The 272,641-nt window shown below is 49.5% G+C and overlaps 7 protein-coding genes and 1 non-coding gene across 20 annotated transcripts; 3 read left to right on the top strand and 5 right to left on the bottom strand.

Moving 5' to 3' along the window:
- Positions 1-22,012: 22,012 nt before the first annotated feature.
- On the bottom strand, positions 22,013-23,612 carry THAP11 (THAP domain containing 11). The gene has a single exon (XM_007660302.3). The coding sequence runs from the start codon at positions 23,083-23,085 to the stop codon at positions 22,201-22,203; it is 885 nt and encodes a 294-aa protein (XP_007658492.2). The 5' UTR covers positions 23,086-23,612; the 3' UTR covers positions 22,013-22,200.
- A 14,749-nt stretch (positions 23,613-38,361) lies between these two features.
- TSNAXIP1 (translin associated factor X interacting protein 1) lies at positions 38,362-54,643 on the bottom strand. Of its 4 annotated transcripts, XM_029049744.2 has the most exons (15): positions 54,563-54,643; positions 53,646-53,752; positions 50,582-50,711; positions 49,495-49,588; positions 48,087-48,283; positions 47,359-47,494; positions 45,979-46,148; positions 44,956-45,115; positions 44,720-44,850; positions 41,873-42,004; positions 40,580-40,729; positions 40,045-40,154; positions 39,486-39,609; positions 39,010-39,116; positions 38,362-38,597 (listed from the first exon to the last, which is right to left on the bottom strand). In XM_029049744.2, exons 2-15 carry the CDS (start codon positions 53,690-53,692, stop codon positions 38,384-38,386), a joined length of 1,902 nt encoding a protein of 633 aa, XP_028905577.1. In that variant the 5' UTR covers positions 53,693-53,752; positions 54,563-54,643; the 3' UTR covers positions 38,362-38,383. The 4 variants fall into 4 exon arrangements, with proteins under 4 accessions (XP_028905577.1, XP_028905578.1, XP_039766034.1 ...); XM_029049745.2 differs by lacking the exon at positions 49,495-49,588; XM_039910100.1 differs by lacking the exon at positions 54,563-54,643 and having other exon boundaries at positions 53,326-53,735.
- A 9,591-nt stretch (positions 54,644-64,234) lies between these two features.
- On the top strand, positions 64,235-165,987 carry RANBP10 (RAN binding protein 10). Of its 4 annotated transcripts, none has more exons than XM_029049739.1 (15): positions 64,235-64,484; positions 65,947-66,058; positions 88,401-88,453; positions 138,161-138,328; positions 146,889-146,911; positions 149,331-149,405; positions 150,303-150,487; positions 154,184-154,296; positions 157,522-157,630; positions 157,855-158,003; positions 160,276-160,471; positions 161,543-161,667; positions 163,517-163,659; positions 163,953-164,064; positions 165,189-165,987. In XM_029049739.1, exons 1-15 carry the CDS (start codon positions 64,250-64,252, stop codon positions 165,317-165,319), a joined length of 1,929 nt encoding a protein of 642 aa, XP_028905572.1. In that variant the 5' UTR covers positions 64,235-64,249; the 3' UTR covers positions 165,320-165,987. The 4 variants fall into 4 exon arrangements, with proteins under 4 accessions (XP_028905572.1, XP_028905571.1, XP_028905573.1 ...); XM_029049738.1 differs by having other exon boundaries at positions 163,514-163,659; XM_029049740.1 differs by lacking the exon at positions 149,331-149,405 and having other exon boundaries at positions 163,514-163,659.
- Positions 102,800-102,937, bottom strand: LOC114807037. Its single transcript, XR_003755090.1, has one exon. It is a non-coding gene; the product is annotated as a small nucleolar RNA SNORA7 (small nucleolar RNA).
- A 15,263-nt stretch (positions 165,988-181,250) lies between the features above and the next one.
- On the top strand, positions 181,251-243,646 carry GFOD2 (glucose-fructose oxidoreductase domain containing 2). Of its 3 annotated transcripts, XM_039910357.1 has the most exons (4): positions 181,251-181,405; positions 194,008-194,217; positions 215,454-215,797; positions 242,343-243,646. In XM_039910357.1, the coding sequence occupies exons 3-4, from the start codon at positions 215,539-215,541 to the stop codon at positions 243,239-243,241; spliced, it is 1,158 nt and encodes a 385-aa protein (XP_039766291.1). In that variant the 5' UTR covers positions 181,251-181,405; positions 194,008-194,217; positions 215,454-215,538; the 3' UTR covers positions 243,242-243,646. The 3 variants fall into 3 exon arrangements, with proteins under 3 accessions (XP_039766291.1, XP_028908095.1, XP_028908099.1); XM_029052262.2 differs by lacking the exon at positions 194,008-194,217; XM_029052266.2 differs by lacking the exons at positions 194,008-194,217; positions 215,454-215,797.
- Positions 243,647-251,273: 7,627 nt separating this feature from the next.
- LOC103169421 lies at positions 251,274-255,576 on the bottom strand. 3 transcript variants are annotated; one of them, XM_007664791.3, is made up of 4 exons: positions 255,075-255,576; positions 253,689-253,943; positions 252,259-253,212; positions 251,274-251,971 (listed from the first exon to the last, which is right to left on the bottom strand). In XM_007664791.3, exons 2-4 carry the CDS (start codon positions 253,804-253,806, stop codon positions 251,817-251,819), a joined length of 1,227 nt encoding a protein of 408 aa, XP_007662981.1. In that variant the 5' UTR covers positions 253,807-253,943; positions 255,075-255,576; the 3' UTR covers positions 251,274-251,816. The 3 variants fall into 3 exon arrangements, with proteins under 3 accessions (XP_007662981.1, XP_007662980.1, XP_007662982.1); XM_007664790.3 differs by having other exon boundaries at positions 255,102-255,576; XM_007664792.3 differs by having other exon boundaries at positions 253,689-253,875; positions 255,102-255,576.
- Positions 255,577-260,898: 5,322 nt separating this feature from the next.
- Positions 260,899-266,971, top strand: ENKD1 (enkurin domain containing 1). Of its 2 annotated transcripts, none has more exons than XM_029049818.1 (8): positions 260,899-260,967; positions 261,639-261,742; positions 262,706-262,930; positions 263,424-263,584; positions 264,752-264,904; positions 265,252-265,415; positions 265,944-266,080; positions 266,532-266,971. In XM_029049818.1, the coding sequence occupies exons 2-8, from the start codon at positions 261,658-261,660 to the stop codon at positions 266,690-266,692; spliced, it is 1,086 nt and encodes a 361-aa protein (XP_028905651.1). In that variant the 5' UTR covers positions 260,899-260,967; positions 261,639-261,657; the 3' UTR covers positions 266,693-266,971. The 2 variants fall into 2 exon arrangements, with proteins under 2 accessions (XP_028905651.1, XP_028905652.1); XM_029049819.1 differs by lacking the exon at positions 260,899-260,967 and adding an exon at positions 261,368-261,449.
- A 714-nt stretch (positions 266,972-267,685) lies between these two features.
- PARD6A (par-6 family cell polarity regulator alpha) lies at positions 267,686-272,369 on the bottom strand. 2 transcript variants are annotated; one of them, XM_001516918.5, is made up of 3 exons: positions 272,186-272,369; positions 271,313-271,535; positions 267,686-268,774 (listed from the first exon to the last, which is right to left on the bottom strand). In XM_001516918.5, the coding sequence occupies exons 1-3, from the start codon at positions 272,246-272,248 to the stop codon at positions 268,011-268,013; spliced, it is 1,050 nt and encodes a 349-aa protein (XP_001516968.1). In that variant the 5' UTR covers positions 272,249-272,369; the 3' UTR covers positions 267,686-268,010. The 2 variants fall into 2 exon arrangements, with proteins under 2 accessions (XP_001516968.1, XP_007659554.1); XM_007661364.4 differs by having other exon boundaries at positions 267,686-268,771; positions 272,186-272,368.
- Positions 272,370-272,641: the final 272 nt, after the last annotated feature.

Raw genomic sequence — 272,641 nt, 5'->3', positions numbered from 1 at the left:
GAAGGCAGGAGGAGATACCAGCCGGGAGGGAGGGAGAGAGAACGGGGGAGGAGATGTAGATTTGGGTGTCATCTGCCGAGAGATGACACCCCTTCCCCACTACCTCCACACCGTCCTCTAGCACTTTACGACAAGCCCCGGGCGAGGTAGAGAAGCAGCATGACCTAGTGGATCGAGCATGGGCCTGGGAGTTAGATGGACCTGGGTTCTAATCTCACTCTGCCGCTTGTCTGCCGTGTGACCTTGGGCAAGTCACTTCACTTCTCCGTGCCTCAGTTACCTCATCTGTAAAATGGGAGTTGACTGTGAACCCCATGTGAGACATGGACTGTCCAACCCGATTAGCTTGAATCTGCCTCAGCACTAAGTGCCCGACTCATAGTAAGTATTTAGCAAGTACCATTAAAAAAAAACAAGATTCGTATTCTGATGCTAATTTTTCAAGCTCTCCACATGATGGAGGTCAGACCACCACCCTAAGAGTCTATCTTCCATTCATTCATTCATTCAATCGTATTTATTGAGCGCTTATTGTGCGCAGAGCACTGTACTAAGCGCTTGGAAAGGTCAATTCAGCAATCAAGAGAGACGATCCCTGCTCACACCGGGCTTACGGTCTAGAAGGGGAGAGGCAGACGTCAAAACAAGTAAACAGGAATCCATATAAATAGAGTTATAGATACATACACATAATAATAATGTTGGTATTTGTTAAGTGCTTACTATGTGCCAAGCACTGGGGTAGACACAGGGGAATCAGGTTGTCCCACGTGGGGCTCACAGTCTTAATCCCCATTTTACAGATGAGGTAACTGAGGCACCGAGAAGTTAAGTGACTTGCCCAAAGTCACACAGCTGACAAGTGGCCGAGCCGGGATTTGAATCCATGACCTCTGACTCCAAAGCCCGTGCTCTTTCCACTGAGCCACATCGAAACGAATGAACGGGCATTAATATAAATAAATCGAATAGGTGCATATGTTTCACTCAGCCAGTTCTCAGTCCTCAGGGACAACTGCTTTGAATGGGGAGATGGAGACATCTTGCTGACCTGGGCTGAGGAGCTCTTGTTTTTTAAGTTCCAGCTAAACCCAGGCCGCAAGTCAGTCAGAGAGAAGTCTCTATGTTGGCCTTCATCCCATGCCGAATCCTACAGAGGGCCACAGCCCCAGGCCCAGGGTGTATAGAAGTCCAGTTTAAGAGGAAGGTTGAAATTCCCACTCTGGGAACCTGGCACCTGAAGTGTGTGTGTTTATCCAGAACTGTCTATCCCCTGGAGCAGTACAGTTAGAAGGTCAGGCTGTGACCTTAGTTTTACAAACAATCATTGTGGTATTGGTTAAGTGCTTACTCTGTGATCAGCACAGATGCCTCTGTCCGACCAGCGACCGGCCGCAGATGTGTCTGTCCCTGCCCTGACAGTGCTTCAGGAAGATTTTCACCAGGAGGGAATAGGGAAGGGGCTAGGGTCCAGAGGCTCTGTACAGAGATGGAAACTCCAGGGAACCCCTGCTGCCCTCCCTCCTGACATGCTCTGTGGCTATGGGGCCACAATTATTAGTATTATTATTATTTATTAATTAATACTAATGGTGACATTTGTTAAGCACTTAGAATGTGTACTAAGTAAAAAATAAAATAAAAAATGGTGGTATTTGTTAAGCGCTTACTATGTGCAAAGCACTGTTCTAAGCGCTGAGGGATACAAGGTGATCAGGTAGTCCCATGTGGGGCTCACAGTTTTAATCCCCATTTTACATATGAGGTAACTGAGGCACAGAGAAGTTAAGTGACTTACCTAAAGTCACACAGCTGGCAAGCGGCAGAGCTGGGATTCAAACCCATGACCTCTGACTCCCAAGCCCGGGCTCTTTCCACTGTGCCACGCTGCTTCTCTATGTACTGGGGTAGATAAGAGATAATCAGATCCCACATGGGACACACAGTCTGAATAGGAGGGAGAACAGGTATTTGAATCCCCATTTTGCAGATGAGGAAACTGAGGCACAGAGAAGTTAACTGACTTGCCCAAGGTCATGCAGCAGGTATGTGGTGGAGCCAGGGTTAAAATCCAGGTCCTCTGGCTCCCAAGCCCAGGCTTTCCACTAAGTTCTACTGCTTTTCATTTAAACTGAGGTCATTGTCATTTGAATGGAGGATTTAAATCAGTCAATCAAAGGTATTTATTGAGCATTTACCTGCGCAGAGCGCTGTACTAAGCACTTGAAATTGAGGTAGCACACAACACCAGACTCTGGATGACATGGGCAGCAGCACCCTGAGGCCCCTACTAGTCCCTTTTACCTCCGGTCTTGTTGGACTCTGAGCTTTGTCTTCTGTGTTGGTTTTATTAATAAAAATAATAGTAATAGTACTTGTTAAACACTTACTCTGTGCCAAGCACTATTCTAAGTGCTGAGGTAGATACAAGTTAATCAGGTTGGACACAGTCCCTATGCCACTTGGGGCTCACCCTCTTAATCCCCGTTTTACGGTGAGGGAACTGAGGCCCAGAGAAGTTAAGTGACTTGCCCAAGGTCACACAGCAGATATGTGACAGAGCTGGGATTAGAACCCAGGTTCTTTTGATTCCCAGGCCCGTGCTCTGTCCACTAAGCCATGCTGCTTCTCCGGCATTTAGGCATTTTGTATTTATGTTCTTTCACTTGACTTCTCTGTGCCTCAGTTACCTCATCTGGAAAATGGGGGCTCGAGACTGTGAGTCCCACGTGGGTCCACTTGATTATCTTGTATCTACCCCAGCGCTGAGAACAGTGCTTGGCACATAGTAAGCGCTTGACAGATACCAATTTGTTGTTTGTTTTAGTACAGTGCTCTGCACACAGTAAGCAGTCAGTAAATATGATTGAATGAATGAATGAGCACAGCAGGCACGTGGAGGACTCGGGATTAGAACCCACCTCCTTCTGATTCCCAGGCCCATGCTCTGTCCACTAAGCCTACCCACTTCAATAAGAAGTCCAATTTCTCCTTCCAACAACTCATTCTGGAATGAGTAGGGTTGGGCCACAAATCCCCAAGCAGCTTCAGTTCCAGCCAGCCCGTGAGCTCCCTTTTTCTTCATCATATGACACTGGCTTGGTCTACCCAGCACTTTGATTACTTTGACTACCCAGTACTGATGATTACGGTACGGATTCGATCGCTGCAGTGCAATTTCATCAAAGTAGATTGATTGGAACTGGTCTCGATTGGAATAAATGAAAATCCATATAATCTAGACAGGCGCGTTTCAATGAGTTCTGATATCTGGAAACGGTTTATCGTACGGGGCAAGAAAATGGGAAACTGAAGTTTAATGTCTTTAGTTAGATGCTGTACTGGCAGCAGGTAATTTCACATTCCCATAAACATACATGCAGTGACCTGAATAGGCCCAGGCAACAAAAACTAGTAATATCGAACCGTGCAAACCCAATTACAGTACAGTTCTGTAAAATGATCATTCATACATTCATTCATTCAGTCAATCGTATTTATTGAGTGCCTACTATGTGCAGAGCACTGTACTAAGCACTTGGAACGTACAAGTCGGCAGCGGAAAGAGACAGTCCCTGCCCAATGACAGGCTCACAGTCTCAATGGGGGAGACAGACAGCAGAGCAAAACAGAACAAAACAAGACAACATCATCAAGATAAATAGAATCAAGGAGATATAGACCTCATTAACAAAATAAATAGGGTAATAAATAATATATACAAATGAGCACAGTGCTGAGGGGAAGGGGGAAGAGCAGAGGGTTGGCGGGGGGCTCAGTCTGGGAAACCCGATTAGACTGTAAACCCGTCATTGGGCAGGGATTGATTGTCTCTATCTGTTGCCGAATTGTACATTCCAAGAGCTTAGTACAGTGTTCTGCACATAGTAAGCGCTCAATAAATACTATTGAATGAGTGAATGGAAGTTAAAACAGTTTGGAATGAACTGGAGATTCGGATAGGCAAGGTCCAGAGAAATTAAGCTAATCTGAATAGGGTAGACAGCCAAACCGTACAATCCAGATGTTCACACCTATCCCGCCGTCGACCCCGGCCCATGTCCTCCTGCTGTCCTGGAATGCCCCCCCTCCTCACCTCCGCCAAACTAATTCGCTTCCCCTCTTCAAAGCCCTATTGAGAGCTCACCTCCTCCAGGAGGCCTTCCCAGACTGAGCTTCCCCTTTTCCCTCTGCTCCCTCTGCTCCCCCTTCACCTCCCCTCAGCTAAGTCCCCTTTCCCCCCTTTCCCTCTGCTGCTCCCCCCTCTCCCTTCCCCTCCCCTCAGCACTGTGCTCATTTGTATATATTTTTATTACCCTATTTATTTTGTCAATGAGGTGGACATCCCCTTGATTCTATTTATCGTCATTAAGTTGTCTTGTTTTTGTCCATCTGTCTCCCCCGAATAGACTGTATGCCCATCAATGGGCAGGGATTGTCTCTATCTGTTGCCGAATTGTAGATTCCAAGTGCTTAGTACAGTGGTTTGCACATAGTAAGCGCTCAATAAATACTATTGAATGAATTTAGCGCTTAACTACGTGCAGACCTCTGTACTAAGCGCTTGGGGGAGTTCGATACAACAGAATTAGCAGACATGTCCTCTGCCCATAACAAGCTTACAGTCTAGAGGGGGAGACAAAAATTAATGTAAATAAATAATTTAGAATATATAATGTGACGATATATACAATCAGAATTAATCGTATATAATTAATCCTGTTTCTGCCCCTCTCCCCATCTCAGGAGCTGAGAGAATCTGTACATGTGGCTGTGGATTCTTTCCGGAACTCAGTATGGCCACCCATCCAGTCTTGGACCCCAGGACGGCCCCTGCCTTGAAAAGGTTTTGCATTGCAGGGAGAGGAGGGCAGGTGAGGAAAGGGAGGAGGATGCTAGGGCAAAGCAAAGGGCTGGTACTCAGGTGGGTTTTCGTTGGGTTGTTTTTTAATGGCATTTGTTAAGCACTTACTATGTGTCAGTTACTATACTGAGCACTGGGGGAGATACAAACTGATCAGTTTGGAGACTGGCCCTCTCTCACATAGGATTCATAATCTTAATTCCCATTTTACAGATGAGGTAACTGATACCCAGAGAAGTGTCTTGCCCAAGGTCACACAGCAGACGTGTGGCGGAGCCGGGCTTAGAACCCAGGTCCTTGTAACTTCCAGGTCCATGCTAGGTCCACTAGGCCACGCTGCCGTCGTCCTTGTTCTTCACACTCAGCACCCCTAAATCAGGAAGAAGGCACGGAGCTAGGGTTCAAGAACCCCCGCCATTGTAGAAGGAACCAACAGGCCTAGTGAAGTAGCGTGGCCTAGTGAAAAGGGCCTGAGCTTGGGAGTCAGAAGACCTGGGTTGCTCAGCGGAAAGAGCCTGGGCTTGGGAATCAGAAGATCACGGGTTCTAATTCTGGCTCCGCCACTTGTCAGCTGTGTGACCTTGAGCAAGTCACTTAACTTCTCTGTGCCTCAGTGACCTCATCTGTAAAATGGGGGTGAAGACTGTGAGCCCTACGTGGGACAACCTGATTACCTTGTATCTACCCCAGTGCTTGGAACAGTGCCTGGCACATAGTAAGCGCTTAACAAATGCCAACACTGTTATTATTATTATCCAGACTCAGCCACTTGTCTGCTGTGTGACCTTGGGCAAGTCATTCCATGTCTCTGGGCCTCGTTTTCTTCATCTGTAAAATGGGGATTAAATCCTATTCCCTCCTACTTAGACTGTGAACTCCATGTGGGACAGGGAGTGTGTCTGACCTGATTAACTTGTATCTACCCCAGCGCTTAGTACAGTGCTTGGCACATAGCAAGTGTTTAACGAGGACTATGATTAATTAATAATAATAATAATAATGTTGGTATTTGTTAAGCGCTTACTATGTGCCAAGCACTGTTCTAAGCGCTGGGGTAGACACAGGGGAATCAGGTTGTCCCACGTGGGGCTCACAGTCTCAATCCCCATTTTACAGATGAGGTAACTGAGGCCCAGAGAAGTGAAGTGACTCGCCCATAGTCACACAGCTGACAAGTGGCAGAGCCGGGATTCGAACTCATGACCTCTGACTCCCAAGCCCGGGCTCTTTCCACTGAGCCACGCTGCTTCTCCAATTAACCAGCTAGGGCTGGGCCTGGTAGGGGCAAAGAAGGCGCTGAGCTTGTGGAGCTATAGGAGCAGTTCCTGTAGACCAGGGGGTCATGGGTTCAAATCCCTGCTCTGCCACTTGTCAGCTGTGTGACTTTGGGCAAGTCACTTAACTTCTCTATGCCTCAGTTACTCCATCTGTAAAATGGGCAGTAAGACTGTGAGCCCCACATGGGACAACCTGATCACCTTGTATCCTCCCCAGTGCTTAGAAGAGTGCTTTGCACACAGTAAATGCTTAATTAATGCCATCATCATTATTATTATTATTATTTCCCAGGGCATCCATCTCCTTATTCCTCTAAACTGTAAGTTCCTTGTGGGCAGGGATTGGGTCTACCAACTTCATTGTATCGTACTCTCCCAAGTGCTTGGTACAGAGCTCTGCATCCAGTAAGCACTCAAGCGATACCATAGATCGATTGATTCTTGGAGATCTTTCCCTATTTTGCCCCACGCCAGTAACTGTTGATCTTCCAGGGACCACTTCTGGGGAGAAACTTAAAAACATTATTAACGACATCTGTGGGCAAGCATGTGCATCTCCTGAATCCTATTAGTTTTCCCTCTACCGCATTTCCCGTATCTGATCCTTCCTCTCCCTCCAAATGACCACCTTCCTCATCCAGGGCTAGTCACATCCCAAATAGACTACTGTATCAACTCCTCATTAGTCTCCCCAACTCTCAGCTTCTCCCCTCTTCAGTCCCTATGTCACTCTGCCGTTCAGCTCATTTTTCTAAATCCTCACTCTGTACGCATCTCTGCACTCTTCCCCAACTTCCGACGGTTATCTATTCCTTCCCTCTAGAGCAGAAACTCCTGACCACGGGTTTTAAGGCCCTCCATCAGTACTCAATCTCTCTCTCTCTTTAGATTGTGAGCCCCACAGGGGACAGGGACCATGTCTAATTCCCACCCGCGTATTCTCTCCCAGCGCTTAGTACAGTGCTCTGCACGTAGTAAGCCCTTAATAAATACTATTATTAGTATTACTACTACTCTTTGACAACTCCCTTCTCCTGCTTCACCCAGCTGGTTTCTCCCAAGCTAACCTAGGCACTGTGCCACGTTCTCAATTCTCCGACTGTGACCCCTTGATCATGCCTTTTGTCCTACTTGGAACAACCACCCCCTTGTTATTTTCCACACCACAGCCTCTCCTCCCTCCCCCCAATCTTCATCGCACTTCTCCTCCCAGAGACTTTTCCCAATTCATTTTTCTTCTCTCCAGACCACAGCTTCCTAACTACCACCTCAACACTTCTACCCTCACAGAAGGGCTACTAATAATAATTATAATAATTATGGTATTTGTTAGGCACTTACTGTGTGCCAGGCACTGTGCTACCCACAGCACTAGCACTTTTATACGCGTCGATTTCCACGTTCTACTATTTAAGCACTTACTCATCTCCTTAGCCATCTTTCTATTCTCTCCTTCCTCCTACCTGTAAATGATTTTGTGTCTGTCTCTCCCATTAGAGCGTCAGCACCTTAAGGGCAGGGACAGTGTCTTCTACTTCTATTGTATTCACATCAGTGCTTAGTACAGGGCTTGGCGCACAGTAGGACCTCAATCAATACTCTAGATTGACTGAATGCGTGGTTCTCCAATCCAAGATCCTGAGTACACTTCCTGTTAAATGATCTTTCCCCTCCCTATTATTATTATTATTATGGAATTTCTTAAGTGCTTACTATGTGTCAAGCATTGTTCTAAGAGCTGGGGTAGATACAAGTTAATTAGGGTGGACGTTCCTGTCCCATATGGGGCTCACAGTCTAAGTAGGAGGGGGAGCAGGCATTGAATCCCCAATTTAGAGTTGAGGAAACTGAGACACAGAGAAGTGAAGTGACTTTCCCAAGTTCCCACAGCAGACAAGTGACAGAGCTGGGAATAGAACCCCAGTCCTCTGACTCCCGGGCCCGTGCTCTTTCCACTAGGCCACGCTGCTTCTCTAACCCTCTCTTCTCTAAACCCAATAAGCCTCTCTTCCCTCTTCCATCTCAGCAATCTCACCGACCTGCTGTTGGAGGTCTGCCCCTAGCACTATGACCTGAGGTAGATCAGAAGGCCAACCTTCAGATACGGCAAAGGAAGCAAACGGCCCAGGCCAGGTATCAGGTGGTCAGTGTCTAATCCCCCAAGCAAGGTCGGGCTGAACCCTCAAAACATCTCCTACTCTTAGTCTCAATCAATCAATCAATCAATCAATCATATTTATTGAGTGCTTACTGCGTGCAGAGCACTGTACGTAGTGCTTGGGGGCGTACAGTACAACAGGGTTGGTAGACACGTAGTCTGACCACAACAAGATTGCAGTCTAGAGGGAGAGACAAACATTAATATAAATGAATAAATTACGGATGCGTACATAAGCGCTTTGGGGCTGAGGAAGGGTGAATAAAAGGTGCAGATCCAAGTGCAAGGGTGAAGCAGAAGGGAGTGGGAGAAGCAGCATGGCCTAGTGGAAAGAGCCCAGGCCTGGGAGTCAGAGGACCTGGATTCTAATCCCAGCTTTGCCAGTTGATTGCTGTGTGACCTAGGGCGAGTCACTTAACTTCTCCGTGCCTCAGTTTCCTCAACTGTAAAATGGGGAGCAAATACCTATTCTCCCTCCTTCTTGGACTTTGAGCCCCATCTGGAACAGGGACTGTGTCCAACTTGATTAACTTGTATCTGCCCCAGCGCTTAGAAAGTTCTTGATACATAGTAAGTGGTTAACAAATACCATCATAATAGGAGGAAATCAGGGCTAGTTGGGGAAGGCTTCTCAGAGATGCGCCTTCAATAAGTCTCTCCCCTCCATCCCCAAATTCATGCTGTTCCCTCCCCAAATCCAACAGACCACAGCTCTCCACATATTCAGAGCCTTCCTAAAATCCCACTTCCTCCAACAGACCTTGCCCAGTTAACTGCTAAGCGCTTAGGTGCCCACCTCTTCCCACCCCACCGTGGCACTGATTTGCATATCTTCAAACTCTGATACTTCCTGCTACCTGAAATTTTATTTTAGCACCTGTCTCCCCTGCTAGATCATAAGCTCCTTGAAGGCGGGGAATTGTGTGTTCTAACTCTATTGTACTCTCTCAAGTGCTTAATATAGTACTCTGCATGGAGTAAGTGCTCAGTACATACTATTGATTGATTGAGACTGTGAGCTCGTTGTGGGCAGGAATGTGTCTGTTATGCTGTACTCTCCGAAGCGCTTAGTACAGTGCTCTGCACACAGTCAGCATTCAATAAATACGATTGAATGAATGAATAAATATGATTGAACGAATGAACGAACTCCCCAAACACGAGACATCAACCCATTTTTTACCTTCCCTCAGCATTTTTGTATGTATGTTTGGTCAACTGTGAGATCAATTTATTTATTCTGACTTATTATTAAGTGCCGTAATAATGGATATACTTTCTCCAGAACATCCTCTCCTCTGCCATAATCCACAACCTTTCTAACGGTTCTTCCATTATCGTTGTTATGGTCTCTATCCGTCTAACTGCTGGTCTGTCACTTCCACGTTTTCCCTGGACTTTTCCTAGCATTAGTGTCCTCTCCAGAGAATTAATCCTCCTGATTATTTGTCCAAAATATGCTAATCTAAGTTGAGTCATTTGGCCTTCCAAGGATCACCTTGGTTAAATTTGCTCCAAAATTCATTTATTTGTTTTTCGGGCAGTCATTGGTAATCACGCAAGCCTTCTCCAACACCTCATTTCAAAAAAATCGTCCTTACCAAATTATGTCAACAGGTATGGCTAACCACTCAATGGCCATCAGATTGGAAGAGATCAGTTAATGTTTCAACTGAATTTATTTTGACTACCCTTTTTGAAAATATTTTCATGGCTGTCTCTCCTGTTGGAGGGTAAACTCTTTGTGGGGTGGGAACATGCCTCCTGTTTCTCTGGTACTTTTCTAAGTGCTTATAATATAGTGTATTTCACCCAGTGGGTGCCCAGTGAATTTAACTGCTACTAGGAAGCTGACATCTTTCCCTACAGCCCCATTTTTCTACCTGAGTGTCGGATTGAAACACAAGTTTTGATCTCAATTTCAAAACAGATTGCCTGGGATGGAATGAAGCACCCACTTGCCTCCTAAAATCACATCGCCTCCAAGACACCCTCCCAGAATAAGCCCTCTATTTCCTCTATCCTCCCTTCCCCCTGCGTCGACTACGTGCTTGGCTGTGTACCCCTTAAGTGTACTTGCTTAGACTGTGAGTCCCATGAGGGACAGGGACTGTGTCCAATCTAATTAACTCATCTCTACCGCTGCACTTAGGTACAGGGGTATCTAAGAACAGTGCTTGATATATAGTCAGTGCTTAATAAATACCACAAAAAAAGCACTTTGATATTCACCCTAGCTCCATAGCACTCATGTACATATCCTCATACTCTCACATTCCCTTATCCATCATTTATTTTCATGCCTCTCTCCCCCTGTAGACTGTAAGCTCCTTGTGGACTGGGATTGAGTCTACCAACTCTGTTGAATGGTACTTTCCCAAGTGCTTAGTACAGTGTTCTGCACACAGTAGGCACTCAAATAATAAGGAATAATTATGGCATTTATTAAACTTTTCCTATGTGTCCAGCACTGTTCTAAGTGTTGGAGTAGATACAGGTTATTCGGGTCAGACACTGTCCCTGTCCCACATGGGGCTCACAGTCTAAGTAGAGAGAAAGAATGGGTATTGAATCTCCACTGTTCAGTTGAGGAAATGGAGGCCCAGAGAAGTTTAGTGCCTTGCCCAAGGTCACACAGCAGGCAAGTGGAGCAGGGATAAGAACCCGGGTCCTCTGCTTCCTAGAGCTGTACACCTTCCACTGGTCATGCTGCTTCCCATAAATATCATCGGTTGACTGGAGAGACAGAACGGGGCCCCCAGCACGAGTCTCAACCTCATATAGCCAGCATGAATACCATTTTTTAAACGGAATTTGTTAAATGCTTACTAAGTGCCAGGCACCGTTTAAATGCTGGGGTAGATTCAAGGTAATCAGGTTGGACACAGTTCAGGTCCCACATGGGGCTCACGGTCTTAATCCCCATTTTACAGGTGAGGTAACTGAGGCCCAGAGAAGTGTCTTGGCCAAGGTCACACAGCAGACAAGTGGCAGAGCCCAGACTAGAACCTAGGTCCTTCTCACTCCCAGGCCCCTGCTCTATCCACTAGGCCACGCTGCTTCTCAATACCATTCCCCAGATGCCTGGTCCAGTTGTCTGAGGGAGAGGGCTAGGCAGCAGGAGGAAAGTAACAAGGACTCTATGCCATCCTCATCCTTCTTGATCTCTCTGCTGCCGTTAATGCTGTGGACACTTGCTCCTCCTCCAGATGCTATCAGATCTCGGTTTTGCTGGCGCAGCATTAACCTGGTTCTCCTCCTACCTCTCTGCCCACCTCCTTCTCTTTTTTGTTCACTGGTTCCTCCCCTACCTCTCTTTCTATTACTGTAGGTGCCCCCTGTCCTACTCCCCCCCGACTCTGGTCTGGGTCCTCTACTGACTTCTCCTCACTCTACACTCTCCTTCTGAGAAGCCTAGCGGGGCCTAGCAGAAAGTGTACGGTCCAGGGAGTCAGAAGACCTGGGTTCTAATCCCAGCTCTGCCATTTACCTGCTGGATGACCTTGGACAAGTCGCTTAACTACTCCCAGCCTCAGTTTCCTCATCTATAAAATGGGGATTCAATACCTGCCCTCCCTCCCCTTTAGACTGTGGGACAGGGATTGTGTCTGACCTGATTATCCTGTATCTACCCTAGTGCTTAGTACAGTGTTTGGAACATAGTAAAATGCTTAACAGATACATAATCATTATTATCATCTACGTTCACTCTCTCAGAAAGCTCATCTGCTTCACCTTCCACCTCTAGATGGATGACTAGATGACTTCCACCATCGACCTCTTGCTCACTCCTCTCCCTCCATCTTGGAACTCCCATCCCCTCTAGGAATCCTTCCCTGATCCTCATCATCTAGAGGATGACTCTCAAATCAATCTCTCCAGCCCTAACCTCTGATCTGATCTACAGTCTCACATCTCCTCTTGCCTCCAGGACATTTTCACCTGGAAGTTTCTTGTGTCTCAACCCCAGCACCTCAAACTCAAACTCAACATGTCTAAAACAGAACTCCCCATATTCTTACATACAGTCCATTGCCCAGTCCCTTTGGTTTGTCAGTCCATCAGTGGTATTTATTGAGGGCTTACTATTTGGAGAGCACTGTAATAAGCACTTGAGAGGAGCAGCATGACTTAGTGGAGAGAGCACAGGCTTGGGAGTCAGAGGTCGTGGGTTCTAAATCCTGGCTTGGCCGCTTGTCAGCTGTGTGACTTTGGGCAAGTCACTTAACTTCTCTGTGCCTCAGTTACCTCATCTGTAAAATGGGGATTAAGACCGTGAGCCCCACATGGGACAACCTGAATACCTTGTATCTACTCCAGCGCTTAGAACGGTGCTTGGCACATAGTAAGCGCTTAACAAATGCCATTATTATTATTATTATTATTACAATAGCTTCATTTATTTGACTATTTATTGAGCACTTACTGTGTGCAGAGCACAATACTAGTCACTTGGGAGAGGACAATATCAAACAGTAAACAGACACCTTCCTTGCCCATAACGAGCTTACAGCCTAGAGGGGGAGATAGACATTAATATTGGATATGGTCCCTGCCCTCAAGGGAATACTTTGGGGGTAGTAACTCCAGTGCATGGGTGACAGAGTAGGGAGGGAAAATAGGATGGGCAGATGATCAGGGAAGGATTCCTAGAGGGGATGGGATTTTAGTAGAATTTTGAAGATCAGGAGGATGGTGGTCTGTCAAATTTGAAGTGGGAGGAAGTTCCAAGATGGAGGAGGGAGGGGAGTGAGCAAGAGATCGATGGTGGAAGAGATGAGAGTGAGGCCCAGGGAGTAGGTTGGCATTAGAGGAGCGAAGTGTGTGGGCTGAGTTGTGATGGGAGAGGAGAGAAGATAATTAAGGGGGAGAGAGCTTACTGAGGGTCTTAAAGCTGACAATTAGGAGTTTCTGCTTGATGTGGAGAGGGATGGACAACCATTGGAGATTTCTGAGGAGTGGGATGACGTATGCAGAATGGTGCTTTAGAAAAATAACAAGGGCAGAAGAGTGAAGTAAAAACTGGAGAGGGGAAAGGCCAGGATTTAGGGAGACCAATGAGGAGGCTGATACAGTCGTCTAGTTGAGATACGACTAGTGCCTGGATCAGGATGTGACCATTTGGTTGGAGAGGAAGGAGCAGATTCTAGAGCTGTTTTTAAGATAGAACCAAAGGAATTTAGTTACTGACTGAATCTCCTCGGAAGAGATAATGCCAAGGTTTCAGGCTTGTGAGATGCGGGTTTGAGGGGGATTGGTGGTGGTGTTTTCAACAGGAAAGGGAAAGTTAGGGGGAGAAGAGGGTCTGGGAGGGAAAATGAGGAGTCCAATTTGGGACGTGTTAAATCTGTGGTGGTTGGGGGACATCCGGGTAGAGATGTCCTAAAGGCAGGAGGAAATCCGAGTCTGCAGAGAAGGAGAGAAGTCGCTGGTGAGATAGATCTGGGAGTCATCAGTGGAGAGATGGTAGTTGAAGCCGTGGGAGGGGATGAACTCCCAAAAGGGTGGGTGTAGCTGAAGTATAGGAGGGGGCCCGGGACTGAGCCTCGAGGGATCCCCACAGTTAGGGGGTGACAGGCAGGGGAAGACCCGATGAAAGGGACTGAGGTGTGCCAGAGAGGTAGGAGGACCAGGAGAGGACCCTGTCAGAGAAACCAAGGTTAGATAGTGGCATGGCCTCGTGGAAAGAGCATAGGCCTGGGAGTCAGAGGACCTGGGTTCTAATCCCAGCTCTGCCACTCTCCTGCTGGGTGACCTCGGGCAAGTCATTTAACTTTTCTGGGGTTCAGTATCCTCGTTGGTAAAATGGGAATTCCGTTCCCCTTCCTACTTAGACTGTGAATCCCATGTGGGACAAGTACTGGGTCTGATCTGATTATCTCGCATCAATGCCTGTGCTTAGCATAGTCCTTGGCACATAGCAAGCACTTAAGAAATACCACAGTCATTGCTGTTATCACTATTATTATTTCCAGGAAAGTATTTCTTCCTTACTGACCTTCCTGCCTCCAGCCTCTCTCCTATCCAGTCCATGCTTCGCTCTGCTGCCTGTATCGTTTTTCTACAAAATCGCGCTGCAAGCCTCTCCCCACTCCTCATAATTCATTGTCGTGTTTGTTGAGCGCTTACTGTGTTCACTGTACTAAGCGCTTAAGCCTTTAATGGTTGCCCATCTTTCTCTGCATCAAGCAGAAACTCTTCACTCTTGGCTTTAAGGCACTCAATCAGCTCCCCTCCCCCAAATTTCTCCTTGCTCCACTCCCCCTACAACCCAGCTTGCACATTTCAATATTCCAGTGCCAACCCGCTCACTCTCTCCACCGACCCCCATGTTCACGCCTTTCCTCTTGCCTGGAACTCCTTTTCCCTCTGTATCCGACGGGTCACCACTATCCCCAGCCTCAAATAATGATAATAATAATAATAGTGATATTTGTTAAATGCTTACTATGTGCTACACTATTTGCTCAGGTAGATACAAGATAATCAGGTTGGACACAGTCCCTGTCCCACATGGGGCTCACTGTGGGAGAACAGGTATTTAATTTCCATTTTACAGATGAGGAAACTGAGGCACAGAAAAGTTAAGCGACTTGTCCAAGGTCATCCACCAGTTAATGGGGGAGCTCAGATTAGAACCCAGGTCCTCTGACTCCTAGGCCTGTGCTCTTTCCACTAGGACAGACTGCTTCAGTGTGCGCAAAGTCCCACTAAATGTCAAAGTCCCACTAAATATCACATCTCCTCCAGGAAGCCTTCCCTGACTAATCTCTCATCTCCGTATCCTATTCTCCCTCCCTAATGCATCACCTTTGCACTTGAATCCATACCCACAAGACACTTAAGTACCTTCCCCATCTCCAATGGTACCTACGTACAGGAAAGAGCCCCGGCTTGGGAGTCAGAGGTCAGGGGTTCGAATCCCAACTCTGCCACTTGTCAGCTGTGTGACTGTGGGCAAGTTACTTAACTTCTCTGTGCCTCAGTTACCTCATCTGTAAAATGGGGATTAACTGTGAGCTTCACGTGGGACAACCTGATTACCCTGTATCTACCCCAGCGCTTAGAACAGTGCTTGGCACATAGTAAGCGCTTAACAAATACCAACATTATTATTATTATTATTATTCTTTTACTTGGCTGCTTCCCCTACCGGCACTTTATTTTATAGAGAAGCACCATGGCTCAGTGGAAAGAGCACAGGCTTAGGAGTCAGAGGTCATGGGTTTGAATCCCGGCTCCACCTCCTGTCATCTGTGTGACTTTGGGCAAGTCACTCAACTTCTCGGTGCCTCAGTTATCTCATCTGTAAAATGGGGATTAAGACTGTGAGCCTCACGTGGGACAACCTGATGACCCTGTATCTACCCCAGCGCTTAGAACAGTGCTCGGCACATAGTAAGCACTTAACAAATACCAACATTATTATTATTTATTTTAATGTCTGTCTTCCCCACTAGACTGTAAGCTCCTTGGGGGCAAGATTCGTGCCTCTCTGTCTAATTCTCCCAAATACTGAGTGCTTATCAAAGTAAGTGCTCATTAAAGACCACGGATTGATTGATTGAGACGGGGATGGTCAACAGTGATAAAGACTGTGGAATGTCAGGGAGGACTAGAACGGAATAGAGTCTGTTAAATTTAGCAAGGAGGAGGTCATTGGTGCCCTTGGATGAAGCAGTTTCAGTGGAACAGAGGTCGGAAAAACCAGATTTTAGAGGGTCGAGGAGGAAACAGGTGGAAAGAAAGTGGTAGCAGCAGGGGCCAACAGCCCACTCAAAGGGTTTGGACAGGAATGGTAGGAAGGAGGGAGATGAGGTAATAATAATCATGGTTTTTGTTAAGCGCTTACTATGCTGGAGGGTGAAGTGGGGTTGAGAGAATCCGCCCCTTCCTCTCCATCCAAACAGCTACCATGCTGATCCAAGTGCTTATCCTATCCCACCTTGACTACTGGAGCAGCCTCCTCGCTGACTTGCCTGCCTCCTCCACTCCAGGCCCTACTTCACTCGGCTGCCTGGATCATTTTTTTTTTTTAAGTTAATTCCACGTCTCCCTACTGAAAAACCTTCACTGGTTGCCCATTCATCTCCACACCGCATGAAACTCCTTACCGTTGGGTTTAAGGAACTCAATCAGCTCTCCCCATTCTACCTCACCGATCTCCTACAACCCAAACTGTGCCCCTTGAGCACTTGACAGTCACCCCACCTGCAACCCCTCAGCACTCACGTACATATCCTTACACCCTGCCATTTCCCCTACCAGAAACGTATTCCGTCTGTCTCCCCGGCTAGTCTGTGAGCTTCTTACAGGCAGAGATCGTGATACCAACCTGAGATCGTGAGCTCATTGCGGGCAGGGAACGTGTCTACCAACTCTGTTGTACTGTACTTTCCCAAGGGCTTAGAACAGTGCTCTGTACCCAGTTAAGTGCTCAATAAATACCACTTAAGATACAAAATACAAAGGTGTGTTTGAAAGCAGCAAAGAAGGAACAGTTAAGAGTTGAGAAGGAACTTGAGAGTGAACAGTTAAAGATGACAGCCAAGGAGAAAAGAAGGGTAGACACAAGGTTTTTAATTAGGTGCAGAGGCATGAGGTTGGAGGCACGGTTGGAGGGGGTAGATTTTGAAAGCGGGCAAGAGATAGTCTCTTGGAAGTCGGCCAGGAAGGATGAGAGAGCAGATGGTGAGGTAGGAGGGGGCTGAGGAAGTGAAGGGGAGACTTTAGGAAGTTCATGCCCAATGGTTTAAACTTTGTTAACAAAGTAGATGGCAGAGTCATTCATTCATTCATTCAGTCGTATTTATCGAACGCTTACTGTGTACAGAGCACTGTATTAAGCGCTTGGAAAGTACAATTTGGCAATAAATAGAGACGGTGCCTACCCAACAACGAGCTCACAGTCCAGAAGCGGGGAGACAGACCACAAAACAAAACAAGTAGACAGGCATCAATAGCATCGACATAATAAATAGAATTTTAGATATATACACATCATTAATAAAATAAATAAATATGTACATATATACACAATGCTGTAGGACGGGGAGGGGGAAGTAGAGCAGAGGGAGGGAGTCGGGGTGATGGGGAGGGGAGAAGGAGCAGAGGAAAAGGGGGGCTTAGTCTGGGAAGGCCTCGCGGAGGAGGTGAGCTCTCAGTAGGGCCTTGAAGGGGGGAAGTGTGCTAGTTTGGCAGATGTGAGGAGGGAGGGCATTCCAGGCCAGAGGTAGGAGGTGGGCCAGGGATTGAAGGCGGGACAGGCAAGAGCGAGGCACAGCGAGGAGGTGAGTGGGGGAAGAGAAGCGGAGTGTGTGGGCCGGGCTGTAGAAGGAGAGAAGGGAGGTGAGGTGAGAGGGGAAAAGGTGATGGAGAGCTTTGAAGCCAGTACTGAAGAGCTTTTGCTTGATACGAAGGTTGATAGGCAACCGCTAGAGATTTTTGAGAAGGGGGATGACATGCCCAGAGCAGGCACATCATCAGGGGTGAGAGATGGAGGAGGTGGGGACACTGGGGGGTTATGGAAGAAGCTAAAAGTCAGGAATTGTTGGTGCCAAAGTGGGCAATGGAGTCTCTAAGGGAGGAGGAGTAAGTAGTATTGCAGGGCAGAGTTATAGCAGGTGAAGATGAGTATGAGATGGCTGAGGTGACTGAAGTTAGCCTGGTGCCTGGATTTTCACCAACAGAGTTCCAGGCACAAGCACATGCCTGATGGAAGCATCCTGATCCCCGGCTGGGGATTGACACTGTGAGATCAACAGAGGGACGGGAAGGGTGCGAGGGAGTTGAGTTTGGCAGAGAGGGTGGAGTTGAGGGCCTGGATGTGTACATCAAGGGAGGGGAGGTTGGGTAGAGAGTCCAAATGGGGTATGATGGTTTGGGATAAGTGGAGGGCGTGAAGAGATCTGAAATCTTTGTAGAGGGGACAGGACTGTTTTAATAGTAATTATGGTCTTTATTAAGGGCTTCCTATGTGCCAGGCACTGTTCTAAGCATTGGGGTAGATACGAGATAATTGGGTTGGACACCATCTCCGTCTCACACGGGCCTCACAGTCTTGCAGGGAGGGGGTATGTGGGAGGGAAGACTGGGTCCAGCCCTACCATCTTGCATCTACCCCAGCGCTTAAGAACCATGCCTGGCACATAGAAAATGCTTAACAAATGCCTTAATGATCAATTATTATTCTCATCTATGCTCTTTCCGCTACACCACACTCCTTCCCTCCATAACAGAGCTGAACAGCCTGATGATGGATGGCTCACCGCAATGAGTTCTGGATGCACCTTGTTTTGCAAAGATCTTTCCTTATCAGAGCACTGGCTGTTGATGGGTGGGGCTCTCTAAATCTGGCTAGAGGTAGAGTGACTGGCTGGAGAAACCGGTGTCCTCTGAAACCATCTGTCGATCAATCAATCAGTGGTATTTATTGAGCACATACTGTGTACCCCACCCCCCCACACACTACAGAGTTGGTAGACGTGATCCCTGCCCACAAGGAGCCTACAGTCCGATGTACAGTTTACAACGACCCTTGTCTGCGAAGGCCCTGCCCCGTTGCTCCTGCCATGTCGTGGTGCTGGTCTGCCTAGTAGTGACAAGGACAACTGTAATTTTTTGTTGTCGTTTTGTGTCTTTGTTTTGGCTCTTCTCCAGGTTGCACCAAAAGGGGGAAGAGACCCAAGCCTTACGCAGCCACACACTGTTGTATCACACTCAACAACGGCTTGTCAATGGATGAGGGGACAGTAGGGCCTGATGCTCAGAAGCCTCAGAGATTCTGTTCCATGACCACAGACTGCACCAGTTAACTCTGCCAATCAATCGATCGATTGTATTTTTTCAATCAGTAGTATTTATTGAGCGCTTACTGTGTGCCGGCCATCTCCCAGGGCATGCCGCGGGACCCAGGGGGACCACTGCTACGAGAACAAATTAAGCACGTGTCCTGCTGGGGTTGGATATACCTTTCACCTCATGACCTTTCTTCCACTCTCTCTGCGTGCCTGCGCCCGGCCTGGTAGGAAAGCCGCTGCTGAACCCCCTCGGCCCCTCTTCACCTTCAGAGTCAAACGAAAATCTGGCATTGGCAGCCTCACCTCACCTCGCACTCACGGCCCCCCTCACCGCAGCTGAGCAAACCGCCTTCCCTCCCTGCCGCCGGGGGCCGGCCCCGGCTCCCCTCCGCATCATCGAGAAGACCCCATCCGTCTTGTTATCCCCTGCTCCGGCGGGCTTTAGAATGACACCTGCACCTTGAGGTCCCCACATAACCTCAGGAAGACTAGGGGCTGTAGTAGCCGTTGCTGTGGACCCTGCTACACAAGGCAAAATTCTGCCCCTATAGTCACGGCTCCCTACTGACTTTTGTTTTTATTTTGTGTGCTGTGTATTTGCCCTTGTCCTTTATGCTGTTTTAAAGATTTAGCATTTCATTGCTTCCAGTGTGTCTGTCTCCGGTCCTTTGCCATTCCGCCCCTCCGGCAACTTATTCATAGATGGTAGCCCCTGGAGGGACAGGGTCCAGGTCTAATTTCCAGCTGTGTACTCTTTCCCAGTGCTTATTCCAGTGCTCTGCATGCTGTACACGCTTAATAAATACCATTGCTACAACCTTCGGGGTCTGAATCATACTCACCCCAAATGAGGAGCCAGAAATGGTGCACAACTGTATTTTCACGGGCAGAGTGTGCACATGATTCTCACTCAGTAATACCTTAATGGGGAGAATCTCACGGGCCAGCAGAATCATCTTCAAAAGTCAACAGCTGTCCTGGGAAATACCTGCATGCACATAGGAATGGGAATATGTAGCCCCACAATGGGCGAATCTGCATTCCAGTCCCCAGGTCTAGCCACTCAACCTACCTTGGTTGCGAGGTGGGTGAAAAGAGGGAAGTTGACCCCCAGCTCTCACTGAGCATTAGAAAAGGAAGTCAGAGTACTTGCTGTGACAGAAAATTTCAGTCAGTCTAAGCAGAATCAGGATCAACAGGATTAGAGAACCGAGAAGACCGAATCACTGCCATTTTTCCATCCTAGGGACCGTCCCTCAACTCTAGCCCTCTGCGCTGGAAGGTGCCCCTCTCCAAAGGATTAGTCTCGGGAAGGCTAGTCTTTCTCCGGCTATTCCATAAACTGCACTAGTAGGTGCTGAGGCTCCTCACCCACATAGCTATCCCTCCCCTAGTAAGCTTGAGAAAGAGCTCGGGTCTGACCTCTCTCGTCCCGCTAACCGGGAGGCCCAGCCTGACCCAGGCCTCAGGAGAGAGGATCCCTACCCAACCTGCGCCCCCAGTGGGGACCGGTCTAGGTTCTGGATAGGAGCAAGTCTACGTGTACACGTGGGCTCTCTCCGAGGGCTGCCGAGACCCTTCCTCGTGCTTTGCTGAGAAGAGCTAGAGTTGGGAAACGCGTCAGAACAGCAGCTCCCGGGGATCAACGGGAGCATAATCAAGATGGTCGGGGACTGCTGTCCCTGCGTAGACATAGGCCCAAGAGAAAAAAGCGTGCCCACACTGGCCTGAACATAATCCTCCACTGAGGCCGCTCTTGGTGGAAATCAAGACTCAGAAGGCCCGCCAAAGCTGAGGTGGCCCCTGGAGACATTGGTCCCACCTCCGCTGGATCCCACTGGGGAAAAAAAATCCTGAGTCCCCAAGGGACAGCACTTAAGAGTCCCAGAGGCTCCTACCCGCAGGAGGCTTGGCAGAGGTAGACTGGCTGGCTTCCCTGAGGATGAAATGCCCCTCCCAGACCAGGGTTCACCCGGATGCTTCTGGGAAAGGATGTGGCCACGTCCCCTGCCAGCTGATTGGCTGGCTCAATTAGGGTCACTCCTAATTCAAATCAAGTCTTGGTCACTCAAAGATTCTGCCCCCAAGGAGGTCCACTATCTCACCTGATTCCAAACGGTCCTCCCCCATTTTTTAGGCCAGTGCCAGGAAAGAACATGGGGCAACTAGCACACCACCCCCCCTGCCAAAAAAAAAATGACTCCAATACCCAAATAAAAACCTTATTTTTCTTTTAATGTGTTTGGCCAAACAGGAAAGTGAAAATTCTAATCTGGTTAATTGTACAGAAAATATAATTTGTAGCCAGTAGCAAACACCACCAGAGTTTGTGTTTTGGGGTTTTTTGTTTTTGTTTTGTTTTTTGTTTTTTTTTAAAAGCACACATCATCGGCAGATGGCATACTATGATCTCCATCAACAAAAAGTCAAGTCTGAGGCAAGTTTCATAATGCGGGACAGGGATGAAGTTTCCTGAGGGCGCCTTCAGTTCGGAAGGACCCCAGTCCATCCTGGAGATGGAGGGGGGCGGGAATTAGGTGAGAATCAGCACTGGATGATTCTTGGGAATCGTGTCATCCATTCTACATCTGATGAGGAATGTCTCTCGGATTACTTGATTAAACAAACAAAAAAACCCCACGAAATACAGAATTCCTCTCTCTCTCCCTGCCGGTCTGTACAGAGAGGCCCGGCTGGAGGCTTTGCGGTCTCCTACGTCGTCCCGTGTCGAGGTCGTCGCTTTGAATCCCGCCGTCCTAAAAACAAAGTTCCCAAGGCAGCCCCCCGTTTGGACCGGAAGGCAAACGCCCCAATCTCACCGGGCTCCTTTGGCAGGGAGACCCTAGCCTGGGTGCCCTGATCGGGGTTCAGGTTGCCACGTGAGGGTGCCGGGGGGGGGGGGGGGGGGGGTTGGGGTTGGGGGGGGGGGTCGGTTGCTGGCCGCAGAGAGAAGCGAGCAGGGCTGGCCTGGGAGGCCGCGCACATCGTTCGGGAGGCCAGCCGCAGGCAGAGATGGGCCGGGCGCCCGAGTGGTCGGGAGCCCGAGGGAGATGCCCGGGCCGGGTCGGCTACCGCCAGCCGGCAGCGGCGCCGGGGCCTTCTTCACATTCCGTGCTTCTTGCGGATGACGGCCATGGCCAGCAGCCGGTCCTTCTCCCGCAGCTCCTCGCGGAGTTTGGCCTCGGTGAGCCGCAGGTGGCGGATGCTGCCCTTCATCTCCTTCATCTTCACCTCCATTAGGGCCAGGATGTCCCGCTGCTCGTTCAGCTTGCGCAGCAGCTCCTCCTCCGTGGTGCCCGACGACAGCGAGTACGAGTGGTCGGAGCCCGTGTCCGGGAAGCCATCCTCGCCCACCACCACCAGTCGGACTCCCGCCGCGGAGCAACTAGCCTCGACGGCGGCGGCGGCGGCGGCGGCCGAGGGGTGAGCCGGCTCCGGCCCGGGGCCCCCCTCGGGAGCCCCGAATTCCATCTGAACCGTCAGGTCCACGGGTTTCACGTCGTCCCCGGCCGGCGGGGGCGGGGAGGTCGGGACGGCCGAACCCCCGGCCGGGCCACCCTCCACGGCCGCCTGCAGGGTCAGGAGCACGGCCGCCGGGGCAGACACCAGGGGTTGCGGCTGAGGCGGCGGCGGCTGCTGCAGCTGCTGCAGATGTTGCTGCTGCTGCTGCCTCCGGCGAGCGGCGGCCCCCGCGGCCCCGCTCCCGGCGCGGCGCGCGGTCTTGCGCTCGTTGACACCGCGCAGGGGGAAGATGGTGGGGACGCGCACCGTGTAGGTTTTACGGCCGCCCTGGAAGTGGACGCTGCAGAGGCGGTGGCCCGTGGTGGGCTGGAAGGTGGAGAAACAGCCGCTGACGCCCGCCCGGGAAACGTTCTTCAGCCATAGGCGTCGCAGCTCGGCGTCCTTGGGGAAGGTGTAGAAGTGCAGCGCCTTGTCCCGGTGCGAGTTATTGTAGCAGCCCGGCACGCAGCACGTAAAACCCGGCATCGCGGCGAGATCCCGACCGATGGACCGACCGACCGACCGATCGACGGGCCGCCCGCCGGACGGACCGAGGCCTCGCCGCCCGCTGCCCCAAAGGCTAGCGACCTCCCGCCAATCGCTAGCTGCGGCGACCGGTTGCCCGCCCGGCCAAGTGGCTAACCGTCCCACCGTCCGGTCGCCCCCCCTCCCCCTCGAACGTCCCAGCCACCGCCACGACCGCCGCTGGTGATGTCAGCCTCAGGTACTGGGTGAAGTACCGCTCGGGGAGGGAGGACTACGCCCTCCACAATGCACCGCGCCCCATTTCCGGTGGCGCGGCTCCCGGCTTCCGGAATCCACCCTCCCCTCTCCCGGCTGCAGGGGCCGGGAGAGGTGCCTTGCTTTCGACGGACGGACGGGCCGTCCCCTCGCGTCCCCGCCTTCGCCCTCACCTCTTCTCCCCGCGGTGCAGGCCGCAATTTCGGCGGCGTCCCGTTCCCGTCGCTATTTGTCGGGGAGAAACTACAGTTCCCACAAGGCATTGCGGCCGGGGGGGACTACGACTCCCACAATGCACTGTAACGGCGCCTTGCCCTACCTCGGGAGGAACTACGTCTCCCATCAGGACTTGTCGTTCGCTCCGCCCGCCCGCCCTTCCTTCCCTTCAGACTCCCTCTCTCTCCGTTCCTCCCTCGACTTTGTCCCCGAGGAAGTCGTCGTAACTCCCAGTGGCGAAGGCTCCTCCTCGTCGTCGGCCGCTCGCTCTACCGAGTAGTCGTCCCGCCCTCTGAGGGGCTGGCACTTACCGGGAGGTTCGCAGGGTTTTAGGGAGGGAGATGAGGCGTCGGTTCCTTCGCCTCTCCGGTCGAAGGGGGTCACCTTCTCCCGAGCTTTGACCGGACAGGGCGGTCCATGCGCAGGTGAATCGCGCCCAGCCGCCGCAGATCTAGCGGCCGGGAGCCGGGCCTGGTCTGGAGAGGATGACCCGTGGAGTAGTCCAGTGCTTGGCATGTAGTAAGCAGAGAAGCAGCGTGGCTCAGTGGAAAGAGCCCGGGCTTGGGAGTCAGAGGTCATGGGTTCCAATCCCGTCTCTGTCACTTGGCAGCTGTGTGACTGTGGGCAAGTCTCTTCACTTGGGAAGCAGCGTGGCTCAGTGAAAAGAGCCTGGGCTTCAGAGTCAGAGGTCATGGGTTCGACTCCCGGCTCTGCCTGTCAGCTGTGTGACTGTGGGCAAGTCACTTCACTTCTCTGTGCCTCAGTTACCTCATCTGTAAAATGGGGATTAACTGTGAGCCTCACGTGGGACCACCTGATGACCCTGTATCTACCCCAGCGCTTAGAACAGTGCTCTGCACATAGCGCTTAACAAATACCAACATTATTATTAGTAGTAGTAAGCGCTTAACAAATACCCTCCTTAATAGTAATAGTACTTGCTGGTCCCCGACTAGGCCTTCCCCTACCACGATCCACGCCCACTCCACTTCTTACTTTCGTCATCTTTGAATCGATTCACGTAGGTTTGGAGGGTATGTGTATAATAATAATAACGGTGGTGTTTGTTAAGCGCTTACTCTGTGCAAAGCACTGTTCTGAGCACTGGGGGGATACAAGGTGATCCGGTTGTCCCACGTGGGGCTCATGGTTTGAATCCCCATTTTACAGTTGAGGTCACTGAGGCCCAGAGAAGTGACTTGCCCAAAGTCACACAGCTGACAAGTGGGATTAGAACCCATGACCTATGACTCCCAGGGCCGAGCGTTAAATTTGAGATTTAAATCTCAAACGCCTCGTGTATCACGGTGATACCCTCAGTAAGAATTTATCTGAGCCCGGCTGTTAATCCAGTGAAAAGAGCACAACTCTGGGACGGGGGAAACCCGGTTTCTCATCTCAGCTCTGCGACTAGGAAGCGCCTGCTGGAGCTGGGCCCTTGGTGCCGAAGGCCTCTGACCAAAGGGCCAAATAGGGCAGGGTGGACGGGCCCAGTGGGAATTCTAAAAATCAGCCGACTAGCAAGGACGGTGAAGACCACGATGTTTACCAAGGCCAACCCATGCTGGGCTACAGCACTAGAGGACGGGCGATCTGCTGTCGGCCGTCAGTGAGCCCAGCGCGTAAGATACCCCTCCGTGTACTTCATAAGGCCGTTGCACTCCGGCTCGCCTCCTTTCTCTTTGCAACTCCATGTCCCAGAGGCCGAGAGATCTCCAGTGGTGCTGGCCACGCTACAATTACTATGACCAATTGGCGGCTTTATTTTAATAAATGCATTTGAAATTTGCTTATTTATTTTAACGTCCGTCTCCCCATCTAGGCCGAAAGCGCCTCATGGGCAGGGAACGGATCTACCAACTGTGTTCTATCGTACTCTCTCAAGCGCTTAGTACGGTGTTCTGCGCTCGGCAAGCGGTCAGTAAACAGAATGGTCTGTTGGATAGAGCACAGGCCTGGGAGTCGGGAGGACCTGAGTTCTAACTCCACTCTGCCACTTGCCTGCTGTGTCTTTACTGCTGTACTGTATTTTCCAAGCACTTAGTGCAGTGCTGTGCACACAGTAAGTGTTCAATAAATACGAATGAATGAATGAATGATCTTGGGTAAGTCACTGCTCTTCTCTGTGCCTCAGATACCTCATCTGTGAAATGGGGATTAAGACTGAACCCCCCATGTGGGACAGGGACTATGTCCAACTTGATTGGCTTGTATCTACTCCAGGGCATAGTACAGTGCCTAGTAGCTAGTAAGGGCTTAACAAATCCCATAAAATACACAAATAAATACCACTGATTAATTGATAATTCATCCGTGCGGGTTCTCGGTCCGGTTCAGGACCTGTGAGAGGACAGGCCATAGAGCATTCTCTTCATGAGTTCCCTCCTCACTTTCTGGTCACTTCTTCCCCCGGCTCAGTTTCCTCATTGCTTTTTTTTTTTTTTTTTTGCTTATTGCTTTATCCCTTATTGCTGCTTCATCCTGTCCAATGTCTTTTACATTGTTTTGTATTTAAGTTCATTTATATTATTTCATCTTTCCTACTTTCATTCATTCAATCATATTGAGCGCTTACCGTGTGCAAAGCACTGTACTAAGCGTTTGGGAGAGTACAGTATAACAATAAACAGATACATTCCCTGCCCTCAACGAGCTTACAGTCTAGAGGGGGAGAAAGACTTTAATATAAATAAATGAATTACGAATTACAGAAATGTACATAAGTGTTGTGGGGCTGGGATTGGGAGTGTGACACAGAAGGGAGTGGAGAAGAGCAAAGGAGGGCTTAATCAGGGAAGACCTCTTGAAAGAGATGTGCCTTCAATAAGACTTTGAAGGTGGAGGGGGGAGAGTAATTGTCAGATATGAGGAGGGAGGGCGTTCCGGGCCAGAGGCAGGACGTGGACAAGAGGTCGGTGGCGAGATAGATGAGATTGAGGTAGGATGAGTAGTTTGGCATTAGAGGAGCGAGCTGTGCGGGCTGGGTTATAGTAGGAGAGCAGCATGGTGAGGTAGGAGGGGGTGAGGTGATTGAGTGCCTTAAAGCCAATGGTAAGGAGTTTCTGTTTGATGTGGAGGTGGATGGGCAACTGCTGGAGTTTCTCAAGCAGTGGGGAAACATGGCCCGAATGTTTCTGTGGCAGAGCTGGGAGTAGAACCCAGGTCCTCTGACTCCCAGGCCCGAGCTCATTCCATTAGGTCACACTGCTTCTCGATGTATAAGATAGACATAAGCCCCATGTGAGGGACTGAGTCTCATCCGCTAGATTTGTGTCCACCTCATTGCTTAGCACTAGATCGGTTTCATGTCTGTCTCCCCCACTAGACTGTAAACTCCTTGTGGGCAGGGAATGTGTCTCCCAACTCTATTGTACTGGACACTCCCAAGCACCTAGTACAGTGCCCTGTACACAGTAACAATAATAATAATTTTGCTTACTAGGTACCAGGCACTGTACTAAGCGCTGGGTTGGATACAAGCAAATCGGGTTGGACACAGTCCCTGTCCCACATGGGGCTCAGGGTCTGTCTCAGTCCTCATTTTCCAGATGAGGTAACAGTATGCACTCAGTAACTACTACTGATCAAACGATTGACTGCACACGGTAAGCACTCAGTAAATAACCATTTAATTGATTAGCACAGTGCTTGGCACATAGTAAATAATAAATACCATAACTAATTGACAGCTATGGGTTTATGGGAGTGATTAGAGTGGTCAGAATTATTAATCAAATGGGATTTATCGAGGAAAGTTTAACTTTCCTATTACGGTTGACAAAACCACCATCCTAGGCATTATTCTTGACTCCTCCCTCTCTTTCAACCCTCATTTTCAATCTGTCACTAAATCCTGTTGGATTTTCCTACACAACTTCTCTAGAATCCAGCCCTACCTCTCGGTCCAAATGGCCACATATTCAAGCCACATTTTCAATCTGTCACTAAATCCCGTCCATTCAATCTTCACAACAACCCTAAAATCCATCCCCCCCCCAACCCTCTCCATCACCACTGCTACCACTTTAGTCCAAGCACTTGTCTTATCCCGCCTTGATTGCTGCAGCAGCCTCCTTGCCGACCGCCCTGCCTCCTGGCTCTCCCCACTCCATATTTCACTCTGATGCTCAGATCATTTTTCTAAAGAAATGTTCAGTCTAGGTTTCCCCACGCCTTAAGAACCTCTGGCGGCTGCCCATCCACCACCACATCAAACAGAAACTCCTCACCGTCGGCTTTAAAGCACTCAATCACCTTGCCCCCCTCCTACCTCCCCTCGCTGCTCTCCTACCGCAACCCAGCCCGCACGCTTCGCTCCTCTAATGCCAAACTACTCACTCTACCTCCATCTCTCTATCTCGCGCCAAACTCTCGTCCACCTCCACCCTCTGGCCTGGAACGCCCTCCCTCTTCATATCTGATAGACCATTGTTCTCCCCACCCTCAGAGCTTTATTAAAAGCACATCTCCTCCAAAGGGCCTTCCCTGACTAAGCCCTCCTTTTCTCCCACTCCCTTCAGGGTCACCTTTATGTTTGGTTTTGCACCCTTTATTCACCCCTCTCACAGCCCCACAGCGCTTATGTACATGTCCATCATTTATTAATATTAATGTCGGTGTCCCCTTCTACACTGTAAGCTCGTTAGGGGCAGGGAACGCGTCTACCGACTCTGTTAAACAATACTCTCCTGAGTGTTTAGTACAGTGCACTGTCACGATTAGTGCTCAAATAAATATGAATGATTTGTTGACCGCCACCATGCTGATCAGGTATTTGTCGTAACCCAGCTTAACTACTGCCTCAGCCTCCTCGCTGATCTCTCTTAAATAATAAGAATAATTTTTAAAAATAATGGTATGTGTTAAGGGCTTACTATGGGCCAAGCACTGTTCTAAGCGCTGGGGTAGATACAGGGTTATCAGGTTGTCTCACGTGGGTCTCACAGTCTTAATCCCCATTTTACAGATGAGGGAACTGAGGCACCGAGAAGTGAAGTGACTTGCCCAAAGTCACACAGCTGACAAGTGGCGGAGCCGGGCTTAGAACCCACAGCCTCCAACTCCCAAACCGGTGCTGTTTCCACTAAGCCACGCTGCTTGTGTTTGTTAAATGCTTACTATGTGTACTAAGTGCTGGGGAAGATAAGAAGATTAGAAGCAGTGTGGCTCAGTGGAAAGGGCCCGGGCTTGGGAGTCAGAGGTCGTGAGTTCTAATCCCGAGTCCGCCCCTTGTCTGCTGTGTGACCTGGGGCGAGTCACTTAACTTCTCTGGGCCTCAGTTACCTCATCTGTAAAATGGGGATTAAGACTGTGAGCCCCACGTGGGACAACCTGATAACCCTGTATCTACCCCAGTACTTGGCACATAGTAAACGCCTAACAAATACCATAATCATTCTTCTTCTTATTATTATTATAAGAGATAATCAGGGCCCTCACGGGGCTCACCATCTGAGTAGGAGGGAATGAATCCCCACTTTGCAGTGAGGAAACCGAGGCACAGAGAAGTGAAGTAACCTACCCGAGGTCACCCGGCAGATGAGTGGCGGAGCTGGGATCAGACTCCAGGTATTAATGGGGTTCATTATGTACTCATTAAATGTCCAACACCGTTCTAAACTCTGGGGTAGGTCCAAGTCAATTAGGTCGGACACAGTCCCACATAGGGCTCGCGGTCGGAGTAGGAGGGAGAACGGAGTGAATCCCCACTTTGCAGATGAGGAAGCTGAGGCACAGAGAAGTGCCTCACCATTTCCTAGCCTGGCTTGCGGGAGCGTGGCACGGGGGAACTGAGACAATAGCCTCAGCCCTCCTGCACCGCCCGGGATGCCCCTCACTGCCGGCCGGCTGCCCTCCCAGGCTCCCAGCCTGCCTTGCTAGAACAAAGCTGGGGAGAAACCAGGGCAGAGGTAGCAGCAGCGTGGCTCAGTGGAAAGAGCCCAGGCTTGGGAGTCAGAGGTCATGGGTTTGAATCCCGGCTCTGCCACTTGTCAGCTGTGTGACTGTGGGCAAGTCACTTCACTTCTCTGGGCCTCAGTTACCTCATCTGTAAAATGGGGATGAAGACTATGAGCCTCATGTGGGACAACCTGATTACCCTGTATACCCCAGCGCTTAGAACAGTGCTCTGCACATAGTAAGTGCTTAACAAATACCAACATTATTATTATTATTATTCATGAAGTGTGGAACACCCTGTAGGCTTTGACTGTGGCTGTTGGGCTTATCGGATTCTGAGCTGGAAGGGCCTGAGAACAGCTACTTTGTTTTTTTATTTTTTTTTGTATTTGTATTTTGTTTTGTATTTTGGTCCTTGTTCTCTTGTGTTGTTTTACTTTTATCTTTTCAAACTTTCCTCCCAGGCCTGTCGCCAACTTCCCAGCCAAGTCCCCCCACACCCCATTTTTTAGACTGTCGGCCCCCTCGGGCCTTATTTCTCCTTCACTGTATCCTTCCCTGGGGCTTTGCAGTGCTGTATGCACAGCAGGTGCTCAGTTCATTCCACCTGAACGAACCACTGTTCCTGTTCCTTGTCACACTCAGGATTTCGATGAGCCCAAGTTCAAAGAACAGACAGGCTTCAAGTCCATTTTATTTTTTAAAATTTTTTAATGGCAGCTGTGAAGCGCTTACTGTGTGCCAGGCACCGTACTAAGTGCTGGGGTAGAGACAAGCTAATCAGGTTGCACACAGTCTCTGTCCCACATGGGGCTCACGGTCTTAATCCCCAGTTTACAGATGAGGCAACCGAGGCCCAGAGAAGTGACTGACCCGAGGTCACAAAGCAGGCACATGGCAGAGTCCGGGCTAGAACTCAGGTCCTCCCGACTTCCAGGCCCGTGCTCTTTCCGCTAGGCCACACTGCTTCCCTGTGCAGATGGTACTGGACCTTTCTCTTATGTGTTGGATTCTGACGCGCGCAAAAGACCTTAGTATTCGCACCCTTTATATCTTCACTCGGTCCTGGGTCTTTCTCCAGTGGCTCTTGACAGTTATCTCCTAGAGATGACTGGATTGACTCACCAGCTTCCTGATAACCCTAGTCCACTTCCTGGATCCTACTCCTTATGGCTCCCTGGCCCTTTCCTGGACTCTGGATAAATCGATTAATGGTATTTATTTGAGTGCTGTGCTGGAACACTGCACCTAGCATTTGAGAGAATACAACAGAGTTGGGAGACATAATCTCCGCCCATAAGAAGTATACAATCTAATGGAGACGGATATTAGAATCAATTTCTGATAGGGGAGTATAAGGATATTTACCCAAGCACTGTGGGTGTGGGGTGAGTATCAAAGTGCTTAGGAGATACAGAAGAGAGGGAGAGTAGGGTGGGGAGATGAGTTGTTAGGGAAGGCTTCCTGGAGGAGATAGGATTTTAGTAGGGCTTTGAGGATGGGAAGAAGGGTGGTCTGTCGGATATGAGTGGGGAGGGAGTTCCAGGCAGGAGGGAGGGCGTGAACAAGGGGTTGGTGGCAAGGGAAAAGTTTGAGGCACAGTAGGGAGGTTGGACTTAGTATGCAGGCTGGGTCGTAGTGGGAGAGGAGCGAGGATAGGTAGGAGGGAGAGAGCTGAATGTGTGTTTCAGAGCCAATGGTGTGGTCCATTCTGAGATTCCCCCAATTTTTCTGGATGCTTTGTGTTAGGGCAATCTGCTTCCCCCAAAAGAGACCCACACATAATCAACAGAATTTTTGGAGTCCTTACTGCGTACAGAACACTAGGGACTAAGGGCTTGGGAGAGTAGAATAGAGGTAGTAGATGTGATCCCCGCCCTTAAGGAGCTTACAGTCTAGTGGGGGAGACGGGTACCAAGATAAATGACAGGTAGGGGAGGCAATGTGGTATAAGGACATGTACATTCATTCAGTTGTATTTATTAAGCGCTTACTGTGCACAGAGCACTGTACTAAGAGCTCGAGTGCTGTACTAAGCACTCGGGCACTGTACATAAGTGCTGTGTGCGTGTGTGTGTGGTGGTGGGGATGAGTACCTAAGGGCTTAGAGGGTACGGACCTGTCGCAGAAGGGAGGGAAAATAGAGAGGGGAGATGAGAGGTTAGTCAGGGAAAGCTTCCTGGACATGGAATTTTAGTAGGGCTTTGAAGATGGGGAGAGGGATGGTCTGCTGGATATGAAAGAGGAGGGAGTTCCAGGCTGGAGGGAGGATATTCATTCAGTAGTATTTATTGAGTGCTTACTATGTGCAGAGCACTGTACTAAGCGCTTGGAATGTACAATTTGGCGACAGATAGAGACAGTCCCGGCCCAATGACGGGCTTACAGTCTCATCGGGGGAGAGACGGACAAAAACAAGACAACATAATCACGATAAATAGAATCAAGGGGATGTACACCTCATTAACAAAATAAATAGGGTAATAAAAATATATACAAATGAGCACAGTGCTGAGGGGAGGGGAAGGGAGAGGGGGAGGAGCAGAGGGAAAGAAGGCTTAGCTGAAGGCAGGTGAAGGGGGGGAGGGGGAGGGAGCAGAGGGCGGAGGCAGAGCAGAGAGGGAGCAGAGGGAAAAGGAGAGGCTCAGTCTGGGAAGGCCTCTTGGAGGAGGTGAGCTCTCAGTAGGGCTTTGAAGAGGGGAAGAGAGTTAGTTTGGCTGAGGTGAGGAGGGAGGGCATTCCAGGACAGCGGGAGGACGTGGGCCAGAGGTCGACGGTGGGATAGGCGTGAACGGGAGATGGTGAGGAGGTGAGCGGCAGAGGAGCAGAGCGTGCAGTATGAGTAAGGGGATGGTGGCAAGAGAGATGAGAGCGAGGTACAGTGAGTAGGTTGGCATTAGAGGAGTGAAGTGTGCGGGCCGGGCTGTAGTGGGAGAGGAGTGATGTTGCATAGTGGGGAGAGAGCTGATCATCCAGTCAGGATGCAAGACAACATCTATCTAGGTCAGCAGGAACACTGGTGTGGATACTGAAGTCCCCAAGGATCAGTGTCGGAATGGAGGAGAGCAGCAAGGTGAAAAAGGCATCCAAATAGTTCAGACAAACAGAGGTGGGGTGACGGGCGGTAGACGGCTGCTTCAACTACTAATTGCGGTGAGTGGTAGCGGCAGGTGAAGGGGACTTCAAAGGAAGAGGTGAGGGATGGAAGGAGGAGTGGGACGGTGCAAAAGTGGTGTTGGGGGGCAAGGAGTAACTATGGTATTTACTAAGCGCTTACTATGTGCCAGGCACTGTACTAAGCGCTGGGGCAGATACAAGCGAATTGGGTTGGACACAGTCTCTGTTCCAGGTGGGGCTCGCAGTCTTGTTCCCCATTTCCCAGATGAAGTAACTGAGGCACAGAGAAGGTAAGTGACTTGGCCAAGGTCACAAGTGCGGAATCCATGATCTTCTGACTCCCAGGCCCGTGCTCTATCCACTCCGCCATGCTGCTTCTGTAGGCTGACTTCACCGTGCGGAGTGAAACAACTTCCCTGCGTGCATATTGAATTTATAGGTCCTTTCCTTAACTTCCACCCCTCAAAGTTACAATCTCTCTCTTCCCCATCCCTCACATCCACTCCCTCTCCAGCAGTTTCTCCCCAGCCTTGCATATCTGACTATTGTCCACCTCCCATCAGCCCCCAAGGGCACAGCCAGTCTTCCCAGATACTCTGAAGCCAGAAAGGAAGAAAATACCGCACTGCATGGCCAAGGGGGAGAGTCGGGGTGGCAGGGGAAATGGTGAAGATGATGATGTGGAAAAGCCCATTTTTTGTGAGGCTCTGTGGAACTGGGAGATACCTTCCAACCGACATTATTAAACGGTAAGCTCGTTGTGGGCAGGGAATGTGTCTGTTGTATTCTCCCAAGTGCTTAGTACAGTGCTCTGCACACAGTAACCGCTCAATAAATATGATTGATTGAGAAGGGGTATTGGGGTGTTGAAGAAGGGGCTTCGGTGAGTGCTGCCTACTGGGAGTTCTGCTGCCTTAACCTGGGCACTGGCCCCTCTTCCTAGGCGGTCCCAGATGCCGTGAAATTCCGCCCCCATTATTAAATGGCATTTAAGTGCTCACTATGTGCCAGGCACTGTACTAAGCACTGGGGTAGATACAAGTTAATCAGGTTGGAGATAGTCCCTGTCTCACATAGCACTCACAGTCTTAATCCCCATGAAGTAACTGAGGCACTGTGAAGTGAAGTGACTTGCCCAAGGTCACACAACAGATGTGTAGCGGAGCCAGGATTGGAGCCCAGGTCCTCCGACTCCCAGGTCCGTACTCTTTCCTCTAGGCCCCGCTGCTTCTCGTCTGACCCCTCTGGATTCTGTCCCAATCCCTGGGCATTTCCCAGACCCAATGCCCTCCGGTGCCACTGGGGCACAGCCCCCCGACTCTGGAGAGGAGGATTAAAGGTGGAAGCCCTTTCTCACCAAGGAGAGGGTAGTTTAGAGGGCAGGAATCCCCGAGGGGTAGGTGGGCCAGCAATGCTTCTCAACCTGGCTTCTTTCTTCTCCTTGGGACCAGCATTCTCCCACCCCTTGACCTTGTTTAGCGTATGACAGGGTAGGACATTCTGATTGGAGGCTATACTGCTTGGAGGGACTAGTGATTCTTGCTTCCTGTGAAGTTGGAGGCAACTTCTCTGACCAGGGGCCCCTCTGCAGCTGAACTTTTGGGAGAGGTGTGAGTTGGTCAGTGCCAGGCCTGGGAGTCAGAGAACCTGGGTTCTATTCTCTGCTCCGCTGCTTGGCTGCTCTGTTACCTTGGCCAAGTCACTTCTCTGTGCTTCAGTTTCCTTGTCTGTCAAATGGAGAAAAAAATAACTGCTCCCCTTCCCTCCTAGACTGTGGGTCCCATGTGGGACAGTGACTGTGTCTGACCTGATGATCTTCTATCTATCCAGTGCTCAGTGAGTGGTTGGCACTCAGGAAACTCTTAACCGGTATTATTTATGAGTGCTTACTGTGTGCCGAACGCTGTACTAAGCGCTTGGGAGAGTACAGTGCAACAGAGTTGGTAGACACATTCCCCGCCCACGACGAGCTCACAGTCTAGAGGGGGAAACAGACATTAATAGAAATGAATAAATTACCAATGTGTACCTAAGTGCTGTGGGGCTGAGGGAGGAGTGAAAAAGGTTGCAAATCCCAGAGCAAGGGTGAAACAGAACAGAGTGGGAGAAGAGGAAATGAGGGCTTAGTCAGGGAGGGCCTCTCGGAGATGTGATTTTAATATTTTATTTCAATATCATTATTATCCTTCACCTCCTTAAAACCAGTGCGGTCATACCACCCGGTGCTGCTCAGGGCCCCTCTAGGGTAGCTTGGCCAAGGTCCTTCTGATTTGAAAGGGGGAAAGAGTGACGACTAGTTGCCTTTTCTTTCTCCAAAAAGCCGTGCAACTCTGCAGACTGGTGAGCTGGACCTAGGGCACTGCTCTCTGATCCATGGCTTTACTGGAAGAGACACTGAGTGGGTATGGATCTTGAGTGGGTATGATCAAAGAGTTGGTAAATGGGGCACCAGGGATGGCCCCCTAGCTCTGGGCTCTGTGGGCTGCGGTTGGGTGCGGGACACAAGCCGAGGAGCTTGAAAAAAGCGTGTGAAGAACAGTATATGCTACACTGCACTCAGTGCTTAGAACAGTGCTCAGCGCTTAGAACCAGTGCCTGCCACATAGTAAGCGCTTAGCAAATAACATCGTTATTATTATTATTCTACCCCCTTTGTGGGAAGCAGCACGGCCAAGTGGAAAGAGCACGGGCATGGGAGTCAGAGGTCCTGGGTTCTAATCCTACCTCTGTCACTTGTCTGCTGAGTGTCCTTGGGCAAGTCTCTTCACTTGGCCTCAGTTGCCTCACCTGCAAAATGGGGATTAAGACTGTAAGCCCATATGAGACGTGGACTGTGTCCAACCTGATTTGCTTGTATCTACCCAAGCGCTTAGTACAGTGCCTAGCACATAATAAGCACTTAACAAATCCCCCCTGAAAAAAACCCCCAAAACGTTTTGCCTCTCCCATTCTCTTTTTGCAGGTCCCAAAGCTTCCACACTAGTGCCTGATCTCCCGGAACTGGAGCTGGTGGTAGCATTGTAGTCTCTGTAGGAAAGCAGAGAGCAAGTAGGGATGGTGGGGAGGCCCTCAATTGCCCAGGGTGAGCCCCTCTAAACTCTAAACAATAGTGGGTTTTGCTAAGTGGTTAATATGTGCCAAGCACTGTACTAAGCACTGGGGTAGATAGTCTCTGTCCCACCTGGAGCTCACAGTCTAAGAGGGAGGTATGACAGGTATTGAGTCCCCATTTTACAGATGAGGAAACTGAGGCTCAAAGAAGTTAAGCGAACCGCCCACAGTAGGTAAGTGGAAGAGCTGAGATTAGAACCCAGGTCTCCTGCCTCCCGGCCCCACGCCCCTTCCACTAAGCCACGATGTTTCTTAATAATAATAATGCTGGTATTTGTTAAGCGCTTACTATGTGCCGAGCAGTGTTCTAAGCGCTGGGGGAGACACAGGGGAATCAGGATGTCCCACGTGGGGCTCACAGTCTTAATCCCCATTTTCCAGATGAGGTCACTGAGGCACCAAGAAGTTAAGTGACTTGCCCAAAGTCACCCAGCTGCCAAGTCGAACCCATGACCTCTGACTCCCAAGCCCGGGCTCTTTCCACTGAGCCACGCTGCTTCTCTATTTCAGTTCCTATGTAAGCTCACTGTGGGCAGGGGATGTGTCTGTTACACTGTTACATTGTACTCTCCCAAGTGCTTAGTCCAGTGCTCCGCACACAGTTAAGTGCTCCATAAATACGGTCGCATGATTGAGTCCTCGGGGCTGCGTGGGGATGCGAGTGTGTTTACTTTGCTCTACGCAACCTGGTAGAATTGGATTCACTCTCCCTTCAACAGAGCGATGGCAACTACCCCTTTGTAAACTGGTCTCCCCAGAGAGAGAGGGGTAACCCGAGACACACTCACACCCATCAAGGGGAGTTGACAGAGGTGGAGATGATGGCTGGTTGGGGAGGCCTGAGAGTTGGCTTCGTGACAGAACCCACAGCAAGATCCCAGAGTGAGTTCACCAGATGGTGGACAGGCAAGGGGTGGGCAGGTAGAGAGTAGCTCAGCCTCCTGGGCTCAGCTCTTCACGGGGTCCTCAATGTAGAAGCCCTGGCTCGATTCCTCCAAGGCCCCAAGTGGATCTCCCCGCGACCCCCTTGGGAGAGGGGCAACACCTCTCCCTGCCAGGGAGATGGCCGATCTCACCAGAGCTGCTCATGAGGCAGGAAGGTGGGTTCAATCTCTCTCTGTCTCTGACACAGAGGTTGGGCTTTGCTAAGTCCTAACCGTTCTAGGAGCCCCTGCTCCTTTTCCCTTCCTCTGTCCCCCAACTCCCCATCTGCTTTTTACCAAACTGTGCCCGCTCATCTTTCCTTCCGCACAGACGCCAGCTCTAGGCACGTACTTGTGGAGCGGTACTTGCCCGAGGAGTACGGGCAGCTACTTATCCCCTGCGCTCTCTGTGGCAACCGCAGTGGAGCCCAAATTTCCCCTTCTGTATTCCCTTTCCCTGGAGACCATGGTTGCCGCTGGGACTCCTGCCCAGATCTTACAGGGACGGGAACTCAGCACTTCAGCCAACAGTGGGAAGAAGAGAACTGAACATGAAGCAAGACCTGATGGTGGGAGCACCTTTATGTCCCGGACTGTGCCCAGGGTGGGGAAACAATTTTCTAAGCTGTGACTGGCCGGGGAGGGGAGAGGAGGGAGGGGTCAGGGAAGAAGGGAAGAAGGTTCAGAGGGTTGGGGAGGAGGAGTGAGAGTAGCCAGGGGGCTGGGATACCCACCTGATCATCAGGTACCTGGATGAAGGGTGGTCGACATGTCCAGTTTACTTCCAGTGAAGTAAAAATTGGGTACTCCTATTGTGGAACTTTTCTGATATCATAAATGCATTATTATACTTTTATTACTCATGCAGAATTGATGGAGCACAAGATTCTGTGTCATGTTTAAAAATATAGAGTATCCGGCCTTGGTTCGGAACTCAATCCCCCATTTGTAATATTGTCCTTTGGGAAAACTGATTCTGGCTCACAACCTTTCGACTTTTGGGTCTCAAATCTGAGGACCACTTGCCAATCAAAGTGAGGGAGAACTCCTCTATTGCTGCAAACTCTGGCCAAGTCTGGCCTCGGCTCCCGTCCTCCCTGGCAGGGACCAGTGCCTGACAGTCACACCAGCTACGCTTATTTCCTTTCCAGGACTCCTCCGTCTTGAAGACGGAGGCCTACGTCTTATATCGGAGGATTAGTTTCTCCTCCTCTTCCCCGCCACCCACCACTCCCCAATCTGCCCTGCAGGCCGTAGCCCCGGTAATTCCCGATACCTTGGAAGAGCCCGCCCGGGACGCTGGAGGCATCAGGTGAGGAATCTCTTTCCTGACAGCACTGGAGGAGGAGGGCTGCACTTGGATTTTCTGGTCTCAGCCCAAGTACCACCGTGGACCTGCACCTCTGGCCCAGTTGTGGGGTAGAGAAAGGTGCTGAAGGCCTTCGCCTCGTTTACTGGGAAGGACTCAGGGTACCAGCTCTCAGGAGGCTATCGGCTCCATGGGCTTGCAGGCACAGAGACCAAGCTGTTACTCTTACCCCCACAAAATTTGGGGCTGGACTCCCAGCCTCACGCACCCCAGAGCTCCAAACGGGGCTCACATGCTTCTGGGGTGGGCCGGAAAGAGCTACGTGAGGACGGAAACAATTCCAAATCAGAACTTTCTGACCCGTTGGCTCTTCAGAGAGTCTCCTCCGGTCCTCCAGAGCCCACTTGCGACCCCTTTCCTGTGTTCAAAATGAGAAAGTGGCACTTGTAGCATTGAGGTCATGCATGGTTTAATCGATAGCCCCAGGATTCTGGGGCCCGAACCGGTGGACGATCCCAGCCTGCAGACGCTTCAGCAAGGTCTCCACTGGCTGGAAGCCTTCTAGCTCCAGTTCAGCCGGAGTGCACTGGAAGGCCTGGCTCAGGTAGTTGTTAAGGGTCTTCGTATCCATACAGGGGTCAATGGCGATAAAGGCTGCCCGCAGCTGCACGGCGTTCACATTCCTGTGCCAGCCAGGAAAGGAGAAACCGTTGGCCCAGTTCAGGGGCCCACAGCTCTCTCAGACCCTGCAGTGAACACATGGACCTGGAGTCTAGCCCAGGGAGCAGGGAAGGTCCCTGCAGCGAGACTCAGAGGTAAGCTGGCACTCAGGACTCTCTCTCTTTCCCCTCCCTCGCCCTCCTTCCTCCCTGTAGGCGCCAGGCGGGGGTGGGGGTGGGGGCAAGCCTTGGTGCAGAGAGTGAACCCTATGCAGATGGTGAGGGACAGAAAGGGAGAAATGTCTGACCGCAATCCTGCTTTTCTGAGGAGCAGGAAGACAGGGGAAATCAAGGGGGCCTGGGCAGAACCCGAGGATCGAATCTCAAGATGGGCCACGACGCTTAGGCAGAAGCCCAGAGGCTTAGCAATGCTCACGGGCCAGGTTCCAACACTTGACGCAACTCCTGAAGGTAGGTCAGCTTCTCATTCAGGTACTGAATCCGCAGCTTGTGAATGAAGGGCTCCGCGTTGCCCTCTTCATCCTGACAGAGGCCAGAGGCTGATCAGAGCTCTTCCCCAGCTCCCTAGCGACAGTCAATCGGGGGAAAGGGGCTGGCGCCAGGGCTCGGATTGCCCCTCAATCCTTTGGGACGGCCAGGATGGAGCTGAGTACATGGGAGCTCAGGGCAGGAAGCTTCCCCAGACCCCAAGTCCTACGTTCCCAGGAGGGTCTAAGCTAGCAGGAACCCAATGTGCCACTGAATTCAAAGCCCTCGGTATCATTTTCCTCTTTCCCCAGAACACCTGGGGCAAGCCTCTCCAGGGACTGCAGCTCCAGCCCCTTCTCTGCAGTTGCTCTGCTGGAGGGGCCAGTGCCCCTAAGAACAGCCTAAATAAAGCCGGGAGCCCACCTCTCTGAACAGCACTCGGTACTGCACTGGATTAGAGCTGTCATCCAAGGGGCAATCAGTAGTCTGCATCAGCTCCATGATCTGGTCCTTCTTCTTGAGGGGGAAGGTCCTCTTGAGGATGGTGCTACAGAAGGAGAAGGGAGGGTCGGTTCTCTTGGCAACGGAAGGGTTGGAGGTCTCATTCCCCAGCTCTCACAGAGTTGCTATCTTGGACCCTTGGCTTGAGCCTCTCTGCTTGATCAGCTGCCCTTTTACTTCCAACCTGATCATCCAGCTCCTCCTCCCTCGCCATGCTGCATCTGCCCAAGAAGCTGTAGTTAGTGGTCAGTATGATCTCAGTGCTTAGAAGAGAAGCCTGAGCCAGGGCTCCTCTCCGGGTCACCCACTGGGGCCACTGGGTCCCTCAAACCTCTCTTCACCTCCCTGGCCCCCACCCCAAGTCCCTTCCCATCCTGATGAGTATTGGGGTGGGGCAGCAACTCTCCAGAGGAAATGCTGCTGTTCACCTGCCTGGCTGGTTACTGAGGATGGAGCTCTTAGCTCGCCCCTGCATCTTTACCTGAATTGCTCTATACTGAAGAGCCCTCCATTATGGATATCTTTCTTGGCCAATTCATTCAGCAACTCGGCTACGATCTGGTTCTGGCCGAGGAATGTGCTCTCATCCACCTAGGGAGAGAAAGCCTGCCTGTGGCTCTGGAGAGAGAGAGCGAGAGAGAAAGAGAGAAGAGGAAGAGAGGAGAGATAGGAGAGAGAACAGGAGAGAAAGAGAAGAGAGAAAGAAGAGAAGTGAGAGAGGAGAAAAAGGAGAGAAGAGAGGAGACAGGAGAGAGAGAGAGGGGTGAAAGAGGAGAGAGGAGAGAGAGAACTGAGAGGCTGCTGCTCTTCGGGCCTGGCAGGCAAAGGCTGGAGCCTCTACCCCAAAGCAGAGTGGGGGAGATGGTGGCCCAGAGGAGCCATCAAGAATCGAAGGGAAAGTAGACTAGGAGGAGAGATGCCAGGCTCGAGCAGATAGAGATTCCCATCGATTTCTGTTCCCTATGCCAGGACACAACTTTCCTGGGGAAGAGGGTAGGGAATGGGTTCTTGATCACCTTTCTGGTCAGGATGTCGTAGAACTGTCTCATGACCTCATTGCAGCGGAAAATCCTAATGGTCTCGTAGATACTGTAGGTCCATTCCATGGCTGAAGTTTCCTCGTAGTGCTCTTTTATGTATCTGAGGAAATACTCTGGCAGATTCTCCTGCAAGGAAAAGCGCAATAGCAGAATTTCCAGGTGGCCTGTGGATCTTTGAGTTTGGACGTGCTCACCGTTCCTCCTCACCCACTGACACAGGCTACGTGGGGATGACTAGTTTGACTTGTACTTCCCCACACAGAACACTGCACAGTGGTTCCCCATCAGCCAGGTGGAAATCACTGCAAGAAGTGACTGATGTTTGGATCTCCGCTTTAGCGTACTTCCTTTAGCCCGATCATCTGTGCTACCGCAGCCTGGTATCGGTGGATGCTCTGGGCTGAGGCAGCGCCTTGCGGGAGCCCTTCCTGGGGTGGCAAGAGTGGAAGGAGGCTCAGGGGAGTTGGGGGAGGTTCGCAAGAATGGGGCGAGGCCCCCCCCACCCCAACCCCCAATCATGGAATCCCAGGGAGGGGGGCAGGGCACAGGCAAGGTTGAGGTGGGCTAGCTTTGCCTAGCTGACAGGAAAGCCGGTGGAATACATACCCTCCATACCTTCGGAGGCTCCTAGAGGAGCGAAATTTGATCCTCTGATGGGTAATTCAGAGCAAGCACTTAATGAACCATAAATACTGTTTGTTGGCTGCCCAGGGAGAGTGTTAGGAGAGGCTATTCCTGGATCCAAGAGTCTAATACAATTCAAGGTGACATGTACACTCCTCAGCCCCCCTCCCCGCTTCCTTAGGCAGTGCGGGGGGGAGGGGGTTGGGTGGGGAGTGTGTGGAACAGGGAGAGCTCTCCCTTGCCCCCCACCAATGGAACCCTGACAAAATCTCCCATACACCACTTCCCCAAAGTAGCCAGTCTCTTCCTTGGTCTCATAGCCCCTCCGGAGTCTGTCAGGGCCACCCTGTGGCCTGCTCAGTCTTCTGTGAGGAGGCCGTTGCTCTTTTTCCAGGCCTTCCAATAGTTTCTCACCCCAGTCCTTAAGGCAGGGGCCAGACAAGCTTACATTTCAGTTCAGGTATACTCTAGCCTCTCAGGACCCCCAGCTGCTGGGTGTTGTGGAGATGAGGAAACTCCTGAGTGCTTATGAGAGGAAAGGGACTGTCTGGAGGAATGTCCAGCTATTTTGGGGCCACTGCCCTTCACCGGGGGGAGAAAGAGTAGCATTTCTAGGCAGGGAGGACCACAGAGGAGAAGCCAGACCTGACACTCTTCTTCTTCTCCTCGTGTTTTCCAGATATCCTTGATGATGTCCACCACTTCCTTTTTGCTCAGGTTCTTGTTTTTGACGGCGCTGTCATGCCGCAGGTACACAGGCACTTCATCACTCTGACCCTGCAGAGAGACAGGTCAGTGCTGACTTCTCATCCTGATGAGCTTCAGCTGGTTGCAGGGCCCCTGGGGTCAAGGTGGGCCAGGCCCCTGATTGGTCCTGGTCCAGGACAGTGGACTTCCTTGCAGGCGGGAGAGCGCCCGGCTTTACTCAGCCTGCCCGCCATCTGTCATCATCACCTGCTCCGCTGTGCTCGGTTCCTCAGGTGAACATGGAGTAAGACAGCAGCCAGTAGGGTAGCCACTGATGGTCCTGGTGAATACCGGACCAGGAGAGGCACGCGATGCCCCCTGTGTTACTCCGGTCACAGGGCGTAGCGTGACAGACATCTCACGTGCCGTGTCCCAGCGACTCTGCAGGGGGCTCCCCCAACCCCGCCCGACTGGGTCCAGGGCCTTATGTTCCCCTCCCAGGGCTGTATACACGCTGGTGAGAAGCAGCATGGCCTAGTAGATAGAGAACAGGCCTGGGAGTCAGAGCTCATGGGTTCTAATCCCGGCTCTGCTACCTGTCTGTCCTGTGACCTTGGGCAAGTCACTTTACTTCTCTGGGTCTCAGTTCCTCATTTTACCTCAGTTTACCTCATCTGTAAAATGGTGATTAAGACTGTGAGGTCCACGAGGGACAAGGGACTGTGTCCAACCCGATCTGCTTGCATCCACCCCATTGCTTAGTACAGTGCCTGGCACATAGTAAGTGCTTAACAAATACCAGAATTATTATCATCATTATTATTATTATTATTAGTGCCATGTCAAAGCAGCGGGACTTGGCAGCAGGAGCCACAGCTGAGGGAGGCTCGATGCCAAAAATACTGAACGTGATGATGCTGGTATTGTTAACCGCTTACTATGTGCAGAGCACCGTTCCAAGCGCTGGGGTAGATACAGGGCAATCAGGTTGTCCCACGTGAGGCTCACAGTTAATCCCCATTTTACAGATGAGGCAACTGAGGCACCGAAAAGTGAAGTGACTTGCCCACAGTCACACAGCTGACAAGTGGTTAGAAGAAAGCTTTGGGGATAAGCCTAACGCTATGAAATTCACAAAGCTTGCTAATTGGTGGGAATTAAAGCATCCGGTTCCATACTGGTACCGGACAGGCCGGCTGGAAACTGGACTGTCCGGGATAAAACCAGACAGATGGCTAACCTAGCAGCTAACAAGGCTGTCAATTTGGGCCTGGGAGACTTTGGATGAAGACAAAACCTTAACTCCCAGATGTATTGGTCACTGACAGAACAGACCACTACTAAGGGGGATCCCCCCAGGATCTCAAACCTGGGACTCTTCTTTTTACCATCTCCCTCTCATCTTACCTTACCCATCTCCCCCTACAACCCAACCCACACACTTTGCTCCTCTAATGCCAACCTATTCACTGTATCCCGATCTTGTCTCTCTCACTGCCGACTCCCTGCCTACATTCTCCCTCGGGCCTGGGACTCCCCTCCCCCTTCATATCCGACGGTCTCCTGCTCTTCCCACCTTCAAAACCCTCCTAAAATCGCATCTCCTCCAAGAGTTTTCCCCCCGACTAAACCCTCATGTCCCCTGCCCGCCCTCCCCTCTGCATCACCTATGCACTCACACCTGTGCCCTTTAAGCACTTTGATATTCACCCCATCCCACCCCCACAGCACTTTTGTACATACCTTTACTCTCTGCCATTTCCCCAGTCTGTAATTTATTTTTAGGTCTATCTCCCCCACTACTCTGTAAGCTCCTAGTGGGTAGGGAGGGGCCACATCTACCAACTCTACTGTTCTCTCCCAAGCATTTAGTATACGCTGCACACAGTAAGTGCTTAATAAATACTATTGACTGATTGATTCTGAGGGAAGCAGGGAAGAGTGCCAGGGAGTGAGCTCTTGGTTGTGGTGAGGGGCATGTGAATCAGGGGTGCCTATGCATGAGAGCAAACCAGGGGCAGAGGTGGAAGAAAAAAAATAAAAAGAAGCAGACACCCACACCAGAGCTGGGGGGGGGGGTCAAAATGCAAGCACCCACAAGGCTAAGGGAACACAGGGAAAGTGGTCGGTCTAGACAGGAACCCTACTGCTGCTTGACAGGGCCAGGTAAGGACACCAGCACGTCCAATTCTCACGAAGACTAAGGCTGGAACAAAAACCCATGGACTGGAGCCCTAGCCACAGCTGCGGCTTCTGCTTAGCCCCCTTTTTATTGTGAGGCAGAAGATAGGCTCTGCCCTCCCTGGAAGCTGTCCAGGTGAAGTTCCAATTCCACGGGGGCAATCATCTATTTTTTGTAATGGTAGTTGTTTAGTGCTTACACTAAGCACGGGGGTAGATCCAAGCTAATCAAGTTGGACACAGTCCCTGTCCCATATGGTGCTCGCAGTCTTAACCCCCACTTTACAGATGAGGGAACCGGGGCCCAGAGAAGTAAAGTGACTTGCCCAAGCTCACACAGCAGACAAGTAGAGCCAGGATTAGAACCCGTGTCCCTCCGACTCCTGGGTCTGTGCTCCACTTACCAGCATGATGCTTCTCATGTCAGGTTACGCTTTCCTGGCAACCAGGTGTCTCTGGCTTTCCCCGACAGGAGAAGCTTGGGAGCATGTGCTTGGCCAGGAGTCAAACAGGCTCCGGAAAGGGGCTCCGGCTTCTCACCTTAATGGGTGAGCGGCCACTGGCGCAAGCAAAAAAAGCTGGTGTTCTGCGTCCCCCGCCTCCGCAAGTGGAGTAACCTCATACCAGTCCTGGGAAGACCTCCTGGTCTCTCAGCCATCTCTCTCCAATCTCCTCCAGCAGCACATCCACCAGCTGGTCACTGTTCTTTCCCCGGATCAGTGTCTGCCATCGGTCCATCCCTCCAGCCACCACCTCTGGGAAGGGAGAAGAAATGAGAGGAGAGGTCTGGGCAGGACAGAGGGAGCAACCCTACCTCCCACCCTAATCCCATTCCCCTCCGGCCCAGCTCTGCTACTTACCGGGGCACTTGGACCAGTTGGGCCGGGGAGTATGACTACGGCGGAGCTCCTGCACCTCCAGGATAAGCTGATCTCGCTCCTTCACAGTATCTCTGTGCTGCTGGTGCAATGTGTTGTAATCCTTTCGCAGGCCCTCCGAGAAATGTTTCAGCATCTCCATCTGGAAGGCCCCGCCCCCGCACCCCAGTCAGTCCAATGTGGGTGCTTTGTGCCATTTAAAACAGAAATTCCCCTGTCAGAGAGGGGGTGGCAGGGAGTGGAGTCAACGTTCAGCATACCTAGGGTCCCCTAGAGAGCAGCTGGCTCCCTCGGGGTCCGACACCCGGCTCGGAAGGAAAGCTCGCATCACCTTGCCCCCTCCTACCTCACCTCCCGTCTCTCTTTCTACTGCCCACCCCATACACTCCGTACACTCCGCTCCTCTGTTGCTCACCTCCTCACGGTCCCCCGTTCACGCCTATCCCGCCGTCAACCTCGGCCCACGTCCTACCGCTCTCCTGGAATGCCCTCCCTCCTCACCTCTGCCACACTAACTCCTTTCCCCTTTTCAAAGCCCTCCTGAGAGCTCACCTCCTCCAGGAGGCCTTCCCAGACTGAGCGCCCCCTTCCCTCTGCTCCCCCCGCCACCCTCCGCTCTTCCCCCTTCCCCTCCCCTCAGCACTGTGCTCATTTGTATGTATTATTTATTACCCTATTTATTTTGTTAATGAGGTGTTTATCTCTTCGATTCTATTTATCTTGATGATGTTTTGTTTTCTTCTGTTTTGCTCTGCTGTCTGTCTCCCCCATTTAGACTGTGAGCCCATCATTGGGCAGGGATGGTCTCTATCTGTTGCCGAATTGTCCATTCCAAGCGCTTAGTACAGTGCTCTGCACACAGTAAGGGCTCAATAAATACTAATGAATGAATAAATGAACGTGTCTGGAAGGAATCATCCCAGGGTTGCTTGATCTGTTCCCTCCCCTCAACCCCCATGGCCTGCTGTGGCTCAGAGGTCCTGTATCTGTGGGGACAGCCATCACCTCTTCCAGTAGTACATTATGATTTTTCTCCAGCTGTTCGAAGATCTTCCTGGGGACAACATCGCCAAAATTTGCCCTCAATAAGGTCATCTCCATCTGGGCTTGGGTGAGGTCCCGACGAGCCATCTTTAAGGCCATTTTCAACTTCACTTGGTCTTCCTTCCAAATCTCTTAAAAAAAAAAAATTGTAATGGCATTAGAGTCCACAGACATAACACTTCTCCACAGATTTATACCAACTGGAGCGGGGAGCTGAGGAGATGGCCACCTAGGCCTGGAATCTCTACTCTTCCGGCTACTGGCCAATATGCTCTGGGCAGTTGGATGGGGGCGCAGGGGAGAAGCCTGTCGCTACTGAGGTAAATGGGGAGAAACCCCATAGTGGGCAAGGCTGGAAGGGACTAAGAGGTTGAGGAAACACACACCTTCCATGAAAAGAACCTGAGTGGGTTGCTTCTGGGGAAGGGACTCCTGGTTTTCCCAACAGTTTTCTGGAAAGTACTCCTGGGTCCCCAAGGCAGAGTGAGAAACACCCTGGCATCAGTCAGAGGGATTTCTGGAGTGCTCACTTTGTGCAGAGCACTGTACTAAGCACTGGGGAAAGTACAAGAAAAATAACGTGGCCTAGCAGAGAGAGCGCGGGCCTGGGAGTCAGAAGGATCTGGGTTCTAATCCCGGCTCCATCACGTGCCTGTGTGACCTCGGACAAATCACTTCCCTTCCCTGTGCCTCAGTTACCTCATCTGTAAAATGGGGATTCAGATTGTGAGCCCCATATGGGAGAGAGACCTTGTCCGATCCGATTTGCTTGTAAACACCCCAGTGCTTACAACAGAGCCCGGCACAGAGTAATCACTTAATAATAATGGTACTTGTTAAGTGCTTACTATGTGCAAAGCACTGTTCTAAGCACTGGGGTTTATACAAGGTAATCAGGTTGTCCCACATGGGGCTCAGTCTTAATCCCCATTTTACAGATGAGGTAACTGAGGCCCAGAGAAGTGACGTGACTTGCCTAAAGTCACACAGCTGACAAGTGGCGGAGCCAGGATTAGAACCCACAACCTCTGACTCCCAAGCCTGGGCTCTTTCCACTAAGCTACGCTGCTTCTCTTAATAAACACCCAAATCCTTATTACTATTATTACAATATGATAGAGTTGGCAGATGCGATCCCCGCCCTCAAGGAGCTTATAGAGAGCAAGGAGAGCCTCCAAATGGCCAGCCAGTTTCCAACTTCCATAACTCTGGGGGCCACAGCCAAGGGGGCTTCACCGGGCACTGTCTCAAAATCTGCCTCTTCTGCTACTCTGACTCACGACTGTGTGAGAGAAGCTACTTCAAGGGAGATGCTCTGGAATGGAAATCAGACTGTCATACCTGTAGGATGGAGGAGGGACAGCTCATCCTGTTGATATCGCAGCTCATTAAGATCTGCAAGGAGGACCTTTCGGGCATCACTCTCATTACGATATTGGACGTACTCCTCTGTCAGACTCTTCCGCAGCCTGGCCACCTGCCGGAGAGATGGGGCCACGGTCTCTTAAAAGGAGGGCTTCGCCTGGTCTGGGGCCAGGGGCCGCTGCCCTCTACCCGCTTTCAACAGGAGATTGGAGAGGAGCAGCCCACCCATCCTTGGGGCGAACCCCAGATCACCGTGCCTTTTATTACCCCCAGCCACCTATGGGCAGCTGGAAGGGGAAGCAGCGGAAACATGGAATTCTTGGGGATTCCGGTTAGGTTTCGAATAAGAAATTTGGGGGGGGGGGGAGTGCAAGAAAATAGAAAAGGGAAGCTACTTGAAGGGGAAGTCTAGCTGTCTCCAACACTGAAACCACAACATTAATTCAAGGGGATAAGTAGCTCAGGCCCCTGAACGGCAGAGGGGGGCCGGAGTGGGAACCTCAGCAAGAATTCCTCTTTGATGCTGTCCAATTCCCGACTGTGGATTCTTTCTCAGTACTTATTTAGTTCAGTTCTCTGCACACACTAAGCGCTTAACAGATACGACTACTGCCTGCTACTACTACTCCTACTAATCTCCAACTGGGTGGTACCCAGGCGTCACATTCCCTTGGGTCAGAGGAAGCGGAATCCACTCCACTCACCTGAGCCTCCAGAGAGATCACCTCTTCATTCTTTTTTCTAATAACCTTCATCAAATTTAATTTATCTTCATTCAGCTTCTTGACTTCATGTTTCTCTTCACACCGGATGGCAAGGATCTTCTGTATGTACTCTTCACGGAGAGTGATCAGTTTCAATTTCAGCGGCTCGAGGGTCCGAATCTTCTCCTGTAGACTGACTGTGTGGAAGTGGAGAGCTGAGGCTTAGTGTTTCTCTCTGCAAACCCTCACTACCCACTTCCATGATGTGTGCTGATTGAGCCCCCCCCCCCCGCAATGGACAGGGACTGTGACTAATTCTTCCCAACTGTGTATTCTTTCCCAGTGCTCAGTACGGTGCTCTGCACACAGTAAGTGCTTACTAAATGCCAGTAGTACTCCGAACAAGTTTGTGTGGGTAAAAGTGGTCTGAGCTGTTGGGAGAAAGGCTTTACGCGGACAACAAGTGCTAAGAGTGAGGATGCTAGCAATCGACCAATCGATCATTGGTATTTACTGAGTGCTTGCTGTGTGTACAGCACTGTACCAAGCATTTGGGAGAGTGTAATAAAACTCAAGTAGGAGACCTGGTCCCTGCCCACAAGGAGTTTACAGTCTTAGAGGGTCAACCTAGGGGTGAGAATGTCAAACTGGGTGCCAAGGCCCTCTAGAATTTTCTTTCCAGTACTGACATTGGGTTACCCTACGCCTTGGTCCCCATCCTCCCTAGAGGGTCTGGGGGAACTGCTTCCAAGACACCTGTGCTCTATAGGAGTGGCTGGCAGCCTCGGGCCCCCGACTGCTGTGGGGTGGATAGGTGCAAAGCGGTTGAGCGGGTTTCAGCAACTGTGAGGTGGCTGCCATTGAAAAGCAGACTATCATCATCAATGGTATTTATACATTCCAAGCACTTAGTACAGTGCTCTGCACAGAGTAAGCACTCAATAAATACGACTGAAGGAATGAAAATGCTAAGTGCAGAGCACTTGGAGAGCACTAACCAATAGAGTTGGCAGACATGCTTTCTGCCCACAACGAGTTTACACTCTAGAGGGACTATGCTCTCTTTGGTGCAGTCGCCATAGGGGGCGTCGAATGCTTTCCTCAACTGACCAATCAATGGCATTTACTGAGCCCTTACCATGTGCAGAGCACTGTACTAAGCGCTTGGAGAGTTTGATACAACCGAGTGTGTAGACATGATCCCTGGCCACAGAAAGCTTATAGTCTAGAGGGGGAGACAGACAGTAAAATCAATTACGGATAGGGGAAATCGTAGTGTAGGGTGACATATTTTAAGTGCTGTGGGGCCGAGGGTGGGGTGAAGATCAACTGTTTAAGGAGTACAGATATGAGTGCCGAGGTGAGGCAGAGGGTGGGACCGGTAAGAGAAATGAGAACTCAGTCTTACCCAACTTGAATTCGTATGCATTCTTTATGGACGCTAGCAAGGGCTTGTAGATTTTGAAGTCCTCTATAAAGTATTCAAAGACTTCCCTGAAAGGCTAATAGGAAAGGGGGAGGGAGGGAGGGGAGAGAGCGAGAAAGAGAGAGAGAATTATAGAAGAAAAGTCAAATGCACCATTTGCCTTCGATTCTAACTCTCCCTCTCTAAGGGACAGATCATCAGCTTGGCCAGAAGCAGTTAAATTTAGAGAGGGAGATAAATGATTCCTTTGTCGCTTCTACTCCACTGTGATCGAAAATTAAGGTTAAAGTTGAGTGGCTGAGTTCACAAATACAATCAAAATTGCTATTACAGATGCTGCCGATACTCCCACTGTATTTACTTGCAAAAGTACTGCCTTTGCCTAACAGCCTCAGTTCTGCTGCCCGGTGCCACTGCGATAGATGCCACAACTCCTAATTCCTCAAGTATTATCTATAGGTCAGAGTGGATAATCCACCCAGCCAATCCAGAGCAAATGGAAAATCATTTGGGAATGGTAGAAATGAGAAGATTGTAGTCCGAGGACAAAGAAAGTCCTGCTAGATCTTCCATGGGACAAAGAGGTCCCCCAAATGTGAAAGGAAAAAGGGGAATCATGGTCAGCAGTTTATAATGGGCTGACAGGCGAGTGATTATGACAAAGCTTTCTCTCTTTTTTTATATATGGGATTTGTTAAGCACTTACTACGCAGCAGGTACTATACTAAGCACTGGGGTAGTGGGGTCCCAGTTCCATGTGGTGCTCGCAGTCTTAATCTCCATTTTATAGATGAGGGAACTGAGGCCCAGAGAAGTGAAGTGACTGCCCAAGGTCATGGAGCAGGCACGTGGCGGAGCCAGGATAAGAACCCAGGTCCTTGTGATTCCCAGGCCTGTGCTCTATCCACTAGGCCATAATGCTTCTCACCACATGAATTTGATCTGCCAGGTACATCTCCTCCATTCCCCAGATTTGGGCAGCCCCACAAGTTGGGCTGGTCACCCAGTACCAACTTTTAACAAATTCCTTGAGACCAGTTCCAAAGCTTTTCCCACTCCCCTTCCAGACCTGGAACCTGAGGTCCGGATTCTTCTCTTTCATCAGGTCCAGGAACATCAGCTGTCTCCTCAAGTAGTCTTCCAGTTGCTTCAGGTACTGTGGTCTGGAAGAGGTCAGCAAAGAGTGATGATGATAAATTCTGTGGAAAGAACAAGAAAAGAAAAGAATAAGTTCTGGCTTGAAGGTCAAAGAGTCCCCTGTAACAACTCAGCTCCCAAGTTTGAGTTTCCTTGGCTCCCTTCATGCAGATGAGAGAGGGAAGATATTAGGGCTTGAAGATGGGCAGCAGTCATTCACTTATTCAATTGTATTTACTGAGCACTTACTGTGTGCAGAGCTCTGTACTAAGCACTTGGGAAAGTACAACAATAAACAGTCACATTCCCTGCCCACAAAGAGCTTACACTCTAAATGTGGGGGAGACATACATCAGTATAAATGTACCTAAGTGCTGTTGGATTGGGAGGCAGGGGAAGAGCAAAGGGAGCAAGTCACGGCCATGCAGAAGGGAGTGGGAGATGAGGAATAGTGGGGCTGAGTCTAGTAATGTTAACTTTTGATTTTGAGTGTGGGGGTAAACTGGGGGTGGGGCATGGCAGAGGTAGGGTTTTGAGGGGTTGAGGGAATAATAATAACGATGATAATATTTGCTAAGGGATTACTGTGTACCAAACGCTGTAATGAATCCTGGGGAAGATACTAGAAAATCAGGTTGGATACAGTCCCTGATCCTCATGGGGCTCAAAGTAATAATAATAATAATGTAATTTGTTAAGCACTTACTATGTGCAGAGCACTGTACTAAGCACTGGGGTAGGTACAGGGTAATCAGGTTGTCCCACGTGAGGCTCACAGTCTTAATCCCCATTTTCCAGATGAGGTCACTGAGGCACAGAGAAGTGAAGTGACTTGCCCACAGCCACACAGCTGACAAGTGGCAGAGCCGGGATTCAAACCCATGACCTCAGACTACCAAGCCCGGGCTCTTTCCACTGAACCACGCTGCTTCTCAATAATGTTGGTATTTGTTAAGCGCTTACTATGTGCAGAGCACTGTTCTCAGCGCTGGGGTAGATACAAGGGAATCAGGTTGTCCCACATGAGGCTCACAGTCAATCTCCATTTTACAGATGACATAACTGAGGCCCAGAGAAGTGAAGTGACTTGCCCAAAGTCACAGAGCTGACAAGTGACAGAGTCGGGATTCGAACCCATGACCTCTGACTCCCAAGCCCGGGCTCTTTCCACTGAGCCATGCTGCTTCTCGAAGGAAAACTGATATGTGATCTCCATTTTACAGATAAGGAAACTGAGGCAGAGAGAAGTTAATAATAATAATAATAATAATGTTGGTATTTGTTAAGCGCTTACTATGTGCCGAGCACTGTTCTAAGCGCTGGGGTAGACATAGGGGAATTAGGTTGTCCCACGTGGGGCTCACAGTCTTAATCCCCATTTTACAGATGAGGGAACTGAGGCACAGAGAAGTTAAGTGACTTGCCCACAGTCACACAGCCGACAAGTGGCAGAGCTGGGATTCGAACTCATGAGCCCTGACTCCAAAGCCCAGGCTCTTTCCACTGAGCCACGCTGCTTCTCTGAGTGACTTGCCCAAGGTCAAGAGGGGGAAAAGAAGGGAGGGGGAGGGGGACAAGGGAGGAAAAGGGGGGAAGGGAAGAAGGGGAAAGGAAAAGAGGGGGAGGAAAGGAGAATGGGAGGAGGGGAGGAGAAAAGGGGGATGAAGAGAGTGGAGGGGGGAGGAGAAAGGAAATAGGAGGAGGATGAGGAAGAAAAAAAGGAGAGGAGGAAAGGATAAAAAAGGGGAAGGGTGACGAAGGAAGAAGGCAGTTGACACGGCCTTTTACTTCTTTTGTATCCTCCCAAGTGCCAGGTACGATACTCTGTACGGAGTAGGCATTCGATGAATGAAGCTACCCTCCCTGCTGCACTATTGACGCTTTGTCCACCTGCCAGTGTCTCCCCACGCCCCTTCCTCCTCCACTGCCTCCATGGCTGTTTAGCTCATTCTCCCCAGGTTGCGGAACTGGGCCTGAGGCTATTCTTGTCCCTTCCCCGCCCCCCCACCCGGCTCCGGGAGAATGAGCCATCTGGGGGTCGTTGTGCCCCTTCTCTGCCTAGGTGCTTCCCGACTGCTACCAGCTGCTATTATCAGTAAGCAGGGGCAGCAGCAGCAGCAGCAGCAGCAGCGCGGATGAGCCAGGTGAGCCAGAGACCCTGGGCAGGGAAGGTGTGCAGCGGCTTCAGATCTGTCCCCAGTGGGCGCTGGTGCCGGAGCTAAAGGACCCCACAGATCCCGGGGGCGGGAAGAGCCATTTTTGTGCAGACGGAGGGTGCACCGTGCTCTGCCATCTCAGCTCCACAACTGGCCCCTTTCCAGTTCCAAGAGGTGGGCTGGGTGAGCTGCCTTGAAGCATCGCGCCCCCAAGGCAAAGTTAATGGTGCTGCCCCTGTGGTGACCAGCTCATGGGGACGATTGCCTCCCAACCTATGTTGGGGAGTTGGCACCTATGTCTTTTTGGTACCACCCCACCCCACCCCACTTCTCAAGGCCAGGCTCCTTTGGCCTAAATCAGGTGATTACGTCAGCAGAATATTTGTGGAAAGGCCATTTAGATGATGAACCGAGAACATCTCTGTCTCCCCAGCTAGACCGCAAGATCCTTGAGGGCAGAGATGGGGGTCTACTTATTCTACTGTTCTCTCCCAAGCGCTCAGTATAGTGCTCTACTCACGGTGAGCACTCAAGACGCGCCACTGACGGGTTGACGTAATGACTGATGATCTGAGTTGAAGCCAGACAACCACACAACTCCGAGATACGGCAGTGCCTGTGCTCTCTCTGTTGTCCAATGGAAAAAAATGAATGCTGCTGTGCCGTATCGATGTATGTGGTGCACGTTTACTCTCACCGCTGTGGTGTTTGTTAAGCGCTTACTACATGCCAGGTGCTGTACTAAGCCCTGGGGTGGGCACAGGTAAATCGGGTTGGACATAGTCTCCGTCCCACAGTCTCGTCACTTGGTTTCCTGGAACGGTCTCGGCTTATCCTGACCTTCTGTAAAATCCACCGGCACAAGGCCTGAGGTTCCTTAAGACCATTAGGGTACTTCTGTAGGCGGGCCATGACGAAAGGTGTCCGGCAACTGAATGTTGAAGTTGCTGAAAGGAAAACAATGGTAAGGGCACTTATTATGGAAAGCTGTTTTTCCTTCCCCCCTGAGTTTTCCCTAACTGGTTCACACATTTCAGAGCAAGTCGTCTCTGCCCAACATCAGTGGTTCTTATTTTTGATTTTCTAGTGGTTTTATGTGCTTAGACAATTGGAGATAGGTCAGTTTTTTATTTTTTTGCTTAATAAATATTACTACTACCCTTATCCCTGTACCTCGATCTCGTCTGTCTCGCCGCCGACCTCTTGCCCACGTCCTACCTCCGGTCTGGAATGCCCTCCCTCCTCATATCTGACAATTACTCTCGCACCCTTCAAAGCCTTATTGAAAGTACACCTCCTCCTAGAGGCCTTCCCTGGCTAAACTCTCCTCTCCTCTCCTCCCACACCCTTCTGTGTCACCCTGACTTGCTTCCTTTATTTATTCCTCCTCCCAGCTCCACAGCACTTCCATACATATCTACATATCTGTAATTTATTTATTTATATTAAGGTCTGTCTCCCCCCGCTAGACTGTAAGCTCCTTGGGGGCAGGGAATGTGTCTGGTTATTGTGGTATTGTACTCTCCCGAATGCTCAGTACAGGGCCCTGCCCACGGTAAGCGCTCAATAAATGCGATTGACCGATGACGACCACTATCGCTCCCGCTACTGGAGCCTTGGCAGGCAGCACCTCTGTCCAGGTGGCTCTGCTTCGTACCGATGAGCGAAGGTTCTCGGGTCCCGGGCAGTTTGACAGGGTGCTGAGAACCTGGGCCTGAAAGCCACCAGGGCCATCCTGACCAAAAACATCCACTTACCGGAATCTTCGATGCCGGGGCCTTCTGGCGCTCTGTTTTTTTCTTCAAGTTCAGGGGATTGGAAGGGTCTAGAAGAGTGTCCAAAGGTTGGAAACAGTCTCTGTTCACAAGAAGGAAAAGGGATGCTTGACTAAACGAGCAGACACCTCCAAGCTGCCGAGGTAGGGAAGCGCGGAATGAGTGTACTGGCTTCCAACAACTGCCTCGTTACCAGCTCAGTGGCAAATCCTGCCCTAAAAAATGGGGGAATGTGGGTCTGGGCCCCACCCCTTCCCCCACCCTTGAGTCCCAGCAGAGAAGCTCTCCATCCTGGCCAGTCCAAGGCATTAGGGAAGGAGAGATGCGTCTACTTCAGGTTGGACACGGTACCTGTCCCGCACAGGGCTTACCGTCTTCAACCCCATTTTACAGATGAGGTAACTGAGGCACAGAGAAGTGAAGTGACCTGCCCAAGGTCACCCAGCAGACACCTGGCGGAGCCGGGATTAGACTTCCAGGCCTGTACTCTTTCCCCCATGCCTAGCCAAACTTCTATTCCTCCGGTGATTCCCATGTCCGCAGCCCCACCAACTACTGCAAATGTTTAACTCCCTCTTGAAGTGCCTCCCTCCTTAACCCCTGGTGACCTCAACTATATTTTTCATAAAATCAAAATTCTCAGACATGAACTATCAAAGTTCACCCATCACCTGCTCTACATGGCTCTACCACGTCCTTCTTCTTCCTTTCCAGTCATCTCTCTCAGAGATTTCCTGTCCACTCAAAAACCTACCCCTTCTAACCAGTAGTTCTGACCCCTTCCCTTCTCACCCTTTAATGATGATGATAAAAATAATAATGGTATTTGTTAAGCACTTACTGGGTGCCAGGCATCAGAGTAAGTGCTGGGGTGGATGCAGGCAAATTGAGTTGAACACAATCCCTGTGCCACATGGGGCTCACAGTCTCAATCCCCATTTGACAGATGAGGTCACTGAGACACAGTGAAGTGACTTGCCCGGGTCACAAAGCAGACAAGCGGCAGAGCCGGGATTAGAACCCATGACCTTCTGACTCTCAGGCCCGTGCTCCATCCACTACGCCATCCTGCTGCTCGGCATGGGCTTAAAAACATGGGCTCCTGCTCTTCTCCCCTCCCTCACCACAATCTTCAACCTCTCACTCTCCGATGGCTCCTTCCCCTCTGCCTTCCAACGTGTTCATATCTCTCCTCTGTTTCCCACAGGTCTCTCCAGCTATCACCTCATCCTCCTGGTTCCATTCCTGTCCAGACTCCTCAACTGAGTTGTATTCACCCACTACTTTGTTTCCTTTTCAACAATTCTCTTTCAGACCAAACACAATCAGGTTTTTGCCCCCTTCCCTCTGGCAGGTGACCACGCTCGTCACGGTCAACCAACATCTCCTCCTAGCTAAGTCCCATGGCTTTTACTCTGTCCTAATCCTCCTTGATCTCCCACCTTCAACACTGTTGACCACTTCTTCCTCCTTGAAACACTATCAGACAGACCTTGGCAGGCTGACACAGTACTCTCCTTTAAAATCCATCTTTCTCAGGCTCATTCATCAGCTTCTCTTCCACCTCTCATCCTCTAAATGTGCATGGCCCACTAGGTTCGGTTCTGGGTTCCCTATTTATTCATATTTATGTCCGTCTCCCGCTCCAGACTGCAAACTCACTATGGGCAGGGAACGTGTCCGCTAATTCTGTTGTATTGTACTCTCCCAAGCGCTTAATACAATCGGAGAAGCAGCGTGGGTGAGTGGCAAGAGCCCGGGCTTGGGAGTCAGAGGTCGTGGGTTCTAACCCTGGCTCTGCCACTTGTCAGCTGTGTGACTTTGGGCAAGTCGCTTTTCTTCTCTGTCAGTTATCTCATCTGCAAAATGGGGATTAAGACTGTGAACCCCACCTGGGACAACCTGATAACCTTGTATCTCCCCCAGTGCTTAGAACAGTGCTTGGCACATGGTAAACGCCTAACAAATACCATCATCATTATTATTATTACAGTGCTCTGCACATAGGAAGCCCTCAATAAATACGATTGATTGATGGGTCTCAGGCCCATGCTCTTTCAAGTAGGCCATGCTGCTTCTCACAAGACAGCACTTCTATGCTACATTATGCATTTCTCAAAGCACTTGATATTCACCCCACCTCCAGCCCCACAGCACTTAGGTACATACCCTTATTCTCTCCTGTTTCTCCTATCTGTAATTTATTTTAAGGTCTGTTTCCCCCACTAGATTGTAAACTGTTTCTATAAGTTCATTGTGGGCAGGGAATGTGTCTGTTTATTGTTCTACTGTACTCCCCTAAGTGCTTAGTACAGTGCTTTGCCCACAGTAAGCACTTAATAAATACAAATGAATGAATACTGTTCTCTCCCAAGCACTTAGTACCGTGATTTCCACACAAGAAGTGTTTAATGCAGTACAGTCTAGTAGGGAGAGCACAGGCCTGAGTCTGAAGGACTTGGGTTCTAATCCCGGCTCTGCCACCTGTCTGCTGTGTGACCTTGGGCAAGTCACTTCTCTGTGCCTCAGTTACCTCATCTGTAAAATGGGGATTAAGACTGTGAGCCCCTCATGGGACAACCTGATTACCTTGTATCTACCCCAGTGCTTACAACAGTGCTTGGCACATAGTAAGCACTTAATAAATACCTTTATTATTATTATTATTGTGTGGGACAGGGGCTTGTCCAATCTGATAACTCTGTATCTACCCCAGTGCTTAGTACGGTGCCTGGCATATAGTAAGTGCTTAACAAATACCATAAAAAAAAAAACTCCTCAACTTTCTCATAACTACATCCTGGTTCACATGCTTTGTTCCTCTCATGCCAACCTACTCACTGTGCCTAATATTCATCTCTCTTGCTGCTGACCTCTTGCTCACTTCCTCCTTTCTGCCTAGTACTCCCTCCCCCGCTTCACTTCTGGCAGGCTGCTGATCTCCCTATCTTTAAGGCCCCTCTGAAATCACATCTCCTCCAGGAGGCCTTCCCTGGGTAATCTATCATTTCCATACCCCTCCCAGCTGTCAATTCAGCACTTCTGTGCCACCTAAGTCCTTGGGTTTCCCCCTCCATTCCCGTCCCCGGTTGTACTTTGATATGTGTCTTTATGCGCTATTGCTTCTTTCTGCCTGTTACTTATTTTAGCGTCTGTCTCCCGCACTAGACTGTAAACTCCTCGAGGGCAGGGATCACATCGTTTTAACACTACTGTACTCTCTCAAGTGCTTAGTGCTTAGAGCACTGCACAATGTAGGTGCTCAATAAATATTATTGCTGATCGGCAAACTTGAAGATTACACCTCAGACTCCAGCCCACTATTAAAATTTCTCTAAACCTGAAAAGCGGCTATTTATCCCTAGTCTTTGTTTACTATCTTTTAGCCAGTTTTCTATGACAGAACATTCTCTCCATCCCATGAATGCTCAGAAAAAAAAGAGTCTTTGGTGTCGACACTGGTTAGAGGATTTTTGAAAATCTAATCAGTCAATGGTATTTACTGAGGGCTTCCTACGTGCAGAACACTGTACTAAATGCTTGGGAGAGTATAATACTGTAGAATTAGCAGATACGTTCCCTGCCCGTGAGTTTAGAGTCTAGAGGGGGAGACAGACATCAGTATGAATAATTTATAATATACAGTTTAAAAAAGTGCTGTGGGGGTGGGGTGAATATCCAACGCCCTGAAGTCACAGATCCAAGTGCACAGACGACGCGGAAGGAAGAGCGAGCAGGGGAAAAGAGGGCTTAATCAAGGAAGGCCTTTTGGAGGAGATGTGGTTAAAATATCGAAGTAGCATTTTGCCCCCCAGTCCCTCTCTCTCGACTTTTTTTTTCTTTAAATGGTATTTGTTAAGCGCTTACCATGTGCCAGGCACTGTACTAAGCGCTGGGGTAGACACAAGCTAATCTCGTTGGAAACAGTCCATGTCCCACACAGGGCTCGTAATCTTAATCCCCATTTTACAGATGAAGTAACTGAGGCCTAGAGAAAGGTCTTGGTTTGGGGGGGGGGGAGCGGACTGGACAAGTCCCCATCATCACCTTCATTTTAGTTTTAACCCAGTTCTCCCTTTGCCTGAGAGGCTGCATCAATCTCTCTAATCCACGCTAAATTACTGACCTTGTTACCCAATCCCTGCCCTCCCCCCTGACTTTCCCATCACTGTAGTCAACACCATCGTCCTCCCTGTCTCACAATCCAGTAACTTTGGCATTATCCTCGACTCACCTCTCTCATTCAACCCGCATCTTCAGTGTCACCAAATTCTGTTGATTTAACCTTCACAACATGGCTAAAATCCATCCTTTCCTCTCCATCTAAACTGCTCCCACGTTCATCTGAGCACTTATCCTATCCCATCTCCATTACCGCATCAGCCTGCTTGCTGACCTTCCTGCCTCCTCTCTCTCCCCACTTCAGTCCACACTTCACTCTGATGCGCAGATACCTTTTCTAAAAGAAAAAATTCAGCCCATGTTTCTCTAGAGAAGCAGCATGGCTCAGTGGAAAGAGCACGGGCTTTGGAGTCAGAGGTCATGAGTTCGAATCCCAGCTCTGCCACTTGTCTGCTGTATGACCTTGGGCAAGTCACTTCACTTCTCTGTGCCTCAGTTACCTCATCTGTAAAATGGGGATGAAGACTGTGAGCCCCACATGGGACCACCTGATTCCCCTGTGTCTACCCCAGCGCTTAGAACAGTGCTCAGCACATAGTAAGCGCTTAACAAATACCAACCTCATTACTCCTCAAGAACCTCCAGTGGTTGCCCATCCACCTCAAACAGAAACTCCTCACCATTGATTTTAAAACACTCAATCACCTTGCCCCCTCCTATCCCACCTCACCGATTTCCCACTACAATCCAGCCTGCACACTTTGCTCCTCTAAAGACAACCCATTCACTGCACCTCGATGTCGTCTGTCCCACCACCGGCCCTTTGCCTACGTCCTCCCTCCCCGTTCATTTTTTTAAAGGGTATTTGTTAAGCGCTTACTACATACCAGGCAATATTCTGGGGTTGATTAACCCATCAATCAGATTTATCGAGTGCTTACTGTGCACAGGGTTGATACAAGATAACTGGGTTAGACACAGTCCCTGTCCTACATAGGGCTCACAGTCTTAATCCCCATTTTACAGATGAGGTAACTGAAGTACAGAGAAGCGAACTGACTTGCTCAAGGTCACACAGCGGATAAGTGCTTGAGCGGGGATTAGAACCCAGATCCTCTGATTTCCAGGCCCGTGCTCTTTCCACTAAACCATGCTGCTTCTCACTCTTGACTCCCCCGCCCCCCGCACACTGCTGTCACAGTTCTAGACTGCAACTCTCTCCTCCACCAAATTTATCGGTCCTCCGCTCTCCACATATTCTCCATGAAACTTTCCCTGATGATGTTGATGTTGCTTGGAGAAGCAGCGCGGCTTAGGTGGCAAGAGCACGGTCTTGGGAGTCAGAGAATGTGGGTTCTGATCCCAGCTCCGCAGCTTGTCAGCTGTGTGACCTTAGGCAAGCCACTTCACTTCTGTGTACCTCATCTGTAAAATGAGGATTAAGACTGTGAGCCCCACGTGGGACAACCCGATTACCTTGTATCTATCCCGGAGCTTAAAATGGTGGTTGGCACATAGTAAGCGCTTAACAAATACTATAATTACTATTATTATGGTATTTAAGTACTTACTACGTACCGAGCACTATTCACATCATCACCCCAAATCCAGTCAACCCAACAGCCACCCTTGGCATTTACATATTTATGCCCATCCCCAGCACTCATATCTGTGAGCCCCAAGTGGGACATCCCCAGTGCTTAGAACAGGACTCGGCACATAATAAGTGCTTAACAAATACCAACATTATTATTATTTACGTAAACTAAATTGTACATTCACATGTGCTGATTTGTTCTCTCACCCTGGCGTATTTGTTCTACTACTTATTTGATCCCTCTTCTTCCTCCTGCTCCCATTTCTGTGTCTCTCTCTCTCCCCAATAAGGTTTGAAATTGTTTGTTTTTCTTTTGGTGTGTTTCCCCAAGTGCTTAATGGTTTGCACTGAGTAGGTGCTCAGTAAATACCACCGACTGATCGATTGAATGAATGAATGAATGCACGGTCCATTCAAGGACTGAGAAGCAGCGTGGCTCAGTGGAAAGAGCATGGGCTTGGGAGTCAGAGGTCGTGGGTTCTAATCCTGGCTCCGCCATTTGCCAGCTGTGAGACTTTGGGTTCTCTGTGACTCAGTTACCTCATCTGTAAAAGGGGGATTAAGACTGTGAACCCCACGTAGGATAACCTGACTACCTTGTATCTACCCCAGCACTTAGAACAGTGTTTGGCACATAGTAAGCGCTTAGCAAATACCATCATGATTATTAAATCGAAACCATGCCCATTTCAGTTGTATACTCGATTTGTCTCCCCTCCCCCTTCCCCTCCCCTCAGCACTGTGCTCATTTGTATATATTATTTATTACCCTATTTATTGTGTTAATGAGATGTACATCCCCTCAATTCTATTTATCTTCATGATGTTGTCTTGTTTGTGTTTTGTTCTGTTTTGCTTTGCTGTCTGTCCCCTCTCCCGCCCTCTCCCCCCGCATTTAGACTGTGAGTCCGTCATTGGGCCGGGATGCTCTCTGTTGCCGAAGTGTCCATTCCAAGCGTTTAGTACAGTGCTCTGCACATAGTAAGCACTCAATAAATGCGAATGAATGAATGAATGAATGACTGGGCTTAGATGGGAAGGGAACGGAGTGAGCGAACACTCTGTAGGTGGCGCTGTTCCCTCAGAGCCAAATCAGCTGGAGTCAAGGCAGGGAGGCCACCGGTGAAGAAACACCTTGGGAGGAGGGATATAATGCAGCAAAGTTAGTGCTGTCGATCGCATCGTACTTCATAACGTATTCGTTAAACACTTACTATGTGACAAGCCCTGTCCTAAGCGCTGGGGGAGATACAAGGTGATGAGGTTGCCCCACGTGGGGCTCGCAGTCTTCAGCCCCATTCTCCAGATGAGGTCACTGAGGCCCAGAGAAGTGAAGCGACTTGCCCAAAGTCACACAGCTGAGAAGTGGCGGAGCCGGGATTAGAACCCACGACCTCTGACTCCCAAGCCCGGGCTCTTTCCGCCGAGCCACGCTGCTTCTCTAGAAACTTGGGGGTCAGAGTCTGTAAAATGGGGATTTTACCCCAAGGGGTAGGACAACCTGATCACCTTGTGAAAGCCCTCACATAGGCCACTGAAGAAGCCTAAAGCGGCAGTCCTCTGGGCGGAGAGTTCGATGTGGGCAGGGAATGGGTCTCCCAACTCTGTTATATTGTACTCTCCCAATCAGTCAGTCTTTGAGAGCTTACTGTGTGCAGAACACTGTATTAAGCGCTTGGGAGACTACAATACAACAATGTAACAGATACATTCCCTGACCACAACAAGCTTACAGTTTAGAAGGGGAGACAGACATTAATATAAATACATTACAGATATGTAGAAAGTGCTGGGGGGGGATAAAGGGAGCAAGTCAGGGTGAGGCAGAAGGGAGAGGGAGAAGAGGAAAGGAAGGTTTAGTCAGGGTAGACCTCTTGGAGGAGATGTGCCTTTAGTAAGGCTTCGAGGGGCTGGGGATAATAATAATAATGATAGTATTTGTTAAGCGCTTACTATGTGCCAAGCTCCATTCTACGCACCGGGGGAGATACAAGGTAATCAGGTTGTCCCACGTGGGGCTCAGTCTTAATCCCCATTTTACAGATGAGGTAACTGAAGTACAGAGAAGTGAAGCAAGTCGCCCAAAGTCACACAACTGACAAGTGGCGGAGCCGGGTTGAGTACTTGTCTGTCAGAGATGAGGAGTGAGGGCGTTCCTGGCCAGAGGCAGGATGTGCCCGAGGGGTCGGTGGTGAGATGGATGAGACTGAGGCAAAGTGAGAAGGTTAGCATTAGAGGAGCGAAGTGTGAGGCCTGGGCTATAGTAGAAGCGTAGAGATGTGAGGTAGGAGAAGCAGCGTGGCTCAGTGGAAAGAGCTCAGGCTTGGGAATCAGAAGTCATGGGTTCGAATCCAGGCTCTGCCGCTTGTTGGCTGGGTGACTGTGGGCAAATCACTTCACTTCTTTGGGCCTCAGTTCCCTCATCTGTAAAATGAGGATTAACTGTTAGCCTCATGTGGGACAACCTGATTACCCTGCATCTACCCCAGCGCTTAGAACAGTGCTCTGCACATAGTAAACGCTTAACAAATACCAACATTATTATTATTATTAGGAGGGGACAAGATGATTGAGGGCTTTAAAGCCACTGGTGAGGAGTTTCTGTTTGATGCGGAGGTGGATGGGTAACCACTAGAAGTTCTTCAGAAGTAGGAAAAGATGGCCTGAAGGGTTTTGTAGGAAAATGATCCGGGCAGCAGAATGAAGTGTGGACTGGAGTGGGCGGAGGCTGGGAGGTCAGCAAAGAGGCTGATGCGGTCATCTAGGCGGGACGGGATACGTGCCCGAATTAACGTGGTAGCAATTCGGATGGGGAAGAAAGGGAGGATTTTAGCGAAGGTCGAAGCGACGGGATTTAGTGATTTAGCTCCCAAGCGTTCTGTGCGGCGCTCAGCCCACAGTAAGCGCTCAATAAATACACTCGATTGATCGCTTGGCCCTACCGGGCTCTAGACGTCGCCTTACCTCTTGGCCTTCAACAGGCTTTTGTAATCGGGTTCAGACTTGTGGCGCGGACAGCGGGCTATCGGTGAAGGCTCCGGCCACCCCGTCTGGTCCTGAGTCTCGGGTTCCTCTACACATCCCGTCTCCTTGGCGACAGAGCCCTCGGAAGCCGCCGCCGCCTCCGCTTCCTCCTCCTCCTCGTCGTAGTCGTCGTCGTAGTCCTCCTCCTCCTTCCCCGCCTCCACCTCCTTCTCCTCCTCCTCCTTCACCGCCTCCGCCTTCACCACCTCCTCCTCCTCCTTCACCGCCTCCGCCTTCACCACCTCCTCCTCCTCCTTCACCGCCTCCACCCCCTCCGCCTCCTCCTTCACCGCCTCCTCCTTCACCGCCTCCTCCTCCACCCCCTCCTCCGCCTCCTCCAACTCCTCCTCCAACTCCTCCCTCAACTCCTCCATGCCCCACCAGGGCTGGCTAGGGGACGGCATGCCTGCTGTGCAAATGAGCGAGGGCAGGGCCGTGACGCGGGGAACGGGAGACGGCTTCTGACCCCCTCGCCAACAGTGGGAGCCGAGACGCCACAAAGGGCAAGGGCGGGGTGGGGGGAGGGGGCTGGTCGCTCAGGGGAGTAAGGGACTACTGTCGGCAGAAGGTGAACCGACAGTAGTGTAGAGGCGGGGAATGGAAGGGAGAGCGGGCGAAGTCGATCGGGACTTGTAGTTTTCGAAGCTCCCACCCGCCTCGACTCTGCAACGGGATAGGCCGGCAGAGGACTACATCCCCCAGCGTGCCCCACGGGCCGATCACTCGCGCCGATGTCGACCGACGGTTAGGCCCGGGGGCAGTGTGGGATCTGTAGTTGGAGGCGTGGCGCCACCCGGAGATCGAGCGGGGCCGGAACTCGGTTTCCCAACGGCCTCAGCGGGCTCGTCAGCGATTGGCTGAGGGAGGAGGCTTGGGTGCTTGCCCTCCCCCCGCCTCGCAGTGACACAATAGCGGTTGCTTCCAAGATGGCGGCGGCGGCGGCGGAGCCGGGAGCCGGGGGCTCCCAAGCCGGGGACTCCAGCGCCGGGGCCGCTGGCGGCGGGCTCCCCTCGCCCGGGGAGCAGGAGCTGAGCCGGCGCCTGGAGCGTCTGTACCCGGCGGTGAACCAGCAGGAGACGCCGCTGCCCCGCTCCTGGAGCCCCAAGGACAAGTATAACTACATCGGCCTCTCCCAGAACAATCTCCGCGTCCACTACAAAGGTACCGGGACCGGGGACCGAGAGGTGGTGGGGTCGAGGAAGGAGGGGGGCCGAACTGCACCCGGAACCTGGGGGCGGGGGTGGGGGGGGGGGCCTGCGGTGGTGGGCTGCGAAGCCGGGCTGTGCGAATCCCCTCGGAGGAGGAGACGGCTTGGCAGCCAGGTCTCCCTGACTTCTGTCCCCGTCCCTCGGGGCAGCGGAACTGGGGGTGACGAGGGGCTGCACCCCTTTGAGGAGCCGCTCCACCCAATTCCTCCTCTGCGGTGCCGATCCCTGGGGATCGAGGGGCAGGTGGAGTGTCTAGCTCCCCACCTGGGCTGGGGGGGTTGGTGGGTAAGGCTTCCCTCTTCCCTTTCAGCGGCCTGGCGGTCCCCAGCTCTCATCATCTTAACCTTCATCTCTTACTCCTGAAAAGGCCGTGGTTGGCTTTTCTCTTTCGGTGGGGGCGGCGGGGAGCCCGACCCCTCTAGCCCCACACCTTACATAACCCCGCTTTGGCTAGGCCTAGCCTGGCCACCCGGGCGAGCCCCGGTCTGCAGGGCCCCATTGTTCTCCCGGCCTCCTGCTGGCCCTGGGCACGCTACCTGCCAGTTTCCGTCAATGTCTGGGGCCGAGGTGACACCCCTCACGCTAGAGAAACCGATCCTTCATCTCTCCTCCCACCCCGATCGGCTAGCCGTCCCAGAGAAAGACCGGACCTCTTCTGTCCGGGCGTGTGTAAAGATCAGCTTGGACCAGAAAAATGTCACCTGGCCACCCTCAAACCTCTCTCGCCATTATTGCCCCAAGGGCCCTGGCGACACCACCTTCTGATCAGTCTAACACAGAACCTCTAGTTAGGGAATGCCGTTCCTCGGTTTACTCGGAGTGGTTGGTCAGGATGCTTGTTGTGTTTTTCCTTCAGCATACTAAGGAGGTGAGACAAAGGAAAACCTGCAGCTGCACGTACTGTAGGTCACCTCTATATGGTGGCAGCGTAGGATTACGTTATTAACCAACAGAGTTGCCATCCGATTCCTCTGTACGTCAGATAAGGAAATGCTTTCGTTGTGGTGGGATGACAGGTTGTCGAAGTAGACCGAGGAGCACCGTGGCCCGGCAGATAGAGCACGGGCCCGGGTGTCAGACCTGCGTTCTGATCCCGGCTCTGCTGCTCATCCGTTGTGTACCTTGAGCAAGTCACTAGCCTGTGCCTCAGTCACCTCATCCATAATATGGGGATTAAGACCGTGAGCCCCCCGTGGGACGAGCACTGCTTCTAATCTGACTAGCTTGTATCCACCCCAATGCTTAGTACAGTGCCTGGCACAGTAAGAGCATGACAAATACCATTTAAAAAAACAACAACAAAAAACCACACCGAAAAAACCTCAGTTGTTGTCTTGGAACACAAGGACATGGGATTCCCCTTTGTTTAGTTCCCCCTTCTGAAGAAACTTCTTACCTGTCTCTTCTTCATCTAGGTCATGGCAAAAATCACAAAGATGCTGCATCAGTTCGAGCAATGCACCCAATACCTGCTGCCTGCGGCATTTATTATTTCGAAGTGAAGATTGTCAGTAAAGGTAGAGATGGGTAAGTTGAACCTATTAACGTGAATCCACAGTTTGCATCTCCAGCCGAACTTGGCCTAGCTCTTCTTGTTTGGCACGGTTAGAGGTCACCCAGCCGACACCCGGGACCAACATATTCTTAGGAGCCAGGTTGTCATAGTCAACAGGTGGCAAGCCGATAACATACCTGGGAATGAGACGTATTTATGAGCTGCTCTCTACTCTGTTGGTTATAGGCATTTCTTTTATAATATTATATGAACTGGCAGGTCTTAAGAGATGATGTTATAAGCAAGGAACCACTGGGAGATTGTACACCCCCCCCCCCCCCAGTCTTTTAGATGAAGAGTTTACAAAGCCTCCTTAAAGCCTAGGAATTCAGGAAACTTTCTGGGCCACAGTTTCTCCTCCTCCTCTCCTCAACCCATTCAGGTCTGTTCCCTTGAACACATGATTAAGTGCAGGTTTGAAGGGAAACCTTTGGCTTTTTCTCTGGCCTATCATCCCTTGATCCATCAGATAAAATGCTCCATTTATACCCTCTGGCACTGAAGTTTGTAGGATTCTCCTTCCTCATTGGGATGTGATCGTGCACAAGAGGAAAAAGGACAGTTTGGGTCTGGTGTACACGTCGTGGACTTGGACCTAGATGGAGACAGGATGTGACTGCTGATGACGAGATCGCTTTAGGTATTTTAGAGTGTCTGGACCGGGGTGAGAACATATGCCGTTTCCTTAGATTATAGTTCACCATTGGTGAACCTTTGTGGTTAGGGTGCACAGGGACTTGGGCTTTGTCTGCCTTTCATCCTTTGACTTGCTTCTATCTAGTAGAAAAGTGGCATTTTGTAAATTGTGGGGGCTGGGGATTAGTTCGGCTGTAGCTCCGAAGTAGCAAAACGAACTATCTTGTGTCAGAAGGCTCTGCGGTGGAAAGGTCTCATAGCCTTTCTACGTGCAGGGAGGCATAGTGTGGATAAAGCACGGGCTCGGGAGTCAGAAGGTCAGGGGTTCTAATCCCGGCTCCGCCGCTTGTCCGCTCTGCGACCTTGCGCAAGTCACTTCACTTCTCCGGACCTCAGTTACTTAATCTACGAAACGGAAATTGAGACTGTGAGCCCCAAGTGGGACAGGGAGAGTGTCCAACCCGATTTGCCTGAATCCACCCCTGCGCTTAGTACAGCGCCTGGCACGTAGTAAGCGCTTGAGAAATACCGTAGTTATCATTAATATTGGAAAAAGTTGATAGTTCTGTTTGAGCCAGCAAAATGGCTTCCTTTTGGTGCCATTAGTAGCTGATGGAGGTAGGAGTTGCTGTGACGTAGAGTGCCCAGTGGTATGAATCAGCTGCTGTTTTTGTAGTGAGTCCTTGAGAACCACCCTGCATTTCTGGGAAGAAGACTATGGGTCATGGTTCTTGCAGTGTTTGCTGTCAGAAGAAAGGGCACCCACATGATGGCAAAAGGATGGAACTGGGCCAGAGAAGCCTTAAAGACATTGAAATGAAGTTTTTCTCAAGATTAGGACATTAGTCTTGTCCTAGGTACGGCAACACGTGATCCTGTTAAGTCTGAGCTCTGTGATGAAACAACTCAGGGTGGGGCTGGAAAACAGATACTCTAGTATTCCCCTAAAAATAGCCTGAAACATCATCCAGGCTGGGCCCCTCCGACAGCTCATGTGTTGCTGTTCCTGAGAGCAGCAGGCCGGGGATAACCTGAATCGAGGTCCTCCTTGCCCCTTTGTGGGCGGGTGACTGTTTGTTTGTTCTTACAGTTGTTTACCAATGCTAGAAGTTCTGGCTACTCCTTAGGCCTTCGTGAGGGTGCCAACCTCTCCTCCAGCTGCTGACCAAACCTGTTTATACCCCGAGATCGGGAACTTGAAAATCCAGTGGCAGCTCAGCATCGGGAAGAACCTCGGAGCATGAAAATTAACTTTATTAAGGAGACAGATGGCATCTACGAAGCGGTTATTGAGTAGTAAGCGCTGGGGTAGATAGAAGATAAGTAGACCAGACACAGTCCCTGTCCTACTTTTTGGGGCTCACGGCCTAAAAGTAATAGTCGTATTAAGCGCTTCCTGTGTGAAAAGCACTGTTCTTAGCGCTAGGAGAAAATACATAGGTGGGGATTGAACACAGCCCCTGTCCTTCAAGGTGTTCACAATTTAAAAAGGAAAGGAGAACAGGTATTTTCTCATCATTTTACAGAAGAGAAAACTGACGCTCAGAAAAGTTAAGTGACTTACCTAAGGCCACACAGCAGACAAGAGGCGGAGCTGGGACTAGGACCCTGGTCACCCGACTCCTGGTCCCCGCATGAAACTCCTTCTCTTTGGCTTTAAGGTACTCAGTCAGCTCTCCCCATCCTACCTGTCGTATCATAATTAATAATAATTTATGGTAATTTGTTAAGCGCTTACTAGGTGCCAGGTACTGTACTAAGCGCTGGGGTGGATACAAGCAAATGGGGTTGGACACAGTCCCTGTCCCAATGTCTCAATCCCCCTTTTACAGATGAGGTAACTGAGGCCCAGCAAAGCGATGTGACTGGCCCAAGTTCACACAGCAGACAAGCGGCGGGGCCGGGATTATAACCCGTGACCTTCTGACTCCCAGCCCCGTGCTCTATCCACTACCCCATGCTGATTGTCAATGACAACACTTCGCTCCTCTAAGTCCAACCTACTCGCTGTACCTTGATCTCATCTATCCCACCACCTCCCCCTTGCCCACATCCTCCTCTGGTAGGGAACTTCCTCCCTTTTCAATCCAACAGACAACCTTGCTCTCCACCTTCAAGGCAATACTAAAACTGCATCTTCTCCAAGAAGCCCTGAACCCTCGTTTTCTCACCGTCTTCGCCCTCCACTTTCCATCTCCTATGCGCTTAGGTCTCCCCACCCCTTAAGCACTTTGATGCTCACCCCAGCCCCACGGCACTTAGGAATTCTAATGTCTGTCTCCCCCTGTAGGTTGGAAGCTCCTTGAGGGCAGGGATAGTGGCTACCAACTCTATTGGGATGTCCTTTCCCAAGCACTTAATATGGTGCCCTGTATACAATCAGTGGGCAATAAATCCCATTGATGGAGAACTAGCAGACTCTAACTCTTCTCCTTCAGATTTGGTTGCTTTGCCTTGAGGTCTGGAGAAATCGATCTCTTTCCCCTTTGCCCCACGTAACGTAAGTGTTGTGGGGCTGAGGCTGGGGTGAATAAAGGGTACAAATCCAAATTCCTGGGCAGAAGACAACTTAATCATAAACTAGGTATCAAACAGGGCGACCATCACTCGGTTCCTCTAAACGACCTCTCGCCATTTTTGCAGACAGAATATTGGTCCGGATGGCCCGTTGGACTGCCAATAGTGGGCTTGGGTTGTGAGGTGTTGAAGGGCAGAGCCTGATGCTGAGAGAGCCCTTTCAGAAGTAAAAATTAGTTGGGCCGGTTCAATCCATTGTATTTTCAAACTCCAGTCTTCCTTTCTCTTGAAAGATCATGGGCAGGAGTCCCACATGCCGTGAGGAGATGAATTGAATTTTCTAAGGAGGCTCTGCCAGCCATTTGGTGAATTGGAGATGTCATACGCTACATTGCTCGAGAATGTAAGCTCGTTATGGGCAGGGGGTGTGCCCGCTAATTCTGTTGTACTGTACTCTCCCAAGCATGTAGTACAGTGCTCGATTAAATAAGTACAATGCTTAGTAAGTGCTCAGTAAATACTATTGATTGATACTCAGGCCTCCTCATTGCTGTTTCTAGAACATGGAAAATTTTTCTTGTGGATGTGCTGGGGGTGGCTATGTAGATCCCCTAGCAACATTATCCTACTGAGCATAATTGCCTTTCAAATGAAAGGCTTCAGCTCTAAGGAACTTCCCCTAATGAATTTCAATTCGATCGTATTTATTGAGTGCTCACTGTGCAGAGCACTGTACTAAGCTCTTGGAAAGTACAATTCAGCAACAAATACCATAATCAATACTGTACTTAGCTTCTCAGCTCAGTTCAGGACCATCGACTTGGACTTGAAACACTGTAACAGGGTTATCACCAATCAGTCGATGGTCTTATTAACCATCGGTTAACTTGGAGTTTATTTTTCCAGTCAGGCTATCAGGGTAGGGAGAACAGCAGCAGAGCTCTTATTGATTATGGATCATGAAGCAGAAATTCAGGAGCCAATTTCTTGGGAATTTGGGGGAGCAGTTGGTTATTTGCCACCCAGATAAAATATCAAGCCATTTCTGGGGCACGGTGATGCCAAACCATGGGGTAAATGACCCATGATCTTGGGCCAATAGGTTATCTGTTTTTGCTTATTCAAAAACTGTTCTTTATGAGGTTGTTGGTGGTGGTTGTGTGTCAGGGGAGGGTGGGAATCCATTGACTGGGAGGGCACAGGATGGTGGTATGTATTTTCGCTATTGCTCTGGCAATAGCAACCTTTTCTAGAAATCGTGTTCCTTATGGAATCGACCTGAGAGTTTTGAAGGAACGTGGAAGGGAAGATGTGGGACAGCTGGCCATTTCTTTTCTCACCTGCTGCTGCTGTGCTTCTGGCTAGCCTCTCCAGAGTTCTCTCCTTTCAAGGAGCGCAGTTAGACAGCGGCAAGAATTGATGTCCCTGACCGTACTTTGAGGTAATCCCAGTTCCACTCTAAAGCAGGGGTTGCATCTTGTTAGTACCCCATGGTGAGGAAAACCCACATTGTAGTACCCATCCCATGTCCAGTGTGGGACCAGATTGTACCCATCTAGACCGTAACACCGCCCCCGCAGACTGTGAGCTCACTGTGGGCAGGGAATGTGTCTATTGTTGTACTCTCCGAAGTGCTCAGTACAGTGCTCTGCATACAGTAGATGCTCAATAAATACAATCGATCGAATGAATACATGCATGCGTAACCGTGCCTTCCAGCACTGCATCACGCTGTATCCATCAGTCATTTGTATTTATCAAGGGCTTACTGTGTGCCGAGCAACATACTAAGCACTTAGGAGAGTACAATCCAACAGGCACGCTCCCTGCCTACAACAAGCTTACAGTCTAGAGGGGGAGGCAGACACTGATATAAAGACAGACATTAATCTGCCATTGGAAGACCATCCCCTAATTCTGTCGTCATGTTTTATCCAAAATGTGAAGGGAGAACATGTGTTCTGGCAGAACTGTATTACCCACGGCCCGATCCCTTGCGCCAGGAGTAGTCATGCCTCTGGTTGAACACCTTTGCTCTGGCCCAGGATTTGGCAGCTTTTTTATACAGAAGAGCCAACCAAAAAGTAGCTTTTGAGCAGTTGGAGTGCAAAGAGCCATTCGAACCATTTAAACAAACACAGCCTACTCTTACTGAATTTTTTTGAAGGTGCCACTCATTCCACCCCCACTTCGGGTTCCAGAGCTGCCCTTAGTTCCAAGACTCCTCCCGCTTGTAGCCTAATGGCTTGCTCAAACCCCACCTTGGATGGATGCTGCTGACAAGCTTCTAGAGTATTGGCATAGAGCTCTGCCTGGCCCCCAACCTAACAGTCTGTGGTCTGAATTGGGCTTCAGAAAGATGTTAGGCTTGCTTTAAGATAGCCTATACCTCCCCTCGACCCCCTCCCCTCTGCCGCCAATCTCGAATCTCTCCAGCTCTTCTTCTCTGGCTGTGGGAGGAGTCATGCCCTCAGCAGACGTGCCAGCAGTAGTTGGAATTGAGAGAGTGGCAGTTCCTGTGCAGTGCTCAAGGATCACCGCGCACGTCCAACACTTGGCCTGTTCTGCTCTGCGGAAGATAGGTTGGACTGAGCTTGGGGGTAAGCCCCATGTTCCTGAGTCTCAGATCAGGCCCCAGCTTTCCTATGGGGACAGGGCCCTATTATGGTGGGTCTTGAGGATGATGACCCTTGTGACTGGACTTCCTGACCATGAATTCCCATTTCCAGTACAAGTAGCCGGGTGCAGTGTTTCCCGGGACTTGGAGAAGTGAGCAGAGCTCTTAACAGGTTGGAGTGTTTGTGAAAGTTTTTTTTTTCCTTTTTTTTTTCTTCCACCAATGGGCATTGCACTCTTTAGAAATGACCCTTTTCCCCAAGTAATCCCAGGTAGCTCAGCGACGGCAATGAGAACTCCATGATCATGGAGCAGGAACTCCTGCGTATGCTGGAAGTTTGGAAAAGGCAAAAAGATCATTGCCCTAGCCCAAGGCACGTTTGGCTCCTTAATTACACTACTTAATTATGGTACCTGTTAAGCACTCACTATGTAGCAAACATTGTACTAAGCGCTTGGGTGGATCCCAGCTAATCTGGTTGGACACAGCCCCTATTCCACCTGGGACTCACAGTCTAAGTAGGAGAGCCTGCGTATCGAATCCCCATTTTGCAAATGTGATTACTGAGGCCCAGAGAAGTGAAGTGACTTGCCCAAACTCACCCAGCAGACGAGTGGCAGAGCCGGGGTTAGAACCCGGATCCTCTGACTCCCAGGCCTGGGCTCTTCTTTCCACTAGGCCCCGCTGCTTCCCAAGGATACTCCTTTGCAGAGTCTCCGTGTGCCTGGAACACTTGCATAACCACATTGGGAAGCCACCCAGGAGATCGGGGTCCCACCAGCGGAGTGTGGATGGCTTTAAAGAGGGCAAGGTGTAATGGTTGGGGGAGGAGGAGTGGAATTGGGGGCAATTCTGAGTAACGGGCCCACACATGAAAGAATTGTCTGTCCTCCTGCCTTTCCTGAAGACTGTAAAAAGGTGCATGGTACTGCCGGGTTGGATGGAGATGAGTCATGTGATAGAGCCTAGATGCAGAGTGGTTGTTGGCTGTGGTCATCCTCCAGATAACGATCTCGGGAAGGCTGTAGTGTGTTGTCCGTCATCCGTCCCCCCCCCCGTCCCCCCGTCCCCCCGTCCCCCCCCCCCGTGCTGGTTTCTTTGAAGCTTCTTTACCAAAAGCAGATTCTGTGGGCTCGCAGTAGCCCCATTTCATCCTTGACCACCTCTCAAAGTGATACCTTCCAGCCTGAGGCTAGGCGATTCTCTGAGGGGAGCCTGCAGTTTGTTACTGCTTGTGAAGCCTTTAATGAGGTTGTGGGCTCCTTATTCTTACAGGGGGCTAGAGCTCTCTGCAGGATTTCCAAGGTTAAAGTAGTGGCCTATTTCACGACAAAAGGCCAGTCGGTATTGTCTCTGAAATCTCTCCCGGGTGGTTTCTTAACTGTTGTCCTACGAAGTCCCTTCCCTTGCCAGCCTATGGCTCCTTGGGCCAGGTGCTGGTTCGTGATATGAACAGGAGAGACTTTGGTGGGAGCAGTGGTTTCTCTTCTTTGTGGTGGTGGTTTGCTCCAGGACTGGGGCACCCCGCTCCTCCAACAACCTGGCTGTGTATAAATTTTGGACTGGAGTGGATTCTTTTTTGGCTCATAGAGGCACCGCCCCTATCAGTGGAGAGTTAGTAGCTCTCCTAAGTGTCAATGGTGGGATGATGCTCGCTATCCAGGCCCTCTCTCAGGATAGTTGTCTTTGGGACTCTGATGATGATAATTCTATTTGTGGGGATTAAGCACTGACTATGTGCCAAGGACTGTCCTAAATGCTGGGGTAGATCCAAGATCATCACATCGGGCCCAGTCCCTGGCCCACATGAGGCTCACAGTCCATGGGGGAAGGAAGACAAGATATTGAATCCCCAGTTTTACTGGAGGAAACAGAGACACAGAGAAGTTAAGTGACATGCTATGTGACATCCAAAGTCACACAGCAGGCAAGTGACAGAGCTGGGGTAAGAACCCAGATCCTCTGATGGGATATAACCTTGAGACAAATCTTCTTTCTCTCGCAGCCTTTTCCCACTTGCTTGTTCATTAGAAAGTTGAACAGTCCTTGTAGTGTCTCCTCTCTGAACAGAGCACTGGAGTAGTTTGGAATGCTGATCTGATTTCAATAAAATGCTTTTAAAGTGAAGATGGGTCAGCTCCAGCCTTGCCAGTGCCAACCAGGACTCCCAATTTCCCAGCCCACAAAACTCTTCTCTCCTCCACCCCCACAACCCTTCCTCCTACTTCCCAACCCTTCCTGGAGGCGCATGAGCAGGGAAGGTATGTTCATTATTGGAATTGGAATTGCTTGGGATTGAATGTTATTAGCCTTGGAAGTGAGGTTGTTTTCACCTTTCCAGAACAGAGTCAGAAAGAAATCGTTGAACTTAAAACTGAATAAACCTTCAGACAAAACCACTGTGGAGGGATAGAAATAAGTTTCATAAGTATTAGAGACATTTATATGGCAGTTCAGGTGCTGGTAACTGGTCAGAGGAGGCATGTTGGAGGAGGTGGGATTTGAGGAAGGCTTTGAATGTGGGTCTGTTGGATTTGGGGAGGGAGTTCAAGCCAGGAGAACAGAGTGGGCGAGAGGACAGAAGAGAGCGAGTCAGAGAGAGAGTTGGGGGAAGGTTAAGTGGGCAGAATAAAGAGAGCAAGTTGGGAAATACTGGGTGAACAGAGCAGTAGGGGAACGTGGGGTGGGTTGGGGGAGAACCTTGAAGCCAATTGGGAGGTGTTCTCGTTTGATGCAGCGGGACGAAGGAAGCCAGTGGAGGGTTTGGAGGAGAGGAGAGATGTGGGCCGAGCGCTGCTTCAAGAAGATGACCCATCCGGGCGGCAGTGGGGGGTATAGATCAGAGTGGGGAGACGGCCACGATAGTCCAGGTGAGATGTGACCAGAGCTTGTGCCAGGGTGGTAGCGGTTTGGGTGGGGAGGAGAAAGCCCTAGATGTCAGTGGCTCACTTGTTCTGATGGAGCAGCTTTGCGTGGCAGCCAGTCCCTGGCCCCATTTGTAGGGGTTCTTCCCTCTGATCTCTCATCCTGGGAATATGAGTTGACCTGATGGTAAGAAGAGTTAGAGAACCAACAGGGCTCTGAAGGACTATTTGAGCAACTCCATTTTGGAACTCACCCAGCTCAGGTTGATACTTAACTGCCCTAGTTGAAGTTCCCTGAAATCCCCTCCAGGCATTGTGACAGTCCGTGGTTTTTGGCATTTAAAGAGCCGCAGAGGCCATTGAAATCAAGTAGGCCAACGTGAGCAAGTGCTTTAATGTGTGGCTATGTCCTTTGCATCTCACAACATCAACCTAGCTCAAGGTCCCTCTCTTGATTTCCATCTCCACCCACCTCCAAACCCATCTGTAGGACAGGTTGGGCAAATGGCTTGTCTGTTCTGCAACCAAGATGAAGAAAGCAGTGAATCAATGTCATTAATAGAGCCTTCGCCTCTGCTGCAACATTAATAATTCTCCCCCCCGACCCCAGTGCTTTTATGCAGCTCTAAAGAGGTTGACACGTACTTTTTGGAATATCAGACTCTTGGGGAAAACGGCATGAGTGGCCAAAAATGAAAGTCCCAAGATAGAAACTTAGTTGAATTTGGAGTTTTATCTCGCCGTAACAGCATTTAGCAGCTAGGGCACCAGGCCTTCTGCAAAGAGATTGTTCTACGGTGCTCTCTTTGGCAGGTTAAGCATTTATCCTATCCCGCCTTGATTACCACATCAGCCTTCTTGCTGACTTCCCCTTCTCCTGTTTCTCCCCACTCCAGTCTATTTTTCATCATGTCGCCCAGAGCATTTTTCTAAAAAAAAAAAAAACTAACCAACCCCCCCCGCCCAAAATATTCAAGCCATGTTTCCCCAATCCTCAAGAACCTCCAGTGGTTGACCATCCACTCCTGAATCAAAGAGAAACTCCTTACTGTCGGCTTTAAAGCACTCAATCACCTTGCCCCTGCCTACCTCACCTCGCTACTCTTCTACTACAACCCGGCCCACACACTTTGCTCCATTAACGCCAACCTACTCACTGCACCTCGAACTCGTTTATCTAGCCACCATCCCTTCACCCACATCCTGCCTCTGGCCTGGAACTCCCTCTTCATATCTGGCAGTCGCTCTCTCCACCTTCAAAGCCTTATTAAAAATCACATCTCCAAGAGGCTGTCCCCGACTAAGCCTTCATTTCCTCTTCTCCCCCTCCCTTCTGTGTCACCCTTGCACTAGGCTTTGTACCTTTATTTCATCCCTCACCCAACCCCATAGCACTTCTGTACATATCTGTAATTTAATGTATTTATATTAATGTCCGTCTCCCCCTTCAGACCGTAACCTTGCTGTAGGCAGGGACCGTATCTACCAACTTTGTTATATTGTACACTACCAATTGCTTAGTAAAATGCTCGGCACATAGTAAGTGCTCAATAAATACTATTGATGATGCTCTGCACGCTGTAAGCGCTCAATAAATACCATTTACGATGATGATGCTCTACACACAGCCCTCAGTAAATGCCATTAATTCTCTGCCCAAAGTAAGCGCTCAAATAGGATTGGTTAAAGTCGAGTTACATGAGGGTATTCCTAATGTGCCAAAATGGTAGACGTTACTTAGTACTTGTGTCATCGTTTTAGGACAAATGTATCATTAAAAACAAAAAAATCACTTTCCTGTGAGGCAAGCTTCCACACTTCAAGGGCTCTCTGAGTTGAACTAATGAGTTTCAAGAGGCTGGGGTTCCATTCAAGCGCAGACACTGTTTCTGTGGCATTGGACAAGTCACTTATTTCCTGTGCTTCAGCTTCCTCCTCATCCATACCGGAGCGGAGAATACTTGCTCCTCCTTCCTTATCCATTTCATTGGGACGACAATAAAGATGTATGTCTTTATTGAGGTAACATTTGCTTAGGTACCACTCTTAGATCCCAAAGCGGTTGGTAGCTGGGGTCTGGACTCTGCCGGATCAGGTTGGGAGAGCACTCAAGCTACTTGCAGTGAGGTTCCGAGCCATTGAGGTTATTAATAATAATAATCATGATATTTGTTAAGCGCTTACTATGTGCCAAGCACTGTTCTAAGCACTGAGGGGAGATACAAAGTAATCAGGCTGTCCTAAGTGGGGCTCACAATCTTAATCCCATTTTACAGATGAGGTAACTGAGGCACAGAGAAGTTAAGTGACTTGCCTGAAGTCACACAGCTGACAAGTGGCAGAGGAGGGATTAGATCCCACGACCTCTGACTCCCAAGCCTGGGCTCTTTCTACGAGGCCACGCTGCTTCTCTACCATTAGTTACCATTGCTTTCTCCTCTCTGAGGAGCAGAGGTCACAGTTCTCTGGGTTCACTACCCGTGACCTCCTCAGGGAGGTTCAGTGGAGAACTTTTCCTGTCGAGGTTCGTAATCCAGAACTTCGTTTATTTTAACTGCCAGGGGGCCCTGCCCCCTGAGATTTGTTTGAATCTGAAAGCTGAATGGATGTTTGAGTGGGGAACTTCTTTGGGGAACCAAAGTGAGCTTGATACTTGAATCATATTCACTCCTGTTCTTTGGGTTGCAGCGAATGCCACCTTCAGAGGAAGTTAGAGAGACGGGGGAGTCCTCATGTTCTTCTCCCTTCTAGGATACTCTACACATGCCAAACTACTTTCCCCCTCTCCTTCAAAGATTTCCCCTTCCCCCTCTGCACCACCTTGAACTTTTTCTGGATGAACTCATCTGATTTATTATTCTAATCATGCCAGAATCTTTCCCCACCCATGTCATTTTGGTCTTGTTGTTGACACGGTATCTTTTGTATTCTATGTCTTTGTCACGTTCTATACCATTTCCCCCATTAAATGGTCAACTCTTTGAAGGTGGGAACTGTCTTGCTTTTTCCTTACCTCCATAACTCTTGACCGATGGACATGCTATTCATTCTCAGGTGTAAAACAGAAGAAAAATGTCCAATTTTGCCACACCTTTACAAGAGATTTTTTTTTCCCTTCCATTGCTTTTTGCCTTTCCTCCCAGAAGAGCGTCCTTGTCTTTGGGTGGGGGAGAACTGAACTTCCTCTGACTGAGTTGCTAAGAATACTAGGGAGAAATCTTAGCTGTTGTCAGCCATTCTTTGGGGGTGGCGTATGGGTCTTCCCATGTGGACTTGAATGGAGAGAGATTTATCTTAGTCCCAATCAAATAAATTAAAACAGTTCGCTACTTTTGTTACTGCCATGCCATCTATCTTTAAATACAGAAGTGAAATGTATGGAATTGAGGGGTTTCCAGGCATGGGTGACAGCATGTAGTTGTCCATCTACCTGTATTTCAGCCCAGTTCAGTCCTTGGGGGAAGCCAAACAAAACTGAAAACCCTGCAAACCTTATAAAGGCCCCAAATGCTGGCCTCTGTTGGACTCTGTCTCCTGCCTTGGTACGAGGATGGTATGGGAGGATACTCTGATGAGCTGTGTCCATAGAGCGACTTATCAAAATGGCGGGGGCCAGGGGATGGGAGGAGTCTTTCCAACTGTGAGGAGGTCACAGTGGAGAGTACCAGCTGGTAATTTCCATTTCTCGCCAGCACTGACTCCATCAGCAGGTGACCAAATGATATAGAGTCATCCATTCCTAGTTGAGCCCTTGCCCCCATTCACACGTGGAGACTGAGTCTGAACTATCATCTTTCTCTAGAAAATTCCATGTGGGGCGAAATCTACATGGGACCAGCTGAGCGTTAAGTGCCAACCTGTTTGAGAGAATTGTGCCATGCAAAAAAGACCAACCTTTTTGGGGGCTTGCTGACATAGAATACCTACCGGATTGATGGCACTTGGGGCTTTTCCACCCTTTCATGCTGTTGCCTCACTTGAGGGACTTGGGGTAGCCCCAAGATTCCAGGCCTCCTGTCGGCTGGGGAGGGGAGCAAAGAATAGCTCCTTGTGGGCAGGGTTCATGTCTACTAACTCTCTTAGTCCAGTGCTCTGCATTCAGTGAGTGCGCAATAAGAAGCAGCGTGGCTTAGTGGAAAGAGCACAGGCTTGGGAGTCAGAGGTCGTGGGTTCTGATCCCGGCTCTGCCACTTGTCAGCTGTGTGACTTCGGGCAAGTTACATAACTTCTCTGTGCCTCAGTTACATCATCTGTAAAATGGGGATTAAGACTGTGAGCCCCATGTGGGGCAGCCTGATTACCTGTATCTACCCCAGCGCTTAAAACAGTGCCTGGCACATAGTAAGCACTTAACAAATACCTTTTTTATTATTATTATATATTAATAATAATAATAAATGCCATTGATAGTCCTATTGGGCAACGGCTGTCAGGCAATTCGCAGCGATAAAATTTCACTATGAAATCACTCTCTCTGCAAGGCAAGCCCCAATCCAATGTTTTTCAGCTCTTAAGTGCTGAATTGCAACCAAAAATACTATTAATCAGTGGTGTTTGAGTGTTTACTCTGTGCAGAGCACAGTGCTCTGCTAAGCGCTTGGGAGAGTACAGTATATCAGAGATGGTAGATATGTACATGAGTGCTGTGGGGTTGAGGGTGGGGTGAATAAAGGGTAGAAATCCAAGGGCAGCAGTGACGCGTGTCCATGTGCGAATCCCGGCTCGGCCACTTGCCAGCTGTGTGACTGTGGGCAAGTCACTTCACTTCTCGGTGCCTCAGTTACCTCATCTGTAAAATGGGGATTAAGACTGTGAGCCCCACGTGGGACAACCTGATTCCTCTGTGTCTACCCCAGCGCTTAGAACAGTGCTCGGCACATAGTAAGCACTTAACAAATACCAACATTATTATTATGTCCAGGAGAAGGTATAAATATTTCCAACCAAATCTCCAGCTTCAAGTGCCTACTTGCCCTGAAAGGCTCAAAGAAGCAAACAGTGTTTTTGCTCACTGGCAGTTCTCCTATTAGGTTATTAGGTTAAAAGATGAGGTATTTTTTTTCCCTAGGAGGGGAAAAAGAGCAATTCTAATATACCCCCCGTCTCTTAAATTTCAGAGGCTGCCAGACTTCTGTCCTTTTCGCTTTTAGTCTGGTCAAACAGCAAACTGCCTTTAATTTCTAAGCTGGCTCTTGATGATAAAAACAAAAAAAAATAAAATTGTGGTATGTAAGTGGTTTCTATGTGCCAGACACAGTACTGAGCGCTGGGGTAGATACAAGATATGCAGATCAGACCCAGCCCCGTCCCATATGGGGCTCATAGCCTGGGGGGAGGGAGAACAGGTATTTCATCCCCATTTTACAGATGAAGGAACTGAGGCCCAAAGAAGTTAAGTGATTTGCCCGTGGTCACACAGCTGGCAAGTGGCAGAGCTGGGATTAGGACCCGGGTCTTTTGATTCCCAGGCCCGAGGTCTCTTTACGCTAGACCACACTGACCAGGTCCTGACTTGGACAAGAAAGGGAGTCAACCGCATATCAAGGTTCTAGCTTAACAATATTTCTAGAATTTGCCCCTTCCTCTCTATCCAAACTACTACCACACTGATCCACACACTTGTATTCTCCCTTGAGTACCTCATCCACCTTCTCGCTGACCTCCCTGCCTCCAACCTCTCGCTTGTCCAGGTCCACACGCCACTCTGCTGCCCGGATCATTTTTCTTAAAAAAAAAATTCAGTCCGTGCCTCCCCACTCCTCAGAAACCTCCAATGTTTACCCATCCATCTTGGCATCAAACAGAACTCTTTACCTTTGGCTTTAAGGCATTCAATCAGCTTGCCCTGTCCTACCCCGCCTTGCTTATCTCCTTACTACAACCCAGCCTGCACACTTTGCTCCTCTAATGTCAACCTGCTCTCTGTATATTGAACTCATCTTCTTGCCACCGATCCCTTCAGGGCCCTTAAGCATTTCGATACCCCACTCCCAGCAGTTATGTACGTGCTCTTTTACCCTGCTTTTTCCCGTATCCGAAATGTATTTTAATGTCTGTCTCACCCCCTAGACTGTATGCTCCTTGGGGTCAGGCATTGGGTCTACCAACTGTATTGTACTCTCCTAAGTGCTCAGAACAGTGCTCTGCACACAGGAAGCATTCAATAAACACCATTGCCTGATTGATAAAGGGAGCTCTCCAGGGATTTCTGCATGTAGTCCCTCCTCCCCTATATAATCTGCTCCTAAAGTCTCCTTGAAGAAAGGAGAAATTTGATTATGAGGCCAAAAGCCTCCACTCTCTGGGGGAAATTGGATGGCTGACAATCTTTATATTTCCTTTAAGCGGAAGGATCTCCTAGCAGATCAGCCCCTCCATTCCCATCGACTGAGTAGAGGAGCAAGGGCCGCACATAAATTTTACCTCAACCCACCTGTGGATCCCAAATCCAGCTGGTCTGCAGGCCAGATCCTTCAAAAAAAAATCCAACCCAGTTCAAGTACATTTCCATCAGTGGTATTTATTGAGCACTGTACTAAGCGCTTAAATACCTTATATGATTCCCTCATCCCGTTCCCGCCCCCCAGATTAGGGAGAAGTTTATCCCAGGCAGTCATGGTGCAGGGCATTCACATATGAACATCAGCACTTCCCTCAAGTGCCACCTTGTGTGGGTTTTATGCAGGACCATCTGTCCCCTGTCCAGTCCTGGGGCAGGGGAGAAAGAGTCGGCAAAGGAGTGTCCAGTACTCGAATACCATCAGTGGCCACCCCAGGCCCGGTCCAACACTGAAGCCCCAGGGTTCAGCTGGGATTGGACAGGCTGAGACTGGAATCATGTTAGCTGAGAAAATTCAGCCCTCTCAGGATATCACCAACTCCTTGGGTGAACTTTAATTAAGTCATGCTGCCAAACAGGTAGAAGCTGTCAGTTCCGAAGGGTATTTGATAGAAGTGTTTGGCAAGCCATAGATGATGAATCCCGAGCAGGTAAAGCAAAGGCACTTTGTTGGCCTAGTCAGAGCCTAGCACAGCTTACCAATAACATAGTCTTTTTGATCTTGGGCTTGAGCCCTCACTCTTCTGCCAGGCTACAGAAGCACACTTGGGGTTGATCAATGAGAAGTCTTAGCTGTAGGCTTCACTTTTAGCATTTTAAAGTTTTTTTTGGATTTTGTTTTATTTTGATGGTATTTGTCAAGCACTGTTCTAAGCCATGGGTAGATACAAATAAATCAGGTCAGACACGGTCCCTCATGGGACTCACAGTCTTAAGTAGGAGAGAGAACAGGTGTTGAATCCCCATTTTGCAATTGAGGAAACCGAGGCCCAGAGAAGCGAAGTGACTTGCCCAAGGTCACACAGCAGGCAAGTGGTGGAGCCGGGATTAGAACCCGGGTCCTCTGACTCCCAAGGCCGGGCTTCATCCATTAGGCCATGCTGCTTCTCCAAGTGGATGGGTTTTCTCCAGTCCATATCTGCTGTTTCTCAATAGCAAGACCCCACTTAGAGGAATACTCGGGTGGAGGGGATGAGGAGAGGATTCTATTCATTCCTCACTACCACCCACTGAGAAAATTTAAAATCAGGTTTCTCTTTTTCAGTTCATTGCTCACTTCCCACTTGGCTGGTTTTCTTTTGTTAATAAAAATGCAAACATGGCTTCTGGTTACTTCCCTGGCTCTGAGGAATGGTCTCTGAAGGGACCTGGTAACTGAAGCGCTTATTCCCTTCCGCTCACAATGCATCACTGCAAGGGAAAGGATGAGTTCATCTCCTAGGAGACACTTCAGCCTAAAAGAAATATCATAAAATTGCAGATTTTCTACTCGCCCTTTAAAAGCCTCATCGTACACTCTCCCCAACCTACCACCAGCACCCAGCTGAAAACTGGGAAAAGATTAGGCAGGCACAGTGTTTGACTCTCGTTATAAAAGAAGTACACCAGGGAATTCTTTTTGAACATTTGCAAGGAGAATGTTCTGAAGATTTCACTGACCTTCTGCATCTTAATGGCACTAAAAATAGTCTTCACTCTCAGCAAACAAATATTAGGGGGGTCTTAATGCTAGACTGTGAGCTTATTGTGGGCAGGAAATGGATCTACCAACTTTGTTATATTGTACTTTCCCAAGTGCTTAGTACAGTGCTCTGCATACAGTAAGCGCTCAATAAATACGGTTGAATGAATGAATTTATTGAGAAAGTTTGGGGAGCCAGCAGAGAAGGGTTGCAGTTGGTACAGATTCTGGGCTGGAGGCAGTACTGTACCTGTGACTATATGATACACTTCATTATCTCAGGGAACTAATTCAATAACACTGAGAAGATAAGCTTCCTGTTCCCAAACAGTGGGTATGACTCGTCATAAGCCATCTTCCAGTGTCTGGAAGGAGCCAAGTGGGTGGAAAAGGCTGGTTTCCCAATGGCCATCCCTTGGAGGGAGGGAAGGAGGGAGGGAGGGAGGATTTTCAATCTGCAACGATCTGCAGTCCTTTAGACTGTAAGCTCCTTGTGGGCAGGGAACACGTCTACCAGCTATTATATTGTTGTACTCCCCCAAACGCTTAGCATAGTGCCCTGCCCACAGTTAGTGCTCAGTAAATACTATCGATTGCTGAATAATCTGATAAATGATCCTTAGTTGAAATATTTCTCCACCCTGGCCTGATGCCATATACTATTATTGGCTGAGATGTTGAGGTCTGAGTACATAGTCCCCCCTTCCCCCCCTTTCCCTCTGCTCCTCCCCCTCTCCCTTCCCCTCCCCTCAGCACTGTCTTCATTTGTATATATTTTTATTACCCTATTTATTTTGTTAATGAGGTGTACATCCCCTTGATTCTATTTATTGTGATTAAATTGTCTTGTTTTTGTCTGTCTGTCTCCCCCGATTAGACTGTAAGCCCGTCGATGGGCAGGGATTGTCTCTATCTGTTGCCGAATTGTACATTCCAAGTGCTTAGTACAGTGCTCTGCACATAGTAAGCGCTCAGTAAATACTATTGAATGAAGTAGCCTTTCCGAAAGTAGTTCGTTCACCAGATCTGGAAAATTTCATCTAACTCTTCAGAGAACCCTTATTTCCAGTGAGCAACCTGTTAAAAAAGAAAAATGGAAGCAGCGTGGCCTAGTGGAAAGAGCACGGGTCTGGGAGTCAGGAGGACCTGAGTTCTAATCCTAGCTCTGCCACTTGTTTGCTGTGTGACCTTGGGCAATTCTCTTCTCTTTGCCTCAGTTACTTCATCTATAAAATGGGGATGACGATTGTGAGCCCCATGTGGGATATGGATGGCGTCCAACCTGATTACCTTGTATCTACCCCAGCACTTAGGACAGTGCCTGACACATAGTAAGCACCTCACAAATACCATAAGACAATGCTAATGTCAGTGAAATTTATCAAGTGCTCTATGATTGCTTAGGGATGGATATAGAACAGAAAGACTGATCTCAAAAATATCAGTACTGTATTCTGGCTCCCCATTCCTGTGTTCATTATGCTCCTAACAAGTGGTTTTCATTGTTTTCTTTTTGCCTGGATGATGACTGGTGTTGATAACATTATTTTGGCCTGAGTTAGTGGCATTTGGGAGTTTGGATTGTGGCATGGGTTTTTGCTTAATTAGAAACCATTAAAATACCTAACTTGGCTTTCTTAACATCAGGGTGTGAGGAAGGAGGGTGAAAATAAGCATGATTGGATTCTGGATATGCCCTCAAATTCCATGTTAAAACTGTGCGAGATGGAGAAGCAGCGTGGCCTAATGAAAAGAACCTGGGCCTGGGAGTTTGAAAACCTGAGTTCTAATCTCGCATCCACCAGTTACCTGCTGTGTGACTTTAGGCAATTCAATTCTGTTTCCCCATTTGTAAAATGGGGATTCAATACCTGTACTTAGATTGGGAGCCCCTTATGGGCCAGGGACTATTTCCAATCGGATTAACAGCATGGCTTGGTGGATAGATTACAGGCCTGGGTGTCAAAAGGACCTGGATTCTAATCCTGGCTCCGCAGCTTGTCTGCTGTGTGACCTTGGGCCAGTCACTTCTTTGGGCCTCAGCTACCTCATCTGTAAAATGGGGATTGAGTGTGAACCCAGTGTGGGACAGAGTTACCTATTACCTATAGGGTAATGTCCAACCTAATTACCCAGTGCTTAGAACAGTGCTTGGCACATAGTAATTAAATGCTTAACAAGTACCATTATCATTATTATTATTACTAATAATCTGTATCTACCCCAGCATTTAATACAGTGCTACGCACATAGTAAGCACTTAACAAATACTAATTATTACAACAGCATGGGCTTGGGAATCAGAGGACGTGGCTTCTAATTCCGGCTCCGCCACTTGCCTGCTGTGCAAGTCACTAAACTTCTCTCTACCTGTTACCTCATCTGTAAAATGGGGATTAGGAATACGAGTCCCACGTGGGACGACCTGATTACCTCGTATCTATCTCAGTGTGTAGAGCAGTGCTCGGCACACAGTAAGGGCTTAACAAATAATATTATTATTATTAGGAACTGACGCTCTCTCTTGGCATTAATAATAATAATAATAATGTTGGTATTTGTTAAGTGCTTACTATGTGCCGAGCACTGTTCTAAGCGCTGGGGTAGACACAGGGGAATCAGGTTGTCCCACGTGGGGCTCACAGTCTTCATCCCCATTTTACAGATGAGGTAACTGAGGCACAGAGAAGTGAAGTGACTTGCCCACAGTCACACAGCTGACAAGTGGCAGAGCTGGGATTCGAACTCATGACCTCTGACTCCAAAGCCCGTGCTCTTTCCACTGAGCCACGCTGCTTCACGCTGCATTAGGAGTGACAGGATTGGAACTACTAGTCAAAATTATCATTGTCCCTTGTGGTCCATAGACTTAAGAAGAAGTTAGTGTTCCAGGATGTATTAGAGGAAGAACATCTTGGTTACCCGCTGTTTGGGACTTTCCTTAAAAGGAGGTCAGAGCCAGGGTGGTGAGAATAGACTGACTGCATCTTTTTTGACTCGGGGGTTATTTGGGATTCAAATATGTTGATGGGCGATTGTCACCAGCCACATATTACCTGTACCTTCCAGGACCTTTGCCCTAAAGTGGAACAAGCATGTTTATGCTCATTATCTTCCTTGTTACCATTAATTCATTCAATAATGGTAATAACTGTATCGTGATGATGGGTATTTCGTGCTTAGTGTGTGCCAAAGTCCTGGCTGAGATACAAGATGATCAGAACACTTTTTTTAACGTCTGGTCAGCATAGTCCAGGACATCACCTAAGCCCTGTTTGGAAAAGTTGAGGAACGGGGTTATATGAGCTATTTCTGTGCCTGTGTTGTTCTTTGAATCTCCCCGAACCTTTGGCAGATGCTATCAACATTGTACTAGACTCTGGAAGTTCAGTTGCTGAAAGTGATATTCTATTCTAGCAGCCCGTGGTAGTGATGTTACTGATTGAAAACCTACTGAGATCAACGCACTTGGGAGATACGACAGACCCGCAAGTCACATTCCCTGCTCATAAGAGGCTTCCACTCCAATGAGGAAGACAGATATAGAAATATTCTGAAGCATTGTAATCAGAATAGATAAAGTTGAATGGTTCATTCCAATGTACATATATGCACAAGTGGTAGAGGTGGATATAAATACATTTGTAAGTGCAGGAGGTTAGCTGAAGGGTGGAGAATTTTCAAGGTGCTGATGATTAATCAGGGAAGGCTTATTGGACAAGGTGGGATGTTGCAGGACTGTGGTCTGGCAGATTTGGTGGGATAGGGAACTGGGGACAATGTGATCTAAGCACTAGAGGCAGGAAAGCTGAAAGAGAGGTCCAGCCAAGAGGTGGGCTTGGGAGGAGCAAAACGTGTGAGCAGGGAAATAATTGGCAAGGAGGGCCAAAGAACAAGGAGGAGAGTGCTAATGCAGAGCCTTGAGGCCAGTGGGAAATTCTATCTTCGCTTGATGCGCAAAGAAATGGGTAACGATTGGAGGAGTTTGAGGAGAGGGGAGACTAGCTGAGGGATGTTTCATGATGTTGATTGGGACTGAAGCAGGGCAGGCTGGAGGCAGGGAGACCAATGATAATAATGATTGTGGTATTTTTAAGCATTTACCAGTGCCAAGCACTGTGTTAAGCGCTGGAGTAGGTACGAGATAACCAGGTCAGACCCAGTCCCTCTCCCACATGGAGCTCATAGTCTAGGAGGAGGAACAGGCATTGAATCCCCATTTTACAGATGAGGAAACTGAGGTCCAGAGAAGTGAAGAGATTTGCCCAAGGTCACACAGCAGACATTTGGCAGAGTTGGGATTAGGATGCAGGTCCTCTGACTCCCAGGTCTGGGCTCTTTATCATTAGGTGACACTGCAGACCAGTGAGGAGGTTGATACAATAGTCTGTTTGTGATGTGGCAAGTGCCTGAACCAGGTCCATGGCTTTATGGGTAGAGAGGATGGGGTGGATCTGCCAACTGATTGGATGTGAGAGCAGAAACAACGGTGAGGAATCTTGGACGATAGTGGGGTTTGGGGCTTGGGTCACAGAAAGGAAGAGGAGGATGCTGTCATCGGGGGAGATGAGAAGAGAGGAGGGGTTTAGGAGGGAAGATGAGAAATTCAGTTTTGGACTTGTGGAGTTTGAGGTGCTGGTGGACCATCCAAGCGAAGATGTCCTGAAGGCAAGAGGAGGTGGAGGATTGGATAGCAGGTGAATAGTCAGGGCTGGAGAGCTAGATCTGTGAGTATGTCACAGTATGTCAGATGATAGCTGATGGATGAGTTCCCTAAGAGCATAAAGAGAGAAGAGCAAGGGACTCAGCCCAGAGTGTGCAGGCCACACAAAGTTAGGGATGAGAAGAAGAACAGGAGGCAGAAAAGGAAATGGAGAAGGAGAACCGGGCGGGGGATGACTAGTAGGCAAAACCAAGATCAACTCTCATTCTAAGGCTAAGGGAGCCAGCGTCGAAGGCAGCCAAGAGTATCGAAGAAGATTGGGACAGAGTAGAGCCTGTTGAATTTGGCTATGAGCCAGTCAATGATGACCTGACTGTAGTGGGTCAGGAAGAGAGTTGGTGGAAAAGAAGTGGGAGTAATGGGTTCAAGGAGCCTGGACAGGAAAGGGAAGAGGGAGGGTGTTTCCAACTTAATTCAATTTATCCTAGGGAAGACCAGTCTGGTGGCATGGTATCTTTTGTTGAGCTTTTGGAGCATCATATTGGATTTTCACCGTGTTTTTTGTTTTGTCAAATACGTTTTGTCATATTAAACTGTACTGGTATCCTAGATGAGTAGAACCAGTAGCTGGACTTTACATAACTTCTCTTCTTACTCCAATTCTAGAAAATTATGGAGACACTCTCACCTGGTGGAGGGACACAAGATACTGGCTGTTGGTTACTTTTAAAATCAATGAGTAGTGGAAAACGTAGCAGAAATTCTCGGTGTAATGAGATCCTAGTCTCCGTAGCTGCTGAAGGCCCATTGGGTCAGCTGTACTCGATTCCATTCAAGAATCTAAATTTTTCAAAAACCCTAGGGATGTTGATCGTTTTTCCCGTTTTATTGTCTTATCCATTCTATCTCACTTCACTTTTCTTCTCCCCCCGAAGAATGCACATGACTGTAATCTTTTGCTAACCCCACCTCCCCCCCCCCCCTTTTTTTTTAAAGGTACATGGGAATAGGACTCTCAGCTCAAGGTGTCAACATGAACAGACTTCCTGGTGAGTCACTAGATTAAAACGTTTGTTCTGCTCTGGATAGCTTTGCTGTGCCGGTATCCATCTCGCTAGAAAGCTCTGGTAGAAACTCTTGCTTCTGACTCCCTCCTGGGAGAACCAAGGTCCAGGCCATGATGTGTAGCATTCTTTAAGGGGATGGTCTGTATTCTAAACTTTCTGGCCCATATGGGCTTTAGTTCTAGAAATGAATTTGAGGTTGCTCTGCCATATGGAATTTGAACTGTTTATCGTTAGAGCCAAGCAATCTGGGTCTGCTCCCAGTGAGCTACGCCTCAATAACCAAAAATTCCTATTGGCTTCTCCTGACTGGACTGGGTCTTGGGCCATGAACTGCTGGTGAATCTACTGCCAACTTTTGCCTCCTTTGTTATTCCGTAGTGTTTAAGATCAAAGTCTTTTCAAGTGATTTCAATACATGGAATTTGGTTGATGTTTTATCTCGGTAAATAGGATGACATAACTAATTGGGTCACGCGTGATTTCGTCAACAGTTTTGGCCCACTGAAGCAGCTTCTTGCCTTGTTGATTGGTGTGCTGCAGGGTCCTTAGTCATTTGGGAACATTGTGATGTTGCTTGTAAAAGGGAGCGAAAAAAGGTGGCTGGGTAGAGCTGAGTTTAAAAGACAAGAAATACCTAGGAACTGCAAGTCTTAAGTCCCATGTAAGTCGGTGACCAGAAATTCTGTATTTATGCAGTTCTAAGCTTCTAGCTCTTCGAAGAGATCAAAGCAAAAGAATTAGGATTTTCTGACTAGAATTTGGACCAGAGTTGTTGTTGACCGTGGGTGATATCTCTTTTGCCCTCTTCTGATGGTGCCAGGCAGAAACTAGGCAAAAAAAATCCAATCAATCAATTAATGATATTGAGCACCTGTTGTGTGCAGAGCACCATACTAAGTGCTTCGAGACCAGAATGAAAGTAGAAGATGGGAATCCTGTCCTCAAGATTACACAGCCAGGAAACGTAAATGATAGGATGATCCTTGAAATAATAGATCCGGAAATAAGACAAATGTATCAGGGTATCAGGTTGTCAAGCGATCGTACCGAAATCCCCCCTCAAAATGTGCCTTAAACTCTCTAGGAAGGTCCCCTAGGAATTGGCTGCTGGGGACCCGAGAGACCCAGAAAATGTGTTCCGTAGGAGAATGGGCAAGGAGTCCTCAGCAGTGCAAATGTTCCTCTCCAGACTCCTTGAGCATGTTGTCTACACCCGCTGTTTCAAGTTGCTCTCCTCCAGTTGTCTCCTTGACCCCCTCCAATCTGGCTTCTGTCCCCTTCACTCCAAAGAAACTGCTCTCTCAAAGGTCACTATCTCCTTGCCCAATCCAATGGCCTCTACTCCATTCTAATCCTCCTCAGCCTCTCAGCTGCCTTTGACACTGTTGACCACCCGCTTCGAACCTCGACTTCACTGACACTGTGGTTCTCCTCTCCTGGTTCTCTTATCTCTCAGGCTGTTCATTCTCAGTCTCTTTTGCAGGCTCCTCCTCTGCCTCCCATCCCCTGACTCTGGGTGTCCCTCAAGGTTCAGTTCTGGGTCCCCTTCTATTCTCCATTTATACCCATTCCCTTGGAGAACTCATTCGCTCCCACGGCTTCAACTACCACCTCTATGCAAATGATACCCAAATCTCCATCTCCAGCCATGATCTCTCTCCCTCTCTGCAGTCTTGCATTTCCTCCTGCCTTCAAGTCATCTCTACTTGGAGGTCCTCTCGTCACCTCAAAGTTAATGTGGCTAAAACTGAACTTCTTATTTTCCCACCAAACCCTGGCCTCCCGCTCACTTTCCCATCACTGTAGACAGCACTACCATCCTTCTTGTCTCACAAACCTGTACAAACCTTGGCATTATCCTTGACTCCTCTCGGTCATTCAACCCACATATTCGAGCCATCACTGAATCCTGTCAGTCCCACCTTCACAACGTTGCTAAAATCCGTCCCTTCCTCTCCATTCAAACGGCTACCATGTTAATGCAAGCACTTATCCTATCCTTCCTTGATTATTCTATCAGCCTCTTTGCTGACCTCCTAGCCTCCGATCTTTCCCCACTCCAGTCCATACCCTACTCTGTTGCCCGGTTCTTTTTCTTACAGAAATTTTCAGACCATGTTCCCTTCCCTACCACCCCTCCCCCCCTCCCCCACCAAGAGATTCCAGTGGTTGCCCATCCACCTCCGCATCAAACAAAAACTCCTCACCACTGGCTTTAAAACATTCCATTACCTTGCCCCCTCCTACCTCACTTCACTACTCTCCTACCACAACCCAGCCCGCACCCTTCGTTTCTCTAATGCTAACCTCACCGTACCTAGACCTCGTTTATCTCGCTGCTGACCTCTCATCCACATCCTGTCTGGCCTGGAACGCCCTCCCTCCTCATATCAGACAGACAATCCCTCTCCCCTCTTTCAAAGCCTTATTGAAGGCTGGTCTCCAAGAAGTCTTCCCTGACTTAATCCCTCCTCTCCTCCTCTCCCACTCCCTTCTGCGCCGTCCTGATTTGCTCCCTTCATTCATCCCCGCCCCCTTCCCAGCCCCTCGGCACATATATCTGTAATTTATTTATTTATGTATAGCAAGGTCTGTCTCTCCTGCTAGAATGTGAGCTTGTTTTGGGCAGGGAATGTGTCTCTTGTTATATCGTACTCTCCCAAGCGCTTAGTACAGTGCCTTGCACACAGTAAGTGCTCAATAAATGCCACTGAATGAATGCATAGAAATAAAATGCATCTTGACCCCTTATAGCCCAGCAGCATGGGTGTGATATGCCATTTCGGCTCCCCAACAGTGACACATCATTTACTTCATGAGGAAACGTGATGCTTTTTCACACTTCGTCCCACCCTACTGTCTGAACTTTGCCCGAGCTGTAGACTCCTACTTGCCCTCCCCACCGCCCCCCCTCCACGCAGACCCTGTTAGCCTTGATTAAACTAGTACCACCCAGGAGCCTCCCTTCTTCCCGACCTGGCTGTGTCCTGCGCCAGCTCCGTGGCTTTGGAGGGTCCGGGTAGCGCACGCCCCAGTGGAACCAGTGTGGCAGGGAAGAGATGGAGGTAGCGATGGTGGAGCAGGTTAAAGAGCCCAATTATCACGTGGGAGAAAGGCTGGCCTGGCACCGGCGGGGCAGGTCGGATGAGGACAAGTCAGTAGGCGGGGGCACGGTTACCAGGGTGGGATGAAAGGTGAGCAGGTGTCCTGCTGCGTCATCAGGAAGTCAAAGATGTCATGCTGGCGCTCACCTTCGGCTCTGCACTGGATGGCTTGATCTGTGATGACCAGGAGGGAACTGAGGTAGAGGAGACTGGTGATCATACCTTGCTTTCCCTTTCAGATCTGACTTCTGAAACAGTTGTCCTTAGCTTTGCCTGAGGGCTGGCTCCATTTGCGTTTGGAGTATTAGGCGCTGGAACTTCCTTGCCAAGAAGTAGAGGGGAGGGAGGGACAGGGGCCATCGCCAGCGGTTTCTCTAAAGGAGAGGCCTGGCCAGGTGACCCTTCATTTATACTTGTGCTGCTTTTAAAGGCTGTTTTGTAAAGGTCCGATTTCAAATGAACAAAAGGTAGGCGATTCTCAGTGTAGGAAATTGTCACATGGGCTCCAAGTTATATTCCTGTGGTTTAATGAAGCGTCAGTGCTTTATTGGTACCAACTCCCTATAATGGACTTCTTGGCAGTGATTGGCAGTAATTCCCATTTTCAAGGCACGGGGAGGGAACAGTGGTCTTGACTGAGGGGCCCTGCTGGGTATTTTTGTCAGCGAGGGTGGCACTGACCTTCCCTCTGTGAATATGTGGATTAGAGCCCCTTTAATGGAGCATAGAAAATTAATTTTCTGGACATGTTAAATTAGCTCAGTCTTTGATTTGTTTAACTGGGTTTCCATATCCCTTCCCATCCTCTGGTTTGACAGGCCCCAATATAGAGTTGAAACATTCTAGGGGCTTGCTGACAAAAGCAATAAATGTACCCGGCGGGAGGAATAGCAATTTAAACCCAAATCTCCCCGCCCAGCTCAGAATCAGAAGCTTCCACCTGCGGCGACTCTTATCTCCCCAGCAGCCAGCTGTGGTACAGCTGGCAACTCCCAGCATGCCGTGTGGCTCTGTGTGGCGTGTGCAGCGATTATATTCTGTGCTGATTTGGAGTCAGGAAGGAGCCGTTGCAGGTGCAGGTGGCTGTACTTCTGTGTTTTAAACCATTTCACCCCTAGCACTCTTCACTAAAGGTGTGCAGCCCCCAATGGCCCCAAGCGTCGAACCACACACGTAGGTCTACTAGGTGAAAAGATCTCAAAGTTAAATTGAAGCTGCCGAGTAAACACTGAATAAGGTGAATCACTTTGCCGGGATGCAGCCAATTGTATATTATAGGCAGCAAGGGGCGGGTGCTGAGAACTGTAGGTGAGCTGAGATGAGCTGCCCCTCCAAGATACCCAGCTTTAATTTCCCGTTCCCACTGGTCCTGTCAATTCAGCTATCCTTCTGTTAACAGAGAAAGGGAAGGGAGGTAGATTGAAGCCCACTTATCAGTCCTCCTTTCTGTAAGTCCTCCAACTCTATAGACTGTCTTCTCCTAGACCAGGAGTGGGCAATCTGTGGTCCACAGACCGAATCTACCCCGTTAGGTGGTTCACTCCAACTTGCGGGGTGGTTGTGGAAACACCCGGGGCGGCTCCTAACGGTCTCTTTTCTGCCTTGGTTGCTTCTTTCCACTTGACCTCTGTGCATTTTTTTTTCAAGCCAACCCATGTTTTCCTGTGCAGCAAGCCACCTCCCTCCCTTTCTTCATCTCCTTTAATACGGCGTCTAGAAAACTAGTTCGAAACCCTCTCAGGAGACCTCATGGGTTTAATCAGGGGACGACTCCAGATCCCCAAATCATCGTGTGTTCCAGCTTTGCCCAAGTCGATTCATTCCAAGTGCTTAGTACAGTGCTCTGCACATAGTAAGCACTCAATAAATACGATTGAATGATTCTTTTCTTTTCCCTGGGGGTCTACCCCTGCTTGTGTAATTTAAATCCCACACAGAATTGGAGCCGCCATTTTGTTTCGGGGTGCAGTGAGGATCAGAGTCAGAAAGTTGGCGATCTTCTAATGTAGTTGAAGTTCCTCCAACCCTGAACTGATATTTGTAGGACTGTATACAAAGAGTGTGGCTGTCTTTGGCAGTGTTACTGGCATTTTGGCTTCTGGTATTTAATCCTAAGGGTTGCTGGTGAAATTCACCTAGGAGGGTGCGTGTGGATGATGCAGTGCCCCTCAGTCCAGGCCGTACTGTGCGTACAAAAAGCCTGTTCCTGGTTGTGGTGCTGTGTCTAATGCTTACGTGCCTGAGGTTGTTTTCTCTTTTTGCTTTCTTGCCTCTCGTTCCTTATAAAATTGTTCCTTGAAAAGAGCCGCCCCTTTCTTGATAGCAGTACCCTGTACCGGTCTATCCTCTGCAATTGTCTCCCAGTTCTCAGCTGGAATAAAGCATCATTTGAGGCTTTGTTTTACTAAGTCTTTTAACAAGTTTCCTCTGGCCTCTTTGCTTTTGGTTTTTCTAATTTTAGCTCTCCAGACCGTAGCTCATTCTCCTCATGTGTCCCACCCACCCAGTTGTGTTAAGGTGAGCGTAGAGACTGACTACATTCTCAAACTTCATCGTTTGTGATATTGTCTTGCCATTTGATATTGAGTATGGCCCACGTATAACATTGACAAAAAGGACTGAGCGCCTATGAAATTGTCTTATTGTTTCTTCAACCCCCAGTTGAGGTCTCCAATTAGAAGCAACATTTTAGGGTCAGGCATAACTGGTTATCTTTTTTTCACCTTTGACTTTACAAGGGTTTAGTTCCTCTTAGCAGAGGTGGAATTAGACTAGATAGGGAGGAGTGGCTTTGGGGTAATGCCAAGCTGGGGGAAAAGTTTGCCTAAACTTAACTGAACACATGAGGGAGGATTTGGTATTACTTTCCATGGAACCTTTGGCCTCCTGACAAGGGATTAGAAGGAAGGGTTCAATAAAACTACCCACATTTCAACTTGTAGGTTGGTTCCCATTGCAAGGCGTTGTCACTCTTTGTTCTGAACACAATTTTCATATGCATTTCTACCGTCTAGATCAGGCTGGCCCAGTGATTTTTTTCTTTTTTCCATCAGCTCACGGAGTGAATTGGTGGCAGAAGTAACTAGTGTAGGCTTTGATCAGTCAGTCAATTAATCGCATTTACTGATGGCTTACTGTGTGCTGAGCAGTGTACTAAGTACTTGGCAAAATACTTTGGTGATCTCCACCTCACTCCAAATCTGCCAGGTGGCCACTTCGGCCCTTTTAACTCACCGCCTCCTTCTCAACCCATTCTTCACTGTGACTGGTTTGGAAAATTTGCCAAGTGATCGGCCTGACGGCCAAAACAATCATCAGTCCATGGTCAGGGTAGCCTTCGGTTGCGTGTCTTCATGTGGGATGTTTCAAAATATTTTCCTTGGACTCTCCGGAGTACCTGGATAGGCACTTAGTACAGCGCTCTGCACACAGTAAGTGCTCAATAAATACCATTGATCGATTGATTGCTTGCTCTTGGACTTTCACAGTTTTGCTTCGCTTGTGTTTTTAACCTTGGGATGATGGTCCTTTAGCTCTTGTCTTCTCTCAAACTCCATTTCCTTCCAACAGACCACTAGACTTAGAGTCTCTCTAAATGTAGCCACCTCCAGGAGACACATTCGGGAGAATACAATAAGTCCAGAAGGTAAAAGTTAATCTTTGAAGTACCTGAGGAATAGTTTAAGGGTTAGGGTTTTAGCAGAGGGAAGCAGTAATGGAGATCTTTAGATTGACCCTGAGCGTCTCCAGGGCTTTAAAATAAATGAAAACCGGTGACCAAATTGCATCATTGATTCAGTCCATTTCCTTCTCCGAAATTGTATGCAGATGAGTGCTACTCTTGAATTCCCCTTGTCCCTCTGAGGAAAGGCAATTTTCCTTCAGTCACCCTCCCAATAATTATCTTTAGGTGAAAGAGAATGATGCAGTAGGTGCACAATAATTTGCTATTTCAGTGGGAAGTATCCATTTGAGGATTCTGCAATAGGCTTACCCCCAAAAGTCTGGAAGCCAAGAGTTCAACTCAGGAGAAAAATGACTTCCTGGAGATTTAGTCTCTTTTTCAGATAGAGAAAAGAACTCTATTCCAGCATTGATTGCTCTCTGGTTTCAGCTGTGGCAGATAGAACGAAGCCGGAGAGAAATGTAATCTCCGTAATTTATTTATATTGTCTGTCTCTCTAGACTGTAAGCTCCTTGTGGGCAGAGAACATGTCTACCAACCTCTGTTATATTCTGCTCTCCCAAGAACTTAGCAAAGTGCTCTGCACACAGTAAGTACTCAATAAATACGATTGATTGATCGAAAATGGGAAATTTCAGTCGGTTTCCTGGCCGTTCTTACCTTTGCTCCACATTTCCTAGGTGGATGAGTCTAGGGCAATTTGAAAGGAGAACAGTGGAGCTTTCTCGGTCATGGCAACTGAGCAGAGGTTTGTAAGGCCACCCGACCGGGCCATAACATTTTGTAAAGAAGCCACCGATTTCATCTCTGATTGTGGCAAAATCATTTGGTCCCCGCTTCTTCAGTAGGAGCACCCACTGGAACCCGTGCAGATCACTGTAGTACACATCTGGGAAAACATGAAAAAGACATTGATCGTTTCCCTCAACAGTTCAATGATACAGGCAATTGGGTAGGAATTGACAAATGCAAAATATATGTTAAGTATAAGTGAAAGAATAGAAATAATATTAATATTAATATATAAATAATTAGTAATAGAAATAGATGCAAGTTAATAAATAGCAAATGTCGTAGCAGCATTTATTGATCACTCACTAGGTGTGTTTTAAGTATAAGTGAGATAACAGAAATAAGATGAAAGTTAAATAACAAATTTAGTAGCAGCATTTATTGAGTGCCACTGTATTGCATTTGGGCAATACAGAATAATGAAGTGACATGATCCCTGCCCACAAGGAGCATACACACTAAAGAGAGAGACAAACATAAAAATGCTTACAACCCTGGCAAAATAGAATGGAGATGCATCCTCTTTAGCTCTCACGGTTATAAGTTCATAAATGCTAGAGATGGCTAAAGAGATGTTACTGCTCAGAGTGCTGGGAAATTACAGGGGGAAAGCTTGTTGGAGGAGGTGGGAGTTTTGGAGGAATTCGACTGCAGGGAGAACTGTGGGTTGGGGGGAGGGGGTGCTGTCCGATGTGGAGAGGAAGGAAGAGGAGAGGGAACGATGTGAGCTAAAGATCAGGGGTGAGAGAGTTGAGTGAAGACAGTGGGTGAAGAGAACAGATAGGTAAAATGTGGACCAGATGGCAGAGGACCTTGAAGCCGATTGTTAGGAGATTTTTGTTTGATGTGAAGAGGCGCAGGGAGCAGGTGGAGGACTTTGAAGAGAGGAGAGATGTTAGTGGAGAGGTGCTTCAGAAAGATAATCCATGCAGCAGCGTTTAGTATTGATTGGGGATAGGGGTTGGGGAGAGAGGCTCTAGGCTAGGAGACCAACGAGAAAGCTAATTGCAGTAGTCTAGGCGAGCCAAGATCAGAGTTTGTAACAGGGTGATTGAGGTTTGGGTGGAAAGGACAGGAAAGATCAGAGAGATATTATGTAGGAGAAACCAACAGAATTTGGCAGCAGACCGAATGAAGAAGAGGCAAGGATGACCCCAAACTTCTGGGACACGGAGGACGGTGAAACTGCCGACTGAAATGCTTACAGATGATGTAAGCTCCTCGTGGTCAGGTAGCACATCTATTACCAGCTCTGTTGTACTGCCTTCTTCCAAGTGCTTAGTACAGTGTTCTGCACACAGCAAGCACTCATTAAATACTATTGATTACTAAGGTGGCTGTTGGGATGGCATAGCCAGGATGGTTGGGGAAAGTCACCTGAAGGAGTTGACTTTTGAGGGGGGGATTTTAAAGGCTGATCTTTAAGGTAGCAGTCTCCTGGGAAAGGGATTATCCACTAGTGGATAGAGTGCATTTAAATCTCTTTATGAATTCTGTTTCTAAACTAAAGTGACGTGTTTTCTAAGGAGAAATATGGAAATAATAGTTTGTTTAAGCAATTCAGTCTGAGCTTAGGGCTTATGGAAAGGCGGGATCTGAGAGCAGATCTAAGGGACCTTAGGCCAGAGAGGAAACTATAGCAGTCTGCCATTCCTGTTCCAGTAAGCCTGCAAAGGAGAACTTTTTTAGCAGAAGAGTTCTGACCAGAAATATCGCTGCTTTTCCAGGCCAGGACTACACCAGTAGTTGTTCAGCTGTTGCGTGAGGCTGTGACAAACGCAGTATCGGCCACACGGTCTTTTCAGTCACTGACAACCTCACCTTTAGATGCACAGGACGATGATATCCAAGGATATATTTCGATTTGATGATTTCATTACGACTTCCAAGCCAAATTTGAACTTAGGATGTTAGAGTTGTGAGTTGTGCCTCTTTGTCTTCCCTGGGTGTGTGGAGAGTAATTCTCAGCTAGGAACATAAGAAATGCTGCAACTGGACCACACCAGTGGTCTCTCCAACAATGACAATAGGCTGCTCAGAGGAACAGTGTTTTGCCTCTTTGGCATCTATTCTAATAATGTTTCAGGGCACACCATTTAATATCCTTCTTTTATCCCCACGAATCAATTTAAATCCTTCTTAACCCCTCATAAATTTTTCCCTTGGCAAACCTAACCTTCCGTCCAGTAGTACATTAGTGACCTCTCTCAAATCCAGGTCCATAAGAATGTGACATAAGAAATGCACCTACTGGGTCTTACCAATGATCTCTCCAGCCCCGGGAGTCAGTTTTCCTCTAACACGGATCGCATTCCCAAGAAACTTGTGTTTTACTACTTGTGCTGTGCCTGTTGCTACCTGTGTGCATGAGTTAATTCTGACCCCAGTCTTCCTGTAGCCAGACCGGTGTATGTCTTTGGAAGAATCTTCCCTAATTCTGCAATGGCATCTACCCAAAATGCAGAGAGAAAACGCATTATGGTAGAACTGACTTGTTTGTCTTCAGTAGTGGTAACAGGATCCTTAGGTTTCCATGCTAATTTTTGGTTATGTACTAACATCACCAACTTTGTCCCTTTATATGCCTTTTTCCCCTCTAGAAATTTGTGATAGATGTCTCGTCCATGAATATATCCAAATCCCCCTTATTTTAATATTGAAAATTTCAGTAGATCCAACTTTCCGTGGTAACAGATTCCATATACAGAACAATCTTTTGCAAAAGAAATGCTCCCTATTGCTTTTTTGAATCTGTCCTCCTCAAGCTTCGATGGATGTCATCTCATCCTAGTGTCACGGGTTTTAGTGAGCAGCAATTTTGTATTTGCTCAGCTTCCACCTCTGTGATTTTATAGGCTTCAATCATGTCTCTTGTCCACCTGGGTCTTTCTATTATTATAATTAGTGTTTAAGTGACCACCTTGGTATGAAACCAAGGAGCAGGTAGTTTGGAGAGTGGGTGTGCAGTGGAATGAGTAACAGTAGAGCAATTTACTAAATAGCTAGTACACTGAGTGGTTTGAAGCACAGATGAAGCCGGAAGGTGAATGATTGGGAAGAACAGGGTGACCAGGATTCCTGAATTGTGGTGAGTTGCCCTGATCAGTGGATGGTCTTCTGTACCAACCCAGTTGTTTTTGCAAACCAGAAGCCATTCCCCGTGACGGAAGAAGATTGCTGTAAATATCCTCTGACATGTCAGCGGGCATTGCTGCCCGACAGGATAGCCAAGGTAGGAGGGAGAAGTTCGTCACTGTGGAGTCCTGAGTCAGTTACTTCATTTGTCCCTTTGCTGTGTGCGATCACAGATGCCACTTGCTTGCCTCTGCAGCGAGTCTGAGAAGGTTTTGGAGATTAGGATGCCTATTTGTGAGCTGTTCCACTCTCAACAACTGCCCAAGCCATGAAGGAAACGTGACTGTCCAACTGGAATTTTTAACAGATTTTCCTTGAATACCAAAAATTTAAAAAAGGTGCAAAAACCCTAAGTAACTAGTGTGTTACAGATTTATTCCTTTCACTCATGACATTCTGAAATGGCTTTAAAAAAGGAAAACAGCTGAAAATCTGCCTGGGCCATAGGCAGTTTCCTCATTTGTAAAGTGAGGGTGAAATACCTGTTCTCCTTCCTTAAGCCTGTGAGCCCCATGTGGGACAGGGACTGTGTTTTGCATCCACCTTAGCCCCTATTACAGTGATTGGTACATAGTAGGTGCTTGAAAAATGCCACTTTTATTATCGTTATCATCATTATTATTATTTCAGGCTGCACACAGCTTTTCCTGTATTTTTAGTCCACAGTGCTGTGTTGAATGCGAATGCACAGCGCAGAGAAACATTGGATACCTTGCCAGTTTAAACTAAAATTTGCAGTAGGGAATCAGGGAAAAGTTCCCCCAGCTAAATTCTGTGAAGAGAGCAACAGGCTTAGCGCCGTCATCATCGTCAGCATCATCGGTATTTATTAAGTGCCTATTGTGTACTAGACCAAGAACTGCCGGTTAATACCTCACTACTGGTTACTCATAAAATAACATAGTGCAGGAGGAATTCCATCACCACCCACTTGAAGGAGAATATCCTTTGACTAGATCAAGCTCTTGAAACAGAAGTAAAAATGGAGGACAAGTGGCTTGCATACTTTAGTTTTGCCAGAATCCTCCATCTGGAGTGACCTATCATAGGAAACAAGAGGTTTCTTCCCGGTTCACAGTTTTTTTTACCTGTCTCCTGAAGAAAGAGGAGGGGCATTAGCAGATGGGACCTTAGAGGCTCCAAGGAGGGAGAGGGAGAGACTCTCCTATTATGAGTCAGCTACATTTGGTCGGGAGAGCCTCGGGCCAGGTGCTGTGGGGAAATCAGAGCAAGGAGAGAAGACCCGTTTTCCTACTCTTAAGGCACTTACCGTCCAATACGGGAACCAGTACAAACATCAGAGCAGAGTGAAAGAAAAATGGTCACAATTCTATGGAGATATATAGGAGCCAAATATTTGAAGGACGAAAGCCCAAATTAGAATAATTAGAGTGCTGGGGGCCATAGGAGCCTAGGCTGAAGGCTGGCTGAGAGACCTGCCATAGAATGGACCCAAACTGGTTAAGGATCGAATAAGGTCTGTGGCAGTTGAGAGGAGGAGAGAGATCCGTAACATATGAAAGGAAGAGTCATCAAAAATTGTCTTAAGGACTTGATGAAACGTAGAAGTGAGCTAGAGGTGTCTGGAAGAATTACATTTGGCTACGCATATTATTGCCACAGGCTGTGTCCAATGTGCCACATCCAGGACTTCTTAAGGATTTCACCTGAATACATTCATTTTTTACCCCTTCACCATTACATTCTTGAAAAAAGTTAAGAGCTCTCCTCCAAGAGCCAGAATTACCCATCCTAAAGTGAGCAATTTGCCTGTGGGATGGGACTGGGCTTATGCATTGGTGCTTAGGGGCCTGGTCGGTAATAGATTAGCTATTTGAATTTTAGTTAATCTTTTTCATAAAAGAACCCTCTGACCCCCCTGGTTAGGCCCCGTCGTACCTTAATCCTACCCCCTTTAGTCTGAGGCTTAAAATTAAAGTCCTCCAAGAAATGCTTGCATTGAAACTCCATACGTGGGTGAGTGAGCTCAGCAGCCTTTGGCCATGAGGAAGCATGAATGGCTTTTGAGCCCCCCTCCCCCCACCTCTCCAAAAAACTCAAAAAACAAATAGATTTGGGATGCAGGTTATATTGAGACTAGACTGTCATATTTGAATGCTGAATCATCATCCCACCCAAGTGGCTGAAGGCGCACTGGGACTCTGAGCATTCTGATTTTCTGTCTAATGCTACTTAAATCTCTTGTCCTTTCTTTGCCTACGAAACCTTCCGGAGAGCAGGGGTTGGTACTTTTTTTTTTTTTTTTGGTCTTCTCCTGAAACTGGGTATGAATAAGCACGACCTGTTTGTAAAGTGGTGCCCGCAACCTCATTCATCCCCAGTGTCCTTTCCAAAAGTTTTCTCATTTAACTTTGCAGCCACCCTATGAGGTAAGTAGGGGAAGGGTTTGTTTTTCTCAGTTAAGGGGGACTCTGAGGCTCAAAACCAGGGGTCAAGATGCATGTTTTGATTCCCTGAGCCAATCAGTGGTATAACCAAGATTCTGTCCCAAATTTCTCTCATCCTCCGACTGAAATCCGCCATGTCCTTTGTTAGGCCAACTAGGTCTCCTGAATTATAAAGTTTCCTGATCCCTCTGAGTCTCTGCACGACAGAGAAGGGAAATGAGGCCCAATGGGTGGATGGATTGAAGCCACCATCAGCTGAGCTGTAGTATGCAAAACATCTGTTTATGCTGTTGCCCCATGATGAAATTCCTAAACTTGCAAATGACAACATCTCAGTGGTCTCTGTGCCCTGGAAGTGAAGGGCACAGAGGGTAACCTCAGTTGGGCCTCTCCCCATTGTGAAGGTCACCTGCCATTTAAACTGTATGCCTGATTCAGAACCAGATGGGTAGGGAAGCCTTCTCTGAGGTTTGAGCCCTCCTAGATGCGAAATGAACTTTCCAGCAGATTTTTTTACACTGGATTGACTCGCCCATATATTTCTCTGCCTATACCTGCGTTAACACAGTTTGTAGTGAGAAATCTGCCAGGGAGTCCTGTTTGAGGACCAATTATTGCAGTCTCATTGGCTGGGGTCTGGCAGAAGCCTTCTGCTCCTGGGTGGGGAACTTTCTGCCACCAGCTGATATAGCACATCTTGCTTGAGTCTGAAAGGATGATGGATAAACACTGTACATCAGTCTGTCACACGTGGCTCTGGTTTTTGGACCTCTCCCTTTAGACTGTAAGCTTGTTGTGGGCAGGGAATGTTTTTTACTAACTCTGTATGGTACTCTTCCAAGTGCTTAGTACAGTGCTCTGCACACAGTAAGTGCCCAGTAAATAACATATAGTAAGGCCACAAACACTTGCTTTGACCCAGACCGGATTGCTTAAGATTGCACCAGGGGCTCTATTGGGGGCCTGTCTTGTCTTATGCCGTCGGGTTGTTTCCGACCCGTAGTGATGCCACGGACACAGGTCTCCCAGGACTCCCCGCTCTCCATCTGCAATCGTTCTGGTGCTGTATCCATAGAGTTTTCTTGGTAAAAATACAAAAGTGGTTTACCATTGCCTCCTTCCGTGCAGTAAACTTGAGTCTCTGCCCTCGACTCTCTCCCGTGCCGCTGCCCGTGCCGCTATTGCCCAGCACGGATGAGTTTTGACTTGTAGCAGGTTGCCTTCCACTCGCTGGCCACTGCCCAAGCTAGGAATGGAATGGGTAGGCCTCTGCTTGACTCTCCCTCCCATAGTCAAGACTGGTAGAGTACTGGAACCTCTCCAGGTGCGACCCTGAGAGGGGAATTGTGGGCCTGTACCCCAAGTTTTTTCAGTTTTGCCCTCCTTGAGAAGAATTATATAGATGAAACATAGTCTTGTTTATTGATTAACAGAGATACCAAGTACTTGACAGCTTTTTTGTTCACTAGCGAGATAGTCCCCAGTCACTTGTAAGAGATCACGTTCTGAAGGGGAGAGAAATACTGGAATGATTTTAGCTGCATCCACTTTACAGAATAGGGTGGCCATTTTTCAAGATGTGGACCAAAAGTTCCTATGTGGTCTAGCAGGGTTTTACTGTGTGGTTTTTAAACCATTTGAGGAAAATAGGCCCTGTCTAGGTCATTGACATTTTACCAGATGGTTAGTTCAAACCTGGGTCTTCTCAGAAAATGAGGTTAATTAGCATTGCATGGAGAACTCTTTTTTGGTTTCTTTTTACTTTTAGCCTCCTCAAGCAACCATTACCCACCATTCTCTAGGTACTATATAATCCTGACTTTGTGGCAGTATTAGTGGTAAAGTCCTAATTGTAGTTTCTTTTCCCAATTCAATGTTGAAAACAGATGCTAAGAAGCCCCCAAACTGGGCCTCGCATTGGACCATCTCTCTCTCTCTCTCGCTGGATATCACAGCTGAAACTCGCATCCCTGCCACCATCTGGGGAAAGGGGCCTGGCCCTAAAATGACTACAATTGAACTGCAGTGGGTAGAAAGCCAGACCACACAGCCTGCTCCCTTCCCCCATATTTTTACCATTAGTTTTCCTTATTGTTGTCCCAGCTGAAGGAATTGTTGAGCTGAACATCTGGATTTTAGCAGTTTCATCCTGGAACCACCTCTCAGGGTCACACCTGGAGAGTTTCCAGTACTCTACCAGTCTCAACTACGGGAGGGGAAGTCAAGCAGAGGCTTACCCATTCCTAGCTTGGGCAGTGGCAAGTGAGTGGAGGTCAATCTGCTACAAGTCAAAACTCACCTGTGCTGGGCAGCAGCGGCACGGGAGAGAGTCGAGGGCGCAGACTCAGGTTTACTACATGGACGGAGGCAATGGTAAACAGCTTCTGTGTCTTTACCAAGAAAACTCTATGGATACACTACCAGAACGATTGCAGATGGAAGTGGGGCGTTCTGGGAGAGATGTGTCATGGCGCCGCTATGGGTCGGACATGACTCGACAGCATAAGACAACAACAACAACATCCTGGAACAATTTGCACACCTTGTTTTGCTTGCAAAGCACCAAAGTAGACTGTTTCGTATATCCCGGGCAGCATTGCACTGTTGATTTCTTTTAAGGTAAATATTTAAGTTTTTTAATAGATGAGTCTTCATTCCACTACTGAGTGAAGTTAAAATGGATCTAGTGTTAATATATGACTATCTAATGGTGTCACTTTGTTGTGATGCTACAGTACGCATACTCCACCCCTGTTGTCGTCATTGCTCTCACACAGTTGTTATATTTTGTAACCCCCAGTATAATTAACCTCATTATTAAGCGTAATAATCCCCTGTGTTTTTGTCCCACCTTTCATCCCATAGTCTCAACCCATTTTACAGGCATCTGTTCATAAAGTTTCCTGATCCCTCCGAGTCTCTGCACCACAGAGAAGGGAAATGAGGCCCAGTGGGTGGATGGAGCGAAGCCACCGTCAGCTGAGCTGTAGTACGCAAAACATTTGTTTATGTTGTTGCCCCATGACGAAATTCCTAAAAATGCAAATAACAGCTCAGAGGTGATTTTTGACCTGTTTCACCCAACAGATTCCGTGTGGGATAATCGTAACATATACCTATTCACTCACTGGCGGGTAGTGACGTGACCTCGATTGGATTAGGCTGGTTGCTTGGAACGGGGAAGAGGCGAATTATTTTCGGGTGGGGCTATATCCACTCACTGGCTACTTACTGATCTCTTGGGTGCTGACAGAATCGGTGACTTGCCCGACTTCTTTGTTCTTGGCTGACCTTCCTGGGTGGGAGGCCAGCAGATGGATTTGTAGGATAAAGGATCTAGCCCTGCAAGAGTTTGGAGTTGGTTTCTCCCTCACTGGGCTGGGACCAGAAAGAGTCCAAGTTTTAATTCCACTGCTGTACTGTGTGTGTGTCTTGGGGAGAATCCTTTCCCTCCTCTGCGTCTCTTTCCCTCAGTGTAAAATAGGATTGAGCGCTATAGAAATGTAGTGAGCAATTATTTTTGGTAAGAGGGTGTGGCGAGAGAGGGAGACGGAAAGTACAGAACCCCTTCAGGGTCAGCGAGAGGCGTTGTAATCCAGATATGTTTTGCAGGTCCATGGCTAGGGAGCACGTTGCATACAGAACATCTTTATAGCGCTAGTATTTTTTTTCCAGTTCAGTTTGGAAAGTTGCTGGAACAACACGTCTCTACTTAATCTTTTTTTTTTCCTCTTGCTTAGGAATTTGATTTATATCATTGTCAAGGTCCTGCCCATTTCTCTCTTTTAAGGTCTGTCTGGGGGTAAAGGGAAGCCTGTTCCTTATAAGCCCTTTTTCCATTTAGAAAACTGCAGTTCTGGCAAGGACCTGCAGCTTATTTTTCTGTTCCATTTTCCGAGCTTCCATTGCTCAACTTGAAAAGTAGCTTTATGTCCTTGAGATTTTTCAATCTCTAGTGTTTTGCTGCCAGTCAGAGACAGTAACTTCTGTGCAGAGCTCCCAATGTCTCCCGAACTCAAGTACAACTAAGAGACGCTGAACGTTGGTCTGTGGCCACGGCCTATGCTTTCCAAGAACTCACCCTGACTTTCAGCAAATTGAAGAATTGACCCTACATTTGGTCCTGCTGACAGTGATGACAAAATTTAGGGTTTGGGGGTCATAGATTCCATCTGAGATGCTCCAAAAGCTCCTAGTTAGCATTGCCATTTTTTAAATGACCCTTTGCCCTTGATATAAAGGCCTCCCTTGAGTGGCACCATTTCTCTCACACCCATAGGATTGTCATCCCGGCCACACGTCTGGCTTGAAAAAGTGCACCAACCAGGTTGCGTTTTTTTTGGTTTAAAAAGTTTACGTGAGTTCCTTAGATTTCATCACATAATTTCCAGTAGATTTAGAGGAGACCCATGATTCAGAGATCCCAGGTATAATTTTGAGGGCAGGTAAAATCTTGAGATTTTTTTTGGTACAGCGACCGGGCATCAGCGCCAGAGGCAACAGAACTTGGCCAGTCCTGTGAAAGCTGGATAATCAAACCCAGGGAGAGCAAATGCCTGAGAATAGGATCGGATCCACAGTGATCTGACAAGGATTGTGATGCAGCCTGAGTGGTGGAGGGTTTCTCAGGCACAGCGGCTGGAAACCAACACGGCCACCTTTCTCTTGAAACTAAAGCAGAGCTGCCCAGACTATTGATTACGGTCAGCAGGTGGACTAACAGCTTCACTGCCTCCGAAAGATGCTGCCGAAAATCCAAGTTGGGTGAGCTTTCCCACACATAATAGTGGTATTTGCTAATCACTTACTGTATGCTAGGCACTGTATTAAGCATTGGGGTGGGTACAAGCAAAGGCAATTGGACACAGTCCCTGTCCCACATGGGGCTCACAGTCTCAATCTCCATTTTACAGATGAGGTAACTGAGGCACAGAGAAGTGAAGTGACTCACCCAAGGTCACACGGCAAACAAGTGGCCGAGCTGGGATTAGAATCGGTGACCTTCTGACTCCTTCCTCCCCTCACCCTCTTTCCAGAGCACTTCAGGCAGGAATCTTGGGTTTCCCAGAAGGGCAGGATGAGGAGACAGGGAGAGGAGGGGGGAAACTAGTAGAGTGGGCCCCCCTTCCTTCGACCCCTCAAGCAGTGAATTGTCTGTCGAATTGTCCGAGGAGCCATGGAAAGTGGAGCACGCAAGGAATGGAGGAGTCTGAATGGCTTTCTCCCTTCTCTCTCTCTCTCTCTCTTTCTCTCCTGCTCTTTCTACTCTTCAGTGATCTCAGGCCACCACAAATGAATTCCTTGGGCTTTCCACTCTCTGCCTTGGCAGGAGGTCTGCCTTCGAAGCCTTCCATGGCTGGCACCAGTTAAGTGTGGAGTTGTTTTGAATCCATGAACTTTCCTCCCTCCCCTCGCCCTTTCAATCACATGCCCTTCTCAGGAGTGGGGATTGGGCAGTTGGGGGCTTGGTTGCGCACGGGTGTCCCAAAGCCTCTGGTTTACCAAGCTCCACTTGGCCTCCCACCTCGATTCTGCCATCACACTCCTCCTCCTCTCCTCCTTCCCTCTTTGCTCTCCCAATTGTGAAATTGGCAAAGAAGGAGACCCCATGTCCTAGAAGTTTCAGCACTGTGATCTAGAGCACTGCTTTTCACCCTGAGATACAGCTACCCTGCCTATCCTTCCAGTCTCCATCGTGCCAAGACAGCTAATAATTTGTTAAAACCGCTTACTATGTGCCAGGCACTGTATTAAGCTCCAGGGTAGATACAAGCTATTTTGGTTGGGCAGAGTCCATGTCCCACAAGGGGCTCACAGTCTCGATCCCCATGTTACAACTTAGGTAACTGAGGCACATAGAAGTGAAGTAACTTGCCTAAGGTCCCACAGCAGACAAGTGACGCAGCCAGGGTTAGAACCCAGGTCCTTCTGACTCCCAGACCCGTGCTCTATCCACGAGAGCTGTTTGTCCCAGCTGAGCCACTCTCCAGCCTCATGGCACCTGCTGCCATCTATTTCTCCCCTCCTTTTCCACAGTCCTTTAAACTGGGAGGACTCTTCTTTCTCAATGGGTGAGAAAGAAATCATTTTACTTTTGATTTGTAAGAATGGTATTTAATCCGCACTTCTTATTTGCCAAAGCACTTTGCTAAGCACAGCGAAAAGCACAAGGTAGTCAAAGCAGACATGGACCCTGTTTCTTGTGGAGGCTCCCAATCTAAGAAGTAGGAAGAGCCAGTATCCTCCCTATTTTGCAGATGAGGAAATGCAGGCACAGAAAAGTTGTGACTCACCCAAGATGACCCAGCAGGCCAGTGGCAGACCTGGGATTAGAACCCGAGTCTCCCAACTCCCAGACCTGTAGATCAAGCTGCCTCTCCTCCTCGGATGCTGAGGCGGGGCTGATATTCCTGCCCCTCTCTGAAAGGGTATGATACTCTCGGGGAGAGCATCACCGAAGGGCAGGCACCATGTCCACCCTTGGTGGCTCCTTCCTGGTTCCAAATCAGGCCTGGCCACAGTCAGTTTCTCTCAGGGAATGTGACTACCAACTCTGCTCTATCATACTCTCCCAAGCACTTAATACAGAACCCGGCAAACCCGGCACTCAATAAATGCCATTAATCGATTGATTGGTACGGCACCGTTCTTGGAGTCGTGGTGCCTGCAGCTGGCTCAGTGCCAAAGAAGCCACCACACGTGCTCAGTACAGTATAATGCTCTGCCCACAGTAAGCACTCAATAAATACGATTGAATGAATGTGGGAACTGCTGGCTTGGAGGCAAGCCAGATCTGGCCTGTGGGCTGGATTCAATCAGATGAGGGGGCCAAACCTGACCCACAGGCCAGGCCCACCTGGTTTAAAAGCAGGATTCAATGGTAAACCGATGTTGGGAGACACTGTACCCACTCACCACCTCTTTGCTCTAAGGTAATAGTGTCTTGAATCTTCACATCTAGTCGCAGCCCAACTGAACTTGTGCACATTTTCCAGCTGCCGTCACAAAAACCGATCTAGCGTAAGTCACTTTTTACGAGGGTCCAATATTGCGATGAGTAAAGGCCCACATTCCTACCCTTGTCTTTTATGAGTGGAACTATTCAAACCTTTTTTTCCCCCCATCATCTCCCCCCCGCCCCCCGCCAGCTGTCATCTTTTGTGACAGTTATGGTCTTCATTCGTTTTTCATCTTTTGCTGTGTTTAACTGCCCTCTTGTTATCTCTGCGGTCTCCGTTGCTTTCCGGGTCATATTTGTTTTGGCTCCCAACGTGTCTGCTTCTTTTCTTTCCTCTTCCTTCCTTTGCTCCTTCCATTCTTGAACTCCCACATCTGTCTGTCCCCCGTCTCTATTTCTTCTCTGGTCTTGCTGGCTCATGGCTCCACCTGCCTTTTTAGGAGCCCTCTGACCAACCCTTTCCCAGAACCCAGAGTCAGCAGGCATCTAGAATGTTCCCTGGCCTCTCCTTCGCTTTTTCCCCCACCTTGCCTATTGGCACCCAACGTAATTGTGGATATTTTCATCTTTCCCTTGACCCATGCTGTGGGAATTTAGACTCAGCCCCCTTGGGCTACCGAACGGGAACCGACCGGAAGACCTTCTGTCCTCAAAGGGCTGTGTCCCAGAGAAATCCTTGCCTTGGATTCCAGGCCACTTCAGCCACACCCCGTCTCCTTCCCCATCTTTCCTAAACTGTCTCCCACAAGACCCATCATGTAATCTGTCCAGAGGAATAGTCTCCACTTCCCTCTGCCCACTGCCTGGGTCCAAGTAGGATGTGGTCAGGTGTTGGGAGGAGGGCCACGCTTTACTGGAACTGAGCCTGTGGCTGCTCTCTGCGGTGTTCAGGGGAATGAATTTTGGCCCTAGTGATCTTCAGCCTGAACTGAACCAAACAAGCCCTCCTGCTCTTAGAGAGGGTAACCAGGGGTTGTGCTTAAGTATTTAGAGATGGAGTGGACTCTTTTATGGGGGGCGGGAAGGAAGCAAACAGGCCCAAGGAAAATGGCTGCAATTTTCCATGGTGGGCTCTCACTGAGCTCTTTTTAAATACTCCCTTTGCCCCAGAGTTTTGGGTGCCACCCATGGGAAGGGTACAAATAGGGCCTATATTTCAAAGATCCAACAGTATTTATTTATCTGCTAGTCGAAAATAATCAGTAAAGTGGGACTTTGAAGGAGGAGGTGCTCAAATCTTGACCCTTTTATCACTCAGTAGTATTTTATGGAAAGCCTCAGAGTTGAGAAGCAGTCGGGCCTAGTGGAAGGAACACAGGCCTGGGAGTCAACAGACCTGGGTGATACTCCCTGCCTTGCCAATTGCCTGGTGTGTCATCTTGGACGAGTCACTTCAATTCTATGAGCCTCCTTTTCCTCCTCTGTATATGGGGATTTAATACCTGTTCTCCCTCCCCACTAGATTGTGAATCCCTAGTGGGACAGGGACTTTGTCTGATATGATTAGGACATGGGTTCTGATCCCAGGTCCGCCACTTTTCTGCTGTGTGACTTTGGGCCAGCCACTTCACTTCTCTGTGCCTCAGTTACCTCATCTGTAAAATGGGGATTAACACTGTGAGCCCCAAGTGGGACAACCTGATTAACTTGTATCCGCCTCAGCTCTTAGAAAAGTGCTTGGTCTTAAAGTGAAATTGATTGCTGGAGACCGGCCCAGGGACGAGACAATGTCCACCCCGGTGTCATTCCAGAGCCCTCACTTGGACTTAACAAATACCATTATTGTTATTAGTATTAATATTATTATCCTCTATCTACCCTGGCACATAGCCTAGTGCTTTGCACATAAGTGCTTAACAGTACTCTGCACATAGTGGGTGCTCAGTAAATATCATTGATTAACAAACACCACTATCATTATTATTATTAGTCCCCTAAATGATTTCAGCAATCCTGTGAATGCCCAGAGAGGGAACTGGAGCCCAAGCCATACTGAACATCAGGCTGGATTCTTGGTAAAAAAACTAGATGGGATTAAACAAAAGTTAGACTTTTTTGTGAAATAGCTAAGAGAACTGAGGGCTGGGAGGTGGCTTTTGGTAGGGGAAGGTCTTCATTGCCCCACCATCAGCCTCTTGTCCAGATTTACCCCATGTCTGGGATAAAAACTCCAAGGTGCATTCCTTGCCTCTCAGCAATCCATGTTTTTTTGGTCTAGATCTGGTGACCAAGCAGTGGCCTTAACGGTGGCATTGGGCAGTGGAGAAGAGGGTTCACCCACAGGTTTAGTGAGTGGCTTAGCTCACAACCAAGTATAATTAAAGCTCTTAGTACAGAGCTTGAACACTTTGGTGCATCTGAAACATCGGGTGGTGGTGGTGGTTTTGAGATGGTGGAGCCAGCCGAGGTCATACCTGTTGCTAAAGGTCCAGGTCTTGAAGTGAAATTGCTGGAGACCGGCCCAGGGAGGAGACAACGTCCACCCCTGTGCCATTCCAGAGCCCTCGTTTGGGCCGGGTCTTTAAGTATTACACAAGGTCTCCTGGGCCACCAAGTTCTAAACTTGAGGGGGGACGCTCTGTATATTTAGAATCATTTTCACAATCCCTCACAGTCAACATATTTGCTTCTGAATAGATTGGGCCAAACCTGTGGGTCCATTCAGGTGAACGGCCTGAAAAGTTCCACTGGATGCACCCCCTTTCCAGGAGGCATAAGGGAATGAGTTGCATGACGCTCCTAGGATTTCTTTTGAGACTATAATGCAGACATTCTTGCCTTGGAAGTAGAACGTGAAACGAAAGGAGTAAATAATGGTTTTGCTGCGGCAGAAAACTCATTAAACCTCTGTCTTGGAGCAGTCCCCCCACCTCCTGCTTGGGGCAGAGCTGGCTTCTGGCTGACTCTTCCCCCACCAAGCCCGCCCGCCATCTGTTCTGCTCTTCTAACGCTGCAACCTCATCTCCTCCCCACTGAAGTGAGACTACCCGGCAGATGTGACTCTTCTTTTGCCCAAGTAAAAAGTTCATGATAAAGTGTCAGGCCTGACCACCTAAGCCTGTTCGCCAACCCCTCCGCACGCCAGTGGGTATAAACCGTTCTGGATTTTAGCCCCGCACGCTTTCTTGAAAGATTGGGAAAGTGGGCGTGTCCCCACGGAAATCCACGGCTCGTGTTTCTCTGACTGGGAGGCCAAGCTCGATTAGACTGTATGCTCTTTTCCCGGATCTTCTAATGCTGTTTTTTTGAGCCCCTGAAGAAAATTGTCTAGCTCCATTACATGATGTGGCACTGAGAGCCATTCTTCGTGGTTATTTTATGATGTTCTTTTTCCAGGGAGCAGAGCATGGGTTCATCCCCATTTCACTTCCTCCCTCAAAAGGCTACAACTTCATTGGCTTGGCAACCAAGCCCGGAGGACAGCTGCCAGCGGCAGTACTGATGGTCATTGAGCCTGTCGCTTTCTTGGAGCTGCAGAACCATGTATTTCCTGCCTTGCTGGCGTCTTGCCCTGATTTCTGGCACACACCAAGATGGGCCCGTGGATTGGGAAAGGGTGATGAAGTCTATTCAGAATGATCTGGGGCTTTTTTCCGGTATTGAGCAGATGGGATCAACTGGTGAGCGTTGTTAGAATAACTGAGAAAGAGCATCATAATCAATTTTCTTTTTGATTTGCCTCACTTCATTCATGGTAGGGTAGAACTATGGTACATTTGGGTTCCTGTTACACTTCAGAACAATGCCTAATGAAAATAAGCAGCAGCATGGCCTAGTGGATAGAGCATGGGCCTGGGAGCCAGAAGGACCTGAGTTCTAATCCCATCTCTGCCACTTGTTTGCTGTGAGACCTCGGGCAAATCACTTCACTTCTCTATGCCTCAGTTACCTCGTCTGTAAAATGGGGATTAAGCCTGCAAGCTTGTATCTACCCTAGTGCTTAGTACAGTGCCTGGTACGTCGTAAGCGCTTAACAAACACCATAAAGAAAATAGCAAATACAGCTTCTTTGGACACTTAGGTGAAGTGATAAATAGGTACTGGTGGGTGGTGATAAGGGAGCAGGGGGAGCCTTGATATCTTGAGGCCTGACTCCCCTCAGTAATTGAGACCATGCAGAGCACCCTGGGAGGTTTAAGCCCCTTTTAGCGTACAACTGTGAGTGCTTCGTCATGGTGAAATGTATCATTCTAGTTGTAAATTGTTATGGCCAAGTTCCAGAAGTTGTCCCTCCCTTAGGCGCAGCATGATTCTGGAGGACTGTCTCCTATCCTTCGATCACAAGGCAGTGATTGGATAAACAGTCCCTTAGTATGAGTCTAATAGTGATATGCATTGAACTTTTACCCCTATAATAAATTCCAAGACAGTAAATCTATCATAGGTGAACTAAATCGTTCTTGAACCTGTAGAACTTTTGGATCACTGCGAGTTGTGGGCAGGGAATGCATCTACCCACTCTTAGATTGTACCTCTCCCAAGAGCTTAGTACAATGGTCTGCACTGAGTAAGCGCTCAGTAAATATGATCAATTGATTAGATAATCCACCCCCTCTAGACTGTGAGCCTGTTGTTGGGTAGGGATTGCCTCTATCTGTTGCCGAATTGTACTTTCCAAGTGCTTAGTACAGTGCTCTGCACAGAGTAAGGGCTCAAGAAATACAATTGAATGAATGACTGGACAGTGAATTCACATGCTGATCACCTAGTGGGTGAAGTGTTTCTTTTTGTCTTGAATGGACCACTGACAGGCTTCTTTGGGTGCCCCCTTCCCTTGGCAGAGTGCGATTTGATGAGCAATCCTCTGTTCACCCTATTCCCAGTCATGACTGTTCTCAGCTTTGGTGAGAAAATGGTTACTTAGCATCACCCAGGTTAACCAAAGGTGTGCAGATGGTCTCATCCACCTCCTGCTTTTTCTTGAGGATAGTGCTGTACTGTCCTTCTTTTGACAGCGCTTCCGAAGGGGAAAGGGATTTGCTTCTCCAGGATCATGGAAGAGGTGGAGCCTGAGCCTGCCTGCCTTCTAGGGGGATGGCCCAGTTCCTTCAAGCTCTTTTAAGGATGTCAGAAGAGCATTTTAGAGTGGCTCGAGTAGACATCCTGTGGGTCTGCACACCTTTGCCAAACAGATTGAAGCACCGTGGCTTAGTCAGTCTAATCATATTTTTTGAGCACTTGCTGTGTGCAGAGCACTGTACTAACTGCAGACACATTCTCTGCCCACAACGAGTTTACAGTCTAGAGGGGGAGACAGACATTAATATAAATAAGCTAAGTGGAAAGAATATGGGCCTGGGAATCAGAAACCCAAGTTCTAATCCCGGCTTTGCCGCTTGTCTGCTGTGTGACCTTGGGCAAGTCACTTAACTTCTCTGTACCTTCCATTTCCTCATCTGTATACTGGGATTCAATACCTGTTCACCCCCCTTCTTGGACTGTGAACCCCAAGTGTGACAGGGACTGGATTTGACCTGATGATCTTGCATTTCCTGCAGCGCTTAATACAGTGCTCAGCATATAGTAAGTGCTTATCATTATCATTATTACATTGTTAGGTAACCACTATTTATGCCTGCATTTATAGCGCGTCAAACTGGTGTGTGTGAAATGACACTTGAGAAGAATATGATTCATCAACCAGGATTTTTATATTGTAAATGAAATTTTTATATTGTAAATGAAAATAAATTGGCCACGTAGTTGGCTAGCGATACTCAAAATGCAAGGCCTGCCTGTTGCCATGCCGTGCCAGATTGATCAAACCCTTCATCTTTAGATCTGTGGGAGAGATGAAAGATAATTTGTGACCCATCATCAGGTTCTTAATACCTTTAGGACATCTTTAGCATCTTTATTCTGACCAATTGGTCACATACACTTGGTCATCCCCATTTTTTAGACCAGGAAACAGGTAAAGAAAAGACAAGCCGGTGGCCAAGATGGAAACAGCATCCAGTTCTTTGGTCTCTCTGGGGCTTTTTTTTTTATACTAGTCTGTGCAGCTTATCTTATACCCCCTTTCTTTAAGATTACCCTCAATCAACATTAATTGAATAAAATACCAAAGCGGGCTCTAGGAACAAAAGTTACTACCTTGTATCGCTTCATCCCTGCTCCCCCATTCAGCCCACTGAGATCCCTGGAGAGCAGACACCGGAAGCCCCGATCTCTGCCATTTTGCCGGAGGTCATTACAGTCCCTACATTTCATCCTTGTACCAAACCCAACCCGGAAAGCTGGTTAAAAGGAGTTAAGGAGAAACCTGGCCAGATTAGAGCTGTCACCTTCCCCCAAAAGGGAATTTGTTAAGGAGGGATTACCACTCGGTCAGTTTCCAAACATTGCAGTGTAGCCAATGAAATCACTTTTCACAACTCCATCTATCTATTGTGCTCCAGCACACTTGCTTTTAGCCCTCAATCACATTAGCTGCTTCAGCTTTCTAAGCCCTCCCTTCTGCCAAACTGATGAGCAGTGCTACATTTACTGTCTGACAGCTTTGCCATTGTAGAAAAGAAAAGCAGATGCCCGTGGCTGCACTTGCGTGTGGCATCAGTTGGCCTCTCCTCCCAGGAGATCTTGTCTTTCTGCCATCCAGCCAGCAACAGCAGCAACTCGGCCCAGCCACACACTCCTCGGGACGTTGTGGTGGCCCCGATTTCCCATCTGTTAGCATTCATCAGAACTCTCTGGTGGAGGGCACTACTTGGATAGGGTTGCGCCTGGGGAAAAATCGAAGCGACGTTATCAGGAGAAATTCTCACTGCTTAAGGGTAGGGTGTCTAACCTTGGGAGGGTCTGAATCAGGGGCTCCGCTACCCGCACCTGACTAGGGCGGGGTGGGCAGGGTAGAGTTTAAACACGTGCAGTTCTCTGTCAGTTCCGGAGAACAGCGTGCTGGAAGAGCAGAGTGGCCCCTGGCAGGGCTCCGGGTTTCTGTCCTGTTGCGTGTTTTCCCAACTGTAGGCAGACGCTTTATTTTCTCAGCTTCCTTAGGGCAGGTTTACTGATTAAGGGTCTGCTTTCCAGAAGAGCTGGGCAGTGATAAGACAATAGCTACATGGCCAGGATTCCAGCAAGAGCTGTGTGTTTACTTAAGGTATCTGGTATGTATGTGCACACGAACACACACAAACACACACAGAAACGAATGTCCTTAAATGGCCTTGGCACAATAAAGCCCAACCCTAGAGATACTAGCTCATGCATGGAGATAAATTGATCCCTGAGTTTATTATATTGTGTGAACTGGTGTGTCTTGTTCCTCGGCAAGGCAAACTAGCCTAGGTTGGGTTTGATCAACTGCTACTCTGTATGGGGTGTAAGGGGAAAGTAGAAAGTTAGGGGGTGATGGCCCGGCACTTGGAATTTGGAATTGGAATGCAGGTTTGAACTTATAAATTGCTGGTCAGATCCACAGGGTCCCCTTAGCTTGGTGGTCTGTGATCTCGGTAGGACCCTGGTCAGGTGGAACCAGTCTAGCTGATTGAACTTCTTTAGTTTAGGATGAAAGAAGCAAAATGAAGCCAAGGCCGAGAACAGCTAGTTAAAAGGCTGAGAATTGAAAAACCTGATCAAGAACAGTACTGGGGGGAAAAAAGCAAGTGTCTCAGTTGGTTTGGGGTGGTAAGGGAATTGGTAAAAGAAAAGAGCACTGAATATCCTGAAGATGAAAAATGATTGATCGCTCTAATTTGGTCCAGATTTGGGCTTTCCTTTGTATATGTATACGTATGCACATGTATGCAGTAGTAATAGTATTTATCCAACACTTGCTGGATGCAGAGTGCTGTTCTAAGTGCTGGGAAGAGTACACAGGTGGGAATTAGATAGATCGGTGACTTTCAAGGGGCTCACAAATATAAGTGGGGGAGGGGATTGGTGACAGACACATCAAGAACAATGAAACAATAAAACACTAAAGAACCCTAAAAGACAAGGACAAAAATAAACAAAAATCAAACTAGAGGAGCAGAGTTTCAGGCTCCTTGTGGCTCAGGGTCCAAGGCACACCCGTAGCCACAGCAACCGCCTCTCCTGAGGTTCTGTGGAGGCCTCGTGCTGTGGGTGTGGTTCTTTTTTCCACCGTGGCCATGGTTGGCAGGATGAGAGGGAGTCTCCTCGGTGGCATGGAGGAGAGACAGTGCCGGTTCCCAGGGAGGCAGTGTGGCCGGCTGTCCAACGGGGAGGACGCCGAGAGCACGTAGCAGCAGCTTTGATCCCCAGGGACCAATGCACACAGGCCATGTCGAGAGCAGACGTCCTGGGTGACGACGAGGGACGGCAAGCGTGTTCCCCGTTCCTTCGCTCGGGCCGAGAACGCGCAGGGAGGCGAGACTCTAGTTACTGATTGTTTCACTTGTCCACGGTGAAGTGGGGGTTAGGGTGCATATTGGGAGGCGGTGTGGCATAGTGGATAGAACCGGGGCCTGGGAGTCAAAAGGCCATGGGTTCTAATCCCGGCTCTGCCATGGGTCTGCTGTGTGATCTTGGACAAGTCACTTTGCTTCTCTGGGCCTCAGGTACCTCATCTGTAAAATGGGGATTGAGACTGTGAGCCGCGCGTGGGACAGGGACTTTGTCCAACCCGATTTGCTTGTATCCACCCCAGCACTTACTACAGTGCTTGGCACATAGTAAGCGCTTAACAAATACCACAATTATTATTATTATATATTAATTTCTTTGGCATTACATTATTTCTGACAGTCTCCCTAAAAAAAAAAAGAAGAAACTTCTGATTTTTATTTGCAAGCTGCCAAACTGAGTATGGTATTTTCATTTTGGTGTGATTTTTCACTCACTAGCCTACTTTTTGACTTTGTTCTAAACTCCCAATAGCAGGATGTAAAATGGGACGATATTGCTTTCTCTGGCTGTTAGAACAGCCTTGCACCACCAGAAAATATCACTTGTTTTCTCCACCCAGAGACCAGGGGTGGGAAAAGGTCAAAGCCCAAAGTGGCAGGTGACAGGATATGGAGCAGGACAGGGAAAGGTAAGTACAAGTGATTATTATTCTCTAAATGCAACGTTTGGGGTCAGTGGGAGAGGTATGGTGGGTCACCTCACTCTGGACGGTTCTGGCATTATCACTCTTCCTTACTCAGTGGTGGCCCGGTGCTTGGTGTGTTGAGGGAGGGCTCTGCTCCCAAAGAGCCCGGCCCCTGGACCAGATAGGCACCCCACCCACTTGTGTGTGTACACAAACTCCCTCCCTCCCTCGCCCTTCTTCCTCCCGCCCCACATGCCATCTGGCAAGTGGCTTTTGGCTAGTGTACTTCTTCAGCTCTTCAGGGCAGAGGGTCCTGTTGCTTTTTGCTCTGGCTAGTGGGTTTCATCTAGGAGTGAGCCTGAACTGAGAGCGAAGAGCACACTTCATGGAACAACAGGGTAGCGTTCACCGATCTTCTGATGGAACCCACAACCATCTTGCCACTCACAGAGGTTATCACCGGTAGGTTTTTCCTGGCCATGCTAGCCTCCTAGCCTGCCTTTCAAGCAACTGCAGAGTCTTTTGTAATCCAGAGACAACCACCGCTACAGAATCAGGAACATCAACTTCAGTAACTACTTTGCACCCTGCTAATGCAAGTACCAATCTTCATGAGTGTCACCACACTTACCAGTTAGGACTTACTGAACATTCAGCTGTGTATGACGCTGACCGACCAACTTTAGGCAAACCACGATTTGGCCAACGCCCTTCTGGACTGGATGTTCTGGAACTGTTGTCCATGGTGTCCTGATGGATAGTGGCCTGGGATTTCTCTAGGAAAAAGGTCTCGGCTTGGCTATTCTGGAATTCACCGAGAGGGGATCCAGCCATGTCTACTTTCATCCCAAATTCTCTCCAAACTCTCATCCATCCAAACGAGCTCGACTTTTGATTGGTAGTCGTTCAATCTGATACATTTCAAAACACTTTTTTTTTTACCCAGGAAATTAAAAATGAATTTATTTTAACTCATCTTCCGAAATCTCCAAGGGTAGTTGATATCTCTGCTAGATGGGGAAGCTGAGGCTCAGTGAGCCAGGACCGGAGCTAAGGCTCGTCTAGGGGCTTCACTGTCTAAGTGTGTTGAAATCTGCCTCCTTTGTAATCCTCACATTACCCAATGAATTGCTGTGCACACATGGACACTCCATCCAGACTGTTGGCTGACTGACGAGCGACTGAATTCATAAATAAATACCTTGAGCACCAGGACAAGCAAAAGCCACTTTTATTCTGTATGGGGAGTCTGCCTGTGATAGTGCTAGACCCGTGAAACCCATTCTGAAAATAGAGCGAGACACTGTCACTTGATAGTAGGGAGGAGGCCCCCTTTCTGCGAAGCAACCTATCCCTGGCTTCCCTGAGCTGAACTTGGTTCGTGGAACCTAGATCAAGAAAACACTTTTCTGCCACCCACATACCCACACGCACAGAGGTCGGTGATGGTTGTGCACACCCAAGGCCTAGCACCTGCAGGAGTCCACATTGGAATTGATTTTTGGATGTGCTAGAGCTCTTAAAAGCATTCCCTCACTGCTGAGCCCCTCAGCCTTCCCTAGACAGTGTAAGTGACCTAGTGGGGCTCCCCCCTCAAGTTCCACCTCACCTCGCTGCCTGTGGCCTGGGCAGAGGCCATCCGCGGTTGAGCTGAAGAAATGTTGTCTTCTGCTGCTATTTTTAGCTCTTGCATTATGTGCCTGCTCCGGCTCAGACAGCACCTGACCGTCCCCTGCAGGGTTGGGGCATTGGGCTGCCTTTTTTTACTTAAGCCCTTAGAAACCATCGTACTGGCTCAACTTGTTTTCAGCAGGGCAGTGCCACTTACTCAGTTGTGCTCACCCTTTTCAAAACAAACCAGATCGAATGAGTCAGGCAAGAGGGAAGTGGAATCTCCCTGGTCTCCTCGCAGGACTTTGAGGAACATTGGCGTCCATCAGGATTTCCAAGCGAGGCGGGCAGCTGGGAGGATGAGGGCGTTGGGCAGAGTGACTGGGACGTGCAGAATGGTGGCAAAGCCCAAGCAGAGTCACCATCCCTAACCACCTCTCAGAATAGGAAATTGACTACTTTTCTTGTTTGGTGAAGAGAATGTGGAAAACTCTGTGGAGGAAGGAGAGCTGGGGGTGGATCGACGTTGCCAGTGTGAGCAGTGGGAGGAGCCAGTCAATTTGGAAACTTTAGATAGGCAAAGCAATTGGTGAGCTGAATCTGAGCTTCCACTGGTCCAAAGGAGCCTGCAGGTTGTCCAGATGATGCCAACACTTGACTTTTCTTAAGAAAGGCTCAGTGCCTCTCACACACCTCAGTTCCTTCACCCTCCCAATCCTGGCAGAGGGAAGCAGCGAAGATTATCCTCCCCATTTTACAGTACTGGCAGTTGATCCTCCAAAAGAGGGAAGTGACTCGCCCAGCTGGCTGGGAAATGGACTGGGGTGAAACCAGCTTGGGTTAGTCTGACCCTCCCACAGGACTGGTTTTCTCCTCAGAGATGCTGGCCTGTTTTCAGTTACCAAACAGTCAAGAGATAATTGTGGTGTAAGGTTGTTGGGGTTTTTTTTTTCTTTGTTTTGTTTATTTATGGGGGGCTTAGGCTGAGGACTTCTGACCTTTGGGTGCTGGAGTTTTGTGTTTGTTTTTTTTAATCCTCAGATGGCTGGGATTTTCTGGTGGGGTGTGAAAAAAGAAGACTTTACTTGGGGGCTGGGTGGTTTTTTTTTCCCTCCAGTGGTGTTTTAGTTTTCTGGGTGTCACAAAGTAGTCTTGCACCAGACTGATGGGATACTTGCAAGGGTTAATATGCAGTTGACAACTTAATGAGGCCTCTTTTAGGTTGGGAAAGAAGAGTGGGCAGAAGGGGATCATGGGAACAGTGGAACAGCTTGCATGTGTGAGCAGCTCCTGGCTTGGTGGGTGCCTCCTTTTTGCCTGACATGTTTACTGAAACTCTCAAAGCTCCCAAAGATGGGAAACTAGAGTTCTAAAAGGACAGAAGCACATGAACTCAAGGAGAGGGATTTTCGGTTACTACTGTGTAAAAATAGGCCTGGGTCCCTGATGCATTGGGAAAAAATTCACTTCCTGCAGGGGCTAGCCAATATAGATAGATGTGAGACCTGAGACATGCGAATACTGGAGTCTGAGCTCATGGGAGTCTGTCTCTCAGAGTAGCAGTAAGTTGCCTGGGGGAACTGTGTGATGGTTGCCCTCCCTGATCTCCACTCTCACAGTTAAGGATGGACTTGCCAACATCCTAGATCCTATAGTAGCCCTTTATACACCTCCCACCATGAACCTACTGATAGTTTGGGCCTGCGTAACTTTCTGGGAATGAGTTCCATACTCTTAGTGTATTTCTTGGGAATTTACAACCTTCATTGTTCAGCATTGCCCTGTTGTGTGGCATTTGGTGAACCGTGATTCTTTGTTTTCCCCAGCAACACCCTCCAGAGTTTTAATAATAGTGACAGTAACAATTATTACTCTTATGGTGCTTCCAAAGCATCCTGCTAAGTGCCCGGGGAGATACAGGGTAAACAAATCGGACAGCGTCGCTATCCCGCGTGGAACTCACGATCCAAGAGGCAGGGCTGGCAGGTATCTCCCCATTTTACACATGAGGATACTGAGACTCAGAGGGGTTAAGTGTCTTAGCTGAAGTCACACAGCAAGCCAGTGGCAGAACTGAGACCAGGACCTTCAGTCATCTGACTGCCATTCCCATGCTCTTTCTACTAGGTCCTCGCTACCTCCCTAAACTTATGTCCCCTCTCAGCGTTCACTTTTCCAGACTTGAGGCCTAATCTTGTCAGTCCCTCCTAATACAGACTTCTCCACCCCAACCCCCTCAAATCATACTGGTTGCTCCTCTAAATCTTATAAGATCTTCCTAATAGACGGCTACTGGAACTCCAGGTATTATTCTAGGTGCAGATGGACCATGGCTTTACAAAGTAGCAAAACTGTGCTGTTTTATTTTATACTTTTCCTGGATGACTTCAGGTACAGAATTGAGTCAGCCCCTTAGGACAAATACCTTGTACCTGGGGCTCCCCTAAAAGAGGTGAAGAAGAGGAACACCCACCCCCTGAAGTGTCCACAAAGGCTTTGCCTCCAAGACTCCACCTCCTCGTCAGCCCCCACCCCCCTCCAACCCCGCCACACACACTTTCTCAAGGAGGATCCGTCCTGAGGCTTACAGACCCCCGTGTGAATTTTCCAGTCCAAATCCAAGAGGCTCTGCTTGCCATGTAGAGCCGTGTGACATGCCTACAGGCTAGTCATTTCTCTGCAGTTCCGATGAGAAGTAGCGTGGCCTAGTGGAAAGAGCATGGGCCTGGGAGTCAGAGGACCTGGGTTCTAATCCCAGCTCTGCCAATTGCCTGCCATGGGACCTTGGGTAAGTCGCTTAACTTCTCTGCGCCTCAGTTTCCTCAACTGTAAAATGGGGGTTAAATCCTACACTCACCTATCTAGACTGTGAGCCCCACGCGGGACAAGGACTGTGTCCAACCTGATTATCTTTTATATACCCCAGCTCTTAGAACAGTGCTTGGCACATAGTAGGCGCTTAACAAACGGCATAATTATTATTATGAAGCAGGCTCCAAGCTCAGGCCTGTTCAGGGTGTCCTTCCTGGGTTGGAGTTCCCTCAGACCCACCAGCTGGCCTTCCAGGGCATAGGGCCATTGTGAACTTGATCGTCCATCAGACGTGAGGACTGTAGTCCTCAGCCTTAGCCCCTTGTTGACTGGATTGCTGCGCATGTTACTGTGCCTGTGCAAGTCCTGAGACCCAGAAGCCCATCCTCCTATCTTTCCTCTCCCTCAATCTTGCTATTTATTGAGCGCTTACTGGGTGCAGAGCACTGTACTAAGCACTTGGGAGAGTACAGCACAACAGAGTTGGTAGACATGTAGACAGAGAAGCAGCGTGGCTCACTGGAAAGAGCACGGGCTTTGGAGTCAGAGGTCATGGGTTCGAACCCCGGCTCTACCACTTGTCAGCTGTGTGACTTTGGGCAAGTCACTTAACTTCTCGGTGCCTCAGTTACCTCATCTGTAAAATGGGGATTAAGACTGTGAGCCCCACGTGGGACAACCTGATTCCCCTGTGTCTACCCCAGCGCTTAGAACAGTGCTCGGCACATAGTAAGCGCTTAACAAATACCTTAAAAAAAAAAAAAAATGTTCCCTGTCCACAACGAGCACCACCTCAGAAAGCCAGTTGGGACAGGCCTGGATTTTGGGGCTGGGGATGGGGCCCTCATTTGTCAAGTGGGACTCAGGCTCGGGCTGAACGAACTCTGGTGTTTCATCCCCAGCGAGACTCTTCTGTCTCTGAAGGGGCTCTTCAGGGCCAGTGGGGTAGACCAGTTGGCCCAAGGTGAGGAGTTAGCTTATTGGAAGAGGGGGCACCTCTTTTCTGGCTAAAGTGAGGAGGGATGCCTTTTCCCTTCACCCACACCGAACAGACGCTCTTTGTTATCTCCCCCCCGGCCCCGAGTGGTGTGGATCTTCCATTCTGGCATCAGTGGATTGCCTCCTACCCGCTTCCGATCAATGAAAAATTGCTGGCGAAGGTAAAGCCCAAGAGTGTTAGTCAACTCATTATCTTTTTATCTCTCTTACCTACCGATCAGGACACCGACCACAGAAAAGAGCCACTTGATATCAGGCAAGGTAGAATTTCCAATTGCCAGAACTTACCCATTTTGGCCCTAGCCAGACTCAGAGGCAGAAGGGGCTCTGCATAGGATGATGGGGTGGGTAGCAGAGAGTGAGGTGGGGCTGGAAATTTGGCTCCTTTGGCCTAGTTGACAGTGCGGCAGGCCAGTTCGATCATTGCAGATTGGCTTTTTTTCCCCCAGTTTAGGCCTTCTCTCTTGCCCTCTGATTGGCACCAGTCCCCATGTTTTCCAAACAGCACAGTAAATAAAAGCATCTCTTGGTGCCTTGGCATCAGAAGTAGTTACATGATTTCCTTGACCTTGAGACTCCCCGGGAAATTATTAACAGGATGCTTGCTCCAGGCCAACTCTCCTTAGAGGTCTCTGTCTAGTGCTTTCTCATTGCCAGTGGTAGGCGACGTCCAGGGCCGACAGAAACCCCAGGCATCACCAGGGCATTGTTCTGGCTTTTGGCAGGGGAGAGGAACATGAATGGTTCGGTGAGGTCTGAGCCTGCCTTTGTTTTTTAACAGAGCCCGAAGCCTGATGAGCAACACCTTATGGGGTCTGTAATTCCTACTTGCTGCAACTTGAAAGTGGGCAGCTCTGGTTTGCTCCATGTCAGGAAAATTATGTGTGTCCCTTGGACGCTGCCTCATCGCTGATGCGCTCATCCCTTCTTTTGGGCATCTCTTCTGATGTAAACCTTCCTGTGCTCTGAACAAATCTTCCACTCCCACTCTATAAACAGCTCTGACCAGAGCCGCCTGCTGACTGTGGCAGCTGACTCCCCTGGCAGCAAGGCCAGCCTCGGCTCGTCACGCGCGGCTTCCTCGTAATTTCATCTGGCGGGTTAGCGCACTTCTGTCTTTTTCACGGACATCTCTGGCCCACCGTTCCGTGCTTTGGGAAGGGACACAGAAGGAGAGCGAGTGGTCGGGTGGTATTTTCAAGAGCAGAGGGACTTGGGGAACGTTGCACAACTCTGACTCGGGGATGCCTTGACACCACTCTGAAAATCACCCCCAGCGGGGAGGAAGGAAGCCGAGCATGGAAAAACACAGACTCCTAGTCCACGCAGCCAGGGGCCGGCTGGGCTTCAGAGTCTCCGAGCAATGTCACCCTGGGGAAATGTGGAGTCAAAGCAGTGCTGTTGGCCTTGTCAAACCAGGAAACAGATTAAATTGGGATTTAATGGTGCCAGAAGTTAATCTGCCAGCCATTCCACTGGACACCTCCCCCTTGCCCCCCCCCCGCCAACCCTGGGCTTGAATCCCACCAAACTCATTTGTTATAATTTATTATTGTCCCTGTGACCCAGTGAGCCACTAGACCAACGCATCTGGAGGGGCAGTGCCCATTTGGCAAGGGGTTGGAGGAAAGAAACAGCTAGACAGGCATGGGCTGTGCCTGGGGCCAAAAGCCAACCACCCTAGACTCCGGAAGCATTTCTTCCCCTCTCCAGCTACTTAAATGAGAAAAATGGGACAACTGAAGTATGACCATACTATGTGCTCTGCACATAGTAAGCTATCAATAAATGCCATTGATTGATTGATTGACCAATAAACCCCTGAATGCCCTCCTTAGGCATCCCCACATTACAGGCCAAGGTGAGAGAGCAAGCGGTGGCTTGGGGATAAGAGTATGTTTTTCTCAGCGTGGCCTGGTGGAAAGAGCACGAGCCTGGAAGTCAGAGGACCTAGGTTCTCTCTCCCTGCTTTGCCAGGTGCCTGCTGTATGACCTTGGGCAAGTCACTTCCTTTTGTTGTGCCTCCGTTTCCTCATCTATAAAATGGGAATTCGATCGATACCTGTTCTCCCTTCCACTTAAATTGCGAGCCCCATGGGGAACAGAGGCTGTCCAACCTGTACCCTAGATCCCAACCCCTTTCATTTCTTAAAAATACTTGCTCTCCCCCCACCCCCCATTATCTTCAATCTTGTACTCTCCTCTGGCTCCTTCCGCTTTGCTTTCAAGCAAGCCCAAATTTCCCTTTCTGAAAAGGCTCATCCATCCCTCAACCCCCTCCGTACCCTCTAGCTATTGCCCTCTCTCCCTGCCCCCATTCTTGTCCATACTCTCTAAATAGACTGTGTATGCCTCCTTTCTCTAATTCCTGTCTACCTACTCTACTGATTCAATGCTCAACCAACTGCAATCTGAATTTCATCTTCTTCATTTCACTGAGACCACACTCGCAAGGGTTTCCAAAGATTTCCCTCTGGCTAAATCTAATCAGCTCTACTCCAACCTCTTCCCCCCCACTGCTCCACCCCCGGCTCAAGGACGGGGACTTTGTCCGATCTGATTGTACTGTGAAGGTGTTAAGGTGCCACCTATACCTTAAACTCCAAACTGAACTCTTCACCTTCTCTTCTTCGTAATTTTCCCATCTCTGTCGACAGCATCACCGGTCATCTGCCTCAAGCCTCTTCCTTTTAGCCCCCATACAGTTGCCGTTTGGAATACGTCACTTCCTTCCTCAAAAGCCTACACTGGCTAATCATTTCTTTTCACGTTAAAAAAGCCCCTCTTCACCACTGCCTTCAAAGTTCTCCACCAACTCTCTCCCTCTTACCTATTTACTCTCTTTTCCCACCGCACCCCAGCTTGCACTCTGTGCTCCTCCCAAGGTGACTTTCTAACAGTATGATCGATTGATTGTATCTTGCCCACGACTTCTTGTTTCTGACCCGTTGGTACGCTTTGTCCTCTGGGTGGAACTCTCTTAAATCTGCCAAACATCACTTCCCACCTTCAAAGCCATCCTGCTCTTGGATCTGTGACCTTTGGACATTTGTTATTCGCCCCATCCTCAGCCCCACAGCATTTGTGCACAGATCTAAATGATATAGATGATTTATTTATATTACTGTCCATCTCCCCTTCTATACTGTGAGCTTATTGTGGGCAGGGAATGTGTCTGCCAACTTTGTTGTACTCTCTCCCAAGAGCTTAATAGGGAAATGAAGTGCTCTGCACAAAGTAAGTGTTCAATAAATAACATTCACGATGAAAAGCTATCTTCTCCAAGAGGCATCCCAATTCCCTAGTCGTCCCATCCTTTCAGCTGACTTATGTAACCATCCATATGCCCCCATTTATCTGTGTTTATACTTGGTTCCTTAGTTACCATCTGTGTCTCTGCACTCACTTCCCTTCTTTATATATGTGACAGTTTGTGTCCACTTGTCTCCACTAGACTGTGAGCTCCATGAGGGCAGGGATTGCGTTTTAAGTTTCTACTGCAGGGTCCCACTCAGCACACACAGTGGACTGGGAGTCAGAAGACCTGGGTTCTAGTCCTGGCTCTGCCACTTGCCTGCTCTCTGAGCCTGGGCAAGTCCCTTAACTTCTCTGGGCCGCAATTTAGTTATCCTGTAAAGGGAATGAAATACCTGTTCTCCCTCTTACTCAGACCTTGAACCCCCTCCCCCCAAAACTCGGATCTGGAGCGTGCTTTGGGAGCTTGTTTCCCCACCGGCCCTGGACCAGCATGATGAGAAAGGAAGGTCGAAAGCCATCTGTGCTCCTTTGTACTCCTGACACCCTCCAGGAGCCTTGTAATACTACTAATATTACTAATAATAATGGGATTTGTTAAACGCTTGCACTGTATTAAGCGCTGGGGAGGATACAAGCAAATCAAGATGGACACAGCCCCTGTCCCATGTGGGGCTCACGGTCTCAATCCCCATTTTACAGATGAGGTAACTGAGGGACAGAGAAATGAAATGACTCGTCCAAGGTCACACAGACGAGTGGCACAGGCAGAATTAGAACCCGTGATCTGACGTCCAGGCCTGAGTTCAGCCAGTCAGTCCGATAATATTTATCAAGCACAGACTCAGATACAGCACGTGAGTGGGTACGGTACATAAGCTCGTGAAACCGTACCATCATCGTTCTTGCCCAGAGGGCCCTTGCAGCCTAATGGAAAAAAAAAACAAAGAAAAAAGAAAAACCCCTCCAGAAACAGTCTCTAGACTCCAGGGAGACATGTTATCCAAATTGAAAGAAGAGGACCGTTTTGAAAAATGCTTATAATAATAATAATGTTGGAATTTGTTAAGCGCTTACTATGTGCAGAGCACCCTTCTATGTGCTGGGGTAGATACAGGGCAATCAGGTTGTCCCACGTGAGGCTCACAGTCTTCATCCCCATTTTGCAGATGAGGTAAGTGAGGCACAGAGAAGTGAAGTGACTTGCCCTCAGTCACACAGCTGACAAGTGGCAGAGCCGGGAGTCGAACCCATGACCTCTGACTCCCAAGCCCGGGCTCTTTCCACTGAGCCACACTGCTTCTCTAAATGGCATTATGCAGTCGCCACCTTGCTAGTCAGTTTCTCCGTGTGTGTTCTCAATCCTGCAATCTCAAGACTGATGGCCATCCATCATCCCTGATGCGAGAGCCAGACACTGTACTAAGCGCTGGGGTAGATACGAGATCATTCATTCATTCAATCAGTGGTATTTATTGCGCGCTTACTATGTGCAGAGCACTGTAGTAAGTGCTTGGGTGAGTACAATACAATAATAAGCAGACACATTCCCTGCCCACAATGAGCTTACAGACTAGAGGCGGGGAGACAGACATCAATACAAATAAATAAAATGACACATAAGTGCTGTGGGGGGCGAGAGGGGGGAAGAACAAAGGGAGCAAGTCAGGGACACACAGAAGGGAGTGGAAGAGGAAAGTGGGGCTTAGTCTGGGAAGGCTTCTTGGAAGGATGTGCCCTCAATAAGGCTTTGAACGGGTGGAGAGTAATCGTCTTTCGAATTTGAGGAGGGAGAGCATTCCAGGCCACAGGCAGGACGTGGGCCAGGGGTCGGCGGCGAGAGAGGCGCGACGGAGGCACAGTGAGAAGGTTAGCGTTAGAGGAGCGAAGTATGTGGGCTGGGTTGTAGAAGGAGAGGAGCAAGGTGAGGTAGGAGGGGGCAAGATGGTAAAGTGTTTTAAAGCCGGTAATGAGGAGTTTTTGTTCATGCAGAGGTGGATGGGCAACCACTGGAGTTTTTTGAGGAGTGGGGTGATGTGTCCCGAACGTTTTTGTAGAAAAATGATCCAGGCAGCAGTGAAGTATGGATGGGAGTGGAGAGAGAGACAGGAGGACAGGAGGTCAGCAAGGAGACTGATGAAGTAATCCAAGTGGAATAGGATAAGTGATTGTATTAACGTGGCAGCGGTTTGGAAGGAGAGGAAAAGGTGGATTTTAGTGATATTGTGAAGGTGGGACCGACAGGATTTAGTGATGGATTGAATATGTGGGTTGAATGAGAGAGAGGAGTCAAGGATAGCGCCAAGGTTCCGGGCTTGTGAGACAGGAAGGATGGTGGTGCCATCTTCAGTGAGGGGGAGGATGGGGTTTGGGTGGGAAGATAAGGAGTTCTGTTTTGGACATGTTAAACTTGAGGTGACAGGTGGACATCCAAGTAGAGATGTGTTGAAGGCAAGAGAAAATGCAAGACTGCAGAGAGGGAGAGGGATCAGGGCTGGAGATATAGATTTGGATGTCATCCACATAGAGGTGGTAGTTGAAGCCATGGGAGCAAATGAGTTCTTTCATTCATTCATTCATTCATTCATTCAATAGTATTTATTGAGCGCTTACTATGTGCAGAGCACTGTACTAAGCGCTTGGGATGAACAAGTCGGCAACAGATAGAGACAGTCCCTGCCGTTTGACGGGCTTACGGTCTAATCGGGGGAGACGGACAGACGAGAACAATGGCAATAAACAGCGTCAAGGGGAAGAACATCTCGTAAAAACAATGGCAACTAAATAGAATCAAGGCGATGTACAATTCATTAACAAAATAAATAGGGTAACGAAAATATATACAGTTGAGCGGACGAGTACAGTGCTGTGGGGATGGGAAGGGAGAGGTGGAGGAGCAGCGGGAAAAGGGGAAAATGAGGCTTTAGCTGCGGAGAGGTAAAGGGGGGATGGCAGAGGGAGTAGAGGGGGAAGAGGAGCTCAGTCTGGGAACGCCTCTTGGAGGAGGTGATTTTTAAGTAGGGTTTTGAAGAGGGAAAGAGAATCAGTTTGGCGGAGGTGAGGAGGGAGGGCGTTCCGGGACCGCGGGAGGACGTGACCCGGGGGTCGATGGCGGGACAGGCGAGACCGAGGGACGGTGAGGAGGTGGGCGGCAGAGGAGCGGAGCGTGCGGGGTGGGCGGTAGAAAGAGAGAAGGGAGGAGAGGTAGGAAGGGGCAAGGTGATGGAGAGCCTTGAAGCCTAGAGTGAGGAGTTTTTGTTTGGAGCGGAGGTCGATAGGCAACCACTGGAGTTGTTTAAGAAGGGGAGTGACACGCCCAGATCGTTTCTGCAGGAAGATGAGCCGGGCAGCGGAGTGAAGAATAGACCGGAGCGGGGCGAGAGAGGAGGAAGGGAGATCAGAGAGAAGGCTGACACAGTAGTCTAGCCGGGATATAACGAGAGCCCGTAACAGTAAGGTAGCCGTTTGGGTGGAGAGGAAAGGGCGGATCTTGGCGATATTGTAGAGGTGAAACCGGCAGGTCTTGGTAACGGATAGGATGTGTGGGGTGAACGAGAGGGACGAGTCAAGGATGACACCGAGATCGCGGGCCTGAGAGACGGGAAGGATGGTCGTGCCATCCACGGTGATAGAGAAGTCTGGGAGAGGACCGGGTTTGGGAGGGAAGATGAGGAGCTCAGTCTTGCTCATGTTGAGTTTTAGGTGGCGGGCCGACATCCAGGTGGAGACGTCCTGGAGGCAGTTCTCCAAGGGAGCGGGTGTAAATGGAGGATAGAAGGGGACCCAGAACTGAACCTTGAGGGGCATCCACAGTTAGGGGGTGGGAGGCAGAGGAGGAGTCCGCAAAGAAGACTGAGAATGAGCAGCCAGAGAGATAAGAGGAGAACCAGGAGAGGACAGATCAGGTAGGACACAGTCCTGGTCCCACGTGAGACTCCCAGTCTTAATCCCCATTCTACAGATGAGATAACTGAGGCGCAGAGAAGGGAAGTGACCTGCCCAAGATCACACAGCAGATAAGTGGCAGAGCCGGGATTAGAACCCAGATCCTCTGACTCCCAGACCCGGGCTCTCTCCACTAGGCCACGCTGCTCCTCAACCATGGGGAGGGTTCGAATCCCGGCTCGGCCACTTGTCAGCTGTGTGACTGTGGGCAAGTCACTTAACTTCTCTGTGCCTCAGTTACCTCATCTGTAAAATGGGGATTAAGACTGTGAGCCCCACGTGGGACAACCTGATTCCCCTGTGTCTACCCCAGCGCTTAGAACAGTGCTCGGCACATAGTAAGCGCTTAACAAATACCAACATTATTAACACCCTTGGGAAGGGAAATGACCAACATTCTCACCGACAGTGAGCCCTCTGATGCAAGGGCTTAAATAAACATGTTTGCTTGGGAAATTCCAGAATGGAGATGGAGAGAGCCAGGAGCTCTAATGTGCCAGGCAGCCGGCTGACCATTCCACCACAAAGCCGGATGGCTCGGAGGGGGTTTCTTTTTTTCCTCCTTGCACTTCCTTCTGAATTATTTAGTTTCTCTTCTCCTGAATTGTCTCCCTGACCCACTTGTTTACTGGGGCCAACAGAGGAATTTCAGGCCATGGTGAAACTCCAGTGACACTCTCCCAGATTTAAGATTGAGCCCAACTGCCCCCCATTTCCTGGTCAGAAATATAATAACTCTGCTTTTCCCCATCGGCCCAGAGCACTGGTTTAAAGGCTGAGTGGGAGTAATTTTGGAGGAGTGGGATTTAGAGTTAGACCATCGTCTCGTCTCTGTTCAACCATTCACCTTCCGTCTGGCCCCTGCTCCCACCCCCACCCCCTTTCAGTCTGCTTAGACACCCTCCAGTTTGGTCAGGGAAAGCCTGTTGCAGGGTCAGAAGGGGCTGGACTATAGCCTTCTCCAGTTGGAGAATGCAGGTTGGAAGTATCCCATGTGTGGGAGATAGTACGGTGACCTGGGGAAGTGGGCGAGGGAGGTCCTTCCCCAGTCCACCAAACGGTGTCTCATCACTTACCTCACCAACTCTGATTTACCACCTTCGAATCTAATCTGCCACCTCCCCCACAGCTCCTGCCCCTCAAATTTGGTTCTCACCCCTTGTCGTGATCCCGGTCTTCTAGATCCATTCCACTTACCCCAGGCCATCTCACCTCACCCTGACTCCCTCCTGTCCCTTCCACCCCTAGATGCAGAATTGTCTGTCTTCATCTCCACCACCCTCACCCCCATGGCTCTCCTATCCCTTTGTCACGCTCACACCTCTATTCCACAGCCCTGGCTCACCCCCACAGTCTTCCTTCTCCCGTTCTGCACCCACGTGGTCTAACGCAGCAGGCGGAAATCCAGGCTCCATGCCTACTTCTCCCACTACGGATTTACACACTCATGCTCTCGCTCGGCTCTGTTTCGTGCTCGACAACTCTGCTGTGCCTCTCTCATTGACTCCCTCACCCACAACCCCCTATCAGCTCTTCCAAAACCTCAACTCCCTCCTGAAGTCCCTAACCCCTCCGTCACCTCCCTCTCTAACCCCATGATGACCGTGCATAGTGGATAAGCGCGGGCCTGGGAGTCAGAAGGTCATGGGTTCTAATCCCGGCCCTGCCTCTTGCCTGCTGTGTGACCTTGGGCAAGTCACTTAACTTCTCCGCGCCTCAGTTACCTCATCGGTAAAAGGAGGATCGAGCCTGTGAGCCCCACGTTGGGTAGGGACTGGGTCCAACCTGATTTGCTTGTATCCAGCCCAGCGCTTAGTATAGTGCCTGGCGTATAGTAAGCGCTTAACAGATACCACAGTTATTATCATATGACCCGGTTATCTACACTGTGGGCCAGATCAAAGCCATCAGGAATAAACTTCCCAAAACTTTGATCCTGTTTCTTCAGTTTTCTCCTGCTTCCTAGCTGTCTTCCAAAAGGAGATTCCCCCCCTACTCTTTCAGTCTACCCCCTCTGCCTGTGCCTCTCACATCCTAAAATCACTTGCTCCTGTTCTCTTCTTCTCCCTCCCGTATTCATATTCTCACTCTCCAATGGCTTCTTCTCCTCTGCTTTCACACACAAAAGTCTCCCCATTTTAAAAAGGCCCTCTCTCGACACTACGGCCCCTTCCACCTATCACCCCACTTCCCTCCTCCAACTCCTTTCCAAGTTCCTAACACCAGTCATTATATGCCCGCTGTCCTAATTTCCTCTCCACCAACTTTCTTCTCAACCCTGCAGTCTAGCTTTTGACCACTGCACTGACACTGCTCCCTGTAACGTTGTCAGTGACCTCTCTGTAGCCAAGTCCGAAGGGCTCTCTACTCCATCTTGCTCTTCCTCAACCTCTCGGCTGCTTTTGACTCCGAGGGCCACTCTCTCTTCGTTGAAAGGCTACCAGAACTCACCTTTGCTGACAAAGTATTATCTTGTTTCTCCCCCTACCTGTCTGACCGCCTCTCTTGAGTTGTGTGTCCTAGCCTGCCATCCTCTTACTGTGGGCATCCCCCAGATCTTTGGGCCGGGTCCTCTACGGTTCTCGCTTTCCCCTCGGTCTCTCAGGGAACTCATCTGCTCACATGGCTTCAGTTACCACCTCTAGGTAGATTACTCACAAATCCAATCTCTGTAGCCCTGAACTCTCATCTGATCTGCAATCCCACAGTTCTTGTTCTCAGGACATCTTCACTTGGATGTCCTACAAGCACTTCTAATGAGGTGTATTTCTCCTTGATTCTATTTACCTTAATGATGTTATCTTGTTTTGTTTTGTTCTGTTTTGCTCTGCTGTCTGTCTCCCCCATTTAGACTGTGAGCCCGTCATTGGGCAGGGGTTGTCTCTATCCGTTGCCGAACTGTACATTCCAAGCGCTTAGTACAGTGCTCTGCACATAGTAAGCGCTCAATAAATGCTATTGAATGAATAAATGAATGAGCACGTCTAAAATAGAACTACTCATCGTTCTTCATAAGCCCACTTCTCCCCCTAACTTTCCCATCTCTGGTACTTATGAAACTCAGGATACTTATTTATGGTACTCTCCACCATAAGCTTGTTGTGGACAGGGAACGTTTCTACCAGCTCTGTTATATTGTACTCTCCCTAGTGCTTAGTACAGTGGCCTGCACCCAGTAAGCACTCAGTAAATATGATCGATCGACTGATTGATTATGAAAGTACCTTCATTAGCACTCACGTATATGTTGCGTATGGCGTTATGAAGTAGCTTGACCTTGTGGATAGGGCATAGGCCTGGGAGTCAAAAGGACCTGGATTCTAATCCTGCGCCGCCACTTGTCTGCTGTGTGACCTTGGGCAAGTTACTTTACTTCTCTGTGCCGCAGTTCCCTTGTCTGCAAATGGGGATTCAATACCTCGTCTCCCTCCTACTCAGACTGTGAGCTCCATGTGGGACCAGATTGTCTTGTTTCCTATCCCGGCGCTTTGTACAGTGCTGGACACATAGTAGGTGCTTAACAAATACCACAATTATTATTATTATTTTGCTATTATTATGTGTCTGCTCAATTTCTTTAGTTAGTTAAATATTTTTTACATTGGACTTCCCCATTAGAGCATACCCTCCTTGTGGGCAGAGAATGTGTCACTTCATTATTCCGTATTTCCCAAGAGCCTAGAATGGGGCCCTGCACCAAGTGGACACTCAACGAATACTACTGCGACTATTTTTTGAGCCTGCGGAAAGGGAGAGGTCATGCTGTCTTCTCCAAGGGAATAATTAAGGTTCCTAATGGGCTTTCAGACCTCGACTGGAAGGTGCTGCTTAAAGGCTCAACACTCTGTTTTGGTTTGGGAACGTCATGTCCCTGCAGAAAGATCCACTGAGCTTCTGGGCCCAAGGCTCAGTGAAGTGCTAATTTGGAAGGCTTTTTTCGGCCCACCCTATTAATGTCTTTGCACTGGGATAATGATTGCAGTTTCCAGGGAGCAGCAAAAAGGGAGGGGGGTGTTCTTGTCACTTTTGCCCGTTCCTGTTGGCTCTGTTGGTGTTATCACTCCCCTAGTCTGCAGTCCCAAAGCTCACCCCTGACATATGAGGGGAGTGTCTGTGTCTCCCCCCCAACCCCAGCCTCCCCACCCCCATCATTCTACTTTCCCACTCTTGTCCAAGCCTGGAGCCAGCCTCATCATCTCTTTGCTCTCCTGATCCTTCAGGGCCTAGCAGAGTAGGTTTTTTGTAGCAGAACAGCATGTCCCTGAGCTTCATTTCCCAGGGCTGAAAGACTCCTTACTTACTGCCAACCCGGTGCTTGGCTGTAAATTGAGGGAAGAGTCAGACTTTTCGCTGCGGTTCTTCAACACCCGTGTTTCTCTGTTGTGCGATGCGAGCTTAACGGCAGAACGCCATGGGGAGGCTCTGGCATAGGAGCTCCCGTTGCTTTCCCCGAACAGCCCGGGCCATTTTCCGAAACGACACAGGGCTGGACTGGAGATGTGACCTTTGGCTCAAAGGAGCCTCCTCCCTCCCTCCCCCAGCCCTTCCCTGTTTGGACAATTTTCTTCTGCTGCAGAGTAGGTTCAGGGAAGTCGACATCGCACGTCGAGGACCACCTGGACGGTATTGCCTTCTTTTCCATTTCATTTTATGTTCCTGTCAGATTTTCAGTCAGACAAAATGAAGACCAGCTCTACAGTTTGTCAAGATTTAAAATATATTGTGATCCAAGCACCAAAAGAATCGTTCCCCCGGTTAATTGCTTCTCTCCCCTCTTTCGGTAAAAAGTAAGCGCAGAGGGTTCCTATAGCTTGGGATCACAAGGTTTTGGGATTTTTTTCCCCTCCTTTGCCCACAACAGTGCTCCTGTTTCTGCAGCAGCCCTCCTGAAGTGATTTCCTCTGGTCTTCGCACATCCCTGGGAGAGGAGAGTGGAGCAGGGCTGATGATCCCCTAGTTATAAACGGAAATGGATGGGCAGAGAGGTTAAATTACATGGCCCAGGTCAAATGAGTCCATCAGTCAGTGTTATTTAGTGAGCCCTTACTGTGGGCAGAGCACTGTACTAAGCACTTAGGAGAGTTCAGTATAACAAAGTTGGGGGACATGTTTCCTGCCCATGAGGCGCTTACAATCTAGAGTCCGTGCTATGCCAGGTCTCTTAGTTCCTTGGCCATGGCTGTGTCCAGTAGCCCGCAGAGTCGTTTGCTTTAATCTATTCAATTCCCCAGCAGTCTTTCATTCCTTGGGGTTCCAGGTTTGGAAGTATTCTGAAGTAATAATTGCAGTATTTGTTAGGGGCTTACTGGGCTCCAAGCCCTGTGCTAAACGCCAGCGTTAGATCTAGTGCATTCTGATCAGAGATGGTCTCTGTCCCACACAGGGCTCACAGTCTAAGGGGGAGGGAGAACGGGCATTTCATCCCCGTTTTAAAGAGGAGGAAACCGAGGCCCAGAAAAGTAAAATGACTTGTCCAAAGTCACCCAGCAGGTGAGTGACAGAGCCGGGATTAGAACCCTGGTCTCCTGACTTCCCAAGTTCCATGCTCTTTCCACTAGGCCACACTGCTTCTCAATCTCCTCCATAATCAGTAAGATATTTATTTCCTTTAGATGGCCGTTTGGGTTTAGCATTGGACTGAGAGAGAAGGAGAGAAACCTTCAGTGATCTCTCACTGCCTCTGATGGGGAAAATTAGGGTCATGGATGTACCTGGAATTGCAATTTTTCAAGGGAAAAGATTGTCTGGGAGCAATGTCACTGTGCCTCATTCCCTGAAGCATGATGCTCATCCTGTCCCGGGTCTTAGAGTTTTTGTCTGGTCATGCATTTCATCTGGGAAGCCTGCTGGTTTAATATCTTTCCAACTCAGAATTCAGAATGACCTCGAGAAACCTTGTCACCATGATCTGAGTGTAAAGAGTGATCACTGACCAAACTTAGAGAAAACCATATTCATTCATTCAGTCATATTTATTGAGCACTTACTGTGCGCAGAACACTGTGCTAAGTGCTTGGGGAAGTACATATAACAATAAATAACACATTCCCAGCCCACAGCGAGCCTTTTATGCTTTGACAGAAGAATCCAGAATGGCACGGCAGGCCAGCTGTCCATTGGAAATACTTCCTCCTCCTCCTCCTCCTCCTCCTCCTCCTCCTCCTCCTCCTCCTCTCTTGTACCTTCAGGTGGGCAGTTTTCCCCCGCCCCCCACCCTTTATATCAATCTGCCCTTTTTACAGCTTTGGGTCTTACACGACTTATTTCAGGCCCAATGTGGGATGCCTAGCCCTGAAACAGTGCACTTCACTTGGAGCAGATGGTGAATCCCTTCTTTGTGAAATAAAGAAATTAGTGCAAGACAACTGTACAGCCACATTTTGCAATTCAAAGCACAGGGAATTAATTAGGAAACAGTCCTCTCCTTTGGGTAGGGATTGTCTCTATTTGTTGCCGAACTGTACTTTCCAAGCGCTTAGTCCAGCGCTCTGCACACAGGAAGAGCTTGATGCGATTGAATGAATGAACCCCTTCAGCTCAGTGCTGTGGGCAGTTTGGATGTGCCTTGAGCATTACTCCCATCTCCTCCTTTCAGGACTATAAATTTCCTACCATCAGGACCAGGCCAAAAAGAACTGTGCTCTCGTTGTCTTGGTGCAGATAAACTGCACCCAAGATACAGAAGCTGGGGCCTGAACCTTTGAAGAGGGAAAAAACTGAGCCCATTTCAGTGGACAGCTCCTGCCCTGTTGATTTCGAGCTCGACCTCTAGGCATGAAATGGTTTGGCAGTGCAAGTGCCAGGGTAGAGGCAGAGTTTCCTGCCAGCTGCTGAGCAGACATTCTAGCATCTAGGTAAGAAGAAGAGGGGAGTCCCAGCCTCTCGCTGGCTGAGCTGTCAGCCCCACACCTCAGCGGCACGAGGGGCAGATGGCCGCGTCCTACTTGGTTGTGCTGTCTTGCTCTCTGGGAGCAGCATATAAAAGTCTCTGGGATGAGAGAAAGTGGGGCAGAGTGCTCAGACCTTAGCACAAGGAAGGGAACTAAGAGATTAAAGGAGCTGGGGGAAGGTGTCACTAGTTTTCTGATTAATCTTTTTTGTGTTTCCTGGAGATGCTGTCAGCCCAGAAGGGCCTTAATCCGTGTGTCTATCTGTCTAATGGAGAATCAGTCAGTGATATTCATTAAGCACTTAACTGTGGGCAGAGCACTGTATTAAGCACTTGGGAGAGTGTAGTACAACAGTTGATAGACAGGTTCCCTGCCCGCAAAGAGCTCCCAGTCTAGAAGGAGAGACAGACATGAAAGTAAATGATGGATATGCACCCAAGCGCCGTGGGGCTGAGGGTGGGGTGAACGTCAAGAGCTAAAGTAAGCTTGTTTCGGGCAGGGAACGTGTCCACAACTCCATTGTATTGTACTCTCTGAAGCACCCGATACGGTGCTCCAGATACAGTAAGCACTCACTAAACACGATCCATCGATTAAAGGGTACAGATCCAAGTGAATAGGCGAGGCAGAAAGGAGAGGGAGGAGGGGAAAGGAGGGCTTAGTCGGTGACGGCCTCATGGAGGAGATGTGATTTTGATAAGGCCTCACCCCTTCTCCTTCAAGGGGGCCTGGAAGGAAAGGTTGTGGATTGGGTGGGTATTTTGAAGCAGAAGGGGCATAGCACACTGTAAGAGGACTTGGGAGTGAGTGGGTGGTGGACATTTGGCACTCAAGCGACAAGCGTGACAGCATCAGACCCAGTTCTCACTCAAGTTGTCTTCAGACCTGCCACTTCAGAACGGAGCCTTCTCATACACTGGGAGCTTCTCCCTGGTGCTGCTCGTTGCAGGCAGGGAACGTCTCTACCAACTCTGTTATATTGTACTCTCCCGAGCACTCAGTACAGTGCTCTGCACACAGTTAAGCACTCAATAAGATCGATTGGGAGCATCTACTAACAGTAGTTCAGCTAACGATTCTCTTCCCCCCCGCTCACAGGTTGGGATAAACATTCATATGGCTACCATGGTGACGATGGACATTCATTCTGCTCCTCTGGGACCGGGCAGCCCTACGGCCCCACATTCACTACTGGCGACGTGATTGGCTGCTGTGTCAACCTCATCAACAACACCTGCTTCTACACAAAGAACGGGCACAGTCTAGGTAGGCGAATGGGGCATCCTTTGGGCTCAACAGACCTGGTCGGGACTGCTTCCCAAGCCTGGATCTTTATTTTGAGGTATACACTTGGCCCAGTTGAAGCTCCTGCATGGAAAACTTGCTCACTAGGTGTTCCTGGCCTCTGTGTGATGCGAGGAAGATTACAGGCATTGCCGGAGACTAAGCTCCTTCTAGACCGTAAGCTCGTTTTGGGCAGGGAACGTATCTGCTAATTCTGTTGTATCGGTCTCTCCCAAACCCTTAGTACAGTGTTTTGCACACAGTAAGTGCTCAATCAATACTATTGATTGATTGAAGTACCCTAGGCTACCAGTCACAGGGACTGTGGCGTCAAGCTCGGAGGATCACGTGTTCTGTTCTCCCTTGGATGGCGCAGCTCAACCACAGGATTTCAGCTAACGTGGCTCAGTGGATAGAGCACAGGCCTGGGAGTCAGAAGGACCTGGGTTCTAATCTCGGCTCTGCCACGTGTCTGCTGTGCGACCTTGGGCAAGTCACTTCCCTTCTCTGGGCCTCAGTTACCTCATCTGTAAAATAATAATAATAATGATGTTATTTGTTAAGTGCTTACTGTGTGCCAAGCACTGTTCTAAGTGCTGGGGTAGCTACAAGGTAATCCCATGTGGGGCTCACAGTCTTCATCCCCATTTTACAGATGAGGTAACTGAGGCACAGACAAGTTAAGTGACTTGCCCAAAGTCACACAGCTGACAAGTGGCGGAGCCGGGATTAGAACCCACGACCTCTGACTCCCAAGCTCGGGCTCTTTCCACTAAGCCACACTGCTTCTCTAAAATGGGACTAAGAGTGGGAATAATAACAACAGGGACTGTGTCCAACCTCATTAACTGGTATCATCCCTAGCGCTTAGAGCAGTGCTTAACAAGTACCATAATAATAATTATTATTTGGCAAGAGCTTCAGGTGCTCTTATAGCAGTCTGGCCCTGATTCTTGGGATCAGTCAGTCACTCGTATTGATTGAGGGCTTACCATGTGCAGAGCACTGAAGTAAGTGCTTGGGAGAGTACACTGTAACAGACACATTCCCTGCCCACATGAGCTTACAGTCTGGAGGATCAGGAAATGTACGTCCCCCCTCCATGGGGCAGGTGTGATTCACGTCACTGCAGCTATCTTCCCAATCACTGAGTTCTGGGATGTGGTACTTTGAAGGAATGGAAGGAGAGTGGGAGAAAGTTCCTTTGGAAAAGCTCTGCCGCCTCCCGTCCGTTGGCCGGTCAGAACCGCATCCCTGCGATGTGCCAAAGGAAGGGCAGGGAAAGCCTTTGAGCCCAGTCAGGCGATGGGACAAGGGGTAAGAGTCCCTGGGTAAGGAGAGGGGAGCTGGTAGACTGAGTCCAGGAGTCAGATCCATGATCACCAAGGCTTGAAGAAAAACAAGCAGGATGAGATGTGTGGAGCTGAAATGAAATGAGCTGCCACTGTCTGCCTGCCTTCTGTGTCGTCGCTATGGAATGATGCCTTCCTCGGAAGAGTTTGCTCCCCAGACTGCCCCGGAGAGCGTGGATGATGCTCGGTGGGGGGGTGAAGTTGAACTGGGTGGGAGGGGCGGGGAGAGGGCACAAGGGGTGTTGGGGTGGGGGGAATGAACTGTAGAGGGGCCGGGCGGGGAGAGGCAGTTTGCATCAGGTGTGATGTCCTTTGCAGGAGTATGAGATGTGGACCAAGAATGGGGCAATAGTTACTCTGGCAGAAACACATCCGACTGATAAAAGGTGCACGAGACTGTATATTGTCAAATATCCCTGTAAACTGTAAGCTCCTTGGGGGCAAGGGATCGTGTCTGTTGGCTCCATTGTATTGGACTCTCCCAAGCGCTTAGTACAGTGCTCTGCACCCAGCAAGCCCTCAATAAATACCGTGGATTGCTTGAGACATTTGCCGCAGGGAGTGGCAGAGGAAGGGGTCGCTCAGAAGCCCATCCCTGAAGAGGGGCTTTTCTCTTTGACATTTTCACAGAGGCTCCCAGACCCTCTGGAATGCCACCTGGGTATCCCTCCCTCTTACTCCAGTTCTCAGGGCATTAGCAGTTTGATGTGAGCTGAGGGCAGGGTTTGTCTTCACGCAGGCACCTGGGACACATGTTGCTTTAGTAATTGAGGCTCAGCTACTTGGCCCGCATTAGCGTCTGGGAACCAAGAAGCAGTGGGAGTAGAGCAGAAACTACTGCCAATCTGGGTGTCTGCTTTCCCCTCTTTCAATCAATCGATCGATCAGTCGTATTTATCGAGTGCTTACTGTGTGCAGAGCACTGTACTAAGCCCTTAGGAGAGTACAGTATAACAGTATGACAGACACTTTCCCTGTTCACAACGAGCTTACAGTCTAGAGGTGGGGACAGACATTAATCTAAATAAATCAATTATGGCTATGTACCTGAATGCTGCGGGGCTGGGGGGGGGGGGGGACGAATAAAGGGAGCAAGTCAGGGCAACGCAGAAGGGAGTGGAAGAAAAGGGAAAGGGCTTAGTCAGGGAAGGCCTCTTGGAAGAGATATGCCTTCACTAAGTTCTGGGATCTCCCTGGAATTCAGCTGTTAGTCAATTGTATTTATTGAGTATTTATTTACTGTGTGCAGAGCACTGTACTAAGTGCTTGGGGGGCGGGGTACAATATAGCAATAAGCAGACATATTCCCTGTCCACAACGAGTTTAAAATTAGAGGGGAGACATACATTAAAATAAATTACAGATATGTACGTAAGAGCTGGGGGCATGAGGTGGGGGGGGATGAATAAAGGGAGCAAGTCAGAGTGATGCAGAAGGGAGTGAAAGAAGAGGAAAGGAGGACTTAATCAGGGAAGGCCTCTTGGAGGTGATATGCCTTCAATAAGACTTTGAAGTGGGTGAGAGTAATTGTCTATTAGATATGGCGGGGAGTGTTGGTGGGGGCACATTCCAGGCTGGAGGCAGGATGTGGGCGAGAGGTCGGCAGTGAGATAGATGAGATTGAGGTACAGTGAGAAGATTAGCATTAGGGGAGCAAAGTGTGTGGGCTGGGTTGTAGTAAGAGCAGTGTGGCTTAGTGGAAAGAGCACAGGCTTAGGAGTCAGAGGTCATGGGTTCTAATCCTGGCTCCACCACTTATCAACTGTGTGATTTTGGGCAAGTCACTTAACTTCTCTGTGCCTCAGTTACCTCATCTGTAAAATGGGGATTAAGCCTTTGAGTCCTATGTGGGACAACCTGATTACCTTGTATCTGCCCCAGCACTTAGAACAGTGCTTGGCATATAGTAAGCGCTTAACAAATAACATATATATATATATAGATAGATATAGATATAGATAGAGATATATATTTTTTTTTTGAGAAACAGCGTGGCTTAGTGGATAGAGCACAAGCCTGGAAGTCAGGAGGTCCTGGGTTCTAATCCCGGATCTTCCACATCTGCTGTATGACCTTGGGCAAGTCACTTTACTTCTCTGGGCCTCAGTTACCTCATCTGTAAAATGGGGATTGAGTGTGAGCCCTATGTGGGACTCAATAAATACTATTGAGTGCTCAATAAATACTATTGAATGAATGAATGACAGGGACTGTGTCCAACCTGACTGACTAATTTGTGTCTACCCCAGCCCTTAGAACAGTGCTTGGCACATAGGAGAGTTGTGAGGTGAGGTAGGAGGGGGCAAGGTGATTGATTCATTCATTCATTCATTCAGTCGTATTTATTGAGTGCTTACTGTGTGCAGAGCACTGTACTAAGCGCTTGGAAAGTACAATTCAGCAACAGAGACAATCCCCACCCAACAACGGGCTCACAGTCGAGAAGTCTTGATTGATTTAAAGCTGATGATGGGGAGTGTGTTTGATGCGAAAGTGGATGAGCCACCACTGGAGGTTCTTGAGGAGGGGGGAACATATGGTCTAAACATTTTTGTAGAAAACTGATCCAGGCAGCAGAATAAAGTATGGACTGGAGTGAGGAAACTGTTTAAAGGAAGGTTCCCAGTTTGCCTCAGGCACACTGTGAATTTACAGACCCATGGGGCAGATGGGACCCCACTGGCCCTTGTTCTTGGGTGGTATCTGTCTCCAGTGGAGGTTTCCACTTGTTTGGCAATCTCAGGAGTCTTGGTGAATCACCACCTGCTCCCCAACCTGAATGACTCCCCAACCCGATGAGGAGCAGCATGGCTCAGTGGAAAGAGCCTGGGCTTCGGAGTCAGAGGTCATGGGTTCGACTCCTGGCTCTGCCACTTGTCAGCTCTGTGACTGTGGGCAAGTCACTTAACTTCTCTGTGCCTCAGTTACCTCATCTGTAAAATGGGGATTAACGGTGAGCCTCACATGGGACAACCTGATTACCCTGTATCTACCCCAGTGCTTAGGACAGTGCTCTGCACATAGTAAGTGCTTAACAAATGCCAACATTATTATTATGACTCTTGCTGCCTCCCACAGCTTATCTGTCCTGGCCAAGGCACCAGAGGGCAACTGCATCTCCAGGGACATAGCTCAGTAGAAGCAGATCTTTGGGACCGTTTGGCTGATTGGCAGCTCCTCCAGGGCATGGACCATGCGTTTGGCTTCTGTTGTACACACACAGCTTGAGGGTTAGATTCTTGATGAACCCCGAGTTGAGGAGATCACGTCTTAGAGTACCTGCGCCTTAACTGACGCCACGCTCCCGGGCACAACTGTTTCTTCCAACATTGCATTGAGTTATATTCAGTTAGATGTCCGTTGCTAGGAGAATGTTCCCTAAATCCCTGACAGCATTCTCTCCAAAACACAAAGGGGAAGACCCACATTATGGAGGAATGAACTGAACTCAAGCAGTTTGTACCAGTGCTGGGTATGCAGTCGGTGTTCAGTAGTCCATCAGTCAATGGTATTTGTTGAACGCTTGGTACGCCATGAACGCTGTACTAGGCGCTTGGGAGAGTTGAGCACAGGAGAGTAAGTAGGACACGATTTCTGCCCTGACAAATCCACTGGGAGAGACAGACGTTAAAGTAAATCAAGATCCCTGACCTCGAAGAATTTACAGTCAAGCAGGGCAGAACGACATTAAAAATAAATATCATTAATGATGACGATTATGATCAGTGATTAAATTTTCCTTCAGAGGAGATTCATTTTGTTCCCAGCTTCAGTTCCTCAATATTATTTATTGAACACTCATTGTGGGCAGAGCACTCTGCTAGGTGCTTCAGAGCACAGTGTAACCAAAAGACGTGGTCCATGCCCTCCATGGCTTTGCTCTAATCTGATTAAGTTCTGCTGTGCCGTGTCACATTTTTCCGGGAATCGAGCCAATCAACAGCGTGTGTTCAGTAGGGGCTTCCTGCCTTTCATTTCCATTAACTGATAGTTTCTGGCTTCTCCAGACACACGAGTACATGTTTGGCATGGGAGAGTGCCACCATACATCTTTACTAGATGGCCAGCGTGCCTACCCGTGGAAGCCCAGAGGTCACTTACCTCCAGGTTGATTTTCAAGTCACTGCTCAGAAAAAACTCTACAGACCTCTCTTGTGCTTTCAGTCTCGCCCCCTTCTTTTCTGGTAGAAGCGACTTCCAGAAAGAGGCACAGCCCTCACTTAACTGGCGATCTTGACACATGCCCCGATTTATCCCACTCTCTCCCACTCTGTCAAAAAGGCCAGAAAGGCAATTCCCTTCAGACTGCTGAGTCTCCTGACTGAAGGAGGAAGGCCCAGGGCATAGGACGCTGCTCCCTTTCCCTCAGCTTCTGCCAGTCAGGATTTGGGTTGAGAGTGTCTCAGATCAAAACCTCATTGTTATGGGGGTGGCACGGGGGGGGCCATAATGTCACCGGTTAGCGATTCCTGTCTTCCCGAGAACACAAACGGTCCTTCTCCCTGGCCAAAGCTGACCCACTTCTTACTGAAGCGCCTCTCCCACCCGCTGGCCCAGGCTGTTCTAATTTTCACAGCTTTCAAATAAAGCAGCTGGATATGTGCTGAAATCCCCAGCACACCCACCTCAGCCCACTGGGCCTCTCTGAATCACCTCCATCCCCTTCATACTCGGGAACAGATGTGGTCTGGGGTGATTTTCCCAGCGGTTCTATTTTTGGCTCATTTTAGCAGCATAACAGTTACTACCTGACCAGCTATGAGTCCACAGTGGGTAGCTGAGTAAATTGTGGTCAGTTAATTCAAGAAGGAGGTTTCTAGGTTGGGCCGTCATTTAAACTAAAAAATAATCCAGCAATGGAAGCGGGAGTGTTTCTCTGAGAATAAACCTTATCCAGTTATCTTGCTGTTTAGCAATTTACTGCTTATTTGTGCCCCTCTATGATAACAATAATAGTAATCGTGGTATTTAGGTGCTTACTGTGTGCCAAGCATTGTACCAAGTGCTAAGGTAGATCAGGTATTGAATCCCCATTCTGGAGATGAGGGAACCGAGGCACAGAGAAGTGAATTGACTTGTCCATGATTACACGGCAGACAGGTGTCGGAGCTGGGGTTAGAATTCAGGTCCTCTGTCTCCCAGGCCCGTGCTCTTTCAACCAGGCCATGCTGTTTCTCAACCCTTGTGAAGTGCAGCAATAGCAAAAGTGTTTACAGAGTGCCTACTATGTGCAGAACACTGTGTTGGGCACTTGGGAAACCTGTAAAAGAGGTGAGTCTGTAAATTCCTTGTGAGCGTGGCTATGGGAAGCAGTGTGGCTCAGTGGAAAGAGCCTGGGCTTCAGAGTCAGAGGTCATGGGTTCGACTCCCAGCTCTGCCACTTTTCAGCTGTGTGACTATGGGCAAGTCACTTAACTTCTCTGTGCCTCAGTTATCTCTTCTGTAAAATGGGGATTAACTGTGAGCCTCATGTGGGACAACCTGATTACCCTGTATCTACCCCAGGGCTTAGAACAGTGCTCTGCACATAGTAAGCGCTTAACAAATACCAACATTATTAACGCATATTGTACTAACCCCAGCATGTAGTCCATTGCTCTGCACACGGTAAGTGCTCAATAAATATGATTGATTGATTGGATGAGGAGCTTACAATCCAAAGAAAGAGATAGCCGGCTGGCTGGGAGGAGGAATGTTCAGTAGAAACCTTTATTTTGTCTCCTGTATTCTTTGATTTTTCTCATATATTAGAACACCAAGCCAGAAAACCTTTTGTAAGTGTCACATCTCCCTCTCAGGGTCGCACCTGGAGAGTTTTCAGTACTCTACCAGTCTTGACTATGGGAGGGAGAGTCAAGCAGAGGCCTACCCATTCCTAGCTTGGGCAGTGGCTAGCAAGTGGAAGGCAATCTGTTACAAGTCAAAACTCACCCGTGCTGGGCAGCAGCGGCACGGGAGAGAGTCGAGGGCGGAGACTCAAGTTTAAAGCGTGGAAGGAGGCAACGGTAAACCACTTCCGTATTTTTACCAAGAAAACTCTATGGACCCCCTCCCGGAACGATCGCAGATGAAGGTGGGGCATTCTGGGAGAGATGCGTCCGTGGTGTCGCTATGGGTCGGAGACGACTCGACGGCATAAGACAAGACAATTGTCACATACTTGACTGATTTCCCCCCAAAAATATGCCATAGTAGCAACGGCATTTATCGAACACCACTGGATGGTAAGTGCTAAGTGTTGTACCAAGTGCTTGGGAAGTACAAACAAGCAAGCGGGACATTCCCTCCCCACAGGGAGCAGTACTGGGAAGAAAAAGACATAAAACTCAATCCTGTGCCCTAGACCCCAATTCCTTTCAACTCTTAAAAATACTAGCTCCCACCCTCCGCCTCTCTGCCCATTATCTTTAACCTCTCACTGTATATCCAGAAGGACATTCCACATGGCCATCCATTCTAGTTAACATCACTGCCGGGAAAGTGCATCCTGAGATACAAGTAACCATATCAGACACAGTCTGTGTCCCACACGAAGTTCACTGTCTAGGAGGGAGGGAGAACAGGCATTTTTATCCTCTATTTTACAGGTAGGGGAACTGAGATACGGAGAAATCGGTGACTTGTCCAAGGTCACCCAGCAGGCAAGTGGCAGAGCTGGGACTGGATTCTGGGTCTCTTGGGCTTCCAGCTTCGTGCTTTTTGCACTAGGCCGTGCTTCCCGGATGATTTCAGTGTGATCCTGTCTGAAGATGGGGGGTGGACTAAATCACCTATCAAAGTACTTTCTAGCCGTGGGATTCCACAGCGCTCTCAGTGAGGGAGTCAAAAGAGGGAGTCGATTAGACTGTAAGCCCGTCAAACGGCAGGGACTGTCTCTATCTGTTGCCGACTTGTTCATTCCAAGCGCTTGGTACAGTGCTCTGCACATAGTAAGCGCTCAATAAATACTATTGAATGAAAAGGAAAAGAGGCTTCTTCTGAGATGCTGACTGACAGGCCTTCAATTTCCCCCGTACTTCTGGTTTTCCGGGGAGGGGTAGGAAGGTGAGGAAAGACCAGATCAAAAATGTCCAGGGACAAGTCTGTTTAAGATTCACTGAGACAGAGTAACATGTGTCACCTGTTAAAGCCTTAGGTAAGTGGGAACCACAGCCTCTGTTCTTTTTAATGATTATTTTTTCCTCCCACAGGTATAGCCTTTACAGACCTCCCTGTGAGTATCCACACTTTTGGTATTTTCAATAAGGATGTAAAGTGAAGGGAGGGGGAAAGAGGGTGTCTTGTCTCCTACTTAATGTCTTGTGAAGAAGGGAGCGGTAGCTCTTAACAAACTGTGAATTTCCTGGCTGACGCAGCTGAATCCAAATACAGTGCTCCCTTTTTGTACGGCCACCATCCCTCCCATACTGCAGGGTAGGGTCTCTCTGGAATGTTCACACCCACAGCATTTTGGGGAGAGCTGGCCCGGGTAGCTCAGAATTATCGTCATCATTATTATTATTGTATTTGTTAAACGCTTGTATCTATCCCAGCGCTCAGTACAGTGCCTGGCACATAGGAAGCACTTAACAAATACCATAAAGAAACCCTCTTCTCTCCACACCCCCCCCCCCCGACTCCCCCTTTTCAGGAATAAGACAGCTGACTCCCCAGTGTGGCCCTGGAGCCCTAGAGGACATTTCAGATCATTCAGGATGATGCTTCGGGCTTCTCCGGGAAATAGGGTCCGTCCAGCAGCCAAGAGAAATCCGTTCCATCCTGGCATCCGGAAGCCAAGGTTTCAGAGCCTGGCACCTTACCCACCTTTCCTGCCCCTGGTCCAGTCATTTGAACTGGGAGCTGTTAGGAGTTTCCTCCTGGATCATCCCATTTTCCTACACCCATGCCATAATTCCTCTAGTCCCTTAATAATTGTGGTATTTGTTAAGCGCTTACTATGTGACAAGCACTGTTGTAAGCTCTGGGGTAGATACAAGATAATCAGGTTGGACACAGTCCATATCCCATATGAGGCTCGCAGTCTTAATCCCCATTTTACAGGTGAGGTAACTGAGGCACAGAGAAGTGAAGTGACTTGCCCAAGGTCACACAGCAGACGTGTGGCGGAGCCGGGATTAGAACCCACGTCCTCTGATTCCCAAGCCCGTGCTCTTTCCACTAGGCCGTGCTGCCAGTCCCTTTTCGTGAGCACTCTCAACACTCTTCCCCGTTTCCCTCTCCCCCTCCCCCCGACATCTCTCACCGTAGCCCTTCCTCATCACCCCTCCCGAAGTTGCTGACTATTGAGGTCTGGGTCCCTGGGTTCCCAGCCTTGTTAAGAAGAATGGTGCTCTTTCTCCTTCCAGATTCAGAGCCAGAGAACACCCAGATTTACCCAGCTCACCAGACCATTCAAGGGAAAGCCTTCCAAGGAAACATCCAATTCCTGTGGTCTGGCCCTTTTCTGGTCCCTGAGGAGGAGCAGTGAACTACCCCACTCCCCTTCATGCTGGACTGAGCTGGACTCAGCAAGAACAAGTTAACATGGGGCAATGGGAAACTGGCTTCTGACTTATAGATCCAGAAGTACTGGCTCCCTTTTAGGACCCTCAGCCCGACCCCATATCCCGGGATATAGTAGCACCAGAGAGTCCCAAGTCTCCAGGAAACCCCTCTTAGGATGGAGTCTTCCCCCTCCTCCAATGAACCCACATGCAGAGCTTCCCTCTGCCAGCTCACGCTGCCCCTAGGCTGGGGAGAGTCTGCTGTCTTGGAGCAATGAGTTAGCCAGAAGTTCCTGTTCAACGGGAAGTGGAGGTGTTACTTACCTTATACCCTCCAGCTGAAGCTGGGCCACTGTGGGAGGAGAGCAGGGAGAGCAGGGGCCTCTCTGCTTCAGCAGGAGGCGTGCGTATGGCCGCCCTCACCAGTCCAGCCAACAGTAGGGAAGGGGCAAATGCAAGGGAGTTGATGTGTGTCGCCCGCATCCCTCTTTCACGTCACCTGCTTAAACCGGCTTCTCTCCTGCTCTGGGGTATCTTGTGCCCCCTGCCCCTCTCCCCCCCGTGACTTTGGTTTGTTGACTCCTACTGCTGCCTTCTCCTAGCCTCCGGCTTTTGCCCTCGTGGCCTGGTTGGCAAGGAAAGAGTCACGATGACACCAAGAGAATATTGCCTTTGAGAGACACAGGGAAGAGATGGTCGAAACAAGAAAGCCAAATTGGGTGCACCTTGCCCGTTTTTACAACACTGATTGTCGGTCTGTTGGCGCCTTTTCCCCAGTTCCACATTCTCCTCTAGGAGCAATGTCTCTCTTTGGTTCATCGTTTCTCTGCTCCTTGCCCCCAGGTTGCCCCCAGGTCCTTCTGCGCTCCAAATTCCTCCCGTGAATATTTCCCCTCCCCCTCCCTCCTGCCCTCCCCCTTATATTCAGAGGGCGTTCCCATGGGGCCTGTAGGTTGAATGGCAACAGCCCCCTATATTTCACATAGTGCATTGAGAAGAAAAAGTCACGTCCTGCTTGTTGAACTGAAGAAGCCCTGTAGGCAAAGGGCATTCCAGTGGTACTGCCAAATTCTGTATCTATTGATGTTACTGCTTTTGCTGCCAGATCCAATTCTCCAAGCATTTTCTCTGACGTTGTTTTCAGTGCAGGTAGCCTTTAGGGAATCCAGTACAGTCAACGCTCAGTTATTTGAGATGTTTGGCAGCAAAAGGACAGGGGAGGAGGTAAGAGACCTGGATAATCTTCAGACTGATCATTAGCCACCCCACCCCCACCCCGCGCTTCCTTCCCCCCTTCCCCCAAAAAGTTGGTTGCTCACATCTTTGGCGTGAACCCACCTAACACGTTTCCTCTCCTCGCGCGGAAGAACCTGGGGGAATGGGCTGACTCAGGGAAGCAACCTATTTATTCACCCCTTTAGGTTGGCCCCGAGAACACTGTGGCAAGCAGAATGTGACCTATTTTCTTTCCCCGGCCCCAGCATCCCAAAGCCAGAAAGAATTTCTCAAGATCCCTTGGGCTTGGGCCCCCTTTTGCAGGTGCCACCTGGTCCACAGCCCCTGCCAGCACACAGCTCTCAAGATTTTCTTGAGGTCTGGATCAGAGTTCCTTGAAGGCTCAGGTTGTTTTCAAAGCCTCCTGCCCAGACCACTGCAAGAGCCAGCAGTCAGGGCAGGATGGTTCTGTATACACTGGCCAGGGCATGGCTGTGGGGATGTAGGAACTGAAGCCCAAGGATCTTGAGATGGAGTTAAGTGCCACACCCCACACCCACACCTATGCACTCTCCTTTGGATCTTCCTTCTCTCTTCACTTCTCTAATCCTTTGAAGTGGTTTTACGTTTGGGGATCACAAGGCCACGAGTAGGACAGAGAAGAGTCCCTGGGACCTTTCAGATCCAGGTTCAAGGAACCTCTTTCCTGGATGCTTTCTCCTGGCCTTTTTATCAACCCCCAGGTCTGCGACCTCCTGCCCAATCCCCCTTCATCCCAATCTCAGGCCTTAGAAGCCACCTAGCAAGCGTTTTTTTCTTTCTTTGTTTTGGTTTGGTTGCTTTCCTGCTCTATGGGGGCTCACAGAAGTAATTGAGAAGCCCTAACCAGAGTCTCTTCCTTTTTAGTCTAACCTGTATCCCACGGTGGGCCTGCAGACTCCGGGAGAGATTGTTGATGCAAACTTTGGGCAGCAGCCATTTGTGTTTGACATTGAAGACTACATGAGGGAGTGGAGAGCCAAGATCCAAGGCACGATTAAACGCTTTCCTGTCGGCGACAGACTAGGGGAGTGGCAGGATATGCTGCAGAAGTAAGTCATTGCCCTGACCTTCCTCTACTTTGTTTTTTGTCGAGACCCTGACGGGTCCCTGCACCCAGACCTGGCTCCTTTGCCACACTCAGGAGGTGTGCATCCCCCATGTCCCGCTCCCCCCCCCCATCACTGTCCAGTTGTCACGTAGACTTTGGCAAGGCACCCAGCTTGCTGTTTAGACTCCAACTCTTACAGCTTCAATCCTTGCTTTCCTGAGGGGAGCCCTCGACCCACTGTTCCCTCCGTTCTTCGCCATCTCACTCGGGAAACTGTTTCCGATTAAGCCGTCTCAACCCAGTTCATCTCTGCCCTTTCACTGAGACCAAAGCGAAAGGGAGGGGCTTGCCAATAAAAGGTACCCAGCGAAGCCCTTTCCCAGCCTGGTCAAGGGGATGTGTTAGGATCCCAATTGTGATTTTTCTCTTCAGCGGCTTCTCTTCTGCAGGAATCTCCTGAGTCCCACCCCCAGCCACAAGTGTTTTAGAACAAGCCTTCCAGTGTCCCGTCAGGGCTTGTGTTTCTGTGCTTGAAACTAGGAGACTTTTTTTTAAACTCCTTTGGCACCCCTAGGTATGAACCAAGTATCTGATCAGGACAGACAGCTCTGCAGTGGGGCCCCTGTTTGCCAAGCCTGGGCCAGCTGGTCTGCAGCTTCACCCCTTCAGATCAGGCTGGTAGCTCTTGGAACCAGAGAATCGTGAGGCCACGTGGGGACCTGGGTGGATTTGACTCAGGTTTCGTAGGGTTCCAGGGCTGGGCTCAGGAGTACTAGACTCTCCTTTGACAGCACAGCAGGGTCACCACCTCTGTGGTCTGTCCGGCCGTGGATCAGAGGAACTAGGGAGGAACTTCACCCTGCTGAAGTATCAAGTAAAGCTGAACCCACCTGAATCTCCCCAAACTTGCCCCCAAACCGTGCACCTCCAGACCATCTCTGCAGAATGAAACTGCAGGGTAGAGCAGAACCTGTAAGATGAAATCGATACAGGGCTGAAAGAATTCTGTGACCCCTTCTTCCCCTCCCTCCCATTTATTGTTTTTTTTTCCTCCAAGGAGGGGCCGGAGCGAATGTAGTTGTCCTAGGCCAGGCTGGGTCACCATCTCTCTTCTTGCTCTCTCTGCACCCACCTTGCCCTGGTGTCAGTGCGCCTCTCAATGGGGACTTTGAAGAGGCTGAGAGTCTGGAACCTGAGAGGCCTTGCTTGCCCTAGCCCTCGAAGCTCAAATATTCTGGCTTCGGCCTGATGGAGCTCAGGGAACCAGCCTCCTGGGACAAAATGCCCAGGGTTATGGTGATTCCATTGAGCCTGGAGGTTTCTTCCACGTGTTCATAAGAGTGTCATGTTACTTAGATTGCTGGGGGCCAGCTGGGTTCGTTTGAAATTGAAGAACCTGTGGTGTGGGGATGGGGAGAAGGTCAGGCATTAGGCGAGGGTTAATTAGTGCAAAGGGCTCAGTACTGGCAGTTTCTCCTGCATCTTCACCCTGGGACATGCCCCTTGGTAGAGAAAGGCTGGAGGAGGAGGAAAGGGGGGATAGGAGTTGTTTCAATGTTTACTGAGCAGTTATCTTTACTGTGCTAAGTACTGCACAGCTTATTCTCACAGCAGGTCGCTGCCCTCCCCAGAACTGACAACATAAAGCAGCCTGATGCCCCCTTGACACACCTTGACCCAAAACACTTTCAACACTCCGAAACTGCAGACATATGCAGGAAGGCTGCCTTAATCCAATATTAGTTTATTCAGTACATTGCAGAACTGGCAGCAACTGCCGTTCCTCAGGCTGCTAAGAGCTGGTTTTTGATTAAAAAAAAAAAAAAATTGGTTCATTCAAAATCCTTCTGTCCTGGTCACGTGCACTTTGAATTAATGGGGGTTTACTATACTGAACAGGTTTTTGGGGTTCGTTCTCAGTGCGGATGTTTCCATTTCCATTTTTACCCCTAATTTGATAGGTGGAGGAGGCCCAAGTCCTCATTCCCCCATCCCCCACCCCCTACCCCCACCCCATACCTGATCTGGTAAGCTCCCTGCATGAGGGGGAATTCGAGGCTAGTGTTGAATGAGGGGGAAGGAAGGGCTTAGAGTTGGGGGGCTGTTCTTGGTGCCTGCCCATGGCGACTGGCTTTGACGGGACTGGGCCATTTTCCCAGTTTTGTGCTCCAGCATTCTGATTTGCAAACTCTCACAGGCCATATGGTCCTGGCCATGGTGCCGAGTTGAAACCTCCTCAAAAGCCAAGTGAGATAGAAGGGAAGTGTCACGTGTGTGCTCCCCTCACCCTGCCCCCATTGAACATTCCACTCGCTGCCCTTGGGACTTGATCCCACCCACCCACACTGGCCCATTGTAGGCTGTGGGAGCGGGCTGCTGGCAGCAGAGTGATCAGTCACTGCATTGTCAAGTTGAACCCTCCGATCTTTTCCTTGGGGACACACCCTCTGAGTATAGCAACACCCGAATGGCCATCTGAACTGTCCCTCGGGCTCTGAGGGACTCTAGATGCTACCTAGGCCCTGCTAGGGAGCTCCAGGCTGGGCCAGCAGACCTGGCTTTTAGGTTCCATCCCAGTGGGGTCTTTAGGAAGCCCATAGCTTCCCCAGAATGACCGCCAAAGTACTCTGAATGGGAACTAAAGCCTTGTCTGTTGGAGAGAGAAAGAAATTTGAAAATATAGACAATCCAGTCCTTGAGGCCCCAGGCCGCCTCCTGCCTGTTACCCTTTAGGACTCCGTCACCCATCCGGTTCCATCTGCTGCCCCATCAGATGAGCACAGTTGTTCTCGGATGTGCTGGATTAGCTGCCTGAACTCAAGAACGTAAAAAAGCTCATTATAAGGCCCCTGGGTGCCGAGACAATGCATGGCTCACGGGGGGCGGGGGGACAGAAGAAGCCAGAGAAAGCTGTCTTTCCAATCTAGTCTATCTTTGTGTGTAATGTGAAAGGATTTCACACACACACATACCCGCAGTCGCCCTGTTACAGCCATGAGCGAAGCCCACACGGACTCAGTGAAGTGCGTGGCGTTTCACTGGGAGGTTTTTAATAAACATTTAATCTCATTTGATCTACAAATGCACTGCTAGATCTTCAGTGGCTGCCCCTCCCGCAGAGTCGACGATCAGTTCAGAAAACCCAGCGTGGCTTCCATCATCCTCTGTCTTTCTTGATTGGTGACATCCTGGGGAATGTATGTGTGGTTTTCCAAGCTTTAGTCCGATCTAATGAGAGTGAATGTCTCTGCAAAGAATCCGATCAAGGACCTGCCCCTGGGCGTGGCACCGGGAGGATGTTTTCCAACATCCTCCGAAAATGCTTTCTCCTCTGGCCCCCGCAAAGAGGATCAGGGCTGCCTGACTGCCGTCATAAGAAGTCACGGTCCAATTCACTGCTGCTGGGGTGATGTTTGTCCCCTGGTGAATGTGGCTGAGGAGATCATTCTCACAGATCCCAGACCGAGCTTCCCAGCGTAGCCAGCTCTGGGCTCTCCTGTATCCTATTTGAACTCAGAAGGTCTTCTTGGACCCTCGCACTTTCGTCTCTCGCCCAGTGCTGGCTGCCCAGAAGTCTCGATGGAGAGTTCCATTCTCAGCTGTGGGTGAGCAGCATGGGGCAGAGAAGTGGCCTTTCTAGCCACACGGTCTGCTGTGAAATGAATTTCTTGGTGTCACTGTATTCTCTCTCTTGTAGTATGGTCTCTTCCTACCTGGTGCATCATGGGTACTGTGCGACAGCCACAGCTTTTGCACGCATCACAGAAACCACAATCCAAGAAGAGCAGACTTCCATAAAGAACAGACAAAGTAAGACCGAGTCTCCTCTCTGTCTTCCTACCTCCCTCTTTTTCATTGTCCCTTCCCCACTCCTGCCTTTCCTTCCTCCTTTCCCCTTGCTCTCATTGAAGCTGACCCCCACCCTCCCCAACTTGGCATCAGTCTCCTTGCCCAGAGGATACTGTGCCTCAGGCATGTCGCCTCCGTTTGTTGTGTTTCCAGACGTGACTGGCCTGATTGGTGAGATGCGCAGATGAGCGTCTCAGAAGCAATCCCGCCCAGCCCTGTGCTCCTCTGTTTTGAGAGGCAGCCATCCCGGGCCGTTGTGAGTCAGGATGGCCGAGCGGTCTCGGGCGCTGCGGTTAGGGCACGGTCTCCCCTGGAGGCATGGGTTCGAATCCCACTTCTGACATCTCTTCGAGCGCTTAGTACCGTGCTGTGCACACAGTAAGCGCTCAGTAAATACCATGGACTGACTGTTGTGAGCCCACTGCGCTGAAAGGGGTTGTCTCCGGTACCTGAAGCCCGCGTTACTTAGGGACACATTCTCCCGATGATTTGGATGCTGTATTTGTTCCTTTATCAGCTACCGTGGGGCTGCCAAGCCCAGGTAGTGCCCCCAGCGGGCTCAGGTTTGTTTCTTCTGCATTTACTTCTCATTGCCTTGAAACCTGGCTCTCCCTCAGCCTTATCGGCACGCTCTGATCACACCGGGGCCTTTTATAATCTGCTGGGATTTGTGTTTGCTTCTGACATACTGGGAGCCTCCCGCTCCTCTTGCCCTCTCTCAGGCAGAGCACCCTTTCCTTCTAGTGAGCAGAGGAAGGAAACGGGATTCAGGCTAGGGCAGCCTGTAGCAACAGACCACGCACTCCCACGGTACCCGTTGGAGGAGGGCAGCGGCGGGGGCAGCCTGCCTATCCCTCAGCGGGCTACCCGCAACCAGTCCCAGAACACACCGAGGGCCGCATCCCAACAACTCGAGGTGGGCTGAGCCCAGGCCTTTCCTGACTCGTTACTTCAGTAGGGCTTCCTCGTTCTCAGGTTGCCCCTAGGTGGGGGCTCCCTGGAGTATCGGTCATGGGAAAAGGAATATATTGGGGAGAGGAAAAATTAAAAAACAGAGAAAGAGAAAGGAAAGCATGCTTTTAAGCGGCCCCTATGGTCTGAAACCGTGTCTGTGTATCTCTTCTTGAGTTATCCAACCCACTAGCAGAAATCACAGTTCTGGTCCTTTGCCCCCATCTCTGCCCCTCCCATCCTACTCCTCTCCCTGTCCCTGCTCCCACTCCCTCATTGATCCCCACCCCGTCCATCCACAGTCAGAATCTCACCCTGGTGTCGGTCCAGCCGCTCTTCTCTCCCCCAGCCGTCCTGACGGTTCCCGGCTCTCAGGCCGCAGCCCTCCTGGCCTCCTCACCTCCATCCTTTTCCCTTTCCCTCTGCCCGTTCCCCTAGTCCTGTCCCAGGCCTCGCTCCTCCCGTTGGCCCCCCTGCGGCCGTCAGTTACCATCTGGGAGCCATCCCCAAACCAAACAGAGCCCTCCCTGGTGACCCAGCATAGGCAACTTTATATACCGGGATCTGATCCGCCGAGGTTTTGAAAGGAATATCGGAGGAAAATGTCAAACAATTTAGTGAGTAAATTCACCCCCACCCCCTGCAGTGATTGGCAGCCCACTTTGTACACAGAATGTTTTTTCCTAAGATTTTCTGGAGTGCCTGGGGTGAGGACCAGGAGCTTCCCGTGGATGACGTTGCTTCGTGGACAGAGTCCGCCGTCCTGGGTTTAGGGGCTGGGGCTACCAGACACGGAGTCCCTAGGCTGCAAGAGCAGGTGGACTGAGCCCAGTTGAAACCCCAAAAGGGGCAGAAGTTCTAGCAGGCTGCTTCGGGGTTCCTGTTCTTTAGGGGCTCAGAGAGAAGAAGCTTGTCCAGAATGGGCTGGAGCAGTCGGACCAACCGAGCCCAAGGGGAGCATGGGCGTCTTGCTTTCCTAGCTAAAGAAATTGCCTCTACTGCCTCCTCTCCCCCTCCCCACCACCTGCCGTCGCCGCTCCCACTCTCACAGTAGTAGGACGAGAAGCCAGCAAGTAGGAGAGTTGAGATTTGAGGAGGAGGAGAGACCTAGATGCACCAAGATAAACTGTGTCCTGCCACTTCTCCCCAAACTACATGCTGGCCCATAGTGACTTCCTGGGATCACCATAAGGGCCAAAAGGTTCAAAGGGAACCACCCTGCTTGGCCAGTAGCTGAAATCACTCATCCGCCTCTTCTGTGAACATGACCATATGATGAAGGGAAATTTTAGGCATTGTATTCCCTGGGGAAAAAAGAAGAGCATCTTGTGGATTTAATTGGTTTGGTTTGGATCTGTGTGAGTGTGAGTGTGGGTAGCAAAAATTCAGGTAAACAGATAGAGCAGAGGGGATAGGAATCTGAAACTGTCCCCAAGAAAGCCAAAGAACCAAAAATAAGCACCATGGGAAGAAAAACCATATCCTAGGCGTAAAGAAGGAAAATGGGGGAATGAAATATAGAGTAATGCAGGCAGGCTGCCTAGGAAGATTAGAGGATTAGAAAATGGAGTGGGGTGGGGAGAAGAGATAAAACACCAAATTAAGGGAAGTAATAAAGCGCCTAGAGGAAACAGCCAGGAGTTAGTAAGCACAAAGTGGCTTTACCGCCCAAGATTCACCTTTAGCCCTATCCCCAGCTCTCATCTCTGAACAGACGCATTTTAGGTTGACTTCTTTTCCCCCCTGGATTTAGGGCTTCCTTGGGCAGTGATTGGGGATGTCTGTATCCCTAAAGGAACAAAAATGGCCCTTCCTGCCTTTATGTCCAAGGGTCTCGAGGCTTCCTGGGCCTAAAGATCCTCTGATAGAAGAGCTGATCCCAGGGATCTGGCCATGGGACCTCCCACAATCTGCTCATTTCCTTCTAAAGGTTCTCCTGCAGTTTCATTTGACTACAGCGCCAAGTCCAAGGGCTATCCAAGTCCAAGGACTGGTCTAAAGGGCTATCCCCCCATGTCGATGTGGGAAGAGGGTGCCGGAGTTTAAGCGATCCGCAGCAGTCCTACCGGCCTCTTTGAAGCCCAAGGAAGCTTTGTGTGATCTGATTTTCCGAGTGCTCTTAGCTCTCCTGGTCAGCAAAACGGCTGCAGCGGTGCGGGCTGGGGGGTGCATTTGAAAGCTGTCCCTGGTGGTCTTCATTTCTTTGGCCCCTGACCATTTTGCTCTCGGTTGCAGGAATACAGAAGCTTGTGTTAGCAGGCAGAGTGGGAGAGGCCATCGAAGCTACCCAGCAACTCTACCCGGGCCTCTTAGACCACAACCCCAACCTGCTCTTCATGTTAAAGTAAGTCTCACCCACATGGCAGTGCCTGGGGCCTCAACTGGGAGGATTATTTGTTTGTCAGGGGGACCGCAGGAGTCTCTGGCCCGTGTGTATGAAGGGCCGTGAGTATCAGGTCGATGTGGCCGTAGAATTGATGGGAGCTGTGGCGTTCTGTCTCGTCGACGTAAAGCAGCTTCTCTCCGCTCTCTGTATTCCTCTCTTCCTCCCTGGCTCTTGGGACCCAGGTGCCGGCAGTTCGTGGAGATGGTGAATGGAACAGACAGTGAAGTCCGCTGTTTCAGTGCACGCAGCCCCAAATCCCAGGATAGCTATCCAGGATCCCCCAGCCTCAGCCCCCGACTTGGTTCCAGCAATTCCCACATCCACAGCACCGGTAAGCAGTTCTGTGGAGCAGTGAGCTTCAGGGATCTGACACAGACTGTTCCCTGATCAGCTTGGCCTAGTGGAAAGAGCCCTTGCCTGGGAGTCCAGAGGACCTGGGTTCCTCTGCCACTTGTCTGCTGTGTGACCTTGGGCAAGTCACTTTTCAGTGTCTGTTTCCTCATCTGTTAAAATGGGGACTCAGTCAGCCTTAGGCTGATGGCAGCCAGAACCCGATGGGTCTGGGCAGAACTGCCACGCTGCCGGCGAGAGAAAATGTCACTTGGCTGCCTAGTTCTGGGAGATGGCCAGCTGTTAGGACATGAGGGAGAGTGGCAACTTTGAGCTTTGGAAGTGTCTGGAGAGAGAACCGGAGGGATCTGCACTTTCCTTTACATCCAAACTGCTACTATACTGACCCAAGCACTTATTTCCCGCCACGATTACTTCAGCAGCTTCCTCTCTGACCTCCCTATCTCCTGTCTCCTTCCCCTCTTTGGTCCATACTTCACTCTGCTGCCTGGATCCATTTTTTAAAAAAAAAAAAAAAAAGACTCAGTCCATATCTCCCCTCTCAAAAACCTCCAACGGTTGCTCATCCGTCTCTGTAACAACAGAAACTTCTTACCATCAGCTTCAAGGCACTCAGTCAGCTCTCTCCTTCCTATCCTACCTTGCTGATCTACTACAACCCAGCCTGCACACCATCAACCTCCTTTCTGTACCTCAATCTCATCTATCCCTCCACTGACCCCCTTGCCCACGTCCTCCCTCAGGCCTGAAACTCCCTCCCCCCATCCTCTCCAGCAGTCCACCACTCTTCCCACCTCACCCCCCGTAAGCTTGTGGTGGGCAGGGAACTTCCCTTTCAACTCTGTTTTATTGTACTCTCCCAAGCACTTAGTACAGTGCTCTGCATACAGTAGGCACTCAATAAATACCATTGGCTGATTTGAAACCTTCCTAAAATCACATCTGTAAGAGGCCTTCCCTATGCCCTTTATTTCCCTTATCCACCACCCTCCCCGCTGTGTCAACATCGTGACATTGTCTGTGTCAACACAGACACTTGTCTGTGTCTCTCTCCCCAACCCCACTCTTTTAATGGTATTTGTTAAGCTCTTATGTGCCAGGCACTGTACTAAGTACTGGGGTACGCACAAGTTAAGGCTGGACACAGCCCCCGTCCCACATAGAGCCACAGCCTTAATCCCCATTTTTCAGATGAGGTAACTAACTGAGGCACAGAGAAGTGAAGTGACTTGCCCAAGGCCACCCAGCAGACAGGTGGCCGATCCGGGATCAGAACCCAGGTCCTTCTGACTCCCAAGCCCGCACTCTATCCGCTAGGCTACTCTCCTTTTCCCCTTTGATACTCACCCCAACCCCACAGCACTTGTGCACATATCCTCCTACTCTACTATTTCCCTCCATCCCTAATCTGTTTTAATGTCTCTCTCCCCCTGTAGACTGTAAGCTCATCGTGGGCGGGGATCATGTCTATCGACTCTATTGTACTTTCCCAAGAACTTAGTATAGTTCTCTGCACACAGTAGGCATTCAGTAAATACCATTGATTGATGGAGGAGAGGTCATGAATATTGAAAGAAACAGGTCTGCCTCTTGAGACCCCAAGGTCTCCTATGGAGGGATTCTCAGAAGAAAGCTCCCCAGCCTTAGTGGGACCTGCTTACATGGAGCCATGTAACGAGTAGGGCCATGTCCCGAAAGAGGGTGTTTTACTGGGGATTAGGTTTAGGTTAAGTGCTGCCTTGAGTCCGGAATGAGACCCATTCCTTGCACTGTAGACTCTAGGCCAAGCCACTTGTTGACAGGGAAGCCCCTTTGCTCAGTGTAAACTTGGGGCCGGGCTTCCCTCAGAACTAGTCCTTGCCAGAGTATGTCCGGAATGCACATCTACATGTTCTGGGATTCTTCCCATCCCAAGATGCCCGGGCGGTTTACTCTGAAATGGCTTTTGTGGACCCACCCTTGCTGGACTTTGTTCTGAACAGCTGCCTGTCCCCAAATTCAAGCTTTTCTTGGAGGAGGGGAGCAAAGGGTAGAGGTAATCGCCTTATCTCGGGTAATCAATCAGTGGTATTTATTGAGCATTTACTGTATGCAAGAGCACTGGACTAAGAGCTTGGGAAAGTGCAACACAGCAGAGTTGGGAGATGCAGTCCCTGCCCGCAAGGAGCTCACAGTCTAGAGTCCTCATGCCGGTGGCGTCGTGTGCTGCCAGCCGTCCTTCAGCCTTTTGATTCTCTCCTCTTGGTTTTCAGGAACAGACAGCCCAAGTTGTAGCAACGGGCTCACGTTGACAAAAAGCAAACAGAGTCACAGTAAATACCCAGCTCTGAGCTCTTCCACATCCTCTTCCTCATCTTCCTCCCCTGCATCAGTCAACTATTCTGAGTCAAACTCAACAGACTCCACCAAATCTCAGCAGCACAGTAGTACGAGTAATCAAGAGACCAGGTATCATTTTGTTAACTTCTGTCTTCTTGTTTCTCCCCGGCCCCGCACCACAATGCTCTTGAGGTGGTCTCTGGGCCGGGCAAGAGAAAAGGACTGTCTCCTGCCCTAAGCCCCGGGAGTAAGCCAGGGAATGACATTGCCTCCGGTCAGAGCTCAACCCCCTCTCAGGGTCGCAGCTGGAGAGTTTCCAGTACTCGTACCAGTCTCGACTGTGGGAGTAGCCAAGCAGAGGCATACCCATTCCATTCTGGCTTGGGCAGTGGCTAGCGAGTGGAAGGTAATCTGCTACAAGTCAAAACTCCCCTGTGCTGGGCAGCAGCCACACGGGAGAGAGTCGAGGGCAGAGATTCAAGTTTACTGCGCGGAAAGGGGCAACGGTCAACCACTTCTGTGTTTTTACCAAGAAGACTCTATGGATATGCTACCGGAACGATTGCAGATGGAGATGGGGCTTTCTGGGAGAGATGTGGCCACGGAGTCGCTATGGGTTGGAAATGACCCGATGGCATAAGATGGAGCTCAGCCCAGTTTAATGAGAGATGAGAGGAAGAAGGAACAGAGACTGCTCCAGAGGCTGTGACCTAGGCAGTGAGGCCTGAGGAGTAGGTCATCTCTAGTGGGTGCATTCCTGGCCCCCAAGAGCTTAAAAATCCAGCCCCCCTCCCCAGAAACTGTTCTGCCCCTCTACTTTTCCCTCCCGCACCCGGTGCCAGAGTGTTTGGAAATGAGGTTGGGTCAGCAGACCCCTGCCCACCTTGAAGCCATTCAAGTTGGACATCAGGACCTCGTGGGCATCCAGGACATTGAGGTGGCCCCTGTAAGGCCTCCAGACAACATGAGACTCCTGACCTTTCCAGCTCCAGTAGATCTCTGACTACTGATTTGTGAGGGGCAGCCTGGGCCGGGATCAGGCCTTACTCAGTAGGCCAAAAAAAGCTTTCCCTAGATTCCAGTTTCTGCTTGGCCCTGGTCTGACAGCCCCTGGCTCGGCGCGAGCCTCGTCCCTTTCCTCTGCCAAGCCTCCTGACTCCCCTCTGCCTCCCTCCCTCCCTCGTTTTTCTCCTTCTTCAGTGACAGCGAGATGGAGGTAGAGGCCGAGCATTACCCCAATGGAGTCCTGGAGACCTCGGCCACCAGGATAGTGAATGGTGCCTACAAATCAGAGGAGATACTGCAGACCGATGAGTCCGGCGTGGGTAAGGGCTCTGAGAGCACAGTCTGGCCATATCCTTTCCCCACCGACCAACCCGCACTGGACGAGAGAGCCCAGGAGGAAATGACTTTTTTGGTGTGATTCTCAGTCTCCAGGGAGGCAGTGGTGGGTGGAAGCTCGGAGGCCTTGAGATGAGCTGGGGAAGACAACACCTGAGTGATCTCCCTCAGGGAAATAATCATCCAGCTGTGTTTGAAGGGTCCCCAGATTCTGACCAGACCCCTTTCCCTGCTCAGCCGGGCCTGGCAATAAGCTTTCATTCAGTCGTGTTTATCGAGTGCTTACTGTGTGCGGAGCACTGTGCTTGTATAAGCTTGTATAAGCTTGTGATAGGGCTTAGACTACCACTGGGGAGGCTGACCCTAGAGCCCCACCTCGTCAAGAAGGGACTTATACTTATATTCCTGCTTACGCCCCTGCCTCAGATCTCTTCGGAACTGGGCTTGGGCTGCATCAAAGAGAACAGCAGCAGCTACAGTAGCAAGAGGAGGGACGATCTCTCAGCCCCCTCCATCCCCTCTCCCCCTAACATCACCTGGCGGGAGAGGAAGGAGACACCAGGAGGAAGGCTCACAGCTGGCCTTTGCTGTAGGCCCTAGTTCTACTACCGTCCTATCTGCCGGAAGGATGGGTTACCTCCCAGCAGAAGGGAACACTAGAATCCAGCATGTACTGGAGTTGAAAGTCATCATCGCCATCACTGTCCGTATCATCCACGGTATCTCTTGAGCACCTGCTGTGTTCAGTGCTCTGTCCTGGGAATTTAGGGAGAGCTACAGAAGAAGAATAAAATGAGATCACTGCCCTCAGCTAACATTCTAACCGGGACTGCAGGCCAGTGACAAAACTATATCAGTGTGCGAGAGAAGATACGACTATCCAATAGACCGATCAACATCGAATAAACGGACATAACGGTGATGGGATGGCATGATTGGAAAGGGGCGGGGAGGGGATTAGTTAGGGAATGCCTCTTAAAGAAGGTAACTTTTTAGGAGGACTTTGAGAGTGAGGCTGGACCCGATCTGGCAGATTTGAGGGAAAAGGGCAGTCCACGCAGGGGAAATGCGTAAGCAAAGGGTCATAGCAAGAGTGAGTTGAGCAAGGGACGTTTTGGAGGTTGGCTTGGGAGGAGCGAAGAGCCCAAGTCGAGGAAGTGGGAAAAGAGTGGCTAGGTAGGAAGAGCCCCCTGATGGAGAGCCTTCGAGATGACCCTTGGCCAGGAGTTTTGTTTCATTGAATTGTGAATTGAGTGCGGCACCTCCTTCCAAACCCCGGGAACGTTCTCTCAACTGAACTGTTGCTGAAATAGTTCTGCCCCGTCTCTGGGATTCCGGGTCAATTTGAGGGAGACTGGGGACACCCCCTCGCCCCCTGCCACCCACACACAAAGGGGAAACAGTGGCCAATGTAGGCAGTGCCTGGGTCACTGAGGAATTTTCTGGATGTGTAAGAGACCATATCAGTAAATTTGTGCCTCACCCCGCCTTACCAATGGGCCAGTCTTCTCCCGAGAAGCCTCCCCGGGTCCTCAGTCCCAGCCCCTTTGAGGCCAAAGTAACATCGCATGCACCGTGTATTTGCCCAGTGTTGTCTGCTGCTGGTGGCTCCGAGACTAGGGCTGAGACCCACAACCTTCTGTCCTTAAAGCGGTAGGTGGGGGAGAACAGGTCCACTGGCATACCCCTGAAAGGCTGTGATCCCTCCTTACTCCCCTTCACCCCTGGGTCCCATCCCTCAGAGCCACTACCCTCAGCCTTTCCTAGTGTGTGCTCCTCTCTCCCTCCCTCCCTCCCTCCCTCCTTCCTTCCCGCCGCCTTGGGGGACAGAAGATGGGCGTCCTCGACGACAGCTGTGCGGCGGCAACCAGGCCGCCACAGAAAGGATCATCTTGTTTGGTCGAGAGCTGCAGGCCCTCAGTGAGCAGCTGGGCAAAGAGTATGGGAAGAACGTGACTCATAAAGAGATGCTGCAGGTACGGCCAGGGTCAGCGTTGGGAGTTGGGGTTGGGGCTGTACAACGTTCAGACCAGACATTCCAGCACCAGGGAGGTAAAGGCCAGCCCTAACAACCCTGGGAATTTGGGCTCGAGCCTCTCCCACAGAGCGAACAACTTGCCCCAATGACCAAACGGGGAAGCTCAGCATGTCTACACGGGCCCCGGTCCCTCTACTCCCCAGTTCTCCGGCTGTCGGGAGGGATGGGAGGGAGGCGGGGGCGGGTGGATCTGCAAACACCTGCTCTCCCCCTCCGCTTCCTCTTTTTCAGGACGCGTTCAGCTTGTTAGCGTATTCTGACCCGTGGAACTGCCCTGTCGGTCAGCAGCTCGACCCGATACAGAGGGAGCCGGTGTGTGCTGCTCTCAACAGTGCGATTTTAGGTAGGAAAATCGAACCCTCCGTTAGTTAGCCCGGGTGGGGTCAGGGAACGGGGAGCTGAGAGGAAAATGCTCCAGCTCTTGGGTCTGGGAGCCCGAGTCCCAGGCTCATTCCGGTGCAAAAGCGACACGGTCAAAGCCATTGAATTTACCCCCTGCCCCAAGACATGTCAGGTTGGCTCCTAAAAGAGGTTTGGGGTCCTTTGCCCAGATCTCTGGGGAACCTGTACCTCCTGGTCCTGGAATATTTAGCAACGGGACCTTCTGTGGAAACCCGTGAATAACATGGCTCCCGAAGCCAAGTAGCTGTTTATTTTTTGCCTGGGAAGGAAGGCTGGGTTGGCTAGGTCCAGATCGGTAACTTGATGGCCCCTCTCGCTCTGACCAAATCTCCCACCTCTCTCCCTTGAAGTCCCAGGTGCTCTTCAGACCCACAACTGTTTCCTAAAGATACAAATGATTCAGCAGTTGCCAAGGCTTTACATGGGTCAGCCTGTGGATTCCCCATTCCTTTGGTGGGCCTCATGGGAGACTGCCCAGACCAGTCTGTGGGCCCCATCAGGAGCAAAAAGGTTCTTCTAACTCTACCTGAGTTGCAAGGAAATGACTTGGCCAAAGGAGAACTATCTACATGCAGCCCCCTTCTCCCACCCTCCTGTCCCAGCTCCAGCCACCGACTAATGGAGCCCATCTGCGGAAAGACGGGTGACACACACATGCCACCCCCCCACCTCCCCCACCACAACACGCATTGATCCCCAGACTTCTTACTCGTTCCCATCCTGCCGGAGGATCAGTGCTAGTCGTCTGGACCCTTTGGGAGAGGGAGTTCGGACTGTGTACATTTTTATTGGGATGCCCCTCATTAAAAAAGAATCATCTCTTCCATCCCAGACTACCCCTAAAGAGAAGTGGCTTCATCTGGCAGGATGCTTTCTAGTTGCTGCTCCAGCCTCCTCCAAGTCTTTTCCTGGGCTGGACTGGCCCTGGTAGATAGAGCCTGTGAAGAACCGCAATGGTGCAGGTCTCCGTGGTAGTCAGAACATGGCCTCCCCAGGGATAATTCCTTCCATCCCTCCCTCCCTCTCCCCCCTCTCACTCTCGCTCTCTTTCTTTCTCCCCTGCAGAATCTCAGAACCTGCCAAAGCAGCCCCCACTGATGCTTGCCCTGGGCCAGGCCACCGAGTGTCTGCGTCTCATGGCTCGGGTGGGCTTGGGCTCCTGTTCGTTTGCCAGAGTCGATGACTATTTGCACTAGCTGCCCAAGTGGGATGGAGCACCGTCGTTCTGTACTGCCCTCCTCCCTCCTTCCCCAGCCTGCCCTCCTCTGTGCTGTCCAGCCCTCCTTCATCCATGCTGCCTGGTGCAAGGACAGAGTGCCGATCAACCCCCCCCTTGTCGCTAGTGGCCTCCCATCACATATGAGAACCTGGACGCTCCTGGAAGAGTCGGCTTCTGCCACTTCTCCCGGCCCCCTCCTCCCCGATCTCTCGCCTTCCTCTCCTTCCACCCCTCCTTCTTCCTCTCCATCACTGCAGCAGCAGCAACACATGCAGTATTTGGCTGGTTACTCAAACGTAGCACCTTCCAATTTTAGGGATTTTTTTTTTGTTTTTGTGGGTTTTTTTTTTTAATCTTTATTTTTTTCCTGACTGAGCCACCAGTATTTATCTCTGGAGAGTGTGTGCTGAGTTGGTTTCTGCTAATTTAGTGATAAAGCTCACCTAAGTTGGTGATAGCTTCTTATTTTCTTAAGTAAAAAAAATATATATATGTGTATGTATACATATATATATATATATATATAAAACACAGTATTTATCTCTAGTGCTAGTCGTCTGGACCCTTTGGGAGAGGGAGTTCGGACTGTGTACATTTTTATTGGGATTCCCCCTCATTAAAAAAGAATCATCTCTTCCACCTCAACACAGTTGTTCATTTATTTATATTGTGCTCCTTAGTGGAGCCACCTTCTCAGTGACCCTTCACATCAGGAAGTCAGTTGAAGAAAACACGGAGGAACTCGGGCTGGTCGTGGCCACAATCGAGAGAAAGGCGAGAACAGGAGACCGTGGCTGTGTTGGGGTGGGTGTGGGCTAGGCTAAGTGCGGCCCCAGGAGGCAGGGGAAGGAGCAAGTCTGAGCATCCCAAGGGTAGGGTACAAAGGCAGGTAGGTGCAGAAGGCCCAGGGTAGAGGATGCAGCCATGCTCTCTCTGGGGAATCATATTTCCCTTTGGGACCGTGGCCTTTCAGGTGCCTCCAGAATCTTCAAAATAGGTCTGAATAGACTTTGGAGAGCCAGGAATGGCAAACCCAGTTCCCATCACCACCTTCCGGGCTAGTTGTGCAGCCCCACCTCCTCTGGGAACCCTTAAGAGCTGCACACAAATGTCTTACTCTACAGCCAGGTGGATTGGAATGTCCTGACCAGAATAGGCCCTTCTGAAAGGAGCAGCTGCCAGCTCAGGACAAGTTTTCCTTATAACGTTCCCTGTGAGGGCCTGGCTTTTGGGGGGGGGGGGGGGGGGGGGGGGGCGGTTGTTTGGGTTTTTTTGTTTTTTTTAGAGTGACCCCAAGGCAAGACAATAGAGGGGGAAGTTTTGGACCTTCCTGTTGGGTCGGGCCTTTCCTAAGGTGCTGGTGGATAGGGATGCCAGGAGGGGTTTGGATTCTCATCCAGAGACACGTAGCCTAGCCCCCCCATTGGGCTAGCTAGGCCTAGTCTCTTATGGCATCAGATGACAAAGAGACACTAATAATAATAATAATGGTATTTGTTAAGCGCTTACTATGTGCTGAGCACTGTTCTAAGCACTAGGGTAGATACAAGGTAATGAGGTTGTTCCACGTGGGGCTCACAGTCTTAATCCCCATTTTACGGATGAGGGAACCGAGGCACCGAGAAGTGAAGTGACTTGCCTGGTCACACAGCTGACAAGTGGAGGAGCCGGGATTAAAACCCACGATCTCTGACTCCCAAGACCATGCTCCTTCCACTGAGCCACCCTGCCGCTTCTCCTGGGGGTGCCAACACTGAAGAGTAAACCCCACACTTGAGCAAGGGGGCAGGGGTCTTGGGGGTCGCAGGGCTGGTAACTCTCATTTTGGGTAATTTGCATTGGAAAACCTGGGGGAGGGAGGGTGCGGGGAGAGACAGGGAAAGTTGGCCCCAGAGCCCGTGGGATCCGTTCTGAAGGAGGCCCTCTGGCACATCCAAGGGGCACAACATCCTGCCACAGAGGATGGTAGGGTTCTAGCCGAAAACCCTCTCCTCTTTGTGACAGACAGACTGAGACCCAGGGGCAGTGACCACTCTGTAAGAGCTTTCACCTGTAGTTCCAGCCCCTGGTGTTCCATGATCCCCACCCAGACGGTGGAGGGGGCAGGGGTCGGGGCAGCCTCCTTGGCTCCCAGACAGGTTGCGAGCCCCTGAAGGGACAGGGACCATCTCAAATTCCCACCTTTGTGTTCCCTCCCAGTGCTTAGTACAGTGCTCTGCACTCAGAAAGTGCTAAATAAACGCTACTATTCCCACTGCTGCTCCCAAACCAAGAGGACAGCGAGCCCCAGCACAACTTCACAGCCTCTGGGATGGCCTAGGACAAGAGATAGCCCGATTCGTCCTTCACCAGCATGACAGTAGGTGTGCTGTAGCCTGGCTGGGGAGGAGCTGGAAGTCTCTGTTCAGGCTGGAAGTCTCTGACCCACTCCAGCCCAACCGAAGTAGAGCCCCAGATCGGATGCCCCGTCTGGGTCTGAATTGGACCAGAAGTGCCGTGGGCCTCAGTTCCAGAGGATGCTGTGTAAACTTATTTTTATTTGTTTTTCATTAAGCACTTACTGTGTGCCGGGCACTGTCCTAAGCAGTGGAGTAGATGGGAATTAAATGGGAATTAAGACCGTGAGCCCTATGTTGGACACAGTCCCCATCCCACGTGGGGCTCACAGTCTTAATTCCCATTTGACAGGTGAAATAAGTGAGGCGCAGAGAAGTGAAGTGACTTGCCCAAGGTCACAGCAAACGGGTGGAGTCGGGATTAAAGCCCACGTCCTCCTGACTCCCAGCCCCATACTCTTTCCGCTAGGCCATTCCGTTTCTTCTCGAAGGTGGGGAACGCGTCTGCCTACTGTTATAGCGTACGCTCCCAAGCGCTCAGCACAGGGCTCTGCATGCAGGAAGTGCTCGATAAATACAGTTGATCGATTGCTGCCCCCGTGAGCTTACCGGGACAGCCAGAGCTGTGGGACAGAGCCCCTCAGGAATGGGGGTCTGGGATCGCGTTCGTTCCGGACAGCCACCACATTGCAGCGCCCTGATTGAAAATATCTGCAGGTTGGTTGGGAGGGGAGGGGACCGGGGCTGGGGGGGGGGATTTAAAAGTCCTGAATTTAAATCCACCTGCCTGGATTCAACTTGGGACCAGTCTAGCCTGGGATGTGACTGCTGAGCCTACCAAGGACTCTAGGCTAGGACTGGGTGCCATCTTCTGGTGCCACTGCAAATGGCAAATGCCCGGCCCACTCCATCCCTGCTGTCCAAAGGTTGGGGCTGGAAAGCAACTGCGCCAAGCACCACCTCCTAGGGTCAATCGATCACAGTCAGTGGGCGCTTGCTTTGTGCAGGCCACTGTACTGAGCGCTTGGAAAAGTACAATGTAACAGAATTAGCGTTCCCATCCCCTGCCTATGACGAGCTTGCGGTCTAGTGGAGGCCAACGTCAATATAAATAGTGAATACAAATAAATTGGCCTGTATCCACCCCAGCGCTTAGTACAGTGCCTGGCATACGGTAAGCACTTAATACCGTTATTACGATTAGTAATAAATTACAGATATGTACATAGGTGCTGTGGGGCTGAGGGAAGGGTGCAAATTCAAGTGCATCTTGAGGGTCTCTGTGTGGACTTTCTCTCCCACCACACCCATCTGTCTCCCTGGCCCGGGGACCTCAGGGAGAATCAAAATGGCCTAGTTGGACACTGCTTCCTCAACTGTTAGTCCCCTGAGGGCTAATCAATCAATTAATCACATTTATTGGACACTGTGTGCAGAGGACTGTCTCATCTCTTTGGCTCTCGCTCCCCAGACCTCCCAAGCAGTTTGGGAATTCAGTGAGCCTTAGTCAAAGAGGCCCACCAGAACCACCAGGCTTGCTCGGCTGGGGCAGTGTCCAATCTGCCAGCCACAGAAAACACACGACTCACATCCCGAGAGGATGTTGAAAAGTCATCTGTGTCCAGGACCTCAATCCCTTTGGGTAAAATCCTGAGGGAGCTGGAAGTGTCTGTCCCAACCCTGGCCTTAACTGAGGCCCTGGAGCCTTTTTTTTAATCGGTATTTGTTAAGCACTTCTATGTGCCAGACACCGTACCAAGCCCTGGAGTAGATATGATAATCAGATGGACACAGTCCATGTCCCACATGGGGCTCACGGTCTTAATCCCCATTTTACAGATGAGGTAGCTGAGGCCCAGAGAAGTGAAGTGGCTTGCCCAGGCCCAGAGAAGTGAAGTGGCTTGCCCATGGGCACCTAGCAGGCAGGTGGTAGAGCCAGAATTAGAACCCAGGTCCCCTGACTCCCAGGCCTTTGTTCTATCCACTAGGCCATGCTGCTGCTCTAGGCTACTAGGTCCTGTTAGGACTGAAACGGGGACTGGATCTCACTTTCAGGGGAAAGTGGGGGGCTACCCCTTGAAATGGTCAGCATCTACTGATGCAATGAGCAACACATTGGGCTGGGAAATGCCTGCTGCCCAGAAAGCTACATATATGATGAATGGAGATGCTAGGAAGTCACTGTGATTTTGCACTTTTAAAATAAGCCAACCGTAGAAGTTAATAATTGTATTTAAGTGCTTACCGTGTGCCAAAAACCATACTAAGCGCTGGGGTAGATCTACCAGATGATCGGGTCAGACACGGTCCCTGTCCCACATGGGGCTCCCAGTCTAAGTGGGAAAGAGACGAGCTATTGAGTCTCCATTTTACAGATGAGGAAATGATGGTTCAGAGAAGTGAAGTGACTTGTCCGAGGTCACACGGCAGGCAAGTGGCAGAGCCAGGATTAGAACCCTGGTCCCCTCGCTCCCAAGCCTGTGCTCTTTCCACTAGACCATGCCACCTTTCACAGAAGATGCTGTTCAGATGTATAAAAGTCAAATGCCTGGGACCCTAGGCTCTCCTTGCATTAAGCGGGAACTCTGCACGGGTGTCCCAGCGTGCACGCCACCAAGTTTCCGAGGCAGGAGCAGCAGCGGCAATAACGCGTGCAGGAAAGCACTCAGTTTCAGGGGTTTCTGAGCTCCCAAGTCCTACATTCAGAGGCTGTTTGATAGGTGTAGAGCTCGACCCCTGCTGCCCGTGGAGCCTACCAGTCCAAGTGTGACTGGAATACCTGGGTCTTGGGCCTAGAGTCTCAGACAGCTGAGCAAGCAGGGCTAGGTGGACCAGAGTAGGACCCAGATGTGTTTGACTAGTTGCTCAGGACAGCCCCTCTTTTTAATCCTAAAGCTGCAGTCAGTGGAGGAGGCTGAATCGGCCTAAACAGGGAGGGAGAAGCAGGCCAGAGGGGATGGTGGGCTGGAGTCCACCCAAGTGCCCATCTCACTTGCTGGCCCCTCGCCGTGCAAGGAAAAGAGGCTTGACTGAGGGGTTTGAGTTGTCAAGGGGGAAATGGCGGCACCTGAGAGAGACGAGGCAATTTCGAGCCATGTCCAGAGCCTGAGAAACTGGGGTTCCTTGCGGGTCAAGACACTTTCCACACTAAATTAGGCTTCCTCCTTGTTTTCTGTGCCTTATCTCCAGATTCTAAGTTGTTTACATTTCCTTTCCCAGATAGGGGCCCCCATTCAAGACTAGATACACAGTTTATTCAGAAAGACAGGAAGAGATGCCTGCTCTTATTGACGTTTGGCGGGGATACATATGCATGCCGGATCTCTGGAAATCATAATGATAATAGTCATTGTGGTTATGCGCTTATTATGTGCCAAACACTGTACTAAGCTCTGGGATAGATACAAGATCATCAGGTCAGACACGGGCCCTGTCCCATATGGGGCTCACAGTCTAAGTAGGAGAGAGAACAGATGAGGAAACTGGGGTTCAGAGAAGTTAAGTGATTTGCCCAAGGTCACACAGCTGACAAGTGGTAGACCTGGGATTAGAACACAGGTTGCCTGACTGCCAGGCCCATGCTCTTTCCACTAGGCCACACTGCTTCTCATGCTCTCTTTTCTCTCCCCCCCCCCCGACCCCCCCCAGCTTCAGAAAGATCCCTTCATTCATTTCTTGAAAGCCCCCAGCCCTGATGGTCCCCTTATACAGGAAGATGGGGTTGCAGAGACTTAAGAAGTGGGAAATGGGCCAGAGGGGCATAGACCACCAAGTGACACAGCCAGTGATAATACCTTGCATAGAGCTTTTATTTCCATTTGGAAAACTCTCATTTTATCCTCACGACATCCCCGTGAAGTAGGGAGCGTCAGCTATTATTACATATGAGGAAATGGACACAGAGGTTAAATGACTTGCCTGTGATTTCTCAGCAGGCCAGGGCCTGATTTGGGGCTAGGACCCAGGACTCCAGCCCCAGGCTCTTTTCCACTAGACCACATTTGACTCCCTGAACCCGACTGATAACTTTGCACTCAAGTCAGATGTCGTGGGACAACAGAGAGCTCTGGAAGGGGCCACTGCCCTTCGTGGGGAGATGGAGAGGCTTGGTCTCATCTCCCCTCAATTCAGAAGGTTGGAAAGACCTGATTTGTGAAGTAACTTTTTGTCCCTCAGCATGACTCTTTCCAGGAACCCTAGAGCTCAAGCTCAGGGGTTGAAATTCAAAGTTTCTAGGGGTGCAGAGAGCACAGCTGAATCTGATTTTATAGATGTCAGAACCCGGAGGAATTGAGTCACAGGAATCAAGTCAGAGCGTGAGGTTGCCAACGGCTGGAACTCAGACCCATTAAAGTGCAAGAGTGATAGAAGCAGAACAGCTTCTGTTCAAATGCTTCACCCCAGCTCTAGCCAGGTTCACAGAAACCAGCTCATAACCTTAGCACTCCCTTGCTTGGCTGATCTCCACTTTTTCCTCCCCCATGTCTCAAGTCAGGAGGTTTCTGAGTTTGGTGGGGATGGGGAGGAAGAGGAGGAGGAGCATTCCAGAGCTTGGAAAGATAAATTACAGAAAAGAGGGAAGGAGGGCTTTTGCCAGCCTGTCTGTTCCCATTCAGTTTCCTCTGAGGATCTGGATTTTGATTTTTTGGGGGGTTGGGGAGGAGAAGAAGTGGAGGATACCACCAGCCAAAGAGAGTCACCAGATTATCACATAAGTGACTGACTACACATGCTGTCTGGGGGCTTAGATGGGCTGGGACCTGGAAAAGCAGAAGGCCTGGATGCTGGGAATCTCATCTCCATGGTAATCACAAAAGAATGCGAGGGAGCTGACGGAACTCAGAATTTCCTTTAGCTGTTCAAGACTCAGGTATGAAGAGTCGAGAGCCAGAATGGACTGGGAAAATATGGGAATTTTCATCTGCAACCTCAAACCAACCCCAGTCTACACCAAACAGATGGATGAATGGGCAGATGGGAGGACTCTCATCTCAGACCTCTTATTAAAGGGATTTTATTCTTTGTTAATTTCAACTAAACGGACATTATCCAAGTTTGCACATTGGTTCTGCCTCTGCTTTGTATTTGTGAGTTGAATTATCTTACACTCACATGAAACTGGGGGAGAGGGTAAAACATTTTAACTAAAAAGATTTAAAAAGTTGTTCTGGAAATGTGTTAAAGAAAAGCTTTGTTGTATTTTGACAGAATTATTTTTATTAAAATATACATCCCTGTGCAGCTGTAAGTGTTGGGCTCTTTGCTTGGGGAGTCAGATGAGATTTGCCCACTTTCCATTTGCTGAATCAGTTCTTCCTGCTCCAATCTCCGTCCCCAGTCCTCCTGGCTCTCATGTTCTGGCCTCTTGTACTTTCTCGTTTTCATGCCCAAATTCATCTTCTCGCCAACTCCACGTCTTCCTTGAGGATAAGGATCCTGTCTTCTAACTCTAATGTGCTCTCCCGAATGTGTAGTAGACTGCTCTGTACACAGAAGCTCAATAACTATTGCTAATTAGTTGATTATTATTAGGGTATTGGTTAAGCACTTACTATGCGCCAAGCACTATTCTGAGTGCTGGGGTGGATGTAGGTTAATCAGGTTGGAAACAGTCCCTATCCCACATGGGACTCACGGTTTCAGTAGGATGTGTATAGAAAGCAGCATGTCCTAGAGGAAAGAGTATGAGCCTGGTGGTCAGAGGGAGTTGAGATTTGAACCCAGGTCACCACTTATCTGCTGTGTGATCTTGGGCAAGTCACTTCACTTCTGTGTCTCAGTTTCTTCATCTATAAGATGCAGATTAAAGCTGTGAGCCCCATGTGGGACATGAACTGTGTCCAACCCAATTATCTTGTATCTACGCCAGCACTTAATGCGGTGCCTGGGACAGAGTAATTACTTAAATATCACAATTAAGTGCGTTTCCCGCCCAATCTCTCCCCACCCAGCTCATCCTATTGAGTTATCTCTTCGTCACACACCCATGATGCCGCTGTGCACGGAATCCAAGCAGTTTCTAGCTATGCTGCCTACCGCAGCTGGGACTCCAGAGTCTGAGCTCCCAGGGGTAGCTGCAGCCCTCCTTACATCCCCCCAACCAGGTAATAATAATAATAATAATAATGGCACTTCAGATAATAATAATACACCACACATGGTATTAAGTGCTGCAGTAGAAACAAGACAATCAGTTTGGACAGTCCCAATGGGCTCACAGTAGGAAGGCATGGGATTTAACCCCTATTTTTATGGATGAGGAAACTGAGGCACATAGAAGTTAAATGACTTGCCCAATGTCATAGAACAGACAGGTGGCAGTGCTGAGATTAGAACAAAGGTTCCTGACACCGAGGCCCATGCTTTTTCCACTAGACTACACTGTTTCCCATGATGAACGACATCTCCCAGTCTTAATTGACTCACCAGGCTACTGGGAAAGCCCCAGGGGGCCACGGCCCACGGCCACAGGAATCAAGTCAGAGCGTGAGGTTGCCAACGGCTGGAACTCAGACTCATTAAAGTGCAAGAGTGATAGAAGCAGAACAGCTTCTGTTCAAATGCTTCACCCCAGTACACCACACAATAATGTTTCCCACCTCATCCCCCTTCCCAGTCTCCCAACTCCTGCCCCAAGACAAATGGTTATGAGAAAACCCTTTACCTCACAAGCCGTAACAGCAGCATGGACTTGAAGCTCTTGAGGGCCTGGTCTCCTAGCTCACAGCTGGAAATGGAATGAAATGGAAATTCATAACAAATAGAGAAGCAGCGTGGCTCAGTGGAAAGAGCATGGGCTTTGGAGTCAGGGCTCATGAGTTCGAATCCCAGCTCTGCCACTTGTCGGCTGTGTGACTGTGGGCAAGTCACTTAACTTCTCTGTGCCTCAGTTCCCTCATCTGTAAAATGGGGATTAAGACTGTGAGCCCCACGTGGGACAACCTGATTCCCCTATGTCTACCCCAGCGCTTAGAACAGTGCTCGGCACATAGTAAGCGCTTAACAAATACCAACATTATTAATTATTATTAAAAGACAAAATTGAGCCCCAAAGTAGGATTAAGGTCATAAATGCAGCACCCAGCCCAGAGGTTCATATTGTTAGAGGTTCATTCAATTTTCACCGGGTGTGAGCTGCTAATCACAGGTTGGCATCTTCCAACTCTGTGAATCTCCTTCACACGTGAATTGAGAGTAGGAATGCATCCTGGGCAGATGTCAGGACACGAGCTAGCTCCCGGGGGGGAAAAGAAAATCATTGCATACATTTCACAATGTGTTGTGTCCCTGCCCATCCGTTTGCTAGTTGTGCCTTGTGTTCTGATGTTAATGTAACTGGGGGGGACTAGTGTGAATGGATATACAAGTCAGCGTGGTTAATTCTTTGGCCCAGCTTCTCAATCCTGAAGGCTCGGGACCAAGGGTCATCCGTGGTTCTTGAAAGGGGACTCATCTGTTGAGTGCTTACTTTGTGCAGAGCATTATCCTAAGCGCTTGGGAAAATACAGAGTTGGTGGACACGTTCCCTCCCCACAACAAGTTTATGCTCATTAACATTCTGACATCCCTTATCCCCAAAAAAACCCTCCCATAACCCCACAGCTCCCTCCAGTTAATGCCCCATCTCCCACCTACCGTTACCCTCCAAACTCCTTAAGAGAGTTTACACCCACTGTCTCCACTTCCGCTCCTCCATCCCCACCAATCTGGCTTCCACCCCCATTACTCCACAAAAGCAGTCCTCTCTAAAGTAACCAATGAACTCACCAAATCTGATGGCCTCTACTCCATTCCAATCCTCTTAAACTTATTCAGCTGCCTTGGACACTGTGGATCACCCCCTTTCTCCTTGAAACTTCATTCAGACTTGGCTTTACTGACACCGTCCTATATCTGGCCGCTCCTTTTCAATCTCTTTTGCAGGCTCCTCCTCTGCTTCCCACCTTCTGACAGTGGGGGTCCCTCAAGGCTCAGTTCTGGATCCACTTCTATTCTCTTATCTACAGCCACTCATTTAACTACCTTCTCTATGTGGATGATTCCCAAGTCTCCAGCCCTGACCTTTCTCCATTTCTGCAGTCTCACATTTCCTCCTGCCTGCAAGACATCGCAATCTAGATGTCCCACCGGCACCTCAAACTTAACGTGTCCAAACCAGAACTCCTTATCTTCCCACCCAAACCCTGTCCTCCCCCTTTCTTTCCCATCACTGTAGACAATACCACAATCCTCCCTATCTCACAAGTCCACAACAAGCATTGCCCTCAACTCATTTTGCTCACTCAACCCACATGGTCAATCACCAAATCCTGTCATATCACTATTCACAACATTGCTAAAAATCTATCCTTTTCTCCCAACTGCTGCCACACTGATCCAAGTACTTATCCTATCTTGTCTTGACTACTGCATCTGCCTCCTTGCTGACTTCCCTGCTTCCTGTCTTTCCCCACTCCAGTCCACACTTCACTCTGCTGCCTGGTTCATTTTTCTTACGGATTGAATATTTTTGTCTCCCCACTCCTCAAGAGCCCCCAGTGGTTGCCCATCCACCTCCACAAACACATTTCCTACCATTGGCTTTAAATCACCCAAATCGGCTTGCCCCCTCCTCCTACTTTACCTAACTGGTCTACTATGGCCAGCCCGAACACTTTGCTGTTCTAGTACTAGCTTGCTCACTGTGCCCCAGTCTCATCTAGCTCACTTCTGACACTTATCCCATGTCCTCCCCCTAGCCTGGAACTCCCTCCCCCTCCATATACACCAGACCACCACTCTCCCCCGTTTCAAAGCATTAAAGGTCACATCTCCTCCAAGAGGCCTTCTCCAATTAAGCCTTTTACGCCCTGGCTCTCTCTCCCTTGTGTCATCTATGCACTTGGATCTGTGACCTTTGGCATTTGATATCTACCCCACAGCACTGATGTTTGAATCTTTAAATGACATATTATAAGTTATCTATAAAAATGTCTGCCTCCCCCTCTAGAATGTAAGCTCACTGTGGGCAGGAAACATGTCTGCCAACTCTGTTGTATTTTAGTCTCCCAAATTCTGAGTACAGTACTCTGCACATAGTAAGTGCTCAAATGCCATCGATGAGGATCATTAAGTTATGGTAAGTTCTCAGCCCAGCTCCAGAGGCTGGGTACTCCCCCCTCACCCCCTAGAATCCCATGTGGGTCTTGCAAACTCCAGAACATCTCCAGAATGGCTCTACCAAAAGGAGAAGAGTGGGAGCAAAGTGGATTGGCTAGAAGTCCCTGGAACAGAAGGGAAAGAAGAATTGGCAGAGGTACTAAGGTATTCACTGGGGGGCATGCTACAAGCTCACCAAACTGATCTACAGTCCTACAGCCACCCATACTGATTTCCAGAAGCCCTTTCCCTCTGCACAGTTTTCTGGAATAACTGGGACTTGCCCTGATAGAAGGATTTCTATGGTGAACAGAATTCTGGTCCTGATTAAGGTGATTTGATCACTTAGGTGGGACCAGGAAGAAAGGGAAAAGAAAAGCTTGGAAGAGAAAGTAGAGGGAGAAAGGAAGTGGTGTTTGCTGTTGCTGTCACTTGAGTAGCAGCGACGGCCTTGGTGGACCTGCCCAGGATGGGATCAAGACGGCAGCAGCTTCCCTGGGAGTGACCCTTACTCCTCCCTTGATGTTCGTTGGCTTTGACCAGTGATCCCTGTCCCCCTCCGCAACAGTACAGTCTAGGTTTCTGTGTGGAGACCTGGATGAGACCTCACACCCACATGAAACTGAAATCTCCTTCTAGCACCGGCACTCGTGTTGGCCCCGGGGGAGATACAGTCATGAGGATGAACTGAGTGGGAGGTGGGGAAGGGACCGTACCCATACTCATTCCAGAACAACAAAATTGGGGTGGGAGAAAACCGTCTGCCAAGGCCAAAAAAACAGCACTATCAGGTGACATCCCCTTACCTCTCCTGCCCCTTCCAGGTACTAGTCCAGGAAAAGAGATGAAGAAGGGGGAAGGGGAAGGTGGAGAAGAAGGGAAAAGTCGGGACTGGGGAGTCGATAGGTAGGGGTTAGGAGATGGCCAAGAGGAAGACAGGGGGTCATTTCATGGAGCTGGCCTGCTCCTGCCCCTGATGCCCCCCTTGGGAGCCTGGCTGTGACAGAGACAACAACCCACCAGCATCTCCCTGCTGTGTGATCTTGGGCAAGTCGTTTCACTTCCTCTGTGCCTCAGTTACCTCATTTGTAAGATGGGGATTCATTCATTCAATAGTATTTACTGAGCTCTTACTATGTGCAGAGCACTGTACTAAGCACTTGGAATGTACAATTCGGCATCAGAAAGACAATCCCTGCCCATTGACGGGCTTACAGTCTAATCGGGGGAGACAGACAAAAACGATAGCAATAAATAGAATCAAGGGGATGTACATCTCATTAACAAAATAAACAGGGTAATAAAAATATATACAAATGAGCAGACGAGCACAGTGCTGAGGGGAGGGGAAGGGAGAGGGGGAGGAGCAGAGGGAAAGGAGGGGAAAGGGGGCTTAGTTGAGGGGAGGTGAAAGGGGGGCAGAGAGGCAGCAGAGGGAGCAGAGGGAAAAGGGGAAGCTCAGTCTGGGGAGGCCTCTTGGAGGAGGTGAGCTCTCAATAGGGCTTTGAAGAGGGGAAGAGAATTAGTTAGGCGGAGGTGAGGAGGGAGGGCATTCCAGGACAGCGGGAGGACGTGGGCCAGGGGTCGACGGTGGGATAGGCGAGAACGGGGGACGGTGAGGAGGTGAGCGGCAGAGGAGCGGAGCGTGCGGGGTGGGCAGTAGAAAGAGAGAAGGGAGGAGAGGTAGGAGGGGGCAAAGTGATAAAGAGCTTTGAAGCCTAGAGTGAGAAGTTTTTATTTTGTGCGGAGGTTGATGGTCAACCACTGGAGGTTTTTAAGAAGGGGAGTGACATGCCCAGAGTGTTTCTGCAGGAAGATGATCTGGGCAGCGGAATGAAGAATAGACTGGAGTGGGGAGAGACAGGAGGAAGGGAGATCAGAGAGAAGGCTGACACAGTAATCCAGCCGGGATATTATGAGAGTCTGTACCAGTAAGATAGCCGTTTGGATGGAGAGGAAAGGGTGGATCTTGGCGATATTGTGAAGGTGAGACCGGCAGGCGTTGGTGATGGATTGGATGTGTGGGGTGAATGAGAGAGCCGAGTTGAGGATGACACCAAGGTTGCGTGCGGGTTTGAGCGACGGGAAGGATGGTCGTACCATCCACAGTGATAGGGAAGTCAGGGATTGAGACTGAGAGGCCTCTGTAGGACAGGGGCTGAATCCAACCTGATTTGCTGTACCCACCCCAGCACTTAGTACAGTGCTTAGCACATAGTAAGTGCTTAATACCACTGCTATTATCTTCCTGCCAACCCCTCTCACCCCAAGGCTTTCTAGGAGCCACATCTCTGAGTACCAGGAGTCAGTACGAACAGCAGAGCCAGCAACAGAGCCAGGCCTCTGGACTATGAGCTCGTTGTGGGCAGGGATTGTCTCTTGCATTCCCCAAGTGCTTAGTACAGTGCTCTGCACACTAAGTGCTCAATAAATATGACTGACTGACTGAATGAATAAATGAAAGGAAGGGAAGGGCAGAGGTGGAAGCAGTGTGCCCTGATGGAAAGAGCATGGGCCCAGGAATTAGAGGACCTATTTTTTAATCTCAGCTCTACCATTTGCCTGCTAGGTGGCCTTGGGCAAGACACCAATTTCTGCCTCAGTTTCCTCATCTGATTCAATGCCTGTTTGTTCTTTTTTATGGTACTTGTTAAGCACTTACTAAGTGTCAAACACTGTTCTAAGCACTGGGGTAGATACAAGTTAAACAGGGCAGACACAGTCTCTGTCCGGCACAGGGCTCTCAGTCTAATAATGATATTTATTAGGCACTTTCCAATAATGATATTTATTAGGCACTTACTATGTGCCAGGCACTGTACTAAGAGCTGGGACCGATACAAGCACATTGGGTTGGACACAGCGGGGCTCACGGTCTCAATCCCCCTTGTACAGACGAGGTAACTGAGGACCAGAGAAGTAAAGCAACTTGCCCAAGGTCTAAATGGGAGGGAGAACAGGTATTTAATCTCCATTTTACAGTCGAGGAAATTGAGGCACAGAGAAGTTAAGTGACTTATCCAAGATCACACCACAAGCAACCGGCAGAGCATGGATTAGAATCTGGGTCCCCTGACTTCCAGGACCATGCTCTTTTGACTAGGCCACGCCGCTTCACCCTCCTCTTTAGACTGTGAACCCCACGTGGGACTGAAACTCTCGGCTCTAACTATCCTGTAGCTGCCCCCGCGCGTGCCACGATAGAGGCATTTAACAAATACCTTTTAAAAAAGAAAAAGAATGGGGGAAGCAAACCGGCCCCGCGGATAAGCCTCGCCCGTTCTCTCTCGCACGAGATGCGAACACGGCACTCACCGCACGCCCTTGTTTTGTTAGAGAAGCAGCGTGGCTCAGTGGAAAGAGCATGGGTTTAGGGGTCATGGGTTCTAATCCTGCCTCTGCCACCTGTCAGCTGTGTGACTTTGGGCAAGTCACTTAACTTCTCGATGCCTCAATTACCCCAGCTGTAAAATGGGGATTAAGACTGTGAGCCCCACGTGGGACAACCTGATTACCTTGTGCTTAGAACAGTGCTCGGCACATAGTAAGTGCTTAACAAATGCCATTATTATTATTATTATTCATTCATTCAATAGTATTTATTGAGTGCTTACTACGTGCAGAGCACTGTACTAAGCACTTGGAATCTACAATTCGGCAACAGGTAGAGACAATCCCTGCCCAATGACGGGCTTAAAGTCTCATCGGGGGAAACAGATGGACAAAAACAAGACAACACAATCATGATAAATAGAATCAAGGGGATGGCACCTCATTAACAAAATCAGTAGGGTAATAAAAATATATATAAATGAGCACAGTGCTGAGGGGAGGGGAAAGGGGGGGAGGAGGAGCAGAGGGAAAGGGGGCTAAGCTGAGGGGAGGTGAGGGGGGAAGGAGGAGGGAGCAGAGGGAGCAGAGGGAAAAGGGGAAGCGCAGTCTGGGAAGGTCTCCTGGAGGAGGTGAGCTCTCAGTAGGGCTTTGAAGAGGGGAAGAGAGTAAATTTGGCAGAGGTGAGGAGGGAGGGCATTCCAGGATTATCAGTACAGAGCTCTACACACAGTAAGTAACCAATAAATACGACTGACTAACCCTTGTCAGCTGTGTGACTGTGGGCAAGTGACTTCACTTCTCTGGGCCTCAGTTCCCTCATCTGTAGAATGGGAATGAAGACTATGCGCCTCACGTGGGACAACCTCATTCCCCTGTATCTCCCCCAGCGCTTAGAACAGTGCTCTGCACGTAGTAAGCGCTTAACAAATACCAACATTATTATTACCCTACTGCCGCCCCCGTCCTCCGCGCGGCTCTTTTAAGTGCCGAAGGTCACGAGCCGAGTGACTCCGCCTCCTTTCGGTCCTACCTCTATATCCGCATGCGCAGTTCACCTCCTCCTTCCCCGAGCTCTCCGTTCCTTAGTGACGGCGGCGGCGGGCGGCGCGTTCCCGGCCACGCGCGCGGTCTCGCAGGTCCTCGCCCGCTGGCCTCGCGCGCCCCTCTCCCGCCTGTCAGCTCCCCTGCCGCCATGGCCCCGGCCGGCGGGTGATGCCTGGCTGCCGACGATCCGGGGAGCCGCCTCCACCAGCCAGGTGAGCGGCGGGGATGGGCGCGCCGAGGGAACGGTTCGGGGGACTGGCGACCGACTGGCCCTGGGGGAGGAGGTGAGGCGGGGAGGGAGAAGAGAGGGAAAGGGGCGGGGAGCGGCGTTGATGGGGCAGCCCCTATTTTACCGGGCCCGAGGAGGGTGGGAGTCGAGACGGGAGAGAAAGAAAAGAAAGGGGGTGGGGTGAAGATTGGGGTTTGGAGAACGAGCCGCTCCCAAGTCGATGGCCGCGGGAGAAGTCGAGTAGGAGGGGAAGGGGTGGCAGGAAGGATGCTTTCCCCCTCAGCGCCTGCTGCTGATCCGTACAGCGGTCCAAGGAACAGTTTCTAGGACCCCACACCTGGGGTCTCAGGAGCCCGCAGAGCAATCCTCCTCTTTTCTGCCGCCCCCCCCCCCCCCATTTCTTAGCGGCGCTGTCCAAGAGGGATCCCCTCCCTCCTCTCGTTAGCCCCTTTCGGCTGGCGGGGGATGAGGCAGAAAAGATAAGGTACCGAGTAACGGGAACCCCTCCCCTCATTGTGTATCTGCAGCCACTGAGGGGTACGTTTTATGGCAGATGCCACAGGTGCCCCGCCCTCGCCGGAGCTGGAGACTGTCGCCGTGCGTGGAGATCATTTGAATGTCTGTGGTTTAAAAGGACGAGGGTACAAATGAGGCCGTCAGGTTTTAGCCACCAGATGTGGTGCAATCCGAGGAGGTGATCGCTACTCGCTGTAATCCCGGGTCAATAAACAAACGAACCACCACACCTTTGAGTACTGACTAGGTTGAACAGAGGATAGGTCATAGTCGCCTGCCTGAGTCACTTTGTATGTGTGTGTGTATGTTGGGGGGGTAATAGAAACTTCTGTTAGGGAAATTTTCCCAAAGAAGCAGGTTTTAGGGTGAATCTGTGAAGGTCAGTGTTTGCAACACTAATCAGAGTCAGTCTAGAACACTGGGTTATTTTTTTTTCCCCCCATCGTTGTGATCATTTGATTTCAATTTTTGTGGACCAGATGGAAACGTGAAGGCATATCTTGAACACAAAAAAGGCAGATTAAGTTACTCCTCTCAAATCTTCATCCAGAAGGAAAAAAAAATCTAACCCTTGGCTTCAAATATTGCTGTCACTTGGGTCTCATCTACCCTTTTCTCCAACTGCAGTCCAAACTCACTTTTCAGTTTTGCCTCATGTTGCATGAGGAGCTCGTTCCTGCATCTTCACCTCTGCCTGGGACATCCCACCTCTGATCTAAACTATGACCCCTTTGCACATTTAAAGCCCTCCCCCACCCTCGAAGAAGTCGCCTCCTTCAAGAGGTATTCTTTGATTAATCCCTCACGTGACTCATGCATTAGCACTTGTGTGTATCTTAATTGTCCCGCTCCCCTACCCCACACCTTCATAATTTATATCTCTTCAAGTGTCTGGCAGTCTGGGTCCATTTGTTTCCACCCTAGAGTATAAAATGAGGGCAGAGACCATGTCCTTTTACTACTATATCCTCCTATATCTAAAGTTGTGTTACTGTGGAACTCTGCATTAAGAAAAAAGATAAATATTTAAGTGCTTAAAAGCCAGGCACCATACTAAGTACTGGGGTGGATACAAGATAATTAAGTTGGACGATCGGTCCCACATGGGCTCAACTCACATCGTAGTAACTACGCTAATTTATTTGATGCCACATTATATCCAGATAAACATGTTGTAGGAAGAATGTTCAATAGTGCTCTACTCACAAAACTAAAGACATGCATAATTGAGGGATGGAGGGTACAGTGCTTTGCATACAGGCAGTCAGTGCTGTTGATTTTAGTAGCTAGTGACACTGATGATGAAGGCAAAAGGAACCTTCACTCACCTGTACCTGTTACTAGAGAAGTTAAGTCCTACTCTCCCCTCTACCACCCCTTCCCCCAAAAAAATCCTTGGAAGTTTAGGGATAGATGTTTTGTTAGAATGAGCAGCAATGGTTCTAAGAAAACTATTCAAAAGCAGCACAAAGTAGATCCCAATATAAGTTATCCCAAATCCAGCATTCCTATAGTGCTGTACTCACACCCCCACAGCTCATGGCATGCATGAAGGAGAAAAAATGTCCTTTGGCAGGCCCACAAAGCAAACTCAGTGAGCCAGTCCCCATGGTCATCTACCTCCAAGGGGAGGAGCCAGTTTATTCTTTAGTCACCATTTTAAAGTTTACTGGGAGTATATACTCTGAATGTTTTATAAATAATAGAACTTAAGTGGTTCTATCAGTCTCTCTTCCTGCAGAACTAGTGGAAATACTGTAAACAGGCTACTTTGTTTTCACAACCTTAGTATTGGTCTTATCTAAATATTGTTGCTTTAAGAGTTAATTGTTTTTGGACTTCTTAAAATAGGGCAGTAGGGTACTTGTAGCATACCTGAACAAGTACACCACCACCAGACTATTTTGGGACCGTGTGACAAAATACTGGTGCTACCAGTTCAGAAAGCTTAAACTTTTATTTGGTCAGAGGCAGGGGGTAGGGAGGGAGACAAGAGTTGGCCTGTTATTGATTAAGGTTCTCGAAACACCTCCACATCCATTTTAGAGGCGGTCACTTGACCGAGAGGCATCTGTTTTATAACAACATCAGTAATTCACATAAGGTGGGAGAAATTAGGAAAGTGAAACTCAAAATCCTAGGAGCAGAGACAATTTAAAGTTGAAGTGTTATTGAAAGAGAGAGTTGATTTTTTTGTAGATTTAAACAGGAAAGGAAGAAGTACTTAGTATTTCACAGAGGGCCAGTAATAGTAATGGCATTTATTGAACACCCACTGGATGCAATATGCTGTTAAGCACTTGAGAAAATGTAACAGAAGAGATACATTCCCTCCCTTAGGAGCCAGATTTGAGTATTTACAAAGATAACAGAATAGTAGTTGAATGTACAACTGAACTGGGGCAGCGGGGAGGTTAGGTAAACAGATCCTCTTCAAGGGTTGTTAAGACATCTCAGGGCACTTGTAGAGAGGAAAAAAACGTTGCAGGAAGAACATTCACAAGGCTCAATAGGCTTTTGATGCAGTACCATTGACTAGATTTCATCAGGAGAATGATTTGAGATTACTACATTCTTTCTAGAGTTGGTACTCCGCATCCTACTACAACTCAGCCCACACACTTCACTCCTCTAATGCTAACCTCACTGTACCTCAGTCTCATCTATCTCACCGCCAGCTCCTCACCCACGGCCTGCCGCCTCAAATCTGACACACAATTGCTCCATCCCCCTTCAAAGCCTTATTGAAGGGTCATCTCCAAGAGGCCTTCCCTCACTAAGCCCTCCTTTCCTCTTCCCCCACTCCCTTTTGAGTTGCCTGGATTTGCTCCCTTTATTCATCCCCCCTCCCAGCCCCACGGCACTTATGTACACATCTGTATTTTACATTAATGTCTATCTCCCCCTCTAGACTGTAAGAGTGTTGTGGGCAGAGAATGTCTGTTGTACTCTCCCAAGTGCTTAGTACAGTGCTCCGCACGCAGTAAGTGTTCAGTAAATACGATGGAATGAATCAGTTGCAGAACAAGTTAAAAGGAAGATGGTGTCACTCGTAGAGAATGGGTGTGTTTTCTGTACTCAGTATCAGGGAACTTGACTTTTTGGGGTTGCTAAGGCATCTCCTAGGTTAATCATGCATTTGTAGGCCTTGAGCGAGCTCACAAGTGGAGTGGGAAGATTTAAGTAAATTAACAGGTGAGGACCAGTTTAAGATTTAGCATGATTAACATTCTATGGTGATTTCATCATCTCCTCATCTTCCCTCCCAAGCCTGGTCCTCTCCCAGACTTCCCTATCACCGTGAATGGTACGACCATCCTTCCCGTCTCTCAGGCCTGCAACCTCAGTGTCATCTTTGACTCGTCTCTCTCGTTCACCCCACACATCCGATCCGTTACCAAGACCTGCCGGTCTCACCTTTACAATATCGCCAAGATCCGCCCTTTCCTCTCCACCCAAACGGCTACCTTACTGCTGCTACGGGCTCTCGTAATATCCCGGCTAGACTACTGTGACAGCCTTCTCTCTGATCTCCCTTCCTCCTCTCTTGCCCCGCTCCAGTCTATTCTTCACTCCGCTGCCCGGCTCATCTTCCTGCAGAAATGCTCTGGGCATGTCACTCCCCTTCTTAAAAACCTCCAGTGGTTGCCTATCAACCTCTGCTCAAAACAAAAACTCCTCACTCTAGGCTTCAAGGCTCTCCATCACCTTGCCCCTTCCTACCTCTCCTCCCTTCTCTCTTTCCACTGCCCACCCCGCACGCTCCGCTCCTCTGCCGCCCACCTCCTCACCGTCCCTCGGTCTCGCCTATCCCGCTGTCGACCGCTGAGCCACGTCCTCCCGCGGTCCTGGAATGCCCTCCCTCCTCACCTCCGACAATCTAATTCTCTTCCCCTCTTCAAATCCCCACTTAAAGCTCACCTCCTCCAAGAGGCCTTCCCAGACTGAGCTCCCCCCTTTTTTCCCTCTGCTCCCTCTACCCCCGCTTCACCTCTCTGCAGCTAAACCCTCTTCTCCCCCCTTTCCCGCTCCTCCTCCCCCGCTCCCGTCCCACACCCTCAGCACTGTACTCACCCACTCAACTGTATATATCTTCATCACCCTATTTATTTTGTTTAATGAGATGTATATCACCCTGATTCTATTTATTGCCATTGTTTTTATGAGATGTTCTTCCCCTTGACTCTATTGCCATTGTTCTTGTCTGCCTGTCTCCCCCGATTAGACTGTAAGCCCGTCAAAGGGCAGGGACTGTCTCTATCTGTTGCCGATTTGTACATTCCAAGCGCTTAGTACAGTGCTCTGCACATAGTAAGCGCTCAATAAATACTATTAAATGAATGAATTGCAGAGTTAACACCATTCTGGTGCAACTGAGGCCAAGTTATCAAGTCTAGACTTTGACTTAGTATAATCTTTTGATATCTGTAATGCAGGGGACAGGAGTAAGATCAAAAATTGAAACAGGCTAGGTTGGCCACCACATTGGAGTTACAGACAAATCCAGAATCGTCATGTCCTTACAAGTCATGTGTAGTCATCGTATACATCTCCAAGGCAGGCAATTGGGAGGCTTGGTAAGAGGCCAGAGGTTAAAATGGAGGGGCAAATGAGTTTCTGAATTTAGGGCATTCAGAGAGTAGAAAGTGGTTTAAGTAACAGGAGCTTGGGCTAACATTCTGAATACCAGAGTCTGGAGAACCTAAGTGAAGACTATCCATGTAGCTCTAAATGGTAGGCCCTATTTTGTTAATGAGGTGTACATCCCCTTGATTCTTTTTATCTTGCTAATGTTGTCTTATTTTTGTTCTGTTCTGTTTTGCTTTGCTGTCTGTCTCCCCCGTTTAGACCGTGAGCCCTTCGTTGGGCAGGAATGGTCTCTATCTGTTGCCAAATTGTCCATTCCAAGCACTTAGTACAGTGCTCTGCACATAGTAAGCACTCAATAAATACTATTGAATGAATGAAAAGCAGAAGTACTTGCAAAAAAGAGATTACTTACATTGCTAGGCACAGGTAACAATGGATTTTCCTACATGCCCACAGCCTAGAGTGGCACATCTTGAGAAGTCTCATCAGGAAGACATCAAGATGAGACAGGGAAAGTGGAAGTCTGTTACTGGCTGTATGAAACATTTGAAGGCTAGTTACAAGAGAGAGAATAGATGGAGACATTTCAGCATGGCATAGTGGATTCATTCAGTAGTATTTATTGACCACTATGTGCAGAGCACTGTACTAAGCACTTGGAATGTACAGTTCGGCAACAGAGAGAGACAATCCCTGCCCAGGGATGGGCTCACAGTCTAACTGGGGGAGACAGATGGCAGAGCAAAACAGAACGAAACAAAAACAAGACATTATCACGATAAATAGAATCAAGGAGATGTACACCTCATTAAAATAAATAGGGTAATAAATAATATATTCAAATGAGCACAGTGCTGAGGGGAGGGGAAGGAGGGAGGGGGAGGAGCAGAGGATGGGCTGGGGAGGGGAGGGGATGGGGAGCAGAGGGAAAGGGGGCTCAGCTGAGGGGAGGTGAAGGGGGAAGGGGGAGGAGCAGAGGGTGGAGGAGAAGCAGAGGGAAAAGGGGGGAGCTCAGTCTGGGAAGGCCTCTTGGAGAAGGTGAATGCTCAGTAGGGTTTTGAAGAGGGGATAGAGGACAGGCGTGGGAGTCAGAAGATCATGGGTTCTAATCACAGCTTTGCCGCTTCTCCTGTGTAGCCTTGGGCAAGTCACTTCACTTCTCCGTGCCTCGGTTACTGCATCTGTAAAATGGGGATTGATTGAGCCCCGTGTGGGACAGGGACTGTGGCCAACCTGATTTGCTCGTATCCACCCCAGCTCTTAGTACGGTGACTGACACAAAATAAGTGCTTAAATACCAAAATTACTGTTAGAGTAGCTGAAACTTATTCATGATTAATTTCTGAAGAACCATCCCACAGTTCATCCCTATCTCCAAATGGATTAAGTCTGTTAAATTCTTGGGAAGTCTGAGGTGCAGTTGTATACCAGGCCTCCCAGTGTTACCTCATCCAGGGGACGCACACGATGCATTTAAATGACATTGATGCCTAAGTATTCAAAGCATTCTATGTTCTTGGGGAACTACGACCCGCAGTAGCTCTAGTCCCTGCTGTTTAGAAGCTTGCAATTCAGTAGGAGACAAACTTCAAGAGTCAGATGGACCGTGGGTAAGAAAGAGGAAGGTGAAGGAAATGTGCCGCTAAATAAAACACACCTTAATGCATGTAACTGGTGGGATGGCATGATTAGGAAAGTGGGCTACTCAAGGAAAGCTTCTTGGAAGAACTGACTCTAGAAAGTCTCAGGAGCTGTAAGGATAGCTAGCCTCTCCCACTCTCCTTCATCAATACCTAGTTTTAGCTGGAGAGTTACAATTGATATAGCAAGACTACTCCACCAGCTCTCAGTCATTCAGGCAGAGTCAAAGGCCTCATTCCAAGCAGAACATGATAGTATTAGTCTTTGTGTTCAGAACAGGGAGAGCTTATTAAAAAAAAAAAAGCCAGGGATCTAGAAAACACCGAGTTTTCTCCAAACCTATATTGAGTTGGAGTCCCCTTTAGACTGTAACCTCTTTATGGATGGGCCATACAATCTACTAACTCCATTCTATTGTACTCACATAAGCACTTAGTGTTCTGCACACAGTAGATGCTCAGTAAAGGCTGTAAACTCATTATGGGCAGGGAATATGTCCACTAGTTCTGTTGTGTTCTACTCTCCCAAGTGCTTAGTACAGCGTTCAGCACATAGTAAAGCACTCAAATATCACTGATTGAGATATGTTACCAACGCCCTCATCAGCCTTATGATCCTTAAAGGGCAGAAGTGAGATCTCAGGGAAGTCTTAAAGAACGTAGATAATGTTAAGTGAAATAAGTAGTTCCAGAGGGGTCAAAACATAGAAATTGCAGTGCCTTTTGCTTTTCAGGTCTCAGTCTTTTTCACTTCTTGGAGGATGAAAAACCAGAGTTACAAGCACCAAAATAGATCACAGAGATTAACCTAATGTTTCTTAAGCCTTAAAGGTAATTTAACCTACATGGTTTTGCACGTTCTGGAAAGAAGAGTGGTATATCCTAGGCTTAGTTCCAAGGATCCAGAGATGTTTAAAAATTCAAGGGAAAGAAAAATAGAAAAAAATTAGGCAGCTAAAAAAAAACCCACCTCCACTAACCTCTCCCCAACAACACATGATGGTAACTAAAATAAAGAACTTCCCTGAGGCCACCAAGTACGTCCTCAACACCATACACCCAGACGTCTCTACAAGAGTCTTAACTGCCCTTTCCACTGCTGCCTTTCAGGGAAAGGCATTCCTCTGGGACCCTTTTAAAGAGTCCTACACATGGCCACACCATTCCTTTCCCACCTGGCCAGGATACTCTTAGAAGAGGCAGCTGCTCTAATGGTGACAGCTGAGGTAGACCAGGGTTTCCTCTCTCTATTTAGTGGGAGGTTTAAAGCAGAGTGAAACACTAGCTCAATTGAGTAGGTAAAAGGTTAGTGCAGGGATAAGGAACTGTGGTGCTCCAGTTCTTAATTCTGCCATTGATCATGTGGTTATGGGCAGGTGGATTTACAGGGCCTCAGCTTATCGGCTTTTTTTTGTTGTTTTCTTTAAAATGAGAGTACTAAGACTATCTTAGGTCATAAGGTTTGTAGGCCTAATGTGAAGTCATTATAAAGTTCTTTACTCCTTAAGAGCTACATTTCCCCAAAGAGAGCAAATGGCCATGGTACCTGGGCAGCAATTATCATCATCAACTGTATTAAAAGTTTACAATGCAGGGAACATACGACTAGGTCCTTGTGGGATTTACAGAAAGGATATAATCCCTGCCTTCAAGAAGTGTATTATTGTAATGGACAAACATAAATTGATGTGTATATAACAGCATTTAAGAATAGATATAAATGAACACGTGGACATGTAGCTTAAAAACAAGTAAACAGAGAAATACATAAGAAGACCGAGGGGATAACATGAATTGGGGAATTAACCAGAGAGTGCTTCAAGAAACAGAGAAACACTGTGACCTAATGGAAAGAGCACGGGCCTGGGAGTCGTCGTGGGCAGGGCATGTGTCTGCCAACTCTGTCATATTGTAATCATTGTGCTATTTGTTAAGCGTTTTCTACGTGCCAGGCACTGTTCTAAGCGTTGGGGTGGATACAAGCAATTGAGGCATACAGAAGTGAAGTGACTTCCCCAGAGTCACACAGCAGACACGTGATGGAGCCGGGTTTAGAATCCAGATCCTTCTGACTCCCAGGCCCATGCTCTATCCAATAGGCCACACTAATTCCCAAGTGTTTAGTGCAGTGCTCTGCACATAGTAAGTGTTCATTAAGTGCTCGTTGATTGAGTCAGAGGACCTGGGTTATAATCCTGTCTCTGCCACTTGCCTGCTGTGTGACCTTGGGCATGTCACTTAACTTCTCTGTACCTCAGTTCCCTCATCTGTAAAATGGGGATTCAATGCCTATTTTCGCTCCTACTTACAGTGTGAGCCCCATGTGGGACCTGATTTTCTTGTATCTCCCTTATTTCTTAGTGCTTCACACATGGTAAATGCTTAGCAAATATCACAGTTGTTTTTATTATTATTCCTGGAGGAGGTAGCTTTTTAGAAGGGCTTGGAAGGTGGAAAGTAATTTGGATTGGCAAAGATGAGCAGGGGAGACATTGTGGGGGGAGGGAAAGACCTAAGTAATGGTTTGGTTGCAGGAGAGTCAAAAGCAAGGGGTGGTTAGGAGATTAGCTGGGGGGAAGTGCAGGGCACAAACTCAAGGTAACAGGAAAAGAGCAGATAGAGGGAGCCAAGTGGTGGAGAGCCTTGAAGCTGATGGTCAGGAGTCTCTGTGGCATTCATAAAGCCATGGGGAGCCATTAGAGGTTTTTGTGGAAAGGAATATTGTGCTCTAATTGCTCTTGGAGAAAGATGACGAATTCACTGTGGGAGGCAGGGGGGACAGTAGTCTAGCTGGGAGGCGATGAGGAGTTGTATCAGGATGGTTGTTGTGAGCATGGAAAGGAAGGGGTGGATCCATGAAAATAGAGGAAGAACCTGCAGGAAATTGAGGCAGACTGAATGGGGGGGGGACGGCATTGGGGGGAGAGATGGAGAGGAATCGAAGATGACACCAAGGTTGTGAGCTGGTGGAGCAGGAAGGAGGGTGGTGGTGTCAGCAAGATTGGGAATGTTAGGAACAGGAAAGGGCTTGGCAAGTAGGATAAGGAGCTCAGCATTGCTGACACTGAGTTTAAGAAACTGGCTGGTCATCCAGATAATGTTCTGAAAGCAAAAGGAAATACAAGCTCATAGAGCAGTTGAGAATTTGGGGTTGGAGATAGAGATTTGATAGTCATTACATAGACGTAGTAGTTAAAACCACGTAAACCCCAAGAGAGTGAGTATAAAACAGAATTTAGTTTTAGTGTCATAGGGTTATCATAGCTAGGAATTTGATGTGTATCTTCCAATCTGCCATATTGATGTAGTGGGGATGTTAGCTACCAGACGTTCTTGCTCATGCGTCGAGAATGTCTAACCAATCAACATCCATCTTGCCGCTCCTCTTGAAGAGCGACAGAATGACTGGGGAGAGAGCCAGCTCTAAGAAGTTCAGAGAGGAATAATAGGAGGACTGGGGAGAGAGCTGGCATTGGAGAGCAAGAAGAGAGAGGTCTCTCACCAGTCCCCCTGCTTCTTCAGCGCTTAATACAGAGCCTGGCACTGTATATAAATACCATTATTATTCTCCCCAAGCTCCCAACGATTAGCTCTCTGGCTAATTTTCCTTGCTGTTACTGCCTCTGCCATAGTTTTCTCTAGCCCCCTCCCTCCAGCCAGCTCCCACCTCCCCACCCTTTTCATCTGATGGTCCTTAGACTAGCTCAACAGAAAGAGAAAAGGGACTATGCCAACCAGAAAGTGGTCTCTGTGGCTCCTAATAGAAATAAAAGACAACGAGGCAGTTTTGCTGAAAGGCCATTGATTTACATCAACCCCATTTGAGGTAGTTTGGTTCCGATCGAGGCCTCAGATTTAATTAAAAAGGGAAACTTTAAATTATTGTTGACCGAGTCCATCACAAGCTTACGCCGGGCTCCATGGCCACTCTGGGGTGTATTTGAGGCAGGTTTGGTGGACTCGGCCTGCCCTAGAGTAGCCCCTTTCTAGGTTATTGGAGATCGTGGGCAGGGCTGGACCACCATCTGGGGCCGCTGCTGTTCTCTCAGGATTCTAGAGCACAGGAACCCCATTCGGCCCATTGCCCAGACCTTAGAAACCCCTCAGAACAGTGGCGGTGGCGACCACGGGAGCATCAAGCCCTTTGACATGGAGCAGGGCTCAGGAGATGAGTTGCCCAAGCTGGTCGGGGGAATCTCACCTGTCTTCCTCCTCCCACTGCTCTGATGCGGCCAGCTGTCCTGGGAGCCTCACAGAGTCTCGCAGGAGGCCACGTGGGGTCTTAGACCGTGAGTTTGACATGCCTGAGATCAGGGCTTCAAAAAGAAAGAGGCAGCGTGGGCCATGATGCGTGCGACCTGACTGTCGCAGCTGAATATAATTGGGCAATGTTTCAGATTTTAAAATCTCCCTGCAAACAAATAGCAACTGTAAATCCATTGACTTCTGGTGATCTGAATGCCAGATTTAGGGTTTAGGGATAACTCAAATGCCCTTTTGGTGTTTTGCTAATTCAATAGCAACATATTCGTGCCAGAAAGTATCACTTTGCCGATCAGCTCATCTGTAGCATGGCTAGTGAAGCAGTGTAGTTTAGTGGAGAGAGCCCAGGCTTGGGAGTCAGAGGGTGTGGTTTCTAATCCCGGCTCCGCCACTTGTCTGCTGTGTGACCTTGGGCAAGCCCCTTAACTTCTCTGTGCCTCAGCTGCCTCACCTGTAAAATGGGGATTAAGACTGTGCCCCACGTGGGACAACCTGATTACCTTGTATCTACCCTGTGCTTAAAACAGTGCTTGGCACACAGTAAGCGCTTCACAAATAACCATAATTATTATTAAGTGAAGCTAGATTTCTTTAGTGCATAGGAGCATGATTAGCAACTTCTTCCAGCTTCTAATAATAGAAACTTTCTTAAAATAAAAATAATCAGGATGAAGTTGGGATTCAAAAGTTATATATGTCCTGTTTTGAAGTGTTAAACTGCAAGCTCAAATCAGTTGGACAGCCAGGAAGACAGTTTCTTGTAGTCCCAACTCTTCCACATAACCCAGGTACCTTGATGACTCCACCCATACCACAGAGAAGGAGGGTAATGGATGGCACCAATACTTCAATAACCTCTTTAAATCATGTTCTAACATGTGAATAATAATTACTATGGTATTTCAATCAACCAGTGGTGTTTATTGACCACTTACTATGTGCAGAGCACTGTACTAAATGCCTGGAAGAGTACAACAGAATCAAGACACGTTCCCTGCCCGTAATGAGCTTAGAGTCTTTAAGTGCTTACTTTGTGTCAAGCACTATTCTATGCACTGACATAGATACAAGGTAATCAGGTTGGACACAGTCCCTGTCCCACATGGAGCTCAGAGTCCAAGTCGGAGGGAGAGAGATTTAATCCCCATTTTACAGATGAAGAAGCTGAGGCACAGAGAAGTTGTGATTTGCCCAAGGTTCACAGCAGCAGGATTAGAACCCGGGTCTTCTGACCCCCAGGTCCATGCTCCATGGGAAGAGATGGCCTTGGACCCAACGCGTAATAAAGTCATTATCTCAGTTAGAGCCACTAAGGGACACTAAGGCTACAGGATCTAACAGTATTCTGGGCAAGCAGGGAGGAAATGTTCTGGTTATACACCTACTCGGACTCTCCCTCAACATATGAAATCCTAAGGAGATGCCACAGCATTTCAAACGTACCATTATTATCAGAGCTGACTCTGGAAGGTAGCACAGATCTCATCGCTCTACACGGCTGACAGGATCCTAGCTTGAGTTCTACTGGATTGGCTACTAAAGAACTCATATTGACCCTGCACTTTCAAAATCCCAGTGCAGATTCAGATCACAGCGGGCCTCAGGAGACGTAATCCTTCCTGCATGTCAAGTACAAGTAAAGATCGGGAAACCACATCAAGACCTAAACTTGGCATTCACTGGCCTTACAGAAGCATAAGAAAACAAGAAACGTCATTACTGGATCAGGCAATAGTCCATCCAATCCTGTATTCAGACTCCAATAGCAGTAACAGGATATTTGAAGGTATAGTAAAAATAATAATAATTATGGTGTTTAAGTGTTACTATGTGTCAAGTACTTCATTCAATTGTATTTATTCAGCGCTTACCCTGTGCAGAGCACTGTACTGAGCTCTTGGAAAGTACAATACAGCAGTAGAGACAATCCCTGCCCACAAAGGCCTCAGTCTAGAGGGGAAAATGGTATCTGTCAAGCGCATACTATATGCCAGGCACTATACTAATGGCTGGGGTAGATAAAAGTTAATCAGGTTGGACATAGTCCCTGTTCCATGTAGGGCTCACACTCTCAATCCCCATTTTACAGATGAGGTAACTGAGGCACAGAGAAGTAAAGTGACTTGCCCAAGATCACACAGTAGACAAGTGGTGGAGCCAGGCTTAGAACCCATGACCTTCTGACTCCCGGGCCTGTGCTCTATCCACTACACTGTTTTGCAGGGAAAGTAATCAGGTCAGATGCAGTCCCTCTCCTACAAACGCTCACAGTCTAAGTTGGTAGGAGACCAGATATTGAAACCCCATTTTACAGATGAGGTAACTGAGGCACAGAGAAGTGAAGTGACTTGCCCAAGGTCACACAGAAAGCACTTGGTGGAGTTGGGATTGGAACCCAGGTCCTCTGACTCCTAGGCCCAGGCTCTTTCCGCTAGGCCACACTGAGACCAATCCTAAGGTTTAGAGCCGTTCTAGCTAATATAACTTTATCCTTTACAGCCCTGGCTTTCCCTCCAGCAACCCATTTTGGACTCTTAATTACGGGCACCATCAGCAGCCCTCTACTTTTGCCAGCAATTAAAGTTTAGCTACCCTTATGAGTATATCAAGATTCTATTATTACCCCCAGATGACGAGGCTGACCACATCAGGATTGGAGTGGCCTCATTTGATCCATTCCCCGTCGCCAACAGATCGTCGCCAACAGAGTAAAAGCACGACTCTATTCTGGTCTCAGCCTTGTTTTACCTAGTCTACACAGCATTGCTCGAGAATGCAACAATGGGTCTGGAGGCTGGTGTCAGAATGCAGTTCTGATCCTCTGGGAAAATCTAAGAACATCATCCAAAGTCCTTGAATCACTTATTTAGTTGCTCCTATACATTGTTTGCAGTCTAGAGTAGACTCACTCAGGAATCAATCATTGATTTATTGTATATATTGATGTATTTGATGTATTTATTGAGTGTGTACAGCATGCAAAGTACTGTACTAAGCACTTGGGAGAGTACGGAGCAACAGGGTTGGTAGGCACTTTCCCTGCCCACAGTGAGCTAACAGTCTATAGGGGGAGATGGAAGTTAAAATAAATTATAAATTTAAATAAAGTTAAATAAAATAATGTGTCCAAAACTGAGCTCCTTATCTTCCCTCCCAAGCCCTGTCCTCTTCCTGACTTCCCTGTCACTGAGGAACTGTTGGAGTTCCTCAAGGGTCAGTTCTTGGCCCTCTTCTGTTCTCCATTTACACTCACTCCTTTGGTGAACTCATTCGCTCTCACGGCTTTGACTACCATCTCTACGCAGATGACACGCAGATCTACATCTCCGCCCCTGTCCTCTCCCCCTCCCTTCAGGCTCGCATCTCCTCCTGCCTCCGGGATGTCTCCACCTGGATGTCGGCCCGCCACCTAAAACTCAACATGAGCAAGACTAAGTTCCTCATCTTCCCTCCCAAACCCAGTCCTCTCCCAGACTTCCCTATCACCGTGGATGGCACGACCATCCTTCCCGTCTCTCGGGCCCGCGATCTCAGTGTCATCCTTGACTCGTCTCTCTCGTTCACCCCACACATCCTATCCATTACCGAGACCTGCCGGTTTCACCTCTACAATATCGCCAAGATCCGCCCTTTCCTCTCCACCCAGACGGCTACCTTACTGCTACGGGCTCTCGTTATATCCCGGCTAGACTACTGTGTCAGCCTTCTCTCTGACCTCCCTTCCTCCTCTCTCGCCCCGCTCCAGTCTATTCTTCACTCCGCTGCCCGGCTCATCTTCCTGCAGAAACGATCTGGGCATGTCACTCCCCTTCTTAAACAACTCCAGTGGCTGCCTATCAACCTCCGCTCCAAACAAAAACTCCTCACTCTAGGCTTCGAGGCTCTACATCACCTTGCCCCTTCCTACCTCTCCTCCCTTCTCTCTTTCTACCGCCCACCCCGCACGCTCCGCTCCTCTGCCGCCCACCTCCTCACCGTCCCTCGGTCTCGCCTATCCCGCCGTCGACCCCCAGGCCACGTCCTCCCGCGGTCCTGGAACGCCCTCCCTCCTCACCTCCGCCAAACTGATTCTCTTCCCCTCTTCAAAACCCTACTTAAAACTCACCTCCTCCAAGAGGCCTTCCCAGACTGAGCTCCTCTTCTCCCTCTACTCCCTCTACCACCCCCCCTTCACCTCTCCGCAGCTTAACCCTCTTTTCCCCCCATTTCCCTCTGCTCCTCCCCCTCTCCCTTCCCATCCCCTCAGCACTGTACTCGTCCGCTCAACTGTATATATTTTCATTACCCTATTTATTTTGTTAATGAAATGTACATCGCCTCGATTCTATGTAGTTCCCATTGTTTTTACGAGATGTTCTTCCCTTCGACTCTATTTATTGCCGTTGTTCTTGTCTGTCCGTCTCCCCCGATTAGACCGTAAGCCCGTCAAACGGCAGGGACCGTCTCTATCTGTTGCCGACTTGTTCATTCCAAGTGCTTAGTACAGTGCTCTGCACATAGTAAGCGCTCAATAAATACTATTGAATGAATGAATGAATGGATGGTACGACCATCCTTCCCGTCTCACAGGCCCGCAGCCTTGGTGTCATCCTCGACTCAGCTCTCATTCACCCCACACATCCAATCCATCACCAACGCCTGCTGGTCTCGCCTTTATAATATCACCAAGATCCGCCCTTTCCTCTCCATCCAAACGGCTATCTTACTGGTACAAGCTCTCATAATATCCTGGATGGATTATTGTGTCAACCTTCTCTCTGATCTCCCTTCCTCCTGTCTCTCCCCACTCCAGTCTATTCTTCATTCCGCTGCCCGGATCATCTTCCTACAGAAATGCTCTGGGCCTGTCACTCCCCTCCTTAAAATCCTCCAATGGTTGCCTATCAACCTCCACACGAGACAAAAACTTCTCACTCTGGGCTTCAAGGCTTTCCATCACCTTGCCCCCTCCTACCTCTCCTCCCTTTCTTTCTTTCTACTGCCCACCCCGCACGCTCCGCTCCTCTGCCGCTCGCCTCCTCACCGTCCCCCGTTCTCGCCTATCCCGCCATCGACCCCTGGCCCACGTCCTCCCGCGGTCCTGGAATGCCCTCCCTCCTCACCTCCACCAAACTAACTCTCTTTCCCTCTTCAAAGCCCTACTGTGAGCTCACCTCCTCCAAGAGGCCTTCCCAAACTGAGCTTCCCCTTTTCCCTCTGCTCCCTCTCTGCTCCCCCTTCACCTCCTCTCAGCTAAGCCCCCTTTCCCTCTGCTCCTCCTCCCTCCCTTCCCCTCAGCACTGTGCTCATTTATACATATTTTTATTACTGGGTTATTATTATTTGCCAGTGTTAGAATTATATTAATATTTATTTTGTTAAAGAGGTGTACATCCCCTTGATTCTATTTATCGTGATTAGGTTGTCTTGTTTTTTGTCCGTCTGTATTCCCCGATTAGACTGTAAGTCCGTCAATGGGCAGGGATTGTCTCTATCTGTTGCTGAATTGTACATTCCAAACACTTAGTACAGTGCTCTGCACATAGTAAGCACTCCAAAAATACTAATGAATGAATAAATTATGGAGAATAGATGACAGCAGAATACCCAAACAGCTGCCCTATGATAAGCTGAAGTCAGAATACCCTAAACAAAGAAGGCAAAAGGAATGTTTTAAAGACACAATGAAGCAATACTCCAGACGATAGGGCATAGCTGCAGAGAACTGGGAGATGGCAGTAGTGGACAGACTTAGAAATTGGGAATTTATTTTTGATCGTACTAGTCGCTTTCACACAATGTGATAGGATTGCAGCATCTTCAAACCTGAAAGATTGCTGTGTTCCCAATCTCAATCTCTTTGGGGCAAGACCATAGCGTAACTGTAGCTAAGAAGTCTAAACTCCTGAGTTCTTTTACTCAGTTTACCTCTGATTCACTAAATGCAGAGAGGAAAGTCATTTGATCTTTCTTTACTTCATGTTAGTTATCCGCAAATTAAATGTCCACTCTCAATCAATCGATCGATCGTATTTCTAGAGCACTCTCATATTATGAATCATTTGGCCAGCATTTTAAGAGACTTTATAAAACCTGGTTAGTGTGAAGTGCCATAGCCAATGTGACTCCTACAGCTAAAAGATGGGGGAATTTAACAAAGCCCTCTGTGTTTCTTTGGAATGTTTGTATTCAGACGGGTGTTACACTTGCATGCCTTGTGCTTTGAATGGGCCGTGCTTTGCCTCCTGGTTTCAGATCTATTTGCCGTTCCCCCAATTCCCTAGGAAGCTTCTCAGAATTTGATTTGATGTTGGCTCCTTTCTCTGCTTTGAATGGTCTGCTCGTTGCCTCCGGGTTTCCAAATCCTTTCGCCGTTCTCCATTTCCTTATGACGCCTTTCAGAATTTCATTTGATGTTGGCTCCTTTTTTTTTTTTTTTTTTTACAAGGGAGCAAATGCCATTCATTTTTAATGTTCTGCCCAAACACTCTTCTATACAAAGACCTTTCATTTAAGCCCCATAGACTGTGAGTTCCATGTGGGACAGGGACTGTGTCCAGCCTTAATATCTTGTACCTATCCCAGCGCTTAGTGCTTGATGGCTACTACCATAATAATTATTATTATTATTATCATCATTCTTACTACTACTAATAAGCCCTTTCTCAGCCTACCCCTAGTCCTTAGGATTTGATGAGATAGTTTCATCAGTTGTTCTCTGCCTGTACTCACAAGAGCATATGATACATGGAGTAATATTTTGGGGAGTCCCCGGAAGGGGTGGGATGTTATGGGAAGCAACGTGGCTAGGTGGAAAGAGCACGGGCTTGGGAGTCAGAGGATATGGGTTCTAATCCCGGCTCTGCCACTTGTCTGCTGTGTGACCTCGGGCAAGCCGCTTAACTTCTCTGTGCCTCAGTTACCTCATCTGTAAAAGGGGGATTAAAACTCTGAGCCCCACGTGGGACAACCTGATTACCTTGTATCCACCCCAGTGCTTAGAACGGTGCTTGGCACATAGTAAGCGCCTAACAAATACCATAATTATTATTATTATTATGTTCAAGCATAGAGTGTGTACACTGGGTGGAGAGGAATCTTTATACAATATGTATGTTTGGTTCCTTCTAGTTTGTACATATGTATGCCAGATGCACACATATCTCTAACATAAAGCAGGTGAAATTCCACTGTGACTGATGGAATTCCCTATTTTCACTTACACTTCTTGGAACCAAAATGGTTTGACAGTAAGACCGTTGAGAGAAGCAGCGTAGCCTAATGCATAGAGCACGGGCCTGGAAGTCAGAAGGAACTGGGTTCTAATTCTTAGCTCCACCACTTGTCTGCTCTGTAACCTTGGACAAGTCACTTAACGTCTCTGTGCCTCAGTTCCCTCATCTGTAAAATGGGGATGAAGACTATGAGCCCCATGTGGGACACTGACTGTGTCCAACCTGATTAACTCGTATCTGCCCCAGCGCTTAGTAAGGTGCCTGACATGTAGTAAGCGCTGAACAAAGACCATTAAAAAAAAAAAAAGACTAAAGTACAGTCGTCAATAAACTGAAATCATGAGAGGCTACAGGAATGAAAATGAGCCCAACTGAAAAGGCAGTTGTGATCAGAAATTCTTAGTGGGTATGGAGGAACGTCTTGTTTTACCTCATCTTAGTTTTTTCACACAACTGTTTCTTCCAACATTGCACTGTGTTCCATCCATCCATCCAGGTAGATATGTGTTGTTGGAAGAGCATTTCCTAATACTCCAACTGTCTTCTCTCCAGAACACCTAGTGAAACCAAGTACTCTGGAAGATTTGAGTGTATTTTATTTCAGTGGCTCTGTTTTAGATGATTTGTTACACAGTTGTCAAAACCGTGCAAAGCGCAGCTGGCCAGATCACCCTACACTTTGCTGTGGATGAAATTTCGTCACGATAATATTTCATTGGCGTATATATAATTCATATTATTTTGTATTAGAATACAACTCTGCTGATGGGGATAATAATAGTATTTAAGTGCTTACCATGTGCCTAACACTGTACTAAGCACTGGGATAGACACAAGCTAAGCATATCAATCACAGTCCCAGTCGCACATGGAGCTCACATTGTCAGAGGGAGGGAGAGCAGGTATTTTATCCCCTTTACAGATGAGTAAACTGAGGCCCAGAACAGTTCAGTGTCTTGCCCAAGGTAACGCAGCAAGCAGATGGCAGAGCTGGGATTAGAACCCAGATCTCTTGACTCCCAGACCCATGCTCTTTCCACTAGGCCATGCTATTATGAATGTGACTGAAAAGGTCAATCAGTGTGTGGATTCCATAGGAAATCTCTGACAATTATAATTGCAACCTGCAGGTCTTATTCTACTTTGTGAGACTAATTCTTAGTTTCCAGTCAGCTTTCTGGCTTTTTGTTTTGTTTTTTTAAAAAATATTTTGTTTAGCATCTACTATGTGATAAGCACTGTACTGAGCACTGGGATAGGCAGGTTGGACGTAGTCCCTGTCCTACATGGGGTTCAATAAAGCTGCCCCACCACTAACTTCTTCCAACCAGCGCAGTGTCTGCCGCGGGTGTTTCTCAGCTACCGATGTTGATATTGATTCACAGGAAAGTCCATTCTGAAGCCTCCTTGCCTCCATTTGTATGTCTTGCCCTTTGCCTTACCAAACGGTCCAGTAAGGCCTTTGATGCCTTACCTTCCTATGGCATGTTTATAGACTCCCTCTGCCAAAGGGAATTGAGGAAACTAATTTGAGGCCTACCTCGTCAGGGTCCAAAGTCTACCTGCCTGGAAATCAAACAGCTGCCCTTGTAGATCTGAGCAAAAATAATAATAATGTTGGTATTTGTTAAGCGCTTACTATGTGCAGAGCACTGTTCTAAGCGCTGGAAGAGTACAAGGTTTCTTTTTCATTCAATAGTATTTGAGTGCTTACTATGTGCAGAGCACTGTACTAAGCGCTTGGAATGAACAAGTCGGCAACAGATAGAGACAGTCCCTGCCGTTTGACGGGCTTAGAGTCTAATCGACTCCCTCTTTTGACTCCCTCACTGAGAGCGCTGTGGAATCCCACGGCTAGAAAGTACTTTGATAGGTGATTTAGTCCACCCCCCCATCTTCAGACAGGATCACACTGAAATCATCCAGGAAGCACGGCCTAGTGCAAAAAGCACGAAGCTGGAAGCCCAAGAGACCCAGAATCCAGTCCCAGCTCTGCCACTTGCCTGCTGGGTGACCTTGGACAAGTCACCGATTTCTCCATATCTCAGTTCCCCTACCTGTAAAATAGAGGATAAAAATGCCTGTTCTCCCTCCCTCCTAGACAGTGAACTTTCTTTGCGGGAAGGCAGTCCCGCAGTAGTGAGATTCTTTTTTGTAGGACTGAACCATAATGATCTTATTTGTCCAGAACTCAAGCCATCAGAAATCTGGTGGAAAAGGGGTGGGAATGCCTTACTTTGTTTCATCTCAACAGAAGACACGATGGTAACTGCTTCTTGGCTAGGTTCCCCCAAGACTTATGAGATTCTAGCCTTTGTTTAATGACAAACCGTAGGGGGGTTCTGTTGGATTACCAAATTCGGGTACCACCCCTGATTCCAAAAATTATAAAGTAGCAGTGCTAATGAATCGTATAACTGTTTTGTTTGAAAAAAATCCTCCCGTTTTATAGCTTGTTTATTGAGTTGAAAGTGAAATGTAGTTTTTCTAAAAATTCCAGGATTTCTTTATGATCTCAAAGAAAGTTGTGCGGTACAATGCTGTACACATACTGAGCTCTCAATAAATACCACTGATTAATCAACCGATTGATTCATCTCAGTGTTTCAGCAGATTTCATTCTTGTTCTGCTGCATTGTTAAGGTTTTGTTTTCCACTGGGCAAGGTACCCAATTCAGATGAGAAAGTCACTTTTACAATCAATTCAAGCCATCTTAGTTTTCTTGCCATTCTCAATCAGCATTAAATGTGAAAGTGGGAATTGTTGAAACAGTACAACTTCTGTGATCAGGTATGTCTTCAAGCTCCGTGGAAAGGGCTCTTTCATTTGGCAAACAAGCTTGATGTTTATGAAGCTTCAGCTGTTAAAGTTGTGGTGGAAATTGTGATCTGTTGTGGAAGGCAGCTTTTTGTAATGTCAGTCAGTCAAAATGGCCTGTTCCTGTTTTGCATAGTGTGCAAATAATAAAGTAGATGGCTTCCAACTTCACTTCTTACAGAACTTCAGACAATCCAACTTCATTGTTAACCATCTTTTTTGAATTGGCATTCAAAACCCTGAGTCCGAGAGAAAAAAAAAGTAATATTTTTGCTATTACAGGCTTATAAAGTTACAAAGAACTGGTATATCCAGTAGATCTTTTGTATTGTATTTGTTAAATGAAACCAACCTTTAGACTTGCACTGGGTATTAAATTGATTCATGGTCGGTATTGCTTGCTTATTTAGGTTATGGTTTCAGTGTTTACACATGTAAAGGTGAAAGTCATCCCTGCCACACACATCCCTGGGGCAGGGCATTAGAGCCTCCTTTGTGTATCTGTGTACGTTAGGGCTCGTATCGGAAGTAGGACAACTCTCTGAGGCGAATCAGATGGTAATATTAAGGATTACATTTTCGTTGTTTTCATTAACTGTGCAAGAAAGAAGACAGAGGGCCAGAGGTTTGTGTGCTTTTTAATTGTGTGGCTACTGCCAGGCAGTTTGTGTCAGCTTTATAGAATCATGGAACTGTGCCACTCTCCTCCAACACTAGTTCAAAGTGTCCTCTTGTGGAGTGGTTAGGCACTGTTTTCATTGTGTAATCTAATAATGTGTAACCACAGCATGGAGTCGAATCATGCGTTACCAGGAAAAAGAGGCAAGACAGTGAAAATTTGACAGCATGGCATCTTATTCTTCGAGGAACAAAATGCAAAAACCACTTCTCAGGATCCCAAGGACTGATGGTTTAAAATTTCCCTTCCACGCTTCGGTTCTTTTTTTTTTTTTTGCACTTGTTTGTTGGATTACAAGTCTGATAGGCAGCAACTTCACCTAAAGATTCAAGGATTCTTCCTTTACCTTCGATTAGAATATCACTACCAGCATGTTGCTTCATTCTGAATTCACTAGGATGTTGTTTTTTCAGGTACATAAAAAAAGAAAAAGGTCATGCGGCTAATTGCAAGATTTGTAATGGTCTTTTCCTTTCTTTTGTGAAAGCCTAACCTGTAAAACCAAAAGTTATATGCTTACTCTGGGCATGTTCCCTGCCCACAGGAGCTTCCGCTCTAATCGGGGAGACAAAGGTAAAAAATATTTGCAATTAGAGTAATCAAAGGAAGTAGCCGGAATGTACAATTCAGACAGATCTCACTTTCATTTTCCCATTCTTTACTAACTTTAAAACCAGGCTCAAAGCAGCTGTGGGGGAACCGAACCCACAAGAGATTTTCCTAGTTCCAACCGGACAATCTGCGCCTTCTACTTTTCTTTGTCCTTCTCCGTCCTGTTGAGAAAACAGTGCAGAGTCAAGATGTTTCTTAAACTGGCGACCAGACTGAGCACCCGACTGCTCTTCGTCGGCCATTTTTGTGGCATCGGGCAGAGGTGGCTCTTTATTTGCTGTCCTAGCTGCCTTTGATTGAGATAGCGCTGTTGATCTTAAGCACATCTTAATGCTCCTCGTTCCAGGAGCAGGCATTATTTATCTCGTCTTATTCAGGAGGGGAAACAGGTTCGGAGTGGTTAAAAATGAACCAACCTGGAAGTTGAGTAGAATTAGGTGGCCAGCCATCTTGTTCGGAGCAGGACGGCCACAGATTTTGCCATCTGACAGAGCTGAGGTGGTACCTCTTGAGGATCTTGCTTTAGGCCGGAGTGGTGGGCCCAGACCCCCAGTTGTGTGTTGGCAACAGGGGTGGCAGGCGCCACCGCCGAAGAAGAGGAGAAAAGGTTCTCGTTTTCTGCAGCGACGGTAGCCGCGGCTACCGCCGTTCCTGCAGCCGTTGCCGTCACAGCTGGAATGGGAGCGTCCGGATCAGCTGGTCATGCCCCAGATTCTCAGCCCTGGCTCGGGAAGCCGGGTTTTAGTGCGGCCGGGCAGCCTCGGCTCCCCTCAAGCAGCCGGTCATGCCCCAAATTCCCAGCCCTGGCTGAGAAAGCCAGGTTTTCGTGTAGCCGGCCAGCCGTGGCTCCCCACGAGTGGCCGCCTGCTACCAGCACAGCCCGTAGCTGCCCATCTGGAATGGTGACAATACTGGCGGGGGACAGTGGCTGTGCAGCCCTTTGACCTGGGCGGAAATGCTGAGTTCAGTCAGTGGAGGCGGAGGGCAGCCCGGAGATCGAGGAGGAAGAGGTGAGCAGCTGCCCCCCGCCCGGCTCCGTCTCTTTCCTTCTCCCCATTTTCCCCTTGCTCTCCCTCTTCCCTTCCCTCCCGCTTTTGATTCTGTCCTCTGCCCTCTCCTGCTCTCCATTTTCCCTCTTTTCCTCCCCCCACGATCCCCTCTCCTGTTTCCCTTAATCAGTTGTATGTATTGAGCGCCTGCTGTGTCCAGAGCACTGTACTAAGTGTTTGGAGGAGTACAGTAGAAATAAAGTACACCCGTTCCAGCCTTCAAGGGGCTTACAGTCTAACGGACGAGTCAGGCAGGCACGAATTATTTACACCCTCCCGCCTAAAATGACCAACTCTCTGGTCATTTTATACTAGAGTCAGAACCAGAGCGTAACCGCCCCTGTGTTCTACAGTCAAGCTTTCTTCCAGGGAGCACTGATTCTTGTTAGCATGCTTTTTATTAGGAAACTGATTTTACAACCTAAAATAAACTTCACCTTCAGGCTGTCTGTCTTCTCATTCAGGAGTCAAAGAGTTTCTTAGCATTTCTATTTTGGAATGTTGTTTCTGGCTCTTGTCTCTGGTTAAATCTATGGGAGTTGGCTATACAGAAAGGAAAATTACTAATCTGTAAACATAGCTCTCCCAGGGTATTACTGTTGATGAATACACACCCATTCTCCTTCCCCAGCTTTTACATTGTGAGTTGTCAAACTGAAAAGGAACTTGCGGTGGGAACTGCTGGGTGTGGTGCTTACATTCTGAGGTGTTCCCTTAATGCTTCTCTGTTCATTCGGTCGTATTTATCGAGCGCTTACTGTGTGCAAAGCACTGTGCTTAAAGGCTTCAAGCAGCAAAAGGTGTCGGGGAAAGGTTTTAAAGGTTGTATTCTTTTGCAAAGAAGAGGGGTGAGTTAGGGGTAGTAAGAGGCCTAAGGAGTAATAATGATAATATTTGTTTAAGCACTTACTGTGCGTCAAGCACTGTTCTAAGCACTGGGGTAGATACAAGTTAATCAAGGTGGACACAGTCCCTGTCCCTCTTGGGAATCCCAGGCTAAGTAAAAGGGAGGATAGGTATTGGCCTTCCCTGACTAAGCCCTCATTTCCCCTATTCGCTTGCCCTTCGGCTTGGCCAACACACTGGGATCTGTACCCCTTAAGCACTTGATAGTCACCCCACGGCACTTCTCAATCAATCAGTTAATCATATTGAATGCTTACTGTGAGCAGAGCGCTGTACTAAACCCTTGGGCGAGTACACTGTAACAGTTGGTAGACACGTTCCCTGCCCACAACAAGTGTACAGTCTGGGGGGGTGGGGTACAGACATTAATATAAATAAATTACAGATAGGTACATAAGCTCTTGGGAGGCTGGTGGGGGGTGGGGGGGCGGGGAGAAGGTGAATAAAGGGAGCGAATCAGTGTGACACAGAAGGAAGTGGGAGAAGAGGAAACAAAGACTGAGTCAGGGAAGGCCCCTTGAAGGAGATGTGCCTTCAATAAGGCTTTGAAGGTGGGGAGGGTAATTGTCAGATATGAAAAGGGAGGACGTTCCAGGCCAGAGGCAGGACATGGGTGAGAGGTCGGTGGCGAGCTAGATGAGATCCAGGTACAGTGAGTAGGTTGGCATTAGAGGAGCGAAGTGCGTGGGCTGGGTTGCAGTAGGAGAGCAGTGAGGTGATGTTGGGCGGGGCAAAGTGATTGAGTGCTTTAAAGCCGATGGTAAGGAGTTTCTGTTTGATGCAGAGGTGGATGGGCAACCACAGGGGGTTCTTGAGGAGTGGGGAAACCCGGAGGGAACATTTCTGTAGAGAAATGATCCTGGCAGCAGAGTGAAGTATGGACTTAGGTCCATATTCTTATTCTCTCCCATTTCCCCTATCTGCAATCTATTTGAATGTCCGTCTTCTACTGTAGACTGTAAGCTGCTTGTATGTCTACCAACTGTATTGCATTGTACTCTCCCAAGCATTTACTACAGCACTCTGCCCCCCCAGTAAGTGCTCAATAAATACCACTGACTGATTTAAAAGGCCTTGTTAGGATGGATGTCAAGTTGGGCAGCCATCGCATTTTTCTTTTAGGCCTCCTGTACCTAATGCCACAGGCAGATTACTGGTCTGACTGGTCCGTTGGTGCGACCAATACTGGCATTACTTGTGGTTTTCTGGTATTAATTTTTGAAAGGCTGAATCGCAGCTAGTGGTTAATGAAGCTAGTCATCAGTTCTGCAAGTGCCACAGAGTTCACTCAGAGTTCCAGGAACTTTTACGCCTTCTTTTTCTTTGTCTCTCTCAATCAGGGGGGTGGCCCTCCAACCAAATTAATCTGGCCCAAGGACTCCAAGGGAATCACCTCTGCCAGCAACAACTCGTAATAATAATAATAATAATAATAATAACTGTGGTATTTGTTAAGCGCTGACTCTGTGCCAGGCACTGTACTAAGCGCTGGGGTGGATGCAAGCAAATTGGGTTGGACACAGTCCCTGTCCCACATGGGGCTCAGTCGCAATTCCCATTTTACAGATGAGGTAACTGAGACACAAAAGTTAAGTGACTTGTCCAACGTCACAGAGCAGACAAGTGCTGGAGCCAGGATTAGAACCCATGCCCTTTGACTCCCAGGCGTGTGCTCTGTCCACTACACCAGGCCTACTTGGCCCCCCGTGGATATCAGCAACCCCCCCAGTATGCTGTGATTCCATGAACAGCAGCATGTGGCGGGGGCGGGAAGGGGGGAGAATGGGAGCATTACTGAGTGTGTTCCTGAGTGTATGTGGTCTCCAAGTCAGATAGGAGCTGCCCAAGGCAGAAGAGGCTGCATTTTCATAATCTCGCCCCATATCCCCGTCTTCACTGGTGACCCACAGGCACCCACCCCTGCTCTAGATCCATCTTGACCTTCTCTGCCATGGCATTTTATGGGGATGATAGCTTGAATTGCACCTGATGCATTCACTTTCTCTCTACTCAACGGCACTGGCTTAGGTCAGAGTGCAGTCTCTGAATGAATTATAGAAATCCTCCCCACACCCTCTGTATAGGTGTATATGCTGTGGGGCCGCTGAATCATAGCAACTGCTGAAGTTTTACCACTAATTAGTAACTGCAGGGTGACCTCATGGGTAATCTGGTGAAGTCTGCCATCTAGGCCTGCAGACTACTATGCTCACTGTTCTGAAATCCTTTGTAGGTTTAATCTAGGTACTCTGGGACCCAGGTCGCATTAACATGAATGACAATCACCGAGGTGATTTCCTCCCGTTCCCCCCCCCCCCCATCTCCCCCTCAAGATCACACGTGGTCCCTGACCCAGAACCTTTGTCCACTTTTGAAGGTTAAGAAGCCTGGGGTCCCAAGAGTGTGACTGATTCCTGTCCTCCTCTCTCCTCTTCTCAACTCTTCTCTTTTCTCTCCCCTCTCCCTCTCCTTTCTTCTCCTCTCCCTCTCGTCTCCTTTCCTCTCCTCTCTTCTCTTTCTCTCTCCTTTTTTCTCTCTTTCACCTTTCTCTCTTCTCTTTTCTCTCCATTCTCTCTTCTATCTCCCTCCTCCCCTTCTCTGTCCCATGTTGCATGGGGAATAGGATAGGAAACGTATAAACAGGATTTTGGTGCCAGTCACTCTATCCCCTTCCAAAGTAGGTCCTTCAGGCTGGTCCCCGATGTCTTTTCTTCCTCCGTTTTCTTTAAGTAGAGAAAGCAGGACCTGCCTCTGTGCTTGGGGATGGCTGGGTGGCAGCTGGTGGGATGGTGGCCCCACTTCTCCCTGCTACCTGATCTAACCCTACTGCTGCTGCTGTTCTGCACTCCTGCCCCAAGTTGGGAAAGTGGAGCACTGGCATTGTTTTACCTGATGGAGGCCCAATTTTATCACTTCCTTGGGGAACAGCAAGTAAAGAGGAGCAAAGCTGAAGTAACTGGTTTGCATTGTGACGGAGCATTTTTGTGATAAGTTAACTTCAATTACCTATTATCGGTCTTGTTTCCTTTAATCACCCCAAGGGGTCTTACATGCGGGAAGGCTGGGTGCCAGCAGAGAATGCTTCCACACTCTGCTTTCTTTGCATCAACGCAGATTTGACTGGTGTGGCTTATTAGATTCTCTGCCCACTGTTGGCTGACTCTCCTGTGAAGCCTTCTGTCCTAAAGCCGTTCTTAGTAAGAGGCGTTTTAAGGATTCCTGCATTTTTGTATTCCCCCGGAGACGTTCTAGAGAAAATAAGCTGGAAGCCTTTGGCTGCCATTGAGCGTTCAGAATGAGCTTGAAATGCTGTTGGCCAAGATGGGTTACGTGGTTTGGGTGCAGTGAGCTAGATGCCATTTCAGCTCTCTGGTACGTTCAGCCAAGACCACAGGTTCCAACAGATCTCATGTCATTCCCTGTGGCTTCGATGAAGCTATAGCGTTAGCAGACGTAGAGTCCTTTAGGCTTCCCCCCTTTGCATTCTGGTCTAGTACCATTGGGAGCCGCAACCGTGATCACGCCCAGGGATCTCAAGAGCATACAGTGGGTGGGGTCCCACCTCTGTCCTCAATCTGACCAGGGTGAGCACCCTTCTCTGGAAATTATCTCTGGTGAAGTACCCTTTGCAGTCAGGAGCAGATTTCCCCCGCAAGAATGCCATCTTCATGAGCTGGAATTTAGCCAGATGGAGGAAGGTCAACAAAGTGAAAAATGGGTGGCTGCGTTCTACTGAATTTAGGTTGGTTCTCCTTTCTTAATCTTATGGTATTTAAGGGAAGGTCTCCAAAGCGACACTGTCTAGTTTCTCTACCTTTTCTGTATTGGGCACGTCAGATAAGGTTACCAGCATTGAGGCGCTGCTTAAAGCAACACAGCTTCACTGGGCAGGACATGTGTGGAGCGTGGATGATACAGCAGGATGCCCAAGCGGCCGTCATGTGGCGAATTGAAAGGGGACACATTCTAAATGGCATAGTGATGCACTGTCTCTGGCGATGGGATATAGCAATAGACTGCTGGGAGACTTGTGCAACAGACAGAGCAGCCTAGCCGGGCAGTAAATTAATTAATTATGATATTTGTTAAGCGCTTACTATATGCAGGCACTGTACTAAGCGCTGGGGTAGGATACAAGCAAATTGGGATGGACCCATTTCCTGTCCCAAGGGGGCGCTCACAGTCTCGATCCCCATTTTACAGATGAGGGAACGGAGGCACAGAGAAATGAAGTGACTTGCCCAGGGTCACACAACAGGCACATGGCGGAGCCGGGATTAGAACCCCTGACCTTCTGACTCCCAGGCCCGTGCTCTATCCACTAAGCCACGGTGCTAGTCAGTTGCCCATTAACTGAGAAGTCGTGGTCCTTGAGTGGAGACTTTGAGAAGAATGGGGTGCCAGGAGTCAGAGAGGACAAGTTCTGGGTGGGCAAACACATCAACACAGCAAGAAATGATCTTTCCATACACACAATGTAGAATAGAGTGCCAGTCATGTATCCGTCTTTTCAGCCACGCCCAAATGTATGAATAAGACTCCCTGTCTCTAGCATCATCCTTTCATCCTTTAAAATGAAGGACAGTGCTTGTGTGCTCTCTCTCTCTCTCTTTTTCCCTCTGTTTCTCCTCATGATGGTTTTATAGTTTCCAAAGAAAGAATATGAAGAAGAAAATATCAGGAAAACTGCTAAGAAAAGGTCAAAATAGAGTCAAAACTTCCCTCCGATAGGCTGTACCATTGTGGGGTTAACGTTTTCTAATACGAGGACCTTGTCTGGATAACTTAAATACAACTGAATTTAAACTTCATATATTTTTTACCCTGATCATTATTTTGTTTGCATACATAGTAGCTGAAATGGTGTTTGGGGGCAGACTCCCCAACTGCCCTCCCCCACCCCACCTTTTCCTTCAGTTTTTTTTCCCTCCTTTTTTACCATGGAGTTCTTCACAATTCATCAGTATAGTCTAATGAGAAAAGAGTATAAAATCAATGCAAAGTTTCCAGGAGGGTGGTATGGTACTTTTTTTTTTGAATCATTAAAATGAAAGCTTGTCATAAATTTCAAATGTCCTTGGCTGTCCTAGGTACCTGGTGCTTTGGCAGGGCTCCAGAAACTGTTAGATGTTCATTAACTGGGCGTGAGTTCAGGAACAGAGTGCTCTCGCTCGCTCGCGCTCTCCTGAGAAAAAGCAGGGTAAAATGCCACTAAAGGGCTAAAATAACAAAGAACTATGGGTCCAACTACTGAGCCTTTTTAAAGTAAATATTTCATAAGCTGCTGCACAACCACCATAAATATTTATGCCCAGAGACTCCAAAATACTCTCACCAGCAGTGCTTGGCCATAGCTGGTGCAAGGAATGGGTTTGTATTTACAATTTAAAGCACACACATTCAACAGCTCATTTAACCTCATTATTTTTTAGATACTTAAGTGTGATGTTGGGTAACATAGCTTGAGTTGTTTTCCAAGGCTACCGACCTGTGGAGAACTGGGAGAGGGGCTCTGCTGTTTGGTCTATTAAGAGAAACAATGCCTTTTGTTGCTGATTCAATGACTTGTGGGTGGTTTTTAAGAGGATGATGACTTAGTCCTGTTATTGGACCTGCTATTGTTAAAATGCTGGCAGAATTTATTGTGGAAATCTTCATTTTCAGCCTTGGAGCGAATGTTTTCTGGCACTTGTTCAAGTGGCTTAAGTGGGCTGGGGGAAAGGATGTTTTTAGGAAAAACGTTTTAGACTGATGGTGCTCTAGACTCTAAGCTTGTAGTGGGTAGGGAAGGGGACTCCTAATTCTGCTGTATTGTGCTCTCCCAAGTGCTTAGTACGGTGCTCTGAACATTGTAAGCGCTCAATAAATATCAGTGATTGATAGCTGTTATTGTACTCTCCCAAGTGCTTAGTATAGTAGTCTACACAAAGTAAGCACTCAATAAATACCATTGATTGACTGAAAGACATGAGTGGTTTAATTGTCCACCACCATCATCATCGTTACCATCAATAGTATTTGAGTGCTTTTTTTTTAATGGCATTTGTTAAGCACTTACTTTGTGCCGGGCACTGTACTAAGCGCTGGGGTAGGCACAAGATAATCCCTGTTCCACATGGGACTCGCAGTCTTAATCCTCATTTTACAGATGAGGAAACTGAGGCACAGAGAAATTAAGTGACTTGCCCAAGGTTACGCAACAGATAAATGGTAGAATTAGGATTAGAACCCAGGTCCTTCTGACTCCCAGGGCTGGGCTCTATCCATTCAACCACACTGCTTCTGTATGTAGAGCACTGTCCTAAACCCTTGGGAGAGTACAATACAACAGAGTTGGTAGACCTGTTCCCTTTCCACAATGAGCTTACTGTCTAGTGGGACAAGCCCCGGTGTATGTCTTCCTTTTGACCAACTCTGGGTTTAGCTTGGGGAACCAGGGAAGTAAAAGGTCTAGCATCTTTCTGGATCCCAGCCTTTCTTCTGTGGAGGAAAAACATCCTTGGATGGAAAAAATGCTTTGGGGAGCCCCCAGACTCCCCAGAAGGGAAGGGGAAAGCATGCTCTCTCACAGTAAATGAACAGGTGGAGGACTTGGAAATGGTCAGTACTCAAAGACAAAACCTAACTTGGTGTATTCATAAGAATACACCACATCTCTCAGTGCCTGTCAACTGAAGGTCTGAAGGCTTGAAGGCTCAGTGGACATAAGCTAACAACAAAGGCTATAGTCCCCATTATATAGATAGCTCAGTGCCTTAATAGATAGCCCTACTAAGATGTGGGTTGATGAAGGGGCTGCAAGACTAAGAAGAATTAGAACCTTGGAATCCCAGCTTCTAGTTTTCTGCTCAAGCCACGATCACTGCTTTATCCAGGAACAGTTATCCCGCGGTGTCCAGCAGGGGAAATGAAAGGCAACGGTTCAGTGTGTGACCCTGTTTGAGCCAGCAGTCACTGCTGTCAGCAGACAGATTAGACAACGTGTGCCTGCTCCCTAAGGACAGTTGTTTTCAGAAGTTGTTTGCCTCATTTTTCAGTAACTGCTGAGGTAGGGTAAAAGAGGGGCTCGGTTTGGAGAGTTTCCTCCATTGTAACCCTAAAGTTTTTAACAACCAGGATCACAGCCCACGTTACCCAGACCGAGAAACAAAACTTCTGCTCCTAAACTACTGCACGTGTGCAAGGGAGAATTCAGAACTCAGTGTAGTATAGTAATTGTATCCTATATTCTGTACCACCAAGAGCAGAGCTAAGCCTGCCAACATCATACTTCATTCTCCCTCCTTGGCCCACAGAGTGGCTTAGTGGAAAGAACGTGGGACTCGGAGTCAGGAGACCTGGGTTCTAGTTCCAGCTCTGCCAGTGGCCTGCTGTGTGCCCTTGGCCAAGTCACTTAACCTCTCTGGGTCTCAGTTTCCTCATCTGCAAAATGGGGATGATAGATGGTGAGCCCCATGTGAGACTGGGACTGCGTGTCGTCTGATAACCTGGTATCTCTACCAGTGCTTGGCCCATAGTAAGTCCTTAATACATGCCGTCATCTTATTACTATTATTGTTATTATTACTATTTTACAAAATAGATCCTTGGCCAGGAATAGGATAATCCTGAACTCGTCAGCTGGGGCTCCTGATCGGCAGACGTTTGTTCTAAAATTGAGAGAGGCAAAATTCATTAGAAGAATTACACACATATATTTGGATACCGGGGAAAAGTAACTCAAATACTTTGGAGGGGACTTAAAAGCAGAGGTAGATTTGTTCTTTTGTGATCCGACTCAAAATCAAAATGAAAGATGGTATTGTTAAAGGGAGATTCATGGACTGACTTGCGAGGAGTCATGGAGGGGCCAGTCGGGTACTAGCAGGTAAGGGACCATTTCTGTGAGCCCTTTTCCCATGGCTCCTAGATTCCTCAGTATTTCTGGGGCCCTCTGTGTTAGTCTCCCACCTACAGGACTGCTGCTCTCTGCCCCCACAGAGGCCCTGTCACCTGTGCGGTGAGCAGAGTCACAAGTGGTCAAAGGAGAGCAGCAGGGGATCCAGGAAGAGAGACATGAGAAACTTTGCGCCCCCCCCCCCCCGAGCCACGGGGGAAAGTGGCCCACCCAGCATGGAGGTCTGACTTGGTGCTTGGCGTGTTTTGTTTAAATTCCTGAGAGAGAGAGCCTAAGTGTGGGTGTGAGGGAGATGGAGTCATGGGTAAGCTTGAAACTATGGAGCAGGGAGTGGTTATGACTAAGGGAAGGGTATAACGAGGCTGACATGAGCAGGAAATTCCAAACTGAAGAGTCTGCCTTCTTTCAGGCCCTTGTGCTTCCTCCCCTAACTGGTGAGTTGATTACGCCATTTAGGAGGTACCGACATGTGTCTACAAAAAGCCAGGTGGATTAAAATCTCATTCTTGGAGCTGTCCCATCGATAGTATTGGCTCTGGAAAACACATATGCACAATTTCCTGGTAGCATTTAGTAGGAGAGGTGGGGTGGGGCCATGAAACGTAGAGGCAGTAAATGGGGGCAAGGGGGAGGACTTGGGAGATGAGAAAGAAAACGTGAATAAATGGGTTAGAACAGGATGCTGGAGGCTAGTCAACCCACTTTCTTTACCTCTTTAAAGGTGACAAAATGCCATATCCAGGAGATCTTATGATTGCCCTGATGTAGATGGAACCGGTTGTGTTCATTACAACACCAGCTGCCTGCTGCTGTTGAGGCCTGAGTCAACCTGCTCTACAAAAACTGTACCCATTCTCCCCTACCAGCCAGGTCACAGTGTGGGCCGCTGGGCAGAGGGGCACGGGGCAAGGGAGTGTGGATGGCTCAGTGCAAGTCATCACCACTACTGCAAAAACAACTCAAGCACGTGGGCTGCTCCCCCTTGCAGCAACCTTTCCCCTAGCCACTGTCGGGGTCTGAGCATTGCTCACCCGGATGGCAAGGGGCCAGAAAAGGTGCAATACTATATTGTCATGGACGCAGTGTGCGAGAGATTCTCTCTCAAAGACACTCACACCACGGATACAGTCTAACCATCAGCAGTGTCATCTTCAGTTCAAAAGACAACTCACCATATCATAAATTCTTGACTGATTCAGAGAGCTATTTTTCTCCCTGCTCATTAGAGGGGCCACTGAGGGCCCTCCCAGATCCCGGACCCTGCGGTGGCCGGGACGGTGCATGCGTCCCACGGGGCATGCAGCATGACGTAATGCCGCGATATTTTGCAGAAGTTTGCCCGATTCCACCCAGGCCTAGGAGGTTTCTCTGGAGGGGGTCCCTTGATCTCCCCCTCCCCATTTGCCCAGTGCCTTTTGAATTCCCCTCCCAGGTCCCTCTGGGCGGGCGCCACTTCTGAGCCGAGCAACTTGGCACAGGAGCCAAAAGCGGAGGGAGGCCGGGCCCTACGGTGAAAAGTACCGGACATCGAGGCATCTGGTGCCCGGTCAGAAGGCCGACCTGCTGAAAACCGGACTGACCAGAATAAAACCAGCCGAGTGGCCTCCCTACCTCTCATTCTCTGTCCCTTCCTTCTTTTCCACGAAGACAGGCATCTATGTTGTTCTAAAGGTTTCCTGGGAAGGAGGTCCCACAACCTCGCCTGGAAACCCCTTTTCTCCTTCCGTCATTGTCCTAGGAGGGACACTGAGACAAAGAGCAGCCACCGACGCTACATTTGCCGTGAAAGCACACCCCTCTTGTTGTTCCCTTCACTAATATCCAGGTTGTAACCCTTGCTATTTCAGGAGCCATAGTTGAACTGAAAGCGAGAGACGTCCTCGCCCCTGTTGGAAGCTCTGCGCAAGGAGCCAGATCTTGAATGAAGTCAGGATGAAGATGCTTCCTGGAGTGGGGGTCTTTGGGACTGGCAGCACTGCCCGAGTCCTAGTTCCTCTGCTGAGAGCCGAGGGCTTCTCTATTGAGGCTCTCTGGGGGAAGACCGAGGAGGAAGCGAAGCAGCTTGCCGAAGAGTTGAATATTTCCTTCTACACAAGCCGGACAGATGACATCTTGCTGCACCAGGACGTGGATCTGGTTTGCATAAACATCCCTCCTTCGCTCACACGACAGATAGCTGTAAAAGCTCTAGGTACAGTGAAGTTTGTCTTTCGGTTCTCAGCAGCAACCTGTTTTGTTTGGAATGATTTCTTTACTCGGAGCTCGAGACATTACCAAGTCTCAGAATTCATTCAGATTGAAAACAGCCCAGTTTCTTTCCTCCTCTTAGCATCTTGAGGGTACAGTAATTGGAAACGGGCCCCTCAGCTAGAGCGAGCATCTTCTCTCGGGGTATATATCCAACCGGGATAGTCTGAGAGCATTGCCGTACGGAGATGAGAGCTGCTTTTGTGGCAGTCCTTTGGAGAGGAGTGCATGGGGCCTTATATGCAGGAGGATTCCCTAAGATCTCAGTCCCTCAGTCCTTTTTTTTTTTTTTGGAAGGCCTGAGGCAGGAAGAAAATGATCTGGGGGAATCCAGGTTTTTTTTTGTTTTCTCCCCTCCTATTAAACCCCTGAGCGGAAGTAGAGAAAAATTGTCTCCCAATTCTGCCCCTGCCCTGGTGATCCGGTGTGCCTTGCAGCACTGAGTGATGAAGCCGACTGACTTCAGTGCCTTAGTGGTGGGGGAGAGTTATCTAAATTAGTGGTCACCAAAAGGGGTGCTGGTATGCTCCAGGATGCCAGAGGAGATTAGCAAGTGAACCCAGTATACGTAGACCATAATTCCCTATATTGGGATAGGTTAGAGTCTCCTAAGCAAGGTTTTGGGGATTTTTTTTTTTCTAAGCACACTGTATGATCCTTTGAATGAGTGTTGACTGTTCTGTAGGATCGCTTCCAATTAAATAGTGGCCAGAAATTTAAGGAGCAGCTTTATTTCCTAAATTCCTTACTGTAAGGAATCGGAAAGGCGACAGAGGTAACAAAGGACGTGACTATATTGGGCTAAAGGACATCTATGAATTTCCTAAGTATGATGCATAAAAAAATCAGGAGAGTTTCATGTACTCCTGTGTACAATACCCTGCATTATATGGATCTGGGTCATCGTTGAGTGTTTAATAAATATAATGATGATGATGATGATCTGTGTGGCGGACTAAACGTGTCCTCCCTGCTGCAAGAGGGGATGGAGGGAGGAGACAGCGGTGCCCCGGTCCTGAGGTGTTTTTGACCTCTGTTGTAAGAGTTACAGCCCTGTACGGGGCTTGTGCTGAGCAGGTTTGGAACGTCCAGCCCTGCACAGTGTCCCGGCTCTCGCAGGGAAGGCTGAAGGCTGGAGGTTTCCCCATTGCAGCGCACCGCTGCTTCTGCTGCTCCGGATGGCATTCTCAAACCGAGAGATTTCCAGCCTTTGTCGTCTGGGTCACACAGGGCAGGATGGAGTTTTTTTAGCTCCAGCGCACCACTGCGTTCCCCGTCTAGGCAGCCCGCCCAAGTCGCTAAATCTCCGACCTTTGCCACGAGAGCTGCATAGCCAAGGCTGGAAACCTCTCAGCTTGGGTGCACTGCCCGGCCGATAGAGGGCCCAATCCAGACAACCACCAACCTTTGCCACGAGAACTATTTTTGAATTTGCTGGACTTTTTGGTTTTCCTGAGCCAGAGTTTGGGCTGGAAAATACAGGGCTGTATTGACTTTTATAATCTGTGATTTGGAACATTATTGGTTTTAGAAATATCCTTTAAAAGTTCTTTTTGAAAGTGTTCAGCAGTAATCAGAAGTGGACAGTTCACGTTTCTATGACTGAAATAAATGCAAATCTAAAACAATTATATTGATGGATCTATCAAACTGAAAAATGTTGGTTTAATGGAGCTGTTTATATTGAAGATGAGAGGACGTGGAGGGTGGGCACTAAAATTCAAAATGAATTTCGGCACCTCCCGTCAAAAAGTTTAGGAACTGTTGATCTAAATAGACATGCATGTTTTTCCGCGGTCACAGTTGGGAACATTGGACGTACCTTTCTAGAAAGGAAGTGGGGGTGATGGGTTACCTTTTCCCCAATAAGAGATTCCCAGACCCAGGATTAGAGAGGAGCAGGGCAGCAGGCAGACTAATCCCCCCTCTCTTCTTTTTCTCTTAACTTCCATATCCCCACACTAGCTTACCCACTGCAGCTGCCAATATTTTGGGCTTTGAAAATGAAAGCCTCACTCAGAAATAGTGTATCAAATGGGGCAGGGCCCACTGGTGCTTGCTTGTGTCTCAGTCTCTGAGATATTCTTTCTAGACTAGAAGCTCCCTGTGGGCAGGGAACATGTCTACCAACTCTGTTGTATATTGGTCTCTACCAAGTTCTTAGTACAGGGTAAGGTAAGTAAGATAGGGTAGTGAGTAATCAGTGTTCAATAAATATCACTGATTGGTTGATATTCTGCTCTGTGACCCCAGACTGCACCGTTCTCCCAGCCAGCCATCTTGCACTGCGGGTTGCTGGGTTCGAGAGGGCTGGGTTCGAGAGTGTGATGGCTCAGTGCAAATCCTCACCCCGACTGCAGAAACAACTCAACTGCTTGTCCTCCTGATAGTAGGGGCTGCTTTCCCCCTATTCACCACTGCTGAGCAGTGTTAGAGAGAGCTGCAAAGGAATGGAATAGGTGTTCTGTGGTATTTTCCTGGACAAAATGTACAAAGCCACTCTCCAAGACGCTCACTCACAGATGCAGACCGATCATCTGCAGTGTCATCTTTGAAAGCAAAGGACAACTCTACCAATACATCAGGAAGAGGTCTCTGTCTGTGGTGAGCCAACAACCTGCTCCTCAGCCTGCCTGGGGGTATAGTTAGCTTCCTGTGGTTTTGTTGACGTGGACTTTAACCTGAGCCATGAAATGGCCTCTTCAGATTTGGGGCTCTGTTTTAATCTTGGACCCTAATGTAGAATTCCACCACGTGCTGGCTTAGGCCTTGGCAGCATCATTGAACCAGCAACCCTGCAGTTCCTTTGTGATTTAGATTTCATTTCAAGCTGAAAGCCAGGTCTCTCTCCCAGCCCAATGTAAAACAATCCCCAGAGGATTTCTTTAGCTCTGGCAAAGATTTCTAGGACTCTGAGAACTAAACATTAGCTGCAGGAGACTATGGGAAATGTTGACTACAGGAAGTCGAAAATGATCTCCTTCTTGCCAAATTCAACAGCCTCTACTCCATCCTAATCCTCTTCGACCTCTCATCTGCCTTTGACACTGTCGACCACCCCCTTCTTCTGGAAACATTATCCATCCAACCTTGGCTTCACTGACACTGTCCTCTCCTGGTTCTCCTCCTATCTCTCTGGCCACTCATTCTCAACCTCATTATCAGGCTCCTCCTTTGCCTCCCACCCTCTAACTGTGGGAGTCCCTCAAGGTTCAGTTCTGGGTCCTCTGTTATTCTCCATCTTCACATTCCCTTGGAGAACACATTTGCTGCCATGGCTTCCATCTCTACTCAGATGACACCCAAATCTACATCTCCAGCCTGATCTCTCTCCCTCGCTGCAGATTCACATTTCCTCCTGCCTTCAAGGCATCTCTAATTGGATGTTCCAGTGATACCTCAAACTTAACATGTCCACAACAGAACTCCTCATCTTTCCACCCAAACCTTGTCTTGTCCTTGATTTCCCTGTCACCATCAACACCACCATCCTTCCTATCTCATGAGCCTGTAACCTTGGTGTTAGCCTGGACTCAACTCTCTCATTCAACCCACATAGTCAGTCTGTCACTAAATCCTGTGACATTGCTAAAATCCAGCCTTTCCTGTCCATCCAAACTGCTACCACGGTAATCCAAGCACTTATCCCACCTTGATGACTGTCTCAGCCACCTTGTTGACTTCGCTACCTCATGTCTCTCCCCACTTCAGTTCATACTTCACTCTGCTTCCCAGATCATTTTTCCACAAAAATATTCAGTCCATGTTTTCCCCACTCCTCAAGACCCTCCAGTGGTTGCCCATCCACCTCTGCATCAAACAAAAACTCTTTACCATTGGCTTTAAAGCACTCAATCATCTCACTCCCTCCTACCTCAGCTCCCTGCTCTCCCTCTACAACCCAGCCCACACACTTGGCTCCTCTAATGCTAACCTATTCACGTACCTCGATCTCATCTATCTCGCTGCCGACCTCTCACCCATGTCCTGCCTCTGGCCTTGGACACTCTCCCTCTTCATATCCGTCAGTTACTCTCCCCACCTTCAAAGCGTTACTGAAGGCACATCTCCTCCAAGAGACCTTCCCTGATTGTCCTCATTTCCCCTTCTCCCACTCCCTTCTGTGTTGTCCTTGGACTTAGATTTGCTCCCTTCATTCACCCCTCTCTCAGCCCCACAACACTTCTGTACATAGCCATAATTTATTTATTTTAATATCCATCTCCCCCTCTAGACTCATTGTGTCTACTGTTATATTGTAGTTTCCCAAGTGCTTAGTACAGTGCTGTGCACACAGTAAGCCCTCAGTAAATACAACTGATTGATAGTAAATATGGAGAGTGATAGTACTTGCTCATGGGTGGGGGACAGATTTAGGGCATACAAAGCATGGATTGGGAACTCCTTCAAAGTGGCTTCATAATATGGATTGAATCAGTCAATTGGTGGTATTTATTGAGCACTTACTGTGTACGGTTCTTAGCACTTGGGAGAGTGCAAGAAAATAGTTGGTAGGCATGATCCCTGCCCTCAAAAAGTTTACACGCTAGTGGGAGTTTACTAGCAGATCCCATCAAAGTCACCCTAAGGGAGTGCAACAGCTAGAAATAAGGAAGTGGCCTCTGGGACAACGTGTCAGTGGTGAAGGTTCATCAACCAAAGAACCACCCAAGGCCTCTGACAAGGTGAACAGGCTCACCAGGAAGGCCGAAAAATATCTGGCTGACGTGAACCCCAAAGAATCCAGCAACTGGTGGCCCGTGCTGCTGTGGCAGGCCGTCGGCATTAGGCTGAGCTCAGTCGGGCCAGAAATGGGTTCCACATGTAGAACTCCCGTGTGTACCGCACCACTTGCTGCACCTTGGCCTGCTTACTTGTCTGTTGCGCACTGTGTCCCCAGGAGGAACCCTGCTGGGTGGGAAGAGAGAGTATAAGTGGTACTGGGCAAACCACCAATACCGTAATGAATTCCTTGGGTAGAATCTCAGGCCTCGAGTTTTTTTTTCCCCTTCAGGCCATGTGGCAGTAGTTAAGCGGTGACGAAGGCAGGCCCAGGCTGCTGCCGGAGGCCCTCAATCACGAACCCGCACCCAGGTGGTGCGAGAGTGACGGTAGTCTGTCGTCACGTCAGTGCCCGTAGCATTCTTGCAGAGCGGAGCAGCCCTCTTCCCCAGTACAGGGAAAGGGAAGAAAATGATCCCTAAAAAGTCACCTGCTTCAGCCCGACCTGTTAGCCTGCCATAGCCAACTTATCACTCACTACAGCAGTAAGAAATCAAGGAAGAAATTTCTGATCCTTGCTTCCTGCCACATTCATACACCATCAGACGATGGCGACGGTCTCAAGCGACGAATTGTCGCCAGAGAGCTGGCCAGGCGGAACATCAGAGTGGCACTGAGTGAGACGAGGCTCCACGGTGAATCTAACTTGGAGGGTGTTGGAGCTGACCACGCTTTTTACTGGATCGGCCAACCGCTTCAAGATTGGCGGCAGGCTGGTGTTGGCTTTGCAATAAAGATATCTCTCATTAAAGCATTCAGTTCAGTCCTGAAAGGAATCAACAGTCACTTGAGGGTGCTAAGCCTGGCTCTAACACAGTCAGCCACAGCACACTGTCATCAGTGCATACCCCCCAGTCGTGACCCATTCTAATAAAGAGCTCTCTTATGAAGACCTAGAACAGGGGTAATAATAATTATGGTATTTGTTAAGCGCTTACTATGTGCTGAGCACTGTTCTAAGCACTAGGCTAGATACAGGGTGATCAGGTTGTCCCACGTGGGGCTCACAGTCTTCATCCCCATTTTACAGATGAGGTCCCTGAGGCCCAGAGAAGTGAAGTGACTTGCCCACAGTCACACAGCTGACAAGTGGCAGAGCTGGAATTCGAGCCCATGACCTCTGACTCCCAAGCCCGTGCTTTTTCCACTGAGCCACACTACTTCTCTACTGTTCTAAGTGCTGGGGTAGATACAGGGTAATCAGGTTGTCCCGCATGAGGCTCACAGTCTTAATCCCCATTTTACAGATGAGGATAGCCAAATAGATTGGCAGATGAGGGTAGCCAAATGGCAGCTCATGAGTCACGTGTGGCTATTCTTCACTTGTACTGTGGCTTGCGGTGAAAAATTAGGTAACGCATGCTCTACCGTTTACTACTTTGCCAGTCACCACCGGCTTCAGTGTACCCACTGCTGCTCCAGCCCCTGGGTGGAGGCAGTGGCAGGGTCTCCCACTCATCTGGGTCTGGGTCGGGAAGTGGGGTGGCACCCGGCCCCAACCTCGGCCCCTGCCCCAGCTTTCTCTTGGTCCCTGCTTGCTGCCCCCCGCCTTGTCTGGTCTTATGCCGTCGAGTCATCTCCGACCCATAGCGGCGCCACGGACACATCTTCCCCAGAACGCCCCGCTCTCCATCTGCAATCGTTCTGGTAGTGGATCCGTAGAGTTTTCTTGGTAAAAATTCAGAAGTGGTTTGCCATTGCCTCCTTCCATGCTGTAAACCTGAGACTCTGCCCTCGACTCTCTCCCGTGCCCCTGCTGCCCAGCACTGGTGAGTTTTGACTTGTGGCAGATTGCCTTCCACTCGCTTGTCTTGTCTTAGGCTGTCGAGTCGTCTCCGACCCATAGCAACACCATGGACCCCTCTCTCCCAGAAAGCCCCACCTCCATCTGCAATCGTTCTGGTAGTGGATCCACAGAGTTTTCTTGGTAAAAATATGGAAGTTAGTTTACCATTGCCTCCTTCCGTGCAGCTGACTTGATTCTCCGCCCTCGACTCTCTCCCGTGTCGCTGCTGCCCAGCACAGGTGAGTTTTGACTTGTAGCAGGTTGCCTTCCACTCTCTAGCCACTGCCCAACTTAGGAATGGAATGGATATGCCTTTCTTGACTCTCCCTCCCATAGTCGAGACTGGTAGGGTACTGGGAACTCTTCAGGTGCCATCCTGAGAGGGGGGCTGCCCCCCTCACTCCCCAGAAAATGTCTCCTCGCCATCCCGGTTAAAAAAATTATTTTGATCTGTGACTTGCTTCCATGACTTCAACTGCCATCTCTATGCGGATGATTCCCAACTCTACATCTCCAGCCCTGATCTCTGTCCCTCTCTGTAGTTTTGCATTTCCTCCTGCCTTCAGGACATCTCTACTCGATGTCCCACCAACGCCTCAAACTTAATGTCTCCAAAACAGAACTCCTTAACTTCCCACCCAAACCCTGTCTTTCCCCTGACTTTCCCATCACCGTAGACAGCACCATCATCCTCCCTGTCTCACAAGCCTGTAACCTTGGCATTATTCTCATTGTCTCTCATTCAACCCACAGAATAATAACAACAATTATGGTACCTGTTAAGCACTTACTTGAGACAAGCACTGTTCTAAGCACTGGGGTAGATACTAGTTAATCAGGTTGGACACAGTCCCTGCCCCACATGGGGCTCACACTCTTAATCCCCATTTTACAGATGAGGTAACTGGGGCCCAGAGAAGTTAAGTGACTTGTCCAAGGTCACACAGCAGACGAGTGGCAGAGCTGGAACTAGAACCCAGGTCCTTCTGACTCCCAGGCCCATGCTCTATCCACTAAGCCGTGCTGCTTCCCACATAGTCTGTCACCAAACCATCAGTTCTACCTTCACAACATCGCTAAGATCCACCCCTTTCTTCTCCATCCCAACTTCTACCGTGTTAGTCCAAGCATTTAACCTATCCCACCTTGATTACTGCATCAGCCTCCTCACTAACCTCCCTGCCTCTTGTCTCTCCTCACTCCAGTTCATACTTTACTCTGCTGCTCAGATCATTTTTCTACAGAACTATTTAGCTCATGTTTTCCCATTCCTCAAGAACCTCCAGTCATTGCCCATCCACCTCCGCCTCAAACAAACTCCTTACCTTCGGCTTTAAAGCACTCGGTCACCCTGCCTCTTCCCTCCTTACCTCCCTGACTTCCTACTACCACCCAGCCCCCACACTTCGCTTCTCTAATGCCCATCTACTCACCGTACCTTGATCTCATTCATCTTGCCGCCGACCTCTCTCTCGCATCCTGCCTCTAACCTGGAACAGCCTCTCTCTTCAAACCCAGTAGATTATCACTTCTCCCCAGCTTCAAAGCCTTAATAAAAGCACTTCTCCTCCAAGAAGCCTTCCCCAACTAAGCCCTCATTTCCTCTTTTCCCACTCCCTTCTGTGTCACCCTCTTCCACTTGGATTTGCAACCTTTGTTTACCCCTCCCTCAGCCCCACAGCACACGTGTACATATCCGTAATTTATTGAGCTCATTGTGGGCAGGGAATATGTCCACCAACTCTATGATATTGTAGTCTCCCAAGTGCTTTATTGAGCACAGTAAGCACTCAGTAAATACGACTCCCTCCTCACCTCCGCCATACTAACTCTCTTCCCCTCTTCAAGGCCCTACTGAGAGCTGCCGTCCTCCAAGAGGCCTTCCCAGACTGAGCTTCTCCTTTTCCCTCTGTTCCCTCTCTGCTCTCCCTCTACCTCTGCTCCCTCCCCCTTCCCCCCTTCACCTCTCCTCAGCTAAGCCCCTTTTCCCTCTGCTCCTCCTCCCTCCCTTCCCCTCCCCTCAGCACTGTGCTCATTTGTATATATTATTACCCTATTTATTTCATTAATGAGGTGTACATCCCCTTGATCCTATTTATCGTGAGTGTTGTCTTTTTGTCCGTCTGTCTCCCCCGATTAGACTCTAAGACCGTCATTGGGCAGGGATTGTCTCTCTCTCTTGCTGAATTGTACATTCCAAGTGCTTAGTACAGTGCTCTGCACATAGTAAGCACTCATTAAATACTATTGAATGAATTAATACAACTGAACGAATGAATGTTTTTGTACCACGGGTCTTCGGTTCATGAGGCTTTGCCACCCCCGACAGTGCCATCCCGGTGGACCGATGGAAAGACAAGCTCGTTTTTCTAGGCACCTTTAATGCCAGGCTTGATTGCTACTTTGAGCCCTGACACAGAGTCTTAGGTAGGCTTGGTGTAGGTAAAGCCAACACAAACAGAACTGTTCTTTTGATTGTGTGTGTGCAAGTAATCAGATGATTATCTCAAAAACTGTGCTCCCTCTGTCAGCACAACGTTGATGCACCTGGGCTTCTAACACTGGCAATTAATAGATTATGTCTTTGTAAGGCAGTGCGATAGATGGGATGTCATGGCCTCGTGTTCTGTGAGGGAAATATCCATGCTGTCTGAGCATTGTTTTGTGGCCAGCAGAATGAGATTTGAGCTGACACCCTCATGACACTGCCATTGTAAGTCACCTACAAAGCAGTTCAATGTGCAAGCTTTTGCTCTGGATACCAAACACTGTAAACTAGGCAAAAGAATGAATCAGGCCCATGGCTGACATATTCCAGAAGCGCAGATCTCGAGACCACGTGCTCCGTATTGAAAGATGCCATATACAACGTGACTGCAGACTTCTTGGCTTTGCCAAGAGAAAACATCCAGATTGGTTCTATTAAAATAATGGGGCCAAGCAGTAGTAATGATATTTATTGAGCATCCACTGAGTACAGCGCACTATAGTAGTCACTTGAGAAGTGCAGACTAAAAAAGTGACAAGTTCCCAGCGGGTGTTGGAGACCTCGATAATGAACACCAAGCTTAGATCAAAACAGGAATTCCATTGAGAAAAAAGTGGTCTACAAGTACCCCAGGCAGCTGGACCAAGCTAGAACACTGGCTCTGCCACGAAAGGGGTGTCAGTGGAAAGACAAAGATCGACATCTACTCTGCTGTCACGATCGCAACATTGCAAAACAGCTGGTAAGCTCGTTGTGGGCAAGGAATGCGTCTGTTTACTGTTGTATCGTACTCTCCCAAGCTCTAGTACAGTGCTCCCCCCCAACAATAGGCGCTCAATAAATACGATTGAATGAATGAGTGAATGATACCGTATCGACAGCATATGAAACAACTCACCCAGTTCCAGCTGCACTGAGGCAGAGAGCAGTCATTAAATGGCAGGCTCGCATCCTGAACACCGAGGTCTTGCCGCTGTGAGATTAGTTGCCGAATTGTACTTTCCAAGTGCTTAGTACAGTGCTCTGCACACAGTAAGCGCTCAGTAAATACAATCGAATGAATCATAGCCCCAGAGGCGATGATATCAGCCTTCTAGCTGCGATGGTATGGTCATCTGCAAATGGATCAATCACTCAATAAATAGTCAATCAATGATATTTATTGAGTGCTTACTGTGGGTACTAAGTGCTTGGGAGAGGACAATACAACCAAATTGGTATTATTATTATTATGGTATTTAAGCGCTTACTATGTGCCAAGCACTGTTCTAAGCACCGGGGGAGATACAAGATAATCAGGTTGTCCCACATGGAGCTCACAGCCTCAATCCCCATTTTACGGATGAGGTAACCGAAGCGCAGAGAAGTTAAGAGACTTACCTAAGGTCACACAGCAGACAAGTGGCAGAGTTGGGATTAGAACCCACGACCTCTGACTCCCAAGCCCGTGTTCTTGCCACTAGGCCATGGTAGACTCGTTCTCTGCTTGAGATCTTTTATGGTGTGCTCAGTACTGCTGCACACTCCAGAAGTGGTCAGAGGAAAGGGTACAAGGATGTATTGAAAGCCATCCTCAGGGCATGCCAGTGCTGGGGAGAATAATAATCATCATTATGGTATTTGTTAAGCATTTACTGTGTGCCAAACACTGTACTAAGCGCTGGGGTAGATACCCAATAATCAGGCCAGACACAATTCCAGTCCCACAGCCTACATAGGAGGGAGAACAAGTTTAAAGGTGGGGAAACTGAGGCCCAGAGAAGGTCCTGTAGCTCCCAGGCCCATGCTCTTTCCACCAGGCCACAGTGCTTCTCGTAGGAGCTCACGGCCTGGGATGGGTCCTCTTGGCATCAGATCTGCCATTTGGATAGGCAGTCCTTTAAGGAGAAACACAGGGCTGCAGCAAAGGAGAAACACGCTAATTGAAAGGAGGTTTCAAGTGGCGAAGAACAACCTGTGTTGACTTCCGCGGGCCCAGTCTCATACCTCAGCCTCCAGGCACGCCTCGGGACACACTGGCAGTGATGGGAATGAGGCTCATCCTCCATTTGCAACAGGAGGCTTCCTCATCGTCATCATCACTGCCTTAAAAGCAGCTCATTTGCTACTAACTGACTTGGTTTAAAATTAAGTCCTAGCCAAGAGATTGATATAATGATGAATTTCCAGAGAATCAACTTGGCCCAGTTCACCTAGCTAACCTCTGTTCCCTGCTACGGAAATTTAAGCAAGTGCTAGTGGACCATCCGGTCCTCGGGGGAAAAGAGAAAAGAAAAATATCTGCTCTCTTCTCTACATTTTGTGATTTCCTTTCCATGTCACGATCTGAAGGGGAAAGAACGCCCCAGGATTGTCTGGCAAGTTGCCTTTCCATCGCCTCGTTTCCTGGTTCATGAAACCACTTTGCATTTTTTGTCCACTTGCAGCAACAGGAAGCAGCAGAATCAAACAAAAGTCATCTGGGGCCATGTATCACTGGCCCGTGTGAGCCAAGCTATTTTCCAACTGAGTCTCCCAACCGAGTTAGGGCGGGAGGTATGTAAGGAACTCATTTTAACACTGCTGGGAGCCACAGACCCACCCAGCCTTGTGGTAGCTTCTGAGTGTCTTCACAAATCCGAGACAGACGGGGCTGTACTTGTCATCTCCACTTTTCCCTCAGCAGCCAGCCCAGTAGATCAAATCCTGAAAAAGTAAGAGGGGTTGTCTGTCACCGCAGGGCTCTCTTGGAGGCTTTTCAAAAATGGATCTTGATGAGGCAAGACTTGACTTGATTTTAGCCCTGAAGACCCCAGAGGTATGCCTTAGGCCATAAACTAGGTAGTCTAGTGGGTGGAGTCCAAAACTGGACTGGGTCCTAGCCTCGATCTGTGACTTGCTCCTGGGACCTCGGAAGTACAAATCTACAAAATAATAATTGCGGTATTTAAGTCCTTACTATTTGCCAGGCACTGAGTACAGCAGCCAGACTGATACAAGATAATCAGGCCGGACACAGTCCCTGTCCCTCGTCAGGCTCAGAGTCTAAGTAGGAGGGAGAACCGACATTTAATCCCCATTTTACAGAGGAGGAAAATGAGGCACACAGAAGTTAAATGGCACTTGCCCAAGATCACACAGCAGGCAAGTGGTAGAACTGGGATTAGAATCCAGGCCTCCTATGTCCCAGATTCGTGCACTTTCCACTAGGCCTCCCTTCCCAAGGAGATTGTGAGGGTAAATGAACACTTTGAGCTGTTTGGATGAAAGTCATTACAGACATCCCAGGTAGTATTCTTTTTACAATAATAATAACAAGGCAGTTTTCAACCACTGTTGCCCAACAGAGAACCTTCACCCTATCCTGGGTAAGGAAGGAGGAGTCTGTTTCTGAAGTCCAGTCAGTGCTTCAGGAAATCAATCAATCAGTGGTATTTATTGAGCACTTACTGTGTGAGGAGCACTGTACTCTTCGCTTGGGAGAGTACGGTATAACCGAGTTGGTAAACACGTTCCCTGCCTGCAACGAGCTTGCAGACTAGAAGAACATTTGCATTTTGCATTTGCAGTACATACAAATTCATTCAATAGTATTTATTGAGCGCTTACTATGTGCAGAGCACTGTATTAAGCGCTTGGAATGTACAAGTCGTCAACAGAGACAGTCCCTGCCCTTTGACGGGCTTACAGTCTAATCGGGGGAGACAGGCAGACAAGAACAATGGCAATAAATAGAGTCAAGGGGAAGAACATCTCATAAAAACAATGGCAACTAAGTAGAATCAGGGTGATGTACATCTCATTAAACAAAATAAACAAAATGAATAGGGTGATAAAGATATATACAGTTGAGCGGACGAGTACAGTGCTGAGAGGGTGGGACAGGAGAGGGAAAGGGGGGAGAAGAGGGTTTAGCTGTGGAGAGGTGAAGGGGTGGGTAGAGGGAGCAGAGGGAAAAAGGGGGGAGCTCAGTCTGGGAAGGCCTCTTGGAGGAGGTGAGCTTTAAGTAGGGATTTGAAGAGGGGAAGAGAATTAGATTGTCGGAGGTGAGGAGGGAGGGCATTCCAGGACCGTGAGAGGACGTGGCCCAGGGGTCGATGGCGGGATAGGCGAGACCGAGGGACGGTGAGGAGGTGGGCGGCAGAGGAGCGGAGCGTGCGGGGTGGGCAGTAGAAAGAGAGAAGGGAGGAGAGGTAGGAAGGGGCAAGGTGATGGAATGGAGTGGAATTCCGGGGTGGATACTTAACCTTTAGAATAAAAGTGAACATCCCAAATCAGCAGGACATGCCATTGACGGGGGTCAATGTTCAGGTTAGAACTGTCTAGTCTCTAGATCATTTTCCTGTTGGGGAGATTGGGGGCCCTAAGCAGATCCATTTGAGGGTTTGATTGTATATAGCTAATTTAGCAGGAATCTCATCATTCATCATGTTCATAGGAAGCAAAATGCTTTCATTAGCCCTTTGTGGAGAGGGAATGCATCTGGTGCTTCTGTTGTTCTTTCCCATGTGCTTAGTACAGAGGCCCACACTCACTGGACACTCAATAAATAACATAGGTTCTGTTCTCCGCTGCATGTTGTACTGTATTAGGAGTATGCCTAGTATGCCAAGCATACTCCTATGCTGTACATAGTATGCCCTCCTTCCTCAAATCTGCCATTCACGCTTCCCCCCTTCAAAGCCCTACTGAAGGCTCACCTCCTCAAAGAGGCCTTTCCCAGACTAACCCCCGATTTTTCCTCAGCTTCCCATCCCTTCCCCATCACCCCGACTCGCACCCTTTGCTCCACCCCTCCTCCCCACCCCAGAGCATTTGTGCATATATGTATATATATATATATATATAAAATTCTATATATTTATAATTAATGCCTGTTAACTTATTTTGATGTGTATAAATCTATAATTCTACTTATTTGTATTGATGCTATTGATGCCTGTTTACTTGTTTTGATATCTGTCTCCCCCAACCCTCTAGACTGTGAGCCCATTGTGGGCAGGGATTGTCTATTGCTGAATTGTACTTTCCAAGTGCATAGTACAGTGCTCTGCAGACCGTAAGCACTCAATAAATATGATTGAATGAATGAATTTAAAAGGACACAGTCTCTGCCTTGTAAGGGGCTTTACCCTCTTAACCAGACACTCTTGGTGCAGACTAAATATAAAAGGACATAGGGAGCCCACACAAAAGTACAAGTATAAATGAATACAGAGATTGATCTACCCAGAGAAAGCATTTACCTGAAACCTGTCATAGACGTCCATACCTACCCTTCCCCTTCCGAAGATCAGATTCAACTCAATGAGTTTTGTTTCTTGATTCCAAATTAGTTCAGAAGGGCATGGTAAAGAACTGATGTCGTAACTCAAACCAGACCTTTCGCTGATATTACATAGCCTCTCACCTTAAGCCTTTTCCAAATCAATCTCTTGGTAAATTTTCACATTCGGTTCCTGCCCAATCCAGAGCTCAGCAGACAGAAAACAGGAAGGTAGGCGGCATTGTTCTCTCAGCTGGTGAGTGAATGACCTGGGAATTGCTCTCCACACCATCTGATGCAGATGAGTTAGTCCCAGAAATACTGCCCCCTTTCAGAATGAATGAGGAAACGTGACTTTCAGGCTCTTGGAAGAAATTTTACCTCTTTAACCTTCTTCTGCTGGCTTTCAATCACCTTAGATTAGCCAGGGGTATAAACTCAGACTCAAAGGCCCTGGGCATAAAGGAAATCATGCCAGTAAAACTGTTACTAAAAATAAATTTCCCTAGAAATTCTCACTAGTATGCTCACAGTTAACCCTATGGTGATCTCCTGACAGGAGTATGGATGGGAAAGGCTGGGGAAACCTAATAGGCCTGCAGGTTGTTTGAGCCTATCAGCAAGGCCAGATGAAATGAATGCCGTCGTCAAACAGAACTTCCTAGCTCCTCTCTGTTGCCTCCATCTCTGCACTGTGAAAGTGGAGTAGAGATTCTAGAACTTGGCTGGCAATATAAAATATGAAATTATTGAGTGACTCTATTAAGTTAGCTTTGCTTTGCTGCTGTGGTACACCCTCCCCAAGAGAATATTTTCCACATCATAGTTTTGCAGACAGAAGTAGGATGATTATATTTTTGACAACTCTGAGATAGAGGGTGGACCTTCCAGGGGGGCGGACCCCCCCAGATGATAGGGCTGAAAAAGCAGGAAGAGAAGATAGGAGGAAAGAGAGCCAGAAAGAAAAAGGAAAGGAAATGATGGAGAGATGGAGGGGGAGAGACAGAAAGAAAGACAAGATGGTGAACTTTACCTATTTGTGCAGGTGTAGCTTAAAAAGACAGAACTTTGACCAGACTCCTTTCCGTACTGTGCACAAGTAAAAGCTATGCTACTCTCACTAGCTTTTGGTGTTGTTTCAGTTTTGCTGTTCAGTATTCTGGTCTTTCCAAAGCCTCTGCATAAAACCCAGTCTGCTCACCATTTGGTCTGTCTGCCACTGTTATTGCCAAATCGTCTGCTGCTAGAATTTTTCACATCATTTGAAGTGATATTTTATTTTTTGTCTTTAAAAGGTTCTTTTGCCTTCTCTGCTTTCAACTGCTCTACATCTGACCATTCATTTGCAGCTTGACTCTCTTATTGCCATTCATTTTCCGCTCATGACCTGTCCAAAGATATTTTTTGCCAGGGGCGTTCTTTTCATTCATTCATTCATTTGTTCATTCATGCAGTCATATTTATTGAGAGCTTACTGTGTGCAGAGCACTGTACTAAGCGCTTGGGAAAGTACAATACAGCAACTGTACATCTGTTCCCCCCACACACACACACAAAACAAGCTCACAGTCTGGGGGTGGGGTGGGGAATAGACATCAATACAAGTGAACAGACATCAATATAAATAAATAAAATTACAGATATTTACATAAGTGCTGTGGGGCAGGGAGAGTGGGGAAGAGCAAAGGGAGCCAGTCAGGGTGATGCAGAAGGGAGTGGGAGATGAAGAAAAGTGGGTCTTAGTCGGGGAAGGCCTCTTGGAGGAGGCATGCCTTCAGTAAGGCTTTGAAGGTGGGGAGAGTAACTGTCTGGCGGATTTGAGGAGGGAGGGCTTTCCAGGCCAGAGGTAGGATGTGGGCCAGGGGTCAGCAGTGAGATCAAGGCACGGTGAGAAGGTTAGCACCAGAGGAGCAAAGTGTGCAGACCGGGTTTTCATGTGAGTACCCGATTGTGTCTGGAACCATATAATCACTATCAATCAATGATATCTATTGAGCACTTACTATGTGCAGAACACTCTACTAAGCCCTTGGGAGAGTACAATACAACTGAGCTAGCAGTTCCCTGCCCACAACGAGTCTAGAGGGGGAGACAGACATTAATATAAATAAACAATTTATAATATATAATTTAAAGACTTCACTCACCTATCAGTCTCCCAAAGGGTATGCTGATTTTCGTGATTCCATTTTTCACTTCCTTGTCTTTCTATGCAGAGTTGGATTATGTACTACCAAGGTAGCAGAAATCGGTGAAAGCCCTGGATTCTGGATGAAAATCTTCAGATATGTGTAGGATTTCCAGGGGATGGACTGGAACATAAACCCGGTCTTCTTCAGACTAATTGTAATTCCGTAGTGCCGTACTGAGTCTGCTAAATGGTCCCTAGTCATCTATATGTCTTCAGCTGACTGTGCCTCCAGGGAACAGTCAGTCACAAATAATGGCTTCTGGATTACTGCTTCAAGTATTTTCAGTAATGGTCTAAGCCTTTTTGAGTAGGAACAGTGTCCCCTGTGGACCAGAAGCATATTCTAACACCAACGTACTGGTCCCTTGTGTCTTAAAGCATGGCCACGTAAAATCAAATCAGTCCATCGATGGTATTTACGGAGCACTTACGATTTGCAGAGCACTGTTCTAAGCACTTGGGAGAATCCAATACAAGAGAATAAGCAGAGGCATTCCCTGCCCAAGCCTACAGTCTAGTTGAATGAGGCTGGATCATTTTCACATCTCTCCTTAACCCTACAGGTGATGGAGAAAGGATTAGACAAGGCACCTTCCATGCCAACAAGATGGGCCGTATCATTTTGGAGAAGGTATAGGATCTTGGTGAACTTATCAATCAACCGATCAGTCAAGTGCCCTCTTGAGCACTTACTGTGTGCAGAGCACTGGACTGAGCGCTTGGGAGAATACAACAGAGTTGGTAGACACATTCCCTTCTCAAGGCAAATTTTGTAAGTAATGATGATGGTATTCATTCAATAGTATTTATTGAGCGCTTACTATATGCAGAGCACTGTACTAAGTGCTTGGAATGTACAAATTGGCAGCAGATAGAGACAGTCCCTGCCCTTTGACGGGCTTACAGTCTAATCGGGGGAGACAGGCAGACAAGAACAATGGCAATAGAGTCAAGGGGAAGAACATCTCATAAAAACAATGGCAATAAATAGAATCAGGGTGATGTACATCTCATTAAACAAAATAAATAGGGTGATGAAGATATATACAGTTGAGCGGGTGAGTATAGTGCTGAGGGTGTGGAACGGGAGAGGGGGAGGAGGAGAGGGAAAGGGGGGAGAAGAGGGTTTAGCTGTGGAGAGGTGAAGGGGGGGTGGTAGAGGGAGTAGAGGGAGAAGAGGAGCTCAGTCTGGGAAGGCCTCTTGGAGGAGGTGAGCTTTAAGTGGGGATTTGAAGAAGGGAAGAGAATTAGATTGTCGGAGGTGAGGAGGGAGGGCATTCCAGGACCGCGGGAGGACGTGGCTCAGCGGTCGACGGCGGGATAGGCGAGACCGAGGGACGGTGAGGAGGTGGGCGGCAGAGGAGCGGAGCGTGCGGGGTGGGCAGTGGAAAGAGAGAAGGGAGGAGAGGTAGGAAGGGGCAAGGTGATGGAGAGCCTTGAAGCCTAGAGTGAGGAGTTTTTGTTTTGAGCAGAGGTTGATAGGCAACCACTGGAGGTTTTTAAGGGGAGTGACATGCCCAGATCGTTTCTGCAGGAAGATGAGCCGGGCAGCGGAGTGAAGAATAGACTGGAGCGGGGCAAGAGAGGAGGAAGGGAGATCAGAGAGAAGGCTGACACAGTAGTCTAGCCGGGATATTACGAGAGCCCGTAGCAGCAGTAAGGTAGCCGTTTGGGTGGAGAGGAAAGGGCGGATCTTGGCGATATTGTAAAGGTGAGACCGGCAGGTCTTGGTAACGGATCGGATGTGTGGGGTGAACGAGAGAGACGAGTCAAAGATGACACTGAGGTTGCGGGCCTGAGAGACGGGAAGGATGGTCGTACCATTCACGGTGATAGGGAAGTCTGGGAGAGGACCGGGCTTGGGAGGGAAGATGAGGAGATGATGAAATCACCATAGAATGTTAATCATGCTAAATCTTAAACTGGTCCTCACCTGTTAATTTACTTAAATCTTCCCACTCCACTTGTGAGCTCGCTCAAGGCCTACAAATGCATGATTAACCTAGGAGATGCCTTAGCAACCCCAAAAAGTCAAGTTCCCTGATACTGAGTACAGAAACACACCCATTCTCTACGAGTGACACCATCTTCCTTTTAACTTGTTCTGCAACTGATTCATTCCATCGTATTTACTGAACACTTACTGCGTGCGGAGCACTGTACTAAGCACTTGGGAGAGTACAACAGACACATTCTCTGCCCACAACACTCTTACAGTCTAGAGGGGGAGATAGACATTAATGTAAAATACAGATGTGTACATAAGTGCCGTGGGGCTGGGAGGGGGGATGAATAAAGGGAGCAAATCCGGGCAACTCAAAAGGGAGTGGGGGAAGAGGAAAGGAGGGCTTAGTGAGGGAAGGCCTCTTGGAGATGACCCTTCAATAAGGCTTTGAAGGGGGATGGAGCAATTGTGTGTCAGATTTGAGGCGGCAGGCCGTGGGTGAGGGGCTGGCGGTGAGATAGATGAGACTGAGGTACAGTGAGGTTAGCATTAGAGGAGTGAAGTGTGTGGGCTGAGTTGTAGTAGGATGCGGAGTACCAACTCTAGAAAGAATGTAGTAATCTCAAATCATTCTCCTGATGAAATCTAGTCAATGGTACTGCATCAAAAGCCTATTGAGCCTTGTGAATGTTCTTCCTGCAACGTTTTTTTCCTCTCTACAAGTGCCCTGAGATGTCTTAACAACCCTTGAAGAGGATCTGTTTACCTAACCTCCCCGCTGCCCCAGTTCAGTTGTACATTCAACTACTATTCTGTTATCTTTGTAAATACTCAAATCTGGCTCCTAAGGGAGGGAATGTATCTCTTCTGTTACATTTTCTCAAGTGCTTAAGAGCATATTGCATCCAGTGGGTGTTCAATAAATGCCATTACTATTACTGGCCCTCTGTGAAATACTAAGTACTTTTTCCTTTCCTGTTTAAATCTACAAAAAAATCAACTCTCTCTTTCAATAACACTTCAACTTTAAATTGTCTCTGCTCCTGGGATTTTGAGTTTCACTTTCCTAATTTCTCCCACCTTATGTGAATTACTGATGTTGTTATAAAACAGATGCCTCTCGGTCAAGTGACCGCCTCTAAAATGGATGTGGAGGTGTTTCGAGAACCTTAATCAATAACAGGCCAACTCTTGTCTCCCTCCCTACCCCCTGCCTCTGACCAAATAAAAGTTTAAGCTTTCTGAACTGGTAGCACCAGTATTTTGTCACACGGTCCCAAAATAGTCTGATGGTGGTGTACTTGTTCAGGTATGCTACAAGCACCCTACTGCCCTATTTTAAGAAGTCCAAAAACAATTAACTCTTAAAGCAACAATATTTAGATTCATTAAGCTCTTACGTTATGCCAAGTACTGGGATAGATATAAGATAATCCAACCAGACACAGTCCCTATCCCACACGGGACACAGATTTGGACTGTAGCCTTCCAGACCGTAAGCCCGGTGTGGGCCAGGATTGTCTGTCTTTGTTACTGAACTATACTTTCCAACCGCTTAGTACAGTGCTCTGCACACAGTAAGCGCCCAATAAATACGGCTGCATGAGTGAATGAATTTGGAAGGATGGAGAACAGGAATTTGATCCCCATTTTACAAGTGAGGAAGTGGAGGCCCAGGGAAGTGAAGTGATGTGCCCGAGGTCACACTGCAGGCCAGTCAGCAGAGCCAGGACTAGAACCCAGGTCTCCCAACTCCCAGTCCCAAGCTCTTTCCAGTAGGCTACGCTGCCTCCCGAATGGCCCCAGTACCACAGGGAACTTGTGGTATTGTTCCTTGAACCTTTCCTGTACCGGACGTGCAGCCAGGCTTTTGACCTCTCTGGTCCAAAGTCACGGTGAAATTCCACGGGAGCATACATGGTTAATAACGTTTTCTTAGCAGTTGGCCAGAAGAATGCCCACTAGGATGTTGCTAGCAATGTAGAGCAGTGAGGTGCCATGAGAGTCTCTGCAGCCTGCTCACCTTTCCTCTTGAAAATAGTCGTCACGATCAGCGTTCCCCAACAGACTGAAGCCGAGGCCTCCACTTTAATCCTAGGCACAATCAGTAAACCTAGCAGACAAGAAAGGGAAAGCGGAGAACATCTGATAATGGTGATTTGTTTGACCAGAGAACAAAACCAAAGTGGATTAAGTTTTAGTAGCACTTATTGTGTTACAGTCATAGTAATAATAATAATGGTATTTGGTAAGCGCTTACTATGTGCCAGGCACTGTTCTAAGCACTGAGAAAGATACAAGGTAATCAGATTGTCCCACGTGGGGCTCACGGTCTTAATCCCCATTTTACAGATGAGGTAACTGAGGCCCAGAGAAGTTAAGTGACTCGCCCAAAGTCACAGTTGACAAGCGGCGGAGCTGGGATTAGAACCCTCGACCTCTGACTCCCAAGCCCAGGCTCTTTCCAATAAGCCACGCTGCTTCTCAAGTAGCCTCTTGGAAATCCCATATCGTTTCCACAGAGTTCCATATGCTGAGGAACACCACCCCTCGCAGACTTAGAAGCAGTACATAATAATAATAGTGATATTTGATAAGCGCTTACTATGTGCAAAGCACTGCTCTAAGTGCTGGGGGGTTACAAGGTGATCAGGTTATCCCACACAGGGCTCACAGTTTTAATCCCCATTTTACAGATGAGGTAACCAAGGCATAGAGAAGTGAAGTTACTTGCCCAAAGTCACACAGCTGGCAAGTGGCGGAGCCGGGATTAGTACCCACGACCTCTGACTCCCAAGCCCGGGCTCTTTGCACTGAGCCAAGTACAACCCCTCCTTGTCTGTAGAACTGGGCAATTATTCATTCATTCATTCAATAGTATTTATTGAGCGCTTACTATGTGCAGAGCACTGTATTAAGCACTTGGAATGTGCAATTCGGCAACAGATGGAGACAATCCCTGCCCATTGATGGGCTTACAGCATCAGACCCGATATTTTGACCATCTCTTATGACTCTGATTCTGGTAGTAAAGTTTTTAAAGGCTGTTATAAAAATCATGTTTTCACATATCGGCTATTCATTCATTCATTCATTCATTCATTCATTCATTCATTCATTCACTCAGTCAATTGTATCTCATTGCTTCCTAGGGCCTCATGTCTGCAGCGTTTCTTCCTTGTTGGGAAGAGGAGGGAGGAGCTATCTACACCCTTCAGTGGTTCTGTGATGGTGTACATGGGCCCTATAGATTCTTCAGGGAAGTATAGACGTTTTAGGTTGGTGTATGTCTGCACAGCCCTGAATCTCTTCAGCCTTGGCATTCTAATACTGGTTTTCCATGATCCTTAATTTGACTGGCAGGACAAAACTCAGATTCTCAGCATGGCCTAATGGATAGAGCACAGGATTGGAAGTCAGAAGGAACTGGGTTGTAATCCTGGAGGTGCCACTTGTCTGCTGTGTGACCTTGGGCAAGTCACTTAACTTCTCTGGGCCTCGGTTACCTCCTGTGTAAAATGGGGACTAAGATTGTGAGCCCCATGTAAGACAGGGACTGTGTCCAACCTGATTAGCCTTAATCTACCCCAGTGCTTAGTACAGTGCTTGGAACGGAGTAGGGGCTTAATAAATGCCATAAAAAATTCATTTTGTTAAAATCATGAATAGTTGAGGCACTTCACATTGCACTGCTTGCTTTAGCGCAAGTAGTGACTAATCCCTCAGTCAGGGATCTCGTCTTCTGTATGTTCTTTGATCTCTTAGCACTTTGTAATGAGCATGAACAACAACAATAAGGATACTCCTCAGACTCACCCTTTGGTTAAAAGTTAAAATTTACTCTTCAGAATAATCAGATTTTCAAATTTTAGAGAACCAGTACAGTATTCCTGAATCTGTGCTAGGGTTGTATTTCATAACCTTCCTTCTCACCCATACTCCTACATTTATCTTACAAGCCTCTACACTAAGACACCTTAGTTCCCCTAAGAACATCTAGCCTGTGGTAAAAAAAAAATCCTGACCATTGGGTGGCTCTTGCTCTCTCTCTCACACACAGACTCATCAGCTTGCACTGTTTGTTCCTCCAGGCTAACCTTGTGGTGCCTCATTCTCAACTTTCCCTCTTCCAACCCCTTACTCATGCCTCCCCTCTTCCTTCGGATCTGCCAAACTGCAAGTCTCTCCATCTTCAAATGCCTACTGAAAGCCCACCTCCTCCAGGAGGCTTTCCCAACTGATTTTTTTTTCTCCCCAACCTACCTCCTCAGCATTTTTGCATCACCTTTAACACTTTGCACACATCAATTTGTGTACTCTAAGACTGAAACATTGGGTTTTCCACATATCCATCTTTCTAGTCTCTTGTTCCTCCCATCTACCAATTATTTTATCTCTGTCTCCTCCTAGCTCTGTTAGATTGTAAGCTCCTTGGGGGAGGGATCAGATCTCCTATCTCTATTGTACTCTTCTAAGCAGAATGCCCTGCATTCAGTAGGTGCTCAATAGATAACATCGATCAATTGGTGGGTTGATCGATTGTTTAGTGACCAGCATTTCTGATACACTTTCAGCACAGTCATGCAGAGAACAGAAAAATGGAAAACTGGAATTCTGCCCCCCAAACTGTGCAAACTAAAGCAACACCTGACGCCTCTGCCTCCAGGCAAGCAATTAATATTTTCTTAAACCACAGCCTTTCAGTCAAGAGAGACCCCTTCTCCTTAGGGAGTTTATATGGTGGTGATCCCATCCGCAGTGCTGCATCTTAAAAGCTCTTTCCTGTTACTGTTCTCTTGTCAAAATGCACATCTGCCGATTGCAGTCTTTTCCTCTGGAGGCATTGGAGCTTCCTGCTTATTTGATGCGGTGCTGTGATTAGTGGGTTAAGACTTCTACTCCATGCCCGTTTACAGTTCTGCAAACATGTGCTGAGGTGGGGTTTTTTTGCTTTTGTTTTTCAAGTCGGAGACCAGAAAGCCCCTTCTCTCTTGGTTCAGGAAGAGTTACTTTATTCATTGTGGAAACTGTTTCTCTACTTAAGGCCTCCAGGCCCCGCCCCCACCCCACCTCACCCCATGTGCTCCACTTCCTTCCTTATACTCTAGTTACAACCTATTTGTCTCTTGTCAATTCTTCCCAGAGCCCATCACTTTTTTCTTCTACCACTCTAAAATTGAAGCGTGGCACTGTTGCCTCAAGGAATTTCAAACTGGTCAACTAAGTTTAGGATGGAAAAGTAAGGAAGAAGGGTCTTTAGGAGGCAAGGAAGAACCAATGTTTTCTGGAGAAAGAAAGGAAGTTCTGGTGGAGAAATCAAGGGAGGTGCTGCCAGATAACCAGCACAGAGAAGGCAAACAGAGCCTTGTTTGCCATCAGACCACAGTTGGAGACAGTTTGAAACCTCCTTTTGGGCAAATGTGAGAACTCATCCTTACCTAAATACAATTGAATGACCTATAAGTAGGGACCGTTCAGAGGTGGAGCCTCCAAACATACCCTAGGTCTTGTGTACGTTAGAATTCAGCAGCACCGCTGCCTTAGGACTACTTCTCCTTCCTGGGGCCCTTGGAAACTGAAAGCCCATGAGAACACGGCTGGAGTCTGTCCCAAAAGTGAGAAGACACTTCAGGAATGGAGGGATGGGGGACTGCCTGAATGGAGCCTCTCACAAAGTGCCAGGCAGCAATCAATCAATCAATCAATCAAATTTATTGAGCGCTTACTGTGTGCAGAACTCTATACTAGGGTTGGGAGAAGCAGCGAGGCTCAGTGGAAAGAGCCTGGGCTTGGGAATCAGAGGCCATGGGTTCTAATGCCGGCTCCGCCCCTTGTCTGCTGTGTGGCCTTGGGCAAGCCACTTAACTTCTCTGTGCCTCAGTTACCTCATCTGTAAAATGGGGGTTAAGACCATGAGCCCCACGTGGGACAACTTGATTACCTTGTATATACCCCAGTGCTTAGAACAGTGCTTGGAACATAGTAAGCACTTAACAAATACCATCATTATTATTATTATTATTACAATATAACAAAGCTAATAGACACATTCCCTGCTCGGGAGCTTATAGTGTAAAGAGGGGAGACAGACAATATAAGTACATTAAATTGTGGATATGTTCTCCCTCTCCTTTTGCATCGCCCTGGTTTGCTCCCTTTGTCCTTTGTTCTCCCCCCCTCCTCCCAGCCCCACAGCACTTATGTATATATCTGTAATTTATTTTATTTATATTAATGTCTGTCTCCCCCCGCTCTGCCAGATGATAAGCTCATTATGGGCAGGGAATGTGTCTGTTTATTGTTGTATTGTACTCTCCCAAGCGCTTACTACAGTGCTCTGCACACAGTAAGCGCTCAATACAACTGACAATGAAAAGTGCTATGGGGCTGAGGGAGGGGCGAATAAAGGGTGCAAATCCTAGTGCCAGGGTGATGCAGAAGGGAGTGGTAGACGAGGAAATGAGGGCTCAGCCAGGGAAGGCCCCTTGAAGGAGATGTGCTTTTAATAAGGCTTTGAAAGTGCAGAGAGTCAACGTTTGTCGGGTATGAAGAGGGAGGGAGTTTTAGGCCAGAGGCAGGACGTGGGTGAGGGATTGGCAGTGAGATAGAGAAGATCGAGGTACAGTGGATAGGTTGGCATTAGAGGAGGGAAGTGTGCAGGTTGGGTTGTAGTAGGAAATCAGGGAGGTAAGGTAGGGGGCAAGGTGATTGAGTGCTTTAAAGCCAATGGTAAGGAGTTTCTGTTTGATGTGGAGGTAGATAAGCAACCACTGGAGGAGTGGGGAAATGTGGACTAGACAGTTTTGTAGAAAAATGATCTGGAGAGCAGAGGGAAGTATGGACGGATTGGGGAGAGACAGGAGGCAGGGAGGTCAGTAAGGACGCTGATGCTGCAATCAAGGCGGGCGAAGATAAATACTCGGATTAATGTGGCAGCGGTTTTAATGGAGAGGAAAGGGTGGATTTTAATAATAATATTGGTATTTGTTAAGCGCTTACTATGTGCAGAGCACTGTTCTAAGCGCTGGGGCAGATACAGGGTAATCAGGTTGTCCCACGTGAGGCTCACAATTAATCCCCATTTTACAGATGAGGTAACTGAGGCAGCGAGAAGTTAAGTGACTTGTCCACAGTCACACAGCTGACAAGTGGCAGATCTGGGATTCGAACCCATGACCTCTGACTCCGAAGCCTGGGATCTTTCCACTGAGCCATGCTGCTTCTCTGCTGCTTCTTTTAGCCACGTTGCGAAGGTTCGACCGACACGATTTGGCGACAGATTGAACATGTGGGTTGAATGAAAGAGTTGAGTTGAGGGTGATGCCAAGGTTACAGACTTGTGAGACAGGGAGGGTAGTGGTGCTGTCTACAGTGACAGGAAAGTCGGGGGCAGGATAGCGTTTAGGTGGGAATAGGAGAAGTTATGTTTTAGACCCAATCGGTTTGAGGTGTCAGCGGAAAATCCGAGTAGAGGTGTCCTGAAGGCAGGAGAAAATATGAGACTGCAGAGAAGGAGAGACATCAGGGCTGAAGGTGTAGATGCAGCAAATTGGCGGAGGTAGGGTGAATCAGAATCAGGGCCAGGACAGTATCCCACACTGGAAGAGATGATGTTACATGTTTTACTTTCTCTTGCATCCAGTACACTTCTGTGAGTTTATTTGCATCATCGACTGATGTTTACTGGTTGTGATCATTGTGGTATTTGTTCAACGCTTACTATGTGCCGAGTGCAGTACTAAGCAGTAGGGTAGATAAAAGATAATCAGATGCCACATAAAGCTCACAGTCTTAAGTAGGAGGGAGAACAGGAATCAAATCCCCACCTTACAGGTGAGGCACAGAGAAATTAAGTGACTTACCCAAGGTGACACAACAGGCAAGTGACGGAGCTGGGATCAGAACCCAGGTCCTCCGAGTCCCGGGCCGGGGCTCTTTCCACCAGGCCATGCCGCTTCTCAGCAGATCGAGCGATAGAATATTCCAATTGAAACAATTGAGTGCTTTCCAGAATGGCTGATTCCACTTTCCCATTCTTTGTCTTGTCTTCAGGTATTGGGAAGAATGTCATATGCGAGAAGGCAGCTAGCTCAGTGGATGCCTTCCGAATGGTCACGGCTGCCCGATACTACCCTAAGCTGATGAGCCTGGTTGGGAACGCCCTGCGCTTCCTACCTGCCTTTGTCCGGATGAAGCAGCTGATTGAAGAGTGCTACATCGGCACGGTGATGATCTGTGACGTGCGCGTCTACTGGGGCAGCCTCCTCAGCCCCAACTACAACTGGATCTGCGACGAGGTGATGGGCGGGGGCGGCTTGCACACGATGGGCACCTACATCGTCGACCTCCTGACCCACCTGACGGGCAAGAGAACGGAGAAGGTCCACGGCCTGCTGAAGACCTTCGTGAAGCAAAACGCAGCCATTGGTGGGATCCGGCATGTCACCAGTGACGACTTTTGCTTTTTCCAGATGTTAATGAACGGTGGAGTCTGCAGCACCGTGACTCTCAACTTCAACATGCCCGGTTCCTTCGTCCACGAAATCATGATCGTGGGGTCCGCCGGGCGTCTTATAGCCCGAGGGACTGATTTATATGGGCAGAAGAACACGGCGCTGCAGGAAGAGCTGCTGCTGACAGATTCCCTGACGATCAACGCAGGACTCCTAGAGGAGGGATTTCAAGACATCCCACTGCTGTACCTCAAGGGGATGGTGTCCATGGTGCAGGCCCTACGCCAGTCTTTCCAGGAACAAGAGGACCGCCGGACTTGGGATCACAGACCCGTCTCTATGGCCGCCTCTTTTGAGGATGGGCTATATATGCAATGTGTGATCGATGCCATCAAGAAATCCAGCAGGTCTGGGGAGTGGGAGGCTGTGGAGGTCATGACAGAGGAGCCCGATGCCAATCAAAACCTTTGTGAGGCCCTTCAAAGAAATAACCTGTGAGCTGGCGGTAGTTTGGTGAATGGAGGTTTCGCCGGGGTGGGAAATGATGCAAAAGGACGGCCATTACCAGAAAGTCATCGGTCGTATGACCACCCACTTGTTTCTTTTTCAGAATTCCGTTTCTCATCCTTATAGATATAACCCTTCCCGACCAGATGAAGAACATTTTTCTCTGTACGGTGGTTGAAAGGTTGGAACAGTCCTGCTTGTAGAGGGGAATGACCATCGTCTCAGGTCGTTAGTGAAACTTGAGTCATCTTTCCCACTTGGGGGAGCTGAGCTGCCACCACGGGGGGGAAGGGGGTGTGGGGGGGGCAAAGGGGAAGCTGCGGGGAGGGAGTTGTTATGTGCGGCTCTATCAATAATAATAATGTTGGTATTTGTTAAGCGCTTACTATGTGCTGAGCACTGTTCTAAGCGCTGGGGTAGACACAGGGGAATCAGGATGTCCCACGTGGGGCTCACAGTCTTAATCCCCATTTTACAGATGAGGTAACTGAGGCACAGAGAAGTTAAGTGACTTGCCCACAGTCACACAGCTGACAGGTGGCCGAGCTGGGATTCGAACCTATGACCTCTGACTCCAAAGCCCGTGCTCTTTCCACTGAGCCACGCTGCTTCTCTATCAAGAAGCATAGGAGCTGGGCATACACCCTCAAGCAGTTCCATTACTTCGTTATTCATTCAGTTGTATTTATTGAGCGTTTACTGTGTGTGAAGCACTGTCCTAAGCGCTTGGGAGAGTACAATATAAACAATAAACAGACCTGAAGCAGCTTGGCTTAGTGGAAAGAGTGCGGGCTTGGCAGTCAGGGGACGTGGGTTCTATTTCCACCTCCGCCACTTGTCTGCTGTGCGACCTTGTGCCTCAGTTACCTCATCTGTAAAACGGGGATTAAAAGTGTGAGCCCCACCTGGGACAACCTGATTACCCTGTATCTACCCCAGTGCTTAGAGCAGTGCTTGGCACATAGTAAGCGCTTAACAAATACCATAATTATTATTATTATTATTATGTTCCCTGCCCACATTGAGCTTTATGGTCTTCATTAAGCCCAGAAAGCAACCTGGAAGAGTCCAGTTCAGCCATTCCCACTTTTGACCCTCATCCAGGGTTCGAGAAACTTCTCCCATCTCACTGGCCTGGAGTGAATTTGTTTTAAGACTCCATTCTCCTCCCCACCCCCGTCCTGCCCCTTCTAGGTTAGGACCTTCGCACTGGGAAGATGTAGGGCCAACCCCTTTATACTCACTCTCCCCTGCCCAACCTCTACACTACATTCCCCGAGAATGAGGGGTGGATGAAGTATCCCCTCCCCAGCTCCCTCTCTCAGTTCTAAAAGCCTCCGGTTGTCTTTCTTGTTACCTTTCAGATGCCGGGGTGGGTCCTGGGGGGCACTTCCCCCCTTTTTCGCAACTGCATGCCGGGGAGTGGGTTGGAGAAAAGCTGCCCGATCTTTATCACCTTAGTCCTCTGCGGACAAAACTCTTCTAGAGAAAGCAGCTGTTCGGTGAGTGTTTCAGCAAAGAAACCCTGAAAGAAAGGGAGAGGATTGAGCCCCCTAAGAGATTTTGAAAATAAATAGGAAGGAGGATCAGTTAATCAAATATATGGTGCATGTGGGTAATTTTTAAGAAGCTCATTCGAGGTTGAAATTTTCTCTTACCCTGTGGACTCGTGCAGGGGTGGTTTCGTCTCTGCTGCTTCCACGAGGCAAGTGTAGGAGTCATGTGATTATCCGAGCAATTCCTCATTTGTCTGATAGGTTTTACCTGCCCAGCTGATACCCAGGAGGCCCTTAGACCCTTCCCCACAACGCTGTCCCAGTTGTTTCCATCCCTCCCTGGTGGAGGATCTCTGCCGGACACCCTCCAGGGGTCTCCACCAAGCCCGGCGTTCTTTCAGGGAGGGGAAAACAAAAAAACCAAAAACACCTCATCTGGCTGCTCTGGCTTGTCGGGTGGAGTGATTGGCTTCTTGTTTGGCTTGTGACTCTTGTCAGGGAGATTGTGAGACCGTTAGGAACTCACTTGGTTGAAGAAAAAAATGGGGAAATCTAGCCTTTCTTGCAGCGGATGTGTGCTCCCAGGATTGGTCCTCTGATTCCCAAGAGTGAGCAGTACCCTGCACTTACTGTTTGGCTTCATTATGGCCCTAGTTGGAGAAGTGCTGCCCCGTGAGGCTCATGCCCCTGAGGTTCACTGGCAATTTCTAGTGGAAACAAGACGCACCCCAGGGGCTGGGTTGGTTCTTTGTGTCTGTAATGGGTGAGGTGTGATGAAGTTTTATTAAATGTATTTTCCTTAAGTGAGGGTAATTTTAGTGTGTGCATTCTTTCCTGCTAGGGCATCCCCCATGGGTTTGAATTAAGCATTAACTGGCCAGGGCAGCAATTTTATGAAGTGCCCTTCTCTGTGAGAAACCATTCTACTTGCTGTTTGCTTTTTGGGGAGGCAAAGCTGTTTAGTCTCCAAACATCCTGTCTCCCGCCCTCAGCCATATTTTTAGGCATGCTGGATAAAGATGTCAGGATCTGGCTTAACCAGAATGAAGCAAGCATTCCCTTCCCAGACTTCCTCTCTAGGGAAGAAACGGCAGAGGAGCTGCCCCTCTCCGTGGGCACCACCCAGATAGGCAGATCGGGAAATGATCCCAGAGCCAGTGCCTAGGGCTGCCCTATTCATGGCATAGTCGATAGAGCATGGGCCAAGGAGTCAGAAGGTTGTGGGTTCTAATCCTGGCTCCGCCACTTGTCTGTTGTGTGGCCTTGGCCAAGTCGCTTAACTTCTCTGTGCCTCAGTTACCTCATCTGTAAAATGGGGATCGAGACTGTGAGCCCCATGTGGGACAGGGACTGTGTCCAACCCGACTTGCTTGTATCCACCCCAGTGCTTAGTACAACGCCTGGCACATAGTCAGCGCTTAACAAATTCCACAATTATTGTTATTATTATTGTCTGAGAAAAAAATCCTCAGAAGGATGTGCTGGGTTAGAAGCCTTTAAAACAGGGATAGGCTGCTGGGACTCCCTTAAAGCGCTCCCTGTTGATCCTGGGACACCCAGGCAAAGATCATTTTCATTTTCATTTCCGCCGACATCACGTCTTCTCCTTTCCTCTCCCCACTGCAAAGTTCCCATTTTCCTTTGCTTTTCTCTTGGGCCCCTGAACATTTAGATTGCCATCTTCAAGCAGATTCCCCCACTCTTGGGCTGTGATTTTCACCTCAGCGTTGACCCAGCTGTTACTCTTTCCGTCCCGAGGAACAAACGTGGGAGAACAGTGGGGACTGATTACCATCTTCCTACCAATTTGAATTTACCAGGAATTGGCAGGCCAAAGCCCAAGTCCTCAACATGGTTGGGGGAATGAGTGGCACAACAGGCCCTGGTGGCCTCAGGCCAAGACAAAGCCCTGGGATGGAGCCTCATGTTCACAATACAAGTCAGTATTGTCTGCTGAGAGTGAAAAGTAGGCTTAGACACATCCGGGTACAGGCACTGCCTACAGGGGCCCTAAAGGAGCCCCGGGCGTGATAGCTGCTGAATGAATCCCTGACCAGGGACCACCAAGAGAACTGACTTCCTTTTGTGTTCCGGTCCCAAGCAACTCCATCCTCATCCTTGGGCTAGGTTCCTTACCTTTGAGAAGCAGCGTGGCCTAGTGGATAGAGAAGGTCGTGGGGTTTAACCCTAGCTCCGCCACTTATCTGCTGTGTGACCTTGGGCAAGTCACTTCACTTCTTTGCCTCAGTAACTTCATCTGTAAAATGGGGATTAAGGCTGCTAGTCCCATGTGGGACAGGGACTGTGTCCAACCTGATTATCTTGTACCTACCCCAGTGCTTAGAACAGTGCTTGGCACATAGTAAGCACTTAACAAATATAATAATCGTTATTATTCCCTGCAAAATGGGAGATGTCCTCCTCAGCACTCTCTCTCTCCTAGGGCTGGGGCAAGGTTGAGTGAGATTTCACTGTGAGTGTTTTGACCTAGAAGAGGGCTACGCAAGTGGAAGGATCCAACTGTGTTGCCCAGAGTCCAGAAAAGCCCCAAGGCTCTGGGCCCATGGAACCGAAACTGCTTCGGTCTCTGACAGAACTTTTGTCCTCTCCAAGCAGACGGGCCTCACGGGGTCCCAACACCCAGTTCCCAAGCCCCAGATTCTGGCATTTTCACCCTGTACTAACCCAGAGCCCTCGGCACTAAAGCCGGCTTCCCCAACACGTTGGAAACACCCTGGATGCTACAGACAGCAAGAAGCAACGGCAGTCTGGCAAACAGGAGATTCAGGGGAACAGAATTAGCGAGGTAGGTGTTCAACAGCGCCCTAGCCAAGCTGTCAACACTTAACATCACCGAGGCAAATTCGGGTCTTTTAAGCAGCTCTGGAGATGCAAGGGTCCCCCTTTCTAAATGCCTAGAAATGTCTTCTGATGGATAAGAAAGCTTTGTCTGGGGAGTGGAGGGGAGAGGACAGAGAGATTAAGCCGGGCTCTGGGTTCTTTTGGTGTTGATCCAAACGGTAGGATTAAGCCATAGCACCTGCCTCTTTTCTGTTACCCTGCCAGATGGAAGGGGAGAGTGTAGTTCTCGAAGGAGTGGGCATGTGCCAGTTTAGAAGAGGCTTTCGTTTGAATCCATGAGTAAGCCAGCACAGTGATTTGCCCTTCACTTCTGACCGTAAACCTCCTAACAAATCACCTAATTTGGCCAAAATATGTGTACCCACCCGAACTGGCCCAATTCCCCTTATTAAAGGGCCCGAGTGGCGACTCGATCCTGGACCTTGTCCTCTGGTGACCCCTACTGGATGGAAGAGAGGGTGCCAGTGTGCCCTCCGTACATTCTGAGCTCCGATGAAATCCCTCAGATTTTCCCTGTGGTCCCAATCAAGTGCCCCTTTCACCTCCTACAGCAACTTTGCAGAACTGTTTTGTCCATGGCCATCCCCTGCTAGTAGAAGAAGCGCCTTCTACCTTTGAAAACTCCTAATCCTCCTTGATTTCTTGGCACTAGAACTTTCTTTAGCTGCCTCCGGTGTCCTAGAGGGTGTGCATACTGAGGAAGGGCAACCAGGCAAAATCCTGAGGTCATCTTGAGTCTAGGCCCAGCCCCCTAGCCTGGGGATTCGAGAAAGTGGGGGGACCCCGAGACGTGAATTACCCAGGGCTTGGCCAGGCCTTCCAAACCCAGCTCACCCATCCTGAGCGATCCCTAAAAAGATCACTGAAATGCTTCCTCTCAGCACCCCAAACAACCATCCACAGCACCGAAGGCCCAGTTCTCCCACGTTTCCAAAGCTCATATTATCCCCTCCTTCACCGGGAGGGCTGAGCCCAAGGTGCTGGCTCAACCCAGAGGTCGTCGTGGAGAGAAAGGCTCTCCCTGGAGTAGATGGTTTTAGCTTCAGCAGGAGAAACCCAGAAACCCAACAAGGGTGGAGGTGGAGGACAGACCTCCCAGAAAATCCACACCAATTCATTCTATGAGGGAATGGGAGAGAAAACGAGGAAGAGAGCAAGAAAAAGAGAGATGGGATGGAGGGTTAGGGAGACAATCTCAGACGATCTCTAGTTGCCCACCTGAGGGATCTGGATGGGGCCTGAGAAACAGAAGGGAAGCGAAGTCGCTTGCCCTAATGAGGATCATCTCTTCCACCTAGAGGGAGCGTATTTGGGGCACGCCGATGTTTGGGGCAGATGCCTTTCAAAGAGAAATCTGTGACGTCTTTTAGTGTTTGTTTCTGAGCCTCTCTTCATTTTAAAGCAACTCTGGGAGAAGTGAGACTGGGGAGGACCTGGGGAAGCAAGTCTTGCTGGTCATTAGCATTCTCATCTGCAGCCCCTTGCACCTGGATCCTCTTACCACCCAAGCCACAGACATGATGGGTCTCTGGGAGACGCTGTCCCTGGGGGGCACCAGTGCCCAGGAAAGCCACCTGAGTGGGCCAAGAGAAATGGGCTGTCTACCAACAGAAAAACAGTAGCTAAAACCCACATCAGTGTGACCTCCTGATGCCCATCTGGCTGATCTCTGGCATCGGTCCTGTTCCCTGGTCTGAGCTAATTTAGACGGAGGCACTGTGTGGAGTATTTTATTGAAAGCCTGTGTGATTTTCCCTTATTTATCATATCTGATGTGTATATACCAATAGGTTTTGACTGTATTTATTCCACTCTGTGGTTTTCTCGGTGTTTTTGTATTCTGATTGAATTGGAACTCTTCAGAAGTGTATGGGCATTTTCATTAAAATGGTTTCTACACGATGGAAGACCTAGAGTTGTGTGTTTGTTTGGGCAGCAGCTGCAGGTGGCCTTAAGATTCCATTCTGTTCTCTTCAGGCAGGAAGAAATGAGGATGGCTAATCGTTGTCTTTGTGGGCAAATCCCACTCTGCAGTGGCTGAGATGTGATTTCCCCACCCCTCACCGAAAACAGCAGGTGAGGGCAGGGATGCACGGATCAATGCTGGGAGCGTCTGGAAGACTAATTCTGTGAGGTTTGCTGGCGGTCCCATCCAGGGTTCATCTGAATGGGTGAAAAACCCATTGGTTCCTTTATAGCCTTATGCCAGTCCCAAAGGGCTCCAATGCTGCCTGGGTAGCCCCAGTGAAAAAGAGCAGTAACCAAACCGAGAGGTGTTAGGAAGAGCCACACAGATTGCTCCTTTGCTTGCCCTCTTCTCACTGCTCTGAGTTCCTTGGAATGGGGGAGCCTTCATTCAGGGGCTTCTTGGACTCTAGCTCTCTCTCAGGACCTTCTCCTGCACTTAGTACTTATCTCTTAAATCACCAAGTATCAAAGATTTTCTCAGAAATCAGATTTCCTATAGAAATAGTAATAATAGTGGGATTTGTTAAGTACTTACGATGTGCCAAGTACTGTACCAAGCCCTGGGGTAGATACAAGATATCAGGTCCCATATAATCAGGCTCGCAGTCTAAGAAGGAGGGAGAGCAAGTATTTTATCCCCATTTGGCAGATGAGGGAACTGAGGCACAGAAAAGTTAGGTGACTTGCCCAAGCTCACACAGCAGATTAGAACCCAGGTCCTCTGACTTCCAGGCCCGGGCTCTTTCCACTGGGCCACACTGCTTCCCAAATCATTCATATCTAGAGCCCTGAAGTCTCCAGATGGCCCAGGTTGAAGACGTGTAGTTAAAAAACAGGGCTATCCTTGGGTGGTGTGAAGTCAGGGATCAACTGGACAGTGTGGGCCTATCACTTCCAAGCTCAGTCTGGGAAGTGAGGGGGAAAGGCTTTTGGCACAGAATTGTACTCGGTTCTCCCAGAATGTGCTTTTTCATCAAATGTCTTGGCCAGAATGCGGCAGCAGAATTAGAGGACGTTCTTCCAACAATGCAGGTAATAGAAATAGGATTTCATAAGTGCTTCTGGGTGCGAGTGCTTCCTGGGAAAGAAGATGCCAGTGGGAATTAAACATGGTCGGCCCAGATTGAGCACGACATGGGGTGGAAGAAACTTGTCTGCATGTGTGCATGCATGTGCGCATGCATGCATGTGTGCATGCATGCATGTGCACGAGAACCTGACCCCCACGTTCTGGGGGAACGGAGTGTGCTTCTCGGAACAGTCGTCCAGCACTTAAAACTGCCCTTCCATTCCCTTCTGGTTCCTTACTGCTCTCTCCAGACCAAGCCCACATGGCAATGGTTTCAGGGCAGTGTGGCCAACTGGAAAGAGCACGGGTCTGGGAGTAAGAGGGTCTGAGTTCTGATTCCAGCTCTGCCTTTTGACTGCTGTGTGATCTTGGGCGAGCCATTTAACATCTCTGAGCCTGTTACCTCATCTGCAGAACGGGGATAAAATACCTGTTCTCCCTCCTACTCAGACTGTGAGCCCCGTGTAGGACAGGGACTGTGTCGAACCTGATCGACTTGTATCTACTCCCAACGCTTAGTACAGTGCTTGGCACATCGTAAGCGCTTTCTAAGTATACTATAAAAAAAATTGGCCCTGCCAGTCACCCAGGGAGGGAAGGGACCCAGGATGGATGGTCCACCTGAAAGTCAGTGGACAAATGAATTGTTTAATGTTCTCTTGTCGGTGGACCAGTTGTCTAAAAAACCCAACTCTAGCCCAGTCTACGGAAACCTGAAACCTAATGACATCTCGCGGTTCCTGGGGTGGTTGTTTCATTTCAATTTCAGGAAACATCAGCAGTTGGAGATGGCCAATGATTGGATTTGAAGCTGTTGGTTTTCGATGATTTCTCCAAGTGTGAAAACCACCAGAGGGAACACCCCTTGAGGTGGGGAAACCAATCTAGGTTGGATGGGGCAGGAAGAGAGTAGAGCGTGCCAGACTGGTGCCAGAAGCTGTCAGATGTCCATCCTAATCAGGGCCAAGCAGTCGGTCTGGGGCCCAGGAAAAGCTCACATGTTTATTTCCACTGAACTACATTATTTGGGGTAAACGGACACAACCCAAAGGCTGGCCAAGGAGCAGTTTTTTTCCTCAGCTATCAGTTTTATGCGGCAAAAAGTCAAGGGGATCTTGGGATGAGGCAGGATGTTCTGGCAGAAGCTGAGGCCCGGCCCACACTAGGGTCGTCACTCAGATGGTGGGGAGAGAGGCGGCACCAGGTGTGACACACACACGCTGAGCATCTTGTTAATCTTCTCTTGGGTGGATTCGTCCAACTCTGGGATGGGCTGGATTCTCCCAGGGACGTTGATGATGGGCTTTGGCTCCTTTTTTTTCTTGTCTGCAACAGAAAGGTACGTCTGAGGCGCCAAGTGAGACCAGGGGAGGGGAGAGGAGAGGAAGGAGCACGAGAGGGAGGGGAAGGGGAGGAGAGGGTAATCTGCCCTCCATCCCAACTCTGCCCCGGGGCCCCTGGAGAAGCTGTCCAGCCTCCTCAGCACAGAAGTGTCACCTGGGTGAGGGAGTGGGGGAAGAACGGAGAAGTGTGAGTGGATATAAGATTCCCCAAAGTGCCAGTGACTCCAGCCCACCCTGTTCTCCATCCCCACTCTCACGAACAGCACTGACCTGCCAGGGAAAGCGTAGGGAGCTTCGCCCTCCTTTGTTCCACTCTGACGGGCTTTATTCTGCTAGATTTCACTTGGCTGGGCTCAGTCCCACTGGGCTGCACTTTTCTGAACTCCACCTTACTGGGCTGCATTCTTCTGACCTCCATCCTACTGGGCTCCACTCTTCTGAACTCCAATCCACTGGGTTCCACTCTTCTGAACTCCAATCCAATGGGCTCCACTCTTCTGAACTCCAATCCAATGGGCTCCACTCTTCTGAACTCCAATCCACTGGGTTCCACTCTTTTGAGCTGCAGCCCATTGGGCACCACTTTTCTGAGCTCCAAGCCACTAAGATCCACGCTTCTGAGATCCAAGTCACTGGGCTCCTCTCTTCTGAGCCTCAACCCACTGGGCTCCACTCTTCTGAGCTCCAAACCACTGGGCTCCACTCTTTTGAGCTCTAACCCACTGCAGTCCACTCTTCTGAGTTCCAACCCACTGGGCTCCCCTCTTCTGACCTCTAACCCACTGGGGTCCACTCTTCTGAACTCCAAGCCACTGGGTTCTACTGTTCTGAGCTCCGAGTCACTGGGCTCCTCTCTTCTGAACTCAATCCCACTAGGCTGCGCTCTTCTGAGCTCCAACACACTGGGTTGCACACTTCTGAGCTCCACCGCACCAAGCTCCACTCTTCCGAACGGCAACATGCTGGGCTCCACACTTCTGAGCTCCACCCTGCTGTCTTGCAGATTTCTGGCCTGCACTTGCCTGGCCGCCACACTGTTGGGTTGCATTCTGCCAGCCTCCGCACAACTGAACTGCAGCCGGCTGGCCTCCACCCGGTATCCTACAGCCTTCACTGGGATCAGATCTGGATCGATCTCAGCTACCTCTCCTTTCACAGCCTGGTTCAGCTCAGGGATATGATAGTTGATGTATGGATACAGTGGCCTCAGGCGCTGTCTGTTACCTGCAAGGAGTTAAGAACAGAGGCACACTTTAAAGATCCACTATCACCACCCAGGATAGCAGGAGAATCCAGAGGACTAGGGCACCTGTCATCAGATAAAAATCCATCCCCTGGGCAGGATCCCGGGCACCATTACTATCAAAGAAAGAGTAACTGCCCTGGAAGACATACATTAGTCCATCAATCTGAGCATCCGGAGCATCCTGCAGGGTCCTCGGCCATGCAGGATGCTTACAGTTTCACCCACTCAGCTCAGAACCTAAATTCTGCCCCTGTGCTGAGGGGAAGGGAGGGGCTGGGAACTTTCCCGAAGGCTGATGGGGCAACAGGATGCTAATGGAGAAAATGGCTCAAGACTGGGCCAGGGTATTACAGGGAAGCTGGGGGTAGAGTGAAAGAGGAAGAGAGTTGAAATATGTGGGGATAGCATCCCATATCCGGTGGCTCAGGCCTGTGGGCTCCCAGCTATCACGTACAGAGTCTTCTGGGTGTGAATGCTTTACTATCAGTTCTCGCAGAAATAGAAGCGACCAGTCTCTTCCAATTCTTAGAAGCTCTGGATTTTTTTTGCGGATGGGCGTCTTTGTGTCTCATTTGACTTCTTCCGGGAGGAGAAACGCCCCAAGTCAGGATTCTGGACCACGGCACTCCTTAATCTCCGTCCTGGGGATAAGCGAGAGAGATTGGAGAAGTAGCTCTGGCATCGTCCTCTTTCGCCAGCCAGGCCCATTCTGTGGAAAGACAGGCAGCAGAACCAAGATGCTTCAGATGCAAACATTTGCAACTACCAGGGTCAGTGCCGCCAGGCGGTGTCTCTGACTCTTTACCCCGAGGAGCTCATACTTCTGTTTAGGTAAACACTTTTCCCAAAGATGGGGCAACTGTGCCTCGTTCTCGTCCCTCCCAGCTAGGGCTGCGGCGATCCCTGCAGTCCTTTGGCTCACGCCCTTCCTCCTGCCTAGAACCCCTTCCCCATTTCCATCCTATAAGATCACTGCTCTCTCCACCTTCCAAACCCTTCTGAAAGGCCATCTCCTCCGGGAGGGCTTCCCTGATTAATTTCCACCCTATCTGCTCGATACGCCCTCCCTCCGCCCCCGACTCATTCATTCGATCCTATCTTTTGAGCGCTTATCGTGTGCAGAGCACCGTACCGAGCACTTGGGAGAGTACGATACGACAATAAACAGACACGTTCCCTGCCCACATCGAGCCTACCACTGGAACGACAGCAACGATAATAACGATCACGGTGGTATCTGTTAAGCGCTTACCGTGTGCCAAGCACTATACTAAGTGCGGGGCAGATCCGATACAATCAGATCAGACACAGTCCCTGTGCCACCCAAGTCTTATAAACTAGAGGGTGGGGAGGACAGGAATTTAAATCCTCATTTTACAGAGGAGGACACCGAGACCCAGCGAGGCGAAGTGACTAGCCCCAGGTCACGTGGCAGACAGGTAGCGGTGCCGGGATTAGACCCCAGATCCATATTCTTTCCACTAGGCCACGCCGATCGGGCTCGTGGTTCTACCAGTGATTTTTATTCCATCGGAACCCCTCCAGATCCTCCCGTAAAACTCAGAGCTGGGGCGAGTGCGGGGGGGGGGGGGGGGGGGGGGGGGGAGGGGTGCAGGGCCGACGTCCCGCTGGCAAAAAGAGGGGAGAGTAGTTCCTGCTTCAGGACGGCCATAAGATTGAAAGCCGGAGGTCATGTCCACTCCCGCTGGGTTTCGGATCTGGGTCGATCGATTGTCCGGCCCGTTAAGTAGCTCTCTGGTTCCCGGATCCCCTCGCCCCCCCGCCCCCCCGCCCCCCCTCCCCATCCTTCGCCCCAAAGCCCGAATTCCTCCTCCCTCACCCTTCCCTTCTTCTCGAGCCCAGTGACCTTGGGGCGATCCAATGAAGTCGGGACTTCGGGAGGCCGGGCGAGGGCCGCGGCCCGGCCGGCAGGGGGCGCCGTCGGCACGGCCCTCGCCTTCGATCGTCGGTCCACCTTCCTCGTCCGCTCGCCCCGGGGTCCCCACCGGTAGCCCGCCCACGACTCCGGGCCCCGCGGGGCTCGGGCCTCGGCTGCGAGCGGCCCTTGGGCGGCGCCGACAGGGGAAGGGCCCGATGGCCCGGGGGGCTCCTCCTCTCCTCGCCCCCTCCCTCTCTCTCCCGCGGCCCAATGCCTTTTTTCCAGCCAACCTGGCTCCGTTCCCCGCGCTCCGACCTTCCCCCCCCCAGACCCAGCATCCCTAGGACGTCCTTCGCTCGAGCTCGGCCGCCTCCAACGGCCGGAACCTTGCCGGTGTCGGGGCCTCCGAACGCCGCTCCCGGGCCCTAACGATCACTCTGTTCGCTGGCTCGTAACGGGGCTGAGGCCGCCGCCGCCGCCGCCGCCGCCGCCGCCCTTGGTTGCCTTGGCAGGATATCGTCACAGGCGGTCGAGGGACCCGCAACGCACAGGCTCCAAGGAGTGCAACGCTCGTCCTTGGAGCCGGCCGACCCGGCGAACGCACCGATGCACACCGACGCACACCGGCGGCGACAAAGAAAAGGCCAGACGGGCCTCGCTTCCTAACGCCGTCTACTAGGCGGCCGTCAAGAAGCCGGACGAGGCCGATCGGAGTCACGAAGTTGGGTTTCGCGAAAATGACTCAGAGGCGTAAAAGATGATCCGCAACATCGTGCGACACCCTACGATTCCAACAGAAGAGACGCTTCCCCAAACCTTCGTGTTAATCGGAAGAGCAGTCTCCCCCGTCTCCGAAGCCCCACTGAAATCGCCTCTCCTTCTGGGATGCGGCTCTCATTCCACTCCACCCCACCTGTCCTCCCTACTGCCTTTCCCAAGCCCTTAGTCCCACCCCCTAAGACCTTTAGGTGCACCCCACCACCACCACCACCACCACCGCCCCCATTCGCTCCCTCTTTTGTGTCGCCTTGACATTTGGATCTTTACCCGTCGATATAATAATAATGTTGGTATTTGTTAAGCGCTTACTATGTGCCGAGCACTGTTCTAAGCGCTGGGTAGACATAGGGGAAGCAGGTTGTCCCACGTGGGGCTCACAGTCTTAATCCCCATTTTACAGATGAGGGAACTGAGGCACAGAGAAGTTAAGTGACTTGCCCACAGTCACACAGCCGACAAGTGGATATCCATCCACACGACGCTTAGGCGCACAACACCTAGGTGCACATCCTTATGTACATCCCGATTTTCTCACCCACCTCCCGTCCTGGTCTGGAACACTCTCCCTCTTCGTATCTGTCGGACAATTACTCTTCTTTTTGAAGGCACATCTCCTCCAAGAGGCCTTCCCTGACCAAACCCTCATTTCCTTTTCTTCCACTTCCTTCTGCATTGCCCTTGCCCTTGATTTTATTCCCTTTTTTCACCCTCCCTCAGCCCCACAGCACTTACGTAGATATCTGTAATTTTTTTATTCACGTCGATGTCCGTCTCCCCTTCTAGACTGTAAGCTCCTTGGGGGCGGGGAACGTATCTACCGACTCCGTTATAGTGTACTCTCCCGAGTGCTCAGTACAGTGCTCTGCACACAGTAAGTGCTCAGTGAATATGATCGATCGAGATCCTTATTCCCTTCCATTTCCCCTCTCTGTAATTTATTTGAATGTCTGTCTCCCCCGCTAGGCTGTAAGTTCCTCGTGGGCAGAGAGTGTATGTCCCTACTCAGTTGTATAGTACTCTCCCAAGCGCTTAGTCTGATGATCTGCACACAGTGAATGCTCAATAAATAACACCGATTGTTTGATTGATTGATTGGAAGGAGGGTGGGGGAAGGAGCATGATCTGGTGGTAAGAACGGAGGCCTGGGAATCAGAAAACCGCTAAATGACTGATTCTGGGCCGTAGTCTGAAGAATATCATTGGAATGGCAAGGTGGCTTCAGGTCACAGTGTGACCCAGTGGAGCCTTGCAGCATATCAGACCCAATAGAAATGCAGAGATCAGCATAAAGACCTCTATACTCAGTCAAGTCAGTCAATCATATTTACTGAACGCTTACCGTGTGCAGAGCACCGTACTGAGCACTTGGGAGAGAGCGGTATAACAATATGACAGACACTGTCCCTGCCCATAATGAGCTTACAGTCTAGAAAGGGAGACAGACAGATTTTGTTAATGAAATGTACATCGCCTTGATTCTATTTAGTTGCCATTGTTTTTACGAGATGTTCTTCCCCTTGACTCTATTTATTGCCATTGTTCTCGTCTGTCCGTCTCCCCCGATAAGCCCATCAAATGGCAGGGACTGTCTCTATCTGTTGCCAACTTGTTCATTCCAAGCGCTTAGTACAGTGCTCTGCACATAGTAAGCGCTCAATAAATACTATTGAATGAATGAATGAATGAATGACATTAATACAAATAAATAAATTACAGATACATACTCTATACTGTTTACATTGACCTTACAAAAATGTTCGACACCTTCAGTATTTCCAGATTTTGGTAAATTGCTTAGTAAACTCTGGAACCGGAAGCAGCGTGGCCCAGTGGACAGAGCGCGGGTCTGGGTTCTAATCCCGGCTCTGCCACTTGTCTGCTGTGAGTCCTTGGGCAAGTCGCTTAGGTCTCTATTCCTCAGTTTCCTCGTCTGTAGAATGGGGCTTAAGACTGAGAGCCCCGTGTGGGATATGGACTGTGTCCAACCTGATTAGCTTGTACCTACTCCAGCGCCTGGTACAGCGCCTGGCACATAGTAAGCGCTTAACAGATACAAGGGGGAAAAAAAAACAACTGCTTCAGGACAGCATGGCTGGTCGTGTCAGAGCTGGGGGTTCCCTAACTGAGCGATTCTCCAGCTCCCCAGTGGTATAAAACAGGAGTGCATATTAGGCCCGTTCCTGTTCAATTCCTTCTGGGCAACCGTCCTGGAAGATGCAACTGGGCCCCGGGGTTCAGAGTAAACTTATGCCCCCCGGGGAAACCCCGGGAGCTTCATTGGCAACATGCATCTAAATGCCGTGACAAAATGGTGTTATCTAGGGCAGCCCACTGTTCAGCGGTGCAACCATAGGTAAGGAAATGATTATGGTATTATAATCACTGTGGTCTTTGTTAAGCACTTACTAAGTGCCAAACACTGTACTAAGCACTGGGATAGAAACAAATTAATCAGGGCAGATAGGGTCCCATCCCACATGGGGCTCACAGTCTAAGGGGGAGAGAGAACAGGTATTGAATCTCCATTTTACACATGAGGAAACAGATTTTTTATTACCATCTTTGGGATAGAGCATGTTGGGAATTAGAGAATGTTCACCTGAGTGTGTTGCGACGTCGGCCAAGGTGTGACTATCAGAATGCAAGTTTTTCTTAACGTGACGTTCATCAAGAACGTAGCCCCCACATTATAGAAGTGTATAGAAGTGACTGCATGTGGATAGAGAGCTATATGTGTGTGTGTGTGTATACATATATGTATATATGTGAATATATGGGTGTATATATGTATGTAGGTATGCATATGTATATACATATCTATATGTATATATGTATGTATGTATATAGTCACTGCTAATAACAATAAACCAAACCAGCTGTGAGGTGTTAAGCATCTTCCAGCTGCAAAATGTCCCCTCAACCTCCCCTCAATCAGCCAGTCAATCAATTAATGAACCAATGGTATTTATTGAGCACTTATTTTGTGCCGAGCACTGTACTAAGCACTTGGGAGAGTACATTACAGCAGAATTAGCGGAAACGTTCCCTACCCATAAAGAGCTTACAGTCTAGAGAGGGAGATGGACATTCATATAAATAAATAAGTAATCTATTATTTATATTATGGATGTAGTCTGTAGTGACCTGAGCCCTGGGCTACAAGAATCTGATAGTTAGAGCCTGGGTTCCAGGCTCTTCTTTTCCTTCAGTGTCATTTCCTTCAGACCCTTAGCCTGGCTATGGACAGGCTGGGCACAGCCACAGGTAGGCAAGGTTAGGCACAAACTGGCTGGGCACAGATGAAACTGGGCACGGATGTCTGAAGCCAACTGGACTTGGCACAGATGAACCGAGGCTGAGACACCCAATTATCCATAAGGGAGGGAGGGAGGGAGGGAGGCTCTTACCAGGCCACTGACTGGGTAGCTGGGGGAAGGCTGAACTAGAAGGACAACCCTGATCGCCTCTGCCACCAACCCCACCATCTCTTCCCTTGAATAGCAGATCCCATCTCCTTCTCTCCTAATCCCCCTGGCAGGCAGAGGCCTGCTAGACACTGAGGATCCTGGAGGAACTGACTCCTGCCGTCTGTTTGTTGAGTGTTTTTTTTTTCACAACCTCCACAGCATGCTTTCTCTACATTTGAGCCTCTTGTGCCATCACAGTCCCATCTGTTGGCTGCTAGCTTAGTTTAGCTCTGGCAAGTGCCTTGGTTGGGTGGGGAGGGGTGTGGGGGGGACGGAGAGAGAGAGAAAGAGATTTCTGCCCAAACTACCCACTTATGCAATCACACCCAATCATAGCACTTCTGTGTGCCATTGGTGTGTAGCCTAGTGAAAAAAGCCCGGGCCTGGAAGTCAGAGGACCAGGGTTCTAATCCCACTCCACCACTTACCTGCTGTGGGACCTTGGAAAAGTCACTTCACTTCTCCGGGCCTCCATTTCCTGATCTGTAAAAGGGGGGCGGGGGGACCTGTTCTCCCTCCTACTAAAACTGCAAGCCCAATAAGGAACAGGGACTGGGTCTAACCTGATGATTTTGTAGCTACTCCAGTGCTTGACACATAGCAGGTGCTTAACCAATACCAGCATCATTATTAGGGTGGCCATTCATCCAGTTTTAGACTGGACGGTCCGGTTTCCAGCCGGTCTGTCCCCTGTCCAGTACTGGGGAGTGTAAGAGTCAGCCAAAGAGTGTCCGGTATGCTTGAGGGCCATCAGCGGCTACCCTACAGGTTTGGTGAAGTAGAAGCAGCAGCAGCACCAGGGGAGATAAGTCCAGGCTAGGAGCCCACGACTCCTGGATTCTGTGCCCAGCCTGGTACCATGTGGGGCCCTTAGGCCTGTGACCCGTTCCCCTCAAGACTTGGTGTTTTCACAACAACCTAGGTGGGGAGACTGGAAAGCCCAATATGGAGTGATGCTGAGAAGCAAGTGACATTATGTGGTCCAAAATGGGATTCTAGAAGGAGAGTTGTGGATGAAAAGACAAGTTGAGGACATTAAACATTAGTTAAGGATGTAAAGAGGAGGTTAGGGATGTTAGATGTTAACTAAGGATGTAAATAGGAAAAATTAGGGATGTTAGATTGAACATTAAGCTCTCTGTCACACAGTTCATTCATTCAATCGTATTTATCGAGCGCTTACTGTGTGCAGAGCGCTGTACTGAGCGCTTGGAAAGTACAGTTCGGCAACAGAGACAATCCCTACCCGACGGGCTCACAGTCTTGAAGGGGGAAGACAGACAACGAAACAAGTGGACAGGTATCATCCTGCTGCCACTGTCGGAGACAGAACACCGGGTCGGACGGACCACTGGTCTGACCCAGTGTTGGAAATGCTCACGGACTTATGATTGGGAGCCAGACCGCTCCTGGGAGGGGGATACTGAGGCTTGGAAGACCGAGAGACAACCTCCTTGGCGCACTTTTGGTAAGAACTACAAGACCCAGAATCCTTTGGGCCTAAAAAAGCTGACCCCTCACCCCGTGAAACAGGAAGCCGTCGTTGCCAGGCAATGGAAACTGCCCGTTGAGCTGCGGCAGTCTTGCTGGGGAAGGAGAAGTAGCCGGTGGGTTTGCAGCGTTTTCCTGGGGGAGGGGCTAGGTGAGGAGGAGAGGGATTGGGACCCACACAGGTGGGAAGGGGAGAGTATTGGAGAGGAAGGTTAGAGCAGAGGACGCTTTCTCCTCCCTTCCCCCCGCTCTCAGAGTCTTGGGGAGAGCCGCCGCGGCCTGGCCGCCGGCCCATCCCCTGACCGTTTTCGCTCTTCATTCGTGCCTGTTCGGGGAAAGGAGACAGGATTAGGACCAGGAGCAAGGAAGAGGCCGTCAATGGAGGTCCCTGCTCAGGACCAATAGTAGTAATGGGATTTATTGAGCATTTACTGTGTGCAGGATGCTACAGCAAGCGCTGGAATCAATCGATGGTATCTACCCAGCGCTTACTATGTGCAGAGCACTGTAAACGCCTGGGAGAGTACAGTGCGACAGAATTAGCAGATCCGTACCCTGCCCGCGATGAGCTTATCGTTAGAGGGAAGAGAATCAACAGGTGGGAATCGGACCCAGCTGCTCCTGACCCTCTGGGAGCTCCAGTGAAAGACTGAAAGAAGAGATGTCCTTCAGTGGACCAGGATACTCGAGATTAGGGTGTAGTTGGAATTTCCTCTGGGTGTTGTGGGGTTGGAGGTGGGAGGGTGCAGGCCTGGACCCCTAGGTGAGTCCCCACTCTGAATTTCAGCTGCCGAGACAAACTAACCATGTGCGAGGGGCCCTCGCGGATTTCCGGGCCCATACCGCCAGATCCCTCGCTCTTCCCGGACTACTATAGACGCCCTTCTTCAGGTCGGTGCTGCTTCTTCTCATTCCCCAGCCCCCACCTTGTAGTTCTTTCATTCATTCAGTAGTATTTATTGAGAGTTTACTGTGTGCAGAGCACTGTGCTCAGCGTTTGGAATCTACAAATTGGTAACAGGTTAGCGACAGGCCCTGCCCTTTGACAGGCTTACAGTCTAATCGGGGGAGACAGACAAGAACAGTGGCAATAAATAGAATCAAGGGGAAGAACATCTCATTAAAACAATAGCAAATAAATAGAATCAGGGTGATGTACATCTCATTAACAGAATAAATAGGGTAATGAAGATATATACAGTTGAGCGAACGAGTACAGTGCTGAGGGGATGGGACGGGAGAGGGGGAGGAGAAGAGGGTTAAACTGTGGAGAGGTGAAAGGGGGGGTAGAGGGAGCAGAGGGAAAAGGGGAGCTCAGTCTGTGAAGGCCTCTTGGAGGAGGTGAGCTTTAAGTAGGGTTTTGAAGAGGGGAAGAGAATTAATTTGGCGGAGGTGAGGAGGGAGGGCTCTGGCTCCATGGAAACTACTGAAGGGGACCAGCAGCCACAGGGAAGATGGTGATATAGGGCGAGTGGTGGTCTGGTGTATTTGAAGAAAGAGGGAGCTCCGGGCAGGAAGAAGGGTGGCGATTAGACTTGTCTCCCCCGATTAGACTGTAAGCCCGTCAAACAGCAGGGACTGTCTCTGTTGCCGACTTGTACATTCCAAGCGCTTAGTACAGTGCTCTGCACATAGTAAGCGCTCAATAAATACTACTGAATGAAATACTATTGAATGAATGAGCTGGGTAGGAGTCAGAGGCAGGAGAGTTGAGGGGACACAGTGAGAAGGTGAGAAGCAGGGTCTCATCCTGTTACCCTTCCCCCAGGGATGTCAGGGGTGGGAGGCCATCCCCTTCTTTCCCCACCTCCCCTCCACACCTCTAACTCACTGGCTTTCTGCTCTGGCACCCAGCCCGAGGGCGACTGGAAGGCCACGCCCTGAAGCTCAAACTGCCCCCCACCCAGCTGGCCCCAGACCCCGCCCTGTCGCCTCCCTGTCGCAGTGCCCGCCCCGCACAGCCCGCCCCCAGCATCCGGCCTAAGGGCCAAGAGCTCCTGGAACCACGGCAGAGAGGGGTGGCGGGGCTTTTGCTGCAGCTGGAGGGGTTCTCGCTAGGCCAGGACACCCCTCCAAAACGTAAGTGGAACGTCTGATGGGGGAGGGGGCAGTGGGAGCTGACTGGGGCTCCAGTTCGTGTCCAGGTCCTGAGCGGGCGGGCCAGCGTCCAACGATCGGAGAGGGCTCTCCCTGGCCAGCCCATCCCGCTGAGCCTCCTCCTGGCAACCCCTGGTGCCAACCTCCACCTCCGGCCCCAGCAGGTATGCGGGGGCACGGAGCAGGAGGAGAGGGCTCAGCTCCCACCCCTCACAGCCCCCCCCCCCCCCCCCGCCAATCCTCTCCTTGGCAGTTACTCTCCAGCCCAGTTCTTGGAACGGTACTCGAAGAGCCTCCCCCCCCCCCCCCCGGGGTCCCGAGGCAATGGGTGGTAGGCTGAGACATCTCCCAGTCCCCTGGCCCGGAGCCCCTAATCCAGTTCTGGCTCCAGAGGCTAGTGAGGAGGCTGGGGTTCAGTCCTGATGCCCCTTCTGCCATGGGGTGGGGGCTTGGAGCTGCTTTCCCTGGTCTCTAGGAAAGGAGCCCAAGGACCATGAGAAGGAGAATAGACGGCGGCTGCGAGAGATCCAGCGAAGGCACAAGGAGCAGGAGCAGAGCCGGTCCAAGCCAGTCAAGGCTCTGTGGCACTCCTCCAAATATGACAAGGTGGAGTCCCGGGTGAAGGCCAAGCTGCAGGTACTTCCCCCTGGCCCCCGTGCACCCCCAGCGCCGTTCTGCACCCCCTGTTTATTTAATAGTATTTATTGAGCGCTTACTATGTGCAGAGCACTGTATTAAGCGCTTGGAATGTACAATTCTCCTTTGGTTCATGGGTCTGAGGGATAGCCGGAGCCCCGGGATGAGCTCCCACCACAAGAATGGGCCGAGCAGACCGAGAAGATGGCATGGTCTACTGGGAAGAGCGTGGGCCTGGGAGTCAGAGGACCGGGGTTCTAATCCTGACTCTGCCAATTGCTTGCTGTGTGACCTTAGGCAAATCACTTAACTTCTCTGGGCCTCGGTTCTCCTGTTCTCTCTCCTTATTAGACTGTGAGTCCCATGAGGGTCAGGGACTGTGTCGTACCTAATTATATCTACCCCAGTGCTTAGAATAGTGTTTGACACATACTAAGCCCTTAACAAATATCATTTTTAAAAAGCCCTTGAGCTTGAGGGTGGTAGGTTCAAAACCTCGTTCATCAATCAGCCAGTGGGAAATATAGGTGGAATTCATCATAATAATGAGTATGGCATTTATTAAGCTCTTACTGTGTGCTAAACACTGGGCGTAACTACAAGGTTATGCGATCAGACACAGCTTCTGCCCCATGCAGGGCTCACCATTATTATCTTATCCCCATTGTACAAAGGAGGAAACCAAGGCCCAGAGAGACTAAGCGACATGCCCAAAGTCACACAGTAAGCCAGTAGCAGAGCTGGGACTTGAGCAGAGGTCTCCTGACTCCCAGTCTGGGGCCCTTTCCACTAGGCCACACCTCCTCCCTATCATTCCCCTGGACATTTGTCCAGGGCAAGGAGAAAATGTCAATAGGGGCACTAGAGGTTTGGAGAAATTCCTGAACAAGAAGAATCTCAGAATGAGTTATTACAAAGAAACTGGGGGAGAAGAGGGAAAACATTAAGGATGTTAGATGGCCCATCCTGAAAGATTAGGATGAGTGGCAAGGAGGTCCCACCGTCACCCAGTTTCTCCAAGCACCCTGTTGCCCCCGTCAGAGAGAGAACACCAGGCCGGAGGAACCCACCGCTCTGGCCAGGTAACGGCCGTACTTCCTGCCCCCAGCCTTTCTCCCGGGTCACTCAGCTCAGGATCCGTACGTCTGTCCCCTTTTGGTTTTCCAGGAGCCGTCACCTTCCCCTTCTCCTTTGCGGCCTTTCCTGCGAGCATATTCCCGCTGCGGCCCTGGAGTGCAGCCACTCCGGGCCCCCTCTCCCGGCCCTGCCCATCCCAACCCCGATGTTGAGGAGTTCCCTGCTCCCAAATCCAACGTCAAGGTGAGAGAACATTTTTCTTGGAATTTGCGCTAGGCCCTGGGCCCCGCCCACGCCTGGGGAGAAGCAACAGGCCCAGCACTTGACCCCTGCCAGATTAAACAGTAGTAATACTACTACTACTGATAATGACAGTGTTTGTTAAGCACTCACTGTGTGCCAAGCACTGAACCAAGTGTGGGGATAGATCTCAGATCATCAGGTCGGACACAGGCACACGGACCCTGTCCTATGGACCCTGTCCCACGTGGGGCTCCCAGGTTAGTCCTGGTTGTGAGGCCTGCAATTTATTCCTGCTGGGGGAGGGCAGGGTGCTGAACTCAGAGCCCTAAACCCAACCCCTCTTCCAGCCCCAGGGCCCAGTTGTGGACTTCATCAGCCACAACGCCCGCACTGCCCAGCAGGCCCCACTCCGCCGCTCACGGTCCCTGCAGGCCTTGGCGGGGGTGCTGGCCCGGCAACAGCAGGGGCAGGAGAAGTACAATGCCAAGCAGAAGGGCCAGGTGCCCCACTAGTAAGTGCCCCCTATTTCAAGGATCCTACCCTCAGCCACACTAGCCGCACCCAAGCCAGATCTGACATCCCCACCCTGCCGAGCTCCCCCTCTGTAAGGATGGTGGCCGGAGCAAGGCAGGACAATCCCAGTCCCCTCCCAAGGCCTCAGGGGCTGGCCCTGCTTCCCCCATTTCAATCGGTGGCATCCATTGAGCGCCTCCTGTGGGCAGGGCACTGTACTGGGCGCTTGAGAGCACACACCAGAGTGATTAGCCACGATCCCTGTCCTCAAGGAGTTTGTAATCTGGGTCCCCCCCACCCATTTCTATAGGTCCTTAAGGGCCTGCTTTGGGACTGGGGGTGGAAGATGTGAGGAGGAGGAGGGGGCAGGGAGGCCACCGGTTCCCTGACCCCAGCCTGGACCCTAGTTCCCGTTCCCCACTCTCCACCCCAGCTAGGGCTTGCTGCCGGAGGAAGGGATGGGAAGGGAAGGGGAGGGGAGGGGGACGGGCTACCCCCGACGCCGACTCGACTCCCTCCCCGGCAGCCTGCTGGAGCGGAAGGCCTTATGGCAGCGGGAGTTGGAAGAGCGTCAACGCAACCTGCCTGACCCTGCCACGCCTCCCGGCCACACCATGATGCTCGAAAGCCAGCGCTTGGAGACCCTCGGCACCCTTCAGCAGCGTGAGTGTCAGCCTGGGCAAGGGTGGTTCTGGGCAGGGAGGCCTGTGGGCAGAACCTGCTCTGGCTCTGTCTCCAACTGCCGTCAGCCGCCCGTCCGTCCTCCGTCCCTCCCTCCCTCCCTCCCTCCTAGCCGGGCCTCGGACAGTCAGCTCTTCTACCTGCAGAACCACTGAGAGCCCCTACCTTCCGGGAGGGCTAGGCCTTGGGGGTTCCCGTGGGACAGATCCCGGCCCCCCCTCCTTTATCATTTCGCATCACCCCTGCATTCCTGGTGAAGTCACTTCACTTCTCTGGGCCTCAGTTACCTCATCTGTAAAATGGGGATTGAGACTGTGAGCCCCAACGTGGGACAGGGACCGTGTCCAACCCAATCTGCTTGTATTCACCCCAGTGCTTAGTACAGTGCCTGGCACAGAGTAAGCACTGAATACCATCATTATTATTATTCCAGGCCAGACCCAGCTGCTGCGAGAGCTGGTGCTGCTGCCGGCTCGAGCTGACTCCCTTCGGGCTCAAAACCACCGAGCTGAGCTGGAGAAGAAGCTGTCCCAGCTGGAGGAGGCTATCAAGATTTTTTCTCGCCCCAAAGTTTTCATCAAACAAGATTCCTAAAGTCTTTGGCCTCTCCTCTACCCCCCTCCCATCGGCTCCGGCCCAACCCCGCCAGCCTGAGGCCTGGTGGCGAGGGCGGGGTTGCCGTGGCCGGCACGGCCACCGGCTCCCCGGAAAAGGGGGTGCTCAGGGTGAGTCGGGCCGGGTTGTGGCAGACAGCGGACCCGGCCCAGTTGGCCGTCGGGCAAGTCCGTCTGTCTGTGGGCTAAGAGGCGGCTGCCCGCGATGATCTCGTCGGTGCTGGTGTACAGTTTGAAAATTAAACTTTATCTCCTTGAGCTTGGTGAATGGCATTGTGAATCCATTCCCCCAACCCTGCTCACCTCTTTTGCGCCCACATGCTCAATGCCCCGGAACTGCCGGCCAGGAGGGTTGAGGTCAAGGCAAGCCTAGCGGCTGGAGTGGAGGATTTGTCCAACTGACTCCTGTGCTGCCCACACCCAGCCACCAAGCTCAGAGTGCGAGCCATTGTACCCGCCGCTTTGCTGCTATCCAGAGAGGGCCGCTGCCTAGCATTGCTTGGCCATAACCCAACGCCGAGGCATTTAGCTTTAGCACATGCCCGGGGGGCCTTGGTGCCCCCAGTGATGTTACCACCCAGGCTACAGGCCAGGCGCATGAAGAGGGGCCTCTCTGGACTGGCCCAACCTTCCCAGCTAGCCCCTGCTGGCCCAGGGGCAGAAAAGGCCCCCCAATCCTGGGCCCAGAGCCTCGACCCCAGGCCGCAAGCTGAGTTGCCACCAGAGCCAGGCTCAGCTGTCTAATCCTAAGGCTCCTTCCCTGACCCAGGGTGAAAGCAGGGTCCTGCCCTCTTCCCCACTCCACTGAAGAGCTTACAGAGTCCAGCAGGAAGCTTGTCCTATCTCCTTCCCTTCTCCCACCCCGACCAGCACCCTAGGCCCACCCGGTGCTCCCAAGCTCCGAGGGCAGGGTCTAGCTAAGGTGGAGGCCCTAGCAGTGCTTTTCCCACAGTGGGCACAGAAGGGCCAACACTTTCCTGGAAAAGTTTTAATGTTCAGAAGGGTGATTTGGTGAGCGGGGGCCTGGCCTCCCGGGTTCCTAAAAACAAGCGAGAGAGGAAGCCCAACTCGACCCACCCACACCCCGGGGGAGGGGGAAGACAGTGAAGACGACTCTCCAAGCAGGAGAGAGTGGGGCCATGAGGGAGCTACAAGCCTAGATTCCCCATCCCCCGGGGCCGACTCCAGCAGCCCAAGCTGTGGGGCTTCCCGGGGTTGGGGTGGGGGAGGGGGGAACGACATGGGGGAGTGGGGGAGGTAGATAGGGCATCCCCTTCAGCCCCAGCTGGATAGTCCCACTATAGAGTGAGACCAGTTCCATCCTCTCGCAGGCTACCCCCCCGGCCTGGGCCAGCCCCTTCCTGACTGTCCAAAGAGTGCAGGGAGCCCCGGGAACCGGGCAAGGAGCGGCTGGGGCGTAGGTCCCAATGGGGAGGAGGCGGCGGGGCCCCGTTGAGGCAGGGAGAGAAGTAGCGGGGCGGAGGGTGGTTCTCGACCACCAGGTCACTGTCCTCGTCACTGTCCGCTTCAGGGGCGGGAGGGGCAGGCAGGGCCGCTGAGGTGGAGGGCCGCCCCGCCCCCCGGACCACGTTGTTGCGCTGGTTGGCAGGCTTGACGGTGATGATCAGGTTGTGACTGTTGGCCACCATCATGTCCGTCACTTGGTCCAGGGACTTGCCAGCCACGTCGATGCCGTTGACCTCGAGGATCTCATCGCTGACGGCCAGCAGGCCCGTGCTCTCGGCCAGTCCGCCCCGCACCAGACGGGAGATGAAGATACCGGGAACCTTCTCCAGGCCCTGTGGGGCCACGCGGACGCTCACCCCGTCTCGGATGTAGAAGCCCAGGGGCCGGCCTGAGCCGTGCTTGTGCAGCCGTACGCGCCGGTGGCTCTCGGGTAGCAGGTCCACGTCGATGACAGAGGAGACCTGGCGGAAGTCCTGGGGCAGCCCAATGAGCAAGGGGGGCCGGGCCCGGGGTGGCACCGCCGGCCGCAACAGCCCCTTCCGGCGGCGCTGCAGGGAGTTGGAAGTGAACACCGTGCCCACGGGGTCCGCATCTGCTGCGGGGGTGGGAGGGGGAGAGGGGTCAGAGTCTGTCGGGGCCCATCCCCACCCAGGGACCCACCCCTCAAACCCTAGGACTCCCCAGCTCCCCTCGGGGACCCACGGGCCAAACCATCTCGTTGCGGGCAGGGAACGTGTCTACTGATCCTGTTGTACTCTCCCAAGCGCTCAGTACAGTGCTCTGCACCTAGTAAGCGCTCAGTAAATACCAGTGATTGACCATCTCCTAGGACCCTGCCGGAGAGCGAGCCCCACTCAGAGTTCCCTGTTGGGTACTGCTCTCCCAGGAGGGGGGCCTGGCTCCCTGGATACCGGGCACCACTGTGCCCCCGCCCCAGGGAGCCCAGCATTTACTACCTGGTGCTCAGGGAGTGCCTGCTGGCTCCCACCACGGGGGAGCTCAGGAACAGTCACCACTTCCAAGAAGTGTCCCAGCATCGTCTCCGGCTGATCCCAGGAGGGTGGGTGAGTGCATGTGTGTGTGTGTGTGTGTGTGTGTGAGAGAATATGCGTGTGTGTGTGTGTGTGTGTGGTGGGAGGTGGGGCGGGGGGGAGGCAACAGACAATGACTGGGGAGAGAGGCTTTCTGGCCTCTCCAGGGGATAGACATGCAGCTGGGATCCTGAATGGTCAGAAGGAGGGGCAACCCCCGAGCAGGGCCCGTCCTAGGTGGACACTAGCCCAGGGAGGGCAAGGGGGAGGGGCTGAACTGGCAGACGGGGTGGCCGAGAGCCTGACATGGGCCTATATCACATTGAGCCAGCCAGGAAGCCTCAGGGGAGGGTGGGGGGGCTCTAGATGGGATGGGTCTTCACCTCGGGGGGCTAATCCACCCTGGTAGAGGTAACGGGGGCAGTGCTGGGACCCCCCACCCCACCCCACTCAGCTTAACAGGAACCCCCCGCCCCCCCTGCGCGGCTCAGACTGGCCCAGTGCACTTCAGCTCTTCCCCTACTGGGCCTTGGGCTACCCCACCTTTCTACTTTCTTCTCTTCTCCTCTTTTTCAGGAGGGGAGGAAGGGGAGGAGAGTCTCTCCCTCTAAACCCCAAGCTCGTTGTGGGCAGGGAATGTGTTTACCAACTCTGTTGTACTGTACTCTCCCAAATGCTTAGTACAGTGCTCTGCACATGGTAATTGCTCGGTAAATACCACTGATTAATTGAGAAAGACCGGGGGGGGGGGGGCGCTGCCCCTCCTGGAACATCCTGAGTGCATCACACGGTGTATACTATACTGCTCCAACCCCTGCGGGGATAGCCATCCCCACCACTTGCCCCCAAGTCGCCGGACTCAAACCAAGGGCAGGGGCAACACTGGCTGCCCCTCCGCACTTTACCCTACTCTGCCTGGATGGGATGGGGCCAGGGCCTATGAAGGTAGGTTGAAGAATAGACCCAGGGGCAGGGTGGGAGGAAGGAGCCCGGGTGGATCTAGGATGTGTTGCTCCCTGGACGGCAGAAGGGAGTAAGAAATGAGGAGATGAAGGAGAAGTGAATGCAAAACCAGAGAGGGTCCGGTGCTGCGGCAGATTGGGGCTAGGATACCGGCTTTTAGTTCATTCCTGGTTCTGCCCAATGCGCCGCCCTACTCTTTTCCCTGAGTCTGTGGCCTGCTTCCCCCAGCATGTCCCGGGGGATATTCCCCTCCTGAGGGGAGTAGCCCAATGCACCTCACAACGGGCAGTCTCACCCTCCCCACAGTGGGCATCTCCACTTGAGGGATACCCCCCCGCCTCTCTCTGAGGAGCCCAGCTACCCGGGGAGGAAGCAACTTCCTCAAGGGTCCCAACTCCAGTCCCGTCCCTCGCCTCACAGCGGCCTCCCCATCCTCATCCAACCCATCCGCCTGGGCCTCCCTGAGCAGCTCCTCCTTGGATTTGACACGATTCCTCCCCATTCCCGGGGGGGGGCTGCTCTCTGCCCATCCAAGGCTGGCAGCCTCTCTCCCCAACACCAGGGATGGCGGGGAACTGGGGGGCGGGAGTGGGGCGCGCCTCTGGCCGTACAGGCTGGAAAGAGCCTAGAACGGTCCCACCAACCCTGCTCTTGGGGCCTCAGCCCCTGGCAGGGCTCCCCCCATCCACCCCCAAAGCAGGGGCTAGGGAGGGGAGAGAGGACTCCCTCAGGCTCCCAGGTCAGTCCTGAGGGCAAATCTAACCCTCCTCTGACACCCGCCGCTCCCACCCCCCCGCCCCGGGCCATCCATCTATCCCAGAGGTCCCCAGATCCGTCCTTCCTCTTTCTCAAGGATGGGAAGCCAAGAAAGAGCCCTCAAGTCCCGTTAGTGAGGGAGCCGGTTGCGAGTCTGTAGGTCTTTTACACAAAGACGAGATTTCCTTCTGCACCCGTAAGCCCCACGTACGGCAAGGCAACCCGAGCCTTCGGCTAACAGAGGCAACCAGCACCTCCGTTTGTGCAGGGCCTGCAGTGTGGTGCCCGGGGGCGGTGATGTGGGGCTTGGGGTCTCCGGCCCGATAGACCTCTCTCCCGTAACTCCCCAGGGCTTCCCCTACCCCCGAGCCCCCCACCCTCACCCCTCTTCTGGACTAGGAGGCGCAGCAATGGGTGGGCAGAAGCCAGGGCACGATGAAGGTTGTCATCATTGGTGATGGGCAGCAGGTCGCCATGCACATCCGTGTAGCCCAACAGTACGTCCAGCCCCGGGATCTGATGCACGGCCCGCAGCAGCCGGGAGAACTCCTGGAAGCCACCAACCGAGGCGCGGGGCAGGGCAAATCGACGGAACTCAGCGTCAAACTGGGGAGAGGGAGGGGAAGGGGGTGGGCAGGTCAAGACCCAAAGGGATGGGGCAGATCCCCTGGGGCAGATAGGGCGGGGCAGGTTGTGAGGGCGTGGAAGGTGGGGAAGGATCAAAGGATGGATCGGGGGCAGAAGCGGGAGCGGAAGGGGAGGAGAACAGGGCCAGGAGCACAGGGGTGGGGGTGAGGACCCTAAGGGGGCAGGAGGGCCCAGGGGACGGGCTAGCTGTGGAGTGCAGTGGAGCAAACGAGGGCTCCCGGGCCAACGCCGCCCAGCCGCGCCGCACCGCACCGCACCGCACCGCGCTTTCCTCCGATGTGCCTCCGAGGTGGAGGAGCCGGCCCCCGGCCTGCCTCTCTCGCTCCTCGCTCTCTGTCTCTGTGGCTCTCTGTCTCTCTCTCTCCGTCCCTCCCTCCCTCTTCCTTTCTCCCTTCTCCCCAGCCTCGGCTACGGGAGGCGCGGTCCCCCCGGCCCCGGGGTCCTAGAGCCGGTAGAAGTGATTCCTGCCGGAAGGAATCCGGAGCCTGCCAGCTCGCCCCTTCGCCTGCGGGAGGCAGACGGTGACGAGGTCGGGGGCCGGGGGCGGGGAGTCCTAAGGCCCGGCGATGCCGGGGGGCCGGGGTGGGAGGGAAGCTCGAGGCCCTTACTTTGCTCTTCACTTCGATTATGTTGTCCGCGCTCCGCGCCGGGGTCCGCTGGAGCTTGGCCATGGCGGGGCCGAGGATGGGGATGGAGATGGGGATGGAGATGGAGAAGCGGCCCAGGCAGCCCGCGGCGCAGGTGCACAGCCCGGCCCCGCGCGCCGCGCCGCGCCGCTCCGCCCCTTCTGTCTCCTCCGATTCCCTCCCCTCCCTCGCTCGCTCGCTCCCGCCCCGCTCCCTGCAGCACAGCTCGCCCCGCCCCTCGCTCTCCCTCGGTCCGCCCGGCGCTCGCCTCCTATTCTCCCCTGGCGCCCCACCCCCCTGCTTTGCGGGGATCACCGACGGGACGGGAGGGCGGGGGGAAGACATGTCGTGGGGGGCGGGGGAGGGGGAGGAGGGAAATGGGCCAGAGGGAGGAGAGGGGGGAGGGAGGGAGGGAGAGAGAGAGAGAGAGGGAAGACG

Source organism: Ornithorhynchus anatinus, chromosome X1 (assembly GCF_004115215.2).
Source record: "Ornithorhynchus anatinus isolate Pmale09 chromosome X1, mOrnAna1.pri.v4, whole genome shotgun sequence".
Taxonomy (NCBI): domain Eukaryota; kingdom Metazoa; phylum Chordata; class Mammalia; order Monotremata; family Ornithorhynchidae; genus Ornithorhynchus; species Ornithorhynchus anatinus.
This window is presented reverse-complemented; position numbering and strand designations above follow the sequence as displayed.

Excerpts from the sequence above, each read along its gene's own strand:
- THAP11 (XM_007660302.3), bottom strand. The coding sequence starts at position 23,085 with ATGCCGGGTTTTACGTGCTGCGTGCCGGGCTGCTACAATAACTCGCAC.
- TSNAXIP1 (XM_029049744.2), bottom strand. The coding sequence starts at position 53,692 with ATGGTCTTAAGGAACCTCAGGCCTTGTGCCGGTGGATTTTACAGAAG. Across the intron at positions 42,005-44,719 it reads AGGAGGTCTTCCCAGGACTG|GGTCAGAGTGATGAAGTGCC; the intron begins GTATGAGGTTAC and ends GTCTCTCTGCAG. Across the intron at positions 40,155-40,579 it reads ACGACATCCTGACCAGAAAG|GTGGATGAGAGCACATTCCT; the intron begins GTGATCAAGAAC and ends TTCTCTCCCTAG.
- RANBP10 (XM_029049738.1), top strand. The coding sequence starts at position 64,250 with ATGGCGGCGGCGGCGGCGGAGCCGGGAGCCGGGGGCTCCCAAGCCGGG. Across the intron at positions 88,454-138,160 it reads CAACATGAACAGACTTCCTG|GTTGGGATAAACATTCATAT; the intron begins GTGAGTCACTAG and ends CCCCGCTCACAG. Across the intron at positions 164,065-165,188 it reads TCTCAACAGTGCGATTTTAG|AATCTCAGAACCTGCCAAAG; the intron begins GTAGGAAAATCG and ends TCTCCCCTGCAG.
- GFOD2 (XM_029052262.2), top strand. The coding sequence starts at position 215,539 with ATGAAGATGCTTCCTGGAGTGGGGGTCTTTGGGACTGGCAGCACTGCC. Across the intron at positions 215,798-242,342 it reads GATAGCTGTAAAAGCTCTAG|GTATTGGGAAGAATGTCATA; the intron begins GTACAGTGAAGT and ends TCTTGTCTTCAG.
- LOC103169421 (XM_007664791.3), bottom strand. The coding sequence starts at position 253,806 with ATGAGACACAAAGACGCCCATCCGCAAAAAAAATCCAGAGCTTCTAAG. Across the intron at positions 253,213-253,688 it reads ATTCACACCCAGAAGACTCT|GTAACAGACAGCGCCTGAGG; the intron begins GTACGTGATAGC and ends AACTCCTTGCAG. Across the intron at positions 251,972-252,258 it reads CCCTACGCTTTCCCTGGCAG|ACAAGAAAAAAAAGGAGCCA; the intron begins GTCAGTGCTGTT and ends TTTCTGTTGCAG.
- ENKD1 (XM_029049818.1), top strand. The coding sequence starts at position 261,658 with ATGTGCGAGGGGCCCTCGCGGATTTCCGGGCCCATACCGCCAGATCCC. Across the intron at positions 261,743-262,705 it reads CTATAGACGCCCTTCTTCAG|CCCGAGGGCGACTGGAAGGC; the intron begins GTCGGTGCTGCT and ends TCTGGCACCCAG. Across the intron at positions 264,905-265,251 it reads CTCCCAAATCCAACGTCAAG|CCCCAGGGCCCAGTTGTGGA; the intron begins GTGAGAGAACAT and ends CCCCTCTTCCAG.
- PARD6A (XM_001516918.5), bottom strand. The coding sequence starts at position 272,248 with ATGGCCAAGCTCCAGCGGACCCCGGCGCGGAGCGCGGACAACATAATC. Across the intron at positions 271,536-272,185 it reads TAATCGAAGTGAAGAGCAAA|TTTGACGCTGAGTTCCGTCG; the intron begins GTAAGGGCCTCG and ends CCCTCTCCCCAG. Across the intron at positions 268,775-271,312 it reads CCTCCTAGTCCAGAAGAGGG|CAGATGCGGACCCCGTGGGC; the intron begins GTGAGGGTGGGG and ends CCACCCCCGCAG.